Source organism: Haliotis asinina, chromosome 15 (genome assembly GCF_037392515.1).
Source record: "Haliotis asinina isolate JCU_RB_2024 chromosome 15, JCU_Hal_asi_v2, whole genome shotgun sequence".
NCBI classification, from domain to species: domain Eukaryota; kingdom Metazoa; phylum Mollusca; class Gastropoda; order Lepetellida; family Haliotidae; genus Haliotis; species Haliotis asinina.
Genome location: NC_090294.1, coordinates 52074336 through 52362693, shown reverse-complemented (window position 1 = coordinate 52362693; position 288358 = coordinate 52074336). Strand labels below are relative to the sequence as shown.

The 288358-nt window shown below is 41.2% G+C and overlaps 1 protein-coding gene across 2 annotated transcripts; it reads right to left on the bottom strand.

The window, feature by feature from the left end:
- Positions 1-63105: 63105 nt before the first annotated feature.
- On the bottom strand, positions 63106-228506 carry LOC137266334 (neuropeptide Y receptor type 2-like). 2 transcript variants are annotated; one of them, XM_067801820.1, is made up of 6 exons: positions 228422-228506; positions 199186-199262; positions 157859-157895; positions 141256-141329; positions 113974-114028; positions 63106-66048 (listed from the first exon to the last, which is right to left on the bottom strand). In XM_067801820.1, exon 6 carries the CDS (start codon positions 65981-65983, stop codon positions 64745-64747), a length of 1239 nt encoding a protein of 412 aa, XP_067657921.1. In that variant the 5' UTR covers positions 65984-66048; positions 113974-114028; positions 141256-141329; positions 157859-157895; positions 199186-199262; positions 228422-228506; the 3' UTR covers positions 63106-64744. The 2 variants fall into 2 exon arrangements, with proteins under 2 accessions (XP_067657921.1, XP_067657920.1); XM_067801819.1 differs by lacking the exons at positions 113974-114028; positions 141256-141329; positions 157859-157895; positions 199186-199262; positions 228422-228506 and adding an exon at positions 97071-97247.
- Positions 228507-288358: the final 59852 nt, after the last annotated feature.

Below are 288358 nucleotides of genomic sequence, written 5' to 3'. Positions count from 1 at the left end.
ATTATGTATAACATCACATTTTAATAAAAAGATGCATGCGTTGAGCGTGTTAGATGTTTTAAGATTAATGGAAGAGGTAGAGAAGGACACCCCCACTTGGGAACTTGGGAGCAGAGAGACGCCACGGTTCAGTGGTTACAGCTGTAGGGCCTTCCTTGCTCTCTGCTCAATATATTAAGGGTGGTGATGTAGATGAAGGTTACGCAGGAAAAGTAGGTGTTGTGGGTATACTACGTCAACAGGTAGCTGTGCAGTCAACCAGATAGTTTGTTGTTTTAACCTGTCTGACAATTGTTACGCCTGACCAGGGAGACAATAACAAGCTGATGTTAACACATGTGATCTAACGATAGTTTTGCGTTCTTTAGCATGTTTTGGAAGGGATGGCCGTGATGTATCATTTATTCTTTCATTCATTCACATATGTACTTCTTTCTTTTATTATATCTTTCTCATTCATTCACATATGCACTTCTTTCTTTTATCATTTCTTTCATTCATTCAGATATACTTCTTGCTATTCATTCATTCATTCATTCATTGTAAGATTTCGACTGATACAATAAACTGGCTGAAGTACTGTTAAACGCAGCCTAAGTTGCGATGGAGACGAATCAGGTCACTGTGTGCATTGGAGCATGAGGAGGCGCATACTAATTAGTACAAATGGTAAAGGAAACAAGCGAGTGACCTACCCCTGTTGTAGATAATTTCTGGTCTGACAAATAGGAGAATACCCCATAAAACCTCGGACGAGGAAAAACCGGCACGGGCAAACGGGAATTACTAAAAATGGAGACCACACTATTAAAACGAAACATGCTAAACTGGGTAGGTACACTTAAAACTACTAGGTAGGTACATTTGGTGAATGTCAGCGGAATTGGCAAGACATGTTTCAATACAGGTTAAAGATCTCACAGCACCATTTATTATTGTGTCCCAGCATAGTCACTGGAGTTTGGTCACTCTTGATTAGGGCTTTCACAAATAACTTCAACTTCATAGATATAGGTTGAATTTTGGTATATATTTATAGAATACCTAAATTCAAAAGAATCTCAAGGCTTAGTATTCTAAGTGTATTGTATATGTTGCTGGAAGTAAAGCTCTGTGTTCGGGACCCGTGAAGATCTGGAGTAGAAGAGGGCCTCAACAACCCATGCTTGCCATAAAAGGCGACTATGCTTGTCGTAAGAGGTGACTAACGGGATCGGGTGGTCAGGCTCGCTGACTTGGTTGACACATGTCATCACTTCCCAATTGTGCAGGTCGATGCTCATGCTGTTGATCACTGGATTGTCTGATCCAAACTCGATTATCTACAAACTGCCGCCATATTGCTGGGATATTACTGAGTGCAACATAAAACTAAACTCACGAAATTAAACTGAATTGTCATTAGAATTTCATCTATTTTTAAACCATATGTTTGCAAAATAAAGAAAACGAGCAAACGAATATATTTTCGTCCACGAGAGAGATTAGTCGAATTAAGACCGGAATGATTTCATTTTTTTTGTCGTGATACTTATAAACACACTTTCATTCATATATTTACAACCTCCAAGACAATAAAAAAACTATGAAAATTTAAGTGGAAGTCCAGATTCTTGTACTTGTTACAAATTAGCAGAATTAAGACAAAATGAGTTGGATTTTGTGCCATGATACATATAAATATATCCTCATTCATTTACAAAATCCAAAACACGGGAAAAGATGTATTTTGAGTAAAAGTGATTATTCTGGCATATTTTAAAAAATCTTCCTGAATTCGCAAAATTAAGTCAAAATCAGTTGAATTTTGTGTCATGATACTCATAATGGCACTTTCATACATTTACATCCTCCAAAACATTAGGAAAGATGTATTTGGAGTGAAAAGGAAAGATTTTCGCTCATGGGCCCAATGTTTTTCGCCCATGGGCGAGATGTTTTTGAAAATCGGTCTCAATAAGCAGAATTAAGTCAAAATCAGTTGGATTTTGTGCCATGAAACTCATATATATATCCTCATTCATTTACACCTCCAAACCACAGGAAAAGATGTATTTTGAGTGAAGGCAAATATTCTCGTCCATGGGCCAAAATGTCTTTCTCCCATGGGCGAGAGTTTTCAAAATTGCTCTCATTTAGAGGAATTAAGTCAAAGTGAGTTGAAATTTCTGTCATGATACTCATAAATGTACTTTTATTCATTTACATCCTCCAAATATTGGAAAAGATGTGTTTGGGGTAAAAGGAAATATTCTCGCCCATGGGCCAAAATGTTTTTCACCCATGGCTGAGATTTTGTTAAATAGCTCTAAATTAACGGAATTAATTCAAAATGAGTTGAATTTTGTGACATGATACTTATGAACATACTTTCATCCATTCACAACCTCCAAAACATGGGAAAAGGTGTATTTTGAGTAAAAGTAAATATTCTCACCCATGGGCCAAATGGTTTTCGCCCATGGGCGAGTCTTTTTGAAAAATCACTCTTAATTAGCCGAATTAAGTCAAAATAAGCTTAATTTCGTGTCAAGACAATAATAAATACACGTTCATTTATTGAAAAACTGCACAGCCTGGAAAAAAAACAACATGTAGTTTCAATGAAATTAATTATTCTCGTCCATGGGCCAATATGTTTTTCACCCATGGGCGAGATTTTTCAAAATCGCTGTCAGTTAGCAGAGTCAAGTCACAGCAAGCTGAAATTTGTGTCATGATACTTATTAACATTTTTTCATTCATTTACAACCTCCAAAACATTCATTCTGGATGAAATGAAACACTTTCGCCCATGGGCCTGCCCATGGGCCTACCCATTGGCCACTGTTCGCCCATGGGCGTGCCCATGGGCGAACGAGTTTAAATTTTGAGTTTTCGAAAAAATTTTTTTTCATTTTTTCATCCTTAGCACACATACATAACAGCTGCCTGTTTAATTTTGCGAAATCGCTTGTGCGAGAGTGGCCACAGTGCTGAGAGTTTCTGGACTTTTGTGAGTCCAGAATTAAATTGTGACGTGTTACAAGCATATTATAAGCTAGTTTTGGGATTCTTTGTTCATGCATTCCAAGAATCTTTAACCAATATTTTAGACATCTGATTTGAGAATTTATATAGATCGGATATCTACCGCATTCTCCATAAACCATACAAGATGGTGTTGCTTGCGCTACATTTAAAAATCTTTTGCATGCTAAAAGGTGCAGTTTCTCCAGGCATTCATAACGTTGAAATCCCCAAATTTCAGAACCATAGAGCATAATCGGTTGAATTTGTGCATCAAACAATTTAAAATATATTTTCGGGGTTAAAGTTCCAATATTTTGGGAGACTGACATAACGTTAATCAGAGCCTTCTTAGCACGTGATTTCAAATCTGTAACACTCTTTTTAAAGTTCATGGTATGAGAAAACACTAGTCCGAGATAGGTATAGTGGTTAACAACAGATAGAGGTTTGCCATTCAAAAACCATTTTTCTTTAGAGGCCACAGGGCCCCCTCTTCTAAAGATAACTATGTTTGTTTTTTCAAAATTTACAGATAATTTCCATTCATTTGTATAACATTCCAAAATATTCAGTTGGTTTTGTAGACCAACAATAGTATCTGACACTAAAATTACATCATCGGCAAAAAGGAGGATAAAAATTTCGATAATATCTGGAACCATTTGCACACCATGTTTGCCTGAATTAGAAATATCATAATACAGTTCGCTTATAAAGAAGGAGAACAATATAGGACTTAAAATACACTCTTGCCGAACTCCCATGGGGCAGTCAAAAAAATCGGTGACATCATCACCACAACGAACACATGATTTTATATTCAAGTACATAGATTTTAAAATAGTGTAGATTTTCCCCTGTAAACCAGATTTTCGTAAGCAGTACCATAATTTAGAACGATCCACAGAGTCAAAGGCTTTCTTAAAATCAACAAATGCTACATAGAGTTTGTTTTTATTACGCGACAGACATTTTTGTATTATCGCATATAATGTAAAGATATGATCAATGGCTGAATATTGTTTTCTAAAAGCCGCCTGGCATTCAGGAATTAAGTTTCCCATATTTGACCAGTTTGAAATTCTTTTGTTTAAAACAGTTGTAAATATTTTCCCAATAACACTCATTAAAGATATGCCTCTGTAATTATCTGGATTGTCTTTAGTCCCTTTTTTATGTATAGGTATAATGACTGAACGAGACCAACTTTCGGGAAACGAACCACTTTCGAATACAGTATTAAAACACTTATGGATGAAGGGCATTAACACGGCTTGAGAACATTTAACCATTTCGATTATAATGTTATCGGGACCAGCTGCTTTTCCGCTCTTTAAACTACTTATAGCATTCTTAATCTCATCAACTGAAATGTGCGTTTCCAAAATCATTTGATCAACAGTGTCAAATTCATTCGAAGGGAAGTTATCATCATCGAATGTGTACCCATCACTTGGAAAAACGGCATCATTAGAAAAAACCCTCATGAAATGCGTCATCCATTCACTTTTTGAAATATTACTTTTTGGATTTGATCTCTTTCTAAATGAACGAATTTGTTTCCAGAACATAGTAGTATTGTTGATAGAATCATTCAATCTGTTCAGTCTTTTATTACACAGGTTAGATTTGAATTTTCTGCATGAAGCTTTGTACATGTTCCTCATTTTACAAAAATAATATCTGTTGCTCTCCGAGGGTCTACACCGAAGACGTCTAAGTGCTTTACGCGCGTCTCGTCGTGCAGTTTTACACTCGTCATTTAAGGGTGCTTTATGGTTTTGCTTAAAAGGCTTAATCTTTTTCTTCATACAATCTGCTGAAACTAATATGACATGGACAAACTCATCTAGAGCTCCCTTTAGATCGAACTCGAGCTGTAATAAGAGACGGTCATTGTAAAGTGATAATTTACTTTTCAAATTATCTAGAAATGTTTCGCAGAAGGCGTCATTCCAAACAATCTTTTCTTTATAATCATCAATATGGCTATTGTTATCTGAGCTGTTCATATTGGGAAACTGGCAAGTCAGTTCTAATGGTAAATGGTCGGAGTCTACTCTGTCTCCAATATTTAACGAGTTAATACATTGAAAGAAATCTGGTGAACCAATAAAATAGTCATTGACACTTGATCCATGTTGCCCATGAAACGTATATTCGCCTTGCGAGTCTCCGTATACTCTACCGTTCGCTATGAAAAGGTTGAAGGAATAGCATAAGTCTAATAACAAATTACCAAAGTTATTAACAACACTGTCGTGAGAATTTCGATCATCGATAGGATAGATGTCACTATCAGCGCACGCTTGAAATATATGATTCATATTATCATCATCATCAAGACTAAGGCACACATTGTTTTGTTTTCCTGTGCGGGCATTCAGATCTCCACAGATAACAGTGTGACTTTCAGCAAAGTCAGGGAGATTCGCTAGTAGATATTGCTCCAGTTGTTCAATATTACATTTGCGATTCGTATGCTTATAATATGTTGAACCAATAGGAGGGATATAAGTGCACATTAAATTCAAATCTTTATCAAGTGAAAACAATTCCTTTAAGAATTTGATACAGATGAAATTATCGATATCAGATGCTAATTGTCTATACATATTTCTAAGCGAATGGTGAATACAAAATAATACAAACACCACCTGACAGTCTACCGTGATCTGACAACTTGACGGCAGGGCTATAATACACATCATACCCATCCAGCCAACTGAAGGAGATGCTGGTTACAAATGTCTCAGTCAAACATATAATATGAAATTTACCAATGTAATCAATAAAACTAATGTCATCAATCTTTTCAGTAAGCCCATTTATGTTCCAACATAGAAAGTGGGTTCTCTCACTAACAGATTCAATCCGAGTGAAGCAATGATTATAATCACCGGTGTCATTTCTAAGAGGACCCGGTGAAATAAAGTCCGGGCCTTGGCCGCCGTCCTATTCAGATATAGTACTTGCAAGTGGTTGACGGTCGTCACGAACGGTACGTGGCTGGCGTCTACGGTGTGTAATACGCATATGGGGACGGGACTGAGTGTGTGTATGTTCACTCGGTACCACTACAAGTTCGCCGTTCTTATAGTAACCAAACTGGCCAGTTTCCTTCAGATCCTGAAGTTTTTTACGTTGGCGTGTTGTCAGGTCACTCGAGATACCATATCCATTTTCCTTCAATACAGACCTAGATTTAAGTGCTCTAACTTTGTCATCTGACATTAGCATCTTGACAATTATCGGGCGTGACTTAGTTGAATCAGCACGTTTGCGCCCAAGGCGATGGGCTCTGATTACGTCAGTTGGTTGCCACGTTTTGAATGTTAGGAACTTTGTGAACAGTTTTAAGATAGTTTCTTTGCACGCTATTGATTTTTCATCTTCGGTTTCCGGTACACCATGTATGATGACGTTGTCGCGACGGCTAAAGGATTCCAACTTATCTAGTTCATCATCTATCATGGTCAAACGTTCATCAAATCCATTAACCTTTTCGTCCATGGCGTCCAGATCAGAGTACATGATGCCGTACTCATGTTTGGAGGTGGCGATGTCTGATTTGATATCTACCACCGCCTTCTCTAATTGATCACATCTCGATCCGATTGATATCATTTCAGTTTTCAAGGCGGTGATCTGTGATGACAGATCTAATTTGACGTCACGTATTTCAGCTATTAAGCAGTCTCTCACTTCTTCCAAAGTCAGGGGGCCGGGATTAGTTTCAATGTCATTTGCACACATCAGAATATGCTTCACAACACCCACGGGCGGCACGTTACCACCCAGAAAGCAAATCCCACGTGCAATTGGAGTGGTATGCATAGCCGAAACTGGGTCAAAATTGACAGTAGTGACGTCACATGATGTTTTCTTTCGGCACAAATCGCTCAAAATGGACATTTTCAAGTGCATCTATCAAGAGGTATGATGAGGTAAGATGCACAGCGGTGAGAAATGTACAAATTATCAGCCTAAAGTGAAGATCTGTCCCCGACACGGATGGTGAGTACTCACTCTCTTGTTTGTGCAACGTCACTTGTCGTGTTCCTTTCGGGTGAGAGAAACTGCCGATTCTGGCTCGATAGGCATCAATCGAAACCATTTCGTCCTCCAGATGTGTAGACTATACTATATATAACTTCACCGTCCAATGATCGTTCCCTGGGAAGGTCTCTTAATCCATATTTTAAAGAAAAAACCCTCCCTCGATGGAAAACATGTTGCCCTCGGAAAACGGTGCCGTCAATGCTCCGACGTCTGCCATGTCACGGTGCTGTCAAGCTCCGACGTCTGCCATGTCACGGTGCTGTCAAAGCTCCGACGTCTGCCGTGTCACGGTGCTGTCAATGCTCCGACGTCTGCCATGTAACGGTGCCGTCAAGCTGCGACGTCTGCCGTGTCACGGTGCTGTCAAAGCTCCGACGTCTGCCATGTCACGGTGCTGTCAATGCTCCGACGTCTGCCATGTCAAGGTCCCTTCAATGCTCCGACGTCTGCCATGTCACGGTGCTGTCAAGCTCCGACGTCTGCCATGTCACGGTGCTGTCAATGCTCCGACGTCTGCCATGTCACGGTGCCGTCAAGCTGCGACGTCTGCCATGTCACGGTGCTGTCAAAGCTCCGACGTCTGCCATGTCACGGTGCTGTCAAAGCTCCGACGTCTGCCATGTCACGCTAGATTGAATACTCCGACGTTACCACGGCACGGGGGAGTCAATGCAGGCTATCTCAGAGAAATGCCTCTCCCACCGTCTACACGAAACTGCCAAAAGTGTGTAGTCTGAAGATAAATACTTACAGAAGCACTGAAGAGATGAACCCAACTGGGGACTGAATACTAAACTAAATCAATGACGGGATTAGAGTTAAGGTTAACACAAACTATTTCTAATGCAATTCCTATTTCAGCATTTATCGCATTTTGCCCTACCTGGTGTCGGAAGGACCACTGACCTGACTCGGTATGTGCATGTGATACTGGCCACTGGTAAACATTTACATAAAACCTTTTGTCATCATCGCTCTTAGTTCACTGAACAATACATGCATGTGATGTCTTCGGAATGTTTCGTCTGTTCTGAAGGTGTTTCAAATCCCGTTACAGTGCTTTAAAACCGTTGATATGCCAATACAGGCTAACACCAGGACAGCGAAAGTTACACAAATGTTTCCCCTGAGGGGCAAATCGTGATCATATAACTGACACTGACAAAATGATTTGCGCACATCGATAAAACATGCACTGACGTATCCAGGGGATGTTCTTCAAAATCGGAATGTAAGAATGAGAACAATCCAGACATTATACATCTTTACTAATAGACCCGTGAAGGCCCGGGGCAGAACAGTCCTTCAGCAACCCATGCTTGCGATAAAAGGCGCCTTTGCTTGTCGCAGGAGGCGGCTAACGGGATCGGGTGGTCAGCCTCACTGACCTGGTTGACACATGTCATCGGTTCCCAAATGCGCAGACCGATGCTCATACTGTTGTTCACTGAGTTGTCTGGTCGACATATAGCTGGAATATTGCTGAGTGCGGAGTAAAACTAAACTAACTCACTCTACTAATACAGTTATGAAGTAGCAGAAACGATCCATTGACAAAACGTTCAGCGTTGTCAGATACGTACGTCACCTAACTGCTGTACACATCACCAATACATGTCACGACACATGGTAGACCGACATCAGCATTTGTGCTGAAGGAGTTGAAACACCTATTTGACACGTAACTAGTGTTCGGTGTACGCTGTACCTTTAATGGCATATATAGTCAGATATACGTGTGTGTGTGCTTGGTGGCGAACAACTTGAATTGGCATAAAAATGAGATGACAATATTGTTGCAAAATGCATTTCGGGGAAAACCCCAGAGAGATTATTGTGCCTTACGTTTTCCTGCCAGGTCTGATTGCCACACTGTGAAACTGCAGTGTCGAAGGCTTGCGGTTCCTCAAGCTTAAAGGCAACAGTTTAGTCTGCTGATGTAAGGGATTTAATCAAAAGAGGCCAGTTGTGACTTCGAGATTTCTGGGCAGTGTTTCAAGAGACGTGATCGACATACGGGCTTACCTTGATGAGTAGAGAGTAAATTACATCCGGCTGCTATTTTGACGGATGATTACTCAATCATTGACTCATACAATCTGAGTTTTCATCCTGGCGTTCACATGTCTCCACTTGCATTTGCCACAGGCAAACCCTCTCATGGATCAGCCACTCTCCAGGAGACACTTTCATGGATCAGTCACTCTCCAGGAGACACTTTCATGGATCAGCCACTCTCCAGGAGACACTTTCATGGATCAGTCACTCTCCAGGAGACACTTTCATGGATCAGCCACTCTCCAGGAGACACTTTCATGGATCAGTCACTCTCCAGGAGACACTTTCATGGATCAGCCACTCTCCAGGAGACACTTTCATGGATCAGTCACTCCCAAGGGGACACTTTCATGGATCAGCCACTCTCCAGGAGACACTTTCATGGATCAGTCACTCCCAAGGGGACACTTTCATGGATCAGTCACTCTCCAGGAGACACTAACATGGCTTCGGTTTGCTCTTATATCAAGGATAGCGTTTTGGTGACATAACGCGTTGCTGCTTGTTTCCAGAGGAAGGGTATATTGTCAATGAGACAGACTCACGCTCTGATTTTACGGTGGTGTGTGCCAGTTGTCTCCCTTGGTTCACAAGATTGACAAGCCTGTCGATATCGTGATTGAATATTGTTTCTCGGACATCTCGCCCACAGATGAAGCACCGGGCCAGAACCGCTCGGTAACTTCAGATTAGTTGGATGTATCTTTAGATTAATCACTAACCAAACACAAGAAATATCCGACTCCACTCATAAAGGCACACATTTAATATTTTATACCTTGCCTTGTTCTGCAACACAGATCAGATTCTCCTCGGAAAGACACGTTATCACGTGAAACCATCAAGGTAACATGAAATACCACAGTAATGGCTCCCTGAGGAAACGTGAACTTCTCTCTATACACTATATATGTGTTAGTGTAGTATGGTTATATGATAAGTTATTCATGGAGAGTGTGATGCATAACCTGTTACCTTTAGCAGGGTAGACATTCCTGTGCAATCCAAATATAACATTCCCCCCCAAAAAATATATGTATGTATGTATGTATGTATGTATGTACGTCTGTATGTATGTATGTATGTATGTATGTATGTATGTATGTATGTATGTATGTATGTATGTATGTATGTATGTATGTATGTATGTATGTATGTATGTATGTATGTATGTATGTATGTATGTATGTATGTATGTACGTCTGTATGTATGTATGTATGTATGTATGTATGTACGTACGTCTGTATGTATGTATGTATGTATGTATGTATGTATGTATGTATGTATGTATGTATGTATGTATGTATGTATGTATGTATGTATGTATGTATGTATGTATGTATGTATGCGTGTGTGTGCGTGTGCGTGTGCGTGCATGCGTGCGTGTGTACGTATGTATGTATGTATGTATGTATGTATGTATGTATGTATGTATGTATGTATGTATGTATGTGTGTGTGTGTGTGTGTATGTATGTATGTTTGTATGTATGTATGTATTATGTATGTATGTATGCATGTATGTATGTATGTATGTATGTATGTATGTATGTATGTATGTATGTATGTATGTATGTATGTATGTATGTATGTATGTATGTATGTATGTATGTATGTATGTATTATGTATGTATGTATGTATGTATGTAGATATTATTATGTCCCAATAGGCAGGAGGATTTTAAGAATGCGTACACATAGACATTAATGAGCAAATTCAGACTGAGTGCATTTGTAGTTGCACCATCAAGGCTTACCAGTGTGCTAACTAATGATGACTCTATACACTGTGGAAGACTGATAATTTGAGGTAAATAATCGCCAAGTGCTCTTCTTGCCGCCATGGTGGAATTGTGTTACCAGCATCTCCTTAGGTAGAGTGGCAGTTAGGACATTCTTCCTTTAGAATAACAATATACCTTTAAATAAAAGTTCCATATTATCTTTACAAGAAGGTGTTCCTCGTTTTATGTAAAACATTCTAAGATAAGCTATTTATTTAGGTTTAGAGTATCTTTTATAACAATGAAAACAGAGCCCATCCACACATCTTGAATTCGGGTGGACAGAGATACAATATGAGATTGTTTACATCTATGAGAACGCCACCATCATATTGTCCTTGAACGTGACGGTGAGGTCACACCGACTGGAAAGCCGTATAATGGTCAAGTATTCGATAAAAAATCTTCATCAGTTTAGGTCCAAGTTTCGGTCTGGCATATTATCAAATACACTGAAAAGAGTTCTTCAACTATCCACAGATAATTTTACATCATCAAGAGGAGAAAGTTACCTTTGATAAACGCGGACTACGAAGAAAGAAAACGCTACTTCATCTGAAATAACATTCAATTGTTACATTCAGTTTTAGTTGATCTTTGAGAACTAATAAAACCTTCTGTTTGGTTTCTGGTGACTCTTCTTTAACATCGCCCATGTCAACACTATAAACAATGGTACAATGTGTCAAACATATGTATATGCATATGTAAGGAAGTTCAGAAATTACTTACAGAAACATATAGTCACTAATCTGTATGTACATGATGGTCTGCGTAGTTCTTAGGTTTTCCTAACCATCTGACTGTTCTTAAAGTTCTTCACAAACGGCTTAATAACATTTCGAGTCTTAGCAGTTCATCAGTATCATTTGCCCATGTATCAATACATCCCCAAAAGGGTATACCAGAAGTGCCATTTTATCACTTGTGTTTCCTCCACGAGATAAGTGAGGGTAGATACCAGAAGTTATATTTCATGCACGGAAATCCAACCCCAGTTGAGGGTTTCCCGTGATTTTGTATGGTAATGGAAAAAATATCTGAAAAATGGATCATTTTCCTCTCTGGAAAAAAAATCCCGTTTACTTGAAACTTTGATCTGTGAAACATGGGTTTTGAGCATGATCCATGCCTGAGATGACAGTTGATATGTAACGTACCTACACACACTGCTGAATACTAATCACCAGGCAATCAAGTGTTACAGCATTGGACAATAACATGGGCCAATCTTTACTGTTAATTATTTCAATACTCTGTGGAGCCGTTAAGATTGGGAAGAAGACTCGTTCGTGGCATTTTAGGGTAGCGAAATATTGTTTGCATGAAGATTACCAAATATACCTGGACGTTATCTTACCGCACACATATGTGTCGCTTCCGGATTGGCTAAGCGGCCTTCTGTTATTTGTACCCTCTTACAACCTAGTAACATTCTTTATGTATCATCTCGAATAGCACTTAATCGGGTATGAGAAACGGAAATTACCGATGTTTTGCGAATGCAAATCGATGGAAGTGAGATAAATTTAAATCTGTTTTCCTTGTTTGCAAAATCTAGCGATGGCAGCAAAAAAAAAATTGTACTAGTGCTTCAAAAAATTCAGAATTAACAAACATCGAGGGTAGATCAACCCATGTCCCCTTCATGACCGTGGACAAGTTTTATTGTACCTCTCACTGATTCAGACATCACAGTTACTATCTGCATGAAGGCTTCGTGTGAACAAGAAACCTGTTTCATTCAGACCATGAAGGTGACTACCGGCACACAGCCCTTGCCCTGAGCTTCCGCAAAAACCGTGTAACCTCCTGTGTGTGATGGTGACTGTACCGTGTAGCCGCCTGTGAGTGTAACTGGACTAACAAGTCTGCAGTGACATCATTGAATATATGATAATCTGTTCAGCTTCGGTTGAATGGCTTTTTTTTATCCGCCGCACTCAGAAATTGTCCAGCTGTAAGGTCGTTACAAACCTGAGTGTTAACAACATAATCCAGAGACTGACATTATAAACCGAGTGTTAACAAGATAATCCAGCGACTGACGTTATTAGTGTGGGATATGATGCCATGTCTGAACCAACTGACTTGCCTGACCACCTTGTCACCCGGCCTCTTTGGACACATGAGCTGCTAACCAACACGTTCACGTGTTGATTGCATGAGCGACCCGAGAGCAATAATCTGTCATTACCTCTACTAGTAAAAGGATACTTCTCATGGAGTGCACACGGAGTTCCATGTTACCTCAGCACATCCTGCTACTACAGCATCATCTCTGGACCTCTCGAGTGAATCTCTTTAAAGAATCAGAAAGTGCCAGGTACCTCTCCATACCACAATCCGGACTCTTGTTTACCTTTTCACGTCTCCATATTGACGTCAATAAAGCCTAGTAAATCATAACACCTGAGAACGACCCGAACGTTTACCAACTTTTTATCAGATCAAAATGACTACACTTCATGCCTCACGCTGACTCCTTTTCTATATTGCACAACCTTCCACTACTACAAACAAAACTATACATATACACACGTGTCATGTCAGACCGCGCCCTGTCTCTCGCCAGTAGTCTACTATCTGCCGGAGAAAATAGTGACAAAAACGTTTTCTCTTTGTGGTAATGTTGATGGAGAATTTAGTTTATACACAGATACATGCAATGTCATTCAAATCTGTATGAGGCAAACTGTGTATTTTTAAAATGAAAGTTTTTTTTATAATTAGTCAAATACGTCTCCAATATTTTATACAAGAACAAGAAACATTAAAAGTGGTCGTGGAAAACAAATCCCTGGACACACATTTGACCCTTCTCCGATACTGCTGTAATTCCTTCCATCCTGTTGTGGTGGTGTTCCGTGAAAACAACCCTAGCATTATGTTGATGAACCCATTACACTCCCTCCCGCACTCTTCACACACCAATTTCTTATTTTCATTCTTGTGTGAATAGAATGTCAGATTGGCTTTAGCAGACATAAAAAAAATGACTGTTAGGAAACAGTATGTGATCATTGAACGCCACCATAACATAATGAGTCTCAAAGGAAAAGTGATCAGAATGTCCTTTTGAATGTAAATGAGTATCAGTATCAAGTATCATTAAAGGACAATTTGGCCATTTAGAAATAGAACACAAGACAATTCAAACATCAACATAGAAACACTTTAGTAAACCACAAATTGTGCATTCTTATTCCGCTAGCAGAATCAGAAGATCATCCAGGTTACGGGTAGACATATTTCATGACGGTTTCTTGTTTTAGGTGTCCACGTTACTGAATTATATCATTATACACTGTAGTGATGGTGGACTGCCGTGTTAATTATAACAATGAACTCACGGCATATTACGCCCCGTGTGTCTTAGCTGGAATTATCAATACACAAAGCCAGCATTTTGTTGACATCTGCACTTGTTGACGTTTCATTCCATGGATTTGATTGAAATATTTATCCGCGTGTGTACTGCGTGATTTATGCCTCGCTTCTGAAACATCTCTTTCATTTCAAGTCTTTGAATGTCATTTAGAAGTGAAAATACATAAGAATGAAGATTTTTATGGATATCAACTTCTTTATGAGAGAACACAACGTTTCGGAGTTAATGCTTACTCCTTCATCAGGTGATTGAGAAAGGGATACAGAGGTGTATTTATATGTACAGGTAAAACAATAACAAAGTAACAAGTGGAATGAGTTAACGAAAGCTAGTATAAACAAGCACTGATAGGAAGCCGATAGTTAAGATAACAATGATGGAAGCCAATGGTAATGCATTACAGTTGATTGGATATGTTTACATAAGCCTAACGGTAAAGGACCCAGCTGTGAACACCCTAACCCGAGAGGATGCATCTACCAGATCCCTTGCAACTGTGGCGACCTATACATTGGAGAAACGCTGAGACCAATCAACACCAGAATGAAGGAACATCAGACCTCAGTCAGGAAACTCGACCAGAAATCGGCCATCTCTGAACACATTCTCAAGAACCCTGAACACTCAATTCGATGGGAGGACACTAGGATACTATCTACCAACAACAACAACTGGCGCCAAAGGAAACTGCAAGAGGCCATCGAGATCCGGAGACAGAAACCAGCCATCAACCGCGACCAAGGAGTGTACCTACCAAGTGCCTGGGACTTATTGATAAATTAATCTCATCTACCTGTGTACATTCTATCTATGTAATTCATGTATAGCCTATCTACCCGAGTACATACTTGTGTTTGTACATCACCAACCCTCATGTAAACATGCTCACCCCCTATCGTGTGTTATGTACATCATCCTATCATGCGTAATGTATCACCATTGGCTTCCATCCTTATCCCCAATCATGTTATGTAAACATATCCAATCAACTGTAATGCATTACCATTGGCTTCCATCATTGTTATCTTAACTATCGGCTTCCTATCAGTGCTTGTTTATACTAGCTTTCGTTAACTCATTCCACTTGTTACTTTGTTATTGTTTTACCTGTACATATAAATACACCTCTGTATCCCTTTCTCAATCACCTGATGAAGGAGTAAGCATTAACTCCGAAACGTTGTGTTCTCTCATAAAGAAGTTGATATCCTTAAAAATCTTCATTCTTATCTCTTTCATTTGTTCTTAACGACAGTAATTCAGATACCTTTCATTCCTAATTTTGACCAATCCAGTTGACCAATCAGTAATTCACTGTCATAGCAAAACCATTCTCACACTGCGGATGTGACATGCAAATGTTCATTACGTATTTTGCAACACCGGAAAATATACACACTTACGTCCATTTATGCATATTGTCATTAACCACGTTTGGCAGATTTCCTCACGGGATCAATAACCATTTTAGGGCGAGAGTAGGTTTAAAAACTGACAGAAAACGGACTGACTGACGTGTTTCTTGGTCAAATACGACTTCTAAAAGAATGATTTATGGGTTCCGAAAAAAGCAGTAGATATTTTTTCTTCAAACATCTTGAGGGAATTGTAACGCTCAGTTCGTCACAGCTTTGAGCAATTAACATGATTATGCCCACATTTGGATGAAGGACTTGCTTGAACAAGCCTTACAAGTTCCAAGGAAATATGCCCTGAGGGAATGAGGCCATGCGTTTGTTCCTGACACTACTTTCTGTAGATGATTTCACACAGTATCAGTGTGGTTGGCGACATCCATTGCCATCACACGGACTCGGAAATGCAGTCCGTCACATTTCGGAGATCAATTGTAGATGTCGCTCGTCTCACTTCGAACACCGAACTGATATATTTGCTTAAGTCTGCAATTTCATAAAATTAAGAAAAAATACGCTGTTGAAGCATTTCAACACTTTCTTTCTTCCTCGTGCAAAACAACTTCTGTGAAAGCATAACTTGAAATGAACCGAGATTCGTTTTTATGTGAATTCTTTACCAAGATCAACACTGCCTTTTAAAAATAATTTTTAAATAAGGGTTTTCCGGACAAATGCGGGAGTTGACTTTGGGGCCAATGGAGTGAACATTTAAATAGTGCTGCGAGATGCAATTTACTACTTTGGCGAAATTAACGCAATGGGTATTGTTAATTTAACAACATTATTCTTGATTAACATGATGTTGCGTGAATTCAGGTCATGAAAATCTCTTAAAACTCCTGCTTGGCCGGTCGGTGTCATGTGCGGGCCGTCCTCGTTGTCTGACAACATCTACCAGAACCAGCAGGTAGATGAAACTTCAGGTACTATGCCAATCATTTCAGACCTTGTCAAGAGCTGATTTGAAACATATCCACTGTAACCGGCATTTTGTTAGAACTGTCCAAGTACATTAACTACAATTCACAATCACAATATATTTGGTACATACTTTGTCTTTGACGTTTTAAGCATTGCTTTCAGGAGATGGGACATGAGGGAACATATTCGATTAGTCTAATATGAAACAAGGACACTGCTTACATATACAATATTGAGCGAGCTGATGCTTTTAACCGTATTCGTTCACGTTGGGTACAACCAGACATGTTGTACATCTGAGAGTCGTGCTGTGTTTTGCGTCTCCACACAGGACACAAGCATGCATGAAAAGTTGACAGTTGTGTCTAATATACGGTATTGTCAATTCAAAGACCACTCCAAATCACTTACCGCTACTGGCAATGTTTATTCCACGGGTTATCTAGAGAGGATTTGTCAAAATTGATGACGTCACGTGTTCGCATGAGACGCCCTGAAGGAGACGGTAAGCTATCATTGTACATTTCCCCCTGAGTTCATATTGTTGTTTCACCAGCCAGAAACAGTAACCCAGGGAGATGGCTTCACAGTATCATGAACGCAGCGATTACATCTTAAAAAGAGTCATATGTGAAATTTGGGGAGCCAGTCATGTGAGTAAACTGTCTAAATTAATGTTTTAAAGTAACGCGCGAATCTAGATGACCTTTGTTACGTTCTTGTGACGTTGTATGTAGTTTCTATGCAGAAGAGACAGGACAGAGCATGGACCCTGCAACACGTCCAGCTGTTGGGAGGCTTGGGATCCACGGAATCCGGGAGTAGAAATGTCATCAGCCGTCTCCGTGCCTGACACCACATAGATCAAACCACATCCTCCGACTACTATAGGTTGCTGAGGATCCATTCTACTCTGAATGACCGTAAGATCCCTGGTTTGCTGACTCGTTGCACAATGCCAGTGATTATAACCAGTTGACAGTTTTACCTGGGACTCTGTTTTATTGATCAGGTTAAAATTAAATAAGCAACATGGAAAGTTTGACAGACAGACAGAGAGATAGACAGAGTGGTTTATTTCATAAATGTGATCGTGCGAGCAGTATATGTAGTATACAATGGAGAAAATGGAATTTATAGTACAGTTGTGTTGATATGAGCTAAGTTGAGTTGTCAAAATGGCCACATCTGAATTGTGCTAAAACTCTGCAAAGATGTAAAGAAGAGAGTGCAATCAAATAAAGTCTGGAACAGTATAGGATTTACACACAGAATTCGTGTGCAGTGATTCTGACTTTGTCATACCTCGCGTTCATTTCTGGCAGCACATGCCTTTACAGCACTGCTCTATGGGTTCTCTCGTCAGTGTGTTTTGGGATGGTTAATATCCTGCATTGAGAATAAACACCGTATTTAGCGAGCCTTGGCGAGCTAAATACATAGCGTTTATTCCTAACGTTAATTCCTAGTGTTAACACCACCAGAAACTCACAGTACTGTAACCACAGCCGTCTATCTGGACACCATCGCCGATAGATGGGCCATGTTTATTTACAGTGTGAAAGTGGTCCCAAAAATTTGCATGTGATCTCTCTAGTTTACATCGGTTACGGTTAAGAATGTGCTGTGACATAAGGTGTAATAAATCCCCTGTGAACCAACAAAACAGAACAAAGACAAGTCTAAAACATTCAAATATTATTATTAGCTAAGAGAGCAAGTTATGTCAATTTCACAAGACTGATTTCAAATACAATACAAGTGAGACAGTATCTAAGGCAATGAGTCACAAAATATAGCTAACTCCCCAAAGTCTTAGTACGAGAGAGAAACAGTTATGCAGAATGTAACACAGTGAGCGGTCTGACGGCGGCTATGAAGATTCAGGCGTTGACGGATTTGTTGCCGATGATGCATATACTCAAGTGAATTGTGTCCGTCTCCAACACGGCAACTAGCATTTATATATACTTTCAGTCATTTCACGAAAGTTAGAGCACACACGAACATCGTCACCAACGTGGAAAGCTCTAGACAGTAGTGGCCTCGTGTTGTTGTTTTTTCCAAAAGGAGGTAACTCTAAAGTACTGCCTTAGAAGCGTGCCGCTCAAATAATTCTCTCTAGGAAATGTGACCCATAATAACTAACACTGAAACCTTAAATATTGTGACCCAATTACAACTACCGCACTAATTACAACTACCGCACTAATTACAACTACCGCACTAATTACAACTACCGCACTAATTACAACTACCGCACTAATTACAACTACCGCACTAATAATTAATAACAACTTAAATCAGGGAAAATTAACTCTTGTAACAATATCCCTATAGGACCGGAACGGATACCGAAAATATCCGTTGGCTTTATTCTGCCGAGAACACTACTCGTATACCGAAAATACCCGTTGGCTGTATCCCGCCGAGAACACTACTCATTGCATGATAATAACACAGATTTTATAAACAATTCAGTTTCCAATAATTTGCTATATCTATACATAAGCAAAGCCATGTTGAAATTACATTGATCATACTGTCGAAACCCAATTAGCATCACCATTACCGTCTAAACGTGTCAACATATCATACGGGCGACGACGGGCGACGTGAGTAACGTGTGTCCACTTGCCGAAGCAGATGTATTCAGACCGAAACAACTCGTGACATAAAGTTTACACGTAAAAGTATCTCCCACATTCGGCGGAAACTGCGTTGTTCGGTGTACGATAACCAAGGTTTACACGTAAAGGTATCTCCCACATTCGGCGGAAACTGCGTTGTTCGGTGTACGATAACCAAGGTTTAGACCGTTCTTACAAAATTTTGAGTGTACTTTTTCGATTCCGTGGGTGATAACAGTTCCCTAAATGTCGGCTCCATATAACACTATAGGCTGGATTCGAACGGTGTTGTTTCATATCTGTACACGACTGTCTTTCTAGGAAATGCTAATTTCCTCACACAAAACGTCACTAGTTTTTGTGAATATATTTCAGCAGGATAACGTTAATCGTAGATACTTATAATAGGAGACAATTTCTAGTTTCACTCTTCCAGTAACTGTTCCACCTGGAAAACGTATTCAAAATTGGTAGCATTTTTTACCCACATTTCGGTAAGTGCAAAGACGTCATAATCATTTAGAAAATAATAGCTATGAATTTTAGAATATAACGCATGCATAATCCAAGACAAGTGAGAGATTGATAAATTTGGGTATGTGTTTCATTACTTTGTTAATCAATATTAAGATCGTCCCCGACCACACCCCTATCTGTCGATCGAGTCCCGCTTGTCTTTCACGTGCGTGTCGGGGTGGTCTGCGTCTCCTGTCTGTGTACAGTCGGGGGATATCCGAAATGTTATATATCCCTGAAGACATGTTCTAGCTTTTGAAGAATGTTTTCTCTGCACTTACAGGAAGATAATTTCAATATAGGTTGAGGGGAACGTTTTGTATTTAACCCCTTTTAATTCAAACATTTGCCACACGTGATGTTACGTTCATCAGCAAGATTGATTCTGATTTTCCCCTCGCCTTCCTTCCATGTTTCGGTTACGCTGTCCTTCATTCCAAAAATATTAAAAGGACGTTTGTCGTCACGTTTATTGTAATTTGGATCGGAGACCGTCATCACTCTGTGGGATGTGATCAGTGGCACACATTGTGGGAAGCACGTACATATTATGGACATGCATCTATTTATCATTTGTGTTATAACATGTGCACACATGTCTAGTAGACACTTGGGTGTTTTCTTGCACATGAAAGTTTTACCCAAATGTGATTCAACTGGGAGAAATAAGAGATTGGAATAAAAACATAAAAAATAGTGGTGCCGTTGTACCCATGTACAATAAAGTGCGAGCTGAAGTTGATAATTGCGCACGGCACTAGAGAATGATCTGGAACTCGCACATTTGTTAAAATCTCAAATCAAAAACTTGGCAATAACTTAATGAGTAAGTAAGTTTAGTTCAGTTTTATCATTCAAGCCAAAGACACTAGAAACTGACTTCACGCACTGTAAGCATGTTGGGAATCAACTTGGCTTGAGGAGTGGACGCTTTAACCGCTAGGCCACCCTACCTCTGCATTCAGATCCTCTTTGCAATGTATTAATAAAATCACTTAATGTGGTTATCTCTCGGTAATTGTTGACGAACGTTGGTGGATTAGAGGTAATCATTCTGTTTCGTGTCAAATTTGTAGACGACCCGGGTTAGAATTGGTCTTACTTAACCCATGCTCGCCGCAAGAGGCGACTAACAGGATCACTGAAGTCTGTTTAAATAAAACACTACTTTCCTAATGCGTTTCCTCTTACAGGCCACAGTCGCAACCACATCGTTTTATGATAGAGGCCTGCCAACACTCGATAGTAGGTCAGACACTTGTTGACATCGTGAGCATCGATTTACGGAATAAGGACACAATGACATCCACCAACCAAGTTATGTTAAGTAGACCTGAGCGGCTGTTGTACCTAACAGCTTCTTAATACACACAAGAGTTGCTGTAGACCCCCCAGACACAGTCAAAGGAAGTCACAGCCTTGGTCTTAAAGATACTCATAGAAATAGCCATAATTCATGAAAAACATGATACTTTTTTAAGAAATGGTTTTACATTACATTATATTATATTTCGTGGTGCCTGACAAATGCACACTATGCTGCAACATTCTCAATTCTCAGTCGTCACTGCACCTCGGGGTAAAATCATCACCACATTGTTATCACTCAAAGGGTGGTAACATGCAGTCAGATATCACAGTTTACCCAAGTGAAAATAATTAAAGCATTATTCTCATATATCTAACCAAATAGAGAGCACAACCCCTGAAGGCCACCATCAAACTGTATATAAACTGATATACGCACACACGGAACTACGCTCTCGCCACGTGTGCGCCATGTAACTACACGTTGCTGGCGCGCCATTTTACAAACATCTGTCATCACAGTGACTATGTATGTACAATTACCCCACTCACACTTCCCAAGACCGTTACGTATTTGTATCCATGTAGCTGACACAAGCGGAGGGATATGGTTATATAAACCGAGCTTTACTCAGAATTGTATTATTTCAAGTCTAACTAAAATCACCAGTACCAGTTATTTTCTGCAACAATACCAGATCTAACAACTGCAAGTTACCACATGGCACTAATTAGAACTCGTGCAAGTTATAGACTAAGAAACTTATACACACATTCGTATTAAAAGTATTTAAGACTTAGTGGACTTTTAAATATTTGGTACCACGGGGGATATTGCTGTAATGTGCAGTTTTGCACTGATATCATGCGACAGAACTGGTCAGATTGGTGCAAAAGAACTAAGTTAGTTTGATATTAACCACCTGGGAGCTATGGATTACGGCCAGGTGATAAACACGTCTCATCCGTCATCCACAATTACAACATACCCTTAATCCAGCATTAGTCGTAATCATAGACGTAAAAGGAACGTTTCAGGTGAATAAATACCGTTTGAATTTCTTGACAAAGTTTACCAAATGTTACTATGATTGAGGCATGCTTAGAACCTCAAACATAAGAATACTGCCACCTTCCTTCATTTTTTGTAAGAACTTTATGACTGGATATCGTATACTGGAACAGACATATAAAGTTGCTATATCTCAACTGAGTTTTAAGCGTACTGAATGAAGCAGGAGGTTGTGTAGTCAAGCGACGCACAATTGTCACCTTTAACGTGCATCAGCTGATGGCTAGATGGACTCTGGCGACAGCCGGTCACCCTGAACACAGACAGCTTGGTGTCTCCACAGTCTGTACTGTGATCTGTACTGTGATCACCCTGAACACAGACAGCTTGGTGTCTCCACAGTCTGTACTGTGATCTGTACTGTGATCACCCTGAACACAGACAGCTTGGTGTCTCCACAGTCTGTACTGTGATCTGTACTGTGATCACCCTGAACACAGACAGCTTGGTGTCTCCACAGTCTGTACTGTGATCACCCTGAACACAGACAGCTTGGTGTCTCCACAGTCTGTACTGTGATCTGTACTGTGATCACCCTGAACACAGACAGCTTGGTGTCTCCACAGTCTGTACTGTGATCTGTACTGTGATCACCCTGAACACAGACAGCTTGGTGTCTCCACAGTCTGTACTGTGATCTGTACTGTGATCGCCCTGAACACAGACAGCGTGGTGTCTCCACAGTCTGTACTGTGATCAGGATACACATACAACAATTCTGTGACAGGGTACAAATAAAACAATTCTGTGATCAGGGTCCAAGACATCAATTCCGTGACCATAAAGATACTGACACGTCAATCGTGAGTCATCAAGAAAACACCGCTGCAGCCATAACCTGTGGCAAACATGAAGGTCCAGTGCATAACTTGACACCACATTCGTAATGTGAGAGTTTACAGTTCGAAATAACAGAAGCGTCGTATAAGTACCATGTGATCATTGTCGACTGAAGTCTCCAAAACTGTTTCGGGATTCCAGTTGTCTGAATTGACAAGCTAATATTACTTCGAAGTAATACAAATCAAATCTAATTATCGTAATGCCTGATTTAAGCAACATAATGTTTGATAGAAGATATCATTTATATAGAGTGATATGTCCCCATAGTTGATGCTTTAACAGTCAAAACACTTCTGTTTGCGAATGTCATTCTCAGGTGTGAGAGATGAAAGTGTAATAGATGTGCATACACGTTTCATCAACTTGCAGTCTCACTTTAATTCAGAAATGTTCGACACACAACATGGCACTTCGATTCCTGTGTAAAAGTGACCTCACAACACAATATCATTAATAAATGAAACAATATAACAAGATGTTTCTTGTTCGAATTCAGCAATTAATGGCAATAGTCAAAAATATGATGGTGGTTGAAGTCGGCAACTGTCAAACAACGTGATTGCGGTTGTTGTCAGCAATATTTCAAAAGAATCATGGTCGTTTCCCTCAGCTATCATTATGGTGGCGATCACCCTTGTCAATATCTCGGCTACATGTAGTTGGGATATGAGGACATGTATCCTAGAGGACATGTATGGCTTGCTATTTCAACAGAGATCTTTAATCCTTAAAAAATGCAGACTTGCCCACGGACAGAGATTAAGATTGGTTGCCAAAATATATAACGCTTAATCAAATCAACAAGGAGTCCGTAAGTTAAAGATGTTATGAAACATGCATCAAACGCCTTGAATCCAAGCTGTGTCTTAAAAATGTTACACAATGAATGTATCAAAATGGTTTAGTAGAGATCACGTGTTGTTATTATGCTGTCATAGACTATAAGACGTCAGAGTTAAGTGACGTCACTGGTATCTCCGCTTTTATAGCTGGTTAGCTGAACCTTTTGCACTGACTACACTTGATATTAATGGTTTTGATTTAAGAAGGTCTGATTTTAGCCGATAAATAGATTCTATACTTTGTGGCTTGCCCCATCTGTTGTCTCATCGTGCCTTGAGTCTCGTCATGCCATGTGTCTCATGACGCATTGTGTCTCGTAATGGCATGTGTCTCATGACGCATTGTGTCTCGTCATGCCATGTGTCTCATGACGCATTGTGTTTCATAACACTTTGCGTCTCGTCATGCCATATGTCTCGTAACACTTTATGTCTCGTCATGCCTTGAGTCTCGTTATGCCATGTGTCTCATGACACATTGTGTCTCGGCACGCCTTGGTCGTTTAAACAATCATCGAGGAGTGATACTGGTGATATCTACGGCAGAATACGTTTATACATATATACATACATGCATGCATGCATGCATGCATGCATACATACATACATACATACATACATACATACATACATACATACATACATACATACATACATACATACATACATACATACATACATACATACATACATACATACATCGTAGATGATCTGGTATAAATCAGGGAGAGCAGGATGGTGATAGTGGCATTAAATGGAAGAGAGAAACGACTTTCAGACAAAGGTTACGGGCAGTTTTTCTACAGTCAGCTGACGAAGGAGCAAGATCACAAGAATACAAGCAAAAACGTCGGACTCCTCATCATAAGTTGACGTCCATAAAATGTCCCCTTTTTATGTTTTATTGGGGTTGGTTCACTTTTGCTTGGGGAGGATATATGTGCAGACTATTGATGCTGATATGACGACGATATGTGTCTATTATTTCTGTGTCAGGAGTTTATCATTTTTCTGCCAAATAACGGTACTTCCGTCAAATGGATGTCCGTATGACCACCGGAGCATGTACGTCAGCTCAGCTTAGTGTACGTGTTAGGTGGCAGATAAAACAAACCTCCTCACTGTCCATCTCATCAGCCTGTAATCAACAAGATGCATGCCTGTTACAAAATTGCAGGGGAGTAGTTGTTCTCGATGTCGTACACTTTAACGACGACGTGCTCTCTCGGGAATGACAGCCATCAAGTATCTCCCCATCTGTCTAGACTCTGCTGCCATTACACTCACTAATACGGTTTTATATTACTGTAAGTGACATCCCCTTGCCACCTACTAGTGGCGATTTACGGTATTTAACGTAATGACCAGCTTTAACTATATATACACGCATCTTCCGTCAGCCAAGCCTGAGATAGAGATCGTTGACAGATCATTAGATTGAAAATAGATTTGTTTTCTGATTCAACATGCACAAATTGAATTACAGATGTGTGTGCATCTCATACGAGTCAGACCCATGCAGGAAGGAGTTCAGTGTTTTGATTGATTTCAGTACTAACACAATAACGGCAAGGCACAGTTATGCTTCTTTCTAAATGAAAAGACATAGTGTTGATTTTTTGACAACTGTTTTAAATAGCATCTAATGAATTTTTAAATGTATATTTAAAGCCATAAATTGTTATGACAGTATCAACATGTACATGGGACATATTATGGAACATCTGTGTCGGATAGGACAAGTTGTTATGAAATAACAACTTCTTTATTGCGTGTTTGTGACGTTTCTATACAGATTCTTGTACCGTTGTCAAGCAAGAATGACGTTGTTGTCATTCCTGCTTGACAATGGTACAATAATCTATATCGAAACGTCGCAATCACGCAATAAAGAAGTTGTTATACATAACAATTGGTCTTATTTGTACACCTCAACTTCTAAAATGCCACTAAACAAGTTATGTGTCGGACTGTATGACACAGCTACCTAAGACACAAACTAACCTGTTTGCAGATTTCTGCATGTCTATGATGTCTTCATCTTGTCTAAGATGTCAGGTATAGAGGTGTTAAATGTACATATAACATATCCATGAAGGACAGTGTATAACGTAAATATTCGTACAAAATCCCAATTTCGTTAACGCCAAGTGAGTGAAATGTATAGACCACAATATGGCGTATTTAAAAGGACTATCAAGCTTGTGTTATTTTCTATGTACAGTCGTTCAAGTTACGTGACCAGTTCGCATCGTTCATTTATCAAGCCCAATATCGTGGCGCTGTGAAGTCCATTCACGGCGTGCACTTCAGACCATCACGGCTCCTTTCTGAGGCATCATCTGTACTAATGGACGCCGGGCAACTGGAAATCTGTGACATTGAGGACACGATCAAAAGCTATATTACGACTGACTAAATACGTGACACAGGGCCCTCAAGGAGAGTTAGTAGTTTCCACACGATAACACTTGTAGGATGACAACTGTTATTGAATAACGGTAAATCCATATGCTGGAGAAAGCCTGAAGGCCGCAAGGGCACGGATTTCTTGCACTTCACACAGCTGTCATGTCAACAACACATTGAGTCGCTAAGAGGTCAATGAATAGTCAATACGACCAACCCCTCGTGGACAAACATGTTCACAAGACAAAATATTTACCTAGGTTTGTTCTGTTATGAAGTAATTTAGGACAGTCAATGTGGATTAATCATTCCTGGATCGAGAGTCTCACGCCGATAGGCCCCTCAGTCACACCGACAACCCACACCAGATTTAAGAACTTCATACAACTTAATTCCAGATCAACATTGGTGTGTTCGGGTAGCGTGCTCGTTGGTGTGTTCCCTCATGGTACACATCTTGTGGTCGATTGCCCAGATAAGCAAGTTAAGTGGGGGCAACCACTGCGATGTAGGGCATTATACAGACAGAAACAGAAGTCGTTGTCTACCTCCTGCGACATTGCAGAATCAGTACGTAAGAATAATGATACATTTCTGGACATACAACTTCTATGTTCTGTGTTGCTAATGTTTCACCGAAGCAAGTAATACTTGAGAAACACAACGTAGGAAATGTAGATGTAATACACTGGGGATGAGTACATACAGTATACGAGACTGCAGAGCACACACATATATGGACTTATTGTCCGTATGTGGAAAGTCTGTATCGTATCTATGTACTGGGCACTTCTAGCACAAACAAATAGTTGTTGATGTAACTCTCAGCGTACCATGCTTGCTGCTCCTTCGCTGGCACTGGGCAGATATACAAGTCCGTTGTTAACCTGAAAATCTTCTGTAAGTTTAACTAGAGAATTGCCTGCAACATTATATTGAGCTGCAACATAAAATTTGGAAATGCCAACATTCATGAATAGTGAAGTCACTCTGAACCCAGTGACAACCAAGTGATCGATATCATGAGCAGCGAAGAGCGACTGCGGGGGTACGGCGACTGCGTGCTTACTATTCACCTGGGCAGTGACAAGCCACACCAGGCAATACTATACCAGCACTGATATTAGAGTGACGAAGAACTGCGATTATATTTCATAAAGGAACAACGTTGAGCCGGAAACGTTGTTTATAGTATATAGACTGATTACATGCCAAGATTAACAATGAAATCTGAAAAAAATGATTGAAAATAGATTTATTTATATCTTATGCGCGGCAACAAATGTTCATTTAAGAAAAATCAGAGAACCATTAACGATGAAATTACAGTGGTATCAGTGTGTAGAATCAACCGTTCCACTTTTGATTTCATTTGTGCCCCTCGCCTCCAAGTTACAGAATATTCTTAACGCGGTTATAAATCATATATTAACCCAACTGTTAGCCATGATTTTTTCTAAATTTCCTTCAGGACCATTCTCACATGAGAAGAAATTGAGATTTTTCGCGGACATGTTATGAGACTTCATCGACAGATATATGATTTAGCAAACCGTGGGGACCGTTTTACAGCGAGTTAAACACCTGATCGATGAAGTTTAATCATTGCGAGAAAGTAAGATAGATCGGAGAGTTTAGAAAGAAACGTGGCAAGAAACGCTATGAAGAAGAAATGAAGAAACGATAGCGAAATTGCTCCAGAAACATTATTAGTCATCTGCAGCTCTATTTAACGTCGCATAAATCTCCCAAGAGGTTGTACCACATCCGGGTAGTTTACATACAAGAACATGTTTATCGTGCAATAACTGAAGTAACACTATAAATGTCAACTAAAGGCTGGAAAAATAGAATTGATTTCGTCTATACAATTCACTAGTTGAAGATGCAGCGAGTATGTAAGGTTTCTACTGTCAGGAGCTACATGATATATGGTGCTAGAAAGCCTGAAATTAACCGTCATATGGTTGTAATTAAACTATGGACCACAACTGGTATTTCGTGGCCCTCAATACTTCAGGGAGGGCCTTCCCTTCAGGATTAATGTCTTTCCTCTGTTACATAAATCAACGACTGATCACGGTTCTGTAATACCTCTGAAAGTCTATCTGCCTTGCTATCCGTTTGGAGGATAGTCTGCATCTGTCAATTAAGATTTTGATATATTATCTGACTTATATATTTCCCAGCCATCTGCCTAAATGTCCACTCACTATTTCTTTATCCTCTGGTGTAGCAGAGTAGCAGAAGGGTGTATACATGTATTGAGAACAATTACAGAAAATGTTACAATATACATGTAAGCATTCAAACATTTATGCAGGCACGAGTATACGATGATGTAATGTCTTATCCCGATCATGAATCAATGACGGGGTTACAGAACAGGAGAGTAGCCAGAGATTGAACGAAGCTCCCTTGTTCCTTCATGGCTCTTTCGGTGCCTGACGAGGAAATAATAGGTTGATATAATCAGGGATCATTGGTCAAGAAAAGTGTCGCAAATAACTACCATCTCATAAATCTTTGTCCTGCCACTTAGTGGGAGCACGCATATGGGACTGCCTGCTCTAATTTCTGCCGTCTTACTGACCTCTTCTTTGAACCATAATTGGTCAGGGTCCAGGATAACGAGTGGTTCGGAAACCTGTAGCTACTGAATTAGCAAATCACTGTCTTAGCGTGATCAGCTAGTTTGATACCGGTGCAGCAGTTGGTGCATTCTTCCACGTTACTGATGAACTGCGTTAATTTCTTTATTTGATTTTTAGATTTTGAGCATCAATGTTGTGTTTAAATGAGGAAGAAGTGACAATTCTTGACATGTTATAAGTACAACGTGAATGACCGACCGGTAGATCTCCTCTGAGTCTTGCCACAACTCAATACAGAATGTAGAAAGCGGACTATAGACCACCACGGCCTCGCCGGACAAAATGAAGAACATACAGACTTTGATAATATCAAAGACACAAAGTCACAAATCACACATAACAAAGATAATTTCTTTTGAAAGAATCTCTAGTATGCCATATCTATCAACTTAGCTTGTATATGTAGTCACAGTGGATGTCATCTATCGTCACCTGGCCACCCTCTTTCATCCGGTGTCATCACGGACAGTCCAGTGATTTACATTACGAACATCGATCTACACACTTAAATATTGATCAGTTCATTTCACTACAATGTCAAGAAAAAGGACAAAAATATTAATAATATATTAAAATTGTTTTAGTCTTCATTTTTATTTGATGTTCACGTATATTACCTGTCACATCCCACAGAATCTGTTTCATTGGGTTTTTCTGGATTAGTTACTTTGTGAGATTAATGTTTTGAATTTTCAGTATTACTTTATAAATGTGAAGCCGTTACACGTTTATCAGGTGAAGGGATGCTGGGTTGAATTACTGGCTGCTTTTCCTATATCACAGCTTTATACAACAGACACAGGGCAAGAGGGAGGGCAAGGGAAAGCTGCTGGACAATACTGCCCGACTACTCCGCGTCCACGAGTCTGTGAAACAGTTAATCAAACAATACCGTCTTTGTATGTTTAGTCGGTTCAAGAAGACCGACCCTACTGAGTCGTATTAAACAGTCTCCAATTTGTAAAGACATCGAGTTATTATGAGCAGCCTAAGGTACAAGATGCAGTGATTAAATCTTCAAATTAGGAGACAAGGATGTCACTTCTTTGACTCTTTGTGTTCGCAGATCGACGAACTTCTAATGTCTGGTGTGCCGCATTCACCACGGTAATGACCCCTCGCTGATTCGTACTCGACTTAATGACAATATATAATGAACATACGCCGGGGCATTATTTCAAAGCGTTTGACAGCGACGCACTTTTAAATCCAATCATGTGATACAAAATTCAATAGCTTAAGGTACCGTACGGTATCTGATGTAGCTCGTTGTGCGACAGGCATCTAGCAACCCACAAGCTTCATTCGCACAGGTCAGCTCACAGTTAGTTGTAGAAATGTGATACTGACTACACGTTAAAACGATATAAAATTCCAGGATTGGAATTGTAGGCTGTTGGGAAGAAGTGATTTCTCCATGAAAAAAAGCTTTAACGTTATCATAGCTAAAATGAAAAGAATTTTTAATAAACCAAGATTACAAACAAGGGTATCGGTTTAGAAGCATGTACTGCTAACAACAAACGAGGGAGGGCACTGATTATCTTTTTACGAACATGGACACGTCATAGAACAACAAAGATGATGTCACTATTGAGAGTGACGACACTCGACCTTGACCTTTGCCCATACTACCTCCATTGTTTTTAGTGTTCCACAACGTTAGACTTCAAGTCGATATTTTCATTGTTGTATGTGGTAATTTATTGTACAATTGTTCTAGTTGGCACAGGCAGTCACGTGCATAATGACACAGGTACGTGTTACGAATGTGGGCCGGATATATCGTCAATAATGAACCAAGTTCAAACGAGCCGTAGTTGCTTGAACTTCAACAGCCTGTCGTCAAGCATTTTGCGGACATTATCAAGTTACAGTGGCCCGCTCATTTTTGATAACGTGCGGTCGTTTTAATAATTCTATCCATTTTAGCTATAGGGTATGGTTATGATACTGATACTGACTAACGTCTATGTTCTAACTGTACTATGAGTGTTGTAGAAGATCACTTTGCATTAGTTTGTCCATCTTACACGCATCTAAGAGAACAACGTATCGCTCCACGTTATGCCCTATAAAGGTAATAATGTATCAGTTGATAACGTCTAACAATTCCGAGCAAATATAAATCTGTCTATATACATGCAAAGAAATTTACCAGCATAAGCTTTCATGCGTGCAATTTTGAAATGTGCTTAATGTGCTTTTAACCATGTGGCCTCACAGAAATAACTTGTCACTTGCCACTTCTCACTTGTCACTTGATATCGACTTTCAAGCCCCTTTGTCATGGACCTATTTGCACACCATGTAAGCATACATTCGTATACAAATACAAAACAGATGTGGACACAATTTACACGTCGTGCAAATTTCCACCAGGAGTATATTTGAATCTGATTTGACTCAAGTGTAAATATACTTTCACACAGGTGCAAATCTGCAAGGTAAGCAAACTGGCGCATGCGACCACATAACAACTTTACACGTGTGCAAAATAGACGTCTGGAAAGCTGAACTTTCATAAAACGTACTTATAGGTCAGGATTGCAAAATATCTATTTATAATTTTAGCGGGAATTGTTGCCGTCGCTCTCACAGTGCTTCTCCGTGCATCAGACCTTTAAAATGACAGAGAGAGTAAAGAGACGGGGCGCGTCCTGGTCACACGATTAAAAAAACTAGCCTCGTTGGACATCTAGCAAGAGTTATATGTTACAAGAAAGCCTCGGTGAACCTGGAAACAACAATACAAGAATTTACAGGAATATTTCTACAGCCCTCGAAGACTGTGGATTTCAAAAGACATCAGACAAATGTAAGGCTAAAATGCATACTCTCACAAAAAGCTGCAGGATGTGAAGAGGAAAACTGAAGAGGAGTGGTAGAGGCCGTTCGTTCTGCAAGCAGTTAGAGAAACCTAATGAATGTCGACCTGTGTCTTCCCCTGTGAAGATTATTGAAAGCTCCACAATAGATACAAGCTGGGATGACATAGATACTGACGTCTCTAGTGAATGATGCAGAACTATCTCGGGTTACTGTTATACTGAGGCTAATTGATTATTCTCTTCCCTTCTAACCGTGATACCACTGATTCAAGGTTATGGTTCTTGCTCATGGCCAAGATTCAGTCACCAGGCCAGGAAAGTTCTAATTATTTTCAACTCAAGATAATGAGCAGAGTTGACAGAAATGGAACAAGAAAATTAAGAAAAGCAAACCTGAGGTGGCCATGACAACTGTAATGTCTACATTCAAGATTAGCTATGAGAAGATTGGAGATGAGTATGTTAACCTTGAAAAGAGACAGACTGGGCTAAAAATGAAAAAGAAAAAAACCAACAAAACAAAATAAAACAAAACAAAAGGAAACTAGAGATGGAAAAGTCAAAAATCGAAAGTCAAAAGAGAGTATGTAGCGAGAGACAAATCAGCATCGGTTTAACAGGATGCGCATCATAGCACGATGAGTCAAGGTCAAAATCAAGGTCAAGGCCATTCTTTGTGGAAGTTTCTCAGCTCCATTCAAAAGACCTCAAATTTGGGATCTGATGTGTCAAATGACACTAGCTGAGACATATATCACAACACATGGAATGAATTGTGGCTTCCGCTATTGTTCAGTGCTGATTTTTATCTCATAAGTGTGTGTTTGTCCAAACATTCATGCAAATAGTTTCTACGACGACGTGGCCATCTTACATCACAATTTTAGAACAGATGTCGTTCCTTCCTATGATTTTGACAGAAGGAAGCATCTGGGTAAAACAAGCATAATCCTAACATGATGTGGTCAACAATAGACTCACTACCTCTCATCAGTAGACCAGAAAACATCACTTTATTTGGCTCGGGGTTTTTAGGGATCTTCAAAGATAATGATTTATTCATTCTGCAGAAATACCTAAAGTAATTGCGATAATATGTTTAGATTAACATATTTCTGCTATTCCTTCAAAGTTTACTTTTCTTTGTTGATAAAAACTATTCTGCTGAATACAATTTCCTCCCCAGTCAGACTGTCCCTGCTGCTGTGTGGCATCAGAAGTCATTTCATCACAGGGTAGAGTTCATCTGTGAGAATAACAGTTGGCATCTCTCTTCCTGGGAGGTTTACCCTTTCATGGAACTAAGGAAACTATTTTCTAGACTCGCCTTTGTGAAGGATTTCCGACTTTACAAGGATTCTTTCGTCATGAACACGACCTGGCCAACTGAGGTTTGTAACCCGTAATGCATACTGATGATCACACAAGGCTTGCATTACAGCTGAGCAAGCGCATTTTCTGTTCATGTTCTCGCGGTGGGCTTCTTTTGCACACTTGATTGGTATATATATGCCATCTAAGGAACCAGCACAGTTTGGAAAATGTGTACAAGTGTATTTTCTGTAAACTGGATTATTGATTAAGTGATAATTATCATTGGGTCACAACGTTTAGAGTTTTGAGTGATAGTTATTATGGGTCACATTTCGTATCATAAATGTTCAGTGCTAATAGTAATTTAGATAGTGCGCTAGAGATGCCTCCCTTGACTAGTTGTGTTCACTTCCGGTTCACTTCTCGATTCTGCGAGAAAGTTCTAAGTTGGTGACGAAAGTGCCCGAATATTCAAGAATAAGTGACTGTGTATATCACAGTACTGCATGGTTGTTGTGTTGACACACGGATGTACTGGAGTTGTCATCATTCGGCATATCTACACCTGTCTGCCTCTTCGACTGATTGTCAGCATTGACCTACATCCAACCTACGCCGTGTAACATACAGTTTAAATGTTTCTCACTCACAAACCAAAACTTTGGTGAATTGATACTATATTTGTGAGCCATTACTTAGATTTGACTCAGTTGCATTGTACTAGAAACCCCTATTGTGAATCATGCTTTTGTTTGTTCAATACATAGTATTGGATATCTCAGACTATTATTATATTTTGCTGGTTCCGTAGGTTCCGCGACTTCCACAAAATGAAAGTCGGACAACTGGTAGTCTAGAGTGCGTACTTTGTGTACCCCTCTGATGAGTGTAAATTGGCATGGCTCCCACGGCCGAAAGCTATGATTACACGATGCCATTTAGAAAGTGGTCAAATGCAACATATGTCATATTTGGGATTTCACTTTCTTAGTAGGGAGCCGTGCCAATTTACACTCATCAGAGGGGTACACAAAGTACGCAGTCTAGACTACCAGTTGTCCGACTTCATTTTGTGGAAGTCGCGGTGGCTGAGCGGGCTAGGCGGCTGACTTTGTGTTCTGGCGATTAGGTGCCTGACTCTGAGGGTGCGGGTTCGAATCCCGGATGGGACTCAACCGAAAAAAGTACTAGAATTTGTACTTTACTAAGAAAGTGAAATCCCAAATATGACATATGTTGCACTTGACCACTTTCTAAATGGCATCGTGTAATCAGAGCCAATACAAAGTTACTGTAAGCTTTTTCTCAAATCGGGGATCTAACCCATCCATCCTGTGGTTGAAGGTAGACTTTCAACAGTAGTATTTCAAACAGGTGTCCGTGCATTAGGGCATTCTGGATCCATTCTGCATCCGTTCCGTTGCTGTAGATATGATCCCATCAGGTTGTTGGCCTGAAAATCTTCCATGCATTATTCTCATGATACAATCCACCAGTCAGAACCTGACTTAAAGGCCAGAAGCAGTAGACATGACATTGTTGATGAACAGAATTACTATCCTCTCAAGATTGATGCTTTTCTCTTTTTCTTGAAAGAATTACCATTGAATCTATGTGAAGGTGATAACCATATATGATACGTTGTCTTGTAAACAGTACATGAAGTGCACTTCTCTAAGAAAAACAACGTCGCCGGTGGGACAAGAAATTATGGATTTTATCATGATTTATTGTTGTCTTATGTATGTGTGGTGTTAAAAGTAACATATTTAGATTCCTTGGGAGATGAGGTTTCATTTGATATGTCACATGGCATAACTATTGACAAAATATCTGTGTATATAATCATTTTAATGATTTTGGCGGCCATCTTGAAATTGGCAGCCAACATGAAAATGCCACAAAGTATTATTTGCAGAACTTTGTACTTTGCACATGGCAATGATGTTCTGAAGCTTTCCTGAAAAATTTCTACTATTTTTTTCCAGTGTTACCAACTGTCTGTGTCTTATGCTCCTACAAGGAGTCTGTCTCCTAAATCTTCTTCGGTATCCATCTATGGCAAAAGTTGGAAACTGAATGATCCCATGACAACAAGTTGCTCACCAAACAATACAAACATCCCTTTGTCTTCGTAAGAACGCATAGCAAATTTGCACTCGCATACGTATGTAGATATACATTAGATTGCAAGGTTACACGTGTGCAAATTGGGTTCCATAAGAACAGAGCATTCTATGGACCCAAGACGCAATGATTAACGTATAAGATGATGTACTTCATTTCCCACGTACATTCTATCACAAGACGACATACTGACTGGCTGGGTACCGTGATGTTATACCGAGCACTGCAACTGTCAGAAAAAATCATGGATGTGTATTTGCAGTGTCTAAAGTTGTAACTATTAACAACGTATCTTGGTTAAACAAGAGGCAAACATTTTCATAAGAAACCGCATTGCAGGAACAAAATTGTTAATTTCCAACAGTAAGAACATTTCCACAGAGTGAGCTAATGTCCACAACGCCGATGTTGTACGTCCAGGTCATTTTGGAGGAAGAAACAACCAACTTATTGCGACATGGTCCGATCAATAATAACGTATTGTCATGGACATGGTTGAATACATCCTGCAACATCACAGAGTATATCCTGCAACATCACAGTGTACATCCTGCAACATCACAGTGTACATCCTGTAACATCACAGTGTACACCCTGTAACATCACAGTGTAGATCCTGCAACATCACAGTGTACACCCTGTAACATCACAGTGTACATCCTGCAACATCACAGTGTACACCCTGTAACATCACAGTGTACACCCTGTAACATCACAGAGTACATCCTGTAACATCACAGTGTACATCCTGCAACATCACAGTGTACATCCTGTAACATCACAGTGTACACCCTGTAACATCACAGTACAGGTTTCGTGTGGTACATCCTGCAACATCACAGTGTAAAGGTCAGCGTTTGGGACATCCTGCAACATCACAGTGTACAGTACAGAGTTTGGTACACCTTGTAACAACACAGTGTAAGGACATGGTTGGGTACATTCTGCAACATCCGTGGATACAGGTCAGGTTTGGGAAAAACTTGCAACATCTCAGTGTAATTGATGGGGACATCCTGCAACATTCGGGGATACAGCTGGACAGGGTTACAATCTCCTTTCGCAAACGACTGGTATCATTGATGGATCAAATAGTTCGAATGTTGTTTATGACATTTGGGGTCTCTACCTGATATTGGAGTAAAGATAACTATGAATGTTTTGTGTTCCATGTAGGACGTTTGTACGATACTGGAGCAATGTTACTTCATTGGTTTAGAAGTCTGGTATTGGGTAATGCCATTTTCTGACTCTTAGCACGAAACCAATAATCTTTCTCTGTCCACGGCTGACGTTGTAGTCGTTTGATCATAAGATCGGTTCACCGCTAAAAAATAGTACAGTGTTTATCATCTTTTGACCCACGCCTAGTTTGGAGACTACTTCCATGATAGTAATTAACCGACATGCAGATGTTACCGCCGATGAAACCGGAAGTACATTAGTTTGCTTCGCACGTCAAATATGAAGTCCACGAGAGAAAACTGAAGGTGAAATTAATGCAATAACTTCGTCTATGGTATAATGACTATGTCTAAATTGAATCCGGACGCGACTAGTGCAAATAGAAAGCCATCTAAATTAGGTTTTGTTTGCAGCCTTTGAGCAAATCTGTGACAGAGAAATGGAACACAGAAATAACAAGACGTATACAAGGTAACCCTGGCGTCTCGCCACCTGTGCCAACAGGTACCGCCACCTCACAGGTGCCGTCCGTACATCCAAATAACCTTTACAGCGGTTTGTCATCTTAATTAGTAACGCGTGGCTATGTAGGGCTAATTAACGGCATATTCAGTCAAAGCATATTTGGATCTAATTGTCAGTCGAGGACCATATGTCACGCAAACATTGTATAAAATAACCATTAACATGTTGAGCATGTATAAGGTGTATAGAAGCGAAAACTGGTAGATGTGCATTGTGCGTCATCAGATGAGTCGCACTCATACGTTTCAAATCTTTCACGGGGTATTTGTTGTGATATAGACAAGGAAATCTAATTACTGCGTGAATCTGTTATCTTACCCTGCAGTGAAGATCAATAATACATACTTCGTGTTCATCTGTGTGAGTCTGGAATGTACAGCGAACTGCGAGAATTGACCAAGTGCATTATCGTAAGGTGGTAATATCGTATTGACTAAACAATCGAAGATAACGTGAATTCTGGTGTGTGCGAGTTTAGGTTGGCTCAACCATGTTGCAGTGTAACAAGGACAGGCCATCAAAGTTCTGACTGAACAGTTATTATTTTATCCCCGACGCAGAGCAGGTCAGCAACAAGTACCTTTTGTAACGTATTTTGGGCGTATTGCCAAGTTTCTGGGAAGAAGCTGTCTAGTATACCGAGGAGGTGATTAATGCTTGAACAAGACGGAAAGTTTATATCACAGTGTGCCTTTAAATTTCTATGTGTATTTACACAAGGCGAGATTGTGCTTCATTGTTAACTTTATATGTAAAGTGAACTTCATTAGAAATCAATATAGATGTATATATTCACACATATGTATTGTTAAGACCATTTACGACTTTAGTTTTAAGTTCTATCTTAATCCATAAATTATACACGCAAACCGGAAGTGAACGGACGTGAAGTAGGTTCCGTATCGACTGCATAACCTTCTATTTAGCATTTTCATCTTTATATTCCATGTTTATACACCACAAGAGTTGTGGTGGATGTGTAGTTAAATACACGTGACTCCTCATTATTTACCATCTGGGTTGAAGCGCAATGTTCATACACTAGCATGCTAAAATGCATATGCAACAATTCCTGCTTCACACGATATCTGGGAAAATATGGGTCACATGTTCAAGCGCTGCATGGCGCAAAGTACACTTGAATATAACTTTCGTAATTGCAGTACGTGCTGTACAGTTGTCTGAACTGAGGTCAGTTTATAATTGATAGCCACTCCCTTGCCAGTTGTCCGAACTGCATTGATGGTAATGTTAGATCTCTTAGTTCTCGAGCTATCCTCGCCAATTTGCAGAACAACGTCATTGACAGATTTGCAGGGCTCAGAAAGAGTCCCAATAGTAACCATATCGGACATCTCCAACGTTTGAGCAAAGGTTAGCCATTTCAAAATCTGCAGGAAATGACGCAGTGTAGAAATGTGGAATGGCAGCTGTATATAATTATACTCTTCAAAAAAAAAAAAAAAAAAAAAAAAAGAAAAAGAAATTATTCATAAGAAAAAATGAATGTTCGAAAATTACTTGCCACAAACCAATCAATGCTGAATCCCAGCATGTGGGGAAATGGTTTGACACACGTTTGAAAAGAGTAAAGTTGAACAAAAACATAGCGTTACACTCACGTCTGTAGAGAATCGCTAAAACGCACTCTACATGAAATGCCCGTGCATCAGACAATAATTGTCCTGTGTGCATGGTAATGGATGGTAATGTTAGACCTATGACTATAGGCGGCCCAAGATCGCTACTTCCAACTGAGAAATCTTAGTTCAAACACCACACATGCATCATCCACAACAATCCCAATCCCTAGACTGCGCCGAATCTCTGACCAGACAATGCACAGTTGGCTACTGGAAGGCAGACTTTTTGCCAGATTAGTTCAATGTGACGTCGTTCCCTTCATCAACCTCAGCGCTTGATCATTGGAACTTGACACTGCTCGACCTCACATTGCACGTGTTTGACGGGACTCCCTCCAGCAAAACAATGTTCAGGTGTTAATTTGGCCTCCTTGACCACCGACATGTCCCCCGTTGAACATCGTTTGCATACTCTTGATCGACGCTTGCGCCAGCGTAATCAGACACCTCAGACATTACAAAAACTGCATACAACACTTCAGCAAGAGTATCAACACATCCCTAAAGACATCATTCGGCATCTCCTTCCTTCTAAGCATAGGTCACATCAGTCAAACTGTTATCGATTGTTTTGTTTTTCACACCAGATACTGGCATTTTGCTTTCACCATGTGGCTTTAACAGCTCGCAGTGGTTTATCAAATACTTTCTACATAATCATGTTTGGAAATTTGTAAAGTGATAAATGTTCTGTAACTGAGCAAAGATGTTGTATTGGAATCCGTTATATGCATAGTTTGCATTTTTAAAGAGTATTCATAGACAGCGACATGTAAATGCCAGTCACAAAAGTTTAGATACCACTGCAAAACACGCTCAACAAATTTGCTGTGTTAATGCTTCACTCAAGGTCTGTGTCTGTAAAGCGACATTGTATCAGGTACATTCAAGGTACCTCCAATCACAATAACTGGTGCAGCTGACATCGAAAACCTCATTATAGCAACCCCCACCTCCAGAATAATGTAACGCTGACCTGAGCACCTGAAGATACATGCCCTGCCGCCAAAGTACAGGAAAATATGACGCATCTGCATTTGTCTTGTACACGTTACACACATCTGGCCTTATCTTGTACACGTGACGCACATCTATAGTTATCTTGTATACATGATGCAAACACCCAGTTGTCTTGTACACGTGACACACACCTACAGTTGTCTGGTACACGTTACAATCGCTTTGTACATGTGACACACACCTACAGTTGTCGTGCACACGTAACCCACACCTACAGTTGTCTTGTACACGTGGCACACACCTCCAGTTGTCTGGTACACGTTACAATCGCTTTGTACATGTGACACACACCTATAGTTGTCGTGCACACGTAACCCACACCTACAGTTGTCTTGTACACGTGGCACACACCTCCAGTTGTTTTGTACACATGACACGCATATACAGTTGTCTTGTACACTTGACACACACTTACATTTGTCTTGTACACGTGACACCACCTAGAGTTGCCTTGCACATCTGGCACGCACCAAAAGTTGTCTTGTACACGTGGCAACAAGTACATTTGTCTTGTACACCTGACACCACCTAAAATTGTCTTGTACACGTGGCACACGTATACAGTTGTCTTGTACAGGTGATGCACACCTACAGTTGTCTGGTACACGTGACACACACCTATAGTTGCATTGTACAGGTGATGCACACCTACAGTTGTCTGGTACACGTGACACCACTACAGTTGCCTTGTACATCTGACACACACCTACAGTGGTCTTGTACACATGACACCATTACTGTTGCTTTGTACATCTGGCACACACCTACAGTTGTCATGTACACATGACACCACTACAGTTGTCTTGTACATCTGGCACACACCAACAGTTTTCTTGTACACATGACATCAAGTACTTTTGTCTTGTACACCTGACACCACTACATTTACCTTGTACATCTGACACACACCTACATTTGTCTTGTACACGTGACACCACTACAGTTGTCTTGTACATCTGGCACACACCAACAGTTGTCTAGTACACATGACATCAAGTACATTTGTCTTGTACACGTGGCACCACTACAGTTTTCTGGTGCATCTGACACACAAATGCAGTTGTCATGTAAACTTGACGCACACCTACAATTGTCTTGTTCACGTGGTACACATATACAGTTGTCTTGTATAGGTGACGCATGCTTACATTTGTCTTGAACACGTGACACACGCCAACAGTTATTTTGTACACGTGACACACACCTACAGTTGTCTTGTACATCTGGCACACACCAACAGTTGTCTTGTACACCTGGCACACATAAATAGTTGTCTTGTACACGTGACACACACCTAGACGTGCCTTGTACATCTGACACACAACTTCAGCTGCCCTTACCTTCTGAGATGTAACTAGTGTACATACAAATTCTGCCTCTTCCATTTGACATAAATGCTACAGTTGCACACATTTCACACACATTTGAAAACAGCGATGTAGAAACAGCTGAATATCAACAATGAGCAACCTGACAGTTATCAGAGATCGGCAGGTACTCATCACATAATGCTGTAAGTGTCTCCTAACCGTGCGTACGCTGGACAGTTATTTATTAACTGAACATCACGTGTTCAGATCATGTTCGTGAGCAAGTATACTTGATCATGCTTGGACTATCCCTACTTGACAGCTGCATGTGTGACACCAGTCTTGGAGTGGATTCCGAAGACAAATGGTGTTCATTAGCCTGGGATATATTGAAATACCCCTAACTACACAGAATTGATGCCATATCAGCTGCTATATACCTGAACAGCCCCAATTGATTTAAATCAACCCACGATTTACAACAAGCATTTCCTTTGCAAGCACGTATTGCAAGTCGATCCTCCAGAAGTGACTCTTTGCAATCTAATCTGAACTTTTTCCGCGAGGATGTATTCATTCGCCTGGCTCTGAACAAGGCGTAACTTTTACCACAAAGTAGGGCCTGTGGCAAGAATTTGATTAATTAGTTCTTACGAGGAATTTGTCTCTCAAGCGCCTTTCAGATCTCCTTGTCAATACCTCAGACGATACGAGATCGAATTTACAATGGGAAAAAATGGACAGAAAAAACTCGAGATGGTAAAACTTGTTGAGTAAGTTATTCTCGCGGGCTGCGAGTGCCTCAAAAGCCGGCGTGTTTGCCATAGGGTTTTTTCTTATATGCGGAGTGATAATCAACACGAATACAGCTACATTACTGTGCAGAATAGCAATAAAAAGTAGTACGTGTCTGCCAAATAACTTAGGTAAATCGCTATATTCATCCTCTTAACACGTTTCCTGTCCTTTTTCAAAAGTCATTAAGAAAATTTAAAAACCTGCTCATTTCAGCGTGTGACTTCACGCATGCATGTATATGTCTTTAAGTGATTTTGTGGGAAGAGTTTTAGACCGCAATAACTTTAAAACTATTACAATAGCAATTAAACCATTGCTTGGCGTGCGAACGCACGCCTACTCCTTGTCGTGTAGGCGACTCTTCCTGAAAGTTGCACTATTTTACAACGCTCTGAAGGGTCCCAGCCAGTTGGTAATTTGGCTTTATTTCTTTCAGGATTTTCAGATCCACTGATTACTTAAATGACTGTTCTTTTTCAGAGTGCGGTATGGCATTGCCAGACTTCGATTGTACAAGTGCCAGGCACGATACACTCACTTTGTGTGCTGGAGAGGCGGAAGGAAGGGTAGCAAAATGCATGTCCACCTTTGAAGAGACTCTCTGATGGCGTCACTGATTCCGACGATAGATTTATATTATTTTCACCACTTTTACAGTTTTGGGCCGAAAGGTTTTGCTAGGTAATAATTTCACATTACATAAGTTAACGAGTTTCATCTTTTATTACCTTGATACTGAAATGCAAAGCAAATGAAAAGGTTCAGATTAATATTCCTGTGTTACAACGCCCACAGAGAAGCAGAGCTGAAGGTCTGTAGCTACCAGACGTAACATCTGCATGTTTCTTCTAATCTCATCATCTTAATTCGGCTCATGCATCTGTTTCTCTGGTTGGGACATTGTCAAGCAAGTTTTCTCAGGATCAGGGCTGTGCATGGTCAGTCACACACACTTGCCTCGACGCATGCATACACGCACATACACACGAACACACGCACACACGCACGTATAAACACACAGAAAACCTGGTACACTTTGCAGTCACCGTGTACATGACGTCAAACATCCGGGCCAATGGCGACAGAGGTCGATCACCGCCAACATGATGACCGACATGCTTGATCACCATGTACATGGCGTCATTCCACTAATCACACGCAAAAGTCCCACTACTGACTTCCCTTTATGCAGTGCGTTAAAGTTTGAAATTGTAACTTTCTGGCTGCTCGTTAATGCACGTATATCATGTCCTTCTAATATGATTTATTTTGATATACGTCAAGTTGATTAAGTAACTGTTATTTCTGGTTACGACGACTTCTGTGGCACACTCTAATTGTCGTTTATATGGACGATAGATGACCATAAAGTCAGTAATCAGTGCATATGTTTGTACTAAACACCAATCATTTATCACACCGTTGGTAATGAGGCATTTATGAAGACTTAGTTCTGTGTACGATGTTTATTTCAAAGGTCTACATCACATGTCAATTACGTGGGATTGATGCAGAAGATGACTGCACGGGTTTATTTCTTATGCTCAGGAAACAGAGTCAATTACTGAGATAAGTGCTGAATTTGAAAGGAACCTGAAAGTGTCGGCACTCGCAGACTCGGCCAGGAACAGCCACGTAACTACATACCGGCATAGAGGCAGGTACCCATGAAGAAGCCCAGTGTGAGTTGGGGACACTTTCACCCCCTGGTCACCTTGCAAGGTAACACAGTTAACACAATATGTATTACTGAGTCTGTCGTTTACAGTCACTCATAAAGATAAACAAACGCAGAGGGATGTTCCAACATCCAACAATTAACACACATACTGAATCATTAGGCACTGATACGTGATCCAATACATTGCAAACAATATCCATATACATACCCAAGTAGGCACTGGCACAAGATTCCATACACCCCAAACAATATCAAAATACATACCCGACAGGACATTGACACAAGATTCCATACACCCCAAACAATATCAAAATACAATGTACTAGTACATACCCGAGTAGACACTGACACAAGATTTTATACATCTAGATAATGTTACGAAAGTGTATTTTCTGTATATTTTGTTATCAATTAATAATTATTATTGGGTCACAACATTTAGTGTTTTGAATAATAATTATGATGGGTCACATTTCTTATAATAGGTGGTCAGAATTTTTTAAGATTCTGGGAACAGGTTTTCCGGAAATTATCTGCCCTTGACTTTCTATATGTTACTTCCTGGAGACTGCGAGAGCATTCTACAGTGTTGGCGATGGTCGTATGACTGAGTATATTGTTACGTTTAAGAATTTACCGTGACACGCAATGTAAGAAATCCCCTGTGAACCAGCAAAACAGAACAAAGACAAGTTTAATATAAGCAGATATTATTATTTAGCAACGAGAGCAAGGTATACAAAGTCACAATTCAATAGTCACAATATCGATTTCAAATACAATACAAGTGCGGCAAAGTCTAAGGCAATGAGTCACAAAATATATAGTATAGCAAACTTACCAAAACTCTTAGTGCGAGAGAGAAACAGTCGTGCAGAATGAACACAGTGAGCGGTCTGACAGCAGTAGATCAGGCGTAGACGGATAAAGCGTTGGCAATGTAACTCCAGTGAATGAATGTGAATATGTGTCGCTCAAACACGGCAGCTAGCATTTATATGCATTTTAGTCGTTTCCCGAAAATACGAGCACTTACTGCCATCGCCAACACTGTAGAATGCCCTCGAAACAATGTCTCCCGGAAATAAACAAACAGGAAGTCAAGGGCAGATAATTCCCGGAAAACCTGAATCCTAAAAATGCGGATCATCTATCATACGAAATGCGACCCACCATATTCATTATTCAAAACACTAAACATTGTGACCCAGTAATAATTATTACTGAATTAATAACAAAATATACTGAAAATACACACTCGTAACAATATATATAAAGGCTAGTTGCCGTGTTGAGACGGGGACACACAGAGACACATCACTGGAGTAGCATCAGAAATTAACCGCTGTCAAACCGATCGCTGTGTTACATTCTGCACGACTGTTTCTCTCTCGCACTAAGACTTTGGTGAGTTTGCTATATTATATTTTGTGACCCATTGCCTGATATTTTGTCTCGCTTGTATTGTATTTGAAATCAGTATTGTGAAATTGACCAGTGACCTTGTATAACTTGCTCTCTTGCTTAGATCTAATAATTCAATATTTGAATGTTTTAGACTTGTCTTTGTTCTGTTTTGCTGGTTCACAAGGAGTTTCTTACATCGTTTGTCACGGCAAAGTCTTAACCGTAACAATAATATCTTACTAGATACCTGAGTAGGCATTGACATACGATTTAAGACGTCCCCAAAACATCTTTAAGTAAATATATCCCCGAGTAGACATTGACACAAGATTCAAAACACCCCAAACAATTTCAAAAGGCATATGCGAATAATCATTTACATGAAATTCAATATACAACACACGATATTAAATACATACCCGGGTAGTCATCGACACAAGGTTCGGTGCCTCCCAAACGATTTCTAAACACATACCCGGGTAGCCATGCATCAACACAAGATTCAATACACCCAAAGGGTTATCTAAATACATATCCGGGTAACCATGCATTTACACAAGATTCAATATATCCCACATACTGTCTAAATACATGCATGAGTGGGCATTGACACACGATTCAACACACCCAAAACAGTATCTCAATGCAAACACGAGTAGGTACTGACACAAGAATTAATATATCCCCAAACAATCTATATATACATAACCAAGTAAGCACTGACACAAGATTCAATACATCTACAAAATATCTTAATAAATGCCCGGGTGAGCACTGACACACGATTAAATACGTTCCCGAAATATCTTAATACATACCCGAGTAAGTACTGACACAAGATGCAATCACCCCAAACAATGTCTAAATACATGCCCGAGTAGGCATTGACACAGGATTCTACAGATCTAAAAAATATCTAAACACCTACCCGAGTAAGCACTGACACACGATTCAATACGCACCCGCACTATTTAACTACATACCCGTGTAGGCCTGACACAACATTTAATACATCCCAAACAATATTTAAAGTCATACCCGCCTCAGCTGGACACAAGATTCAATACATCCCCCAAAATATCTAAATACATATCCGAGTTAGTATTAACACGAGATCCAACACATCACAAACACTGTCTAAAAACATACCTGAGTATGCACTGACATAAGTTACATTAGACCCCAAACGTTACGTAAATGCATTACCTGAATGCATGATGAGCATGAAGAGTGAATACTTAATTGAACTTTATTGAACGTCCTCTTGTTTATCGCTTTTCCTTCGTCATTACATTGTTATTTTGAAACATTCATCACACCTTATGGCCTGTAAAAATGCAATGAATTATGTATACTTACACGCATAAGAAACCGCAAGTTTTTTTTTGTTTTTTTTTATCCAAACAGGAAAAAAATCGAAACCCTAAACTGATATGGGCCTTTGGCGTATAGTGACGCCTAATGATGTTATCGACAATGCGGGTTGCGTTTTGGAAAGTCCGGGTATAAACACGTCACCAAAACGCACCACACCAGTGAACATAACGGTATCGTGCACACACTGCTCGTAAAATCGAACATGTACGGTATTGTCACCACCACTGGTGGGTATAACACTGCAAAGATGCTGCGTCTATTGCTCTTTGTTCAACAATGCCACGTTTACACCAGGCTATCGGACGTTTGCCCATCATTTTGACGTTACCACGTTCTACCGTCTCCAGCATAGATATAACGCTACATAGACCATATATGACTATGGTCGTCCAAGAGTCACCGCCCCTCGACAAGATCGGCTTACTTCCGGTCAACACAAAATCCGTTCTTGTCAACTCTTTTACGTTTTGAAAACTTAAGAATGTCATCAGTCTTGGTAGCCAATGAAATGTCTTTACTCAACCGTTTGTCTATCTGACCCTGTTTGTATTTCATGTATTTAATATTGAAAATTACGTACATATACTCTTTATACCTGGCTTGCATTGCTTTTGCATTCACCCTCGTAAAATGGAGCAAGATTAAATGAAATGTAAAGATAAACAACAGTAGACGTTGCTATCCAAAAGTAAATAAACATAAACAAATCATATTGACATTAATATTACAAAGTCGACATGTACAACAATCACATAAGTATCCAAGGCACAATATCAGGATCCCAGCTTGTCCCTATGCATTATGTGAATTTACCTGTCAAACTCCCGATTAGAGGAGCCCAGGTGGCCCACACTCATTAAGCGGGTTGGGTAAATGATATTCGCACTGGTCAGTGAGATACCGTTGTCCCTGCATAATACCCGTTATAGTTGCTGCAGGCGGCTAATTGGTGACCAGCCAACCCCCTACTGAGCTGGCCGCTAAATATATTGATGAAAGGACTTTTGGGCCAAGTCATTACTGTCATTAAAATTCCAGGTAATGAATCAAAGCAATTAGGGACCTAATTAAGATCGGTATGAATGATCCATCACTGACCGGGAGCTAAGGGGGAACAGCTAAGAACAAGGGGATGGGGGTAGGGGTTCCTTACTCCGATGGTGGTTACTGGTGCTGGTTTAGCAAACAGTCTAGTGACAATAAGTAAGGTACTCTACATGGTTCCGGTGTGTCGACCAGGGATACTAGCAGCTTTTTAAGAAATACAACCATAGAAAGCATGAAAGTGTATGCCGATTGGTGGACTTGCCTCAGGTATGCTTGTGTGTGTCATCAAATGTGGTGTTACGGTTAAGAATTTACCGTGACAAACGATGTAAGAAATCCCCTTGTGAACCAGCAAAACAGACAAGTCATAAACGTTCAAATTATGTATTATTAAGCAACGATAGCAAAGCATACAAGGTCACAAGTCAATAATCACAATGGTGATTACAAATTCAATACAAATGAGACAAAATCGAAGTCAATGGGTCACTAGATATAAGTCTTAGTGCGAGAGAGAGTCAACTATGCAGAATGTAAACACACCGATCGGTCTGACAGCGGATAATGTAGGTCAGGCGTTGACGATCGTTGACGATGTAACTCCAGTACATATGAATGAGTGTGCGCCCCCCCTCAACACGACAACCAGCCTTTATATATATATATATATATATATATATATATATATATATATATATATATATATATATATATATATATATATATTTATATAGGCGTTGACGATCGTTGACGATGTAACTCCAGTACATATGAATGAGTGTGCGCCCCCCCTCAACACGACAACCAGCCTTTATATATATATATATATATATATATATATATATATATTGAATTAATAACAAAATATACAGAAAATACACCCCCGTAACAGTGGTAGCTATAGCTACCGAGATGCCAGGTTCGTTTATCCAGTCTGATGCATGTCATTGATTTCATATGAGGAAATACAATATGCCGTGTGGTACTTCTCTCGGAGGCGTCATTATGGTAACTCTGACTTCCAGTTACTTCTTCTAAAACAATAGGTACGAAAACCAGGAGGCAGTTTGTAGGTGGACGCCCACAGTGTGCTAGGGAAGTCCGCCGCCAGGCTTCGATCAGGAATATCTGGAGAGGAGTGTCTGTTACACAAGTATATCCCCTTAAGGGATGCGATCTTGTCGTTTAATAATTTGCACCTTCAGGTACGGTGGTGTTATCTCGTGGTTCAAGCATCTGCTTATCCAGGTGCGGTGGTCTTCTTTATCATCTTGTTGAGGCACCAAAATCTCCACTTTGGTGCACCTGCTCATCCAGGTGTGGTATTGTAAATTCGAGGTTCAAAGCATCCTGCTTATGTAGGAGGGTTTCTTTCGTCCAGTTACCCTAGGTGCGATGATATCATCTTGCCTGCTAATAACCTGCACCTCGAGGTGGGGTGGTTACAAGACATGGTTCATAGCCATGAATTTTCCTACATACATACTATATATGGCAATGTTATTTTATAAAATATATGTAACTACATATTTTTCCCATAATAATTGCAACAGTCTCCAAAATCTCTTCGCTATTAACACCTCTTTATCTGCTTATACAAATACTAGAGGGATGGTAAACAGTGACCCCAGTTCATAACATCTGCTTAGAAAAGGTCTCTTTATAGTGCGGTTTCGTTCTTGCTAAATTTTAATTACATATATTTTATTAACATTTGAAACAAAACAAGCTCTTGTAAGACTTGTTACGTGAACAGGCAGCTAACGATTAAAATGCATTGTTTTCTAGTGATATTGTAATCCTATTATTGTGATGGATAATACTGAGTACATTCACCGTTACTGGTTTCCCTGAGGAATATATTTCATTTGACATTATCCACATTATACAGTTAGTAGAAGTGCGGCTCGCTGATGCACGTCTCGACCATGAAGGAAAATAAGTTTATTAGATTCATTCCTGCTTAGTACAACAAGAACAGATGCACACAATGTTTGTATTGTGAAAATATGCTGCATATTTTCTGTTTCCGCTGGGAATAAAATCCAAACCTCTCAGTACACCAATCACAAGCGCTGGTGTTGGCTACGTTTCACCGAAGTGTAGCTTGTAGTTTGTCCTTGTGCTGAATAAGAGGATCGCATTCAACTTTGTTGAATGTATGAGAGTAATGGCATGGAATTGTCGGATGTGAAACGGAAATGCCAAGAGTTCAGCTACATGAGCGCCAACCCTGAACATCGCCCCTGGAGACATCAGCCCATTCATTATTGTGAGGGTGATTTACACGTCGTGCCAACAGTGAAAATGGCAAGTTGTAAATAACACATCAGTAAACTTGGATATTTCATTTCAAATAATGACGGCATGATAATGCATTACCATTTGAATAAAGCTTTAAACCCTCTAACGTTCCTTAAGTTGTCAGAAATATCTCTACAATGGCTTCTGTCATTGTCATTCGTGATCCTGTGCTATCGTCACTGACATTTTTGACTATTTATAACTTATGTCCGTGTTATCTATTAGACACGTGGTCGGGTTATTAGAATAGTACCCTTTGTAAAAAATATTGTGCAAAATTTCGATAACATGTTTACCTACATCTTCTGTTTCCATACATTTGTTGCGACACTGCCGGTCTGAATGTCGTCGTATGCTGCACCTGCAGGAGCCGTGCACACGTTCCTCTGACGTGGACAACGCTGTAAAAGTTAACAAGGATCCAGAATCAAGCAGCTGGTACACTTTGATACGCAGTGACAAGAGTGTGACGGACAATGGGCTATAAAAAACACCGTCACTGTCAACACGTACATCATGTACACCGCACATTCACGTCTATAAACATACACTGTTACTCTGGGTCTTGCTTCGCCCATAGCCTCACGCCATTCGTAACGTTATGATGAGGCATGGGCTATTGTCGTCTAGGCCCTGAGATCGGCTTGAGTAATGAGTTGCTGGTCCATGTAGAGGACGGTAAGAGTACCTCATGCATCTTGGGTCAACACTAATATATCCTGGGTGTGAGTTATCACAGCTCACTGTTTACAGACGACTATCTTGTATGAATATCTTGTAACAACCATTTCCCGGAATCCGCGTCAATCAGCTTAACAACCAATTGAGTTTACGGATATGATTGTTGCTGCTGATTTCTTCGCGTGGATCCATCGAAACCATGTTTACTCCGACAAACTGGGGGTTGAGAAACACATCCAAATATCAGGTGCTTCGTTCCTTTGAAGCGATGACACGTTTGCTACTAATGCCATAATCACTGGGTTAAATAATCGGTCTGGTTCTTGGTCGGTGATGTAATCAGATTATCAGCCGGGGTGAAGTGAGATGTTGCCCTTTGAAGAAACGGTAAAGCTCAACATTCTGTCGTCTGTCGTTGTGTCTGCAGTGATGTTGATAACATTTAGCACGTGCAGCACGTGAGCAAACAAACATGTCAGTTAGTCTCATTCAGTGATCAAATTATGTGTCATGTGTGTGAGAGTGAGTTTGAAGCCAGTATACACATGCCGTGACAATAGATCACAGTAAACAGATAAATAAAGACGAGGTCAACATGTATAGCACAACATAAATGGCACGAGATTAACTTTGCACAACAATAGAAGTCTTAGAGATGATTTAAAAGTTGAGGAGTCGAACGTGTGTGGATGAGCACATGCCCCATTAGGCTATTTGCACAAGGCTGTCTTTACAAAGCGTCACCTTGAAGCCCCAGGAACTTCTTCTTGAAATCAATTATTTAGTACCGACTCGTGATCTCCAGGACTCGTGGATACAGTCCCTGAAAAAGGACTGACATTGTATAGAAGGTAGGGTTGTTTAAAAAATAAATTTTCATGTATCTAGTATTTATTTCAGTTGTAAAGGTGTTTTGCGTTTGCTTTTTTTTTAATTTGGCATTTTAACACATTCTAATTTTTGTCATGGATTTATTTTGGACATTCTTTATGTTTGCATCTGGGGAATATTTCACTAACCACCGATTTAAGCTGCTAATTACCTGTTTGAGGCTCGAAATTTGATTAACGTGTTTGGTTATTTGCCCGGAGATCACACATCTAGAAACTGGTTTTATGATGAGGAACAACTTTGTTATGGATACACTTCTTTCTTCAATTGCTGCAACGTTACGGTCTAGATTCTAACACCGCTGTCAAACAAATGAAAATCAAAGAGAAGCTGTAAGTCCATAAAGGCATTTTTTTTCTTCTATATCTCAAACGAGTTTATTATTGTGCGTTACATAGCGTGCACCAAACCTACCTGTGTCATACTGGACTTGTCCTGGCGGCTCATACCGGACTCATACCTTAATATACCACCAAGTGTTATTCTCGCTGGACACCTGCACGAAGACTTGTTGAATATCAGTGTTCACCGCCTTCACGATATGGTATTGAGTAAAGCTTTACGTAATGACATTTATCAGTCAACATCTATCACACCAGGATCATCTACAATGATTGACCGTGTTGTTGTAACCAAGGTCGGTGAAACATGCGGCGTTGTATTCTTTTGCGTCGATGCCAGTGACCTGAAAGGGTTTAACAAAGTTTTATACAAGCGATGATTTCGCATACAAGGAAGGTCATTAGGAACGCCTACACCAGCTTAGTGTTTCCACATATAGGGAAGAAAGGTTTCCCAACTGAAGGGTTGCATGCCAAAACATGTCATTTTTGCAACTTTACAGAAGAGACAAAAAACTGCAGTTTTATTTTCAATAGAGATAACGAGGCAGTAATGGACTCAAATCATAACATGAAACAAACAATGAAGGGTTATGAATCGTTACACACGTTTTCAGTAATAGTTCAACGTTCAATATATACTGAGTCAAAAAGAAACTTCGCAAAATGTAATTTTCAAAAATAATGAATAATTTTTCTCTGATGATACATCTATGTATCCGAAATGGGATCCCTATCTTTCGGCTCTAGAAAAACGTTAGCAACAACCACTCAAACCAATCCATTTGTCGTGCAAAATGACGTTAGTGCCGAATCAGATTTTGCACGTGCAAGTTTTCTTCTTTTTCACGTGTTTGCATTGGCCTCAAAGATTGAAAAACACTTTTAAATCATAGTTCTAGCGGTACTATAAAATGTCAAATGTGCAACGTGAACGGTCCCGCTTGGCATATTGCAAGTGGGAAGATCAGTAATGGACGTCGCAAGGGCAATGAGATACAACCGTCGTACTGTGTATGACTTGCGAGGTCGTCTACCACAAACTGGCACCGTTTCTGGTCGTCCAAGGTCGGGTCGTCCACCTGTAACATCACGAGCAGAAGACCGTCAAATCGTCCTACGTCACCTACGTGACAGATTTCTGCCGACTACACGAAGCAGGGCTGACTGAGATGTTTAGAGGTCGACTGTCCCCACAGACCACTCGAAATCGGTTGCGGGCTGCCAATCTCCATTCGAATTTTTATTCTTGTGACTTGACATTCTGTATACCCATGTTTTGGAACGGCGGTGTAGCCTAATGGAACGGATTGTGGCACTGTCGGTGTATCGAGTACATCACACAGATCTCAACAATGCAATAATAAGAATTTAACCATCTTACGATCTCTTGTTCTTTTATACTGCCCTGAAGAAAGAATGTGAAGTTTCTTTTTTGACTCAGTATATTTTGCAAAAAAGACAATTGTGACTTCTTCATTACCCGCCAAAACGACCTAAGTCAGCACACGTTTTCCCGCCAAAACAACATAAGTCTCTGAAGTGTACACATTAGCATGAATTAAGCACCACCCATTTTCATACTATAAGATTGTGTTTAACACAACACACTGGTCATTCATGACATGGAAACCAAACACATGGTTATAATTTCGTTACCTGAACCATCTAAAGTGTCAGTCCATCAACTACCAACACTGCGGCTACTTTCGACTGTAATTTATTGACGGCCTTATGGGGGCAGTAAAAACGTTGTCAATAATCCTGTCCAAAACTATGGTCACACAGACAATGTCTGTGGTTCAACGTACACAATGTTCTGAAAAAAAAATTCAATCATAAGCCAACAGTAATGGTGGCATCAGTATTTGGTGTATCCTCCCCTCGCACGGACAACTGCTGCAACCCTCCTCCTGGAAGTCAATCGCCGAATGCGTATCGCTGGAATACTCTGCCATTCCTCATGAAGAGTCAGGGCTAATTCCTGTAGATTTTGAACAGGTGGATCCTTTACTTGAACTTGACGCCACAGATGGTCCCATAAATGCTGAATTGTGTTGAGGTCAAGGCTTCTCGTTTCTGCGATGTTCTGCAAGTATGCGATAACAGCTCTGGAACGATGGGGCCTAGCATTATCGTCCATAAATACTGGCCGACTGGCGATGGGGTGGTTATCAAGATGCGGGACAACAGCAGCTTCGAGTACTTCCTGCTGGTATCTCTGACCATTGAGAGTCCCTGGCATGGTGATAAGATTCAGCTGACAGTCATAGGAAATAAACTCCCACACCATTACAGAGCCATCCCCAAAGGGTGCAGCTGCATGGATCATCCGCTGTCGATAAGCCTCATTACCCCTTCTCCAAACTCGCCAACGGCCACCAGTAACACGAAGAAGAAAACGGCTTTCATCAGACCAATGGATCCTGCGCCATGTCCTCAGATTGTGAATTTGCCGTTGATTACACCACGCCAAACGTTCAGCCTTGTGTCTATCAGTGAGTAAGGGACGTCTGATTGGACGACGTGCAAGGCGGTCAGCGGACCTGAGCCTCCTTCGGATGGTGCCTATTAGTTGGACTTCTGTCGGCAAAGCGTGTGACATTTGCAGACAGATATAGTGTTAGCGATTGCATGCCCTCCCGATTAGGTTTTAGCAACTGTATCGAAAGTACAAATTCATTCTATTGGCAAGTTATTTGGTTTATTTTTAAGGATTCTGGTATTTTTTCCACCCTTGGCCCCTGATGCTTGTTTCATACCATCCGCTTTTACTGATTTGGAAAAAAATCGGAGACACCGAAAACAAATTTTAGTTGAGATACAAGTAATGACCATTCAGTTCAACTGCTACCGGATGCTCATGTCAACATGCGATGCTTAACTCCAAGGTTTGCACATTGAAGATAATGAGTAACCGATCTGATAAAATCACTCTGAACAAATAAACCTATCGGCCCAGATAACATTAATCATCGTCTTTAAAAGCGTATAACCACTCCATCGTATATTTTGTTCAGTTAGGTTTGATAGGTCGATAGAGGCACCATGATGACCGGAATCGTCTGACCACACTCTGTCTGCTGACTCCAAGGCTGTTGACGCTTGATGACGTCACAGTCACGTATCAGGTCCTCACGCGCAAATATCGGTCTTTCTTGATGGGTAGATGGAGAGAGCAATTGCTATGCTGCAGATGGGATCAGTATGGGATGCTGCAAATCCACCATCGCCATACTTGCCACACGTCTACAACAGACTGGCGGTATACTGGCAGGCCAAGGAATGGCGGTGCAGCGATGTATAACTGAGCAAGACCCATCAAATGTATACCACCACCTCTCTCAGAAGACACTAAATATAATGTCAGGAAGCGTCATAATTGTGTTATACCTATTGCACAGACATATATATTCGTACATCAGGCCAATGGAACAGTTTCCCGATACGATACAAAATAGGTATTCTTAATGCCATGAGCATATACTTGGGAGACGTATTTCAGTTGCTATACATGAGTAAACTTGATATGACATGATATAGATGGCAACAGATGACAATACATCACAATACGTGGTGGTACGTGACTACGTTACGACGGTGTAATACAAACACATTTAATGCTATGATTAACAACTGCATGTCTGTACTAATAACATCTGACTTAACATGATCTGTTTTCATTTATCATGTACATTACTCATAAACATTGCACCATTCTTGAACAGCGACCATGTTTCGATATAGAGGCGTTCTTTACCTTGAATATGGTACGCCCGTACAGTGTTCTTGAACATATACTGTTATTGTCCGATGTACGGTAAATTTAACATAACAGATACAGCTGAGCCGTGATATATTTGACAAATACATATCTTTGGAGCAGTCCAAAATATTGGCTGACATACAGTTACATTCATGAAGGACTATGTGACTGATCATTAGAACGCACTGAGACTGACTACGGTTCGTTACGTCACAAGTAAGCAATCTATCAGCGTACTAGCTGTCCAGACCAGTGTGGCGGCATGCTAATGAACAGTGATCGTTGCATTGCTGCACAGATTCTACAGCGTTAGCATTTATTCGTTAAACCCACAGAAGTGCTTTAAACAGACAATGTAAACGAACTCACTAAAAGTATTCTAACAATTAAGCTGTCAACGGGCTCCATATAGAAAGTTATGAAGAATATGTCTGTAAGTTTGGAAATCTGGAAAACCCCGGTTCTTTACGACATGACCTACAATACACATAAACTAAATTTCGTAGCTTCCAAATGACTCCTGTTTACCGGATATTATCTGAATTAATAACTCACGATAGTGAACGATAGTAAGGTTTATCAAATGGAACATATATATTCACTTAGGCCTTATTAATGATGTACGCACTTAGTCAGAATAACCTAACGTTCAAGTATTTCTCCTGAACATATGCTGTCTCAACTTAGTTACCTAAAATTACATTATCTACGAAAGCAACTAGTCACAATATAAAACATATGTTTGCACTGGTTTTGGGTTTCGACGATATGCGATGGTAAAACAACTGAATTGAAGTGAACTAATAACTCTGTCAGGCAGGAATTGTACATGAAACTGAATAGTGAACTGACACCGGAAAGTATGGGTAGAGCCAGTGATTCATGTTATTCAACATTTTCCATTATATTTGAAAGACGAATTCTACTCATACGAATATTACAGTCAGTCACGGCGTGTAACCTGTACATATTCTAAATTACAGAAGTCACGTATATACATTGTTAACGGAAAACTTCTAGGACACATATTGCGATAATTTAGAAATAATAGAAGCCTAACTTGTAAACTATGCCTGTCATACAGCCGAATTGTGTGTTTAAGTTATAACTATATTAGTCTTACAAAGTGTCGGCATACGGAACTACCGTAGCAATGATACAGTAACATGATAAGTTACATTAATCATAACAACGCGGCCAAGGTACAAGATTAAAACATGACTTTGATAACGTGCAGAACTAGGTTCATTGTTCCAGTAAGGCTCATTTTAAGCAAGAATATGAAATTAGCAAAACATTAAGTAACTACTACAAACTCTGGACACTCAGGATGTTAGCGGCATAGGGCCATGACGGTAGCACAGACAACTGTCAGTTACGCAAGTTGCCAATAACAAGTCAGCTATAACGTGATAACTGTACGAAATACGAAATACACAGTCACTCAAATCACCACGAACACTACATAATCACTACAAAACACCACAAAGCACAGTCACTCAACAATCACCACGTACAGTAACTGTTGCATGTGCACAACATAATCACCACATAACACCACAAAAACACAACAAAAACTCCACCAACTCCACAGTACCAACTTATATAAGCTTTGCCAACATCGGTTTAACTGTTGTCATTATTGTTAATCAATGACGCCATCTACAGTTGCTCTGTGTTCCCCGCCATTGATGTTAACTGACACGAATCTGTTCCATCTTCTCCACGACTAACTGTGTAAGTACCTCCATGTGTCCATCGTGTCAACACCTCGCTTCACAAGGGAACATCTGATCATACAAGCTCAAACGAAAATGGCGCCAATGAAAACTATGATTAAACACGTGTACATAGACGTTAGGCCAAAGCATATAAATACAGGCACATAGTAACATTACTATAAACTGGCGTCGATGCTTAGAAACAAGATAACGTCCATATTTACCCACTGCCAGAGACGAAAAGTTTGCAGCATGGGAGATTTTGAACGTTGGCAGAATGTCCCTAGTAATGGAAGTGCCCTAATCAAGTTTCATCTGGGTGTTCTGCACGCATAGTCAACACGGAGAGGTCTAGGTGAAACTGGTATCCTTCTGCTGGTGGCGTGGGAGGCTTGTAACAGTCGACCTATTGGTATGTAATTGCACACATTACTGCAGCCAAGGGGAGGATAATGCGGTTGTTTAGAGGGGAACAACGGCAGGGATGGTCTTAATGGATTAACGATTGCACGCCCAACCACTGTCAGCCATTGTTTAGAGTCCAGTGTAGTCCTCCGCTCAAACGGACTTCAAGGCATATTGTCAGAGTGAAAAGTCTAAAATCAGGATCTTCGCCGTTGGGACACACACTGTCAAGTTCAATGTGAATGGAAAATCTGAAGGAAGTGAATATAGCTGGGTATGGTGCACGCTGTATTATATACGGGTGTCTCTGGGGAAAATACACTCTGAATTATAGGAGTTTAATCGCGTATGGTGTACTCTTGATTATAGGGGTGTCACCGGGTAAGTATCATTCTAGACTTCAGGGGGTTTTGATGGGTACAGTACACTTTAGATTATAGTGGTGTCACTGGGTCTAGTGCACTCTGCATTAAAGTACTTCACTGGGTACAGTTCACGCTAGAGTATACAAGGGTTTAACCCCGTATGGTGCATTTTGCATTATTAGGTGTCATCGGGTACAGTACACTGTACTAACTTTCAGCCAAGAAACTCGATCTTGTACTTTTAGTTAAAGCCAGTGAATTTATCTATATCATTGAATTTTCTGTCTTTTTTGACAGGAATGTGACTGAGCGAGCGAGCGAGTTTAGTTTTACGCCGCACCCAGCAATATTCCAGATATATGGCGGCGGTCTGTAAATAATCGAGTCAGGACCAGACAATCCAGTGATCGACAACATGAGCATCCATCTGCGCAAATGGGAACCGATGACATGTGTCAACCAAGTCAGCGAGCCTGACCACTCGATCCCGTTAGTCGCCTCTTACTACAAGCATAGTCGACTTTTGTGGAAAGCATGGATTGCTGAAGGCCTATTCTACCCCGGGACCTTCACGGGTCGGAATGTGATTGAGAAGATTAAAGAAAAGCAAGCTAAGTATGCGGACCTCGTGTTTGAAATGTTTCATTTGCATACCCAGTACACTGTCATCAGGCTCTCGGTGTTCTTGGTTTGGTACCTTGTTGATCTCTTAGGGCAGATCAGGAGAACGCCCGGGCTCTCCACCAGCAGCACTGCCTTTCTGACACTCTGTGTAACGCAGGAAGCTGCAATGTTGGGTAGTCGACATTTTCTCCGGAAAGTTCTTGGTAGGTTCAACAGGCAGTGTTTCCTGGGAGAAGACCCATTCGCTGTCTGGGCTGCGTGTAGAGGAGACAAGGGTGTTGAACTGCTGGTGAGCCTTACCAGTCTGAGTGTGCCAGTGTGATCCTGACACACCACTGGCAAAGTCAAATAGATGTGCTTTTAGCCCTTTCCTGAAGAAGTTGATCGTTGCAGCCTCTGTCGAACTTGCTGGAAGCTCGTTCCAAAGTGTTGCTGCTGCTTGAATGTGTACAATAAGTTCTTGTATTAGCACCTGAGATGCACCGGCAACCACTGCAAGGATTTCAGAGTCGGTGTTACGCAGTCCCGTTGTCTACTGAGAGTTATGAATCGAACGGAACTTACCATGTTTTGGGACGTGTAGTCGACTCGGTATAGATTGGGGGACTTCGTGGAGAAGGAAATGGACATAATCCGGTCTGGGTGTGACCAATGAGTGACTCTTGCAGCATTCCTCTGTGATGTACTGTCTTATGTCACCAATGTTTCTCATGTGGTGGTTACAAGACCACGAACCTGCGTTTACTTGATTCTCCAGCGTAAGACATTTGTTAAACTGGAAGAGATTTCTCACCAGGTCAGCGGCCTGAATGTTTCTGGATCCAAGCTGGAACTCAATCATTTCTAGGATACTCAGAAACGGGTTGACCATTCGAATTTGCCATGATAGATTGACCTCTTCATTAACAATTATATTTGTTTGACTTTGTCCTATCATAGTTTTTCTAAATTTCTGTACTGCAGGCCATATGGCCGCAGAAAAAAAACTATCATAGTGAATTAGTTATTTTCAGATATTTTTTTTTTCAGAATTACATTTCTCCGTCAGGTTACTTTCAAAGGGACACATGTGCTGACGAGGATCCAGGACTATCACGCTTCCTGGAATAAAGGGTTCTCCAGAAGGACGGGGTGTCCAGACTAGCGAGGGATTGTAATACAATTTTGACGGAGACAGCATCAGCTTACACACCCGAGATGCATGACCATGAACCATGAGACAACGTACGTCCACAAACACGCAGACAACAGATGCCTAGCCGCTCACGCCAACACTCAATGCGATAAGGGGATTAAATACAACGAGTATTCAGAATTATTGATTACCATGGCGATCTGACCTAGCCATGCATGTGGCGTATCAGTTCATCCATTTCGAGCTCAACACGGTCTAGATGCCTTATTGTCACGTCCTTCGTTGACAAATTAGCTTGGAATAACTTCCTCTCCTTCTCTCAGTCATTCTTATCAGTGATTAACTCCCACATGGACTGCAAAGACAAAGGTTCATCACGGGAGACATGAGTAGATCTCATTAATGGTTGGTGTAGGGGGAGTGAGTGGGTTTATTCAGTGCTGAGCAGCAGTCCTGGTAAGTGACGGAGAGTCAGTTTGCTGTCTGTCTGAGACGTCGCGATTAGCCGAGTGCCACTCACTCCTCAACCAACCGGCAATGGTACAGAGCTACCAAAATCTCAACAGGGTGACTGGCAAACGAACAGGGGACCATAGAGTATTTGCCCGCACGCGGGAAGCTTCTCAGCCTATGATCCTATCGCCATTAGTACCTCCGGCTCTTGTACAGGTGTTGTAATTGTATATGGAGTGTTTGTGGCGCACAGCTGCAGAACATTTATGTCCTGGACCCTGGGTATACCGTATAGTGCAGCAGTGTAGAAGGTTTAGCGACAGCTGGCCGTTATCTGCATTCAGCTATATTTCATACCGCAAAAAATCTCCAAACTCATAATGTGCATTATAGTCGTTTGTCGTCGTGTCTACCACATTCAATGTCGGACACCCTGTACGTGGTAAATGTCGGACACCCTGTACGTGGTAAACGTTGGACATCCTGTACGTGGTAATCAATACTAATATACAATACAACTCGAATGTTTGCGGTACGCATTGAGATGTATACTTGAGCGAATATTGTTTATGCCAATTTGATTTATACTAGTCGAATTAAACGTGAAATTGTGCATTGCATTAGCACATAACCACTTGAGAATACAGGACATGTCACGAGCTTGAGAATTGAGATCTGTATGCACCGCAAGCGCAGTTCCCTGGGAGGTCGCAAGTACATTATTGCCGCTCAGTGGATTGCATTTTCAGACTTCACCATAATGTAATGTACACAGTGTTAACAAGGAGTTGATATATTAAAAACCGTGTGTTCGCCACTTCAGCAGTCGTATTTGCCTCACAGCAAATTGATAAACCACTGCATTTACTTCGTTTACACCACACTGGCTAGTGTTGAGTCAACTCGTCACGCCGTGTTGTTGGTCACAATAAGGGAGGCATATAGGGTTGTGAGGGTCAAGGTCAACACGCCACACAGAGCTGTTGGTTACGATAAGGGAGACATATACTGTTGTCAGTGTTGGCAGTTTACAAAGTGCATTAGAAACAGGTATGAAGTAATCCTTCCCATTAGGATTTAAACAACATGCAGTCAGGGACGCGTGTTTACTCTGGGATTGTGCCTGTTCATGTCAGACACTGGCTCGCAATATGAAAACAAGACGTGAAAAGAATGTTTCGTCCCATCAACCCCTCATGGATATCAGTAAATGAGCCCATTAAGTTGGACTTAATGTCGTGGGAGCAAACGAATGCGCAGACTGAACCCTGCGCGATCTGTCGTCAACGTCTGCAACGATACAACTCATTTCCATTGTAAACCACAGGAGGCCACACAGGGAGCAAGGTGGTTGTGTCATCGCACACTTGAAGGTTGTACAATCTGGGATTGGGACAGTGTCTTTCGAATCTAACTCGTATCTATCTGGTCCATGTACCTACAGAAGGCTGGTAGACTCATTAGGATACACAAGATTGGTCAGGGTGCTTGTGTTACGTGCGATCTCCTCACTTGGGGCTGCTGGTCATGAGATTCCATGTCATCCTGGTTGTGGGATATATATTAAGAGTTGAGTTGAAGTTGTACGTCACATCGGCATTGTTTCTGCCATATAGCGACATCTGTATTAGGAAGTGATATGACATTACTCGTACATGTATACTAGCACGGTAAACACTTCCAGGTGAGTTTTGCATCTTCTCGCCTTCGGTCGACCATAACTTGCATGTGTTGGTTAGATCTCCATGGCGTGCAACATTAATCAACACAGTCATATTTACATATTTGGTCAAAAAGTCTTTACGAAGCTCTAAATGAAACGTTCCATGAAAACACAAATGAGAACTTTTTTTGCGGTTATCGGAGTGATTGGAGTAATATTGGAAATGACAGAAACGGTACCCCTCTTTCCGTAATGATAGAAGTGCCAATCTTCAGAGGTGCTGTGAAGCGTGGACGTCCATTTGTTGGTCCGTCTACGGCTGACCCGAGTCTGTCTGCAACGCTGAAGAAGTCGTATAACCGTGATACGGTGGTATCCAAAGAGGTTGGCTACAACATTGTTTGCGGCACCATTACAATGGCTCTTTCTCTTTCTTCAGCTGTTAATCGTGGCATATTTCCCGTACACGTGTATCTAACCATGCATTCTAGGCTCTGTTTATACCCTATACAATTGTTCTACATGTGAAATGGATGTAAATACCTCTTGAGTATTGCTGCGTGCTGTTGGTTGACATTGCTCTGTGTAAGCTGAAAATGGGAAAATGTTACTTTGCAAGCAAAAGTGATTTTATAACAATTTTACACATCCTACAACAGTTGTTTCTTGTTTAATAGTTGAAAGAAAAATAGTGACTTAAAACGTTTTTATCTTTGTCTCAAAGTAAAATTTAATTTCCACCTTATTTTCAACATCTAAATGACTGTTATTGATTTATTTCGGCATGGTTGAAAACAGGACAGTTTACCTCTTCTGGAGACGATGCGTGCATTTGAGATTTCATTTCGTGATTTGCACATGTATTTCCTAGTAAAATATTGTTTGTGTTTGTTTGTGGTGAGGGCAGGGTTGTCATAAACACAACACCGAAATCAAAATATACGTGCATCATGCATGCATCCGGGCATATATTGCCTGACTGAACGGCAATCGTTCACTTGTTTTATGAACACAGCAGCAATGGCAAGGTTAACGAGAGGTGTTCATAGACGATATGACGGCCAAGGCAACCTGTCATCAATGGCTTGTTGTTGTTATCTCTCGTCAACCTAGCCATAGCTGCTGTGTTTTGAAAACAAGTGAACGATCGCCATTCAAGTCAGCAATATATGCCCGAATGCTCTGCGCCATTCCTAGATACTGTTGAATGTGTAATGTGGAGCACATTCTTCGTGCAAAATCCTAGGTACTCATGAAAGTGTAAATTGGGGCACATTCTCTACGCTATGCCTAGATGCTGGTGTATGTGTAATGAGGGGCACGTTAAAATTCTCTGTGCCATTCCTAGATACTAGTGGAGGTAGTAGTAGTAGCAGTAGCAGTAGCAGTAGCAGCAGTAGCAGTAGTAGCAGCAGCAGCAGCAGTACCACGGATGGGGTGGGATTGTTGGTGTAGCAGACATGTACTTGGCGGGGGCGTCATGTGTTACATTATCTCCATGGTTAACAGCAAGGGAACACCACATCGGTCCACCAGGCGGCGTTGTTGGCTGGCAGTAAACAACGAAATTGTGTAATTTAACGTTTTTTACTCAACATCAATTATCATAGTAACACAGTGTGCTCAGGAACAAAGCCATGCAGACATATATCAACGGTGCCTTCACCCACCTAGCCGTGGAGGCCAGTGTACGTTTTTTCAGAATTCAAAGAAACAATTTTAATCAATGAAAACATTCAACCTGTATTAAAATATATTTGTATAATTGTCCATTGTAAAATTAAATGTGATAACCAGATCATTAGATCTAGAGAAAAAAACCGATTCAATTTGCCATGATATTGTTCTCGATTAATGATGTTTAAAAAAAACTAGACAGAGTCACTAAACACTGAAACAATGTATGCCTGTACTTGTGAATAATAACAGGAACAGGTATGCTTAAGTAATATGTATCGAAACTGCGTCACAAAACTATATCATAAATAGACTACACCAGATATTTATAACAGTAACCAGGTTGCCACAGGTTCATGTAATACAGCACTTCATGGTTCAACGACAACATTATGTTACTGTGTAAACGGCAAGCAGGATTTCAACGTGAAACCACAATAGAAAAACCAACGGGAGTTACCTCCCCTTTCGTGTTCTTATTAGGGGTCAGTATAAGAACACGTACAAAGGGAGATATCTCGGCAATCAACTGTGCGGCTCTCATGTCTCAAGACCATGACCTGTGTTGGAGTTCAAGAGCATATTGCTAGAAATGTTGCAGGCGTCTAGGCCTTTGTTACCAGCACTATTCACTATTGATGAAATAACAGTTTTAAACAACGGGAGTTTGTCCTCATTTCCCACCGTATTCTTCAGCTTTGCCGTAAGGTTTTAAAAGTGTTTAAACAATGTGATATGTTGTGTATAAGATATCGACATTTCGACATGCTTGTTTGTTTCCTAGCAACACAGGCTAATTTCTATTGAGGTTTCTCGTTGTCACGTTAGATAGTTTGTATTTCTCAGCACACGTAACATTGGTACACACGATCTATAGACACTAATGCATTATCACCAACAAGATAGTCAACAGCAGGTCACTGTAGATATGCTTTACATATCTCTGGCTTAATTAATTCCCAAGTAGAAGCGATATTCCCACCTCAAAACAATCAACGTGTTTTGCACAATATTGTTAACTCTCGGTCGTCAGACCATGATCAGGCGTTCATGTGATCACAGTTTATTTGAGGAACAGAACGCTGTGCTGGGCTTATGGCCATACATATATGAATTGAGCAGCTGTCAACATTGTTCAAACTCTTGGCCACACGGGCGCAATACAATCGGTTTTGATTCAGCCATCATCAGGCTGTTTGACGCGGAAACGTGCAAGGTGACGTTTTCTGTCCGGCTCACATCCCTGAGTCACCAGTTTCTTAATGATTGACATGTCCTCCCATCACTTAACATGTCAGTGAAAACGATATTAATGATGTCTAAAATGTAGGTCTTTGGTATATATACATCTTGTTTTTCACAATCCAAACGTATTTTTACGCATGACTGCGAGTTCACAAACGTGTCAGTTGAACATCTAAACGTTCAGTGTTAGCCATTAGACGTCCCTTGTGTCCAATCACAGAAGTCAGTTCAGTTCAAACGTAACGTTCAAAATGAGCCATTGCTGCATTCATGAAAGCAGTTCGGAGATCACGTGTCGTCGACTCTATTGACCTCCTCTGCTATGTTCAGATGAACCTTTTCCGAATCTGCGTCATAAACTGCTTTTGTTTCCTTAGCGCAATTGTCATTGCCATTTCTGACTGGAGAACGATTGATAATAACAGATGGCTGAGTCTCAACGTTAGTGTACTGTGTATAGCTGTTCGAAGTACTGTTTTGACGTGAAGCGAAAAACAGGCATGGTACTACGAGTTTGAACTCTTTCTTAAAGTTATCATTCATCCAGGCATAAAGGAAAGGGTTATATATCGTTGAACTCATTGCGATGACATGGGCAATGAAGAATATCAAAGTGAAATAGTACCATACAGCAATGGTCGTCTCATACTCTCGGACAAGATGGACTACATTCAAGGGCATCCAGCAACACACAAATATCGTAACCATGGCAATCAACATTCTGTTGGTGCGCTTTTTTCTTTTAATCTCCAGTTCGTCCCGCTCCCGCGTCCTTGACCCTGAGCCAATCTTGACCTTCGTCCTTTTCTTCAAGGCCAAGGACACCATGGTGTAGCAGAAGGTGATTATACTGCAAGGCACTATGTACTGTAAGACTAGACTGGTTACAGTGAAAAACTGCCGGGCTTGAACTCGCGGCCATTTCTCGGAGCATGCGTAGCTGTCCGTCTTATTGGTCAACTCAACCTCGTGATATATTCCAAGCGGTAACGAAATGGACACGGAAATGATCCATATAGCGATAATCATCAAGAGACACATGTAGATCTTCATACGCGGTTTGAAGGGGTACACAATCACGAAATACCGGTCAACGGCAATTGCGGTGGAGGTCAAGGTCGAGACGTACACGCTGATGCAGAGGATCATAGGGACGATGTGACAGAGTCCCTCTCCAAACACCCAGGAATCCAGGAAATACGATATGGGAGTGAAGGGTACTGCTAGAAGGGCGATCAAAATGTCTGACACGGCCAGGTTTGTGATGAAAATGTTAGTAATGGTTTGCATGGCTTTGTTTCTGAGCACCACGTAGACCACGAGTGAGTTTCCTGTGATGCCAAGAAGGAAGATGATGCAGTACATGATGATGAAGAGGACCATGAGCCACGTGAGACGCATCACCTGCTGATTGTCCTCAGGGTCCATCAGGGGATAGTAAGGGGAGACGCGGGGAGCTTGTTGGGTGGTGCTGTCACCCCCCCAATTACTTGCCACGTATCCGCTGGATGACGTAATAAGAGACATGGTGGCTGTGACGTCACTTCCGCTCAAGATATGAGATCAGTTGGGAACACAGGTCAAGGACATACCTGAAACAATTGAAAAAAAATGAAAATTTAAAAAGTGTAATTATATTTATAACGTTTATGAAAATTAGAATATTCAGAATATTCATTAGAAAATTCAGAGTAACAATTAGCCCTAACACATCTACAATCGCATGATCTTAAGCGGGCACGTTAGATTAAGGGAATTTGAGTAATTAGGGGAAATTGAGAATTGACTGTATACATTCTTTATACCACACTATCCACCAAATGAGAGACAGCATGATGGGGAAACACGAAGCCAGTGACAATAACAACTACTGGCACATTCAACCTGTAGGCAGCGTATGTCGTTATATCGGATTAATCGGTAAAGGATTTCTCCGTAAGGTACACTGTATGATAAAGATGGCTATCACATGTCGATAACGCTGCCGTATGCCATAGGTAATCACTGTGATGGCGATAAACTCACTCACTCACGCACCCATGTCGTACCGCCTATTCACTGACTCAGTCATTCATCTGGTTGAGAAGCGACAAACGACCATTCGACATTTCAGCAAATTACAATGAAAAAAAATCGTGATGCTAACTTAACTTCAAATGAGATTCTTTCCTCGTGAAAACGAAACCAGTTGTAGTGTAACACTGTGTTGCAGCGTAATGTAAAGTGATGCCTTCCCAGAGTACATATATTCCTGCTCCACGTGTTGGGCTACTGGCAGTGTAGGAAGTCGGACATAATGAACACCCACGCGCTTCTTGTATTTCTTAGATGAAACCGCTCCCACAGCAACATAAAGAACATCTAACAACATCTCCTGCCTGGACTTGTGAGAGCTGAGCCTCAGGGGGCTACTATAAACACAGATCAATTCCCCAAATCAGAACTAGTTGTTCTGTTGGTAAAGAATTCTATACAACTACGTAAACGCTTAATTCCGGGTTTATCTGACGCTTTGTGTCTGACTATATAAAATTTTGATAGTAACAAGGACACGAATGAGTGTTCTGCTTGTGGTCACGTACATATATGCAACATGTACTGATCTGTTTATAATCACCACCATATATACAATACACAGCAGTGTTCTGTTTATGACCATGTACATATATATATATATATATATATCACATAGCAGTGTTCTGTTTATGACCACGTACATATATACAATACATAGTAGTGTTCTGTTTATGGCCACCTACATATATACGTTGGGTGTTTGATTACGTACATGTATAAGGAACGTATCAGTGTTCTGTATATGGTCACGGATATATAAAGGGCACGTATAAACGGAGCGTATAAGTGTTCTGTACATGGTCACGGGTATATTAAATATACGTGTAAATGGAACGTATCAGTGTTCTGTATATGGTCAAAGACATATAAAGGACACGTATAAACAGAACGTATCAGTGTTTTGTATAAGGTCAAGGACCTATGAAGGGCACGTATAAACGGAATGTATCAGTGTTCTGGTATCACTATGAGTGCCTCTGATACGAATGAGCAATTCAGCCCCAGCACGCGAGGAGACAGTAGTGGTCGGTGCGTGTCACGTTTAGACAAGACTTTATGTAAGTCTGAGTTAGAAAAGTCGACTCCAGGACATGTGCACTTCTTTGTGTCATTTTTTCCTTCGGCAGATGAAACTAACACAGCGATGCGGAAGAGGAAAATGACATGTTCACTGGTTCAATACAATCTGAATTAATACTGCAGTGACGTTCCTGCTCCTCTATATCGGAGACAGTCGTTCAATGTGACAAGCAGAACGAAATCCAATCAAAGCAGTATCTCATTATTGGAATACGAAGAGTGACTGTCTTGCTGCCTGAAGCAGGGAGGGTGTAATTTGAGCAGCAGGTGCCGCACTTTGGTTATCACTGTCACAATATGATACTCATCCAGGACTTCAAGGACACTGCTTGTGATGCGCCTTGGTGTCTAAACACTCTACTGTTTAAATGTTATGTAAAATGCCCACTATATTTAACCTTACTACCCCGGCCAGACAATTACACACGTGATGTCAGCTAGCAGGGACCTTTTGAAAGTTCAAAACGTCGACGCAATACCTTCAACACACTATCGACAAACGTTCACAGTATGTTGAGCTAGGCGTGCGACAATATGGCAGCGAGACAATGGTTTTCTGTGAAACATTGAACGCTTCACTCAGTCGTTAAATTCTTACTTACATTTTCTAAAGGTTACTTCATTATGCCTAAAGTGTCGAATCTTTTGTGAATGATCTGATCGATCACGTGGTCCGACTCTAGCACGAGGCATATCACTCTACCTGAGGGTGTAGATAGGTCATCATATCGCTCTACCTGAGGGTGTAGATAGGTCATCATATCACTCTACCTGAGGGTGTAGATAGGTCATCATATCACCCTACCTGAGGGTGTAGATAGGTCATCATATCACTCTACCTGAGGGTGTAGATAGGTCATCATATCACTCTACCTGAGGGTGTAGATAGGTAGGTCATCATATCACACTACCTGAGGGTGTAGATAGGTCATCATATCACTTTACCTGAGGGTGTAGATAGGTCATCATATCACTCTACCTGAGGGTGTAGATAGGTCATCATATCGCTCTACCTGAGGGTGTAGATAGGTCATCATATCACACTACCTGAGGGTGTAGATAGGTCATCATATCACACTACCTGAGGGTGTAGATAGGTCATCATATCACTCTACCTGAGGGTGTAGATAGGTCATCATATCACTCTACCTGAGGGTGTAGATAGGTAGGTCATCATATCACACTACCTGAGGGTGTAGATAGGTCATCATATCACTCTACCTGAGGGTGTAGATAGGTCATCATATCACTCTACCTGAGGGTGTAGATAGGTCATCATATCACTCTACCTGAGGGTGTAGATAGGTCATCATATCACTCTACCTGAGGGTGTAGATAGGTCATCATATCGCTCTACCTGAGGGTGTAGATCGGTCATCATATCACTCTACCTGAGGGTGTAGATAGGTCATCATATCACACTACCTGAGGGTGTAGATAGGTCATCATATCACACTACCTGAGGGTGTAGATAGGTCATCATATCGCTCTACCTGAGGGTGTAGATAGGTCATCATATCACTCTACCTGAGGGTGTAGATAGGTCATCATATCACTCTACCTGAGGGTGTAGATAGATCATCATATCACTCTACCTGAGGGTGTAGATAGGTCATCATATCACTCTACCTGAGGGTGTAGATAGGTCATCATATCACTCTACCTGAGGGTGTAGATAGGTCATCATATCACTCTACCTGAGGGTGTAGATAGGTCATCATATCACTCTACCTGAGGGTGTAGATAGGTCATCATATCACTCTACCTGAGGGTGTAGATCGTTGATCATATAGACAAAAGGTGTTTTCGACAGGCTGCCGTCATAAACTCATACAGTTGTATGTTAAATGAGTCAACCTTGTTATTTACCGTAATGAAAAGGAACACATTTGTGCGTTCATCTAATACATGTTGTCTGTAATAAACGTAAATCCCCATCCTTGGGCCCTGGACATCAGTCGCGAAGTTTCACAACAGGCAGCTTCAAGTTACTATACTATACCTTGTTGAACTTTGTTGCATGGTAGCGTCTTGTTTGTGTAATCGTGTTCCCCGGCTAATGCCGCCTCTGTTACAAACTGTACTAAACACGCTGGCCGAACTTCGGTGGCTTGACCATTCAACAGGACTCGCAACTGTTCCTATAGCTACTTAAGACATAGTCACGTGTTTAATCATCGCGTTGTTCAGTCAGCAAGTGAAGAGACGGCGAACGCGTGGTTAGAATGACCGCCTACTGTTCTGGTCCTCTGATGTTGCGTGTCCGTCTTTGAAATGTAGATGAACCCACCTTAAGTGAAAGCATCCCCGACTGGTCAGGTCACCCGTCTACACGGGCAATGATTCTACAGACACACAGTGAGATCGATGGTCGCAAAGGTCAGGTAATTAGGAATGAGGAAAGTCAGGAGAGGATACAAATAGTTGCTTGGTTCAGTGTTGACAAACAGAATGAAGCGTCATAACCAGAACACAGTCGTCCCTTGTCATGTTGTGTCAAGTACGGTGTGAATTATGACAGGACTTAACCCGGGGAGGTAACTCCGTACTGGAACCCTGACAGTTTGACAGCAGCTGGTGTAATATTCCTCATTCTGGGATATCATAACACGATTATCAACAGCTACAAATGCAACATTGCTCTCTCCGTTGGTATATCTATCCTCCATTGTCAGTCAAGACTGCAATTCCAGCTTGCAGAAATTAGGCTAACATGCAGGCACACAATACATTATTATGTTCTCATTACACGTATGTACGTATGAATGAATGCATGCATGCATGTATGCGTGTGTGTGTCTGTAATATATACATTTGATATACTCCGGTTACAAGCGAGTATCATTTTCTATGTCGCCCACTGGGAATGCCGAATTGTAGGAATTTATGTGGTTATTAATTTTTTTGTCTCGAAGAAATGAGTACCGTGCTATGTAAGGAAATTACAGATCTTATGCGAATGCAAATCGATGGAAGGATAACTCCAAATTTGTAATTTCTTGTCGTGGGTATTGGCTTATCGTTCACTGGTCCCTTGTGGCCAACGGGTTGATGTACCCTGTGTGTTTGTTTTAGTTATTTGACCAGTGAACAAGTTACAACATTGACTTCGATCATCTGACACCAGCTATCGTAATACAAGTGCCACCTGCATCACCTTGGCAACAGGGGCACCTTTCGGTTACAGGACTATGCTCACGACTGCTCCGTGTGAACATCTTCATAAGCAGGGAATACCAGGCAATGAGTTAACATCTGTGTCCTTACCTTGATCAGGAACTACTTTACAACAAGCGCCACCTGCCGAGCATCTCACCACGAGATGTCTGCACGTGTGCCTCTCATAGTTGCACGTTAACTTTGGGAGTTGGTCTAACTCCAGACATGATGCTGTGACTTCATTACTCAGGACTCGGACTGACTGATCAACAGCATTAAACCAACATAAACAGATACTTTGTCAGACGTCCAACTACTGGATCAAAATGCCTGGTCGATATGGAAGATTAGAATCGAATAGAGTCACAGCAAACATGTTCAGCAACATGCGAACTACACAAGTGATTATGTTGTGTTGCTTTTGCTACAAAAAGATATGAATATGTGAGAACATCCGTGGCGCTGCAATCCTAGTTTGAATAATGAACAACGTGCTAAATAAACAAACACGTCTGGTTATGAACAGAATAGGAAAATGAATGATAGCAGTTGCACTAGATATTGTACATGATAGCAATAGGCTGACACTTGTGTTATCACATTGTAGAATATCGACATTTAAGAGATGATTTGATAATTTAGCACAGTGCCATGTCATAAGAACTTAATGACTTTATATTTTTACAAGCACTCGTTAAATTATTCCATAAAGGTAATTACGTATATCGTAGTGTTTCTCACACGCATTATTTCTAGTAGTATTACACACCCTACAAATTACACCAGAGTTCATGGTTAAGTTCCATCTAGTGGTTATGCCTTGAATCTTAAAAAAGCATAAATATCTTGTTAGCTCCCTTACATTCATTGTGAATAATCACCACATGTACAAGAGTGTTTATTGGTGAGATGTTAACGCTGCTTTCAGCAATATTCCAGCTGTAAATATAGCGACAGTTTAACTGCTGGAAACTGGACCAGGCAGTCCACGAGCAACCTAAACCCACACTCGGGCACACACCTGAAAGAAATGTGTAGAATGACAGATATGCTGTGAAGATCTAGCTGTACAATATCACCCAGTTCCATTTCAAACTCGTTCCATGACTTCCTGGACAAGACATCGTTGTCCGAGCTGACCCTGTTAATTAGCACATACATGACTCCCAGACTGTGTAAACTCCAATGTAAACACTGCACCAAGCAGAAACGGAAGAGCGAAATTAATTACTGCAGCTTGAACTATTAGTTAAACAGCTGTCGGTAGAAGCACACCTACATCAACTGCCTGCGTTAGACTGCCACGATCAGAGACCCTCCATTCCTCATTGTGTCAGTCAGGTTACACGTAGAAGGTACGGAAGATGAAACACAAACAAAACAAGGCTACTCAAGTCATATCTTTACAACATATGCATAACCGAGTCTCCAGTAAAATGAGGTCGACAAAATATACCCCGCTGACGATTACGGAATTGGCAGCTGCCACGGCATCAATACATCGCCGTCACCCACGCCGCTGACGGTGAGACAGCTTAAAAGCATCTGTGGCCCCTTGGTTTAACACTGGTGGAGGTCTTGGGAGAACAGCGGAGTGGCGAGAGGACGAAGCTGGCAATGAGGGGGGATATATAAACTGATGTGAGGGTTCAGCCCAGGGGGCAAACTGACAGCATGTGGGTCTTAGTACTTAAGAACAATCAATTAAACACGCCATGTCTGGTTTGTCATGTTTAACCCTCTTCCAACGCTGGTGACTAATGTCTTGCATTCTTGTTTCCTTTCACTTAACGAAAATGTAAACAGTTCTCAAATAACATACCAGTGAAGGACCGGGTTAGAATATTGGCCTTCGCTAACCTATGCTTGTCGTAAGAGCCGACTATCGGGATCGTGTAGTCGGTCTCGCTGACTATGTTGACACATGCTGATGAGCGCTGGATTGTCTGGTCCAGACTCGATTATTTACATTCGCTGCCATATAGCTCGGATATTGCTGAGTGCGGCCTAAAACTAAATTCTGTCACTCACTTTCACCTGGTGGTGCTCAACTGCCCCCCCCCCCCCCCCCCGCATTTTTTCACAGATTGCTTTTTCTATTTCAAGCACTGACATAACACACTATGCCTCCCCCACTCCCCCACCCCACCCCCTACACCCACACACAAACACACCCACAACCCACCCATCCCGCATCCATATTAAGAAAGGTTAACTACAGCCCTGATCCTACAAATAACTATTTGTTGATTAGCAGCATTTACCGTTACCGCCAAATGCGAGCGCACGTGATTGTCAGTGTGGAACTATTGCAACCTACATTAGGAATGATATTCATCTTTTGTTGACAGCCGTTTTCACTTTAACCATTGTTGACTAATGAAGTGTATTAAATGTATCGTAATGTAAAATAACACCTGCACGTGATTCAGGGATGTTCGCATGAATAATGTCCCTTGACATTACCATTATCCAAATACATATTCACTGATGAATATATGAGTAGCCCTTAGTGTGACCCTTCCTACTCTCCCACTTACAGTTACCGTAGAGAAGGACATGCTTCCCTTCCAGTACTTTTACGTGCTTAACGAGTTCCGTGCTTCACAGGCTTCCCCTATAATCACTGCTTTGGCAGACTGTTTAATCCCTAGCGTTCATGTTTTCAGTTTATAGTGATCATTGGTATTACACTGGATTCTTGACTGCGTGTTATTGTTGTTTCGGGGAAATCTTACAAAACATTGCAAGCAATTGTTTGGATCTGAGACAGTGAAATCTGTGTGGAAACAATTTGGCACTTATAACATCTGCAACAGTAAAATTAGACTTGGGACCGGCCCCGTAGTGGCTGCACAGCCCGTGTCTCGATCATTGGATTCGAACCGCTGTATCGCCGTCACAGCTTCCACCTAGCAGTCTTTACAACCCTGAGTCTGGACTTGAGTAACGTCCGCAGCACTACGAACTTCTTAAGCCCATTCTTAATACAATGGCTTCGTTCAAAGTATAGATTTCTTAGGGCCACGTCCGAACGTTACGAAAATCTAGACCCAGGAACACAGGCATATCTGCGACAACAGTTCCATGAGGCATACGGGCCTACAGAGCCCAGTCCGAACGGTCAATTCTGAAGCCACAACATGGACGGCGACTTCCCCACTTGAGCAGAGAGCGCTTGCCGCAGTCACGTTTCGTTCTTCAACGAGTCTCTCATGCATTTCGAATGATCTTCCCCTGGAATTCCACCGACATTTAGCTGTCTCAGTGAGAGGAAGGTTCAGAAAATGCATCAGTGTACAAGGTGGACACACTTGCCACTGACTGGCTTGTGACACGACTAACACACACACAAACACACACACACACAGAGAGAGAGAGAGAGAGAGAGAGAGAGAGAGAGAGAGAGAGCGGCCAGATCATCGTGAGAAATGGACGGATTGTGCAGTTAGTCGAAGTGTCGGCCAAGGCCGTCGCCCCACCTACGACTACGTCGACGATGAAGAATCGCCGTCAGACATCTGAAACGTGTGTAAGTGGCAGAGCGTGTGTCCACATCGGGATCAATGGCCACTAAGTCCCGATGTGCGTTCTGTCACCTGTTTACCACTGTGCATACCAATTCGACCATTATTCAAGTAAACAAAATATGGCTGCTGCTTTCTTCACCTTTGTCACTGACTCTTGCCTTCCCTGTCTCTTGTCCACCATCCTAATCTACCAGCAGGACGGACGCTCGTGGACATGTATATGTCACTGTAACCTTTTCCTCCCAGCGTTTGTCAGAACGTAGCGTTACGGTTACCGCAATATAGACTTTGTTACATTATTGCCAAAATAGTCTTTGCTACCATAATCTGAGTAAGGTCTTTGGCTTCCAGTAGACACCAAGTTCCGTGTGTGTAAACTGGATGCACTAGCGCTACGCTAGTCTCTAGAAGCAGCTGCTACTCGCTGTCAGTGACTGGTCCACATAATCTATATACGTCTTCATGGAGTTAAATTTCTACACTTTAAAATCGCCGAACATAAATTCCGGGATCGATCAATATGCAGTAAGTTTACACAGTAAATTGTTTAGGATGACTTTTAACGGGGGAGCGGGCCACACAGATACATACATAGATACACAGATACACAGACACACAGACACACAGACACACACACACAGACACACACACACACACACACACACACACACATACACGTGTAACACCGATCATTTCATTCTAGTTTGCGTGTAGGTTATAACATCGATACCTATGCTACTGAACATGTACAGACACTGAGCCCCAGCCTAGTTGACTCCCATTGCGCCCCTACAGAACAGTGTCGGCAGACATCACTGTACCCTCCCGATTATCTCTCCACCTCTTGAACATTGATTGCTATAATCGCCAGTAGCTTAACATGTCTGTCTTCATCATGACACTAAGCAAAATGCACTCAGGCTACAAAATATACTGCCTCCATATCAGTGTTAACGCCATTAATCAGAGGTCAAGGTCATGAAAGGAAGCATGTTATCTTTCGTCAGCTGCAGCATTCTACTTGACTTCAGAAGGGCACACCGTGATTGTTGACATGGAATGAAGCTGGAAGCACGTGATACTTTCACACATAAATCTAACGGGATGTCTTATCACACACATCCCAATGAATACCACCACTAAGGAAGCTGACTCTCTGAGTGTTTAGTAATTCCGACAAACAAAACTGTTGAGAAAAAAACCCAAATAAACAATGATCATACAAGAAGTGACGTTTATGTTTAGTAAACATTCTTGATAAGCTGTACATGTTGCTTCCTGTCCGTGACGGGGATCGCATAGTAGATATGACATCACTTCTCAAATGTTTTTCTCACTATTTTGAAATTGATGTTCTAACCAACACGAAAGCACATGAGTCACAGTCATCGTATTTCCATTATATAATAATTCATATTTCATATTGGTTTCTCGACCATGGTGAAGTAGTTGTATGTGTGTCAGAATCTGCAGAAAGAAGAACTTGGAGCACGCACCGTCTTTGTATCGTGAACTCACTGTGTAAATTAAAAAAAATACCATTAACCCTATATTTCAATAAAGCACATACATGATCAGATTGTTATTTAGTCACACTGCAGTTAAGCCATCCATGACAATATGAAATAGTACCTTCCGTTTGTACATCATGCTAGCTGTAGGTGATCGATGTCATTTGCAACTGACAAGATGTCCGTGTAATGATACAAAACACACTGCCTTTGTGTGGACGTGCTCACAGTTGATGACCAGCGAGATGGTTCCTGGCAGGTAAATCGTCACCATGGAAACCGTTCGTTAACACCGAGTAATGGTGTTTAACACCTAGTTAGACGTGTAGGTCCTGCCTATGAGATGATGACGTTTGTGTCGTGTGCACGTGGTAAGTACTTATCCTCTTCACTACCCCCGGTTGGGGTAAGGTTTGTAGGTTATCATAATTTCGTTTTAAACTGACATGCTGTCGTGATGACCTGGAATGCGTGTAGTCAGGTCTTCTCGTATTTGACCCGTTTGTCGTCTTATCATCCACCAGACATTAGGCTGTTATCTGCGTAACGCGACATCCCCATTAGTGAAGGTACCGGTGAGGTGCTGCGGCTCCCTCACATCATCATATCGTACATATAAACAACATACGATTAAAATGAAATAGTTCCCGCGATGTACGGATGTATGTTTAGTTATAATGCAGTATGCATTTTGTAACAAAGCAGTTCCCGAGGCAGTCACTCGTATTTGTTGATACAGTCAAACAAAGAGTTCGTTGTTTAATCTTTACCATCCATCTATCTGAACATGTACAGCGTTTTCACCTTCAACTAGAAACACACGTTTTACAAGATCTGTAAAGGTGCTACTGTCCTGTCGCATATCTGGATTGTCTGATCAAGTATCGACTTGGCACCGGCAGCTGTTTCGTAACAGAAAGTACTGCTGCATTGTGTTTCAACGTTGACAGTAAACTAGTTGGTGCTATCGGTGAGGGACCTGCTTGCCACATCTCGAACAACTGCAGCCGACAGTAGGTGTCTGTCAGCCTTCGACTGACTCCAAGATTTCTTCCTCATGACTCTGCTGACTGTGCTCCTTCATTGACGAGTATGTAAGACTGAAAAGGTCTGAAGAGCGAGGTTTGTCGAGTAACGAGGTGCTACTGCCATATTTTAATCGAGATCGTTCACTACACGTTAATTGTTTGATCGGCATTCTAGAAACTGAAGACCTCGATATAAAACATGCAGTTTGGTGGATGACAAAGTATTGTTAATTGTATAGAGAGGCTTTTCGTTTGAGATTCATTATCAAGCTAAAGGTTTAGCTTGCATGCTTCATTTCTGTTCACTTTAAACATGTAGACATAAGATACTTGCTTTTCCCGACAAATAACATTCTCGAGTGGCGCGAGTTACACGCATGAGTGATGACTGTCTCACCAGACAGTACTTACAATGGGTAAGCACATGGGCGCGTCATGACACTCGTGTACTGAAATCATTACGAAACATCTACCATGTTCGCAATCCTCCTCGACGATTATTATATATCATATAAACGCCTAACAACCTCGAGCATAAAGAACTTGGGCACACCGTTCAAGCCTATCGTGATTCTCTTCACCCCCTCGGCCGTATACATCTTCCCAGCACGACATATAGATTAGATCCAACTAACAACCCGTAAGAGTAAGGTGTATAGATCATTTCTCAAGCCCTCTCCTTACTGTTCAGTATCTCAGAGTGTGATTACTAGTTGTTATGTTCAATTGCTACAGTTTCACTGCAACTACTTTTCACGAACGAAGCCTGTTTTGCTCGTTATTTGTTCGTAGAAAAAATTACTTTCGACATTTCCGCTGTTCCAGTGTCTTACACTTGTTAGAACCCGCGGCGACGGGAGGCAACGAGTGCTGAAGTATTTATCCCCAGGCATGTTTTAAAAAAAATCGTTTCCCCTTGATAAATAAAACTATTGGGATAAACGGGTGTCTGGCAGGGCGGAAACCATTAAACTAATGCTCCATGCTGACCAAAGTAGAGGAGGTGGTCACCAATTGCAACTGACCCCAACATGTTCAGGTAGCACTGCAGCGGACGTCTTTGTTTGGTCAGATGCTGTCTTTGTATTCTATATTTCATAAATCATAAGGACGATATGCACACTGTGGTGCCGTTAGCATTTCATTGCTGTAGTGTACGGGTGATGTTTGTGAGGAAGACACATATCTCGACAACAGTGGATGAGCTTTGCCTGATCTTCACCTGCAAAACGCGGAAGCATTGCCACAATCTAAACACTGCAAAGAATCACAGCTGAAAGGTGATCGGCTTGTATGATGTCTCTGGTTTACCCACTGACCAACGCTCGCTAGAAGAGACAGCCAGTTCCTTAGACTGTAATCTGTACACGGGGGCACAGGGTTATATATATCTGTCAGAAGATTCGGGACCACAGTGCATGCTTGACTTGAGGAGAGTTATCCACTAATAGGAGAGCTCTCATTCAGAGGTGGAAATACTAATTAATTTGATCAAACCAGGCAGTATCGAACAGAATATTCATATACTATTCTCGTCTGAATAATTAATATAAAATCATTGAAACAAATAGCAAGGCGGAAATCTTTGGTTTATGACAATAATATAATATTTACTAACGCCGATTCCAGCAGCGATAACATCAGCATCGCACGGGGTAAATATTGGCGATACATTGATCTGCTGAAGAAGGACAATATTATTATTCCTGCACAGTACGATTCAAAACCGTGATTCATAACACACGTTGCTGTAATGTAATTCCGCTGTAACCGGCGGAATGAACCAAAACACAACCAGTGCGGAAACCTGTAAACACCATCTCCCCTCCTGGCTGTCAACAATGCAGGAAACCGGACCAAATACTAACAACACATTATCTATAAAACATACATCCGAGAATCACGTTATATTAGTGTTGTCGTGCTAACCAGGAACAAGGACGTGTAAACATGAAGATGAAATAATATTTAGTTCCTGCCTTCTTTCTTTCTCGAAACTAAACTATTTATACAGGGGGTATTCATAGAAATACTACACACGTATTGAGCGTTTATTTCTTGAATGGGATACTATAACAGCAACAGCAGGAGTAGATCTGCAGTAGTCTCTGAATGACAGATTATCATAGGTTTTGTCAACTGATTGGCAGAAACGACCTGCAGTAGTCTCTGAATGACAGATTATCACAGGTTTTGTCAACTGATTGGCAGAAACGACCTGCAGTAGTCTCTGAATGACATACTATCACAGGTTTTGTCAACTGATTGGCAGAAACGACCTGCAGTAGTCTCTGAATGACAGATTATCATAGGTTTTGTCAACTGATTGGCAGAAACGACCTGCAGTAGTCTCTGAATGACAGATTATCATAGGTTTTGTCAACTGATTGGCAGAAACGACCTGTAGTAGTCTCTGAATGACAGAACGACCTGCAGTAGTCTCTGAATGACAGATTATCATGGGTTTTGTCAACTGATTGGCAGAAACGACCTGCAGTAGTCTCTGAATGACATATTATCACAGGTTTTGTCAACTGATTGGCAGAAACGACCTGCAGTAGTCTCTGAATGACAGATTATCATAGGTTTTGTCAACTGATTGGCAGAAACGACCTGCAGTAGTCTCTGAATGACAGATTATCATGGGTTTTGTCAACGGATTGGCAGAAACGACCTGCAGTAGTCTCTGAATGAGAGATTATCACATGTTTTGTCAACTGATTGGCAGAAACGACCTGTAGCAGTCTCTGAATGACAGATTATCACATGTTTTGTCAACTGATTGGCAGAAACGACCTGCAGCAGTCTCTGAATGACAGATTATCACATGTTTTGTCAACTGATTGGCAGAAACGACCTGCAGTAGTCTCTGAATGACAGATTATCACAGGTTTTGTCAACTGATTGGTAGAAACGACCTGCAGTAGTCTCTGAATGACAGATTATCACAGGTTTTGTCAACTGATTGGCAGAAACGACCTGCAGTAGTCCCGTCGTTTACCACGAAATGTCAAACGCATGAATATCGCGTGAGTCCAGTTTATCCCCGATTCAAAGTGGCATACGCCTAATGAAACGTCCAAGGTCAGTTTGCTTCATCCCAGCCCATTCTTCAGGGAGCACGTTCGGTGAGAGTGGTCAGTGTTTGTTGCCGGGGATCTTCCCACCGTCAAAGGATGTTGCTCTGTACATGGATGGCGCATCTTGGGTTGAATGCTGACCTTGGTATGGTGGCCATGTTCTCCTGTTGCAGGTACTCAGTAAAATGCAGGTACTCAGTAAAATGCAAGCCTTCTTGTCATCATCAAACACGGAACTGTCGGCGTACAAACCCCACCACGTGTGCTGTCAGGGTGTTGTCACAGTAGTACTACCCAGTTGCACGTCAACAAATGAGATGTAGAGGTGTCGTCCTAGTCCCACCCCTCACCATTCCTGGGCCACCCCACATTTTACTGAGCCACCGATACATTACTAGGCCATCACATATTATTTCTGAGACACCCCTCACCATTACTGGGCCACACCACACTTTACAAAGCCACCGATACATTACTAGGCCATCACATATTATTTCTGAGACACCCCACACCATTAGTGGGTCACCCCGAAATGATAGTTTGCCTACTGCTGACGCTCATTTTTTCTACGCCACATTCTGTTGAGCTTGTCAAGGAAGATCAAAGCAAACTTGATTCATCCCACGACATCCCAACAACGATTGGGTTAACGCTGCCTCTCCTGACGATACCGTGCAGCAATGTGTCTAACAGAAATAAAACATACCCTGCACCTCTAGATTACCCCCACAACATTCATCTGAATTCCATTTGGACGCAAACGTAAAAAGAACAGTAAAAATGAATGGACCATTTATATTAATGGAATAATATTCACTTTGCCCAAACCCGATACACACACTATGATTGATGACAAATTGGTCCACAAAGTTCCGACATGACAGACAGATCTCTTGTGTTTTGTGCCCGCACTCTTGAAGGCACCCTTCCAGTGCCAGGGCAAAATTTTATAAGACCGAAACTATAAAATAATCCCTGAAATAACGCTTTCATGATGACGGGACTGACTTGGATGTATGTAGAAACATGAATACCTCAAGGTATAAGCCACGTTGTACCTCGGGCTATTGAAGAGTATGCTACTTACATGTGTCCATCACCTGAATGTACAGGTGGACCATCCACATACAGACTGGCACGCCTTTCACTTAGCCAAGCAATCTAAAACACCCCTGTAAAGATTGCCTGAAGTTGCAGTACAGGTTATCGTCTTTGATCTGTGATCTTCCTGTCACTGATACATCCTCTCAAGAATCGTGGCGTTTGTGGATACTGCAAAATGGCCATCGAAAGAGGTACCAACTATATCAGTTATTTTTTCAGCTAGAGGCAAATAATGTTTTAACTATATATAAGTACTCTTGAAATTCACGTGGGATAGATTACCTTAATACCAATCTGTTGTTTGTCCAAGCAGTTATACCGAGGAATCTATACAAACGTGTTTAAAGTATGCTGTGAGAGCTGGACTAGGCTGAAGACGAAGACGGCAATACTGATGGGAATGTCTGACACGTGCTGGATCATGGACAGAATCTGATAAAGATTCAGCATCATTCCCCTTGATGTAGACCGCTCAGTAGACGTCTCCTCACATCTATAATAATACGTACACGATCCTAGTATAGATGAATGGGCTTGCAGTAAAATATGATTAGGTTGGAATAGGTGGTAAAATGTAAGATAACGATGTTCGCATACATGTGTGTAGATGGATGGTAGTGTCCGAGTCTTGGGCCAGTGACCAAGCACACGCTGCACATTGCGACCTGTCACGTGAGAGGACGACTGTGCTTGAAGTTATAAAATGTTAGAAACGGTTGGTTGTTAATTGTTCCAGTTCATGCTGCAAACCAGGTTATCACGGACCTGATCAGCACAGCTGTGACTGGTCGTCTGTCAGTTCAAAGCGACCCAAATAAAGCATTTTGTGTCAATAACTGCAGCTGCGGACGCCGTACTGTCATAGTAGAAATGTTTGTATATCTTTTCCATGGCGGCGTACGTGTCAGAGTTTCGGCACGTTTCGGCTGTCTAACTGTCTGTAGGTTTCCACTGTGTGATGTAGCACCGTGGTTAGGATGTGTACCTAACACCACATTATCATCAGTGAAGTGTCTGCAGAAACATCAACGACACGCCGACAATGATGAACTGTATATTAGTGTTGAAGAATGTGCACATGCTCTGTTTGCAAGACACGGACATGATATGAAACCATTAAGCGAGACTGGAATTCGTCAAAGCACAAGCTGGGCAGATCAAGCTGGGCAGATCAAACCCTGATATACAAGCCGGCAGTTCGTGACCGACATGCCTGCAACTCAACGCCTGACAACGACGGTACCTGCTGGAATGTGGAGTGTGACCTGTGGCTTACGTCTACTCCAATACATGCATCACTGGAGAGTCGACCACTTGGCTGCTGTACTTGAAATAATGTGTGTGTTTCTATTTATATTTGACACATCATGCCACATATGTCACTATGTCGACCGACACACATTCCTGGCGTTCTGTCTGATATCGAGGAGGGTGAACGTACGTGTACATACGGCGCCGTGACGTCAGGGAATAATCAAATCAAGTTGTGACGGATCTCAGGTCACAGTTCACGCTGTCGTTTCTGCATTAGAAAAGGCTGAGTAGCAAACTTCACAACTAAGGGTTCACGACAATGTATGTCTGTCATTGTACATTTGGACTGGAAAAATAGCTTTATACAACCAGTCTCAATTATCTCGCTATACAGAACCAGTCTCGATTATCTCGCTATACACAACCAGTCTCCATTATCTCGCTACACACAACCAGTCTCAATTATCTCGCTATACACAATCAGCCTCGATTATCTCGCTATACACAACCAGTCTCAATTATCTCGCTGTACACAATCAGCCTCGATTATCTCGCTATACACAACCAGTCTTGATTATCTCGCTATTCACAACCAATCTCAATTATCTCGCTGAACAGAATCAGTCTCGGTTACCTCGCTAGCCAGAACCAGTCTTCATCTCGCTGACCATACTAATTTTTCAGATTTCAGCAACGAGGAGGCCTATTTTCCATATTTAGACAAGTGGGCTAACCCTGACTCCAGTCGAACGTCTCGTGTGGGTGGACCAGATATTACCATGATGCCACATATACAGACGCGGTTATTCCCGGGGGCATTATACCAGCAGATAAGAATTACATGACAAGGAATATTAGTACATTATTCATCGTTAATTAGACCCCTTCATGTTAATCCCTCAAAAGCTGTCAAAGCTGAAATCTGTAAGTTCATTCAATCAACGTTATCACCAGAAAGTCTTTTCTGAGCACATTTGCCACGAGGGCTCATCAAACATTGATACAATCTGATTTTTTCCCTACTGTCTGCCAATGAATGAAACAGGGTGATCGATTTTCAGATTAACTGTAAGTAGGTGTCCCCCAGCTGGAGTTACATACGTGTGGAGTACATACGGCGGGATCACAAGTAAGAAATAGTGGTACTCTTGATAGGGAACTTGGGGTGTGAAACAAGTGCTCGCTGACCCACTGACCACTTGCAACATGTAATGCATTGCACAACGTTTATCTAAATTTTACAGATTGAAATAAATAAAGGAAAATTAAAGTTGGTTCAGATGATCCTGGCTCACCCGGTCTGGTAAGGTTCATCATCAGCTCAAGACCTTGCCCCCCTCCACATGACATGCAGGCAGCGTGCTACTTCTCAGGAGTGGTTGGGACTAAACATAGACCACCAAGATTTAAGAGAATACAGACTACTGATCGCTGTACTCTTCTGTATTACTACGAGTGCCAGAGCAACCGTGCTCCTGGATGCAATGCGGATGTCTCGATATCCCATCAAGCAAAATACACTCGAAAATCACATACTGAAATTCCAATGAGGGTTTAGTTTAATCAGGTGACTAGCATATGATTGTTGTGTCGTTCTAAACTGCGCGGAGAACTATGGATTGGGAGTCAGTTTGAAAGGTGTTTTAGTTATACGACGATCAGATGACGTGCTTGTCATTACTGCAATCAAGCAAACAGTGACTTAATATTTAGCGACTGTACATCGCTGTACTGTGACTGTACATTAACCACATCATACACAAATGTGTCTCTAGTTTAAGTATTGTCGGCTGTTTCTTCAGATCTAGTCGTGATGAGCGGACACTCAGGAGATGCCGCTCTGTTGAAATCACTAACTAGAATATCCAGTCACTTTTTAGAATTCACTGTGCCGGCCACGCCTCGCTACAGACAGCGTCTCTCATGTTATGAGATGTGTATGTGGAATATTAATAATTCAGGTGTAATTGATTCACTCGTTACAAATCAATGCATAATTGACATAGAGGTTATGTACTGGGTTAGACATTTACCTTATCAGATACTAGATGTAGGACAGGATACGCTATCAAACACTGAGCAGCAGTCACGAAACCTACATGTATTGCTGGGTGTAGACACAGATATATACACACAAAAACATAGTTTTTGACGGATTGTGTTTCACAGCCACATGAAGATCAGTGTGAAATGCCCGTTGACAGAGGATGGAGACTAACAGAATCTGGTTATACATTTCATGATCCAGCTGTAAGCACCGAGGCTCATAGTGCCAGTCACTTAACGCAACTGGGGAAATCTCATTTACCAAACAACAGCAACAACAACAAAGCACATGCATTTCAACACAATATGTAAAGCAATTAAGTGTTTTCATATAGTATAACACATCAGCTGTTGTTTGTAATATAAACGTTATCGTCTGTCATTATAATATTGTGAACGAACTATACACCTGCAGCATGTTGCAGTGACGGGATTCAACACGTAAAGCTTAATATACCGCACAGAGAAGAAACGCAATTTTCGAAAAAAACCGAAATCTCATAAAAGTAAACGTTCAGGTTTATGTCTCATATTTAAAAACGTGACGAAAGGCCAGTGTTGCGTTTCTTTTGCTGTTGGTATATTAGCATTTGTTTCTACTCTGATTGGACAGCCAGCTGCTATAGCCATGGCTCATTACACTTTGGATAGTTGTCTTTCTCGGCACATGCTTACACGTAGTCACCTACATATCAAAGCTTTGTTCATTTGTTGTGAGGATATAATTATGAATATATATACATGCTCGAGGCTGATTCGGTGTAGCAGAACCGATAGAAAGCAAAACATCCCATTACCGCAAATAAACGCACAAAGGCGAGACATTCAGATAACGCAATGAATCAGCTGCGTTAAAGGTCACATGCAACCAAAAAATCAAACATAATTAAAACACATTTATCACTTATTCATGACACATAATATACATTGCTGCTTTTAAAAAAACAAATAAACAAAATTATAAGCGTACAATCGCGATTCAAAAGTGTTATATTTTGTACTTGGGCTTACTTCCCCCGAAACGAAGCCCTCGGGAGACCGAACCCAGTCTTAGCACCTGGATGTGCACTCAAGTGAAACGACGGATTCTGATTGGCTGTTTCATTTGCTGATCTGCTTTCATTGTGTGTACAGACAGATGATCTGTTTGATGGGCATTTTAGAAGTATAGCGAGTCACAAGAAAGTAAGATTCTTTATGGATAACAACTTCTTTTTGTGTACTTGATGCGTCGTTTCAGTATGGATTCATATACTGTTGTCAAACAAAATCATACACACTAAAACAAGTCGTTATCCATGAAGAATGTATATAGAGATGTTGGGTTTGGAAAATACATGTTCTCCGAATTTGCGCTCGATCCAATCAAAACAGTAGAGATGGTAAACTACTGCGTGGCTGGAATCTGTCATTCGTCCAAGTACCAGTTTGCACCAGTTTCCGTCAGATCCAGTCATCCGAAAAAAGTGAATGTAGTTTGTTTGCAACCCACAGACATGAAAACATGTCATGTGTATCACACGTGCCTAATTACATAATGTGGCAGACACGGGACTCGGGTGCACGAGTCATAAATCAACTTATTTTCTCTATGTCGTATACTCTGATAGGTGTTAAGTTCAAATTACACGTGGTCAATGATTGAAGCTGTGTACTGCATGTTGTCTTTAGCAGACAGGCAGGCAGACATATAGGTGTGAATAAACCAGACACTGAGCTTTCTCTGTGCTTACCACAATCAACAAGTTTTTTTACGTAACGAGAAGACCATTTACTTGTTTGTGTACACAACCAAGATTAGACTACTGCTCACGACCTCTGACGCTGGGCATGCATACTGTTTCAAGTCCCGCGAACCTATTCACTGCGCATGCGTTATGGACGCAGCGCAGCACAGCTGTTGAAACCAGTTTTCCCCCCAGCGCTGGGGGGAATTTAGTGAAACGTTTGAACTCCGATTTCGCGGGCTTTTTCTTCATCGCGTTTTTTTCAACTTTATAGGTTGAATTGGCATTTTTTATGATTTGTTTCGGTAAGTGCATACCGAAAGGTACCAGAATCTGCAAAGTTGTGTTTTACGTTGCATGTGACCTTTAAGTTAAATTAGGTTGAATTAAGTTTCATCATACCTGTAGACATACTTTCAAACACTGTAAACGCAAAATATAAATTTTCAAGAAGGTTCAACATCCTTGCCTATTGGCCAAGTTTGTCTCCACTGGGCGAAATGTTTAAATAATAGTAGAAAATGCTTGAATACAGACAATTTTGACAACATTTAAATTATGTGTTGATACTGATGAACATAATTTCAGTTAGAACCGAAACAGATGGCTTTAGAGCCAATAATCTCCTACTCACGCCGAAAGGCCGCTGATCAAAGTTTCGAAAAAAAACCCAAGTTTTTCAGATTTTCATATTTTGTATATATCCATGAAAGCAATAAAGCAAGATTTTGTGACTTTATTTATCTTTAACTAGGCACAGCATGGGCTTCCACAATTAAAGTGTTACCCGTTGGCTTAAATATTATAATTACTTGGTCATAAGATCAAACTACTGTAATCACAGGGCTTAAATAATAGCTGTTTTAGGTGAGTCTCTAAGACTTCACGAAATGGTAAGTGATTCAACTCCTTTCTGTAAAACATCTCTCATTTAGGTATCCGCAATTAAAGTTTTATTGTCGTCAGTTGTTAACTAGACAGCCACCCAGCACAAGGTGACCACGGGCTAATACATAATGTCAACAGAGATATCACATTACGGTCGCTCTACTGCATCAACTCGAGATTCATCACCTGCACATCTCCGGAAACTACAATAATGATATTTATTCAGGAGGCAGATGAACAATGTGATCTAGCACTTGACTACAGATAACGACCATATTTATCTAGTAATGTGACATTGGAAATAACAGCTTAAAATTAGCATCTATAGCCTTTGTATATGAGGTGTCATATTTCGCTACAGCCTGCTCATATACTTGAGCCTCCTGCCTATATGTATGTGGTGTCGTGTTTCGCTACAGCCTACTCATATACTTGAGCCTCCTGCCTATATGTATGTGGTGTCGTGTTTCGCTACAGCTTACTCATATACTTGAGCCTCCTGCCTATATGTATGTGGTGTCGTGTTTCGCTACAGCTTACTCATATACTTGAGCCTCCTGCCTATATGTATGTGGTGTCGTGTTTCGCTACAGCTTACTCATATACTTGAGCCTCCTGCCTATATGTATGTGGTGTCGTGTTTCGCTACAGCCTACTCATACACTTGAGCCTCCTGCCTATATGTATGTGGTGTCGTGTTTCGCTACAGCTTACTCATATACTTGAGCCTCCTGCCTATATGTATGTGGTGTCGTGTTTCGCTACAGCCTACTCATACACTTGAGCCTCCTGCCTATATGTATGTGGTGTCGTGTTTCGCTACAGCTTACTCATATACTTGAGCCTCCTGCCTATATGTATGTGGTGTCGTGTTTCGCTACAGCCTACTCATACACTTGAGCCTCCTGCCTATATGTATGTGGTGTCGTATTTCGCTACAGCCTACTCATATACTTGAGCCTCCTGCCTATATGTATGTGGTGTCGTATTTCGCTACAGCCTACTCATACACTTGAGACTCCTGCCTATATGTATGTGGTGTCGTGTTTCGCTACAGCCTACTCATACACTTGAGCCTGCTTCCTGTATGTATGTGGTGCTGTGTTTCACTACAGCTTACTCATACACTTTGAGCCTCTTGCCTGTATGTATGTATACGGCAGCGAAAAATATATATACCTGTTCAGAAACTGTAGTCTTTGATCTGCTGCAACCGCAAGAAAATTTAGGCATTATTCAGTCTGCTTGATAAATAGATGGCCGAGACAGTGTTAGACTAGCGACATAACTAATGCTGTATGGTCCTCTCTATTGATCAGGGGTCAAACCTTTGTTGATATCAGGTGTCGTCTACCAGTCCGTACATGCGATGTGAAGCAGGTGTATGGACATTGTTCCTAAACGTGTAAACAGGTGTAGGGACATTGTTCCTGAACGTGTAAACAGGTGTATGGACATTGTTCCTGAACGTGTAAACAGGTGTAGGGACATTGTTCCTAAACGTGTAAACAGGTGTAAGGACATTGTTACTGAACGTGTAAACAGGTGCAGGGACATTGTTCCTGAACGTGTAAACAGGTGCAGGGACATTGTTCCTGAACGTGTAAACAGGTGTAGGGACATTGTTCCTGAACGTGTAAACAGGTGTATGGACATTGTTCCTAAACGTGTAAACAGGTGTATGGACATTGTTCCTAAACGTGTAAACAGGTGTATGGACATTGTTCCTAAACGTGTAAACAGGTGTATGGGCATTGTTCCTGAACGTGTAAACAGGTGTATGGACATTGTTCCTAAACGTGTGAACAGGTGTATGGACATTGTTCCTAAACGTGTGAACAGGTGTATGGACATTGTTCCTAAACGTGTAAACAGGTGTAGGGACATTGTTCCTAAACGTGTAAACAGGTGTAGGGACATTGTTCCTGAACGTGTAAACAGGTGTAGGGACATTGTTCCTAAACGTGTAAACAGGTGTAGGGACATTGTTCCTAAACGTGTAAACAGGTGTAGGGACATTGTTCCTAAACGTGTAAACAGGTGTAGGGACATTGTTACTGAACGTGTAAACAGGTGCAGGGACATTGTTCCTGAACATGTAAACAGGTGTAGGGACATTGTTACTGAACGTGTAAACAGGTGTAGGGACATTGTTCCTAAACGTGTAAACAGGTGTAGGGACATTGTTCCTGAACGTGTAAACAGGTGTAGGGACATTGTTACTGAACGTGTAAGCAGGTGTAGGGACATTGTTCCTGAACGTGTAAACAGGTGTATGGACATTGTTCCTAAACGTGTAAACAGGTGTAGGGACATTGTTCCTGAACGTGTAGCAGCTACATTAATTAGATGAGGTGGCCTGATATATTTTTTCAAATTGCAGAAAAGGGAATGTCAGCCTGGGAAGGTGATCGATATTTAGCACCATGGGCATTTTACCTGGCAAATGTTTGTGTATATGTTAGGGATATAACAACAATAGAATAATAGAATACTGAATAGATATGTAAGATGTACATCCCTGGTTAAGGCAAAGTGGATGTTTACTCTTTTAATAGTACACCAAGATGACTCGGAGCTGTTGCCGGGGTAACCTCGCCACTGAGAATTCAAACTCTCACATCACTGGATGGCAGCCTGCTCCATGAGCACATGCCACTGTCTTCTCGCCGTCTTCCCACAACGCTCAAACTTTACAATATTGTTTTCGATCTACTGAATAGTCTCAACCAACAACATGTCATTGTATACAGAATTTATGCATGCCTACATTTGGCTTATATTGATTACATTAACATAATGCAATATGTGCTTCTGCCGTGTGAGAAGTTACATAAGACCAAACGTTAACATATTAGTATTAGAAGAAATGCAATTTACATATCTGATGTGTGAGTTGATACTGCAGTGTTCCTCACGTTCTAATTGTGTTTTGTAGTGTTCGCCAAAAAGCGGAACCATTGTTGAATGTACTAATAGCATCTGTTTAGGTAAAAGATCACCTGATTAGCTCCATGAACTGGTCTACTTATTCTCCTTCCATGTGGTCTTCAACAGAAGTAAAAATACTTGCATTACAACACCCTATCTGCACGGAAGCGAGCATGCATTAGCTACCTCGGCCGTTCCTGTCGGGGTAGTGCCCGAACGCCAGAGACATCAGCACTATCAGCTTTTTTTTGAGACTGTACGTCCTTACAATGTGACACAGTGTCGATCGGAGCTATCCTTACAATGTGACTTCAGCATCCACACACACACACACACACACACACACACACACACACACACACACACACACACACACACACACACACACACACACACACACACACACACACACACACACACACACACACACACACACACACACACACACACACTGTCGTGTCGGAGCTAGACTTATATGTAACTACAGCACCCACACATATACTGTCGTGTCGATCGGAGCTATCCTTACAATGTGACTTCAGCATACACACACACACACACACACACACACACACACACTGTCGTGTCGGAGCTAGACTTATATGTAACTACAGCACCCACACATATACTGTCGTGTCGATCGGAGCTATCCTTACAATGTGACTTCAGCACACACACACACACACACACACACACACACACACACACACACACACACACACTGTCGTGTCGGAGCTAGACTTATATGTAACTACAGCACCCACACATAAACTGTCGTGTCGATCGGAGCTATCCTTACAATGTGACTTAAGCATCCACACACACACACACACACACACACACACACACTGTCGTGTCGGAGCTAGACTTATATGTAACTACAGCACCCACACATATACTGTCGTGTCGATCGGAGCTATCCTTACAATGTGACTTCAGCGTCCACACACACACAAACTGTCGTGTCGGGGGTCGTCTGACAATGTGACTTCAGCGTCCACACACATATACTGTCGTGTCGGAGCTAGTCTTACAATGTGTGTACATCGCCCGACAATGTCCACACCATTACCTACAGTTACGAATACGAGGTCACGTCACTTCTTTTATGTTCTTTTTCCAACCACAGAACTGTTCCCCATATCATACAAAGTTCTCCCATGGGAAACATTTCAAACCGAAATATCTCTGGTTTATTCTCGTACACTGATCTTTAATCCTCTTTTCCGAAACTTGTATGTTGATTCGTAATGAGCTCATTCACACACAATATGTAAATAATAGGTCTAATGTTTCATGAAAGCACTAAACGCTGGAAATTATGTTCAAATGTGAAAGCAATAATTTCATTCAGCGTGGTGGTAATGTAAATGTCCAGTGGGGTGAAGGTTCAAATGCTCAGCTTGAACGTGTAGCAAATGTTCTGTGTGATAGTTTTCATCTTGACGTTGGTGTAAATGTTCAGTGTGACGATGGTGAAAATGTTCAGTGTGACGATGGTGTAAATGTTCAGTGTGACGGTGGTGTAAATGTTCAGTGTGACGGTGGTGTAAATGTTCAGTGTGACGGTGGTGTGAATGTTCAGCTTGATGTTTTTGAAGCGAACTGTCCATTAATGACACCTTGGGTGTTGTGTGTGATGCAGATATGTAACATAACAAGCTACTTTGAACATATCCGTTTTCCTTAACGATCACGCCGTATCTGCTGTATAACGGTACACATATATCACTGCAGTGTCTGTTGTGTAACGGTACATGTATATCACTGCAGTGTCTGTTGTGTAACGGTACATGTATATCACTGCAGTGTCTGTTGTGTAACGGTACACGTATATCACTGCAGTGCCTGTTGTGTAACGGCACAGGTATATCACTGCAGTGTCTGCTGTATAACGGTATATGTATATCACTGCAGTGCCTGTTGTGTAACGGTACACGTATATCACTGCAGTGCCTGTTGTGTAACGGCACAGGTATATCACTGCAGTGTCTGCTGTATAACGGTATATGTATATCACTGCAGTGTCTGCTGTGTAACGGTACACGTATATCACCGCAGTGTCTGTTGTATAACAGTACATATATATCACTGCAGTGTCTGTTGTGTAATGGTACTTCTATACTAATGCACCGTTGCTGCGTAACGGTAGTTGTATATTAATGCAGTTTTCAAAACTGATGCACTCAGTTGATTCAAATATATACTGAAAGTACTTTGATGTTGTGTACGCGAAACCTGATGTGTATTTCTGTTACTCGCCGAGAGTGATGATGGGCAACCGTTCCAGGTGTTAGTGTGAATGGTAGGTAACAGACTGCAGCGCATTATGCAAGTATTCATGGACAAACGTATAAACTCAACGAGTGTTCACTTGGGTTCACGCTTGGGTTCAGACACCGAGTCTGATGGTACAGATTGAATGTCGCCTCGCCCCAGAACAGAAACTTCGTAAGTCCAATCTTCATACACTGGATACGACCAAAGTTCGAGAATAAAGGTTCAGGCCTTGTCACAAGACAGCACCAGAAAACGGCACCATAGAACAAACCCAGGCCTTATCACAGAACAACACAAGTCTTGTTATAGAACAACACTATAGAAGAGCACCAAGCCTTGTCATAGAACAGCACCAGGCATTTGTCATAGAAGAGCACTAGGACCTGTCAAAGAACTGCACCAGGCTTTGTCTTGAACAGCACCAGTTCTTGTTATAGAACGGCACTATGGAACAGCACCAGGTCTTGACATAGAACAGGACCAGGCTTTATCATAGAACAACACCACAGAACAGAACCAGTCTTGGTATAGAACACCACCAGATTTTGTCACAGAACAGCACTGGGCCTTATCACAGAACAGCACCAAAGAACAGCAACAAGTCTTGCTAATGGCAAGACAATAGAAGAGCACCAGGTATAGCTACACTGCAGTATCAGGCCATGCATGTGGCCAGCGCCATAGAAGTGCAACATGCATTACCATAGAACAGCAACGGGCCTTGTCATAGAACAGCACCATACCTTACCATAGGACAGCACAAGACCTTGCTACAGGACAGTATCAGGTTTTGCCATAGAACAACACCAGCACGGGATCATGTCATAGAACTGCACCATAGAACAGCATCAGGGCTTATCACAGAACACCACCACAGAACACCACCCTTCCTTGCCATAGAACGACATCCTGCCTCTTCCAATTGAAGGGTGCAGTTTTGAAGCGTCAACATTTCGGGGTCTTTTCGTTTAACTTAACTCAGCAATATTCCAGTTATACGAAGAGGCTCTGTTTTAGAATTTGTCCCGTCATTCCAGTGATTGATACGTATCTACATATCTTAATGGAATCACTGGTACAGACATGTCAAAATGTTTGCATTCTCCAAGACACGATGCATACTTTCTATTTGAGATTGGGCGCGCGTTCTACAACTCGGTATCATTTGAATGCTCATTCATTAAAATCGAAACCCATCCATCAAAGTACGATTATGCAGGTTTGTATCATCTTGTTACAACATGCAGAATGAACGCACTTACAGCGCAGTTACACTAGTAGCTGCATTAATGCATTCAGACATATATATGGTTCCAGCCAAGAGAGGACAGTGTCTGCCCCCACCGCTGTTCAAACTACACCAAACTGCCATCGATAGATACATCATGCACTCAATGGCACCACGAATGTTGCATTTGTATACACGCCAAGACTGACGGAAAGACAAACTATGCAAGACAACTCAACTTGCCCACACATACAATTGGAGAAAAGCAACTGTAACTTGTCTACACATAAAGCTAGAGATATCCAACTGTAACTTGTCTACACATAAAGCTAGAGATATCCAACTGTAACTTGTCTACACATAAAACTAGAGATATCCAAATGTAACTTGTCTACACATAAAGCTAGAGATATCCAACTGTTACCTATCTACACATAGAGATAGAGATATCCAACTGTAACTTGCACACACATGAATCTAGAAATAACCAACTGTAACTTGTCTACACATAGAGCTAGAGATATCTAACTCTAACTTGCACGAACATAAAACTAGATATAACTAATTGTAACTTGAGTACATAAAAAACTAGAGATATCTAACTGTAACGCGTCTTCACATAAAACTAGAGATAACAACTCTTACCTGCCTACACATAAAACTAGAAACAACCAATTGTAACTTGCCTACACATAAAACTAGAGACAACCAACTGTAACTTGTCTTCACATAAAACTACAGCTATCTAACTGAAACTAGCCCACACATAAATCTAGAAATAACAAACTGTAACTTGTTTGCACACAGAGCTAGATATATTCAACTGTGCCTTGACACTCCCACCTTATATAAAACTAGAGATAACAACTGTAACTTGTACACGCATAAATCTAGAGATAACCAATTGTAACCTCTCTACATTAAAACTATAAATAACCAAGTGTAACGTGCACAAATAAAACTAGAGATAACAACTGTAACTTGTACACGCATAAATCTAGAGATAACCAATTGTAACCTCTCTACATTAAAACTATAAATAACCAAGTGTAACGTGCACAAATAAAACTAGAGATAACAACTGTAACTTGTACACGCATAAATCTAGAGATAACCAATTGTAACCTCTCTACATTAAAACTATAAATAACCAAGTGTAACGTGCACAAATAAAACTAGAGATAACAACTGTAACTTGTACACGCATAAATCTAGAGATAACCAATTGTAACCTCTCTACATTAAAACTATAAATAACCAAGTGTAACGTGCACAAATAAAACTAGAGATGACAAATGTAACCTGTCTACACATAAAACTAGACATAACCAATTGTAACTTGTCTACACTTAAAACAAGAGATATTCAACTGTGCCTTGCCCCCACATAAAACTAGAAATAACCAACTGTAACTTGAACACACATAAATCTAGAGATATCTAACTGTAACTTGCCCCCATATAAATCTAGAAATAACCAACTGTAACTTGTCAACACATAGAGCTAGAGATATTCAACTGTGCCTTGCCTACACATAAAACTAGAGATAACAACTGTAACTTGCCCACACATAAAACTAGAGATAACCAACTGTAACTTGTCTACACATAAAACTAGAAACAACCAACTGTAACTTGTCTGCACATAAAACTAGAAACAACCAACTGTAACTTGTCTGCACATAAAACTAGTGATAACCAATTGTTACGCCCGTACGTAAATAGCAGGTAACCAACTGTAACTTGCCCACACATAACATAAAGATAACAAACGCCTCTCAAAGAAACAAATATACTGTCCGTGACACAGGTTTGTCTAGCCGTTCTACACATTTCTCTGAGAGAAACAGGAAACATGGCTATGAAAGCTGTACGAATTGATATCTAAAAATAAGTGCTGACATCAAAACAGCCACCATAGTGCAACGATGGAAAAATCGCACACACTGTAGGAAAATGTGACAATAAAATACGATGCTATTTGATATTTTGACATTTGCACTAAAATCACTCGTAACGTGTGAACTCTGCATACATCACTACACGATGACAGACGTGTGTGTAGACACAGCTAGATGATGGAGCATACAGTCCCTACAGTTGGGAACACCACAGTTGATGCCTTCACTCACACACGAAGGTGCTAAGTTCTTACTTCCCTTAAAATAACGACTTAACACTAGTCACCGGCTGTTCGCCACAAGTGTTTACTGTACTTCTTCAGATTGCCCTCCAGCAAATACTTACACAGTCTCCTCTGGTTGCCGAGTGGCTCCTCAAGCCCAGTGACAGACTTAAGTTCTTTTCATGTCTTGAACACGGACTTCTAATGCTGCATTCTCCGTGACTTGGTTTGAACATTTCTACAGGCAGTTCATATTGCATGGTAAAGAATTTCCCCCCTTCATACAACGGCAATATTAAAGTTTACTGTCAGACAAGCTAGCTAGCTAACTTACTAGCCACGAACAAGACGGCTTGGTGGCGAGTTTGGTTTAGAAATGGGACATGTCGATATCTCTGATTAGGTATCTAGATATTTAAACACCCAGATACACCTGAAATATGTGATTTCTGGAAGTGTCGACAATGTCATTCACTGTTGCTAAAAAGGCAAGCATTGTGAGTCGGCCACTTTCAATTAATGGTATCCAGAAGAAGTGTCTCCCGTTCACAGTCAGGTCTATGTCGACTGATGCACAGCGGCCATGGGCTGGCGCAGGGGGATTTTTTTACCTGGTTCAATAAGATATTTTTATCTTTACTTTCGCTTAGTTTGAAATTTACAAAACCTCAAAGGGTGCATTCTTATATTTTGGAAAACACAGACAGAAGTATCACACTGGTACATGCATATACCATACAAGTTGTACGTTTAAACGTAGCATGGTTATGAAGACTGTAAGTAAGGTTTAGTGTGAACTGGACGCTGAGTCAAATTAGACTATTATATTGAACATCCTAGCCGTCTATAGCCATGTACTGGTAAACGGATAGCATCATGAAGACAACATAAGGGATGGGGTTCAATGAATGGGCGTTCAAGTAAGAAATCCAAACGTGCTCCTAATCTCACATAAGAAGTATGCATCATGTCTTGGAGAATGCAAACATTTTGCCATGTCTGTACCTGTAGTTCCATTAAAATACAACACGCATCCGTTCATGTACCTCTCTGGTAGACGCGTGGCCGGCATGACAGTGACACGTTTCTCACAATGCCCTGTTTCACTAAACCATTACTACAAGCATCAGCAACTACCCTAAATTTATCAGGCATGAACGGTACATAGCAGAACATTACAGAACAATGCAGGGCATTACAGAACTTGTAAATGACCGTTATCTAACTGACAGATTGAGTGACAAGGGACATAGAGTACTACCAGCAATGATCACCGTCGTTATATGAAGAAACACTGTCATGGGTAATTGACAAAGAGCAAGTGTCGCTCTACAGTGTCGCCGGTCAATGCATTTAATCACATTTCGTAATTTTCATTAACCGAACAATCCAATAACATGCCCATCGCCATCCCTGGTCAATGCAGAGGGCAGCCTGCGCCAGCTTCCGATCATGGTTGACGCACTAGCTACTTGGATGAAACGAACTCGCAAACATCTGGACCGGCTGTCCGGACCTCACACTACCATCCCTGGTACGACAACACGGACAACAGTGCGGGGACTTACCTGGGAGGTGATCATGTTGTAACAGGCACCTGTAATCAGAGGAACCAACAGGTACAACCGAGGAGGGTCAAGACACACCTGTTTTCATCGTCTGTTAGCTGGAGATGGTAAGAGCGAGTGCTGCAGAGCTTACATGGCTAAGCGAACAAAATGCTAATGAATTCGTCAGCGCCCTCTGTGGGCTTCTGGTATCGATTTTGTGATCTTATCCCTTCTCCCTCTGTATCCACGACTACGACGGAGGGTCCGTCCTCTCGCTGCCTCTCAGATCCGAGATAATGACGTTTTCTGATAAATATGGACAAATTGAAACTGCAAAGGAACAGATTGGGAGAGAAATATTTCACGAAATGGGCAAGCAGAAAAGACGCATTCATTTGACCAATCGCTGTGTGCGTTAACGTTGTTAAAGGGACTACACGCGTATCGGCAGCATGGGCGGGTTTCTGTCAAACTTCTCCACCCTCGTGTTGCTGAGGCAAGAAACTGCTGATGTAGAAGAAAGAGGAAATGAGCCACGAGAACCAGTGTCGCTTCGCTAACACTGTAGGCTGCCGGTCCAAGGATGAGGTTCCCAGCTGCGATACACTGTCAAGCCGCGTTTCAATAATTATGTTCACTGGGCACTGAATTAACAATCTCCTCTTGTATTATGATAATGCACGGCTAACACTTGGTCTGTGTCCCCACGCAGCCAGGGTTAGTGGAGGGCTAAATACTGTTTCCACTTGTCTTATACATATTGGATGTGTATACGACATCATTAATAAAAGAGACAGATACTAAGTCATATTAATAATGGAGAAGCGGAGAAAGAGAGAGAGAGAGAGAAGGAGAGCGAGGGAGATAGATAGACAGACAGACAGACAGACAGACAGACAGATAGATAGATAGATGATAGATAGATAGATATATAGATAGATAGATAGATAGATAGGTATGGTATTTAATCCGTTAATAATCATTCTGGTATTGTTACAAGAGGGACTATTTTTGTAAGAAGCGCTATGCAATAAATTATAGAAAAAGAGGTGGATGACATTTTGTAAAATTGAAATGTAAAAGCCTCGGACACATTCCATTGACACTCAATGGGTTAACACAGAACTCTATGTGCGTCTGTTCCAACACGATGCCCTTAGTGTTCTCCCACCTTAGATACCCATGCAGACAACCCGTGACTTCCCTGACTCTTGAAGAAGTGAAGTGAAGTGAAGTGAAGTGAAGTGAAGTGAAGTGAAGTGAAGTGAAGTGAAGTGAGGTGAAGTGAAGTGAAGCTCAGTACGTGTATCTAACCTGAGCAATCCATCTTATGTCGGACCAGAGGCTCAAACATTGTGTCTGATAAGAAGCACACACTCAGTTCTAACGCACACTTTATGCCTGTTCCCTTGCTACTCAAATCAGATTGGACGCTAAACATGTGCTATCTCAAACACGACATTCATCCAGGACGACTGAGTGAGTGAGTGAGTTGGGTTTTACCCACTGATGTAACAATATCATTTAACAATATTTCAGCAAAAGCACGGAGGAGAACACCATAAATGGCCTTCACACATTGTACCTATGTGGGTAATCGAACGGACGCTATAACCCATAGAAAAATTCACCGCCCCCATTCAGAACGAAACCACAAACCTAATATGGTGCGTAAGCTCAAAATCCATGAGCTAGGTAAAGTTAAGAATATACGAAGAAATCTGCGCCATCTCATTCTGAACGATTCAGGCGACCTCAACACAACCGTCAAATGCTGAATAATGTCTGGTGATTTGTGGGTTTAAGTATCGATGTTTAATATTTGTGGGTTTAAGTATCGATGTTTAACATTTGTGGGTTTAAGTATCTATGTTTAACACTCCAACATATTAGTAATGATAACTTGTTCATGCTGATTGATGTAAATTATTTATCAAGGGCATGTGTACGCCATGAACACGATGCTGGTTTCCTTACAACGGGTAGACGGTATACAGACGAGGACACCAGTCATGGCCTGTTTTATTGGCAATGCGCCGAGTCAGCAGTCCTTTCTTGTATTACGACGTTGAGGAAAACAGCTTCTTGCCCTCATACACTGGCCCTGGGTGAATGAGGGCGTGTGTATACTTACAGCCAATCTTATAGCAGGACACAATTCAGTGGTGAATGCTACATAAATTGACAACAATGTATTAGAGATGACACCAGGTGTTAGACACTCAGACAACTTGAATATATAATGCAGTATTCCGGCAGCCGGTAGACATAAACTTGTTCTGATGTATATAGCAGGTTTTGGGTAGATTATGTAAGTTAAGGTCACCTATTTCAAGGGTACATTTACTGGACATCTGTCAGCAGTGAGCAATTTAGATTAGCAATAAAAGCAAAATGACCGCCATTAGTTAAAGCGATTGCAATATAATGTTCTTTGAAACGTGAAATATGAAAATTGATTAAAAATGGCAATGCTATTAGTGTGATGCTACTGTTTGTTTACTGTAACATGCAATGTAACATGCGGATACATCAACATACGAGGGGATATCAAAAAGGTTTGAGCCTTGCATATTTATACTTGACAAATAGTAATGGGCAGGGCACCTAACGTATATTAGTGCCCTAGCTACATATTCCCGGTAGGATCACATAGCTGGATGCATTTCTTCAATGGCAGTGCCTTGTAGAAGAGACATACCCCCTAGTGAATGTGAAACATGGACACGGTTGAATATAGAGCAGTAATAAAGTTTCTTGTTCTGGAGGGCAACACGGCCAAGCAGGTTGAAGAGCGACTAACTGCTTTCTTCCCCTTCTCCTACAACCATCAAACGTTGGGTGAATGAGTTTCAGCGAGGAAGAGAGAGCCTAGATGACCCTCAAAAATGAACCACACAAACAAACATTGACACTGTGCATCAACTAGTGATGGGAAATCGTCGTATCACCCTGCATGGTACTCATGGTACGACAATGAATGGAGAGTACTATGCTAACCTTCTGAAGCAGGTAAGCCAGTCCATTAAAGAGCAGCGGCGAGGAAAGATCCGGCCAGGGATTCTTCTTCACCAGAACAATGAGCCAGTCCACACCAGTCCAGCTGCAATGGATAAAGTGCGCGCGAGTGCGGGTACGAAATTTTACCCCACCCTCCCTATTCACCAGAGCTAGCCCCTAGCGACTTCCACCTCTTTCCTCCACTGAAAATACACACCCGGGGACAAAAATTTCAGGATGATTATGAGCTTATCTCTGATGTGGAGGGTTTTTAGGGGACCAAGATGTGGAGTTCTTCAGATCACGAATCAGCAATTGGCAAACCAGATGGGAGAAGTGTGTGAAGTTGGAAAGGGACTATGGGGACTAAAAATAAAGCGGTATGAATTCCAAAATCTTGCTTTTCCAAATAGAGGCTCAAAACGTTTTGATATCCACTCGTACTAAAGACTTGCATAGGGTTTTACTTGACCAGTAACACCTGATAATCTGCAAGATCTTACTGGGCGCTAGGGGAGACCGCAATGACTTCATACTCCATCTCCACTTTTTATCCATCCATTGTCTGTGGCTTCTAACTCTAAGGATTCCCAATTTCAACTGTTTATACACAAACTCTTGCTTCTGACATGGATGTAGTCATTGGCTGTCCATAACATATTCATCTGTGAATCTGGTCACGTGCGCTATCACATCAGATCAATTTGCTTGAATGTTGCCGAAATGTTTCACACTGACGAAAGAGGTCAATCACCTTCTCACTCTGCTTTTACATACAAATGTGGTTTTATGAAAAGGTCAACACACATTTTTGAAGAGTGGATTTTGGACTTTTGGATGCCAGGTCTTCAAGAACATTCATAAAATCATGATGGCCCTTCAGCTGCCATTTACCAATAACATCTCTATGCAGTTGCTTGGCAACAAAGTGGGTACCCCTGATGTTTTACTGGAACCTTCATCACTATTGGCATATTTTGACACCTGCAAAGACAGACTTCAAAATTTCTGACAGGCCAGTTTCAGTCACTAGAGCTCCAACAGCACCAACAAAACCCATCAGCATAGGCATTCCTGCCAGTGGTGGGAATTTCGGTTTCTTGGGTTCTACCGAAACATATCAAGCTTATATTTAATTTCATTTGCCGTCTCAGCTTTCATAAGTCGGGGTATGCTGTGTTCTGATCCGTTGATCCAGCACTAGGCTGGATTAGAAGAACAGCTACCCAATGAGTCGACCGACTACTGAGATGCTATTTCTTCATTACAAATTGGCCACCACAACTTGAACAAGACCGTCTTCAACTTTGGAAATGACTGTTAAATCCAAACATGCCCTGCTGGTACAACAGTGCAATAGTTCATGAAAGGTACAAGTCACTCCAGAATCTTTCATCGTCTTCATCAGTTCCTTGGAGTCTCGAAAAGGTAACACAGTTTATTTGCAGTTGAGTTGGACGTTTTTTTTTGTTGTTTGTTTTTAATTTCTGATGTAACGATGTTAAGAGCAGAGCTGGTAGTGGTTAGTATTGTCTAAGTTTGGAGACGAACTTTAAAGGAGACAAAAGACATTGCTACTAACAAAAGCTGATATTTATCATCATAATCAAGACGTGCTTTGTAGCTGGTTTTGTCAAACTAATGCAGGTCATATATTTTTCTTCAGCTTGGCAACTGATAAATCATCTTCATCTGGGATAATACTAGAGCCTTGGCTACGCCACTTCGAAATGCTAAAATAGGAGCTATTCCTGGATAAGATAGAGCTACAAGGTTATCACCAAAGTATTCTTAAAGTTTTGTCACAAGCAAACAGTGAGAAAGGTAATTTTCTACATACAAAGTGTACACTGCAACTGAATTCCACTGGTCTTCATTTAATGCATTTATGATGACATGCAATGAATTAACCTGACAGAGCAAAAACTAACGTTCCAATTAAGTGCATGTGGCCAGCTCTAAGTGATGACATCATCAGGAAATGCAAAAATGAGTTACACATGTGTTTCTTACATACACAATTCTGTTTAATTATATTTTGCGTCTACGCATAATGCTTAATACTGATTGAGGTCAAGTAAGAACTTTCTCTAAATAGATAACAAGTAAAATTCGCCCAAGACCTGCTATAGACATCAATTGTACCCCAAAAGTGGATTTGGCTGAAGACTACGGGTATTCGGGGCTGTATTGTATCAGCGGTTCTGAAGTCAGCTGATGGCATCGTCTTAAACCAAACTACCAGTCGTACCAAAGGTTCCTGTCCCTCATTTATTCGTCGACGATCCGTTATTTAGTGTAATCAAAACACGACTTAGTGTTCTCTGATACGTCGAGTGGATTAATGTGTATATTATGTGGAGGATGAAAGATGTATGAAGACTAAACACTACTATCTAGTGTTCATGTTGATAGAACAGAGACGGTGATTAGAGAGTAGACGGTTTGTGGCAAGCAAACGTACATTTGTCACCTCAGTGGGCGTTTCCGAATTAAACCCTTGACGGGTTTACGTTTAAGGCAATCGCAGTGTCCCAAACGGTATTTTGATCATAACGTGCAGTGGAATATAGATATTTCATTCTGAGCAATGCAGTGATCCCTCATGTCATCAGTTCCTAGTTTGGAATCTCAGTGTTTCTGCACTCACGGCGAGAATACAGGTTGATAGAGTATTTGTCCACAGCGGTGAGAGAAGGTTGAGCATTACATGCGTGTAACGACCATTTTTCTGTAGTTTTCAAATGTGAATAATGGCAAATTTACATGGAACTGATAGTGTAAATTAGATTGTTCAAATATAACCCTGACGTTTTTTGGTGTTTCTCTGAGATTAGCTCTACCCAGTGAAAATGTGCTTTGTGGGGATTCAACAGGTTGAGACAAGACAGCTACAGATCTGCAGTAGTTGATAGTCTTTCAACAAGAAGAATTTCAATCGATCGAAATGAGATTTTCGTAGCGATTCAAGCCCTGCAAAAGGATGTTTTGATGAGAATGATGTCGTAATCAAATTTTGTCTTTCAATACATGTTATTCGTCCAGCCTGAAGAAACTTGAGCGGAAATAAGTCTAAGGCAAGATTACCCAGGTTCACCATTCTTGTTCTGTGAGACAAACATACAATGGACTTTCTAGCCATGTAATGTCATAGATTTCATTATTTGATTTGGAACTCACCTACTCAAATATGCCGTAGGTCCCGACTGGCTTCATGAAAGGCCGCCTTAACTATATAGCGGCATCTTCTGGCGGCATGGGTACTTTCCTCCACAAACTGTTCCGTGGGGACAACATCACTCCAAAGACCAAACCTAAATGTCCCATTAAGAGTATGTAATTGATTAGGAAGAGAGAATGCTGAAATAGCCCATGTCGTTGGGGTTCGCGACGGGAAGAAACGAGTCACAGGTACTTACGCTCAGTTGGACGCAAACACAGAGAGCTATTTGACGCCAGCCGATGTTGAGACGCCCCACAGTCAGGCATGTGTGATGTTTCCCACTAGCGGCTGGGCCAGAGGTCCTCAGACAAATGACGTTTTCCTCCGTAACATTTCTCGTCAATCACACATGGATATTTCGACTGACACCGTGCAAAACCACACATAATTAGTAAATGCAGAAGACAGTGATGACAGTCAGATCAAAGCTTTCGTGGTGATTTTGACAGGACGATTAATGGTGTGGACTTCGCAGAGGCTTGGCCATATAACACTGATTGCACACATTGACAGGGACCATTGCACCTCGTTAGCTGAAACTTAAACCAACTTTTAACGGCAGTTTTATACTACCCGTGGAAAGATAGACATATGGTCTGTACCACGTAACATTAAAAGTTTCCTCATTTGCAAACTGTGATATGACGTTATTGGAAAACATGATGGTAGATGTCAAATGTATTGACGCCATTACATATTGATCGATCATTGCAGCTTTTCTGTGCTGGGAGTTCCAGCTAAGAACACATATCGCTCTGTATATGCGGGATTGGCATGACAACAGTCATATCCCATACTTCCCAGCCAGTCACATGACCATCAGCTGTGTATACATTATGTTCAATATTCACAAGCTACATACGATTATAAATATAAGTCACGTTCCTGGGCAGTCACTTCACCTGTTATTTTAGAATATATCCCAATACATCACTCTATAATTATAAAGGTTACAGTTGTTGACCCTAAAGCTGTATGGTTCGATAATGGCACAATGTTAAAGATTAGGGCATATGCACTCATTGTAGCTTTCTGTGTTTGTAATAATAGACATGTCCTCCCTTACGACTTCCTTCAAATCGATAATTTAAACTGCGAGGCGAACACTTTCCAAACACAGAATACTCGCCCAAAATGGAATGTAAGCAACTGTACATCGAAAACTGTTGCACAGAGTGGATTTAATCACAAAATGGATTTAACCACAAATTGTGCGTAGGATATTCGTAAAGAACGCTCCAAGGAACATAACTCTATTGAGTTCACTTCAAATACTATTCGCTGTTACAGAGCGCGAGAGTCGCTTTAACGAACCGTTTCATTAATTCATTCGAACTTACGTAATCTAAATACCCAATTTTGTTTGGAATAGATTATATGGCAGCTTCCCTGAGGGCTGATAGTTAGGGTTATTGAGAGAAATGACTTCTTCGATTTTCCAGAGAAAGGTGGTGTGGTATTGTGCCTTTAAATGACAAGCGCACATTCGTGTCAAGTGCTCGGGTAGACCCGTAGTCCGGGATGCAGCTAGACATGGCAGAAGGCTGTATGTTCGGATCTCAGACACTTTCTAGGTTTAACCTCACTATTACAAGAGTTGAATGTGTCCAAATACTGATTCGTTTCAGTCTAATCTCCGACACGAAGTTTAAATATCCAACAAACTGTAGACAATTGCCCGGTGTACGTCGACAAGATGTGGGCCTGGAATGATTACACTAGAATTTTGCTGCTTCCGAGGTGGGTGGTATAATAATCGACTTCGTGATTCCCACAGTCGATGCTGAATTTGGTGAATTCCGAGTCCTTATGAATAGTCCTACCACATTTTAATAGACGTCTGAAAACATTTATGAAAACGTCAACGCTGCAGAGACCTCTGTGGATTATCCAAAGAAACAGAAACAAGATTCAGAGGGCGTAGGTATCGGTTACATATCTACGAAGTGATACTGAACTCTACTCTGCTGTTTTAATTTTACCAACAATGTACATTTTGCTCTCACTGAAACAGGCTAAATATTTTCATTAAGTTCCGTTAAAATTTCATTTATTCAAACGATGTATTTGTTTCAATGTATGTCCAAAATGCACCGGAATTCTGTCCCCTTTTTGTCTATGTAATGTAATCAGCAAACATTCGGTGTTTCCCCCTTATCATAAATCCCACTTCAGGCAAGACCTTTAATTGTCAAAGTTATCAATAGATATCAGTTAACACCTCCCAACGTCTGCGTCTGTACTCATGTACACGTGCAAGGCTCAGTGACCTTGAACAATGTGGTGTAATAGCCCTGTGAAGAAACCCTGATTCGTATGGGAGACAAGCCACGGAGACCGGTCAGGGAGACCAGTCAGGGAAACTACAGTTCTGAGCGGGCGGCTAGTCGGGGTGTCGGCCAAGACCGTCGCCTCTCCAACGACTACGTCGACGATGAAGAATCGCAGTCCGACTTCTGACTGTGTGAGACAGAACGAGTCTATCCACATGTGCGTTCTGTCCCATCTTTACAATCAACCTGTTGTTGAACTATTATTTCACAGCCATAATAAACATGACTGCTGCTGTCTTCAACTCTACCGCTGACATTGTCTTCCTGTCCACCATCCTGAACTACCAACCGAGAGCTACCACAACGAACGCTCTTGGACACTGCTATTACTTGAGTCTGTTTGGGCAGTTATTGACCAGAACTGTCTGTTCATCTATGCAGTGCACCTAGCCACAAGCTGCTCCACAAGCCCCAGGCTGCTACCACGCGTGGGCAGCTAGTGGCCTGTTCATCTAGACAGTGCACCTAGCCACACGTTGCTCCACAAGCCCCAGGCTGCTACCACGCGTGGGCAGCTAGTGGCCTGTTCATCTAGACAGTGCACCTAGCCTCAAGCTGCTCCACAAGCCCCAGGCTGCTACCACGCGTGGGCAGCTAGTGGCCTGTTCATCTAGACAGTGCACCTAGCCACACGTTGCTCCACAAGCCCCAGGCTGCTACCACGCGTGGGCAGCTAGTGGCCTGTTCATCTAGACAGTGCACCTAGCCACAAGCTGCTCCACAAGCCCCAGGCTGCTACCACGCGTGGGCAGCTAGTGGCCTGTTTATCTAGACAGTGCACCTAGCCACACGTTGCTCCACAAGCCCCAGCCTACCGTCAAGCAGGATGCTCGTTTGTTTTGATGTCTTGATTTCCGTCATTGTTGCTGCAGCCAGGTCGATCGACGATTGGCAACACAACATATTTAGTGCACCAACTCTGTATGCTGTCTGTAGGTTCAGGTTAAGCAAACGTAATCCAGCTTTACCTATCAATTAAGGACTTCAAGCTGGTGTTCTGGTTTTGTTCCGATTCGGCCTTTCATTTACCGCCTTTTGTAAATCACTTTGTCTATAAGTAGATCTGGTAGGCTTAAAACATAAGCCCTCGTCTGAAAGCTTTTCCGCATTGGTTTTGAAAGCATGGAATGCCAACTTTAGTCCCGGTGCGCGGGTTTTGTGTGAAATGATGGCATTATGATTTCAAACTTCTGCATTTTCCGAATGAAATAGTTAAATTGACAGCGTATGTATCTGTGCATTCGTAAGAATACAGACTGAGTGTTGAGCTCTTTGAAACAGTTGAATCAGTAACCGCACGATTTAGTTCGAGCGATCAATCTTACAAATACTGAAAATTGGGACAAGCCTATTAAATATCAACACGGCGTGAGGGGTGTTGCCAAACGACAGGTGCAATTAGTTGCATGATGAGCAAAACATTATTTGCCAGTAGGAAGAACAACATCACACATGAATAAAATGTGTCTGTCTGTCTGTCTGTCTGTCTGTCTGTCTGTCTGTCTGTCTGTCTGTCTGTCTGTCTGTCACGACAGAGGTCACTAAGCTTCTAAGATCCATACTGAAATTGCCGCTGCAGTCAGTGATGAATACAACACTGGTCGAGAGCTAAACACTGAAACTACTGATGCAGCAGTCAGTGAAGAATACAACACTGGTCGAGAGCTCCACACTGAAACTACTGCTGCAGTCAGTGAAGAATACAACACTGGTCGAGAGCTCCACACTGAAACTACTGCTGCAGTCAGTGAAGAATACAACACTGGTCGAGAGCTCCACACTGAAACTACTGCTGCTGCAGTCAGTGAAGAATACAACACTGGTTGAGAGCTCCACATTGAAACTACTGCTGCTGCAGTCAGTGAAGAATACAACACTGGTCGAGAGCTCCACACTGAAACTACTGCTGCAGTCAGTGAAGAATACAACACTGGTCGAGAGCTCCACACTGAAACTACTGCTGCAGTCAGTGAAGAATACAACACTGGTTGAGAGCTCCACACTGAAACTACTGCTGCTGCAGTCAGTGAAGAATACAACACTGGTTGAGAGCTCCACACTGAAACTACTGCTGCAGTCAGCGCAGTCGACCCTAGTCCTCATTTCTAAAGATCTGACGGTGAGAAAATGACGTAGATAATTAAAATGTATAACAGAAAACTCATGAAATACAAGAATTAGAGAACTGAGAAGCTTTATGTGGCAGGGTTCATTGCCCCGACCACCTGCTAGTTGACCATACCGCCCTGTAAACATATGCTCACATGTGAGACACCATCCAAGAGGACCTGTGTTACACAATGTTTCCAGGGTACTGGCTGCAGCTGTAACTGTGGCGTCTAACATGGAACTTACTCTATTGAAAGTTCCTGAATAGTAATCATTGAAGGGACAGAGCAAATCGTTATGTGAATTTAAACTGTTAAACTCTGTGCTTAAGTGGTTATTTAATCCTTGTACTAACAGGGGTTCTTTCCACAACATGGCTTTAGGTACCGCGTATCGTTAAGGGTTGCATCATGTCCAAGAATCCCTCTTGCGTGACGTGTGGCCGTAAAGCCTGTTTTGTCCGTTTCCTTCCCTTATAGTGATCTTCCGTCCCTATCCGGCAAAACCCCCCTGTCGTCACCTACCTGATGATACTTCCTGCCAAACGAATCATGGCTGAATATGTTCCCATTACACATTACTGCCTTTGTTATATCTGTAGTTGGTGAATATTCTCCTGCAGGGATTCAGAGACAAGCAAATGTATTGATACTAAAGTGTACATATGATCTCTCTACGGCAGCTGAATGCGAGCTATGGATTCACCGGATGCTTGATTAAAGCTGACCTTCATCAAATGCCCAAAGTAGACGGATCATAAATGATTATGGAATACATGATGGTCAGATTAGAGAGGTTTGCATCTTCCCAACTGACAATTTGACCGGGCTGTCAGGTCGACATGATCAATACCGTGCAGTTTGGGTGGACAAAGGAAAGCATTTCAGCAATGCAGCCTTTTAATCAGCGAACCCATGCACAGATTGGTTCATTATACTGGAGGTCTAGCTACAGAGTGGTGATACGTAGTCACTTCCCCAGATAGAATGCAGCGTCTTTGACTTAATTCTGCTGGGGATTTTAGTGTATCCTTGTGGGATTTTAGTGTATCCGTGTGGGATTTGGAAGGAAAACATCTCCGGTGCAAGATCTGACAACATTTCCGTTGTTCCAAAATGTCCGGCCTGTATAGACCGACGCAGTAACTGATTGAGTTGTTGTTATTTTCGTTGGTTTTCAGTGGAAGTGACTCCTGACACAGAAGTCACACAATGTGGTGCTATGACATAATAAATGATGAGGAGCGGAATCTCTTGTATGGTACCAGGAAGCGCCAAGACTCGATGAACAGGTATAATTCACTCTGCACGATGACAGTAACGTTATACGGCTTCATGCTGCGTGAACTACTTTGGGTAACATCTGCAAAGAGACATACATACATTTTGTGGGGATGCTCAGTTTGTGTGTGTGTTGCGCAGCTGGAATGTGACTGACCAAGACTTGCTTCAGTAGATTCTTTTGTTCTTGAGTATTGTTGAGCATCGTATTGCGTAATGTTTACCCAAAGCTCACTATCAGTTGTCTCATTTTAACTTGCAGGTTCGCATACGACTTGTTCAAGCTTAACTTCGGAAGTATGGCATGAAATAAACCAGTAAATCATTTACTCTGTTACCCAGTAGCCATGGCAACTTTGTGTCTCCCTCTTACAGACACAGTCAGTATTGGAAGAAATACAAACCAGTCTAAACTGGTCTAAAATCTCTAAAGTGATATGCTTGCTATATCATGTTGGGTGAAGGACGTGCTGTGTACATTCTCACGTCACTGTGAAGGCTGCCTGTAAGCACCTCATGTCACTGTGAAGGCTGCCTGGAAGCACTTCATTTCACCGGCTGCACATTCCCCGGGAGTGTTCAAGGACATCCGGTATGTGACGACTTTTGTGTTATTGCAACACTATTAAGTAAGCTTCTTCGACACAGACACAATGACGATGACTATGGCTAATCAAAATACGTGTGTACAACAACGTACGCGTGAACTACTCTGGCAAATGCAATAAAACCTTTCAGAAGAAATAATGTCAACGGGGGTCTTTGGCACCACGTGCACCATTTGTCGTCGACTACAAGCTAGCTGATCGTACGTATCTTCACACGAATAGAAACTAGAAATAAACGAAGTTGGTTTGCCTTTAGGGGACGTTTTGAACCCTTGTGCATAGTTTTGAAAGTGGAAGAGCTGAAGCTCTGTCACTGATCTGTTCAACGTCTATTTCAGGATTAATACCAATGGAAAAGCTGTTTGACTGTCTTCAAACGATACATCAGAACACTGATACAATAGATAACTGATACTTTCACAGAACGGTACCGACAGAGCCGGGGTGTTCATTAACGGTAGAGAAAAGTGCATGAAGAGAAAATACTCCTATTTGTGACACAAAGGAGGAGTTACAGACACACAGAAACAAGAGTATACGTAGTTTCGTCACATAACTCTACATACACATTAAACATACACTAGAATAAAGCATATCTATATTCGCATCAAACCTAACACTGTCGAACAGAACATATGAACACCCGAATCAAACCTATCGCTGTCGAACAGAGCGTATGAACACCCGAATCAAACCTAACACTGTCGAACAGAGCATGTGCACACATGAATCAAACCTAACACTGTCGAACAGAGCGTATGCACACACGAATCAAACCTAATACTGTCGAACAGAGCGTATGCACACACGAATCAAACCTAACACTGTATGGTTTGACTAAAACATCAAAGAAATGTGAAACAGGGTGCATATGCATAATCCTCAGTGAAGATCTACAGAGGATGGGCGCATATACTTTACACAGAGCATCTGTTTTAAAATGTGGTGTAATACAATAGAAGGAATTAGGTTACAATGATAACTTGCACAGATTGACGTAATATATGGCTCAACATTAATGCCTGTATCACGACGCTTCCATCGCGCATGCGTCAATCTTCATTAGCTGCTTCGTCCCATGTACACTACCTATAACCTTCCCGGTCCCGGTGTTCACAATCAATCACGCTCGATCCATCTGTCGCCTGCACCTTTATTTAGTGTCATTACACGATCACACAATTCAGCAAAAACTCTTCATTATCGCCTTCTTGAACTCGCCGAACACACTGCAACTCTTCAATCTTCAGCCATTTCAGTAGGACAGGAGTATGAATAATACAAGTGTATAATGCCTTTCTTTCTCTCTCAAGTGCAGTTGACATGACGGCTGAGGATGCTACAGGCAAATGACGAATTGTGTTGTAAAAAAAGCAAAAATATCTGTGAAAACAATCCTGTGTACAATCGATGCTGCAGCAACGCGCTCGACTGTGGACTACAGCTCTACAACGTGTGCAATTCTCTATGAGCAGGAGAACAGGTATTGATGATGCATGGTGTACATCAGAGGACTTGTTGATAGGAAGTCTGACATATGCCAAAACATCAACTTTCATATGTACATTTAAGTTGAGTATTGGGGAGGGATTGACAACAGCAGAAATAATTATTCATGCAACATATATGGATAACGATACTATTGATATGATTGTAATACCACCTCGATATATCTGTTTTAAATACACGTTCCTATCGTCCAGAGACGAGGTGTTTATAACGTCTGTCCATCCAGCACCTGTTTATGACTTAGTATCGATCTGCGGCAAAACAAGGAGATCGCGAAAAGGTGAGCATATCCCGCCCAACGATGCAAAGACGGTATGGTGCTACTCAAACCAAGGAATTACATAGAAGATCGTTGTTATCACCCAGGCGTCAAATGTGGACATGCCTCCAACATGTCCACTAGTTTCTGAGAGCTATACCAAGGAGTTTGATGCTGCAACACTGATGGGACGGATGTATGTAATGTGTAGTGGGAAAGAGGAAGGGAAGTTGTTGAGCTATTTACTCTGTTCTGTTTTATGGCTGTCGGGTCAGGTGTTGAGCGTCTCCGTCTTGGTTGAATCACGTCTGCTCTGGTTCATGTATGTCTGGTCTGGTTCATGCATGTCTTCCCTGGTTGAGGCACGTCTGCCCTGGCAAATACAAGACTGCTCTGGCTGGTAAAGGGCTGCTCTGTTTGGAGCATTTCTACTGTGGGTGATGCATTTGTGCTGTCGTATATGTGAACTCAGGTTGAAAGAGCCAAGCGTCTCGGGTTTCCAAACTCGAATCATATTAAGATATAATCGGGGAAAACAAAAATTGACGAAAATATATATTTTTTGTGAAAGACACGAATCTTTGATGAAAAATGTACAGTATGAAAATACACATGGAAAGTAGCGAGATGGCATGGGCAGTAGACTGTTGTGTTTGCCATTAACCTCTAGAACACGTCAACACGTCGTTAGGCTCTGACAGCAGCCATGTGTCTGCTTCCAAATACTAACACACATCTGTCACGGCTAGTGTCCGGACAGATAACATCAAAGACTCTCCCCGGTTTGTTTATGACTCTGACCGCCGGTCACTAACGATTTTAAGGAATGTTTTGGTGAATCCATTAGTAATGATGTGGAGATGGCAGCCACTCATCACAGCTTCATTACAGAGGAAGCACATATGGGTAACTTGTTGATGGTGATGGAGACAGCGTCCCAAGGACAGTCAATAGACGTGTAGCCCAGCCACTGTTACTGGCATGTCTGTAAGTGGCAGTCAGAGAATGGTGACGTCTTCCTACGTTCAGTACGTTGAAAGAAGAAAATAGTTCCAATCAATGGAATATTAGTAACAAAACACTCATTTGCCATCGAGGATGTTGGAGTGATTATGTTTCCTGGTAACAGAGAAGAGTCGACCATCACCCATTGTCAGGTATTGTTGCCGAGGGTTAGCTAGGTTTCAAGCTTATTACTGAACACGTCCGTGTGTGCAGTGCACTTATAACTTTCACTGCTGTCGAAATACGATCTGCATTAGAAAGTGTCTCGACTTGTGACTGAGAGAAGGGGGGTGGGGTGGGGATGCACGGCATATGTGCGGACATCTTGCAACTTACACTTATATATCCTGGGTTTGAGGTATTGTGCTTTCGACGAGTTTACATTACAAAGATTTAAATTGAAACGTTTCTGTCAGCAAAAGTATATTCGTCTGTGCTGTTATGAGTCTAGAGAGTATTCTTAGGTGGAGCAAAGCATTTTTGGTATTACGTATTTCTTATATTTCTGACGAATAGAGTCATAATGGTATTGAAAGTAGTTTTTTCAATGTTCCTACTAATGTGTATTTCATATATCAGCTAGATTTCCTTCTTCACTAGACGGTTTGCTGAACTTTACATGGATGAAGAGATGATAGAAATGGACACAAAAGAATTCTGTAAACATTCTGGTAAGAGTATGAAATGGGCAGGCTTCAAAGCTTTTTGAAGAGTGGAGAGCGGCCCGAAACAACACGATAATAATTAGTGGAGCTTTCAAGGAACAGAGATTGAGCGTGATATTAAATTTGAGGACTTGCATGGTGATGAACTTAACTTTTGTCTTTGTAGATATATTTGGGAAGCTGGAGGGTGTGGTGGGAAGGAGGATCCGCCTGAAACTCTACACCAATTGATTTTGCTGATACAGATGCACCTAAACATCATTAGACCAAATGCCATCTTTCTGAACGATCATATGTTCAAAGTAGTTTGAAACAGCTAGCCTGGTCCATGCAGCAAGGTTGAGGGTTAGTCCAGCCGCAGGCTTAATGCAGAGGAAGGTGGACGTAATCAGTTTGGAGTAAGAAGATACGCTGTGGCAAATGGATTTGTCTGCTGCAAACGTCCTCCAGACTTTGCAGGATACTAAGTTGTACTTTTTTATTTGGAATTCATATTACCAGAAGTAGGTCAGTACATCTTTGCTACAGATGTCAGAAGGCTGTATCAAGAAGCAGGCTTTCAACGGATGGATGAGCAGTTTTGGTTTCACCTCACGATATCATTGAATTGTCTGGCCTATGCATATGATCGATTATTGACATACCGCCGTTGCATGACTGGGACAGCGGGACGTTAAGCCGTTTCCTAACGGCATACTAGCATAATGGCACACACGGACACACGCAAGCACGCACACACACACACACACCAAATATTTTAACACCGGAAACTAAGACTTCTTCCCTACACCTAAATGTTGTGTTCCCCGCAGTGATGATCCTTTTTTGACGTCCGTGTTATCAGTCTCGTAATATACATGCAATGCTTGGTCTTTACGGAATTGGGCTAAATCTAAAGGTATTGTTGGTATGGTGATATTTTTAACTTACCACGTGTGTGCTCCGACTCTCTGCTTTCAAGCCCCGGGCCTGTGTGAGCCTGCACCTACATCAGGAAGTATGCATTGTTTATGGCAGTTTACACGACACAAGACACAGTTGACATTATAGTCTGTTTCTCATGGTTGCGTGTGTATTATAGTATTTGTATTGTATTTCACAAGATAGACTTCTTTTTATATATTGTTGTGTTTGCTCGTCATATGTAAGGCTTACGATGTGTACCCCTCCAGGAGGTGAGGGAGAAAGCCGAGTGCAGACTGTACATTATCAAACAAATGGATTGTAGTGACAAAAGTTCTTGTATAATTATGTTTCGCAGAATAAAATAATAATTCAGTAGAGAGAGGTCGGGACCTAATTTTGCTGTATATCTCCTCCTTCCAAAGTCCATTTCTTTATTATTGAGATTTAGAACATGTAGCCGTAGTTTCCTTATTAAAACCAATTGGGTCGCCAGTGTTGTATTCCAAGGTGCTAGAAGTGTCAACAATGTCCTTCTAAAGACATCGCAGATAAGTAACACTACATTTTTCATTGCAAAGCATAAGATACTTAAACATTAAAAATTATTCACCATCTCAAATCATTTTCCCAATGAAACATAGAAACAAAATATTGTATGTAACAACATCTCCAGACATAGTAAATTCATAAAATTTAACATCTCTTGTCAGAAAAAAGATGTGAAATGTTGTTTTCTGAGATCTTGAATTTGATTTATATTTGGATATATGTTTACAATGTATGCTCTTTTACCACCAAAGTGGTTTATCAGAATAAGGAATTTAATACAAGCGATACATTTCAATGGTAAGATCTGGATATTTATCATAGCTTTTTCCTGAATCTCGTTAACACATTGTTGTCCACAGGGGCAAAAGACTCATATAGCTTAAAGTCATTGGATCTATCAAAAAGGATATAGTCAAGTCGTTGGGCGGAGTCTGAGTTTAGTATAGTCGGAATCACAGTCACAGGCAAGACAAGTAACAGCGGCAACGAACCATGCCATCATGTCGTTTGAGATATCTCGTTTGTGTCTTGGTACGACGTCCACTAACAGTGTAGAGAAGTTACTGCATAGTCCCAGAATCAATTTGGCGTTTGCATTATTTACTTTATGTACAGGAAAGTGGGCTTTCAGGGAACAGTCGGCCTTGTTTGGCTCATCACCAGCCCGGGGTCCAGGACGATGCAAGGGATGTCTCCCAACTCTGCAGTCTTCTACGTTACTGAGAGCAACAAAGTCAGACAACTTGGTACTAGGAATGTCAGCGAGGTGTCACTTCGAAAGACAGGTCGGGCTTCCCTGAATCTTTCCAGTCATGTGTGTGTCAAAAGGGACAGAAAGTTCAATGTTATTAATAATCAATTTTATTAAAGAGGACAAGGGCGGGTATGTTGACTTGATGTGTCAAGTAACCCTGAAGCGACATGTAGTGGTCGAGTTCTGCATATTTACCATATTATAATTGAATAGTGTCAGTCATACAAGTATTAGAAGGGACGGAAAATTCAATGCTGTATAAATATATAAACTGCCAAGTTTGTTGGTTTGAATACGTTTATGGTTGTATGAATGCGAGCCTATTTCAGAGAATCAATTTCCATGACGCCCTCGGCATATTCCGGGTCGTACCCCAGAGGGCAGCTGAGCTACCATCACAGGCATGACGATGATCGGGCCACGCCAACATGTCGCTTTAGATACCGTGTTTGGTCATCGGTGGACATCCACTGACATGGTGCTGGGCAGTCTCGTTAACTTCATTGCATCATGTACACTTTATATTTACATTTTGAATCAAATAGTGACGATTTAGAGAAGAAAGCAAAGGAGAAAGCCAAAATTAATGCTGATCAAACGTTCAGGCCATGGAACTTGATCTACACCATGAAGTCACCACTGTTGCTATTCTGCTCAACAGTCTGCACATAAATTCAATTTAGTGTTTGCCCAGATAGCCGTTCTATACACACCAGTCCTCTGCTCATGTGATATGTCACTTCGCGTTGTAGACATTCATTTCGGATATATGTATACGCAGATATTATACAGATATAATACACAACTACTATTGGCATATTTGAAAATCAACAACATGATTTTTTATCGCTAAAATATCGTATGGGTCGTGTAAATGTATTTCTGTTCCCAAACCTCATTGCACTAGCCTATTATTACACACAATTACCAACCTGCAGATTATTTTACACACTGTTGCAATTTTACACATTGTTGCAAAAATGAATGAATACATGTTAATGTAATCAAATTTAGCAACAGGTGTTCTGCTTGAAGTTGCATACGTGAAAACAGTTACTCCCTCCGATATGGCTTAGTTCACGAGGACTTTGCATTAACAGGAACATCGCCTACAGTGTGCCATTGTTAGAACTTAGCATCATCGTCGTCTACACCAAGTCCGAATGGCAGTCCTTAGAGTTGAACATCGTCTACGCAGGAGGTCAGGGCTACAGGCCACAGAGTTCAGCAACATCTCTTACCGGGGTCCGACTCACAGCCCTTAGAGATCTGCATCTACAGTCTATAGAGTTCACAATCGTTTACAGGAGGTCGGACTTGCTGTCCATTAGAGATCACAATCGTTTACAGGAGGTCAGACTTACAGTCTATAGAGATCACGATCGTTTACAGGAGATCAGACGTACAGTCTATAGAGATCACAATCATTTACAGGAGATCAGACTTACAGTCCATAGAGCTCACAATCGTTTACAGGAGGTCAGACTTACAGTCTATGGAGATCACAATCGTTTACAGGAGATCAGACTTACAGTCTGTGGAGATCACAATCGTTTATAGGAGGTCAGACTTACAGTCTATAGAGATCACAATCGTTTACAGGAGATCAGACTTACAGTCAATAGAGATCACGATCGTTTATAGGAGATCAGACTTACGGTCTGTAGATATCACAATCGTTTACAGGAGTCATACTTACAGTCTATGGAGATCACAATCGTTTACAGGAGGTCAGACTTACAGTCTATAGAGATCACAATCGTTTACAGGAGGTCAGACTTACAGTCAATAGAGATCACGATCGTTTATAGGAGATCAGACTTACGGTCTGTAGATATCACAATCGTTTACAGGAGTCATACTTACAGTCTATGGAGATCACAATCGTTTACAGGAGGTCAGACTTACAGTCTATAGAGATCACAATCGTTTACAGGAGATCAGACTTACAGTCCATAGAGCTCACAATCGTTTACAGGAGGTCAGACTTACAGTCTATGGAGATCACAATCGTTTACAGGAGGTCAGACTTGCTGTCCATTAGAGATCACAATCGTTTACAGGAAATCAGACTTACAGTCTATAGAGATCACAATCGTTTACAGGAGATCAGACTTACAGTCTATAGAGATCACAATCGTTTACAGGAGATCAGACTTACAGTCTATAGAGATCACAATCGTTTACAGGAGGTCAGACGTACAGCCTATAGAGATCACAATCGTTTACAGGAGGTCAGACGTACAGTCTATAGAGATCACAATCGTTTACAGGAGATCAGACGTATAGTCTATGGAGATCACAATCGTTTACAGGAGGTCAGAGCTTAGAGTCTATGGAGATCACAATCATTTACAGGAGATCAGACTTACAGTCTATGGAGATTAAGTGTTTAACCAATGAAAACTAGGTGCTCAGTTCTTTGTAGATATTCCTGTAAACACGATGATGCTGGACGTAATCAATGCAGTATTGGAAAAAGGTGTTGCCCAGCTTGTCTCTCAGCAATACGTAAGATCAGATGGTCTTCGGGTATCTACACTCCATTAAAACTGTGGTGCAGTATGTAAGTGGGCTGAAAATGAAATCCAATACAGGCTTGCACACGCCCGCGTGCACACACACACACAGAGGGAGAGAGAGAGAGAGAGAGAGAGAGAGAGAGAGAGAGAGACTGGGAGGGAGATTCCAGTAAACACTGCTTCCGTTTATGTCGTAAAACAATGACTCCACCACTTTTACGTTAAAGTTGCGCATCTCTTGTTTGCTTCTCTAGACAATAGCCACAGAAACCCGATGCAGATTTATATGACTAACCAGGAACATGTGTGTGTTGACACTTAACATGCACTCCATGTTATTCGTGAAGTAAAAGATTCAATGGTCTAAAAACTGCCAATGTCACCGTAAATAGATCAACTGCCCTAAATAGGCACTGCCGCTTTAGTACCCGCAGGGGATTTGTTATTTAGGGTCGTTGGATCCTCGTTGGAGCCTGAATTCAATGATCTCTGGTCCGGCGAGCTACTGATACTCAGCTAATGTCAGAAAATAATTGTAGTATATATAGCGTCAATGCACGCCTTTGCCATTGAAATGAAATAAAGCACATTAACGCTTAGGGTAAGTGTTGCTCAGTATCCGAAACCTTAGGTGTACAATTAATCACAATTAATCGTCCAATAATATGCAACGATCATTACCGAAAACCTGTAACAAACGTGTAATTGAAGGCATTTCGTTTGACTACAGTGAGTGTTTAGAATGGAGGAATGTGTCCTGTAGAGAAGGAATGTGTCCTGGAGAGGAGGAATGTGTCCTGGAGAGGAGGAATGTGGCCAGGGGAGTAGGAACATGGCCAGTAGAGGAGGAATGTGTCCCGGAGAGGAGGAATGTGTCCTGAAGAGGCGGAATGTGGCCTGGGGAGTAGGAATGTGTTCTGGAGAGGAGGAATGTGTCCTGGGGTGAAGGAATGCGTCCTGGAGAGTAGGAAAGAGTCCTGGAGGGGAGGAATGTGTCCTGGGGAGGAGGTATGTCTCCTAGAGAGCGAGGAATATGTCTTGGGAAGGAAGATATTCCTCAGCACGAGGGTCTGTTAACTAACACAAAAACCTTTAGAATACGGCGCAATATTGATTTATGACAATAAATGTACATTGAATATATGGCTGTATGGCAGAACTTTACATTTGCATGTTTAACATATCTGATTATTTTGCTGTGAAATACGTAGCAAATGTAAACATCGAGAAATATTCATATTGATCAATCTTTGTACGACAATTCTTTGTACGACTGGGCGGAGACTCCAGTATATCATTACATTCGTCAAGAGAACTGCATGTTTGAACATTTAAATAATGTTCTTCGTGGCTTTTAAGTTCTCTGTCGAACATATTTGGCAGACTCATGAAGTGTGAGGAGACTATCTGAATTTGTATGCATTACCGATTATATCCGTGACATCTGTCTCGGCCTACATGACCTTTTTACCAGTTCTGTTCTCTCTCTAGCATTCTGCTGCATTTCCTGTCTTGGACAATCACTATCACACACCTGTGAAATGTCTTTACTTCACCAATCATACGATGGCTGAAGAGATTTGTGTTAAATGTCAAATGAAAATCGAAGCTCACATCAACACAAACATTAGTTAACTATAATTATTTCTGTCATTGACTTCCTGTGATCACATTATCACGCGGTGTAATTATGAAAGGGTCTAGCGCAAATAACCTTCGTTTGCATCGTTGAGTGAAAACCGTTTACGCTGACAGTTTCACTGTTTCTTAATGTACACGTAGGCTTAACCCGAATACTAATTTCTAAAACTTTTTAAAACCAAGAATGCTACTCTAACTTGAAACATGTGGAACGATGTTTTTGTTTGCATAGTGTGAATGAGTGGGTGGTTAATGGTATGCCGACTGTATCTGGTCCTGTACAGTGATAATAATGATCAACGTTTATATCTGCAATCCTTACTACAAATTACCCCCACCCCTGCCCCCCGATCATCTTGCGATGTCTTTAAATGGGACGTATATGTGGCCACTCAGACGCTGACACTTCAGGACATATTAAGATCATCGATTTCCCTAGAGTTGATGGACATTGCTCTGTCACAAAAGTTATTCCTGTAAAAGAATCAGATGTTGCATGAATGTCAATATTTCGAAGGGTTAAGACTTATTGTGGAGACTGAACGACAGGGGTAGGCTTCCTAAATCATCATAGTCCCAGCATCTGATGAGCCAGTAAACTGTCTTCAAACACCATCACGATAGGACTACGCCCCAGCGAAGAACACACACACTAAACGTCTCAAACACTTTGACCCCTGTTTGTACAATGTCAATATTACGTGACGGATGGTGAGTGAAGATGGCTAAGACTGGTTAATGTCGATAGCGGGAGACTGACAAGGTTTCCACAAACCTCGCCGAACCACTACTGCTTGTAATGTTTAATGTTCCTCACCAGATTTGACAAGGTTACATGCTGATGCCATCTAACTCGTGTTAGTGAAGCAAAGCCCCATCAAAGACATTCTGTAAAGCCGCTTCTGGCTTTGATGAGAGAACTTCGTCTAGGATGTCAAGTATAGTGTTTGTGGCCAGTCTCATTTCAACATCCATCCCTGGGAGGAACGACAGATTATTACACATTTTTTCGATACAAAGTGGACACGTGAGCCTTTTTGACACTTTGATCAGAGTATGTGCCGATCGCTTCAGAGATACGGACGAAGAACTCGTAAACGGGTGCTTGGAGATCCCTGGTCCGAGTAATGGATGTTGTAATCAGTCTGTCAAACCTGTGGCATTACTTTAGTGATTTTACATTGTCAATAGTGTTTGCTCAAACGCTCGAGAAGGCGCTGGAAAACGGACAGTACCTACCTCCGCAGAAATAATTGCCTAGGTGTTACCCACATTGTGAGCTGAATATCAGATATGAACAGCTTGACTGGGGTTCAATGTTACCATTGGATCAATGTTACCGTAAATCACTCATGGTATCCCAGCGGTACACATTGATTACACATGTGAATGTAACAATTGGCCTGTATAGATCACAGCGGTCGATATTTCGACACAGTGCCCAAATTGGAGTTGACTGCTAAATTAGAGGCAGTCGGTAAATACAATTCCCAATGTCAGCGCGAACCACCACGTGCTATCGTGACAATGATGGATGATTATCAGAGGTCTGCTGAAATATCCGTGTAGAGGTTTATGAGAGAGAGGTTACAAGTTCGAATCTCGTCTTTGCATCCACGCCAATAATTCTGCCTACGCAAACAGATTGATCTTGAGTAGACACGGAACGTGGATAGATGCAGCAGTGACGACTCTATTGGCAAACAAAAAGGAGCAGACAAACGCGCACACGTCTTACAGCTTGGTGTGTGAGTGAGTTTTGTTTGACGGAGCAGCATTTGGTCCAGGGCCACCAGTAGCAAAACGTCGTGTGGGGATAACACACGAAGGTCTGAGGCGTCAGAAACGTGTACCACTGGGCTAAATCCACTGGCACAGGCGGGATGCTGCATACTCACATACCACACAATCACATAATTAGGAACACCACCATTTTTTAAAAAGTTAGGGGTACCATTGATGCAACACTGAACAACTGCAACCCACGCTGCTGGGCCACAATTGACCACATGCTTTATAAACAACCGTGTGCTGCTTACATAAATGAAACAATTTTGCGAATACTGAATACTGGAATGAATTAATACAACAGTACTTACACGTACTTATCTGACATCATATATTGCGTCACACACATCAAGATGCCTAACATCCGGGGTCCATCTCAGCAACAACAGCAGTCAGTGTATGCAGCGGCACTGCTGACACAACCTTTTCCAGGTGCCAAATGTCTGACGCTGAAGCAAAGAGACACGTCACCTTGGCTAACACCTGGGTCCCCTTATGTGATGGGACTTCCTGTGCACGCTCTTGCTATTCCCATCTCTTGCGTAACAACAATATATAAATATGACGTCTCAAGATCACTTTAGTATGTCAGAGGAATGATGACTACCCAAAAGACTCCCGGCTTCAATCTCCTAATGCACAGCACGGGCACGGTAACAACAAGTATCAACATGTACGGGGCTTCTGCAGGACGCGGCCAGGAATGGAGATCAAATTTTGGTAAGGAATATATCGGGAGAGTTGAAAAGACACATTGTGTTTGGTATTTCTTGACCGTCTGGCGTACTGTTTGTTTCAAAATTAAGTATTTGCAGTCGGAGGAATGAAGACAAACAGTGAACATGGCAGTGAGGACAGCTGCGAAGCCTTGAACAGTTTTCTTGCCACTTTGAACAAATCTCCTGCTGAGAGATCGTCTGCTTGCAGAAGCCTGCAGCGTTTCCGGCGGGATATAACCGTCTTGACATGGAGAAGAAGATGCAGTGAAGACCATCACGTACTGCAACTCCTGACGTATATGTTACGTTTCCCGACATGTTTCAGGGTTTCTGTCCCACGGCTGTGATCCAAAACCATGTAAGCCCACATCCTTGTACGACTGGACGCAAGGATAGAACGAGGTGTATATAATTAGCGTAATCAGTGCGTAACGGCATACAGAAACAGTGTGCTGTCTTGTTAGGTCACATAATATGCCAGGCAATATATCTAATTATGTAAAACAATGTATCTAGTAACATCAGGAAATATATATCGAATTATGTCAGGCAATGTATCAAATTAATTCAAACAATGTGTCTAGTAATATCAGGAAATATACTGAGTCAAATAAGAAACTTCACATTCTTTCTTCAGGGCACTATAAGAGAACAAGAGATGGTAAAATGGTGAAATTGTTATTATTTTATTGCTGAGATATGTGTGATGTACTCGATACACTGACAGTGCCACAATCAGTTCCATTAGGCTACACTGCTGTCCCAAAACATGGGTAAACAGAATGTTAAGTCACAATATGGATGTCGAGAATTAAGACTGGCAGCCCGCAACCGATTTCGAATGGTCTGTGAGGACAGTCGACCTCTAAACATCTCAGTCAGCCCTGGTTCGTATAGCCGACAGAAATCTGTCACGTAGGTGACATAGGACGATATGACGGTCTTCTGCTCGTGACGTTACACGTGGACGACTCGACCTTGGGTGATCAGAAGCGGTGCCGGTTTGTTGTAGACGACCTCGCAAGTCAAACACAGTACGACGGCTGACACCCCTTTGCTCTTGCGACGTCAATAACTGATCTTCCCGCTTGCAACATGCCAACGGCACGTTCACGTTGCACATTTGACAATCGTGACATTTAAAGTACCGTTAGAACTGTGGCTTAAAAGTGCTTTTTCTTAATTCTTGAGGCCAATGCAAGCACGTGCAAATGAAGAAAACTTCGATGCAAAGATCACGTGATCGACTGCACATGCAAAACCGGATTTGGCACAAACGTCATTTTGCACGACAAATGGATTGGTTTGAGTGGGTATTGCTAACGTTTTTCTAGAGCCGAAAGATAGGGATCCCATTTCGGATACATAGATGTATCATCAGAGAAAAATTATTCATTATTTTTAAAATGTACATTTTGTGAAGTATCTTTATGACTCAGTTTATATCTAATTATGTCAGACAATATGTCTAGTTATGTCATATATCTTGTTGTGTCAGGCAAAATACCTAATTATGTCAGGCCATAGCCTATACATGTATCTAGTTAAGTCAATTATATTCCTAGAGGCTATGGTTTTGCTTACAATTGTAGCCAAAATGCAACATTTATTTTATGGGATCTAGATGAAGCAAATAAGACAATATAATCAACACATTCTACTTCACTGTCTAAAACCTAGAATTACATTTCAATATATATATTTACAGCTCCGTGTTTTAGCTTGTGTCACAAAGCAGGTGAAGTAAGAAAGAACTGTGAACGGATCAGACAAAATGTGTTTACAGTAAAACTTATCATTGTCTGTAAAACATAGAGCAGAAAACATAAACATAAACATAAACATATAACAAATATTTACTATTTATGTCTCATCTCGTGCACGGACAAATTCGTACATGTCAGTAACATGATTTATTCAATCAACCAATGTTTTATTAAAGTCAGTCAGACAATACTTATTTTAGAATACAGATCTTACCAGTGCTAATACTGGGACCACTAACGTCTAAGGTTGGTGCGAACAAATGCTTCCTCTAATTCCCCTGAACGTCGCCTGCAGCCTGCACCACTCACACTGTCCGCACGGCAATGGTGTCAATGAGTTTGCATCTGTAACGTTTTAGCATGAATTAGATCCTACGTACAAACATACATCTTCTGTTTGCAGATACTTGTACTGCCATGATACTTGTTTGCTGTACTGTCGGTAAAGGTAGCCTCCCTATACTGTCCCTACACAGTATATTCAGTACAAGATTAACCATGCGTGTACGTTAATCTATCAACACTGATTCCATAAACGAACCCTTAAATACATTAGGATCTTGTAAGTGGCAGTTCAAAGTAAGCAGCTCAAATCATCTATTTATCCAGGAAGGGTAATTGTTTAGATGACTATGTTTAGTCATGTTATTTGTTGGAGTTGAAGGTTACTCCGAGCACACCCAGATTCTGTGGAATGGCACTTGATTCAAGAAAACAGAACGAGTCTTATGAAAAAGAAACTTTGAAATTAGTTGAATTTTGTTTTATTACACCTTTGTTTATATGATTGCGTTTTTATAAACTTGAATGAAAAATCATCGGTTGTGATTGCTACAAACATTTACAGACCCATGGTTCAAAATTCAAATAGGAAATAGTTCTTTTTCCTTTGCGCGTGACCATGACAACGGACCGGTCGATACTATTGATATCAGTAGCGCGACTGTCCGCGATGATAGGCATACCATGTGACATTGTGTTGAATAAAGTTGAAACCACAACATGCTGACAATATTCTTTTTTCATGTGCGTCATATCGAATTAATGGACTTAGGCAAATCATAGTTGCTTATATTAAGAATGTATTTCTAAAGATTAAATATTTTTGCAAACAAACGTCTCGAAGTGTTTGTGCTGTACATGTATGTTAGTGCCAAACACAGTTTCACCGTTACTTCACTCGCATCTAATTTTGAGTCAGCAGCAAAACAAATGATCAGAGGCATCAAAATAGACCCGACCCCACTGGCATCTCTCTGCTTCTACATAGTCGTAGAAATTAACAACGAGATCGTCTGCTTCCTTGATCACCGGATTGTCTGGTTTGTTTACTGGCCACTCTTGCACGGTGTGAGTATTGGTGAGTGATCTCGGACTAGAAATACTCCCTGGGTAATTATATGAACCTTGGATGCTACTGGTAGGGCAGAAGATGCTTATCCTTTTTGAGAGCACCAGGTGTCATCTCTGATTTCTATTGGTCCAATTGGTTCAGAAAACCACTTCCGTTTACATCTTTTTGAGAGACGACATACGCAAACGAGACATAATTATTCCGACGAGTAGTTGGCTGACGGTCAGGAGCCACCACAAGTTATGAGGCTGGCGCGCTCCTTGTTATACAAATGTGGTAAGATCTCAGGTGTCTGTCTGGTGAATAAAATCAACATATTTATTCCAGTACAGACCAGGAATATATTGACTGCAGTCCGAACATATTATATCATATTGCATTTGAATCTTAGAGTCATATTTATTGTGTAAAAATAGTATTTTGTATCCTAATGGGCAAGTAAATGTTATGCTTTTAGTAATTAAAAAAACCCAGTAGACTAAGTAAAGAGCAAAAAAATATATTTATAATAATAATAATTCATAAAATAGAAAACAAAAATGAACAAACCCAAAGAAAACACGTCCCCCAAATAAATAAATAAATAAATAAATAAATAAATAAATAAATAAATAAATAAATAAATAAATAAATAAATAAATAAATAAATAAATAAATAAATAAATAAATAAATAAATTAATTTACTGAAGGAAGGCGACATAGTTTGTGGCGTCGACGAAGTAGACTGGAACAGATCTCTATTGTCTCAAGCCAGAATGGCAAGATCAACTCACTAACACTGTTTGCGGTATATTGTACAGTCGTACAAACTTTCCAGCATGGTTTCTGTCAGTTAAGTGTTTTCTTCTAGGCTTAAATACTCCCTGCGATTACTGCATTGGTCTATTTACAAATGTGACTTATACTGATGAGCTGATCCCTTGAATGGGTGAGGTAGATATTCAACACGGTATGTTTGTAATGCCAGTCTTGGTTGTCACATAACATCGTATCCCCTTTACGCAGACCAATGCTCATGATATTAATCATTGGATTGTCTAAGTAAACCTTGTCATTCAGAGACCGCCCACACACTGCTGGAATTATGATGTGTGCAATGTTAAACAACGAACAAACTTAACAGCAATCAAAAGATTCGTTAGATTAAGTTTCATTGTATTACGAAGAATGTGATTATGACTCCATTTTCCGTTGGTATGCATATGAATAGCCAAGCAGTTAGACTGGGCTACACAGAACATTTTTCAATCTCCCTCTTCTTCTTCTTCCTCTCTCGGTGGGAATGACTTGGACAGCATTTTTCACTCTAGATTCCACTGATCCTACATGTTCCTCTCCTGACTCCCACAGCAATACAGATATCACGCCAGATTCAAATCATTCAAAATAGTCTATGAATACATCGATGGTGCCAGACCTTTTCCTGGATGACTGGAGTGTCTAGACATGTCACGACACCTTTGCGTTAGCCACAGGGACGTAATGGTATCAATATCGGGCAATATACTACAACCAGGCATCCACACATTCAGTTACAACCTCACAAATATAGGAACAATTGTGACATCTCCAAGTCGCGTTTCCATGGCAATGGAAGATTGCTCTTTCCGCTGTTCCTCTTCAGTTTTGTCAGCGTCATATCAATAAATGTGTAAGTGGCGTAAATAGTTCATCGCTGTCGCGACAGTTAGTACTAGTTGACCTTTTTACGAATTCCCAACATCATGTAATGGATATATTTCCAAAGGTTTCTAAATCCGGGAAGTTTATATGATGGCGGCTGCACTTGGGGGACGTGATGAGGCGATGAGGCGGGCAGTATCGATGACGTTGTGAACGAGTCCTCATGGATTATGCTTTGAGTTACCAGGACAAGAGGCCATGGAGACAAGAGTTACCCTTGCCTGACAGTGCAGAGTTGCCCCCCTTGGCGTGCTGATAACTTGCCATGGTTCACTGTGATCATGTCTGTAGGCATGTTGACACCTGTAGACGGGGTGCTTGTACGACCATCAATTCAAGCATTCCTTACCCTCCTGATTACATCTCAGACCATCAGTTCAGACTATTCTCAGATCCAGTACACATCTCAGACCATCAGTTCAGACTATTCTCAGATCCAGTACACATCTCAGACCATCAGTTGAGACTATTCTCAGATCCAGTATACATCTCAGACCATCAGTTGACACTATTCTCGGATCCAGTATACATCTCAGACCAACAGTTCAACTTCACACGTCCCCTATACGGGGTAATGTAAGAACTGCCCACTACACAGTAACAAATCCAACTAGACGACCCAGGCCTCGGGCGAATCACTGCGGATACTGCTCACCGCTGTGACCTTACTTCAATAAACCTGACCCCACGTTTATTTAGACTGTAGTGATTTATCGTACACACCTTATTACCAAAGCTTCACTCAAAGTGCATCTAAAACCCCGAACTGCATCCTTGTTTGGGATTACTCCCTGTAAGCGGTCGTCGTTAATATAAAACCAACTTATCAAAATATTTTCACAAAGAGGATTAAATACTGTTTTTACAGCAAGTTAGTTTCAGATGTAATTTGGGGAAAGCGCTTTGATAATCTCGGAGATGGAAAACGTAAAGCTGGTGAAGTTTTTGTGAAGGTTTCTATTGATTTATTGTCGAGGTGTTATTTCGAGGTAAATTCAGGTTTGACGGGACTAAGCTTAAATGTAATAGGATCAACACATTACCAAGTGGTCTGCAAGTATTTATAATGATGCCGCTATTGTAACAAAAGAGGCCGTAGAGGCCTGTTTGTGCCCTACGGTCAAATAACCCTGTTAGCTCATCATTATTAACATGGAGAAAAAGTACACACTATCCGACCATGCTCTATGATTGTAGACCTGCCAAGGGTCGGTCACCTGTGATAATCGGTGAGTTTAGTTTTACGCCGCACTCAGCAATATTCCTTGCATTTGGCGACGGTCTGTAAATAATCGAATCCGGGCCAGAAAATCCAGTGATCAACAACATGATTGATTGGTATTAATCTTATCTTACATGGCAGTGCAGGTTTTTCATTTACGGAACATAAGTCTCAAACACAAGTTTTCTCAATTAACTTCCTCTTTACATATTTTATACTTGGGATAGGTTATCATTTGATTACATCAATGTTCTGTTCCCAAACAATCACACGTGTCTGCGGTGAACCTGTTTCAGGTTCACCCGACTCTCATGACATGTACAGTGGATTGTTCCATTATACGCATGGGTGTTACCCAAATTAACCTCCTAGTTCAGTGTCTGTCAAATGATATGTCTGTCAAATGATATGTCTGTCAAATAGGTGCCTGTCGTTTCGGGCCTTCACGGGTCTGTGATAATAGGACATCTGTTATTAGTATTTGTTATTGTGCTGGTCAGCTAAAGTTAAACTACCAGATCTATGGTGCAATACACCTGTTTATATTGACGGCTATGGTTTATTCCATGTTGGTCAAAACAATCTCGCAATACTCGCAAATAGTCAATCAGTATGCACTTTTTATCGTAAATGCTCAGACAAATTTGGTACAACTAAATTCTGTGGGATAATGCCACAACGGTTCACAAAACAACTTGGAAACTATGATCGTTTGTTAAACACTTTTCATCAAAAGTTGACTGACATTCAGGGATTTCAAAGTTCAACTGGTAAAATTATGAGGATTCGGAATTTTAATATCACTTTATTTCATCTACTTTTTTTTGTTTTTAGTGAAATTCATCGGTATCTTTTCACTGCAGATTATACCACATGCTGCTGTTATATTTTGACTGGTATAGTAGGTAAGTGTATACTTTCATAGATGACTGGTGTAGTAGGTAAGTGTATACTTTTATAGATGACTGGTATAGTAGGTAAGTGTATACTTTTATAGATGACTGGTATAGTAGGTAAGTATATACTTCTATAGATGACTGGTATAGTAGGTAAGTGTATACTTTTATAGATGACTGGTATAGTAGGTAAGTATATACTTTTATAGATGACTGGAATAGTTGGTAAGTGTATACTTTCATAGATGATTGGTATAGTAGGTAAGTTTTATAGATGACTGGTATAGTAGGTAAGTATATATCTGTATATAGATGACTGGTGTGCTTCTGTAGGACATTTTATAGGGAATTCATTATTACTGGATCAAGTGTCGATCAATCAATCAGTTTATGGCAAGAATGCCATAGGGTCATATACAAAATAAGCAAATAATATATACAACATATACAACATATAGCACACACATTATATTGAATCTCTCAAGTGCTGAATTAGGGGAACCTTTGTTATGTCCAATTAATTCTGTCTAGCAGCCTAGAGACTGCTTCTAGACGCTGCTTGTGCGATGACTATTAGCCAAATCATGTGTATAGCTGTCAAGAGGAACTGTCCAACATCGGAGCGTACAGTAGCAGAGTTTCAGTACTCTGCATCTCTAAGCGTCGTTATTGTCTGGTATACACATTATGCTTGTGCATTACAAAACTGGACATTTGTTCAGGATTATAGCAAAGTGGTAGCGGAGACCATTTGTTGAACAACAGTTTGCTGGACTGAACAATCAGTATACAGGACTATAATTCACATGGTGGTCTCAACTTCGAAAATACGTTAGATAACTAAAAGCATATTCTTCCTAGATTCCGGTAACCGTTTATACAAGATATGTGACAGGAATAGCTTCTCTCCATGGCATTACAATTGTTTCCGCAGCCTCGTGTCTGGTCAGGCGGAAATACAGCGGAGAACCCTGGCTCCCACCATGCACGTACACCATGCTCGGTAATTACTAGTTACCAATGATATATGGGCCAGTGGTAACTCAGTCACGATTTATATACACTGTCAGTTCGCCGTTACTCAGTCAGTAATTTGCTATGCGGCTTTCGGCTAAATTCTTGAAAATAAGGACACCTTGAAAAAGAGGGTCTGCGAAACAAACTGAGACAACCAGCTTTCTGAGAGAACATTTCACCACGGGCATACCCAGTTCGTGAATCAGATCAGATATCTCGTCTTGGTCACTTCACTGATTAAACGTGCTTGCCATCGTCATGACAGTAAAGCGTCAATAGTAACAGGACTGCGCCTAATCCATGCTATCTGTGCAAGGACTTACCATTATTGCTGATATTGTCTACTCGGTTTCCTTATATTCTATAGGTAAATTACCATTATTACAGTCTTAAAGACTGCAGCCGTTCTAGTTTGAGTCCAGACATTTCAATATGTCGGATTGTACGCATGGTGAAAATTAACCTTGTTGTGATGATAAATTGTTAACTGACTACCACCTCTTCCTCCCTCCCCTCCAGCCCCCCAACCCCAACCCCAACCCCCCCACCCCCCCCACCCCACTTCTCCAAGTCTCTCCCACCCCATCACCACCCCATCACGATCCGTTTCCCCTCCTAAAATGACGATATAATTTGCACGGGAAGGTCTTACAGACTGGAATACAGTTAAATATAGCACAAACATTCCGCGAGTCATCCATTCCATCCTTTCGGTGACACTGAGAGAGCTCTGCTCTTCCGACTGAAGTATATACAGTGGACTAGTGCGGAAGTAGACAAGGGAAGGAAAGGTAATCACACTAGTTATCGAGGTAACTGTGTCACAGTCGTCTAATTCTGCTCTAATACATTATTTACAAGGCTGTGTTCAAGGGACCTACATAACGACTAACATCGAACCCATGTTCGACAAAACCGATAACCGATGCCTCGATAAGAAAAAACTGAGTGACCACGTTTTTTATCGACACAACATCGACACCTCGAAGTTAAAAAAAACTATCGCGTCCATGGCGATCGGTCTAAACCAATGAAAGTGACAAAGGTCAGTCAATAGGTGCTACCGTCATGACGGTACCTGCCTAACGTCAATGTTGAGCCCAAGCTCTGATATATTCGAACATCCGCTCGCCTAACGCAGAACTGAAGTTAACCCTCCAAACGTCTTTAATCTCATAGAAATAGAGAAACACGGCAATGCAACACTCGCGAGATTTGCGTGACGCCAATACAAAAATAGGATCGGTAAGCGATACTTAGCCGAGAGTTTGGGTTCTTCACTGTGGGTTATCCGTTTACACTGTGCGACAGTAAGTCCCAGACCATGTTTTCCATGGATATGTTCGACACAAGTGAATGTATTCGTAACACCAATGTCGAAATTCAAAGAAATTTAAATGTCAAATGAAATACTAAAATAAAGAGGGATAATAACCGATATATCTTGTTTATGAATGTTTAATTCGTGAGACGTGATCTCCAAACTCTGTTTTTTTCTCATGTTGCATGAATAATGTTTTTGAATTGAGTTAAGTTAGTTTGGATTGTCGTTTAACTCGGCAGGTTGATTTTCATCATTTCAGGATGAAGTCCATAATTTCAAATACATTTTCTGCAATTCTTGAACTAAGGCCATTTCCTTCGTCTACCTATCAGAAACAGTGATGTTTACATTGATCTGAAAACATATTGACTTTATGTCTTTTCATGGAATAATCAGCAAAAAATAAACTGATGTGGCATATTGATAGTATATTGATAGTATATTGATAGTATATTGATAGGGACTGATATAGAAGACAGTGGCAAATTTCTGGAAAGTGGCATTCGGCAAGAGTTTGTCACGGTTTATGTATCTCACATATACACAGGTTTCGGGGGGTGTTTCTAGAGTTCCCTAATCAGATGAGGTGGCTAATAAGCTATGCGTGAAAGGTACTAGACCACTCAACAGTTCTCAAGCTCGAAGTGTGTAGAGATCCACGTGCAAGGGGGTGGGGTGGTGGCTGGGTGGGTGGCGACACTTGTCCTTGACTAAGAAGAGCTGAATGTTGGGTGCAGGATCGCACGGAATTGCGTGACAAGAAAGCCTCTGTGAACAGCCTTTGGGGAAGAACTGTCTAACTATATCCTGAAAGTGTAAAGAAGGGGCAGAAAAATGTTACTCTCTCATGCAGTCTCTTTGAAGAACGTACATGCCTTGAGCAGCTGGAATATTGAAGTTATACATTACATGTTAGCAATGCAGCAATGAAGAGTTGTACATGTACGAACCTTAAAACATTGACAATGTGTATTATAATTATATCCCCTTTCACAGAATGAGGTTAAACTGGGACATTCAATACACTATCGGACATACTAAGCGAAGGGGTTGTGAAAAGGACAGAAACTTCTCCCACTGCAGGTGGTCAGAATCAAACTTGCCTTGTCCCAGTGACCACAACTGTCTGGCATTCATAACACCTGCTTCACTGCAGTAGAGGACAATCTAGTGACGTCACATGGAGGGTATTTACACATATAGAGAGAGACAAAGGGAGAGAGAAAGAGGGGAGAGAGATGTTTGATGCTAGAGACACGAACCAATGTTCTTTGGTTCGTGTCTCTATCTACCATGATGTCACGGGTTTCGCCAGCATCACTCTCATGCTTGAATTGTTCCCAGAGTGTTGAAGAGGACAACGAACCTTGACTTCCCCTCCTTTATAAACAGACACAGCATGTTACATCAACCTTATCGACAATACAAACACTCACTGAGGCAAAGTTACTAAAATCAAGATCATATTGAAAGTATTCACGAAAGCTGACAAAAGAAGACGATGCATCTGCTGCGATGACCACCTGCAATATGCACTGATTAACGGGTTCCCCGGATTATGGGGTGTCATCATAAACTGTTCTCGTAATTTTACAAAGCAGGCATTGTCTAGAGAGAATAATAACTCGCCATGTTAATCTGCCTGACCGATGTATTATTTATCAGCTTCTTTAAAAAAACCGAACTCTAATCAATGCTTTGTTTTCGTAAGAAGATAAGGTTCTGCTTTGATCAAACATATTCTGTAGACGTTCTGTATGGGTTACAGAATGCACACATGTTGCCTGCACACTGCGAGGGTCCACAATCCCATGTGAACGTTCACGCTATATATCACATTTAGCAGGTCCTTGTGTCAAATGGCCGCAACGTGTGAGAGGAAAACAGCATACACAGTGGCGAGTATGGGTGTAAGATAGCTAGTCTAATACAGGTGCAGGGAGACAGGGTAACAAAGCGACGTATCTCACGCTCATGTAGCTGAGCTATGTAAACGTGGATGTAATTAACTACTGCCTCTCTCGAATCATACAGAATCATCATAGAAATAGTATAGGAATATTGAATCATCTGAGAGTAGAAAGGGACCTTACTGTGTACACCTACCGATGATACTGATACCGAAAGATTCTCCTAACAAAGCCATAGGCTCTGGTAACACGGGAGGAACGAGTTCTTCCTCAATCAGACGACGGATCATCATACTTGAAAGTGATACATCGTGCAAAGAAAGCTGACGCGCTTGTCTGGTGTAACATAATAATCTCGTGTAGTTTTAGATTATTTCCGTTTACATTTATATATATCTATATAATGTTCTTCACTGAAAATACAACAAGAATTATTCGTTTTACAGGCAAGTCATGATATCATGTGTTTTTAAAATACCAAATGCGAGGGTAGCTTGAGTAGACTCTCCTACCCGTGTGATGTACCTGTCGTTATCTCATTAGTCGCCTCGTGTACACCAGCAGCTTTCGACTGGTGTAGTTCAGGTATTCAAGACATCACCACAGAACTTCATAAATCGCAATACACCAGAAACGTACATCAGACGATGGACACAACAAATTGCGGTGTGCTACAATTGTGTACAAACTATGACGCATGAATATGTTATTATCATTAAGTTTTCTTTGGTACAGTGAAGACAGAGCAAACTGCCATGTCCTCTATGTGCATACTGCACATGTTTTAGATCCTTTGACTACCTGTGCCCTTCCTCTTCATAGAATGAACAAATTTGTCCTACTAATTATGTGGTCGCTACTCACGAAATGCATGACTGTTGTCCATAATGTATACTGTTACTATCTGTGATTCCCAAATGGAATAGCTCTGTAGACTGCCCCGACAAGAACATTCAGTGCTATAATGCTGGGTAGCCTTTCTTAAGATATGAGCATACCTTCTTTTACGACACGCATTGGTGATGTCGACAACGTCAGTGGTGTCACAAATGTCATGTACTGTTAGAAACACCGAGCGATGAGGATCAGTGTCACTATAAAATTATAATGCACCATGCATCAGGATAAAACTACCCCCCTTCCTAGTCTTGATGCAGCGTCCGGTGACTGCAGGTTATCAACTATATTGCCAAACACAAATAATATTAGAGGCTTTATGCAAACTTTGACGCCTCCCGTTCCTCATACATTTACATGACCAAACACTTTGTTGAATAGTTCCCATTATCGTTGGGACTAAGGAGCAGAAAAGATGGATAGGAGAAAATTACAGAGGCGAGATAGCTGTCACATATATAAATATAGTTGCAGGATTGCGACATTCGAAAGTGATGCTATATTCTGCTTCGTATCATCATATTTCTCTGTCGTTTTTAATAAGACTACGCGTCTTATTATGACAAATCAACATGACTGGGAATTCTGATATATTACAGAACTAACGATTCAATCACGGTTTACCATTCATTTTCCCGTTGAATTAGAATAAAATGCATCCGCTCATATTTGACGTACATTAACAAGGAATTACAAAGACATCTGTATGTCGACCCTACTACATCACTATTCACATGTTAGATCGTAAGTAGTATAGAGTTGGGTTTGGGGCGTCAGAATTAATCAGTGCGTCATGAATGGTCGACTTACATCATATCAGCACAGACTTCGTGCTTCTGGGACGCCACTCAAGATTGGAATACTTCTTAAAATACTTTACAGCTAAGCGCAAACAAATCTTTTCTAATTCAGGGAATTTCCGTTACGAACAATACCTCGAAGAGATCAATCATTGCCACTAACACTTCCCCAAATGCCCGCACTAAGAACCCCATTGTTTCTGGTCACAAATGTGAACTGATCATTATACTGGCGGATTCATCATATGACAACAGATATCTTCCTATGCGGATCTGTAGAGTTCCAGTGGATGCTAACAAACACAATTATGCAATTATATTATAGGTGTAATGCTTCTATGTGTAGTGATTGATTCAAGACACGATCATTTCTCATTAAGCTGGATGTGATGGAATCGTTACGGGATCGCTGTAGCGGTTCCAACGTAAGGGTTAGGGTTAACCGTAACTCTAACCCTAACCCTAACCCTCATTAAGCACGATGTGATGGAATCGTTACGGGATCGCTGTAGCGGTTCCAAGGTAAGCAGAAGTACAATAGCCATGTAGGGCACTGCGCATGTCTTCGAGTATGAAGTAATGGGCTCTTTGTAGTTAGATACATATGTTCCTGGTCTCTTCCTGGACGTTTTGCGTCTCTTGTGGAGTCAAACCACTTAAATCCTGAGGATGGGCAACGCCAAAGGCTGCTGTAATAGGCTATATACGCCAGGAGATATCAATCAGCCGTCAACCGTGACCAATAAACATATATCCATAGCTTGCGCTTGGGATTTAATTATTCTGCCACAATCCATCCAACTAGCTTCCACGTCTATCGCTATCATCAACTGGTGCCAATTACCCCCTTGCCCTCCGTTTGTCCATTACTAATCAGTGCGTATTACCCTCAGTACTAATTTACGACTGGATTTACTCCAGGCTTCCAGATGTGCATTACTATTACTAATCAGCGCCAATTAACAACTAGCTTCTCATGATGTGCGGACACCAATTTCTGCGTTATCTGTATGTAGCGTCTCTGTTGTCACCTGAATTCACTTGATGAGGGAGTAGGAATATACACCCAAGTTTGGTATTCCTTAGAAATAAAACAGGTCGAAGATACCATTACAGGATGAAGAACTTATAAGAGAACTGGAGGATATTAAAAACTGGAAATGAAAGGAATACAAATCAGAAGCTGACTTCTTTGCTATGAAGAAGAGAAAAACCTTCAAAATATTTTGCCAGCTGGGAAATAGAAACTTCTTTAAAAGAATCAATGGACAAGTAAAAAACTAATGGTAATAATGACGTTACTGATAGCAAATCAATACTGAATGAAGTAAAACTATTTTGTAATATTTCTGTGCTTCCCAGGAACAATATGTGGAAGTAGAGTGTTTGACTCCAGCTAAGAGACTATCTTGAAAGAGAAATCAATTTGGATGAAATGAACAATGCTGTTTACAGAATGAAGAATTAAAACTCCAGGGACTTATGTATTTCGTTATTTTTTTTCGAAAAAGAAATTAAACTGTTGATCTATATATTTATAAAAGATGCAGTAGCCAAAAAGAAAAACTGGAAAAAGATAGAACATTACTTAAAACTTGGAGGCCAATTACTTTTGTTAATGCTATTTATAAAATTATCACCTCCACCATTGAACATAGATTAGAAACTACTTTAGATGAACTTATTCACTTTAACCATATGATATAATGTTTGAAACACAGAAATACAACACTCCTGGTTTGATGATTCGGAAGCATTTAAGTCTGTTTCAAAAGATTTCATCAACTTAGTTTTACATATTTTTAATTTGGCCCCGAAACGATAAGAATAAATGCATTAGCATATTAACTTAGCGTGTGTCATCCAAAATGACGATGGTATATCTGATTTGTTTTCCAAATGAAAGGGGGTGCATAGAGGGAGACCCATTATCCCCATATCTTTTCCTATTTCTTGCTGAGATTCATGGTTGTATGTGCGAAGTAATGAAACCATCAAAGGTATTGTTATCTATCATACTGAATATTGAACTATTAGTGATGAGTCTGAAGATCGTGTGTACTCTGCTATTGACACAATTGATACTATATACAAAATGTCACGTTTGAGAATTAATATTGATAAATCAAAAGCAATCTGAATTGGATCGAAACTTAATGCTATTCAAAAAATATGTAATGATCTGAATGTCTGTGATGTTGAATTTACACCAGTTCTTTAAGACCTATGGGTAATCAACACCAGAAAAAGACTGAAGGACATTGACTGTAAGCATCTTGGAGAAAAAAAAATAACACTCATTGGATAAATAACAGTAATAAAAACTCTTGCAATCTCCAAATTAGTTCATATTTTTAATTTCTTGCTCAACCCAATAGTAGAATTATCACTTCCCTTGAAAAGCGTTTTTGTAAATTAGTTTGGAATGACAAGAATGATAAAATAAAGAGGAATGTAATCAAAATCATCTATGAAGGATATATATAAGAATATATAAGAATGACTGATACAAAAACAGTTATGGACACTTTGAAATTTTCTACTTTAAGACTTACTAAAGGACACTCCTAAAAAAAGAAACGCAAAATGAAACTCAAAACTGATAGTTACAATTTTGTACACATATGTAAACTCAAACATTGTTTTAAGGTTGCACATTATTTCTGGAATGATCTAGAAGACCATGCCAGTCCAAACGCAACCCAAAATGATTCTGAACGGTTTTACAATCAGGATTGTCATGATGTGCGTAGATGCCATGCAGCACGAATATCAGACACAGCGATTGTTACTCTCGTGCAAAGCATGGGTACAGAATGTGACTATAAAAAACTAAATGAATCTCACAATTCCATCCATGATCTTTGCAAGTGCTGCACGTGAATATGTGACGTCTCAACGCTGCCGATTGAAATCAGACAATTGGACGATGGGAAGCTGGTGAATGAAAGAGTGAGGTGGCAAGGATCTTCTACGTTCATCCCAGCACAAAAGGGTGATTGTGGGATCGATTTCGTCAAACAAATTCGACAAATGACCGTCCAACATCAGGGAGACATAGAATCACCACACCTGCCGAAAATCGGTACATCAGGGTAACCCATCTACGTGACAGCCATCACACCGTCAGGGCACTGCACAAGAACAGTTTGGAATCCGAAAAGTGTCCGATCAGACAATAAGGAACCGTCTCCGAGCAGTAAGAATACATGCCAAATGTCCAAACGTTGCCCGCTCCTAGACACGACTACACGACATCGACGAGTGAGATGGTGTAACACGGTGCTGCCATGGAACCTTGCAAACTGGAGGGAGAAATCTCACACAACCGCAGATCGGAGCTTGTGGTTGTCCCAGGCAATCTGACGGCCAGATTATCAGTCCGCACGTCCTTCACCTTGTTGACCGTCAAAGGCAGCTCTTCCAACAGGACAACGCCAGGCCCCACACAGCACGTGCCACCAGGGACTACCTGGCCAAGAACAACATCAATATCCTCTCCTGGTCCTCCAGATCCCGGGATCTAAACCCAATCGAACACCTTTGGGATCAGATGGACAGACGGGTACGTCGACGTCGAAATTCACCACAGAATCTTCATCAGTTGTTCCACATGCTGCAGGAGGAATGGTGAAGGATTTCGCAACAAAACATCAAACGACTGATTCGATCTGTACCCAGGAGGTGTCGGGCACTAGTAGCAGCTGGAGGTAGTTATACGAGGTACTGACTTCAACACCACCTAGTGGACTTCAGCAATGACTGTTATGACTGTTATTTTCATGAAATATGGACAAGATAGCTATGCATTGCTCCACAAAATTATTCATGCATCTTTGTTTTCCGCGGATCTACACGTCCTTGAATAACACCAAATTTCCAGTGATATTTGGGTTTTGCGTTTCTTTTCATGAGGAGTGTATTTCGAAAGATGTGATAAGGGTAATCAATGCACTATACCTTTCAATATAATTTGGGGCAAATTCTGAAACTTACATTAAGATTAAAAACCTTTCAGGCAGGATGTGCTAAAAGCATGGCAACTATTTCGCACAAAAAACATCATATTGACCCAAATAGCATCAATGAAATTGTACCATAACGTTTATGGTTTAATCGCAATTTCAAAAATACATTAAACCATATAGAACACTGGGCACAAAAAGGGATAAATAACGGTTGGGATATTTGTCATGAAACTGGATTATTGTCATTGCAATGTTTAAAAGAATTATATGATATCAAAGGTACTTTTTAAGAATATAGATATTTACTACATATATTACTTGACAAAAACTTCTCTTCACAAATGTCATATAATACCAGTCAGGAAATGGAATATTAATCAATGCCAGAAACCTGAAAAAACATCTAAAGGATGCAGGAATTTTATGACAAACCTATATTTATCCCCAACGATATACACTGAAATATTTGTAACACGTGACACTTGTCATTCACTGAAATAGACTCTGTCGGTTTGGTACTCTACGTCAAAACATATTGCTAAATCACATTACCAATGCAGCAAAAAGACACATTTACATACGCAGTATTAAGAATATACATCAAAACATACCTTTATAAAAGCCCTGAACTAAATATTCTTTGTGGAAAATCACATATGCAAATAAATAAATAAATAAATAAATAAATAAATAAATAAATAAATAAATAAATAAATAAATAAATAAATAAATAAATAAATAAATAAATAAATAAATAAATAAATAAATAAATAAATAATCGTCTCCCTATATATACGACACATTTGTACATATGACACAGAAATCCTGAGTGCCAGGTGATGAGTGTTGCCAATGTATTGTAGATTTGTAGATGCCTTGAACCTTTGTTCCACATAGGATGCTCCACCGTATGCGTGATATAACCATCTAGTGCACGTTACATAAACAATAATGGTATACTTAGGCAGTCCTCTTTCTAAAACAAATGCTTTTTCTTACAATATTGCAGGAATCTGAATGTATTTATGCACATACACAAACACATCGAGGCTTTATGTGTAAAAACGAGTCAATATTTCCCTAGCAACTAACACAGACTGGGAATTGAATTGCTCACAGAAGAAACAGGATCCATTATCCTGATCTGTTGTATATAGAGTAGTAATAACAAAATGTTCAATTATATCTATTTGATTTCATACATATTTCATGTCTGCAATCCCTCACGAATGCCCCGATGGTTGGGTGGTTGGGTGGTTGGGTTGTGCTAAATATATGTGTGTCTGGATACAGGAACTGCAAGTAGACACTTTACCCTTATTCCAGTACCGCTTATGAATCCCGATAAGTACATAAATACTGGTATATCACAGAAGTTCAAAAAGAACGAAAAGCGCAATGGATCTATGTATAGACAGTATACCAGTCTATCAATTATTGGATATATAGGTAATGCCTATATATGAGGTTTTATTTCATCACAAATGTAAATGTTCAAGATCATACTGTCATAGTGTTCGGTCTGCTTAGTGACATTTGGTACACGACGTTGGGTTTTTAGGCGGCTGACAGTTTAATTTCTCTATGAATACCAACAAGAATATCGATGTATGCTAGTAATACCATTAGAGCACATAGCCCATGTGAGCAGTTCCACTGTACAGAGACGGCTCCCGACATCAAGCTGCACCACCAAGAGGCGGCTAAAATACTGCTGAATTAGCGAGAAAACCACTCACTCACTCAATCACACTCACTCACTCACTCACTCACTCACTCACTCACTCACTCACTCACTCACTCACTCACTCATGGATATGTTAGGGCTGCGCTGAGCGGCAACATCTGGCTTAAGTAGATCCACAATACTGAGGGGCCGTACGGTGTAAATGAAATATGAAATGCTATTTACATGACCGGCTGGTGAGGGCGCCACGTACACCCCAAGGAATAGTGTAAGAAACCGAGCTTGCTTGTCTCGGGAACTCCATTGATACAACGACCTTATCCAATTTAGACGCAGGGTCTTGACAGTTCAACAACAGTCTGTGCGGGTCGCCATATGCTATAATTGTACTACTTTAGCATGTCGCACACTCTATTTCGAAGACAAATAGACCAAGACCAGAGTGCATTATCAACACATTATTAATCCGTTAGCTATTATGCTGCGGTCTCCCCCTGTTGATCATAATCACTTAGCTCATTACATGCAACTCTCCCAGTGTTTACTTACTCAGAAAACATATGGTATTGTAGACAGTGTTAGCCAAGTCCACTCACCCTTGTCATAGTGAAGGGCTGTACAGACTCTCGCTCTCGGGAAACTAAACAATTCAATAACTGCAAGGGGTTGTAAATGTTTCTTGGAAGTTAAGTAGGATAATTGTTTAGTTATGGTGGGCAAGGAGCTTCTGCCCCTCTCATCTGAGGGACAGGAAGGGAAACTGCATTAAACATTCATGCTGACTGGAAGCAATGTATTGATTGCGTACCTTGGCTATGCTGTTCTATCAGCGTGTATACCGCCTGGTCTCAAACTAAGGGGCTGCTTTCCGTTATGCTTTCTCTGCAATTAAATATAATATCTGTTATCAAATTTCGATCAGCTCCATTGCTCAACTTAAAAAAAATAATTCTTTGTGAAAATTCGCATTTACACATTTAACGATAATGTTTGTGAATAAAATTACCGGTTATAGAATCATAATGCATAAATAATAAATATATATAGTACACACGTGTCCCTTGTCACATGTTTATGTAGATTTCAGTGATCACCAGCCTAAAAAATGATAGTATTATATCTAATGTGGCGGAAACGTCGACCTGAACTCACAGCGTAATTTCTAACAGTTGTAAACACCCATGTGTCGTGAGTTGAACACATCAGGGTATGATCTGTATCGGTCGGTAATCACAATAGTGGGTTGAACACATCAGGATATCGGTGGGTAAAGAATAGTGGGTTGAACACATCAGGATATCGGTCGATAAAGGCAACAGGGGGCTGCACATATCAGGGTACCGGGGAACTCCCGTCTGTAGGCCCTCGCAAAATTTATCTTATGGGCTAAAGTACGGAATTTCTTGCCGTATTTAAGCACATGGACTTAAATTTGGATTTAAGTCTTGGGTGTTTAAAGTGACGTCCAAGTGCAGATACTTTGATGCCCTAAATACTGTCTGTAGAGATAGTCAGTCGGTCTTCTCATAATAGTTCATGTTTCGCATTAATTAGACTGTCAATTTTATCATTCCCGTTCACATTTACTCACTCGGGTAAATATTTTCATAATTTTCAATTTGGAATTTATGGACCAGTTTTCTGATTAAAGAGTTTTAAACAATCCTGATTGTTTTCATTTTTATTAAAATATTGTGAATTTTCGAATTAAGCCATGGGTTACACTGTTCCATCACTAGAACAGTGGTTTTCCGTATTTAAGCCCGGGGCTAAAATAAGGGAAGTCCCAGTATAAGTGGGTTGAACAAATCAAGTTATCGGTGGATAAACACAGTAGGGGACTGAGCACATCAGGGTACCTGTCGGTAAACAATTATGATTCCAACCGTCCGTTTGTTCCGTGTAGGTTACCTAGACAGATAACAATTGCCTGGTGTCTACACTACCCATACAATCTTATCAAAGTGCTTGGACTTATATCCACTGACCCACTCGACTGACTTGTCTACATTCGGTATTTTAAAAAGAACAATTTTCATCTATTCGGTGACGATTTCTTCACTGCAATAGATGCGTCATTGCAAAAAATATTGTTCAATAACGTCATACCTGCTCCGTAATGTCACTTAGAGACGTTAGTCGCTTTTTTAACACACAGTTGTCATTTTGAAAACCACAGTGTGGCGTTATGTTAGGCAACAAACTATAACTATCACGTGAATGGGCGAGACAAGTACTTCCTGTCGGGCAGGGTAGGTGAGGTCAGTCGTACCCTTCTCGACTTCTCTGTATGTCCATCCATTATTCATAGTGTGTTCGCCACTATTGTTCCACATGTAACGTCTTCTCGACTTCTCTGTATGTCCAGCCATTATTCATAGTGTGTTCGCCACTATTGTTCCACATGTAACGTCTTCTCGACTTCTCTGTATGTCCAGCCATTATTCATAGTGTGTTCGCCACTATTGTTCCACATGTAACGTCTTCTCGACTTCTCTGTATGTCCAGCCATTATTCATAGTATATGCATAGTATTGTCTGATACTTAAATAAACTGATTAGCCTTTGGTGTTGATTTTCATACACCAAGATTTAGAACTGACTCGACTACAGCCATCAAGATCTATACTGCCATTATTTCTAACAATAGAATAGATAAACTTTAAGTATAGAGCATAGAGAAACAAAAGGACCCGACAAATCCAGTTCAATTAAACATTCAACAGATTCCGGGTAATTGATTCGTTGAGAGAGAGCTCAAGTTGAGAGGAAATCAGCATTGATTCATTTAGTCTGATGTACAATTAAAGGTGGAGACATTGCCTGCGGTCTCAGCACAACTCCCAGACACACACCACGAGTGCTTGGCGTGAGGACACCAAGTGGTCAACTGATTATTATCTTGCTTGACCACTGGGGACCTGCAAGACCAGACAAAACACTCCCCAGGGCAGGGCCTCACTCCTGATGTTGCCGTAACGGTCATTTAAATAGATTGGTCCAAAGTTACTGAACTTCAGTCACACTTTCACACGCGAGTACGTAGACAGTTCTATAAGATTTCAATACGAGCTTGACGATTGGTTTGGTTAACATCGTTATGTTGTGTAATAGCTGGTCGTCAGGTGTCATGCAAAAAGGAACATGTCTATCTGATGGTCATACACCTGTCCAGGACACACCTCGTCATACAGTATTGGGAATACGAGGGGATGTCATAATATCTGTCAAGCTGAAGAAAATTGGTTTGCTATGTACCAGCCTCACGATCCTGTTTCGATTGTTTGTTTTATACACCCCTGGAAAAAAACAAGACAAAACAAAACAAACAAAAAAACCCTGCAATACATGCATTACAAACTTCAGGAAACAAAATATGCAAGAAACATTTTGTGTGTCTGAGGAAAGTAAGCGTCGCTAAAATCAAATCTATACATTAAAGTGCTTAAAAAAGCTATTTGAAAAACTATACCCGCTTGTTATCGTAACTCCCCATTTCATATATACAGAAAGGCCTCGTTTTGGAGACAGTACCCATCCCCTTCTCGATGACGTAATGTTAAGGACATAACTGATTCGAATGTTTTCACTAATCATACATAATGCCATTGGTTTAAACTAAATACTAAATGGTCACACAATTGTCAGCTCTCAGTTTATTGTAGACAGTGCCAGCTTAAATCTCCGGACACAATGTTTGTGAAAGATCAAAGTCAGGCTATCCTTAAAAAAAACAGACCCTGTCTAAAGACCCTGTCTACATCTAAATCAATCAATCCAAATCTTATGACGGGAATATATTCCATGCCATTCTGAATGATATGATATTATCTGTGGACATACCATTATTCAAGAGGTACCAAATGACATATCGTTTTCATTTTCTGCAATTATTTTACAAATATTATACCCCAATGTGTTGTGATGTCTCATATCTCGTGAACCACATTACCAACATATGTGAAACTTTGTATATGATTCATTCACAATTTATATTAACTTTACAGATATTGGACATCGAGAAAACGATTAGGCTCACTACACGATGACATCCGTCGAGTACCTTAAATCAAGGAGGACAGTGCACAATTAATGGTCATTCAATAATGGTAGAAGAACATATGGCATGAAGAAGTGTGAAGGAGTGCACATCTCGAGCCTGTGTGTGCTCCATGTTTACACACAACAACCCTGCATCAATGTTGAACGACATGTCCACATCACGTGGAGCTACATTATATCGTGTTTCACCTCTTGAACGTCATCGCACGACAACTACTACGGCAATATTTGCAACTGAGTCGCAATCCTAGATGCAGGAATGACAATAGACTTTGTTCCTGAAAGCAGCTTCCTACAACCTAAACCAGTGTAGTCCCAGCTGCAGCAGCAGCCTACAACCTAAACCCATGTAGTCCCAGCTGCAGCAGCAGCCTACAACATCACTGAAGGTGATGGTACTTTCTACATATACACTGGCTACATACTTGTGTATGCCACACAAACATCATCTGTCCGTCACACACATCATCATCTGTCCGTCACACACACACACACACATCATCTGTCCGTCACACACACATCATCTGTCCGTTACACACACATCATCTGTCCGTTACACAAACATCATCTGTCCGTCACACAAACATCATCTGTCCGTCCCACACATCATCATCTGTCCGTCACACACACACACATCATCTGTCCGTTACACACACATCATCTGTCCGTTACACACACATCATCTGTCCGTTACACAAACATCATCTGTCCGTCCCACACATCATCATCTGTCCGTCACACACACACACATCATCTGTCCGTTACACACACATCATCTGTCCGTTACACAAACATCATCTGTCCGTTACACAAACATCATCTGTCCGTCCCACACATCATCATCTGTCCGTCACACACACACACATCATCTGTCCGTCACACAAACATCATCTGTCCGTTACACACGTCATCATCTGTCCGTCCCACACATCATCATCTGTCCGTCACACACACACACATCATCTGTCCGTTACACAAACATCATCTGTCCGTCCCACACGTCATCATCTGTGCGTCACACAAACATCATCTGTCCGTCACACACACACCATCTGTCAGTCACACACACATCATCTGTCAGTCACACACACACATCATCTGTCCGGTACACACACATCATGTCCATCATACAAACACCATCTGTGCTTCACACACACACACCATCTGTCCGTCACACACACACATCATCTGCCCGTTGCACAAATATCATCAGGCCGTCACACACACACACACACCATCTGTCCGTTACACAAATATCATCAGGCCGTCACACACATGCATCATCTCTCCGTCACACACACATCAATTGTCCCTAAACCACACCCCACCCCACACACCCCCCACACACGCACACGCATCCACACACGCACACACACACACACACATCAACTTCTCCGTCATTTGCAGAGAATTCCAACTGACTGTGACTGGCATATAACGTTGATAATAAGTGTCTGTCGCACTGAGAGAATGCTGACGACTTTTCATGCATACATGTCATACAGAGACTGGGTCTGTCTGTTTGTCATGCAGACTGGGTCCTGACTGTCTGTCAAACAAACTGGGCCTTGACAGTCTGTCATACAGACTGTGTCCAGCATCCGACAGCCCATCTGCATTTGACTGCATATTGTGATGATCCAGTTTGACTCTGTATCTGTTGAACAAATGCCTTTTTGACCAAGTGTGGAGAAGGAAAATTTCAATGTCTAGCCTTCCATTCTGATATGTAGATTTAAAATAAATAACATCAACTACTTACAGCGACATTCTGTAGACCAGCATCATGGGAAGCTAAATTATTTTGTCGCGATGGTAACTACAGAACTTGACAAATCTGTCAAAGGCCACGTGTTGCTGTAACAGCCCCAAGACAGACAGTTGTAATGTAAGACAATTTCCCCGATTAGAGACACCGGACGCTGCCACTGACGACAGATTCCACCATTCGCACAGTAATCCAATCCATTAAGCTGCCCTTGCTGTTCATGCTCGGACTGTATAAGGAAGCTCAATGGAATTGCCAAAACTCTCGTGATAAACACCGAAGCCATGAGCCTGGTTAATATTCTGTATCACCACACAGCCTCACTGCCGCCAATAAACTCCGCTTTGGAAGAGCGCTGTCATATAACATAAAACCATTAAAGTTTGGATTGGGTGATGACCGACGACATTGATATCACTTGGTATTAGGGCAGGATGGAGCACGATGATATATCCACAGGATCCTGCTCGGTGATATCATGAGGCGCCATTCCAGGGCGGAGCTGGATCCGTGAACATCTGGCACAGGGTGGTCAGGCTGGGGTCCTGACCAGACAAATGCCTACCGACAACTGCCCCCTGAGTATCTGCGCCCCGTCCATTGTGTCCTCCGGACAACTGCACCCAGGTTAATAGCGCCCGAAAACAAACAAACACACACACACACACACACACACACACACACACACACACACACACACACACACACACACACACACACACACACACACATAAAATTAATAGTTATAAGTTTAAAAGCACTATAATACAAAACAACATATCAATCTTCAGCTTCACTTAAAATACATTTTTCAGAAGGTTCATGGATATCATGTCCCTTTATTTGGTCATCATCGTATCGGTGATATCACCTGGTACCATTACAAGTTGGCGCTTAGGTCATATCACCTGGTACCATTGCAAGTTGGCGCTTAGGTGATATCACCTGGTACCATTACAAGCTGGCGCTTAGGTGATATCACCTGGTACCATTACAAGCTGGCGCTTAGGTGATATCACCTGATTTCATTACACAATGAGCTCGGTGATATCAGTTGGTAACACTACATCGACTGTATGCACTGGCAACTGAAGTGTAGTAATATCAGGTCATCCCATTGCACCACCCGACAGGAATGGCCTTCCTCGAAGGTACTAAAGCATATCAACTAGTATTTCAGTATTCATTGCACTTGGTGGGCTCTCATACACCATATGTCACATGTGGTACTGCAATTACCCGACAGAGTGCAATGCATTATTGATTATAGTTTCATGTGAGCAGTACGAGGTGTAGACCTCAGCATATTATGCCCACGAGAAATGTTTTCCCAACATTTATACCCCGGAGGATGCTGTAACATCTGCCAGAGAGAGGCCAATCAGATTGAATAAGAATCGTGTTGGAAGTGCAGGCTCCTAACAACAGGCACATACGAATGTATAGCATGTGTCTCTGAGAGTGGTAATCATTTCGCTCCGAATTGTTCAGGTTGGAACATTTGGTCCAAATAAGACATCTCATACAATGTACTTATTCATTTGAAAAGAAAATGTTCAGATAATCATCGATTTCATGTTCAAGGGTCCACACACCGTTCATTAAAGTAATTTGGCGATGCATCATTAAGTGGCAAATAACGGTCATATTTGACATACGGAATGAAGAGGCTGTCCAAACAGAGGTTGCCCTGTGGCACTTGAAGGAAAACAGATAAATTGAGAAGCACAGAGATAGACATTACAGTGGAAGCGAGTGGGTGAGGGTTTAAGAAATGTGAGATAAGGAAGAACGTTTCTTTGCTTTTCGAGATAGTAATCGTGAATTACAAGGCAATAATATCATTTGTTGTATCGATACACTGTTGTGACGTCACATCCACAAAGGGACTTTTGAAATGGGCGTGTGTACACTTTGGTGCCTTTGTCCAGCAGCAATATGCCTTATACGTTATTCCTTTGAAAATGGAAAATTTTGATGCTTAATCCCAAATAGCAATGGAAGAAAATGCACATCGGTAGGATGCTTATCGGTTCTATTTTAGGGAGATGCTCGATCAGTCAGAGATGTCACCCCTTATATCTTAAGTACGTGAAGCACCATGAGATATCACCCATCCCTCTCTGATACATGTGAAGCACCATGCGATATCACTCCTCTCTCTGTGATGCACGTGAAGCATCTTGAGATATCACCCTGTATATGTGATGTACGTGAAGCACCCACGACTTGGAGCTATCCAGGACTTATGCCGATCGCTGATTGTAGATGAAGTGATTAAGTTTTGTATCACAATAGGCTGTCGAAGAAAAAGAAGCTCAAATGTTGTCATTTGCCAGTGAAGATTTGATGATAGGCCTCAGCTTCAGGTAAGACTAGCCAGTTACAGGTTGACGATCATGTTACAGGTAAGACGATCCATGCATAGGCCAGATGCAGAGAAACGAACCGTTTGCAAATGTGCTATGCTCGAGCTTCCGGCTTGTTTCCTTCAATAGTTATCAAGTAATTAGAACTCTGAGTAAAAGTCAAAGCCTCCCCATAATGCGGGACCAATAATGATTCACATGACGAGATTTAGCATATTGTAGATACATCTGACCATGCTCTATTCATAATCATTGTATCTGCCAATGACATTGTAGGAGTTTGATCATCTCAATAAAATGCGTCCATACATGATCATCAAAGGTTGATGATCATACCAAGTGTTGTAATCTGTAACAAATAACTTTCGCCCTTATGTGGTGCATACATCTATGTTATGTTGCGTCCAGCCTTAAATCAGGATCAAGTTTACATTCAGGAGTGTAGGAATCAAAATCACATGTTCCCCTTCTCGAATAAACGCTTACTGTTTGTACAGGCAACAAAACCGTGTGTTTTCACAAGCCAGAGTAGAAATATGTGTCCAATCTGGCCCTGTTGTCAGATCTTCGCTGAATGCCCCACATGCCGTGCATATTAATTGGAGTAGAGTCAATAGAGCGCACACACCTTCCATTAACCTGTGACACACACATGGATTGTTTGGACCAATTTGAGCGCATGTTACCAAAGGTGGGACACTAACGTAACTGGACAACGATGATGATGATAATTGCAAGCGAGTCATGAAAAACCAATACCTCAGAGTTTCGTACATGAGCCTCTGGTTCCGGCTAGCAGGTAACCATGTGGTACGGTGTCATGGAAACACACATTGCTCATTATATCTATCTCTAGTCCAGTTCTAACACAGCTATACACTGACTTGCAAATCTCATCTTTGGGTATTATCTAATGCCCAAACAGCCTAAATATTTTGAAACGGGTCCTGAACTGATTTACTAAACAACCTAGAATACCTTCTCACTGCTTGCGTGAATTGCATGCCAACAGTATAAAACACTGAGATTCTCAGCGGTAATACAAGGTTTACACGCTGCTGGCACATGGCTGAACAAGTCCGACCATCGTCATGTCACTCATGACTTTGTCCAATCTTCCACAGATGTTGCCAACAGATGCCGCACACTGACATCAGAACTATGCATAGTGGGTGCATTCAGATGCATTCCGGGTACCCAATTTATTTATTAAACTTCTCAGCGTTTCATTCAGACGTTCTTTAATGTTATTTTAGAGTCTAAGGCAAGAAGATACTACTGAACTCTGGCACCAGGTTCACACAGGAGCCTAATGCGAGGGAAAAGACACTTTGCGCAGATTTACAGTGCATCAAATATTTAAAGAATTCATCTTTTAATTACCAGACCAGTTCCCGTCAGTGCACTGGTTCTAAAGGAAATCATAATTAAGGCCTAAGCTAGCTGTATCCGTCAATTTTCAAAACGAAAATAAAAACCGCTGTAAAATATTAACGACTTCACGGAGAAGACGTTTGTGGCGCATAATGGATTCACCGTGAGAGAAATACAATATATATGACTTGACGTCAGTGTGTTCGAGATTATATGACTATCTGTCTCGTTCTTTCAGTGTCTCTAGACAGCTCGCATCATCTTCACATCAAATTCCGTTGTAAACAAACAACCAATTCACTAACAGAAACAAGTTCGGCTGTGCTATTGGAGACACTCGCTGAAATGTCGAGAAGTCTAACCAAAGTGTCCAGACTCGAATAAAGCAAAGCACAGCAATATGACCGATGTAATTTTTTTCTGCCAACACCAGTTACCATCAGGAACCAAATTCCTGCAGAATTTACGCACTTTGGCAAAAGGTGAACCGCCCTTACCCTTCCACCTGGATGTTTGTCTGCATATAACGGTCTTTGTTTATGCAGGAACTGAAACACCCATAATGGTCACATCTTTGGGGATGACAACGTCTTTATTGCCTAAGGCTACGTTTCGATAATTCACTATTAATCCTGTAGATCACAACTTTGTGGATGACAACGTCTTTATTGCCTAAGGCTACGTTTCGATAATTCACTATTAATCCTGTAGATCACATCTTTGTGGATGACAACGTCTTTATTGCCTAAGGCTACGTTTCGATAATTCACTATTAATCCTGTAGATCACAACTTTGTGGATGACAACGTCTTTATTGCCTAAGGCTACGTTTCGATAATTCACTATTAATCCTGTAGATCACATCTTTGGGGATGACAACGTCTTTATTGCCTAAGGCTACGTTTCGATAATTCACTATTAATCCTGTAGATCACATCTTTGTGGATGACAACGTCTTTATTGCCTAAGGCTACGTTTCGATAATTCACTATTAATCCTGTAGATCACATCTTTGTGGATGACAACGTCTTTATTGCCTAAGGCTACGTTTCGATAATTCACTATTAATCCTGTAGATCACAACTTTGTGGATGACAACGTCTTTATTGCCTAAGGCTACGTTTCGATAATTCACTATTAATCCTGTAGATCACATCTTTGGGGATGACAACGTCTTTATTGCCTAAGGCTACGTTTCGATAATTCACTATTAATCCTGTAGATCACATCTTTGTGGATGACAACGTCTTTATTGCCTAAGGCTACGTTTCGATAATTCACTATTAATCCTGTAGATCACAACTTTGTGGATGACAACGTCTTTATTGCCTAAGGCTACGTTTCGATAATTCACTATTAATCCTGTAGATCACATCTTTGGGGATGACAACGTCTTTATTGCCTAAGGCTACGTTTCGATAATTCACTATTAATCCTGTAGATCACATCTTTGGGGATGACAACGTCTTTATTGCCTAAGGCTACGTTTCGATAATTCACTATTAATCCTGTAGATCACATCTTTGGGGATGACAACGTCTTTATTGCCTAAGGCTACGTTTCGATAATTCACTATTAATCCTGTAGATCACAACTTTGGGGATGACAACGTCTTTATTGCCTAAGGCTACGTTTCGATAATTCACTATTAATCCTGTAGATCACATCTTTGTGGATGACAACGTCTTTATTGCCTAAGGCTACGTTTCGATAATTCACTATTAATCCTGTAGATCACAACTTTGTGGATGACAACGTCTTTATTGCCTAAGGCTACGTTTCGATAATTCACTATTAATCCTGTAGATCACAACTTTGGGGATGACAACGTCTTTATTGCCTAAGGCTACGTTTCGATAATTCACTATTAATCCTGTAGATCACAACTTTGTGGATGACAACGTCTTTATTGCCTAAGGCTACGTTTCGATAATTCACTATTAATCCTGTAGATCACATCTTTGGGGATGACAACGTCTTTATTGCCTAAGGCTACGTTTCGATAATTCACTATTAATCCTGTAGATCACATCTTTGTGGATGACAACGTCTTTATTGCCTAAGGCTACGTTTCGATAATTCACTATTAATCCTGTAGATCACAACTTTGTGGATGACAACGTCTTTATTGCCTAAGGCTACGTTTCGATAATTCACTATTAATCCTGTAGATCACATCTTTGGGGATGACAACGTCTTTATTGCCTAAGGCTACGTTTCGATAATTCACTATTAATCCTGTAGATCACAACTTTGGGGATGACAACGTCTTTATTGCCTAAGGCTACGTTTCGATAATTCACTATTAATCCTGTAGATCACATCTTTGGGGATGACAACGTCTTTATTGCCTAAGGCTACGTTTCGATAATTCACTATTAATCCTGTAGATCACATCTTTGGGGATGACAACGTCTTTATTGCCTAAGGCTACGTTTCGATAATTCACTATTAATCCTGTAGATCACATCTTTGTGGATGACAACGTCTTTATTGCCTAAGGCTACGTTTCGATAATTCACTATTAATCCTGTAGATCACAACTTTGTGGATGACAACGTCTTTATTGCCTAAGGCTACGTTTCGATAATTCACTATTAATCCTGTAGATCACATCTTTGTGGATGACAACGTCTTTATTGCCTAAGGCTACGTTTCGATAATTCACTATTAATCCTGTAGATCACAACTTTGTGGATGACAACGTCTTTATTGCCTAAGGCTACGTTTCGATAATTCACTATTAATCCTGTAGATCACAACTTTGGGGATGACAACGTCTTTATTGCCTAAGGCTACGTTTCGATAATTCACTATTAATCCTGTAGATCACAACTTTGGGGATGACAACGTCTTTATTGCCTAAGGCTACGTTTCGATAATTCACTATTAATCCTGTAGATCACATCTTTGGGGATGACAACGTCTTTATTGCCTAAGGCTACGTTTCGATAATTCACTATTAATCCTGTAGATCACAACTTTGTGGATGACAACGTCTTTATTGCCTAAGGCTACGTTTCGATAATTCACTATTAATCCTGTAGATCACAACTTTGTGGATGACAACGTCTTTATTGCCTAAGGCTACGTTTCAATAATTCACTATTAATCCTGTAGATCACATCTTTGGGGATGATTGCTTTTTAGAAGGTAGGTTGCCTGAAGAATCATCATCAGAATCAAACTACCCTACCTGGGAAAGACCTCCCATCAAATTAGCAGACCACTAAAGCACCAAACAGGCATCGACACTGACGCACCCTCAGGAACATCCTCCAAGCAAATGGCCGCAACCTACTCCACAAAAAAAAGAAAAAAAAGCCCACAAAAGAAGTGATCTACAAAATTAATTGTGAAAATGGCGACGCCTGTTAAGGTGAAACATTCAGTCCCGTTGACATCCACATGAAAGGACATAAGACCTCAGCACCTAAAGCCATCAGCAAATCAGCCCTCTCCGATCACCACCAGAAATTCCCTACCCATCAAATCATGTTTGACAAATCTGAAATCATATCAAGTAAGAATCAGGGCCTCAAGAAAAGAAAACTATAATTGGAAGCCATCGATGTTTCATTTTCGAGTCACCAAGTTCTAGAATGCCGATCGAAGAACCCATAATGCTATCAACGTATCTCTTAGAAAATAACGCTTTTCATGAAATTCATTTATAGATTTATCGGGACTATTTTGTCCCGCTTTATGTAGACAGCTAATTGATGCTGAGGCTTTGTGTCAGGTTATCTTAACGTTACTTATCTTGATGCGTATTGTCGATTGCATGACTGTTTGACATGACGTCTTCAAGACATTATGCTGGGGAGGGACGTACTAGACGAATAATTTGGACTGGACTTTTATATGGGAACTTAACAGATCGATGTAACGTGTTCAAAGATATGGATTACTTTCACAAACTACACTGCAAATAAGATGAGAACATGAATCAGATGTATTCTTGTTGTGTGATACATGGCATACAGTAGGTGAAATGAGAACGACCGTTAACATTTGACATACACAGGTAACAGTTACTACTGGCGGCTATTTAGGTTTACACTACTACTTGTTGTCCAAACCTACGTGAACATCCCGGATCGTGGTGACAAATACTAATAAAATTCTACTCTGATAAAACAATATTGAAATATAACCGAACAAAGATTAGCGTGAGTGAGAGTTTTCACAGCGTTTCGAAGCATTCTAGAACTATCTCGTCGAGAACTGATACCGGTCTTCGACATGCGGTTTAAAGTAACGATTTAACGATTGTGAACACATCCGTGCCCATGGTGAGGTACTCTGACAGGACGTCCTTGGGAGGGGTATGCAGGTGTCAGTCTACACATGAGTGGAACGCAATGCTCTCACCCCACAGGTTGCAGTAACCTAATAACCTCCGCCTGAGACTAATCAGAGAAACACACTCTACTGCAAGCGCTCTAGTCTCGGTATGACATATAGAGGGGGATTCCGAAGTATTCCTTTAATATTTCAATAAAGAAACCACGAAGGTAATATCACTTATGTCAAAGTTCAGGAAAGATATCTAAAAATATTACTTCAAATACAAGTGCTCTTTGCAATCACTCAGATCGTATATAAGACCAGGGGTGCTATGTCTTGGTGGAGTTGCAGGACATGTGAGTCATCTGTAAGCACGTGTTGTGGACAAACTACAGCGTACCTGTTTATAAGAGGTATCAAACTACGTCGTGGCCGGTTTCAGGGCATGTGAGTCATCTGTAAGCACGTGTTGTGGACAAACTACAGCGTACCTGTTTATAAGAGGTATCAGACTACGTCGTGGCCGGTTTCAGGGCATGTGAGTCATCTGTAAGCACGTGTTGTGGACAAACTACAGCGTACCTGTTTATAAGAGGTATCAGACTACGTCGTGGCCGGTTTCAGGGCATGTGAGTCATCTGTAAGCACGTGTTGTGGACAAACTACAGCGTACCTGTTTATAAGAGGTATCAAACTACGTCGTGGCCGGTTTCAGGACATGTGAGTCATCTGTAAGCACGTGTTGTGGACAAACTACAGCGTACCTGTTTATAAGAGGTATCAGACTACGTCGTGGCCGGTTTCAGGGCATGTGAGTCATCTGTAAGCACGTGTTGTGGACAAACTACAGCGTACCTGTTTATAAGAGGTATCAGACTACGTCGTGGCCGGTTTCAGGACATGTGAGTCATCTGTAAGCACGTGTTGTGGACAAACTACAGCGTACCTGTTTATAAGAGGTATCAGACTACGTCGTGGCCGGTTTCAGGACATGTGAGTCATCTGTAAGCACGTGTTGTGGACAAACTACAGCGTACCTGTTTATAAGAGGTATCAGACTACGTCGTGGCCGGTTTCAGGGCATGTGAGTCATCTGTAAGCACGTGTTGTGGACAAACTACAGCGTACCTGTTTATAAGAGGTATCAGACTACGTCGTGGCCGGTTTCAGGGCATGTGAGTCATCTGTAAGCACGTGTTGTGGACAAACTACAGCGTACCTGTTTATAAGAGGTATCAGACTACGTCGTGGCCGGTTTCAGGACATGTGAGTCATCTGTAAGCACGTGTTGTGGACAAACTACAGCGTACCTGTTTATAAGAGGTATCAGACTACGTCGTGGCCGGTTTCAGGGCATGTGAGTCGTCTGTAAGCACGTGTTGTGGACAAACTACAGCGTACCTGTTTATAAGAGGTATCAGACTACGTCGTGGCCGGTTTCAGGACATGTGAGTCATCTGTAAGCACGTGTTGTGGACAAACTACAGCGTACCTGTTTATAAGAGGTATCAGACTACGTCGTGGCCGGTTTCAGGGCATGTGAGTCGTCTGTAAGCACGTGTTGTGGACAAACTACAGCGTACCTGTTTATAAGAGGTATCAGACTACGTCGTGGCCAGTTTCAGGGCATGTGAGTCGTCTGTAAGCACGTGTTGTGGACAAACTACAGCGTACCTGTTTATAAGAGGTATCAGCCTACGTCGTGGCCGGTTTCAGGGCATGTGAGTCATCTGTAGGAAGTGTGATGGACGAACTACAGCGTACCTGTTTATAAGAGGTATCAGACTACGTCGTGGCCGGTTTCAGGGCATGTGAGTCGTCTGTAAGCACGTGTTGTGGACAAACTACAGCGTACCTGTTTATAAGAGGTATCAGACTACGTCGTGGCCGGTTTCAGGGCATGTGAGTCGTCTGTAAGCACGTGTTGTGGACAAACTACAGCGTACCTGTTTATAAGAGGTATCAGCCTACGTCGTGGCCGGTTTCAGGGCATGTGAGTCATCTGTAGGAAGTGTGATGGACGAACTACAGCGTACCTGTTTATAAGAGGTATCAGACTACGTCGTGGCCGGTTTCAGGGCATGTGAGTCGTCTGTAAGCACGTGTTGTGGACAAACTACAGCGTACCTGTTTATAAGAGGTATCAGACTACGTCGTGGCCGGTTTCAGGACATGTGAGTCATCTGTAAGCACGTGTTGTGGACAAACTACAGCGTACCTGTTTATAAGAGGTATCAGACTACGTCGTGGCCGGTTTCAGGACATGTGAGTCGTCTGTAAGCACGTGTTGTGGACAAACTACAGCGTACCTGTTTATAAGAGGTATCAGACTACGTCGTGGCCGGTTTCAGGGCATGTGAGTCATCTGTAAGCACGTGTTGTGGACAAACTACAGCGTACCTGTTTATAAGAGGTATCAGACTACGTCGTGGCCGGTTTCAGGACATGTGAGTCGTCTGTAAGCACGTGTTGTGGACAAACTACAGCGTACCTGTTTATAAGAGGTATCAGACTACGTCGTGGCCGGTTTCAGGGCATGTGAGTCATCTGTAGGAAGTGTGATGGACGAACTACTAAGTTTCGATTATGCTCAAACATATTTGCGATAAAAAAGACCACTTCAAAAGAACCTAAACAGAACCTGATTAAACAGCTAACCGACTAGCGTGTGATCTACTTGCCCTGGGATCTCAACTATGTCAATGAAGGGACGCCGAACACCGCCCGCGAGGCAGTTAGCATACTGTGGAAAACATAGCGTAATTATGTAATCCTAATATGATCATGTCGCCCACACGAGCATGAACGAGCGGGACTGAACTGCTTGGGGAAACCATTGTTGAAAGTGGTCTAAATGAGGCCTGCAGATGAAAGGCTTTGAGGAATATGAGCATCGACTTGTCTCCAGATGGCCGCACTGAGCACAGGTTTCCATGCTGTGTAATCGCTCCATTGACCTTCCTTCACACAGTTATGGCAGCGAAATTTGGAGGAAAGCATACTACATTTTCTTCAATATATATCGCAGTTAATGATACAGCGAATCTAAGACGTTTAGACGTGGACACAAACACTGGAGAACGGCAGGTAACCTCACACTAACGTGTCGACTTATTTCAGACTATTTAATGTACCGTTTTATAGAGGGAATGTTTAATGTAAATTTATGGGTGCTTTCCGTTCTACTATACTTCTGTCACTAGGAACAAGAATACACAGTGGAGATACTGTTATTTCGTCTGCCAGTAGAAAAAATAATTCACAACCTTTACAGGATGTCAAATACTGTATGGGTATTTGAACAGTGTGATACCCTCCGAAGAACTACATCGAGTTGTATATGACTTGTGAATGAGTGAGTTTGGTTTTACGCCGCTTTTAGCAATATTCCAGCGATATCACGGCGGGGACACAAGAAAATGGGCCTCACACATTGTACCCATGTGGGGAATCGAATCCGGGTGTTCGGCGTGACGAGCGAACGCTTTAACCACTAGGCTACCCCACCGCCCCATATGACGTGTGACTACTACAGAGTATTCACTCACCTGGCAATGATGACTTGAAGCGCCTATTTAACGAAGTCTGAAAATAGAACAAAACGCTTGAAAATTTTAACACGAGGAGAATCATGAGTCAATCGTGAGCACGATGTTGAAAAGTTATTCATAAAAAACTCCATAGATGAAGTCACAACGTACGACCAGCATTATTCACGGCTTGTGCAAGTAGACCCATACGCACGTGCAATCAGTAACGCGACATTGAACCACGCCATCTCACATCATGAATGGGCAAAGTTCAAAGTAATATTCTCACAATGACACACGTGTGTGAACAAGAGCGCTTCTCGTCATATTAATACAAATTTTAAAAAAGTCTAGTTTTACTGAGTTTCGACAGTAATTCAAAGTGAGCGGTGTTGTTTCCACGTCATGCTCCATCATGCCCTGTTTGAACGCATGTATTTTCAGAAAACGGTTTTGTAATAAATCTACTTTACCAAATTATGCTGGTAAAATACTGCCAGTTATCTGTTCACTGTTGCCACGCTATCAAATAAGCACTTAGCGGCGTCGGTGAGCAACGTCCATTTTAACAGGTTGTGAATATTCAATGTTCTCACCAGGAACATATAATGGCATTTTGAAATAAAACGACCCAACTGTGAAATGACATCTTTATTTATCAGTAAAACACTAAGAGCTTCGATTGACATGCCTTCATCATTGAACGAACATACTGGGTTGCCTTTATTCCTTCGTAACCCATCAAATATGTGTCATCAAACACACACACACATGTCGACTGGCTGAGAATGGAGGCCTTAGTGGGTGAAAAGGTTATTAATATTTCATGGACAAGCGCTGCCACGTCGGAGCGGATGATCCATGTTTCCAGCAAACCTTATAGGCAAATCGCAACGTTCTGGTGTGTGTTTAAAGGACACCGGGTGTCAGGTATTGTTCTGCGCTAGTTGCTGTCGTGTGGTGTCTGTGTGTTAGTGATACCCAACCACACCAGCAATATCAGCGTGAGTGAGGGAGCTTGCTTTAAATCGAGTCAGTGTTCCAGGCACATAACAGTTTGTCATCTTAATGTAGGACGTCATTTCCGGAGAGCAACACCCTCAGGAGCGCCTTCAGATGATGCTGACATACCCGGACACGTAGTCTGGGTATCTGGCGGGCAATAAAACCAATTACGGCGCTTATGTAGAAGGACCCCTCGTGTGTAAGAACTCTGTGTCTGTTTGGGATTACACTAATGAATCCATAAACACCCCGTGAGCTGTTCCGACTGATGTTTAATTTGTCCGCGTTGTTTAGGCGAAGCCGATACACAATCAGAATCTCCCACAACCTGATGTTTACACTAGTCTGATAACCCCGGTCACAGAGTACACCAATGACCAGCAACAATGTCGTCGGTACGTTCACGACCACCGTCTATACAATATCCACCATAGCACATCTGTTACAATGAATCATTCAGAACATCTCCACTTTGGCGCGTGAGGCAAATTGAAATCTTGGGTTAGTCGGTAACTCCACTAGTTTGCCAGGGACAATAAAACAACGCCTTGCCTTAAAGGTGTCTACAAATAATCCTACGATAATGTTAGGAATCATTTCCCTACATAGCTTGAATCTACACGGACAATGATGATTCCCCAATCCAGGAACTGGCACAACAATTCAGATATGAACTTGACAGTGAAATCAGATGCAAGTATACGGATACGATATGGATGATCAACGTCTTTGTTAACACTGGAAGAGATATACTCTAGTGTGCGTTGTGTGAGTGAGTACATGGGTGAACGTGTTAGACGCTTTTAGCAATACACAAGTATATAATTATCACGGGGTGAACACTATAACTGGGTTTCACATATTGTAGAGAATTGCACACATGTCCTCCTCCCCCGTTTAGGTTAAGTAGTTTGTACTTGCTGTGGAGTAGAGACGTCGACTGCACATGCAGTTCAGGCACGTAAAATTGGCGCTATATGTGATAGGGTAAAGCATGATGCATTAATATTCGTCTACTGTGTGGGATGTTAACATATACACTGACAGAAACCAAGTCCTGGTAATAAATGACAGAGCAAAGCACACTAACAGCTCAGTTTCCCTGCTGAAGACCGGGCGTGACCACCATTTGCGTCTCTACATTAGCAGCACCATGTTGTAAAACCCAAACTCTAGTTCACGTCATCGTCAGCCACTCGTTGTATGACAGTGGTTAGGTTATCTCACACCATGTTTTATCAGGAAGTCGTAAGCCTCGTTATGCACGGCAGTTGAAATCTGAATTCATCTGTAAACGAAAGCTGCACCATTTGAGCTGCTCATGAGAAGTCTGTCAAACCAAGGTGTCCAGCCTCGAACAATACAAAGCACACCAGGGTAATGTTATCAGCCAACATCAGTTAACAACAGGAACCAACTTCTTGCAGGATTTACGCAGTTTGGTAATACGTTCCAGATAATTGTTTGCCTGTATCACGACCGCCAGAGCTGTCCAGTTGAAATACTGCTCGGCTCCAGACGTGCCTTCTGAACCTCAGACGCTGCACACGCTACAGTGGACATCCATGATGCTGTCGCGGATGTCTTATGACCTACCAGTACACAATGCCATTTAGAATGTGGTCAAGTGTAACATATGTAATATTTGGGATTAAACTTTCTTCGTAAAGTAAAAATTAAGCCCGCGAAATTGGAGTTCAAACGTTTCACCAAATTCCCCCCCAGCGCTGGGTGAAAAAACTGGTTTCATGAGCTGTGCTGCGCTGCGTCCATAACGCATGCGCAGTGAATAGGTTCGCGGAGCTTGAAACAGTATGCATGCCCATCGTCTGAGGTCGTGAGCAGTAGTCTAAACTTGGTTGTGTACACAAACAAGTAAATAATCTATTTGTAACGTAAAAATCTTGTTGATTGTGGTAAGCAGTCTCTGTCACGGAGAAAGCTCAGTGTCTGGTTTATTCACACCTATATGTCTGCCTGCCTGTCTGCTAAAGACAACATGCAGTACACAGCTTCAATCATTGACCACGTGCAATTTGAACATAACACCTATCAGACTATACGACATAAAGAAAATACGTTGATTTATGACTCGTGCACCCGAGTCCCGTCTCTGCCACATTATGTAATTAGGCACGTGTGATACACATGACATGTTTTTATGTCTGTGGGTTGCAAACAAACTACATTCATTTTTTACGGATGACTGGATCTGACGGAAACTGGTGCAAACTCTTGTCAGTTTCAAGTCCTGCTTTGTACTTGGACAGATTTCAGCCACGCAGTAGTTTACCATCTCTACTGACATGATTTTTGATTGGATCGAACGCAAATTCAGAGAACATGTATTTTCAAAACCCAACATCTCTATATACATTTTTCATGGATAACGACTTCTTTTAGTGTATGTGATTTTGTTTGACAACAGTATATGAATCCACACTGAAACGACGCATCAAGTACACAAAAAGAAGTTGTTATCCATAGAGAATCTTACTTTCTTGTGCCTTGCTATACTTCTAAAATGCCCATGAAACAGATCATCTTTCTGTACACACAATGAACCTTTAGCATATCAGCAAATGAAACAGTCAGTCGGAAGCAGTCGTTACACTTGAGTGCACATCCACCCACTATGACTGGGTTCGGTCTCCCGAGGGCTTCGTTTCGGGGGAAGTAAGCCCAAGTACAAAATATTGCACTTTGAATCGCGATTGTACGCTCATAATTTTGTTTATTTGTTTTTTAAAAAGCAGCAATGTATATTATATGTCATGAATAAGTGATAAATGTGTTTTAATTATGTTTGAGTTTTTTGTTGCATGTGACCTTTAAAGAAATATCTTTGTAGGTAATTTATACACTGAAGCATGTTCCCCCAACATAGAAATTTGATACCTGTGAAATTCATGTGCAAATCGTGAATTAAACGTGGAAGTGGTTAATTTTATAAACCATGATTTTTGGCCTCTGAGTTTAACATGTACTAAGGTATAGAAGTAAGTGTGCGGACAGGTTACACATGCAGTCTGAAAATGAACACCAAAGATATATCACGACTGTGAGCAGGTGAACTTGATAGGGACAGAGGTATGCTCCAGACAGGGTCGACACACGCCAAAGTTGCAAGAACCTACGGCTGCACCCGTGTAGTCGTCTCTAGACTGCTGCAGTGTTGTAGGCAGATGCGACAGACCAATAACAGGAAGATCGCGAGTGACGACATCAACTGAGACCGGCATTTGAAACTGAACACCCCAGGAACATCGACATCAGAAGGAAGGTAGCGTGACATAGAGAAACACCCTATGAACAGATGGAAGGCGGCAGGTTCTAACACGGTGGAACACTCCAGCAAGACCAACGATAGAAGGAGGGTGGCAGGGTTTGACATGGTGGAACATCATCAGAACACCTACGACACAAGGTAGGTGGCAGGTTGCAGAGTAATGAGAACGTTTGGCAAGTGTTTACCGAAGATCATCAGCTCATCAACATATTGCCCCATTCTCCTGACATCGGATAGTGTGGGATGCTTTTACATTTACACACCAGCACAAAAAATATGAAGTTACCGAAACAAAAACAAAACTTGCTACGTTTCTGGCGTTGCTAATACCCCCTGTAAATAACGCGGTAACTAAAACAACTGTGTTTTCATAAGTGGTATTTGTTTTGGGGCGAGGGACAAGATGAAGTGGGTTTAAGTGTTTTACAGAGATAATGGTAGCATCTGGAAGTTCACTAGTTAACACGACACCTTATTTCCTATGTCAACATGAAGCTATATTCCATCAGAATTCAGGTTTGTTGTTAGTTTAGTAAGGTAGGTTTGGTATCAAACCAGGTATAGTGTGTAATGGAATGCTTTCCTGTTCCACATCGTTCAAACGCAAGGAGCCTTACAGGGACCACTGTAAAGGGTCAAGGTCGAAATGCAGTGAAGGTCACCACATCAAACTGTGAATACAGAATCAACATTTCACGGCGCGTAGCACAACTGCAGTAAAACCTCACGTTTTGAGTGGCTAATAACGTGCCTCAGTGGAAACTTCCGCGTGCTGCTATCACTGAAATTAATATTTCACACAGGGCATGTTTAGGTTATGAGTCAAGGCGAGTGGAGGAATATTTGGTTTGATCCCTATGTACTTTATGGTGACACCGTGTCATATTCCATCACCTACTGCTAATTCCGTTTCCAGAAGTGCCACCTTAACCAGGTGTAACAGCATTAGGGATGTGCCAATCCGCCTAACTGTGTAACATGTCCTGTCTAACATGTTCTTCCACTTTCTTCCACATTAGGCTTTTCTGTCAGCATCACAAGCCGTGGTTAGGGAGAGTGTGACTTAACCTGGCTCCAGTTCCGTTAGTTAGAACAAAGCAACAAGCCTGGTTCCATACCACGCGCTTCATGACGAGGTTCCATCTGTCCCCGGGTGTGTCATGGCGACGTATGTTTACATTACTCAAAGGGAGTTGTTTTCTGTATATGTAGAGTAGTGACGAGAGGTAAACGGGCATTAATGGAAGTTAACGTTAATCTAAGTAAAGTCGGCATGGTAAGCTATATGTTTTCCCAGGTATTCCAAATACAACACCAATCGTATTATGTGACGAAGAAATATGGGGTATGCACACATTTCATAACTTACAAAAAAGATTCATTTAATTATATGTAAGAGTTGTTTAAATGCTAGCCCACAGAAACGAATGAAATTGTATATGGGGAATGGGGCAGAAATGCTCTTTTTATTGACTCAAAGCGTAAACATTAAGATATTGGATCCGCGTTTTAGATATGCATGAACACCAGATCATGCTTAAGGTATAAAAGGTGCAAGTGTCTTATTTTAACTGTGGTTACAATACTTAAGCATCATACAGTCGTAACATCTTAATCTCGCATGGCTTGGGATATGTGTGGATGCTTCAGGCTGTATGAAACATATAATCTTTCATTAATGTTTTTCAAAAATGTTGCTAGTAACATGTTTTTTCCAATCTTGGACTAACATACTCCAGATAATTGCATTTATCGTGATTATGAAAGCGTCTTAGTTCCTGCGAAACATTTAGATTAAATTATTGAAAAGAACTTAGAGATACGAGGGGATGTCAATAAGTTTTGAGCCTTGCATAGAAAAACACAAAATATTGGTATGAACCACATTTATTTTTCAACATAGTCCCTTTGTGAGTCAAGACACTTGTTTCATCTTTTCTGCCAGGCGCTGATGCCATCTCTGTAGAAGGCGCCATTTTGGTCCTCAAACCAAGCCTCAGTAGCAACAATAAGCTCACGCAAGTGTTTTTGAGATTTGGGAACAGATGGTAATCACTTGGTGCCAGAGAGTAGGGGGTATGCGGCAAGATTTCGTACCCGCATTCCTGGACAGCAGCGGCTGCAACGCGAGAGGTGTGTACTGGAGCATTGTCTTCATGTAGAAGAATACCACGTCTGATCTTGCCCCGGCGCTTCTCCTTGATTGACTGTCGCACTTGCCTCAACAAGTTAGCGTCATATTCCCCATTCATTGTTCGTCCTTTTGGTAAATACTCTATGTGGATGACGCCTTTGCCCTCCCAGAAGACTGTCGCCATTACCTTCTGCGCTGATCTGGAGACTTTGAACTTTTTGGTCCTGGGAGAAGTGACATGTTTCCATTCCATGGATTCTTCTTTGCTCCCAGGATCATAGTGGTGGATCCAGGTTTCATCACAGGTTACTAGCCTAAAGTGAAAATCTTCTGGATTCTTGTATCTGGTTAGCATGGAGTTGCTTATGGTGACCCTTGTTTGCTTCATTTCATCTGTAAGCATTCTTGGCACCCATCTTGCGCACACCTTAGACATGACGAGATGTTCATGAAGAATTGTCTCGATGGATCCGTGTGAAATGCCTGTGGTCTCCTCTAACTCGTGGAGTGTGATTTTCCAGCACAGGTCTATGCACTCTGTCAATGTTTTCCTCACTAGTGCTTGTTGTTGGGCGACTTGGACGGGGGTCATCTTCAAGACTCTCTCTACCATGCTTAAATTCATTGACCCATCGTTTGCTGGTAGTAGATGAAGGGGAAGGCTTCCCATAAACTTCTGAAAGTTTTTCTTCAATGTTCTTCGCCGAGTTTCCTTCAAGAACTAAAAACTTAATTACTGCTCTATACTCAATTTTATTCATTTTCACTGCCGTGAGGGGGGTCTCTTTCTGTCAGTGTGAGCAGTTCAATAACTTCTGAGAGTAGGATGCCAAAACTTATATATCACATCAGCTACACCCCAAGGTTCAATGTTGTACAATAGGCTGTGACACCTGGATATGTAAAATGCTCGAGGCTCAAAACTTATTGACATCCCCTCGTATGTGTGTTATAAATAGTTAGAATTTGGTCTATTCACATTAAAAGATAATATAAAGTGGAGATTAGGAATAGATGAATTTCATGTTCATGTTCATGTTGTAATGTCAGTACTGAAGACGGTTGCCATTTACTCACTTGTACATTATGTAGCACTCGACGAATTAATTATTGTCCATATACTTATCATCAAAATACGAACATGTATGTGTGTTATGATATGTAAACTAAGTCAACATTGCAATATATCTATTGCATATAAAACTGTCTTCATTTTGTATTGTAGATGGATGTCCTCCAGCCTTAGCACTGGAAGTACACACTTGACAGGGAGTGCTGAATACTGAGCAGGCTATTTTTAGATCAGTCCCCGTTATCTTGTATGTATGATAAATATACATTTGTTATACTTTGGACTGTGTTGTGGATGAAGATATATCAGCCTGTTTACACACTCCAGATCATTGTATAACTTGACCACGTTTATGGCGAAAATACGCATAGTTCAAATAAATGAGGTTTTATAAAGATGTATCAAGAAATTTATCAAAATGCAAAACTCGTTCTCACGTAATACCACGTTTTTATCGACCCATGAAATGTTATGGCATCACACGGGGGCTAATTTCATGTTCTGCGTATATGACGAATGCCCACAATAGCTGGTGTATGCTCAAAACGTAATTGGATGGACGGTTTGGGTCTAAACTGTGAGATTGTTCTATGTAAAGAGATGCTACATTTCCAGGGTCCATGATTTGATGTCGTCTCAGTCTACGTCCAGACACCGAAATTAGCACCGTCAGTAAATGTGATTCATTGTCCCTGCTATGTAGTTACGACTAGCCTTTACATACAGACTAAAGGAACTCTAGGTTCCAGTAACCACTCCGGGGACGGCAGGGACGTCCAAGTGAACTGCCTTCCTTGATTAAATGTGTACTTACTAGATTAAAGTATCCCCAAAGCTCGATTACATATTTAATCGTATAATGTGATCATAAAATTCTGTAATCAGAGGCGACAAAACCATTTCCACATACATAAGAAATCTTGATACAATGCGTGGTCTGTAATTGTGATCTATAGACAACATGTGTACTATTCCACATGGGCGGAGATTTCACTCAATAACTGATTTGTTGCCTAAAAAATATATGTTAGCACATATCAATCATATCCGCGGCTAACTTGCATTAAACAGTTTCATCACCACACACCATCGTTGACGTTCTTGCGGCAACTATTGTAACCAATAAGATTAAAAACTGATAATTGATCTGATTCCATTAATGATCGATTTGTTCTGTTCACAACATTTAGCCATAACTCCCCTGAGTCTCTGCACCGGTCTGAGTGCACATAGAACCGCTACTTAACGTGGAACGGCGTGTTTTTACCTCATTATATCTGCTCAGCATGTCCTCCACAAACACGTCAGACATGGAGGATGTTCCTGAGAACCCAATCAGTCGCTTAGAATTGTGCAAAAAACATTACATAACAACCCACGGTATACTGATTTAAAACTATTAACAAAATGTAAACGTCGACTCACGGTATGTGAAAAAGGTACCATTAATTACAAAACGCAATGTGAATGTGCGCAGTTGCCTTCGCCGCTATTCTGGCACTTGAAGAGCATCGCCATGTTGCCGGTCCTTCTGCTTTAAAGACATTTAAGGAACGAACAAATATCGGCTAATTGATTGATGCGCTGTTTAGCAAACACGGGCACCATTTGCTCCACAAATCGGATTTCAGCACATAACTATATGAATCTGTTTGATAAAGACCCAAATTTGATCGGTGGCCTCTCAATTAGCGTATGTGCAGCAACACGTAACGTCCCCAAAGGCAACCTTATTGACCAAAAGTTGCTGGTCGGATAAAACATGTCATTACGATATGTTTGAACAGACGTGGCAGAAGCCGTAATTGGTGGTTCGTCTTAATTATTACTGGTCTGTAAACTTTCTTACTTTTCAAACTATTCGATACATGGTCTGACTGGTGCTTGTTCAATAGGCGTCTTGATTGTGGATTTAATACTGTGTGATCTATTGATGCTTTAATTGTGTAAACTCTGATCGTGTGACGGGGATCACCATTAGGATGCTTGTATGTATTGATCATAGGGATGAAGAAAATAATTGTAATCATTTCAAGAGGATCCATGTGACGCATTCTTATATAACAATTGCTTTAATTGTCTGCTCTGGAAACATTAATGTGATGTGCAATACAAAATCGTTGAAAGTACGATGATGATACCTGTAGTGATTGTTGCAACAGTTAAACGTCATGAGATTCAGATATTGAACCCATTATTCAGATTTAAAAGATCGTTTGGAGAAATACATTCAAGTCTGGAAAACAAAAGAAAGATGGTAATTAATTTGTGATAGTATAACTTTACTGATCCATAAATCCTGCCAACGATAATTATAGAACACATTTGTTTCTAAACACATCGTTAAGTCATGCCATCAGTGTTTGACTATATTCCACAATGACTTCTCTTCATCTCTTTTTCTCTGAAGATCAATCCATCTAATGATATACAAAGACATTTTGAATGTAACATATACTGAACAGCAAAAGAAACACAAGTTGCGAAAAAAAATGAAATCTCTTAAGTGCAAGCGTTCATTTTGTATCTTCTATTTAATTAAAAACTTGGCAGGCCAGAGTTGCGTTTCTTATATCTGCTCCTATGGTTGCCATGAAGCTGACGTAACGCAACCTATTGGTGCACATCCCCACGGAATCGTATGACCACAAAACACACATGTTCATGCCATGAAGCTGACGTAACGCAACCTATTGATGCACATCCCCACGGAATCGTATGACCACAAAACACACATGTTCATGCCATGAAGCTGACGTAACGCAACCTATTGATGCACATCCCCACGGAATCGTATGACCACAAAACACACATGTTCATTCCATGAAGGATCTACATTTATATGGGGACAAATGGCATCCACGTTTGATCTCGGGGACAAGGTGAATCGGACATTTACTGAAGAACTTATGGACATTTACTGTAGAACTGATGGACATTTACTGAAGAACTGATGGACATTTACTGAAGAACTGATGGACATTTACTGAAGAACTGATGAAGTGCTGAAACGCCTGCGAGAAATGTCACTTTATTGGATAAAAAGGACATAGTCGTGGATCCGGTGGCATTCATGACGATGTCCGGTGTTCTGCGACCGCCAGTCTGTTAAGAATGGCGGCAGCAACATTTTGCGTCAGCAGTACCACAAATGAGCTGGGCAAATAGTTAAGAAGGAGACATTTTACTATTTCATATTGATGCTCAATCGTCATCGCTGACATTAGAGTGACCCAGTGTGCACTCATGTACACAAAACACTACATTTCATAAACGACAGAGTCTGTGCACACAACAAAACATGACCATCCAGGATGATTAGAAGTTTCAAGGCCTTGCACAGCAAACAGACTCGTTAATCAATATGAGTAAGCGAGACAGATCAATGGCGGTCCTCATATCTGTCAGATTAATGAGCTATCATTGCTTGATCCGGCACTTGCTGTGACATGGCCCTCGGAAGGCTGTCGTGCATGTTACAATGTCGTACGTGTTCGCGGGGACACGTTGCAGGTACACGACGTCTTCCAAGGGAAGGGACGTGGAATTCTGTACTGGACCCTCAAAATCTCATCACTGCAATGATCAAGATAGGATTTTTTTGTCTGCGCCAAGTTACGTCCCTTGGACGCACCAGGACCCGGTGTTGTTGATAATTCCTGACAATGTTTTTCGTCTGTCAGTGCTAGTCAGCATGTACTATATTTGAGACCTTCATTACTTCGGGCTTCCCAGGTAGAAAAAACACACCAGGACTGTTCGTCTGCCCGTTATATTACCCCGGGAGTGTTTCCTTCATTCGTGGATACGTCACAAGCAGTAGCTGAGCAAAGATGAGTCGATGCATCATTGGCCCCATTTGATAATTAGTGGCCAAAACGCACCTCACAAGGCACCGGGGTTTCTCACCTATAAGACCCAAGAGTGACAATGAGCAACCAACCTCCAATTAGCAATATGCCTTGTGCTTACAGGTGTGAATTTCCTCACTACATCTGTTGTGATGTAGCACTGAGACTAATGATAATTTGAGACCAACAGTTCATGGATATCTTCAATGGTACACCATATACACCACTCTGTATGAAGTACAGTTTCCTTATCTCACTGGCAAATATGTTGTTGTGACGTCATTTTATTTTCGAAAGGTGAAACAGCCATTCATCTTGCCATTAACTGACGACCTTCACCAATGAAAAGAACACACGTTTTCATCGTAATAGACAGCAAGGAACAGCATCATATTACCTCGTCAGTGACATGCTTGTGTTCGTGCTGTGACAGTGTTGACATTATCAGAAGTGTAACATCACTAAAGTTAACATTTGTAGCAGATGCGCGACAAACAATATAAACAAATCGTAAGAATTTTGAAAATCTCCGTTCTCAGTATGTGGTAAGAGAGTGTCGGTATACACAAGAATCCGTTGACTTAAACTGGAGAGAGAAAAACGCTTCTTGGACATGTCTTGCTACAATCAGTGCACAATAAACGTGTACATCGCTTTATCAAAGCTCAGATAAATCTTACTGTGACGACTATTGTACAAATGTTATGTACACTACAGCCGATCCGTGACTATGTATTGCAACACCTCAGCACATGTGATTTCCCGGACCGACAAATACACAATTTATTATATTCACACAATAAACAAAATAACAACGCACAATTCTAGCCAAACGTTTCAGAATCAGTAGCTAACTATAAATGCATATCTAATTACACTCATTGTAAGTGTTGTTTATTTAGAATGGTTTGGTTATAGGGATGTGAGAGCTGTTGTGTGTCATTTCTGATCATTCCAATGTAATGTCTGTGATAAAGGCAGATGTTGTGAGATGAATATGTATTCATGTATTCATGTCTGTGTTTAAATGAAACCTTAGAGTGCTAAGTAACAAGACCTACTTTTAGAAACAATGCTCTCATCAATTATGTAAGTTACAGACTTTTGTCGTTTGTTATATGATTGCTGTCAACGCAGTGTAAACGCATCTTTGAAAGGACTTGTACTTCATGTAACATGTCTAACGTGTGTTTTGGCTGTTAGTTATTCGACAGTTGCCGTGCGTAAGGAAAGATGCCCAGATGTACATAAAAACATTTCAGTGATGTTCCAGGGATATTGTTCGAAGCAGACACAGTGAGGTGCAGCTTTGTATGCAATCTAGGTGCAGACTTAGTTCCGGTAAAGGATAAGACAGCATCAGAATCATCATCGCCAGCAGATCGACACTGCTTCTGGGATGTTGTCATTGAATTGCCTGAGGTCGCGTTGTGTGTGTGTGTGTGTGTGTGTGTGTGTGTGTGTGTGTGTGTGTGTGTGTGTGTGTGTGTGTGTGTGTGTGTGTGTGTGTGTGTGTGTGTGTGTGTGTGTGTGTGTGTGTGTGTGTGTGTGTGTGTGTGTGTGTGTGTGTGTGTGTGTGAACACCCCTATCAAACATACTATAAACTGACGGATGAACACTCTCATCAACCACACACAAAACTCACGGTGAACTCCCCTATCGGCCACACAATAGGATGACGGGTGAACACCCCCATGAACCACACAATAAATACAAAGGACAACACCCCTATCAACCACACAAAAAAACTGACGGGTGAACTCCCCTATGAACCATGCAAAAACTTAACAGGTAAACACCCCTATAAACCATGCAATAAATTGGCAGGTGATCACCCCTATGAACCACACAATAAACACACAGGACAACACCCCTATCAACCATACGATAACATGACAGGTGAACATCCCTATCAACCACACAATACACTGACCGGTGAACACCCAATCAACCACACAAAACACTGACCGGTGAACGCCCCAATCAAGCACACAATACACTGAGCGGTGAACGCCCCAATCAAGCACACAAAACACTGACAGGTGAACACCCAATCAACCACACAATACACTGACAGCTGAACGCCCCAATCAACCACACAATACACTGACTGCTGAACACCCCAATCAACCACACAATACACTGACCGCTGAACACCCCAATCAACCACACAATACACTGACCGCTGAACACCCCAATCAACCACACAATACACTGAGCGGTGAAGCCCCAATCAACCACACAATACACTGACAGGTGAACGCCCCAATCAACCACACAATACACTGACCGCTGAACACCCCAATCAACCACATAATACACTGAGCGGTGAAGCCCCAATCAACCACACAATACACTGACAGCTGAACGCCCCAATCAACCACACAATACACTGACAGGTGAACGCCCCAATCAACCACACAATACACTGACAGCTGAACACCCCAATCAACCACACAATACACTGACCGCTGAACACCCCAATCAACCACACAATACACTGAGCGGTGAAGCCCCAATCAACCACACAATACACTGACCGCTGAACACCCCAATCAACCACACAATACACTGACCGCTGAACACCCCAATCAACCACACAATACACTGACCGCTGAACACCCCAATCAACCACACAATACACTGAGCGGTGAAGCCCCAATCAACCACACAATACACTGACAGGTGAACGTCCCAATCAACCACACAGTACACTGACAGGTGAACATCCCTATCAACCACACAGTACACTGACAGGTGAACGCCCCAATCAACCACACAATACACTAACAGGTGAACATCCCTATCAACCACACGGTACACTGACAGGTGAACATCCCTATCAAACACACAATAAAGGCTACAAGAATCTTTCATAACAGGAAATCTCTGCCAAAAGCAGTTTTCATGAAAGTTATCCCGTGTGTGTGCCTGCCGCAGATTGGTTTTCCATACATCACTGATATTCTCCTGGTCATAATGCCGAAGCTTAGATTCTCCACTGGCGTTTATCTGCAATTAATCACCTTGCGACGTGTCGCAAGTCGGCCTCATTGCAACTTGCCGTATCCGGACATGTTTGTGACTAGAATCTGGACGCGTACGTGAGCCGAGGAAGCTGGCCAGGTGCACAACTCACGGACCATCATGATCGATATTTCGTGACAGGCGTGACGTGGTCACTGCATGTGACCGTGTGTCACGTATAATGACCAATGTCCACTTCTATAAGCAAAACATACTGGACCTAATAGTTCAGATAAAACAACTAAGCTTTCCCTGCACAGATAATTATTCAGATAGTGATATCTGGGGTCGGTGGTTCAATATATAATATTTTAAGCCAGTTAAAGTGACTGGGCTGAAATGCCAATGCATCAGTATTGTGAGTGTCATGGAGTAATGATTTATAGACGTTTCAGACGCAACAGTCGCACATTTTGTTACAAATTATATATACGACCCACGGACGAACTACCTGATAGATCAGTGGCTGTACATTGTGTTTCCGATTAAAGAGGATTTGGTGACAAACTGATTTCCAGAACTACAGTTTTAAACAGTGCTAAAGACGAAAGCTCGCCAAGTGACAGTGACAGTGACAGTGACAGTGACAGTGACAGTGACAGTGACAGTGACAGTGACAGTGACAGTGACAGTGACAGTGTCTTAGTCGATTAAAGCAATTCCTCATTGCGGTGGGGGTTATCTATAAATAGTTGACATAGTGCCTGAAACACTAAAGTCACTGAATCGACGGCAGCATAAAGAGAGGGCATGGGTGGTGTTTTTGAATCAACTCGAGGATATTGGGTGGGCGGAGGGGGAGGGGATGGGGGTCGCTGAATCAACACGGCTGAGCTGAAGCTCGGCTACAGGTGCAACCCATTAAGGCAACACTCCCATCAGTTCTTGAGATGTCTGTTCCAGAAGACCTGTACACACATTACATGTGTACATTCCTCGCTCTCGATGGATCACTCGCTCTCAGAGACAAGCGTTTATCAGTTGATGTGAGGCTGCCAGTCTACTACCTTAGTGTTGTCAACGCATCCTGCGTTATGCAACTGTTATAATGGTATTAGAGTTACAGAATAATGCCGATAAAAGCTTTCAGCAATCTCTCTTGAAAGCAGAGTCGAGTGTACGGTAACTGCCATATCAGTTCTAACCCAAGATTGTGTTTTATGTCGTTATCTTATGGTAATGATTCCATCATGGTATTTTCATTAATGAAGATTGTAATAACGCCACACCAACTGGTCAGTGTGGGGTTCTATATGTAGGCACATTATAGCGGTACAGCGTTGTTAGGGCAACAGAGCATTGTTTGGACAGTACAGAATTGTTGATTAGGACAGTACAGCCTTGTAAGCTAGGGCAGTAGAGCATCGTTAGTTACTGCTAGACACATATTAGATGATCCTGCGCACTAAACGCATTTGTGACAAGAGAGGCGGTACAACGAATTGGTCGAGTACGCTTGGCTGTTACAGGTAGCATGACCATAAACATAAACATAAATAGCCATATTTGCTCAGTATATTGTGTTGATTCAATTCGTTGGGACTGTACCTGTTCCCAAATCGAGTGTGCTATAATAATTCATGCGTGAAACGCACGGGGAAAATGAACTTCTCGATATTTATCAGACAACCTGTCTCCCTCTTGTTTCAAGTGGATCGTTCTGTGGGGCGTTCCCAAGTATGCAAATTGGGGTCATTTGTCAGGTCGTGGATCATCTTATATGTGTTTACCAGTAGGACTGTACATCACTATTAGCTAGGGCAGTAGAGCATCGTTAGTTAGGACAGTACAGCATTGTTAGTTTGGACAGTAGAACGTTGTTAGTTAGGACAGCACAGCAGTGGTAATTAAGACAGTTCGGAGGTAGTACAGAGTTAAATCGCGTGGGTTCAAACTCCGGTTCTCCCCAAGTTACTGCTCACCCGCGCTCCAACATGGGTTTCATAGAAGGTTTCATAAGGTAGGCTTCATAAAAGCAATATAAATATAAAATACTGCTAAAACATGCCATAAACTTACAGATTGTGATGGTACCCTACTGACACCAGTCATCCTTGTCGAGACGAAATAATGATCCGCCTTTGTTCCACGAGCGCACAAACACGACACTGTCACTTGTCGTCATTAGGCGTTCGTGTTCGCGTCTGTCCATGTAGCATGTCATGTCTTGGCTCTGACATTTGAGGTATACAAAACTACACCAATACTTGAGCAATAGGATATCTTGTGATTCCGTTGATTAACAAGACGGCAAAATGGTTTGGTTGGGTTGTGTCCTGGATTCGAGCCCCAAAACTCAGAGTGACACATCTACGTGTGACCGTAACATTTCCGATCCTTGTTGTCATTACCGCCAGGGAGAGGCTTGTGTCATGAGTTCATTACCCAAGATCGGTAGTATTCGGGAACGTAAGCACAATTAACAGAAAGGTTCTTTTTTATTCGGAGGTCGCCTTTTTACAGCTTGTAAAACGGGAGGATGAACTGCACGGTGTGAGGTGTGCCAAGATGGCTGGTAACCGCATCTTAATATGGTAGACATACTTACAACAACAAAAGCAAATATGATTTAGATTTACCACAACATAATATTTATAGGAAGCTGCAGTCTATAAACAGTGTTCAACAGTGCCAAAGTTTGTTAGCTTTGCCATTTGTTTTCTATCTGGCAACGTTTTCATCTTCGTCTTATACGTTAGCAGGTAAGAACATTGGCCACACATGCTTAGACTGATCACTGGTGCTTACAATAGCACTTCATTGTGTCCCTCTGGGATCCTGCACTGAAGGGCCTTTAGCAGGTTAAATGAAGTTTTTAGACGTCGCATACACAAACTGTCAGACGCACAATCAGTGCACTGAATCAAAGATTTTCCTAGCTTGTAATAGATGGGAAACAATTTTGCGGCCAAATTAGGTAGGAGAGAGCTGCAGTCCTCTTAGCTGATCACACTGCACCGTCAACTGGATAGGAGAGAGCTGCAGTCCTCTTAGCTGATCACACTGCGCCGTCAACTGGATCATAACTCCAGACAAAGTTGGTCTGCTTGAGAGTATTTGTAACACACACACACACACCCCGCCTCACTACAATGGCGGAGTAAAAACAAACAAACAAAACCAAACAAACAAACAAACAAAAAGTCCAGTGATGCGCAGTCGTTAACCAGTAGTGGGCACATTGGTCAACAACGGTGATATTAGATTTACTTCCTAGCTCTAACGGAAAGTGTCTTCCTTACGGCAACATTAAATTAGAGGATGAGGGGAGGAGAGGGTAGCCCTTTTATCCCCGTTGTAAATGCGCACAAAGGAGCAGGTTTGGGGTATTGCAATAAACAATACCTGTAAAGACCATCCCAACAACGGGCAGTTACAATAATGAAGTCATATATTCTTGTTAATAACGCCGGTAGACCACGCGGCGTGTATGTAATGAGTTCGCAAGCTGAATCCAAAGCTTTATTAATACAGGGAATATATCGTTCCCTGGCCTTTGCCTATAGATTCACTAATAAAATATTATTTTGGTATGAATTGAAGCACAGGGCTCAGAAATAATACCCCGTCGTCGAATCATTAAGCTGCTGTATCGCGTTGAGTGCCCTGAGTCGCCGTTGAAGGAGTGTTTTAATGACGGAGTCTCTCTGCACATGAAATGTCATTTCTATTCCCTTTCTAGCATAAACAGCAATCATTAAAGTGTCTTATACGGAATAAAGGACATCCTGAGTTGGTAAATCTCCAGTGAATGTCGCTGAATGAGCCTGCTAATATTAAACCGTCTCATGATCTGACATTTACGATGTTCTAAGCGTAGCCGCTTTCTGTAACGAGATCACACGAGTATTTGTCCATAAACATTCGCAAACGGAACGGCAGAGAAATTGAATTCATTTAATATTAACATATTAATTCAGGCCTAACGATTCAATGAAAATAAATAGTTTTAGTTTGTGTGCATGAGCGATTGAGATTATTCTGCAGCAGTTTTCTGACCTTCCATGACTCGGGATTCCCTCCGTATACACCAGCTATATACACTGATGTAAGTCCAAGTTCAGCGGGTTTTAACTCACTGAAACAGATGCAAATTAGTTTACATGTCACGCTTTGCATCGATTAACCGATTGCTCGATATCCATGACTGCTGAGGGAAACGGGCCAATGAGCATTATGAAAGAGAAACTTTTCATTTCAAACTGTGAGAAATCGGTTCTTCTTATCCCATGTCAGTGACAATGCGAGTTACTGCGAGCGGTGAGGAGGTGTACTGTACCTTATCCATAGAAACAATGTATTACGTTTTACATAGACTGAGGAATCTTAGTCAGATACCGGATCCAAGTAATGGCGTACTGTGTCACACTATCGCTATTGGGAGTAGTCTAATTTCGTTTCGCATCCTGCACAGTCTCGATATTGGTAGAACCTCAACGATTTATTACAGTTTCACCGTGGGTCTGAATACATGCCGGAGGTGGACCTATAAGAAACACGCTTCTCGTGGTCTCAGTCCTATCCTATTTTTCAATTGAAATCTGAGTTGAGAGTCGGACTCCAGAACTCAATTGGCCTACTTTAGTACTACTGTCACTACAGTTTGCTGTTTGTCGGCAGGTTCATGAATATATTCTGCTGCGATTATAGCGGTGTCCTGCAAAGCATCTGCAGCTGGACGAGCTGTTGAACTAATAGCATCCAGAAAACATATACATTTTACATGTTTATTCGTGTTTTTAATTAAAACAAAAGATGAAGTAAACAATTAACCTAAAAGAATAAAAACCCCAAAACATTATTAGTTTTAATGATGATGAGTCTCGCGGAAAGCAGCTCAAAATCACGTACACATCTACTTCCGGTGCATGCAATTACTGCTTTATACCACTGGTTGTGATAAAACTTCCACGTTGGTCAACGACTGCAGGGAATCGTTCAGAGAATTCACATTTCAAAATACTTTGGCAGCTTAAACAAGGCTGGACATGAAACCCTGAAAACTGGATTCTTGGCAGTATGCTCATTCTAATCTACCTTTGACTAGTTCTTTTCAAAATGCGTCACGACTGTGCTCTTCCACAATTTGTTTATGCTACTTGGAGATACAGGTCTGGCTGGGCGCTCTATGACATGATGTATGGATTTACCCTATTACACGTCGGCTTGCAGAATATATGACTACCCCACGGTCGCAATTTCCGCGTCTATTATTTTATGTCATATAGAGTAACCAACATTACTAACTGCAAGCTGTTCCGCCTTGGTATGAATCAGGCTAGTGTCATAAGAATAATCCATGAGGCGTCCCGTGACAACCTTCCCGGGAACGTCCAGAGTGGACTATTTACGTTGCATGACTGCAAGTGTAGTGAGTAGTGTCTTCGAGCACTTCCTCGAACCACGTCGGAATTGCTGTCGAAATACACGTCCGCATTGCCGCCAACTGATGAGGTAGGGGGGAGGGAGGGGGGAGGGGGGGTTGATGTCACAGGCAAACACTCGTATTCACTGACTGGTCATGGCATCCGCAAAGCGAGGATCAAAGGGTCATACATGCAAGACTGAGAAAGGTGGTACTTATATAGGTCATTCCTCGTTGCTTCCGGTTCGGTTCCTTATATGGGAACAATGTGTTAGTGCCATAGCTGCACCATTCCTCGTTATATTGCTGGAATACTTAAGCTCGAACTCATTCATTCACACCGGACAGAATGTGGTTTGTGGTATAAAAGCAGCAGGTTTAGCTTGAGCAAAGGTAAACGGGGCTTTTACTATCAGAAGTGTCTATAGAACGATCTGGTTCGGTTATATCTATGTAACTGGGAACCTCAGCACTGCCAGTCGGTGAGGCCCGAGCTTCGTGCAAAAGGGCACCTCGTCGTAGGACCTAACATCTTCATAAACAAATCAACCTGACAGTAATTGGACGCAACCAATCCAATATCGCAAAAATTAATCTGCCAGACACAAAACGACCGGACGTGACAAGGTCTTTAACAAAGCTTGTCAAGCTTATTTGATCTCTCGACCTGATATGCGGACAAGCCCGTCATCGCTGTACAGATGAGGAGAACATTATGTTATTGGCATGCTTAGTACGGTGATATTATTAATAAAGTTTCGATTCCACGCACAGATTTTGCTTTCATCAAAGATCTATTGACTGTTGGTTGATGAGCTGGCCAATAACTAGCATCTGTGTGAAAGCCTTTCTTTGAAAATCCTGTTATCGATGTACACGGAATCAATTCCTCCAAACAAAAGAAAATACGAATTGAAGACGACGTCACCGAATGATGTTTATATGCATGTGTTTTTTGTGTTAGTCATTGCACAATACACACAGAACCATCATTCATGGCAACAATTGCAACTGACAATGTCGGCCTAGGTGATATCTGCCCGACCCGCGTTGCTTGTCACAAACACACGCAGTGGGAAGTAACGTTTTCACCTAATGAAGGTATGTTGTTGTCTGTGTTCCTGGCATAAACAAATGCACATGTGTTAAGAGGAAAAAAGGGAACCGCAGATTGGTCCGTGTGTCCATCACTCGCTGATGACATAATACGGTCAAGTTGAAAATAACGTGAGATGTTACAACCTCGTACTTGGTATTTACCAGCACTATATGTTAACTTACGAAAACATGGGATGATTTAAAACGGTTTACTCTTTGAAATATAGTCATGCGTTTTCTTTCTTGTGTCGCAGCAGGCCAACAAAGCACTGTGTTCTCTACAAAGAATGCTTACATCCAGGCCATACGTCGATCCTTAATCCAGCTCCTAATGGCATTACTGTTCACAGCACTACCCCGTGACTGTGAAGTATTCAGGCTGTTTGAATCAGATACAGTGCATTTAGAGTTTTTCTTCTGGTCAAGAGAGCAATATGCTTTTAGTATTAAAAAAGATAGTGCTTCATGACAAAGAAACAATGAAAAGCAAAGAAAGATGTGAAGACTCAATGCGACGAAGCCAGTGGAGATATCTATGTTAATCTAGGCCATGCTTGTTAAATTCCTCTCGACTGCGAGAAGTTGTCTCGTAGTTAGATGTCAACGATTGTAGAATAGCATTATCTCGCTTCAGGGTGGGGTCTCAGTCTTATTCTTCGATCCAGGGAACATAATCTTCCGTCAAATATTTCAAATTTCATAAATGAGATCGTCTGTTTCAGTGCCCAACTCTCCAGCAATCGTAGATAATATAGAAGCATAAGACACAGTCCATTACAAAGATACATGACAGAACGGTCACTTAGATCCTTGGCGTGTCTTTTAGAGTGTGTCCACCATCTGTGTAATCGAATGAATACTTCAAAACTGACTGCGGATGGCATAGAGGCAGCGCTAACAGTAATATGACTGACAGTAACATTGATAATTGAAATATTACTATTATTTAAATTGTCTAAAAACTAAAAAAAATCAGGAAATATCTAAAAGAAGACTGGCAAGTTACTGATTTCGGTAGCTTCAGACATGTTTTACGATTCGGTACAGTTAAATCTTGTCAATATTGTTGGAATTCTGACCACTATTCACATAACTTTGGCCTCTGAGAAACACGTCTCTCAAGATTTGAAAGTGAATGGACCATGATGAATGCTACCATCAAACTATTGTCTGATATTTTCACAATAGAGAAAAAATATTGCTTAGAAAACAACTCTATTAAGCTGTTTCACGCTTAGAAAAGAACGTTTAGAAAAAAAATTGACTTCATACAGATTGAACGAAGATCTGGATGTACACACTTTCTTCAAGACTACATAACCCCAGTCCTTAATACCTTCTCAAAGTCTTCCATGCAGTGACCACAACCTGTTTGGAGCTTCCATGTTCCACGGGTTCAGTGAACAAATAGTGTAACTACGAGGGTGTCGACCACCTTAGGATAGGTCAGCAAGGATTATCAGGCGTCCAGTGAAGCAATTCCCACCTGTCAAATAACCGAGGTAGCAGATCCTGTGTGCGCGCCACTTCATGTTACACTAGTGTTCCTGAAACACTGGAACTGCTTTCCTGGAACGTAATGTTGTGTAGTTGTTAATCGTCAGTGCTGAGGGTTTCTTTCCATGAGCCCTCTGGAATTGTTATATAGAGGCTTGGCGAGGTCAATATATCCCTAGTTTTAAGTGAGTCATCGTAATGACCAGATCCTTGAAAAGATCTTAGGGGATCGAAACAGAGTAAGGTTGATCAACAGAATAGTTTGTTAAATAAACCATCACCGCGTTACCTACTTTCTCTTACTTAAATTACGGCTATCTAGTTCTATTTCCGGCGATTTTCTACAGCCCTATAACTAAGCTCTCTCCTCACTGGCCTGAAAGCGTTCTACAGACAGGTAGTTTCGGCGCTAACGACGTTAAGATAACGGCCTCGGGTGTTTAAGGTATGAAAGATAGCTGTCATCCAGAACTATGTCAGCAAGTTGGAATTTCTCTCCACGTTAAGTTTAATCATGCCAGCAAGGTTTTGTTGAAGTTCGCTAACCAGGGAACCTGTGGCACAGTTGTTTGCTCTAGGGATTAGTTGTGTATTTGAATATGTTACACAGTTCAACACAACGTTTGTGTTCCTGTTTCCAAGGAAGGAAGCATATATTCATGTTAGGCGTACTGTGTATACGTGTATATTTGTTTAGAGTACAAAGTACTCAAACCTCAGTCAGACGCCTCATCCAAGCGCTACCAGATGTTAAGATTCAAGCGTCCAAGTAATACCGCCTGATGTAAAATATTTGTGTTTCATTATGACGTAATGGATGACACCAGTCCTTCTTTCAAACATCACATGTTAATATAGGGATCATGGCTGTTCTATACACAGCCACACAGGAGTCACGTGATCGGTGCCTTTTAATTCGTCCAATAGAATGCCGATGACGTGCTGATATCCATTTTGAATAGGGCCTTTGTGAAACTGTTTGATGTAATGTCTAAGAGGCGTACTACATGTGATGTTATCGGAAAGTGTGAGAGCCTTACCCAGACGTCAGGAACGTAATGTCAACATTCTTCAACGTTGCTATTTACTTTGCTCATATGCAACAAAATCGCTATTACTTTCGACCTTTATTGTATCTTGTAAAGGCCAAGGAACAACACTGTAGCTGGGACCAAATCTTTGGTTACCATCACATTAAGAACCCATGATTAAGTTAAACTACTCCCATGTGAGCGTGTGGTCTGTCTGTTCAGCCGCTATTGATTATGTCTATATAAATGTTATCGTTGTTCCGATTTCCGTAATGTTAGGGGGCCAGGCCTCCGGGAGCCTCCACGACGAGGCTTATCGAACACCGACACAACGCGCTGGGCCATGCAAATCAATTTCTGTATTTGGGGGAATTAAAATATCGCGTTCGTCACAGGATCTTGAAGACAACTGAATCCCTGAATCCGAATCTCGTAATCTGGAGATATGTCAAATAATATTTTCGAAGTATGATCTGTTTGAAGTAGGAGGCCGACCAAGACTGATTGATTTGCTTTCGATCCATTGTTTCGTGTGGCTAAATTACATTAAGCCTTTCTTAGACTGTGTCTTTAAATGATAGATCATTCCGACTGATTGGCACTTTTTTATTCTATTTTTGTTCTCTGAGCATGTGAGTCATGTGTTTTCATTTGAAAGACGTGGTCGCTTGCTCGTGAAAACTTCTTGAAAGACATTGATGGAGTGAAAACATCTACTGAATATTCCTTCCTTGTCAGCCCCATTAGGCACTACACTGTCCATGGTGTAACACATGACGTCACTATGTAGAGCATGTCACGTGATAATCGAGATCGTTTACACGGCATCAGATTATGTGACATCAGTCCTGCCTGAATTAGTGTGACATTGAACCCTTGCTGATAAAACCAATATTTCATACCGTAAATCCCCGGACTTGCATACTCTTTTCTGTAAACAGGATACCAGGGTTTGTCTTTTGGGACGAGAGCGCACTAATTGTGATATAAATGAATGGTCCTCACTCCGCCAGAGTGTTTCATCTGACTACGGCCACTATATATCACTATCATGTACAGAAATCACCAGATTACCACCACAGTCGTGAGATCAGGTTGCAGGGATAAGGTGCCGAAAAGGTTGTTTCAACAACCCCACATTCAGATCAATCCCGTTTAGGGGAGGTTTATGTTCGTTTGCTTTTAATGCCACCTTCAGTAAAATGTCAAACCGTCTGTGGAATTAGCGAGACTGCTCCAGCTCACTTGGAGGCTATTCTTTACATGGCCCGAGGACTTGACAACCAACTATGTTTTCCGTCCGGTTTTGTCGGTCACTTCTCGAATGATGATTTCAAGGAGCAACAGAACAACTCCTAAATGTCACTTCTATTTAGCGCTGGAAATTGGTCTAGAATCTTTTAGCAGTTTGATTGGTAGACATTTGGTCCCTGTCTTGCATGGAATAAGGCTAGGTGTTTCGGATTTAGCAGACCCAGTAATGCGCCTTCAGGAAGGTGGGTGCTTTTTTACCGGAAATGACTAACATGTGAAGTGAAATCTTCCTAAAGGCAAGTGGATTGACGACATAAAATGTAGCATGTCCAACATTGTGTTGATCCACTCTGAGGAACACGAACTAGAGGCTCCGTTGTCAACATCATGGCATGTTCGTCTTTGTCCATGCGACACGTGATATTGTTCCCCGTCTTCGTTCTCAAACAGCTCCCAGAGACCACTGGTCTAATGAAGCTTGGATTCTTTAAACACTTTTGCTGTCATAATGTTCTGATTGTTTATCCACACACCAACTCCTTCGAAATTACCACATAGACATCTGACCTTTGGTACTGTTTTCACAGTTTCTGTGACACCAGAGTTTGAATGTGCGAAGTCCATTCCTGGTGTCCCTTGCCGCAGTGCATCCACACCAACCACTCGCTCACCCCATTGTGTTCTATTCCATATAGCCATATCTGACATGGTGACTCCGAGTACACTGGGCGTTTAAGGTCGACGACGAGTCTGCATTTTCTACACACATTTATGTACGCAAGTACAAGGAACATGTTAGAACCGAAAAAACTGGGGATGACCTATCAGCATGTTGGTCCAGTTGACTTCACGGATATGTGTGGACATGCAAACTGATGACTTAATGGCTGCCTGTAGGCACAGAGACCAAGGAATTCTTACATAGAGGCTGGGAAGTTCATACCTACAAGTAGGCACAGAGACCAAGGAATTCTTACATGTAGCATAGAGGCTGGGAGGTTACAGAAGTTACTGTTGCTATGACTCATCGGATTTGATGGTAACAAGTGGATTGTAGATTTATGTGGGAATGAAGACTCCGGATTGGATAGGACGTGGATTGAATAGGAATGGATTGAACAGGATGTGGTTTTTGGGTACGTCTCAGGATGTTATAGACAGACGGTCCACCGGGATCAAATATAAACAGAGTTTCTCCAAGCAAGCGGTTTACTTTTCTGTATCACCTAAACTAGATCTAATACTTAGCGTGGTATACCGACGCCATGAAGCCTGGTTCATGTGAATAGAAATACACCGGCCATGTTTGCAACTACTCCCACCAGTTTCTGGAAGTCTGTATGACATGTGATTCCTGGTTGCTATGACATGACTCCATCCTCCTTGCTGTCTAATTTCCCAGCAGACAGGAAATTATTAGATAAAGCTGTACTCGACCTGGCTCATGTTCTCATATTAACTCAGCTGTGCATACTCACGCCATGTATTCCACTCGTAATTCCACACGACACATCCATATCGCACTCACGTATCGCACACTGCCAAACTGACGGTGTCCTTACTAGACACCAGCACTCGGTCGATGGAAATCCATCTATTTAATCAAATACCTAAATAAATGTCAATGGCTTGTTGAGAACCGCAACACTACACCACATTTCCACCCAATCAAAATTCTTCATCTTCTGATTAGGTGACACACAGTTACTGCTCAGAACATAGTCTTAGCATGACAGAAACTGTGATGCACGCAATCTCTCTTCAGGTTGGGTAACTGCGAGTCTTCGGTTCCAGGAATCAATAGGATTTGGTCCATCCTTAGCCATCCTCGTGCTCAAGTAGCATGCTCAGGATTTGACAAGGGTGTCAAGGATTACCAGTGTCGGTGGAACTTCGTTGTTTCACCAACTCTGAAGAGTTAGTGGTTTATGACCGCGTTGAACACGGCGTGTCAACTGTTTAGATGTTTAGCATCTAAGAAGGGGAAACGTGGCATTCTGACCAACGAGTATATGTGTTTAGTATGTCAAAAAGAGGCAACTGCCTACAGCGTTTGTCTAAGCCGGGAGCGACATGGCAACCACGTGCTTCAGCTAGACTAACCAGTGATGTATGTCTCGCGGACCTTTTTATAGATATTACGGCGACAATCGAAGTCAACCCATTCTGTGAAACGCAAACAGTCTACTCGTAGTCAATAGACGCTGCCCTCCCTGTTTTCTTTATGAAATTATAGGAATGTGCTATGTGAGTGACTGAGAGTGTTTTGATAAAGGTACATTTTATACGTTCCATTGCTGCAGATTATGCGAGTGTTGACAGAGACGGGAAGCGTTATCTGAGCATCATAGAAACCAGATAGGTAAACTAAATAATTATGAAAAAAACACAGTAACAAGTCTCCAATTTATGGCAAACAATAAAAGAACGTCAAACATAAATGGGTCAGTAGAATTTATAATGATATCGGGTTGTCGAGGAAGTCAACTGATTTCGCTCCAGCAGTGAGGTCAGTGTTAGAGGAGCGGTGGAGCGCAGCATTACACAGATAGTTGCACGCCTCGGGAGAATGCGCCCAAGTTAATTTTGATCTGTGTGAATTCAGAGAAAAACATGAATTGTCCACATGGCAAACATTGCGCATTAATTTATGTTCTGATCGCGGAACGGATGACTCAAATAACATCATTTTAACCACATCGCTTTGTAAATTATCCGAAGCTGTCACCAAATCAAATATAAATTGGTCACATTTGCTGGTATAATTGCACTGCCGAAATCTCAGTAGAACTTATTTCAGCTTTCACTCGGAAAATTAAGATTGATGGCTGTTCTTGTTATTTGATGGAACAATAATTCCACTTGGAGATCAATCACACACGCCAAACCTGACACAAGACATAAGAACTAATTTTCCCACACCTGTGGCACCTGTGCCTGTGGGAGGGGATCAAGGGAGATTGTAGACACCAAATCTCGCGTCTTTCGGGTATCTGTGGCCTTTCTGGCCAATGGTCAGGAGGACTTTTTCAGCTAATGACCCCCATCCTTCATGAGATTTGAGCAGATTGGATTTCCAATCTTGTTTACAAGCAAGTATAAGTTATTCGAGCTGGGACGCGCATACATACTGCTTCATGTGAAAAGGAAAGTGAAACGGATCATGTTTGTTGTAAGAAATAGATTTTTTTTTCTAGAAATCCTGACCGAGATAGTTAAGAGTAGACTCTGTTCAAGGCCTCGTTAAATCTTTCAAATGATTTCCGACTTCATATGCTGAGAATGTTCTACCTTTTGGCTTATCAGAGGCAACTCAAACTGTACAAAATGCAATCCCATATGAGGTCTTGTTAAACTAATGGTGACTCATTAACTCACGCTCTGAGGTAGTCGATATCCTACAATGTACTTAGAATTCACTGGAAATTTATTTGACTGTGGATATTTTTACCACTTGCATTTGCATTCGTACAACTGCATATCTATATAATGCTACCGTTTGTATGATTACCGTGCCCATATCCAGTTAAATGTAAGACACACAGCGTCATTGAATGCAATTTTGCAAAATGTGTATAGTCACTGGTGTGTGAAGACTTTGACACTTTTATACCCAAGTGGTTGCTCCATAAAATACGAAAATCTAATCCTTTCACTTGTAATCCTCTCTTGGATTCAGCCATGTGGAGACAAGTCTCACGAGATTTGCACGCTGGTCTACCACGCACCTAAAACAGGTCATCTTCCGTAATGCTCCGTGCCTTCAGACGCAATGAATCTGTAGTATATACACACTGGACGCGGAAATGAACGTCCATTTTCCAGTCTAGTCACCACATGAGTAGCATTCAATTCATTTAACTTAGACCGACACCTGGTCTGTGAACCGTGATTAATTGTTTGACCTCTTTGCATTGATTAATTATGGATTGAATGCTACAGAAAGTTGATCACAAAATCGCTGTCTCTATTTCGAAACTTGTGTGATAATAACAATATAAACCCCAGCAAGTTAGTTAGACAGTCGCCCCTGGACATAGATATTGGAAATCAATACCGGACTTACTTTCGGGGCATATTTTTGTAAGCATACAGAGGAAAGGTCAAGGTTCCTCTCGCGAGACTAGGTCCTCACTGGCGATTCTCAGACAATTATACATGACCTGTGTGCAGCCTGGCAAGTTGCAACTCTGACCAACTAGCACCAAAATGGATGAATCCCTCCGTAATTGCAAGTTCACGGGTCATTACACATCGGAAGAGAAAATTCATGTCCTGCTTTATATAGATGCGAGTGTCTGTGAGGTCCCGTCTGGCAATGACTATCACACATCTGAGCGCTGTGATGAAAACAACCGATGAGAAAACACACATCTATGCAGCTCAGTTCAGTCGTACGATGCGTATACTAATAAAAATACAATCAGCGATATATTTCGTTTATGTAAATATGGAACAAGTACAATATATGTTACCGTTGACACGATCGTTGATTGTACACACACTGTCATTAAACATAGCCGTTTAAATATCTGAGATGCTATTAGTTTAATGTATCCTTCTACGCTGTAATTGTTTTCTGAAACACGTCCATTTGTTACACAGCGCGGAATCTGTTGACGCAGAGGTATTTCTGGTGAAGTGATGGAAGCATTCAGCTGTTTTTACATATCCTATTCATTGAGGATCCCGCTGTATATATTATGTTTCTCTTGGATGAGAAATCGACGATGAGAATAATTACATGAGAAACTACTTTTGCAGTGGTGCTGAACATCTCTGATACCAAGTCACGCAAACCGCACGACTGATCATCGGCAGTATCCCCGGTCTACTGCTAACTCCTGAAAGCAGGGCCATAGACCGGAGGGTCAATCCGTTCACATTTCACGACATGGTATCCGATGCGGTACAAACGTGACAGTGTGACAGTCCCGCTTTATTGCATACACTATGGTTGTATGATTTGTATTGTCCTATTTGAATTAGCTTCAGTGTATGGACTACGGTTGTATGAATTGTATTGCCCCTTTCTAAGATTGTCCTGACATTGTCATACATGTGTATTATCACTTGCATGCATTTGTGGGTCACTTTAAGAATAATAAAGATACTTATTGCTGCATGAAATGTGCCTTGTCTCGAGTCTAGCACCCAACAGAAACACATGAAAAGACAAGGCTGCTGTTGGCACGACCAAGCACTGGTCATGTGTGTCCTCACATCTCTACAGTAAAACTGTTTCCAAGCTACAAACAAGTGTTTGGATGCTTCTGCCTTCATCTTAGATATTTTGAACAAATGTAGCATGAACATATGTATACAGATATCTGAAATGAGAGTTTTCTGGAACCCCACTCAACGTCAGTCACGTGAAGACACCACCTGCTAGAATATTGCTCAACATGAAAGGAAAGAAAGCTGTTGTAAACTTTTGGACGTCTTTTTGGTCATGCAGTACTGGGATATCCCACTGTCACCACTGAGTCTGCTTGTATTGGTCCAAATTACGAAAACACGACTCTACATCCATGGTATCCTTTGTCCAAGAATCAGATGGACAAATCAGTGGCCTAGAAATCGATTGTTTTACTGTTTTAAAGGACTCCAGGTAAACGGCATACCCAAAGCTTGAGTTACATTGCCTTAGGCAAAGCCCGTGTTTTATTCCGTTATGTCAGCCTCTGTTTACTCGCACCTGGAAACAGGTCATCATGGACGTCTTGACACCTGGTGCCCATGAGGTTGTACCTTTCATATTAAATTCCTTACGCACAAGTACAAACATAGTGGATGGTAGAAGTAGATGGTGGTCAAGACAAATCATGTGAGATGGGAAATCGATATAGTCAGAATAGTGTCAACGAACAGGCATTAAGTGAGAAGATGATGACCTTGGTAACACGATCTACTACTGATTAAGATGTTACAGAAAATACCTTTTCGGGCTTTTCTCTTGCACGGGATCTGAGTTTCCCGATTTGCGTTCCACTCAGTGTAAAGTCTTGCGATTGTGGTGAGATCTCTTCTCGTATTGATGTTGCCTGTAATTAAATGTCAATATCGCAGTGACGCTTGCAAATCGGGAGTTTGACCAACACAATTCTAGACCTGGTATTTACAGAGTTATATCCCCTGGTTAATTAGACGAAGGGGAATGTACTGACATGAACCCATGAAAAGATTGATTTTCTTGTAGCTGGAGCCATGACGCGAGCTTGAGGACTGATAACACCCGATGTCCCTCTAGGGCCACTCCGGGGTTTCTCCCTGTATTAAACAGAGCAAGGACCTGGATAATAAGGCCGACTGGGAGTCCTTGGTGACGCTATTCAGCAGGCTTCGCAATGCCAAGGCAATGTGCAGTTATAAAGTATCTGCAGTAATCACTCCTATGTCCATACAGGTTCTGCTGGTCGAATAACGTTTGAGGATTGATCTGTAGGCTTCATCCACGCGGTTGGACGACAATGATGTAGCAGTGATCCTCAAAAATAAACCTGAAATTCGGGACCACGACCTTTCAGCTGAACCTCTGTGCACCTAAAACACTGTGCACGTCCCCACACCCTATTTGATCTGATACTGAATGTGATCAGCAAGTCAGAGATGACCTCATGTGAGATCAAGCAAAACTACGGTTTACATTTTACATTTTGACATGATTGCCAATAACATAAAATAATAGGTGAATAGTGTGCACGAGAATGCGGAAGTCTGTGTGTCTCTGTTTGGTGCTGAATGAAAAAAAATGATATCTTATTTGCGTAGATATACAGGGACAGTACACAGAATGATTTAAGAAAGAAGAAGTGTTGTAATTTTGGATTAAAAACAATACATTAATGTCGGTAACTGCAGACATTATCGCCTAGATTACAATATGTGCATACGTAACCATAACACATGAAAGATGTATCTCTCGAGACGCGGGAATTTGTGACGTTACTCTTCAGATTAGTTGGCACTGGAACACAGCATGTTCATGGAGTCCTTATTCTCGAAATGTACGTAGCCCTTAGAACAGCCAGGATCACATGTCCATGTGTACACCTATACATGCTACTTTAAACATTAAATGTAATTATGTTTGGGTGCTGTGTAGAGAGAGATCTGCCAATCCCGCCTACAAATATACATAAGGCTCAAAATCAAGTCTGATTAAAAAAATACATGTTAAATGACAGTCATATTGTCTTTCCCAAATAAATGGCAAAGTGATTCCGAACAGCATGTGGTTACTATTTACATATTTACTTCTATGAGGGAAATGTGGTCGAAGATACATTCATTTGTAATATCATGTTATGATGAATAGAATATATTCAGCAGTCCTTTCCTTCCCATGTACTGTTATCATGCGACCAATTTTCCCGGAGCCATTACAGTCAGCTAGCATGCCGGCTACCCGTCCACCAAGATCACCTCACTCGCTGTGATGCAAGAGCTCAGGCCATTATAAACTCCAGTGTCTCAAAGTTATTCCGATTCGCACGCGGTGGGTCCAAACTGCATCATCAGTGGTAGAATATGTGACACTGACTAGAAGTCGTGACTTGTTTCTTCCTGGTCTGGTTCATTTGTCAGCTATACTGTATTAACGCTTTCGGTATAAACAATCAGGCATTTTATATGGGTTTTCCAGACAGGTGCCAGTTTGTACGGCAGCTTGGTGGGCAATCGTTGAAATGACTAGACCAGCAAGGCCTGACCGAGTGTTCATGTGGATCACCTATCTGAACGTCCCCAGCCAATCCCAGCGCCTGAATTGTTTAAATTACGTGGACAACCGAGATCTCTTTCCTCTGTCAGAACAGCCAACACTGCATGACTACTGCAACTATATACAGTGAATATCGAAACCACGGTTGTGGTACGCGTGAAAACATTCGTTACAGTGAGTAGTAGAAACACTCGGCATATTCGGATGCAGCCACGATCACCATGAATATGGAACACCACGTCCCGGCGTCAGGGGTGGCTGGACACGTTGTATGCTACCGGTGTGGTCCAGGATCGATAGCGTCATTATATGCTTCAACCTACATGCATTATACTCCTCCATCAGACTGAGTGTTGTAGACCACGTCAGAGTAATGTTGTAGACGACGTCAGACAGAGAAGTGATGTAGGTCACGCCAGACAGAGAAGTGATGTAGGTCACGCCGGACAGAGTAGTGTTGTAGACCACGCCCAAGAAGTTGGTGAAGTGTCAGAGCAGCCCTGGTCTGGATTTATATCATATTTGTGTTTCCGACGTGCATGACGCGCATCTTAGGCATGGTGCTGTTCCAGGAGGGTTGCTGGCTCGTCTAATCTCTGTGGAAAGACATGATGGAGACAGCATGTTTTCTGGCATACGTCTTCCTTTCATCTAAAACGTTTTTCGAAAACCCCTTTGTTCCAATGGATCTGTGTGTAATCCCTCAGTAGGCGGATCTCTGTCTAGACAAGATCTGTCTCTCTCACAACATCAAATAAAAGTCGCTATGCTCCAAACAAACAAAGGCTTTAATACGGTGTTCGATTTTGGGAGCTGTGTATGAGATAAAAAGACACGTTATTGCGCATGTTGCTGACAAGTTATAGAAAATGCGAAATAAAACAAATCACACCAGTCATGTTGAATAATTATTCAATGAGATTATTCAACTATTGAATTGTGATATATGTCCTCAGTTATATCAAAGAGAAAGAACTATGGAATTGTGCTATGTGTGATGAGTTATATCAAACAGAAAGAACTATTGATTTGTGCTATATGTCATCAGTTATATCAAAGAAAAAACTATTGAATTGTGCTATATGTCATCAGTTATATCAAACAGAAAGAACTTAGTTATATCAAAGAGACAGAAGTATTAAATTGTCCTATATGTCATCAGTTATATCAAAGAGAAAGAACTTACTTATATCAAAGAGAAAGAACTATTGAATTGTGCTATATGTCATCAGTTGTATAAATGAGAAAGGGCTATTGAACTGACTTATATGGCATCAGTTATATCACAGAGAAGCAATGTTGAACTGTCCTTCTTGACATCAGTTATATCACAGAGTAAGAGCTACTGAACTGACCTACTTGATATTAGTAATATCATAGACGAAGAACTATTGAAATTCTATCGGCGATTATGACAGTTAAAATTTAAACTCTTATTCTCAGTTATATTATCTGGGACCATAGGGATGTATAACTGTGACAACTAAAGTCACCGAAATTCGGTACGTGGTAATATTTTCAGCACAATATTCATACTCTGGCGCAAACAGACTTCTCACACTGTATCCACCCATATATGACCACCAATTCGCATTGTATTTTAAATGGAAGTATCTTTATATGTTTACGGTTGAATTGCATGATACGCTCAGGTGTTCTTAAAAGTGTACATAGATCCATCGAACTGTGGAAGCGAATTAATTTGCTTCAAATCTCATTTAAAAATAATTAGAGTAACTAACACTGTGAACTGCTAAGTCAGCTGTTTAGTGATCTTAGTAAATTATTTCACAAACAACAGTAATCAAAAATGGAAAAAAATAGTTGATAGTATTCTGCTCGAGTGCAAAACTACAAAGTAGGTTGATGACAAACAATCGTCATAGTACAAACATTTATTTTGGTGTTCATGAAAAGATATTATTCATCTGTAACCCAAATAACGTCTGTTAGCATATTTCAAAAATGAAATCCTCTTTTGATAACAAACAAACTTTATTTCAGCAAGAAAACATTATTGTCTGTAACAATTATCTTTTAATGAAAACGGCACAAAATCGTCCGCCCTCACAGCTACATCTTCATCTTGATATGCAAATGTATGCTGCCTCCATTTCTGCTTTTTTCTGTCTTTAAAACCATGTTATTTGGGGCAGCAGTTTTAGGCTATGTATGTGAAATGAAACCCACTTGACATTGTTACATACATTTTATCAATGGGATGACAACGTTTTCACCATATTACTTCAACCATTGTGGAACCACTGATGTAATGACGTAATTTACATTAACACAATGTTGTGCTTACGAAAACGCTTGACTGCACACAACTGAATTGAATCAGAAAATTTCGATGGAGTATTTCAGCCACAGCCCCCTTCACCTAAGAATTTCAAATTAAACTCAAACATATTGATACTGTCTGCAATTCTTTCATACTTTTGTTAATTTACATCTCATCAATTACTAGCTTATTTCAACATTCCGTTACATAACCCTGCCATAATCCATTCAACAAATAGAATATTTAGATGCTTAGTTACATTCCCGAACACTAGAAAAAGTTTAAACATCGTGCTTAGAAACCTTACGTGGTTCAGCGGTCATTGGCGTAATTTACATTACAGCAATGTAATTTACTTTAACGCAATGCAGTTTTCGTTACTTATATATAAAAAGCGATAACTCCCTAAAACATTTGTTTGGCAAAGTTTGATTCACATTGTTGCAGCAATACCAGACAACAAAACGCAGTAGTTGGTCATACATAATGTTGTGGCAATATGAATAGATACAGAAATGCTTGGCTAGGTCTCCCAAAATGTACACTGCAGAAGACTAATATTATTTTGTGTTACAATGGTAACGTATGATTACTTGTTTCACACGATCTACTGATGTCGAGCATGTGGTAACAAAACTATATGATTTACATAACGACAAGTAACAGGTTAATGACGAAATGTTATCATGTGGGTCACTGCCATGATATACCACACGACAAACTGTAAACAAACATAAAGTAAATGACTCTACCGACATAATCTAAACGCGAACTTTCTGTTTTGCTTAGCAAATTAACCCGTATGCATTTTGGTTCTTTCATGACACAAATACGTACTACCGACATAGTAACAATGCAGTCAAAGAACCAAATGGTGTTACTGACGCTGCAATATGATAGTGCAATCTTTGTGAAGTTTGATGTTGATTGTAGACGGTATTACTTAGAATATCTGCACAGATACACCACGATTAAGTGTCAAATTTGAAATAACCGACATCCAAAACGTCTGCGACAGTAATGGCCGCAGTTAACTGAGAATGAGTGTGAAGCACTTTCAATAACAACATGAAAAGATTTGATTACAAGCTGAAATGAAGCTGTTACATTTCACCCCCTAGAGTGTGGAGGTATTGACATTGTACTGACATGATATTATTCAGTTTCGGACTCAACATTCAGTTTTGGATGTTATGAAACACAAATCGGATGATAACTTGAGCGACTGTCGATTCTGAGACTCAACAGCTGGTGCAAACACGAATATCTAATGCTTGAAAGTTGATTATACGTTGTGGAATCATCACGCGTGCAGTAGTTTCCCTCGCACAAATATTATTAGTCTGTATTTAAAGTTGTGAAGCTGTCGCTCCCTACCGAGCATAACGCCGCGTGGCATTCCACACAGTGCTGATGTGAATTTCATTGAGGCATCCTTTCACCATGTTGTAAAACAACAAAATCTTTATTTAACACGTTGCATATCTCAATATCAGTCATATTCCTACTATTAGATAATAACCCCGGTTTAAGCAGGTTAGCTCGCGCAAGACAGGTTACTGCGCATGCGTCATAGTTATCCTCATCTCAGTAATAGATAAAAAATGACAAAAGAAAGCCACACTATAGAACATCATGATAAAAACAAAATGAAGAGATTCTTTTGAACGTAAAAAATCTCCCGATTTCCCAAATACCTTGCTTAGCTAACGTAATTCTTTTTCTTGCTCTGGGCTACAATAAATTGGCCTACTTTGTGAGCGCTGAAATAACAAGGTGAAAAATAAAAAATATGAAGTTTCTTAAGCAACGTGGGAACTTTATCCACAGCTAATATTTTCAGTTGAAGGACAGTCTGCCTGACAAAGAGAAAATGCATGGAAAATAATCCACTGATCAAAAGCAAGTACCTCGCTTAAACTGGATGAGAGGGAGGGCATAATGGTCATAATAATTCCAAATGTTTAAGTTCATTCCGGGTTCTACTATAAAATATATGGTCTAAGCACAATAAATGATTTCAATGACAACATGTTGTTGCAAAGTCATAAGTTGTGGACTTCGGGTTATCATAACGTACAGAGACAAAAGCTTGTTGACTCTTGGACAAATCTAAAATTGTTTGAGAACACTGTGAAACGTAACAGAAAAACACCCCACATCTCCGGAACAATATCTTCTCAACAGTGACATGAACATTTTTGAAACTTTTCCACCAAGATATCAATCCCACTTATGAGATTCCTAGTGAGCCTGATTATCATACGGACCTTAATATAAACAAGCCAATTTCATGTGGGGAAATAAGGAAATGTTTGAGAGATCTGAAAGTCAATAAATCTCCAGGGGAAGATGGAATTGCGAGTGAATTTCCCAAAACGACTGAATATTGCGTAATTGGTATTTTCACTAAACGTTTTAACAAAGTCTTCCTGTGTGGAATATTTCCTGCTGAAAGGGAAAAGATCATTTTGTGTCCAATGTTCAAATCTGGTAGTAATTAAAGACGATCCTAGGAACTACAGAGGTATTTCTTTAATAAACATTGCTTGTAAAGTTTTGACAGCAATAAATACAAGACTCCAAATCTGGCATGATGAAAAACAGTTTATTAATGAAGCCCATGCTGGGTTCAGATCCGGCTACTCGACCTTAGATCATATCTTTACGTTTCATTCAATGGCACAAACATATCTCTCGGAGAAACGGACGATTTTACTGCCTGTTATAGACCTTAGTAAAGCGTTTTATTGTATCAACCATCATATCCTAGTGAAGAAGTTGAAAAGCATTGGTCTCCATGGGAATCGCTTGAGTATTTTGAAGTCAATGTACAGAACTTTCAGTGCGTGTGTACTCGAAGTGGTCTGTCTACGTACTTCAGCTGCAACATGGGTACCAGGCAGGGATGTGTGCTGAGCCCCAAACTCTTAATAATCTTCATGATCAAACTCATTTCTGTGATGAAAAGGGCAGGGGGAGAGCTATTTTCATTACAACCGAAATACCAGATATACATTATACTCTGCCGACATTGTGTCTATCATCTGTTGCCGACTCGACTACACAATTACAAAGCAAGGTTACTCCTTTAGAAGAATTCAATTACAAAACTGGGATGAAAATTAATTGGAACAAAACTGAGATAATCGTTTTAAGAGATGGTGGACCTCTTCGAGAAATGGCAGTTTAAAGGCGAACAAATGAACCAGTACAGATATCTAAGACTTGTGTTTTCTCGAAGCTGTCTTGGAGTAAGGCTCAAACTGGCCTTGCCGCAGAAGCACAAAGGCTAAGCTGGCTATATACCAATACCAAAGGAAGTTTGGTGATTTCGCCTACAGTGATATATTTCAGGTGTATGGGAGTATGGTAGTTCCAATATTGTGTTATGGTGCCACGGTGTCAGAAACCATCTATACGTTATTCTGTAAACGTTTTCTTGGTCTGTCAAAGTCAACTCCAACAAATATGGTTCTCGGAGAGTGTGGAAGACCCACCCCCAGAGCATGTTAATATATATGACCAGAGCTATCTTTTACTGATACGGCGTCGTTCAACTACGTCCATTAACATTACCTCACCATTCTTGTCTTATGTTGAGTCATCATCAGGCGCAGGGAGAAAAACTTGGGCTGCAGACATGTAATTAATTCAATATAAACTTGGCATCGGAATAGCCTTGATCCACCAGGAAATAGGAAATACGGGCATCTTCATACATTCATCTTCATATTCGACTAAACGATGCTTTAACTCAAGACTGGCATGCCTCTTTATATTCAAGCTTTAAGTGTTCGGCCTACAGACATTTCAATCTATGCTAAAAGTTGAAGCACATCTGACACTTGACCTTCCCTTTCTACTACAAATAATATTAGCTAAATTCTGGTATTTCAACTTTAAAAATCGAGCTAGGTCGCCATAACAATACTCCGAGGGAAGAAAGATTATGATAGAAAACTAACATTTATGTCACCGCAGACGAGCTCCGTGTGCTGTTAAAGTGCCAGTCATACAGTGAACCAAGGGGAACATATCTAAATCCATTCTATTTACAAACTCCAACGATGAACATGCTAAAAGCTGTGCTGCAAGCAACTGGAAAATCAACTTTGCAGAATTTTCGTTTAAAAGTAGACGCTTTATTAAAACGAAATCACAATTGAACCATTCAGCATATTATTTATTTCATGTGTGTAAATGCATTTTTCGTCAGTGGCCGAATATTGAAATAAAATCTGTCTTTCTGTCTGTTTTATGTATTCCTAGTCAGTTGTTATTGACACACAGGTTACAAAAAGTCCACCACCAGCTCCTCTGACATGGCCAGGCGTATGATGCAGCTTTAAGTACTCAGTGGTTTAAGGGCTTAACTAGCTGTCTGTACCCATGACGCTGTATTGATAAATAGTAGTGTAATGACCGTCAAACCACGGAGCACCACGGCCATTAGACTCTTACAAAGGTTCAGTTGGCGACTGTGTCTTTTAACATCCACTTGGACTTGTTAATTACAGCGACATATACAGGTTAGAATCGAACGGAAGCGCCACTGAAACCGCTGAGGATTTTACACCACCTGTGAACACGTGGAATTGTCCAGATTTATCGCGGCTTTCGGGTTAATTGTACCCAACCCATCTCCTAGATATTGGCGTTCCTCGTGGAGGGCATTTCATGCACTTTACATTGGAGTCGAACTTGTAAAAACTGCACATCTGACCTTCAAATCCCACGTTGAGGGTTCTCAGGAATATCGGTAAAGAAAACACTAAGAATAATCATTAATACAAACGATGCTTTTACGAGGAAATCGATACGTTTCTGAGGCTTTGGCTGCAGTTAATTATTACCTTTGTGCTGCTTGTGTACAATGTCCCCTGGAGGTGACGGAGATGATGTAGTCTAGCCCAGCATGTGCTGATCTCGTGATCTCTTAGCGCACACTGGACCGCGGTATCACACGCGGACAATCTAAAACTAAAACCCTTCAAGACATCGCTTCTGAAGTGCGCGAGTTTTATGAAGTAATCCACATACCTTTCTCATAAACGAGAGAAAAAACTCAGTGTGTCTTTGGCCTAAATATATTTTGTCGTGAGGCATGGTGTGTTATCTAGGTCACAGCTTTCTAACGTACTCTGAAATCTGTGGACATGTTTTAATTTCGTGCATCCTCAATTTTCAATGAGTACATCAAACAAATATCATACACTATTAGCACCACAAAAGAGAGTGAGTGAGTAAGTTGGTTTCAAAACCGATCAGTGTATGATCACACGTGCATCCGGCGCAACTCCGAGTCACGGGGCGTAACTGCATGATGCACGATTGGCACTTGCTCATATGGCCTCAGTTACTGGAGCTGATCAAACTGAGTTGACGGGGAGAGGTACAGCTGTGACAGGTATATGTGGCCTCAGTTACTGGAGCTGATCAAACTGAGTTGACGGGGAGAGGTAGCTGTGACAGATATATGTGGCCTCAGTTACTGGGGCTGATCTAACTGAGTTGACGGGGAGAGGTAGCTGTGACAGGTATATGTGGCCTCAGTTACTGGAGCTGATCAAACTGAGTTGACGGGGAGACGTAGCTGTGACAGGTATATGTGGCCTCAGTTACTGGAGCTGATCAAACTGAGTTGACGGAGAGAGGTAGCTGTGACAGGTATATGTGGCCTCAGTTACTGGGGCTGATCAAACTGAGTTGACGGGGAGAGGTAGCTGTGACAGGTATATGTGGCCTCAGTTACTGGAGCTGATCAAACTGAGTTGACGGGGAGAGGTACAGCTGTGACAGGTATATGTGGCCTTAGTTACTGGAGCTGATCAAACTGAGTTGACGGGGAGAGGTAGCTGTGACAGGTATATGTGGCCTCAGTTACTGGAGCTGATCAAACTGAGTTGACGGGGAGAGGTAGCTGTGACAGGTATATGTGGCCTCAGTTACTGGAGCTGATCAAACTGAGTTGACGGGGAGAGGTAGCTGTGACAGGTATATGTGGCCTCAGTTACTGGAGCTGATCTAACTGAGTTGACGGGGGGAGGTACAGCTGTGACAGGTATATGTGGCCTTAGTTACTGGAGCTGATCAAACTGAGTTGACGGGGAGAGGTACAGCTGTGACAGATATATGCGGCCTTAGTTACTGGAGCTGATCTAACTGAGTTGACTTGGAGCGGTACAGCTGTGACAGGTATATGTGGCCTCAGTTACTGGAGCTGATGAAACTGAGTTGACTTGGAGAGGTACAGCTGTGACAGGTATATGTGGCCTCAGTTACTGGAGCTCATGAAACTGAGTTGACTTGGAGAGGTACAGCTGTGACAGATATATGTGGCCTTAGTTACTGCAGCTGATCTGAGTTGACGGGGAGAGGTTCAGCTGTGACAGATATATGTGCATCTCGTGCACGGTGTTTCACAGACTGGCACAACAGCGGTGATTATACTCTTGAAAACCTGTATGGAAACTTCATTTTTAACTTACGAATGTAAACAAGAAATGGAGTCAATCAATGTTGACATGATAAATATGAATGCTCTGAGAGTGAATCACCTCTTGCGCTTCCTTATAAACTTGTACAGTAAAAGCTTCTACGAGTAGAAACAAACACTACATATATCAATGTACGTCATAATGAGCCATGAAATAGGTGATATAAACAACCAAAATATATTTTTTAAATGAAGAAGAAACATTGATGACTTACATCTAGTGCTTCCAAGTGTCCATCTCCAAGACAACACCGAACGTGAAGAACTTCTCAACCAGTTGAACTACATCAATCTGAAAATGAGGATGGTGTTGGTTTGGATAAAAACAATATCATTTACCGACGAACTCCCAGTGTAATATCAAATATACAGGTAAGGAGGAAACATAACATTTCTGACAAACCGTCAGTAGCTCTTAAATATTCCATCAGAGCATCCACGGCAGCACAAATGTTGTGTATTGGCAGTTAACACCACTAGCAATCATAGAACGTGAAACGTGATAATTGCAGTAAACTTTGCTGCCTGTATCCGTGAGGCATTCAGTGGTTTTTAAGAGGCAACTGAAAGGATCGTGTGGTCAGGCTAACTGACCTGCTTGACACATGTCATCGTATTCCTACTGTGCAAGTCGATGTTCATGCTGGTGATCACTGGACCGTCTGATCCAGAAATGAGTACAACAGACCGCCACCATATGGGTTGAATACTGCAGAGAGCGGCGTAGATAACAAGCAAACAAAACTTACTTGCCAGAAATAATTGGCCACTTTATTGTTTAACATTATCTTTTTTTTAACATAGCATCGTAATAATATGTACTCTTAACAAAGTAGGGGATCTTCATTTTGTGTTGACGAATAAGCATATTTAAGCATGCGGTAAAACGTACGGCAAGAACTGTCCGTGTATACCTGTATTTCTTTCCGTACTTTGCACTTCACTAACTCTACGCACCTCTGTAAGAAAGGTCTGTAAGTATCAACCTCATAGTAGTATACTTGACAGTATTTTTCATGGACAAACTGAACATTGTACACTGATGCTAGAACACACCTCCAAAATAATTTACTATAGGTTGCGAACCCGACGCATAATACATTCCAAGCGATATTTATATCATCTGACTACGTGTGGAACAGCAGAGCTTGTTACAGCCGACTAACTATACGTTCATGATGATATTTATGTTATTTGTCCACGTGTGGATCAAGAGAAGCTTACTGTTATCCTTTTATCCATGTTTCTCGTCTTGGTCATTCATGGTGCGGCGGACAGTGATGACCAGTGTGTTAACGAGTTGGCCTGGTTCTGTTTAGTACTTCTTGCATGGGTAATATGTTGGTAATAATGACAATACTACTGAAACCATAACACGCCACCAGTTCTGTCCAACCGCTGGTCATATTGAACATCCAAACGATAGACCAACTATATTTTATCTACAGACAATTCGTCACACAAAGTAGCAGAACAGAATTTATACTATACGTAAATAAACTACTCAAAAAAAAGAGAGTTTGAATCCATTGCTATTGGGGACAACTCGCACAAAAATCTGTTAAAAAGCAATAAATTGTGAACGGGAAGAAATTCATGCGTTTCCTTTTGCACTCACAATCAATGCATCATTTTCAATAAGGGTCGGGGGGTCGGTGTGTCTGTGTGTGTCTGTGTGTGTGTGTGTGTGGCGGGGGGGGGGGGGGTGATTCAATGCACTTGACAGTCTTTGACAATCTTAAATTTTGTGTTAGAGCAATGCCAAGACTTACTGAGACTCAGCGCAATAATGCGATTTGTCATTTGGAGACTGGGAAGTCTCAGTCTGCAAGGCAACTGAATACTGAGTACCATAGCAAGACTTTGGCAAGCAAAGGTCAACACATGATTGCCCCAGGTCAGGTCGACCCCGTGTGACCACGCCTGCTCAGGACAGGTTTATTCGGCTTCGACATTTGCAGAACAGGTTCACCACATCGTCCTCCACATCGCTAGCGCCAGGACTCAGAATCTGATCAGACTGTCAGGAACCGCTTACGTGAGGCTGGTATTCGTTCCAGAAGACCCTTGCCTGTCCTTACACGTCAACATCGTTAACAACGCAGACAGTGGTGTCACCAACATCTACCATGGCCATTGCAAAGGTGGAAAACTGTTATCCTTCAGTGATGAGTCACGTTACTTGCTGCGACGTCCCGACGGAAGAGCACGTGTATATCGACGTCGTAACGAACGCTACGCTGCAAATTGTGTACAGGAAGTGGAGAGATTTGGCGAAGAAAGTGTCATGGTTTGTGCTGGAATCTCATACAGTGGCAGGACAGATCTCATTCAGGTCCAGGGCAATGTGATAGCTCGACGGTACCGTGATTAAATCATCAAGCCTCGTGTCCTTCGTTTCATGAACCGCCAGAACGTCCTTTTTCAGCACGATGACGCTCGGCCGCATACAGCAAGCATAACCAGGGTTTTCTTGCCCAGAACAACGTTCGGGTTATCGATTGGCCCTCACGATCACCGGATCTTAACCCTATTGAACATTTGTGCTACGAATAAGATCGTCGTGTGCGACAGCGTGACCCTCATCCACAGACGTTACCTGCTCTGTTTGTGGCTTTGAGGTAAAAGTACCAACTCATTCCCAAGCACTTCATTCTGAATCTGGTCCAGTCTATGGGACGCCGATGCCAATCAACCATTGATGCTATTGGTGTCCATACACGATACTGACTGCTCTGCGACCTTAACCTTGGAACATTTGTCATTTGTGACGTACAAGTTCTTGCAACATTGGACCGTTAATGTTCATTCAGGTTTCCTTCAAGACTGCCCTGCATTACTGAACCTTAAGTGTATAAATTGATAACAATTTCCAACTATGCGTTTCTTTTCTTAGTAGTATATACATCACATGTCTTCTGAAGAGGTTGGTAGAAGTCCCTTTATGATTCAACTATTCAAAAATCATTGGGTAATTTGAAATAATTTTCACGACACCTGCAATTTGCGTATCCTGATACACTCTGGTACACTAGCTCTGAACAGCTGATTGTGCCGCCGAAGACCGCATGGTCACAAACATTTCTTGTTGCATCAGTGCTAAGGTGGGATCGAGTTCCATGTTGCCACTTGCAATGTAACTGCATACGTCAGTTAGCAAACGACCAGTAGAAGTATTCTCTATATAGGATGTGATATACTTGTGTAGCTCTAACTCTGGATCTGAGACTGGCAATTACTGCTGCACAATGCCTAACATCAACACAGTTCAGGAACATGTACCTATTAAATGACGAGTTCGGGGAATTAGCTCGCCTGGCAAGAGGTATGGCTATACCAACCCACACACAATTCACTACACATCAAGTTACAGGGCGTTTACAGAATCTACATTGTATACACTTACAAAACAGCAAGCATTCACACCGTAATACAACAGATAAAATTTAAAAGACAGCCACCCCCTGTTTTGTGACTGCCATCCGTACTATATACCTATTCCAGTTATCGCAGATAATCGCGTATCAGATAATACTTACGATACTGGTGTTATTCACCTCTGTGAAGTTCAGACTATGCCATACAGATGGACCAAGGCACCTATGGCCAGTCGTGAGTATGCCACAACGAGATACGTGCACGCACGTGATTTGACCACTGGGAACTACAAACAGCCGTAAAGACAGATACAAGCATTGCACCTTGGCTCTGTTAGCTTCAGAGATACTGGTCACGGATTAAGTCCGATACACGTTATCACTGTGACCCTTGGCAGGTTTATCATTGAGGACCGTGATCGGTTTGTCAGTAAATTTCCAGTTTTCAATAATACATACCCTTATCCTTATAAAATATTGGTAAAACTTTGCTCAATTTTCCTATGTTAATATAACGATTAAGACGAAGAGAAAATATGCTAGAGATGCCTATGAAACTCGTATTCTCGATTTAAAAATAGCAGAGGTAAAGTTGTTCCGTAAATTGAGTAACTTCAAATTGTTTTCGTTAATGTTTATTTAAAGTGACAACATAAACAGACCACACTTTCCTGACTGATTAATGGAATACGCGTAACGTCGGTTGCGCTGGCCGATGTCCCGGTTTTGTATGGTTGGACCCTGTTAGTTCGAGAATATCCAACTCTTTGAGTTATTCTTGCTGACGCAGTTATGAACACAATCTCACCTCAAAATGAGTTGGGCGTTTGTGCATAAAAATCTATGCTTATACTTTGCGTGAATGAACACTGCGGATATACAAGTGTGACTACCGGATGTAATGTTTATACGCCTCATGAACGCCCGTAATATTTAACGTAATCTTTAAACATTTCCTTAAAGGCGTCAAATTGCTTTCGCTTTCTGCATGTACGTTTTTCGTCTTCACCTTTCATGACGCATTTCAATAACGGAAACACTAAACTTTTTACGAAAGTGTTGAAGTTGAGAATGTCAAGTCTATTGACGTGGACATTTTGCAACGTTGAAGCAGTTAAATTGCTCATCGACCTTCCGTTCAGATGAAATATTGCCGGATAATCGAGTTAAATGAATGGAGTATTTCCACACCTGGACCTGCCACAACATATTGACTTATTACACTTCAATCGAAACTTCCTTTGTCCCTGTCTTTCATAATAATTGAATCAGAGAAGAGAGAAACCAATAATATGCTGGGGAATGAAAATTGATCGAAAAGCGTAAAGTTTCGATTAAGCGAAGTATGGCAATAAGTTTGTTAAGAATTGCCGCCCCATAATGCCATTTTAATACCAGGGGCTCTGACTGTCGTTACTCATATTCTTGAACAGTTCGAGCTAGCTGATTATGGAAAGTCAATGATAAAGAACAACCTTTACTGAATATACTAGTACTCAGAAATGTCCTCTTTAATGTAAAAGCCGTACGACCATCTTGTGGCCCAGGAAAGACATCACAGTTTATACAGTGGCTCCTAAATGGTATGCCGATAATATATGTTATGAAAAAAAGTAAAGATGATGTTCAATAAATATGTTTCACAATGTTCAGCAGTATGACAGTGACGGTGCACGGAGATTTGCAAGGGGCATCGCTAAACGCCAGTTGCAAGAGTCGCCAAATCGCCCGCTGTCCATCGCGTCATTTATCATGAAAAACCTAAACTTGATATCGCAGAAATCCCCCTCTCTATGCCAGAAAATCATGGATTCAACGAAGCATATCCTTCACCCAAAATCCAATGTCAGCTTGTTTCATCCATTCTTGTTGGTCGTTCATCGTGGTCAGCAGCAGTTTACAACGACGTACAGAGTGTAAAAGTATTATTAAACACATGGTTTATGAACTGAGCGCTGGTTATGTAAGGTGGGTATGATCTCCTTTTGGGGGTACTCGGCAAAAATACAAGAACGACGTAAGGTGGTGATGTCTTGTTGGAAGTATTCAGTGACAATACCAGCACCGTGTAAGGTAGTAATGTTCTCCTGTCGGAGGTACTTAGCAACAATACCAGCAGCATGTAAGGTAGCTATGGTCTCCTGTTGGAGGTACTTAGCAACAATACCTGCACCATGTAAGGTAGCTATGGTCTCCTGTTGGAGGTACTTCGCAACAATACCAGCACCATGTAAGGTAGTTATGTTCTTGTGTTGGAGGTACTTAGCAACAGTACCTGCACCATGTAAGGTAGTTATGTTCTTGTGTTGGAGGTACTTCTCAACAATACCAGCACCATGTAAGGTAGTTATGTTCTTGTGTTGGAGGTACTTAGCAACAATACCTGCACCACGTAAGGTAGTTATGTTCTCCTGTTGGAGGTACTTAGAAACAATACTTGCACCATGTAAGGTAGTTACTTCTTGTGTTGGAAGTACTTAGCAACAGTACCTGCACCATGTAAGGTAGTTATGTTCTTGTGTTGGAGGTACTTCGCAACAATACCAGCACCATGTAAGGTAGTTATGTTCTTGTGTTGGAGGTACTTAGCAACAATACCTGCACCACGTAAGGTAGTTATGTTCTCCTGTTGGAGGTACTTAGAAACAATACCTGCACCACGTAAGGTAGCATGTTGTCCTGTTGGAGGTACTTAGCAACAATACCAGCACCATGTAAAGTAGCTGTGTTCTCCTGTTGGAGGTATTCAGTAACAATGCGAGCCCTGCACAATGTAAGGTGGCTGTATTGGCGAGTGGTCCTGTGTGTAGTGCTCAGGTCACAAAATCAGTTGAAGTTAAGCACCGTTGAGCTCGGACAGTCCTTGGATGGGTGGCCGTGTTTGGCAGTTTGACTCCTGAGAGTTTCTAGGACGTCGGTCCTGCCCCACAACGAAGCACATGTGAAACATGTGGTCTCACTTTAGTCAAGTGAGTTTGTTCAAGAATTGCCTCTGTCCACCCAGCAGAAAATGGGTACCCGGTGAAATAAAGTCATGTGGCTATAACCTTCTAGCGCCTAACATTCAGCTTGGGTTATCTGGAGTAATAATAAAGATGTTCAGTGTATGCGCTTAGAGCATGTCCCTTAGTGATGTGGATGACGCGCCATATAATTTTACAGATTGAGATAGAAATGCAGCAGAGAGGGTTTGGGTGATCCTGGCACAGTCAGGCTGGTCAAGCTCATCATCAGCTCAGGGCCCTCGCCCCCTCTACACGCAGCCCAGACAGCGAATGGGACTTCTCCCAGGAAACACTGCCTAGTCGAACCCACCAAGAACTTTCCGGAGAATATGGAGGCTCCCCAACACTGCAGCCTTCTGCATTACCCAGATTGTCAGAAGGGCTGTGCTCCCGGTGGAAAACCCGGGCACTCTCCTCATCTGTGCTAACAGATCAGGAGGTACCAAACCAAGGGCACCGAGAACAATGGAGAGCATGACGACAGTGTCCTTGGGATGCAATCGAGACATTTCAAAGGCGAGGTCCGCATATTTATCATGCTTTTCCTGAATCTTGCCAATCACATTGCTGTCAAAAGGGACAGAAAATTCTATGATATAAATAATTTCATTGGCTTTATCAAAAAGAACAAGATCAGGTTTGTTGGCTGGAATTCGTCTCAGGCTGTATATTGGCCTATTCCAGAGAAGTTTGAAAGCATCATTTTCCAGGACGCCCTGGACATGTTCAGGGTCGTACCATGGATGGACCTCAGAGTCAAAGCCACAGGCATGGCGGAGACGATAATAAAAGCAGCGAGCCATGCCATCATGTCTTTTAAGATATGCTGTTTGTGCCAAGGAAGGGCATCCACTGACAAGGTGTTGGACAGTCTCTGTAAATTTATTGCAAAGACGACATTTCATATTGATATTTTCTTTAAGAATCACATTCTGGCGATTGCGAGTGGGAAGTGACTGGTCCTGAGCAGCAAAAAGGAAGCCCTCAGTTTCACATTTGAGACCAGCCGACTTCATCCAGGCGAAGGAGTCGGTTGGATTGCTGTTCTGTTCCACACACTGCATGTAAACACGATGCAATGGCTTCTCCGAAAGCTTCTCCACAAAGGACCGACTCTTGGCAGACTTGGTGAAAGACTTCACCTGGTTTACTCCCATCACTGTACCGTCCAGCAGTACATCGCCATCAACAAAATCAACTTCAAATTTCAAATTGTGTCCAACAACCTTGGCACGCTTAAGGTAGCTGTGGAATTCCTTGCTTTCATCATGAATCTTGACGTGCATCACCAGAGGATCATCTGACAAATAAATATGTGCAAAAGTACACAATAACATTCTGTCATGAAGAGCTTCCACATTAATCAAACCCCGTCCTCCTGAATTGATTGGCATATATAAACGATTAAGAGAGGAACGAGGGTGGTGTGCTCTGTTATCAGACATGATCCTTCTGGTCAGGCGGTCAAGACTCTGGATGTCTTGTTTTGTCCAATCCACTACTCCAAAGGAATAGGAGAGGACTGGCACAGCAAACGTATTGGTGGCTTTGACTTTGTTTCGAGCATTTAGCTCTGAACTCCAGATTTTCTTTAAACGAGATTTATACTCGGCCCGAAGTTTATCTTGAATCAGGGCATTCTGGAGCTTGTCTCGAACTTGCATTCCAAGATAGGTGTAGGCCTGATCTTCCACAAGATGCTCAATAACTCCTCCCCCTTGTAACTTGACCGATCCATCATTAGTTACCTTGCCACGTTTCAAATAAAGAGTATTACATTTGTCGAGTCCAAACGTCATGCCTATATCTTTTTGAGACGGACTCGACAAGGAGAACCTGTTCTTTCAAATTGGTCTCTCCCTTGGCAAGGAGCTCGATGTCATCCATGTAGAGGAGATGAGTAAGAGGTGTTGGGGATCTGTGCTGAGGAGGTCCGGGATGATAGCCCTCCTCCCTATTGAGCAGAAAACTCAAAGGATTCAGAGACAGACAAAAAAGCAAAGGACTAAAGGAGTCCCCCTGGAAAATTCCCCTTCTAATTGGAATAGATTCCGAAGTCTGCACCTGCCCTTGTGAGTACATCTCAAGTTGAGTCGACCAGCAACTCATTAAAGACTTGAGTAAATCAAGTAATCGCTCAGGGAGGTCAATGCACTGAAGAGACTTCAGAATCCATTCGTGAGGGACAGAGTCATATGCCTTTTTGTAGTCTATCCAGCACATGGAGAGGTTGCGGTGGTATGTTTTAGCCTCTTCCAAAATCATTTTCTGTACAAGAAGTTGATCCTTGCACCCCCAACATCCCTTTCTCGCCCCCTTCTGCTCCCTGTAAATTATCTCATTGGAAGAGCAGTAACATGACACGAGGTTTGTCAAACACCCTGTGAATAATTTATATTGAGTATTTAGACATGTGATAGGGCGGAAGTTTTTGGGATCAGTCAAGTCTTATTCTTCTTTTTCTTTTACAGATTAAAAATTGAAATGCAGCAGAGAGGGTTCGGGTGATTCTTATTATTATTATTATTATTATTATTATTATTATTATTCTCCTGTTAGAGCGACTCGGTAACAATACGAACGCTGTGTAAGCTAGTTATGCTGTCCTGTTGGAGATATATATTAACATTATAACTCCATATATAGTATTCTGTTGTCACACTGAAACTCCGTATGCCTTCCTTGCCGGCGTGCAAATGGCATGACATCTGTGGGCACGGTAGTCCGTCACATTAGCACTTCAGTGAACAACGTGTAAAGGTGTTCCGCCTGTCGTGGAACCCCACCCAACACACTACTAGGTCACTCTGAACGCTCGAACTGTCTACTCCACACTCCGTGGCGCCTTTATTGTTCAAAAGTGAACAGCCATGTCAGTGTATGTCAAACTTGGGATAACACGTGGACGTCTGGCAGAGATTCCATTTGTTGAGCCGTTTGTCCACTCACTGTAAGTCTCCAGTTTGAAAGGTACTTTGAGCACAACGGCTCCATAACAGAGCTGCCCTTATAGAAAGGTCCTGTGACCTAGTAAGTGGTAGCCCTTGGGCGAAGAACAACGTCGTCGTCAACGTTGTCGTGACTGCAGCCTGTTAACTTCTGACTTTCAAACAATGAGAGTTCATGACACAATGCTAAATCGTGCTGGAACCTCCAATAAGTGCACGTTGTGGTTCTTAACGTGACAGTCGCAGAGTAAAATTGAGTTTAAAACAATATCAGAAAATCTTCTGTTTTTTATCACTGAAATTCACTAACACGCTCCACTGTATATGTCGGGTTTAACTCTAGAAATATGTTTACATGCACATCGTGAAAACACGAAGTCATGACATGACATGACATGACATGACATGAATGGAATAGTCATTTCCTAATCCATGTTTTATCACACGGCGTGGTTGTCAATTTGAAAAAGCAAATCGCCTTCTTAGTGTATAAAATTGTGTTAGAATCGTAGATGTCCACGTACATCCGAGGCGTAAACCATGGTATGCCAGTCTCATAATCTGATTGCTGCCTCGTGGCATACAAAAGCACTAAACTGGTCTGAGATAAAACTGTTACAAGTTATGTTGCATGTTCATAACATATTTTTTCAACAGGACAAAATAACAAATTAGTGGTAGAAATGTATTTGACTGTGTGTTGAGCAATACCGCGACGGACTACACCAGAAATGGGCTATAGGTATTGACCCCGGAGGGAATTGAACGACAACGTTATCAAATTATTTATATGGTTCACATTATCATTTAAGAGTTTTTTTATGGAACAAAAATGCTTTCACGCAAAGCTACAACAAGCATACTACAACAAGAAAACAGTCACGAGTCATTTGATCCAAATCGTGGGTAGTTCGACTTTCAGAACATCTTGTCTCAGCATGAAGCGATACATGTTCGTGTTGATCAAGGCGGAGGCGTTATGAATGAAGTCTGAAGTCTGTGATACCACAAAATCGTATGTAACCGGCAAGTCGAATACCCCTCGATCAACATCAAATGCTGCCTGTTCGAAAACGTTTTCAGATGGCACATCTCATCATCACTCGTTGGCTCCTCGCGTTGGAAATTGGTTTAGGGTCTCCGTGGCAGTGGAAGAGCATGGCCAGATTATGTGTCAAGAGTCTACCTCGCATAAAAGCGGAAATGTCACAGTGGCCCCAGGTGTTCACGTAAAGGGTGTCCATGCATCCATCGGTCACATATATGTTAGTGAAATAAGCTTAGCTGATTAACTTCGCCCCTCGCAATAGTTCATAAGACAACAAAGTAGAAAGTAGATTCTGGTTTTAGTAGTGGTTGTAGTCGAGTTGCGGTCGGGTTGTGGTCGGGGTTGTAGTAAGGGATGTAGTCGGTTCAGTACGTCTGATTGTTGATTGTCGGGGTTGTAGTCGTGATTCTAGTCGGGGTTATAGTAAGGGATGTAGTCACAACAGCCCGCTGTCAGGTGTAGACTTCCTATGTACAGGTCACAGTGTTAGGACATGCATCTTGACATATTTTATTATAACTTTCAGGGCTGGTGTATCTGTCATTTTTGCGCCGGCCGTGTATGTCAAGGCTTCTCCCTAACTGCACCTTAACCATGTCGTGATATTGGGTCACAGACAGAACCTTCACAAACCAAAGTTGGTCAGCAGCATTGTCGACATGACCTTCTGCGAGGTCCGTGCGTGGATAGTTTGATCACTACCAGTTATTTACAGCACATTTTCTCTGGGATGTTGTTACGGTTAAAACTTGCCATGACAAATGGTGTGAGAAATCCCCTCAGAACCGACAAAATATAACACTGAAAAGTTTGAAATTTTCAGTAATTTGTCTTAAACAACTGCAAGATGCAAAAGATACACAATAGAGGTTTCATAATTATACAATGCAAATGAGTCAAATCAACAGTTGTGGGTCACAATATAATGTCAACTCACCGAAGTCTTGATGTGAGAGTGAGAAACAGCTATGCAGAATGTAGCACAGCGAGCAGTCGGACAGAGGTTATGAAGATCAAGCGTTGACGGAGGCAGTAATGTATGTATACTCCAGTAATCTGTGTGTATTTCCGTGTCCGACAACACGGCAACTAGCCTTTATATATAAAGTCATTCACTCTACAGCCATTGCCATCACCGTCGAAAGTCAGCAGTTAATCAAAACATAAACTCAAGAGGAAGTAACTCCCTTCCGGAAAGGTTGCTGCCAAAACACTAAAAGTGCTGAGCATTTATGATACGAAATGTGACCCATTATAATTGTAATGTATGTTATCGACTAGTACGCGATCTCGCCAATTACCTTACAGTGCTATGTTATCGACTGCAGACGACACACAATAAACGTAAAGACAACGTCTGCCGAGTTGTCTAGTATGTGACATGGTGTCAGAAGTCGGCAATTATAACTTTCAAACTAACAATTTGAAGTTTGACGACCTAGGTAAAAACTGAATTACAGAAAGTGAACTATTTAATGACTTATATCGATGCCAAGGGAAGAGAAGTGTATGAAACATTTACATGGACCGCTGCTGAAGGTGATAATCCTGCAGAAAACGAAACTTTGAATGGTGTTTTTGGAAAATATGACCAATATGTAGCACCTAAGAAGAATCAGATTAGGTCAACAGTGATATTCAACAGGCGTAAACAAGAACAAAATGAAAGGTTCGACAATTTTGTGACTGATTTGAAGCTTCTAGTAAAAGATTGTGGCTATACTGATTCAGATAGAATGCTTCGAGATGCCATTGTTTTTAGAGCTTATCATGATTCAGTTAGAGAGAAGTGTTTGGATAAAGGTGACGGTCTCACTCTTGATGCTGCTATTCAGATAGGTCAGAATTATGAAGCATCACTACAAAGTATGGCAACCATTGGTGATGAAGACAAGATGAAGAAACAACCCAAAGCGGGTAGGAAACATGTAACAAGTCAGCCATATGCTCCTAAACATGACAGACATGGGACACAGAAACCCAAAACACGTGAAAGACATTTTAAATCAGACATTTGTAGCAGATGTGGGTATCAAGTTACTCTCAAGAAATGTCCTGCTAAAAGTTCCAAATGTTCCAAGTGTAAGTTATTTGGTCACAACTAGACTTGATGAGGTAGACAATGTAGCAGGTAGCAGTGAAGCCAGAACATCATGTTCAAAAGTTGAAGAAAATGATGAATATGACTATTTTTTTCAGATGAATACTCACATATAGTGCATGCTGTTGAGTCCAATGATAAGAAATGGTGGATAGATGTCAGTGTTTGTGGTAGAAACCTGGGTGTGCAGATTGACACAGTGGCAGATAAATCACTCATGCCATATCATATTTATGTTGAAATAGGCCTAAAACGTCCACTAGTGAAGACTGACAAATGCTTCAAAAGCTATACACTTGATTCACTTGAAGTTGAAGGTAAGGTTACCTTGCCTGTTGTGTACAAGGACAAAACAGTGAATGTTCCATTTTAAGTCATTCACCTGGATCAGAAACCACTCTTGTCAGGAGATGTCTGTGAAGAGCTAGGTTTGATTCAGAGAACCTATGTTGTCACTCAAGAGATTGACAAATATCCTGAGTTGAAGTCTACCACAGGAACTCTTCCAGGAACCTATCACCTGAAGATTGATCCTACTGTACCCCCTGTAGTACATGGACCCAGGCGGCAACCAAAGGCCTTAGTGGAAAAAAATTATGTCCAAGCTACATGAAATGGAAGTGAATGGACAAATAGCCAGTGTAACAGAACCAACTTATTGGGTGAGCACTATGGTCACAGTGGTCAAGGGTGACAAAGTGAGGATGTGCCTTGACCCTAAGGACTTGAATGTGGCAATACGCAGAGAACACTATCCAATACCCACAGTAGAGGAAGTAGTGTCATCGTTTCCTGAAGCCAGGATATTCTCTGTTCTTGATGCAAAGTCAGGATTTCTCCAGATTTGTCTCGACTATGAGTCCAGTCTCATAACCACATTCAACAGCCCTATCGGACGATTTAGATGCCTCAGATTGCCATTCGGAATCAAATCAGCACCTGAAATATTTCAGCGTATTATGGATACTATGCTGGACGGAACTGTAGGTGCAAGAGCTATCATGGATGGCATTTTGATCGGTGGAAAGACTGAGGCAGATCATGATCGGATCATGAAAGAAATCACCAAGAGGGCAGCTGACTTCAATCTGAAGATGAACTTTGAAAAGTGCCAAGTTAAACAGACCAGAGTGAAATATGCTGGTCATATTGTTACACAAGATGACTTGGAGGCTGATCCAAGTAAAGTGAGAGCTCTAAAAGAGATGCCTGTTCCAGAGTCAAAAGGCGACGTGAGACGTTTCCTTGGAATGACTCAGTACCTGGGAAAGTTCCTGCCTAGTCTCAGCGATGAAGATGCACCACTACGTGAGGTCATCAAGAAAGAAGTTGACTTCTTTTGGGAAAAGCCACAACAGAAATCCTTTGAAAAACTCAAAGAACTGTGTAGTTCAGCTCCAGTGTTAGCTAGATTTGACCACAAGAAACCAGTTGTGATCCAGTGTGATGCCAGTAGCTATGCGGTGGGAACAGTACTCCTTCAAGATGGGCATCCTGTAGCTTTCTCCTCAAGGGCACTCACCGACACAGAAAAACGCTATGCCCAAATTGAAAAGGAGATGCTTACAATCGTTCACAGCTGCAGAAAATTCCATTACTACATCTTTGGCCGCCCAGTATCTATAGAGACTGATCACAAGCCGCTACAGGCGATTTTCAGTAAGCCACTGCTTGCTGCGGCAATGAGACTACAGTCCATGTTGCTGAAGCTGCAGCATTATGATCTGAATGTAATGTACAGACCTGGAAACGATTCCTGTTGGTGACGCTTTGAGCCGCGCAAATCTACCAGACCAGGAAGTTGACATTCAGCCAATATTAGTCAATATGGTTGACTACATTACTGTAGCGCCGACAAGGTACCAACAGTTTCAGAAGTGTACAGCTGATGAGTTGAACGAACTTCACTCAATCATTCAGAAAGGTTGGCCAGACACTAGGTATGAAGTACCTCATAGCCTAAGAGAGTACTGGAACCAGAGAGATGAACTCTCCATATCGGACGGAATTGTATACAAAGGTATGCGCAGCTCCAAACAAAGAGATGTGTAATGTATGTTATCGACTAGTACGCGATCTCGCCAATTACCTTACAGTGCTATGTTATCGACTGCAGACGACACACAATAAACGTAAAGACAACGTCTGCCGAGTTGTCTAGTATGTGACAATAATTATTATTCAAAACATTAAGCGTTATGACCCAATAACAATTATTACTTAATTAGTAATACAACTTACAGAAAATAGAGTCTCGTAACAATGTGTTAGAATATTCCGTCAGGGAAATAGTATCATGTTATACCTCTAACACATGATTAAGCATTAATGTGCTGGTGTGATTCTACCGTGGCAGTTCATTTGCAGTAAAGTCAAAATAATATTTATCGATACTTTGGTTGAGTTTGCGACGTGCATAACATGTGATCAGGAGTGATGCGGTGAATAAAATTAATATACTGTGATGTCACATGTTCCTGTGAGGATACGACAGGATAACACACACAGACTTTCCAGAAGCATCCCCTGCATTGGCAAGAAGTGTTACTTCATTTCATTTTATATTATTACTTTTGACAACAGTTTTGGGGTGTTTGTATCAAAGTAACACTGGGAATGTTTGAGACTGACGTTGCTCGATGTTGTAAGATGAACCTTTAAATGCATCCATTAAAAAACAAAGCCTGCAGTGCAAGTACAGCTATGACGATAATCTGTCTGAATACATGAACATGTTGTTGTAGCATTAAAGTGAGATATGCAAACACAAGAACGAGGAACCCCCCTTATGTAGCCATAAGGTCGAATAACTTGCATCCTGTAACAATGTTGCTGAGTACACTACAAGGACGAAAGGAGACGTTGCTGTAACAAGAGGCTGAATACGTTACATCCTGTAACCATGTCGTTGAGTACACATAAGGACGAAAGGAGACGTTGCTGTAACGAGAGGCTGAATACGATGCATCCTGTAACGATGTTGCTGAGTACACTAAGGACGAAAGGGGCTACTTACGACGTCACGTAACAACGGGTTTGATTATGGCCCGTCGTCAAGCATTTTGCGGGCATTATCAAGTTACAGTGACCCGCTCAATTCTGATAATGTGCGGTCGTTTCAATGATAATTCTATCCAGTTTAGCTATAATGTTGAATCATCAAAATTTACTGGCTGACATATTGACCAAGCAGCAACTTTGATTGACCGACCTGCACCCGAGCAAAACAGCGGGTCTGACCATATACCGTCAGTGGCATGTTATGGGTGTGCGTAGATCACTTTTAACCCAGATCTTGCCATGGCTACAGTAACTAGGTTATGCGTGTTAAAAGTGTCGTGGCGGGTTTTATCATTTACTATTCATATGGCATACTTCAACATAAAGCTAAATGCACATTTATTTCGGTAAATTAATATAGGAAAGTTACAGATTCTTAACAGAATTCTTACACTGAAGTAAGTGTCTGGTACAGAACCAAGACCATCTGGTCGTTGCATTCTGAGAGACTGAGAGTCTGTTATATAAAACGTGGAATGAAATAAAAATACGCTGGATCTTCTGAACAATATCGTGTTGGTTGGCATATATTTCTGTCTCTACGCAAAGCATCAAACACTCCGCATTCCGTAAAATGTTGAATGGCCACAAGAGCTCCAGACATCATCACACAATGATTCACCGGTTTGCTTGCCATTTAGACTTATCATGGGAAGTTTGTTGGAATCGAAGATATCAAGAACTGCGTCGGTTTTTGGTCTTTCAAGTTACCTTTTTGTTCACCTCAAAGGCTGCCGAATGAAGATTAACTCTTGAGTAAAGAACTCACGCCATCACACAATTGCAGGAACGAGTGATCAAGGCGTGGGCTAGCTTTCATCTTGGTATTACTATGTTGTCAAAATAGAGGTTGAGGAACGAAGTAGTAATATAGGAATCGTTGAGGTATTACGCCATCTTGTGGTCGAAATAGCCGCTGCCGGATTCGTCACGATGCGTCATGTTGACGTATATGATTGCTGCACTGCAACGTTCCTTGAGACGCTGATTCACACGTGGCATTTTATTAAAGGCCGTACATCCGTGGTTCTATAAACGTGGAATAAGTAACGTTTGATAAGCTCTTACACGAAGTCCTGGTGAAGTCGTGACTAAACGCTGCGTAATTACATTGAAACAGATTTATCACACCATCATATTGTTAGAAGCGAGTCATTTATTCCGCGTAATATCAATGTAACTAAAATTGTTTTTGTTAACAGTACCTTCTGTTTGAATCCAAACAAATATGAGGGTCCATTCCCCTAGACATTTCCCCCAAAAAGCAGTGACTGAGCTGGAATGAGTCTAATCAAGGAAAGAGTTGATCCATATTTGGGTTGTTGGACTACAGAGTAATATTGTCCATGCGTTTACAGGATACTACTCATTGATCTATACGTTAGTGGGAAAGTAACTGATTACTCAGGCATATCTAGCTTGACGTTACAGAAATGTTTTAATTCTCCTAAATGTTGCAGAATACAAAACGTCTTTCTGAAATCATGCCAGTGATCAGCGCCACCTGGAATTTGTTGGCCTCATGTGTATCGTCAGACAAATGAAGTCATATTGTGTAAACCTAGATGTCTGTCATCAGATTGTATTTTGCATAGATAAAAAACCCCATCAACTGCACTTTTGACTTTTTCAAAATTGACAACAACGGATATTAAAAAGACCAGTCCGGAAGTGATCATTACTTGAGATACCCCACTATTATATATACATGCAGCTGAAAGGAAGTACCAACTCTTTAGTCGACGAAAATAGTTTGGTAAACTGCAATGATTATAAATACATCTCTTTATGTACGAGCTGACCTCTTAAGTTAAAACCACAAACCATAAATAGAGACATGGAAGGCTCGCTGTTCTCCGTCGAAGACGTTTTTAGTAATTACGTCCAACGTCGCCGGAGCGTACAGGAAACCGGCATCATTTTATGTATATCTAATATGTTCTATTGTGACATAGACATTCAACTTATTTAAGGAAACCAGTAAACGTGATGCACGAGACACGATCTCTTTAACGTTGACTTTAATGATAGCGTGATTGAATACATGTGGGTGCACCTGTGTGGTCAACAGAACGGTTCACTACACTGAGGGAAAACGTTCTCATCTCAGACTTCCTATTTCCACACTCTTTAGATTACTGTACATAAAATACACCCTCGGCGTAGTGATCATCACTCAGTTTGTAGACACATGTATAGCCGTTAATAATCACCTGTTATGAATTAAGCACAGGCATGTGCACTGTCTCATTCTAGACAGTCTGTGGAACGCTTCCAATCTCTTGCAGTGTTCTTGGCAGCAGAGTTCAGAACATTGTAGGTATAGCGCAGACCATCAACCTGGATGTACTGTAGGTATAGTGCAGACCATCAACCTGGATGTACTGTAGGTATAGTGCAGACCATCAACCTGGATGCACTGTAGGTATAGTGCAGACCATCAACCTGGATGTACTGTAGGTATAGTGCAGACCATCAACCTGGATGTACTGTAGGTATAGTGCAGACCATCAACTTGGATGCACTGTAGGTATAGTGCAGACCATCAACCTGGATGCACTGTAGGTATAGTGCAGACCATCAACCTGGATGCACTGTAGGTATAGTGCAGACCATCAACCTGGATGTACTGTAGGTATAGTGCAGACCATCCACCTGGATGTACTGTAGGTATAGTGCAGACCATCAACCTGGATGCACTGTAGGTATAGTGCAGACCATCAACCTGGATGTACTGTAGGTATAGTGCAGACCATCAACCTGGATGTACTGTAGGTATAGTGCAGACCATCAACCTGGATGTACTGTAGGTATAGTGCAGACCATCATCCTGGATGTACTGTAGGTATAGTGCAGACCATCAACCTGGATGTACTGTAGGTATAGTGCAGACCATCAACCTGGATGCACTGTAGGTATAGTGTAGACCATCAACCTGGATGCACTGTAGGTATAGTGCAGACCATCAATCTGGATGTACTGTAGGTATAGTGTAGACCATCAACCTGGATGTACTGTAGGTATAGTGCAGACCATCAACCTGGATGTACTGTAGGTATAGTGCAGACCATCAACCTGGATGTACTGTAGGTATAGTGCAGACCATCAACCTGGATGCACTGTAGGTATAGTGCAGACCATCAATCTGGATGTACTGTAGGTATAGTGTAGACCATCAACCTGGATGCACTGTAGGTATAGTGTAGACCATCAACCTGGATGCACTGTAGGTATAGTGCAGACCATCAATCTGGATGTACTGTAGGTATAGTGCAGACCATCAACCTGGATGTACTGTAGGTATAGTGCAGACCATCAACCTGGATGTACTGTAGGTATAGTGCAGACCATCAACCTGGATGTACTGTAGGTATAGTGCAGACCATCAACCTGGATGCACTGTAGGTATAGTGCAGACCATCAATCTGGATGTACTGTAGGTATAGTGCAGACCATCAACCTGGATGTACTGTAGGTATAGTGCAGACCATCAACCTGGATGTACTGTAGGTATAGTGCAGACCATCAACCTGGATGTACTGTAGGTATAGTGCAGACCATCAATCTGGATGTACTGTAGGTATAGTGCAGACCATCAACCTGGATGTACTGTAGGTATAGTGCAGACCATCAACCTGGATTTACTTTAGGTATAGTGCAGAACATGCACGTGAATGTATGTGTGAAATCCCAAATGCTGAAAAGCAATGAAAAGCGTTTATGATATAGTCGTAATTGGACAATGGGCTTGTTGGACTTCCACGTACAGGGCAAGCGGACCGCAAACACTGCGTGTCTGTCAGTGATCCACTGATATCATTGTCGCAAGGTTTCCCCATGACTCCCATTTAACCAATCCCAGGATAGTCACTACTAGGTGTTCCTTTACACTGTCCTTCTTTATTCCCTTTCCATAGATTTGCTTGAGGAGAACATTACAAAAACCATTTTGCATTTTGTACAGATTATCACAAATACTTGAGAGTAATGCATCACATATAAGTGGCTTCTCTGCTTTAAGCAATGTCTTTACTTAAACAGATCGATTGGGAGGCAATTGAAACGAAATCCCATATTTTACCCACACAGAATATACTGAATATACAGAATATACTGAATATACTGAATATACTGAATATACAGAATATACTGAATATACTGAATATACTGAATATACTGAATATACTGAATATCATGTCACCACTCAGGATGCATTGAACATACATATTTTTAAAAAAAATATCGTGTTTCTCCAAACTAGAATTCATCCATTATCATCATGTATTACCCCGTCTCAGAATATGAATCCACTTGTACACCTGATCGACAGAACGTACAAGGTGTTTAGCTAAATATTTGGTAAAGTGAAACGGTTACAGTTTTAACATTTCACCACAGCTTGAGCTAACCTGGTATTGGCGGAGGAATTATCGAGCTGACACGCAATGGGAAGGGACTAGTGCGTGCTAACACACCATAATGCGTCTGTATGGAGCTTATTAAGTCAGGAAGTGTCACTTGGACGAACTAATGTTGCCACTGTACTTAAAATTCCCAGCAATGAATTGGACCGACCGCCTAATGTCACCTCGAGATGTATCATTATTTCATGTTTTTTTGCCAGTGGAGGGTTGGATTCATATATAACACATCCCATTAACGGTTGACTATTGACAACCAGTGACTGTTTATGTCCCCCACTCTCGACAATTCACAGGTCGCCTAAAACCGGGACGTTTGAGTTGAAGGTCAAGATGGTCTGTTGTTGATGGTCAGACATAAAGAAAGTTGATTGTGTCTGTTGATGCTCAACATCAACTGAGTCAAGTTTGAACTCCGATCACTACTTAGATATGAATGCAACTTAAATTTGCAACCAGAATGAGCATTGTGGATAAAGGTAACACCAGCAGGTGCTGTTCAACACATTGTACAACACAATGCCTTGGAGCGGTACGATACACGTCCCTGGACACTGATTCTGAAACGATTTCTCTCACTGCAGGGCTAATCTCCTCTCAGGACATGCCCCTATGCAAAATACCGTTTAATGGAATAAATATACTTCACATGGCAGTAGATGCAAGCCGGACTAGGTCCCTAGATCTCCAGGTATGCTGCCTTCTGTGTGGAGTGGTTGTTTGGTATAAAGTCCACTTGTCCATGACCGACGGGATCAATCAATCAATCAATCAATCAATCAATCAATCAATCAATCAATCAATCAATCAATCGATCGATCGATCGTTCAATCGATCAATCAATCAATCAATCAATCAATCAATCAATCAATCAATCAATTATACATTCTTTCCTGTAACAATACTTTTTTCTTGTGTCACAGCGAAGTAGATGTAGATTCCAGACTCTGTAATAGTGATGTGGCTGTTATTGGATGCTTCTAAAAGTATGGTTTTAGGTAGTTTGTTCATAGAGTCGTATAAACAGGATAGATTTGAAGGAACTGTAGTTCATACTCAACAATATTCATATTATGTAATTGACATATTCTGTTTACTCTTTGTATACCTGAAAGTTTCAATAAATAATTCATGGGAAGTGCAACGAACACGAGAGAGAGCTCTACGAAACTTCTTTACGTCGATTTTTTGCTAAATAGTCTTCAAAATGTATGTCCCATTTCCATTGATACTAGTATAAGCATTTTGTGGATAGAAGTGGTGCTTCCGATCAAGACTCAAAATACATATCTTTCATTCTTTGTTTTAATAATTTGATAGAATTTGTATGTAACTGAGCAGCTCTTAAATGTCAATCACCCAATTTATTTTTAAAAATTTTCGTCATACAATTTCATCATATCACCGTAAATTGGGTCAATCTCTGGATATTACTGGATAGCACGTATAACAGCCGTGTGCCGACCTGGTGCCCGTTGATGGTACGGCGTTTGATACGTTTCCTTGGTGACGACAAATACTTTACTGACAATCAAGAAGCAGCCCGTGTCTCCAAAACAGTTGAATATTTTGGGGGTGAAACGAGTTATACAAATCAGTTTCGTTCTGAACTGATATCTTTTTGATAATCTCGGCACCTTTGTACACAACCCCAAGATAGCAAGTTGGTCAGTCAGTACAACACCCCAGACAGGCACTTGGTTAGTGTGTACAACATCCCACATCACCCAGCTGGTTGGTCAGAGTGTACAACATCCCATCCCGAACAGCTGGTCTGTATGTACAACACCCCATCCCAGTCACTTGGTCAGTGTATACAACAGCTCATCTGAGCTATTTGGTCAGTGTGTACAACATCCCATCCCAGTCGGGTGGTGAGAGTACAGAACATCCCTATCCCAGTCGGGTGGTGAGAGTACAGACCATCCTATCCCAATCGGGTGGTGAGAGTACAGAACATTCCTATCCCAGGCGCGTGGTGAGAGTACAGAACATCCCTATCCCAGTCGGGTGGTGAGAGTACAGAACATCCCATCCCAATCGGGTGGTTAGAGTACAGAACATGCTATCCCAGTCGGGTGGTAAGAGTACACAACATCCCATCCCAATCGGATGGTGAGAGTACAGACCATCCCATCCCAATCGGGTGGTGAGAGTACAGAACATCCCATCCCAATCGGGTGGTGAGAGTACAGAACATCCCATCCCAGTCGGATGGTGAGAGTACAGAACATCCCATCCCAGTCGGTTGGTGAGAGTACAGAACATGCTATCCCAGTCGGGTGGTGAGAGTACAGAACATCCCATCCCAGTCGGATGGTGAGAGTACAGAACATCCCATCCCAGTCGGATGGTGAGAGTACAGAACATGCTATCCCAGTCGGGTGGTGAGAGTACAGACCATCCCATCCCAGTCGGTTGGTGAGAGTACAGAACATGCTATCCCAGTCGGATGGTGAGAGTACAGAACATCCCATCCCAGTCGGATGGTGAGAGTACAGAACATGCTATCCCAGTCGGGTGGTGAGAGTACAGACCATCCCATCCCAGTCGGTTGGTGAGAGTACAGAACATGCTATCCCAGTCGGGTGGTGAGAGTATAGAACATCCCATCCCAATCGGGTGATCAGTCTGTACCTGTCAGTTGGTCTGCGTGTACAACACCCCGCCTGAGTCGGTTGGTCAGTGTGTACAACGCCCCATACTAATAATTTTATTTTCTGTTTGCATCCACGACAGTAATCTGTAAAGTAAGCGCTTTAATTATATAGGTTTCAGTCGTTTACGATGTGCTGTCTGGCATCACGTAATTGACACCTCGTGTGTCAGCTTCGATTGCGTGATGTTTCAACCGCCTCATGAAATTGACTCGAACCATCCCGCGCATAAGAACTCCTGACACAAACCAGAGCTAATTATGCAGTGTCGTCACAGTTTCTCTGATCAACGGAAACCATTAAGAACACCGCAACTCGACTACTTGAACAGAAGCTGTTGTGCTGAGTATCTGTCAGCAGAAGAACCATCCTACCTTAATACTGTTTACGTAATGAATACGAGGCAGATTCCTGGCTATCAATCACATGCCCAATGGATCAATGACTTGATTTGCCTAACGCTGTGGAAGCCATTCCGCTTGAATAAACGTTACAGAAATAGCGTGAGAGACCCCATCCCGGCGTACAGTGTACATTATGGTACAGAACGGCTGTTCCGGAGAAGCTTGTTGCTGTCGTTATCAAGGATGACACATGTATAAGGAGCTATCTACACCATCATCAGGACAATATCTATTAGTTTTTCCAAAGGAGAACTTTTAAGAATATAACCCATTTTCTCACACGAATATAACTAATCGCCAAAGCTTTGTTTATATGTTCTGTCGAAATAGTCAAGTGTAGTTATGGTGGGTTCTTTTTCGTATTGTGCTCATTTATGGGTTCTTTCATGGTAGACACCAGGAAAGATCTATTGACAGGTTCAAAGGTTTTCTGAATATGTGCTGATGTAGGTCAACCTGACCACAAATCCCTAAACCAATTAAGCCGTTAAAAGCCAATTTCGGAGAATCTGGACTTGAAAGTCATAATCATCTCAGTTGGTATATACCAAAAAATCCGCTCAAAGAAATTAATAAAACAAAGTTCTTTCAATATCTATATGAACCTCTGCTCAATCCAAGGTCGACTGTACTGTTTCCCTGAATATTGTATTGGCATATGTTCCCGAATCAAACAGTACCACGACAGATTGACTATGGTGATATGAAAGAGTCGGTCTCATTAATTGCATTTGAGTAGAATATTTGATGGTGTTTAAATTTGTCCTGAACTAAAGCTATCAATGACAGTTATTGACATGGAGTCACATCAGTGGCAGTGACGATTCTCAAAGCCACTCTGTGAATGTATATCGGATCGTGTCAATTTCCTTCCCAACGAAACGTCCACTGAAATGCAGATGATATAGTGTCTTGAGATAGAAAGAGTGACATTCAAAGTGAAACTGTGTAATCGATGGTTGCACAGCCACTGCGTCAATATTCTCTAGACTTTACTGAATGTATGTTGGCTTTATCTGAGAAATAATTAGCCTTTCATCGAGCATATGACCCTTTACTTCTCATTAATTCCTTAAGTAGGAAAAAAGCATTACTGCAAATAATGTTGCCATCTTGTATGACCCATCTGTCACAGAGAGAATGAAGCTCACTTCTATATAGAGTGATGTATGTTTGGCTCACACGTTGGGCAATGAGGGACGAATCGATTTCCTTATCGATTTTGCACATGCCTTTTACAAGTTACTGTTCTGAAACGACGAAAAAATGATATATAGTGTGTTGGCGTAATAAAAGACTTGTACAACCCCTATTTTAAGATTTGATAAATGGATAGGTTGGAGACCCAAGCCACCAGTCACTATTTATCCAATCACGATATTGCGGGTCAGAATTTATATCTACAGTATTATCCACCAACCCATACTTGCCATAAGAAGCAAGTAACTGAATCGGGTGCTCAGTGAACGCCATCGGTTTTATACTGAACGGCAAAGAAACGCAATTTTCGAAAAATTAAATCTCATAAAAGTAAGCGTTCATGTTTAGGCGTTTCAAAACGTGACTAAAATCAAGTTGCGTTTCTTTTGCTGTTCAGTATATATTGCGTAGATAGTTGATGATGTGATTCGAGTGACAACTTGTGTAGGTATGTCTACACGCGCTTAATACATTGCCCAAATACACAAAGCAGCCGCTGTGGGGGACGTCTACAGCTCCTTATGTACCCACCCAAATACACAAAGCAGCCGCTGTGGGGGACGTCTACAGCTCCTTATGTACCCACCCAAATACACAAAGCAGCCGCTGTGTGGGACGTCTACAGCTCCTTATGTACCCACCCAAATACAGTAAATATGCGTTGTAATTGTCTGTATAGCCCATCAATGCATACGCCCAAATACATAATGCAGCCGTTGTAGGGGTGTCTTAAGCCCCTTGATGCATACCCTCAAATACAGGAGACATCCTTTGTTAGGGTGTTTACACCCCCCTAATGCACCAACCCAAATACGGGATGTAGCCATTGTATGTGTGCCTAACCCTCCGCAACGCATCCACCCAAACACAAGATGCAGATGTTGCCTGGTTACAGTTTGGTTACAACTAGTTGGCCTCAAGTCGGTACTTCTGTAATTGTGATGTACTTGAGGGAATGAACCTTTGTTGTAGCCGTTGTCCCACATTTTGAAGAACCCAAGGGACAGTGTACACTAGAAATAATTGCCTGGGAGAGTGCATCCTAGTTCAAAATGTCCCAGGATATCAGCACGTAATGTTCAACAGACGATCAGTTGTGAACACGCATTGTTAGGTCCAGGTGTGACGGTGATGAAAGTGTTTGAGGGTAATGAGTCCTGTGACGCTTGGTCCCTGCGAGTGTCCATTTTTAATTTTAGTTGGAAGACTGCATATACTGTTACAGCTGTGTTGCTGTACTCGTATGCGAACACATAAGCCTCAACCCTTTTTGGGGGAGTGAAACATTCTTCTTTATTTCACGCGTATGTTACTTGACATCGAAAAAAAACTCTTCACACTTTTCTTTACTGGAGTTTTCTCCCTTTTTACAGCATTAAAAAACCCGGAAAAGTAACATACTTAACCGAGCAAAACCCATGTACTGGTAAGTAGCGCACATGACGGGTTGACTTATCCGTCGCAATACTACCTATCAAAAGTTTCGACTCATTTTAAGCACTCACTGTACGTTATGTATATGTATATGGTTATATCGAGTGGGTGAATCAGTTGAATTGGACCAGATAATCCAGTGATCAAAAGCATGAACATCGAACTACGCAATTGGGAACCGATGACATGTGTCAATCGAGCATGACCACCCGATCCCGTTAGTCGCCTCTTGCGACAAGCATGCAGGTGGTTATATCGAAGATGAAATTCTTGACCAGCTTGGGGAAACCAACTGCAATCCTTATACAGATGTATTGCAAGAGGATCAAGACATCAGTTCGACAGTAAACAGCACCAATAAATAGAATAGAATATTTTACAAAATCTAGTTTAGGGCAGTTCACTGAAGTAAGTGGTTACATTTACACTTGTGAATCTAACGTTTTCACGGGTAGTATATAACAATAAACAAACTACATTTGTTTCCGGTGTATTCAAATGATCCAACTTCTTGTCATAGGACGCGGGAGGTGTGCGGTGAGGGTTGATTCAGAAAGGTGGGGTACACTGAGCTTGGTGATGTGGATGGAGTACACTAAGGTGGTTGATTAGGGCTGAGGTGAGTGATGAGGATGGTGACTGAGATGGGTCATGTGGATGGAGTAGACTGAGGTGGGTGATGTAGACTGAGGTGGGTGATATGGATGCAGTAAACTGAGGTGGGTGATGTGGATGGAGTAGACTGAGGTGGGTGATGTGGATGGAGTAGACTGAGGTGGGTGATGTGGATGAAGTAGACTGAGGTGGGTGATGTGGATGGAGTAGACTGAGGTGGGTGATGTGGATGGAGTAGACTGAGGTGGGTGATGTGGATGAAGTAGACTGAGGTGGGTGATGTGGATGGAGTAGACTGAGGTGAGTGATGTGGATGGAGGAGACTGAGGTGGGTGATGTAGACTGAGGTGAGTGATGTAGACTGAGGTGAGTGATGTAGACTGAGGTGGGTGATATGGGTGGAGTAGACTAAGGTGGGTGATGTGGATGGAGTAGACTGAGGTGGGTGATATGGGTGGAGTAGACTGAGATGGGTGATATGGGTGGCGTAGACTGAGGTGGGTGATATGGGTGGAGTAGACTGAGGTGGGTGATGTGGATGAAGTAGACTGAGGTGGGTGATGTGGATGGAGTAAACTGAGGTGAGTGATGTGGATGGAGGAGACTGAGGTGGGTGATGTAGACTGAGGTGAGTGATGTAGACTGAGGTGGGTGATGTAGACTGAGGTGGGTGATATGGGTGGAGTAGACTGAGGTGGGTGATGTGGATGGAGTAGACTGAGGTGGGTGATATGGGTGGAGTAGACTGAGATGGGTGATATGGGTGGAGTAGACTGAGGTGGGTGATATGGGTGGAGTAGACTGAGGTGGGTGATGTAGACTGAGGTGGGTGATGTGGATGGAGTAGACTGAGGTGGATGATATGAGTGGAGTAGACTGAGGTGGGTGATATGGGTGGAGTAGACTGAGGTGGGTGATATAGACTGAGTTGGGTGATATGGATGGAGTAGACTGAGGTGGGTGATATGAGTGGAGTAGACTGAGGTGGGTGATATGGGTGGAGTAGACTGAGGTGGGTGATATAGACTGAGTTGGGTGATATGGATGGAGTAGACTGAGGTGGGTGATATGAGTGGAGTAGACTGAGGTGGGTGATATGGGTGGAGTAGACTGAGGTGGGTGATATAGACTGAGTTGGGTGATATGGATGGAGTAGACTGAGGTGGGTGATATGAGTGGAGTAGACTGAGGTGGATGATGTGGATGGAGAATACTGAGGTGGGTCATGTGGATGGAGTAGACTGAGGTGGGTGATGTAGACTGAGATGGGTGATGTAGACTGAGGTGGGTGATATGGAGGGAGTAGACTGAGGTGGGTGATATGGGTGGATTAGACTGAGGTGGGTGATGTGGATGGAGTAAACTGAGATGGGTGATATGGATGGAGTAGACTGAGGTGGGTGATGTGGATGGAGTAAACTGAGGTGGGTGATATGGATGGAGGAGACTGAGGTGGGTGATGTGGGTAAAGTAGACTGAGGTGGGTGATGTAGACTGAGGTGGGTGATGTAGACTGAGGTGGGTGATATGGATGGAGTAGACTGAGGTGGGTGATGTGGATGGAGTAGACTGAGGTGGGTGATATGGATGGAGTAAACTGAGGTGGGTGATATGGATGGAGTAAACTGAGGTGGGTGATATGGATGGAGTAGACTGAGGTGGGTGATATGGATGGAGTAGACTGAGGTGGGTGATATGGATGGAATAGACTGAGGTGGGTGATGTGGATGGAGTAGACTGAGGTGGATGATATGGATGGAGTAGACTGAGGTGGGTGATGTGGATGGAGTAGACTGAGGTGGATGATATGGATGGAGTAGACTGAGGTGGGTGATGTAGACTGAGATGGGTGATGCAGACTGAGGTGGGTGATATGGATGGAGTAGACTGAGGTGGGTGATATGGGTGGAGTAGACTGAGGTGGGTGATGTGGATGGAGTAGACTGAGGTGGGTGATATGGATGGAGTAAACTGAGGTGGGTGATATGGATGGAGTAAACTGAGGTGGGTGATATGGATGGAGTAGACTGAGGTGGGTGATATGGATGGAGTAGACTGAGGTGGATGATATGGATGGAATAGACTGAGGTGGGTGATGTGGATGGAGTAGACTGAGGTGGATGATATGGATGGAGTAGACTGAGGTGGGTGATGTAGACTGAGATGGGTGATGCAGACTGAGGTGGGTGATATGGATGGAGTAGACTGAGGTGGGTGATATGGATGGAATGTGGATTGTGTGGACTACTGTGTGTGAGATGGATGGGGTATGCAGTTGGAGATACGCAAATACTGAGTTCAATATCGGTCGTTAAACACCGTTGTCCTGCATGCATGTTCTGAAGGTATTAGAAATAATATGTGTTGAAACATCGATATGTGATAGATATGTCATTAATGATTATTGTTGAACAAGTTAACATTGCGTTACATGTATCGATGCAGACATTGTTTTGCCTGTAATGCGTTGCTGCTTGAGATATACAAGCCCCTCAGAACCACAGAGATGTGTGAATATTAAAATATTCTGAATCATACAGAAAATCTATGTCATGAGCCAACGCAGCGAAAAAGCTTCTGGACCAGCTTGATGTAGGCGTCCTCTAGTGTTATAAATACACAGATGAGATGGTGAATGTTTCAAAGAGAGATGTCTAATACCATATGAACTATATGACTCACATCAACAGCATATGTGTATCATTCCGTTGCCTCGAGGGAACAGCGTGGGTTCACTGTGCCTTGTACATCACAGACTAAACCAGCTTTGATTGATTTTTTAACTACCAATAGTAGGATGATTACTCCTATCGCCAGTGCACAATCGTTTATCCTGGCTTCATGTTTTTCAACCTTATCGCTCTCCGTCTTTAAACGCAAGGATCAAAAGGAATAATAGGAAGTTAGCAGAGAACTAATCCAGATACACATCGATGCCTGATTTGGGAGGTGACTTCACTACTGTTCAGACGGACGGAAGGGACTCATTTCTACAACTAACACAAGTAGTAGGTATATTCATAGACAATGTAGAGAGGACAACATTGGATTTCGAGTGTTGAATGAGGTGGGTTTGTAAACATTTTTAGGTAGAGACAGTAAATGTGTTGATACAACAGAAATACTGGTGGTCAACAGAAACAAACAACATGCGTTCTCTGTCTGAAAATAAAATCCTTACCTGTACTCTTTGTCAGACGTTATGTTGGCGTGATGGTAGGAGCGTACGTGTCATACGACGTTCACAGAGTGTACGACGACTACGCGACTGTAAACAATGTACGATACGTCCATTAAATGTCAACAAACTGTCAGCCAATATCAGCAGAGTACTGACAACAACGCCCTCCAGGGAGAGTCAGGCGCAACGTTTGTCGCTATTACACACGTTACATCAAAGTCCCTGTAATCGTCACCGCCTGCATAATGTACACATACACCACATCAAGGTGCAACACACATTGTTAATCATTAGATATCACCCAGTCGTAATGTGTTCGACAGAAATTGATACAAATCACTGGTCAGTGCAACAGTTAAACTCCAGATCGACCAGACACCAATGCCCGATTCAGGATGGGCTTGCAGTACCCAAAGTCACGGATTCGTCCAAAGCTTTGTCACTAAGGAGAATAAACTGGCTCCACGATAGAAGAAGATCTCCAAAGCTAGCTCCCGTCTTCCTGGCGGTCGGCGCCAGTGAGCAGCAACGAGAGTACTACACAGGATCAATACAACTTACCCCAGGCACCATTACCTTTCCATGACAGAGCTTTGCGACCATTTTCTCCTGTCTTCCTCCTTACAGGCTAGCATGCCGTAACGAACTGTCTGTTTTCCGTCGAAACTGGCACGTTTCTTTGAGCCAGGACAAGCTGCGTCATGATAAGGTTTATCTAATCAACTGCAGGCTTCATGGACCCCGTTTGCAATATTTCAGGCATCGTTATGAGTTTGGCTAAGGAAAGTGAAATAAATGAAATCGTTTTTGCCTGTATTGAAATTGTTCTATTCTGAAAGGACTCATGGACTTGAGGTTCTGTCGTCGTTATTCAAGATTATGTCTTCCAGCTTCGAATATCAATGTATTTTTTATGGAATGACGTACACATTTACTAGTGATGAGACCTTTGAGTTTCCTTACAACCATGTCCCCGCACTAGCTGCTTTGCAATCCATGCCAGGGACATGCGTATGCTCCATCCCATGAATGTCAGCAGTGTATATTACATGAGCACGCAATTGGAAACAAACGAAAATTTAACCTTGATTTGCAACACATATCGCAGAGGAGTGAATCTCTGCCAACATTCAACTTGTGGTTACTTGACTTAAACCAAGTCGATGAAGAAGTATTTATTTTAATGCAACGCTTAAGGGGTATTGAATATCATATTTTTGGTTAATGAACTGTGTTCGTGCCTGCTTTCTCCTGCGGAATTATGATGAATATCGATTTCGTTTTCTTCTAAATATCGATTAAGACATAACTCTCTCGTATCGCAGAGGGCCGTATCAATGCATTCATAAATAGAGACACGTTTCCAGCATATTTGTAATATTCATGTTTCAAACATTCCAATAATTTTGATTCCACATAAATATGCATATATGTGTGTTCGTGACAGAAAATAGTGTTTGTAGTTTGTACGTTACACATAAATAGCCTCATTACATCACATCAGCAGCGATTGCCACGTTTCGATGACCACGAGAGGCTGCTGCATATAACCTACATTTGACTGAAACTGCATGGATGACCAGTGACATCTGTCGATATACCACCACACGTTGACACAATGTCTTATTGGTTTCAAATACAGGCACACGTTGACACAATGTCTTATTGGTTTCAAATACAGGCACACGTTGACACAATGTCTTATTGGTTTCAAATACAGGCACACGTTGACACAATGTCTTATTGGTTTCAAATACAGGCACACGTTGACACAATGTCTTATTGGTTTCATATACAGGCACACACTGATATAATGTTACATATTTCGTATAATGGCACTCGTGGACATAATGTGTTATTAGTTTTATATACAGTGAAATATTGCGTTATTTGCTTCATACACGCGCTACAGGAAGTGAAGGTGATACACTGTGATTTTAACCATCGTAGCCTTTCATGCACATCGATCTAGACAGCTGCAATGACGTCGTAAATGAGGCATGTACCTAATGGAGTAGTGTTAGTAATTCTTTAACTGAAGGATAGGTACATTAGAACAGCTCAAACATGCCTTCATCAGATTAAAGCAGATTGGAAAATGGAAATTGGATGGGTGAAGCGGTTGATCTGTGCTTGGTGACAAGAGTAAGGATCAGACAGACTGACTGTGTGTACGTTGTGTCGATCAACATCATGACCAGAAAACAACTGAAGCGTATCGAAATCCAAATGTGTATTCCGCTTTATATATGAGTTATGTCGTTCGAGGCATTAACTTTCTAAACTTTTCTTATTAAGACATCAGTGATCATCAGTATGCTCGATACACATTCTGTACACTTTGTAGGTTAGATTCCAACACCACACATGACTTGTCTTTGCCTGTGATAATGAAAGGTTTCACAAACAGATTCAGATAGCTATACAGAATAATGAAAGGACACGTCGTGAAGATACAACAGATTTGTTTAGTGTGGAATGTGTGTGGTCACTTTAATTAATGCACGAAAGACAAAGTGCACTGATTAATGACTTGGAAAGGTGAACACCGAACTGAATCCCCACCGAGAATGGGACAAGGGGAGCAGACAATCACTGTACGCCATTAGATAAACATGACCTGTTGTCTTCAGTCTTACTTGGTAAAGTGCCATGTACAAGTTATCTACACTGGATGAAATTCAGTTGGATATCGTCTTGAACATCCTCATACCACAATGCACATCAGATGTATGGACAACACCAGTGTGGCAATCTGCAGGAATATTCTTCTTTACCCCATTATGTACTTGACACGTGTCTAGAGTTATCTTCAATGGTCGGATAAACGATCAACAGCGATTAACACTTGCACCACACACCACAGTTCTATGTGTGAGTGAGTGAAGTAAGCCCTGTGTCGATTTTAGCACCATCACAGTGTATCGAGGTGGGGGACACCAGAAATGGGTTTCACATTTCACTCTATTGTTCCCACGTGGAGAATCGAACTGCAGCGTGACAACCAAACGCTTTACCCCCCTAACGCAATTGCTCGTCTACAGCTTCATGAACGAAAATGATTATAATGTCTTGACGACCTGTATTTGATGTAAATGTCTTGACGACCCGTACTTGATGTAAATGTCCTGGCTACCGGTATTTTATGTAAATGTCCTGACGACCCGTATTTAATGTAAATGTCCTGGATGACGACCTGTATTTGATGTAACTGTCTTGACGACCTGTATTTGATGTAAATGTCTTGACGACCTGTATTTGATGTAACTGTCTTGACGACCCGTACTTGATGTAAATGTCTTGACGACCTGTATTTGATGTAACTGTCTTGACGACCCGTACTTGATGTAAATGTCTTGACGACCTGTATTTGATGTAATTACATAATGATGCCCTGTCTCGTGGACTTACTGGAAGCAGTAGTTCGGTAAAAACAGTCAACATTACTTGATGGTGTTAAGTGAGGCCTGTGGTTATCCAACAAGTGACAATGTTTCTGCAGACCAGTTGAACATATGCCCTTCCAGCATATTCGGCTTTACAGGTGGCTGTTGTTTGGCTGTGAGTGTTAACACTAGGTCACGTGTACTGCATGCATTTGTGTAACACATGATTCAAAGTGTTGAAATACAGGTTTAACTAATTAGCAAAAGTTACTTTGACCTTGAGAGAGTTCACTGGGCTATGAACCTTTATAGAAAGTTCAAAACCACAGTTTATATGAACATTCCTGCAACGTACACATGACAATATACACCAAATAGATATGAGGATACTGTGATTTCATACACTTGTCAAAATGGTCCTCAATTTTGCCCTATGTCTCTTTCCCACATTATTAATGAGTAAGCTTGAAGTTTGATATATCTTTGAATAGTGTATGACATGTTGTATCAGGGATGTGTCACTTGACATTTTTCATGATGAATATGGAGTCTCTGTGGTCTGCCATAGAAGTAAGCTTCTGGTTGACTGGCTTTGAATGTGTTACAGGACACCCTGACAAATTTGGCCATAGGCTATTGAATTTATTCTGTAACCCAAAGACATTGTCGGAATTATACCTTACGAAGAGTTTTACCACAATATTGCCTCGAAATGTATACCTCTCAATGCTTGCAGCGTGTTATTACCTACCAGGTAATACGCCATTAAACTGTTTGAAGTATATTGAAATACCTAACGATACTAATGAGTGAAGTGTTACGGTTAAAAAATTGCCTTGACAAAAGGTATAAGAAACCCCCCCAGAACCAGCAAAATACAACAGTGACAAGTCTAAAATATTCAATTATTTTATATTGAACAGAAACAAGGGCAAGGTACAAAGATTCACAAATATAACTGTGACAAGTCTAAAATATTCAATTATTTTACATTGAGCAGAGACAATGGCAAGATACGAAGATTCACAATACAGGTTTCGTGTACAATGCAACTGAGTGAGATTTAATGTAATAGGTCACAATATAATAACAACTCACCACGATCTTGGTTTGAGAGTGAGACACGGTTATACTAAATGTAACACGGCGAGCAGTCAGGCAGCGGTTATGTAGTTCGAGCGTTGACAAAGGCAGGCAGTTTGATGCACTCCAGTTATCTCTCTCTCTCTCTCTCTGTCTCTCTCTCTCTCTGTGTGTGTGTCGTGTCGTCAACACAACCAGCCTTTATATACACAATCACTGATTCCTGAACATTCCAGCACTTTGCGACCACATCGCCACCAACTTAGAACTTTCTTCAAGTCGACAATTAATCAAAACACATACTCAAACAGATACAACTCTCAGACGTTACCTTAAAGGCCTGCCGCTAAAGTACTAATAGCACTGAACATTTATGATACGAAATGTGACCCGTATTAACTATCACTCAAAACTCTAAACAATGTGACCCAATGATAACAATCACTTAATCAATAATACAATTTACAGTGTGATCAGTGTGATCACAAGAAACAATAAAAACATCTGACCGAAGCTGAAACATAACAAACAGCTCGTGTATTTTCGTTTGTTTTGTTCTGTTGGAATGCTGAACTAGACCACACTTCTGTTGCGTCAAGTTAATAAACGTGCCTGTCTGTGATGACGGATAATTGCCCGCAGGGACTAGTCACAGAGACACCAATGAACGTTGTCTGAAAAGAAACGTAAAGGCCACTGGATATTCCTGGGTGTGGTGACAGACAGTCAAAGGGTGAAGGAAATATTGGGCCAACGTCGACGCCGTTTCGTCAGCTTCAACGTCTGCTGTGGACCCAACGTCACCTTCGATGGACCCAGAGAGACTGGAATCGAGTCGTCTTTAGCGATGAATCCAGGTTCACCCTGAGATTCGCGGACGGCAGGCGTAGAGCCTGGAGACGACGTCGTGAACGGTATGCCCAATGTTGTGTACAGGAAGTTGACAGATTCGGGGGCGGAAGTTGCATGGTGTGGGGTGCTTTCTGTGGCAACAACCGTTCCCGACTTCTGGTCATCCGTGGAAACCTCACAGCTGCTGCTTACCGCGACGAGGTGCTCACACCTGAACTCGTTCCTTTCATGGCGGCTCATGGCCCAGGTCTACAGTTCCAGAACCATAATGCATACTGCGACGTTGGCTTAGCATTTCGCAGTTTGCTGCTCAACTGCTCCTTTTACGTAATTCTGCTGAAACAAATATGTATTGATGACATAGTAACAGCTTTTAGATTCCTAGTGGATGTGGACAGGGCTCTGACGTGGCTGGTCAATGACCGATCATATCTGAACTCGGTACAAGGGACTTTTATGGGTTTGTGATATACCTCACAGACAAGTTTCACGAACAACTTGACATTTACAACGCAGCAGGCATTTAATACTGGCACAAGTTTAACGAATATACACTCAGACACAATTCGTTGAGAATGAATCATTAGTGTATTAACCGTTTGTACTTCTCATTTTCAAATGTTCTCTCTCGTAATAATATGCACTGATTCTGTCACGATTCATCTAGACACAACGACAGAAGCCACGTCCGCCTTGTACACCTCGTGTCCACGACTGTATGCATCTGGTCGTTAACCAAGAAATTGAGGTTCGATCGGGCGTACCCAAACATTGTGAACCCAGGTATCTCAAACATTTTGATATCATCAAAACCGGTTTCTTAGCAACTTTAGAGTTACTATTATTAGTCTCGTTGTCTGCAGCAAACGATTCTAATTTAGTTTTCGTCGTAAGTATTCCTGTTTACAAAATGGCTTAAGGTTAATGCGTTCCGTGCAATCTTTTCGCTAAAAACGAATGCTGGATGTGGAGCCAGGCACAACTGGCTAATAGCCTGCCTTTTACCATAAACCATCTATCTAAATATTTGTCCGACGCAGCGAATAACTTCTTTCACTTCCAGTACAAAAATGTAATTGCATGGATGTCACTTACTTGTTTATTGTCACACGCATCCGTCACGCGTGTCACGGGGAGGCGCCATGTGAACATGCTAGTTCAGAAACACTTACTGCACGCACTCAGAGCACCGCTATAGTTTGGGACGATTTCATCTGTTAAGTGAAAATGTGATATGCATCTGACATCTCCTGATGCCTGCCAGTCGATGAAAGCTGGAACATGTCATATTCGGGACCTTTTCATTATATCTGGCCATTCCACCATCAGATATGTCACCAAGTCACAATTATGGAATGTCAACGTTTTAGCCATTTTATCTGTATTCAGTGGTAAGGCACAAAATCAATTGAAAGTTGAAACCCTTTCTTTGATTTGGGCTTTGTTTTCATGTAAAAAGTAATTGAATGGAAAGTAATATTTACGTCACTGTTAAAAATGTTATCATTAGTTATCTTCAAATATGTGATTGTCCATTATGATTCATCTAAGAACGTTGTCTATTCTTTTTCCAAATGTTTAGGAGGCTAAATGAAAAGAAGAAATATACATATCTGTGATTGTTCATGGTGAAATATTTAAGAATGTCAGTTGACGTGGCTATTTTCATGATGCCCTGACTACTCCCGTGTACATGCTGATCGTAATACAAGAGCTTGATATTCTCAGCCCGACTGTTGAAGAAGGCAAGAGTTGATATTGCGTTATGGAAATATAGTTGCTTGTAAGACAACTTGTCTCTAAGGCAACGGTGTCTCCTTTAGGTTCCAATAACAGTTCGTAACTGTTGTGAAGAACGCACAACTTCATGCTGACATCAGTGGCCTGCGCATGACTGCATTTGCAGACCTGTAACCATCAGATGAAAGTCTCAAGAACACCTTTATCTTAAACTGATTCCAGTAACATTTAAAGACTGTACAAGTGATCATGAGTACACGCTTTCATATCACATTGTAACAAGACTAATGGCTCTAGATCTGTGGGCAGTATGATTGTTACAAATCCGGACTAAATCTTCTTTTAACAACCACTCGTACAGTGCGAGAGACTTGCAACCAGCGCCATAATTACCCCAGGCATCATTTCCACTGATAAGAAGAGACCTTTCATGCGAACGGCAAATTCAGAATGATCCAATTCCGCCAAATCGTTTCTTGAACTAATATATACTTAACCAGTCAAATCTTGATCGGTACAACGCCTTCACCCCACGTTCTAGCGATGTTTGCGTGACCCGAACAACAAAAAGCACAGTCAGGATCTCACAGAACAAATAAGGAAGAACCGTCATTTATGTTAGTCTCCTGAGTGCACTGTCGTTAAATCGTCATCTTTGTCCACCTAGTCAATAGATGTGGCCTTTGTTTACTTTTATTACTATTGAAGATGACTCTTATGCCGTACATTGTAGGACAAAAGAGGAAACATTAAGCTTGATGTGTGTTATAAGGGACTTCAGTCAGTTCGGAAGCATCAGTCCTGAAATTGGACGGATGACACGTAGCTGAAGAGATAATATGAATAGGAGCAGTGGTCGATATCTGTTCAACATGATCATAGTTTGTTGAAATTGAGCAGTGGATATCAGCTTGAGAGGTGGATATTAGCTTGAAAAGTCATATGAGCTTGAGAAAGGGACATAAGCTTGAGATGTGGACATCAGTTTGAAAAGTGGACATCAAATTGAGAGGTGGATATCAGCTTGAGAGATATCAACTTGAGAGGTGGACATCAATGACCAGTACTAGTACAGAATATCACACCTCGGTTTTTCTTCTTTTAAGAAAAAATTTACAAACACTAATGCCTGTACGCTGAAACTTAGCGAAGAGCTATGTTATCCATCAGTTTTTTACTGTGATTTATGATTGTGAATTAAATGGCATTATGCCACTGCGACTGTATTTAGAAGCGTATGCCTATGAATCAGTGTCAAAACTCATGACATCGTGTGTCATTATGAAGTGGAGACGATGCCACAAGCACACACCCGGGTTCGATGTTTGATGGCCCCGATCTTGCTTCAATATTGAGGACGCGGCGTAAAATCAAACTCTTTCACTCACTCTTGCGCCTCACATGAAAGCTTGGGTTATCCGAGGCAGTAATAATCAGACTGTGTACTGTCTGCAAAAAAAAGTAAGCCTGGAAAGGACGCGTTGTAATATTCTCATGAAACATTGTGATGGATGAGACATACGTTTTCCCCTAAATAGTCTGTGCGAAACCCCAGCAGGTTCAATGACATGCAGGATAAGTCAATGCTGCTTAAGACGATTCCAATAAGTCTTCATCCTCAGAATTTCTACATATAGCTATTTGAACTTATACATCACTGCACCACAGTGAATCATCGCATAAACAATGTCGTACAATTTCCATTGCAATAACATGTCCCAAACATGTTAAAACGAAATATCACTCGCTTGGTTTGTCCAGTATGGAGGTCAGTTTGGTTTGGCATGTTTAACATGTTGTCATGCAATATTCATACAAGTTGGAAGGGAGGGAATATGCATCTATTGGAATGATGATTAAAGTATTGATCATACTTTGAATAATTCACCGTTTGCCCCTGGAGTTGTATGGGGTTCTCCGACAATTATTTTACAGAATACCAAACATGATTCCATTTAAATGGAAACTGGTTTCTGTAAGCAATAAATTGCTTTGTTGAGTATTGTAGTTGTAATTGAGTGCAGTTTGAAGTTTAGATACATTTCCACGAAAGGATGTATTACATTAGCACGACATGTCTGACCTCCCGATATATATGACCCTTGAAGGTCCGGGTTAGAACACTGATCTTCAGTAACCCATGCTTGTCGTAAGAGGCGACTAACGTGTGAGTGGTGGTCAGGCCCACTGACGTGATTGACACATGTCATCGATCATGCTGTTGATCACTGGATTGTCTGGTCCAGACTCGATTATTTACAGATAGCCATATAGCTTTAATGTTGCTGAGTGCGGCGTAAATCTCGACTCACTCAATCCAGATATATGTGCAGTGAAGTAGGTATGAAACAAATACTGTGAAGGAGGTACGATTGGCCAACTTTCTGTCCATTTCTTTCTTGTTCAGTACTTTATTGTGTAAAATTGTTGCTCTGTAATCTCCCCGTAAGACAAGATGCTATATGATATTTCATCGTGGGACAGTTCCATTGAATATTCAGCAGACATCTAGTTGTTGATGAGCTCAAAACAACAAACTGACAAAGCCTCCAGGGAATAGCATTAACGGATTTTCACTTTTATAAATGCCATGCCCGTCAGAGTGTAACCGTGGTGTGTCAGTAGCAGAGAACACGTGACCGTCAACATTGAACTAACAATGCGATTGTGTGAAAGTATAGTGGACTCTAGATAGACAGTTCCTTGATGGAAGACCTGCTGGCTTTCCTTCCCTTGGAGGTCCGCCTCTTTGTTGTAGTGGAGTCTGCCCTGAAAACAGAAGATCGTCGTTTAATCCCTGGCCTAGATTCAACACAGTCAGACAGGTTTGTCTGTCGCTCTCCAGCACCTAGATTCAACAAGGCCTAGTGGGTGTGTGACTCGCTCGCCAACACCTAGATTCAGCAAGGCCTAGTGGGTGTGTGACTCGCTCGCCAACACCTAGATTCAGCAAGGCCTAGTGGGTGTGTGACTCGCTCGCCAACACCTAGATTCAGCAAGGCCTAGTGGGTGTGTGACTCGCTCGCCAACACCTAGATTCAGCAAGACCAGGTAGGTATGTCTGTGGTTCAGCAACACCTACATTTATCGAAGTCAGGTCGGTTTGCCTGCCGCTAGGCATCATCTAAATTCAGCAAGGCCAGGTGTGTGTGTCTTTGCATCCTTACTACATTAGAGGGGAGAGATGGGGTGGCATTGGTGTTAAAGCGTTTGCTCGCTGAAGACCCGGATTCGGTTCCCCACATTGGTACAATGTGTGGTGGCCACCATATTGCTGGAATAATGCTTAATTCGGCGTAGAACCACACTCACTAACTGTCATATTACGGCGTCGTGCACTTTACAACATTGCATTGGTCTGGAGTAGAACAAGCAACACAATGTTGAGAAGAGAAATCCATCTAAGTCAAGAAATCACTTTAAAGTCATAACGTATACAATAGAGTGACAGCATAAAACTGAATGCACTCATAATGAAAGCGTAAAATATAATGGCAGTTGTAACTACCATTAACTATGTGAGACAAATATTAACCCGCCTACCCTTATGCTGAGGCTGGACGAAGAACAAAATCATCCTGTGTGAACGTAATGATCTGCACTCTTGTTCTTAACCCATTACGTTGTCTTAAAAAAGCATCCTGGATATTCCGCACTATTGTGGATGCTTCTAGGGGTCTAGGAAATCCGAAAAAGAGAACTGGTTCCCTGGGTGTTAAAAACTAGTCACATTCACACAACTGCTTCATTAGACAATGTTCCTGTCATTCCTGTCTACTAATGAATGTCATAACAAAATGTTAGGATCCTGGACATACACATGTCAGCAGTTCCAAAACTAGTTTTACACTTAATTACACTTCCATTTTATGCAACCAAAACAAGCATAGTGTTACTTCACGTGGCTAAACATACCAGAGTACTACTACACCATGCTGTGTTACAGCTGTGCTCCTGTACATTTTAAGAAGTGATCACAGCAAGGTTCAGCTAATGGAATTTATCCAGTATACCACGTGATACCAGTGCTTGCTTATTTACGATTATTAGTGATAGACATAGGCCGATATCTTCCTGACACGAAATGTGATGAACATGAAAGTAGTTCTAGATAACAGTAACATAATCATTACAGTATTGTCCATTCTTTATTTGTCTAGTGCAGTTTCAGAGATGGAACTTTGAAGACAAACTGGCATTGTAGTTGCTTTACTGTCAGAGACTGTAGTATTCCAACTGAATGTCTATCCACTCTGCTCGGTTTTGTACCACATTCAAATTTCAGAAAACCACGTATTTCCCCATTAGATTACATAGTAAGTTAAAGGTAATTTCTTTTTTATAAAATACTATGCAACCTGCCCACAGTTATGACATGTACTGAAGACGTGGTCTGCGGAGATCCATTAGTCGATGTAACCCAGTGGTGTTTTGTGGGCCGTGATTGTGTAAGGGTACTGGGGTTTAGACTTTAGAAATAAGATATAATGCTATTGTAACATCCGGACATTTTCGAAAAAAACATCGTGTAGTCATAATGGTGGTCCGACAGGCGAATTTGTGGCTGTGCTGCAGTCGGTGCTCACTTCAATGTCTTTATCTGCACACTCAGTGCCCACACAATGCATGTAACATTTATATATTAACACCTCAAGTAATTAAGTGTTTGAACTAAACCGGTGTTTGGTCTAAGGCTGCTTGGATAAGTATTTACGTTGTGTCAGCAGCTTAATGGGTATAAGCTTATGTTAAAGCACTGAGGAAAGTTGTGTCCATTGTTCTTGGAAGTGTTTTATTAGCATAACAGATTAGGTACCCAGGGCACTGATTAACTGACATAGGGCAATTATTTTATAAATAACTTAGATAAATACATTGTAAGAGTGATTGATCTATACATACAGACCCTTTGAATTGATAATTAACATACGTAGGCGTGTGCCACCAGAATCACGGAATTGAGCTGGCAAGCATCATCAACTACCCATGGCGAGTCGACGATACATGTATACTTACAGGAAACCATGGATGAAACTAATTGGAGCACCTGTGCATCATTAAACCATTGCCACCTCACAATTACTATCTTGTTACAAACATGTTTGTGGCTGTTTCTTCTAACCTGTTATCTCATCAACAGTGGCATCATTTACACAGATGCAGGTTATTTTGATGCCGCCTGCGTCCTCTTTAATGTGTTCCATTCCTAGCATCATGCCCCTGCGTGACGAGACAATTCAACCTGATGATAGTCTGTGCCTATGTATAACTCCGTAACTAGCCAGTCACTGCGTCATCCATGTAGGCGCAGATGGGAAATGAGCTTCAGGAGCTTGATTTAATGTTATGCCCGTTGACTAAAAATATCACATAGTCGTCCATTTCAGAAGAGCCGGCTGTCCAATCGTGATCTTTTAAAATGAATCCTGTTGAGAACCGCACCTTGTCATCTGGTCAGAGTTCGTTCACTACCATTCATGTAAGTAGTCATGCTCCGCAGGTATGTCTTTGTACCCAATCGCTAGCATGGAGTTGAGGAAATGTAGCAGTCTATACACGCCAGTGTTATGTGTGATATAGTGCAAGGCATGAATCTGGTTGGAACAACTATCTCACTGTCTTATCACCTGTTGCTCCGAATGGTACAAATGTAAATACACCATCAGTGGCTGTTTAGATTTATGTCACATCGGTAAATTCTGCTTCTGACGAAAATAGCACATGAGCATTAAATCAGATTTTGATAATCAAACGGACATTATACTGACTTCTGATATTAATGCGGGGGTTGGTATGAACGATGTCTTCATTATCTACGATTGAAGCAACTCTAATATGTGTAATTTGTCTCATGTTGTTGATAAACTATGTCAGGCACTTAATTCACGTTTATGTTAATAGGCTTTGTTTATCATTCCTACAAGCTTGTAGGTAAAACCCTTGAAGATCCGTGTATGAACTCATCTGCAGAAACGCATGATTTTCGTAAGACACGACTAATGGGATCGGGTGGTCAGGCTCGCTGACTCGTAGTCATATTCATTTTGCGTAGAATGATGATCATGCATGTTGATCACTAGTTGATCGATTAATTACAGATCGTCGCTTTACAGCTGGAATATTGCTGTTGGCGGCGTAAAACTGACCTCACTCACTCTCTTTGTGGGTAACATGAATAGAGAATAGTTATGCACCTTGTGATACGGATGAATGTTTCGGGGGAGTACCTCACGAAAAGTTGGTATGAGTCCAGTAGGGGCGTTTCCTAGGAGCGGTGGTCTAGCCTAGTGGTGAAAGCGTTCACCTGGGTTCAGTTCCCCATGTGTGCACTGTGTAAAGCCCATTTACAGTGTGTGAAGCCCGTTTACCGTGTGCGAAGCCCATTCACTGTGCATGAAGCCAATTTACAGTGTGTGAAGCCTATTTACAGCGTGTAAAGCCCATTTACTTTGTGAAGCCCATCTACTCTGTGTGAAGGCAATTTACTGTGTGTAACCCAAATTTACAGTGGGTAAGCACACTTATAGTCTGTGAAGCCATTTACTGTGTGCGAAGCTCATTTACAGTGTGTGAGCCCATTTACAGTGTGTGAGCCCATTTACTGTTTGTGAAGCTCATTTACTTTGTGAGAAGCCCATTAAAAGTGTGTGAAGCTCATTTACAGTGTGTGAAGTCCATTTACTGTGTGTAAAACCAGTTTACGGTATATGAAGCCCATTTACAGTGTGTGAAGCTCATTTACAGTGTGAAGTCCATTTACTGTGTGTGAAGCTCATTTACAGTGTGTAAGCCCATTTACAGTGTATAAGCACACTTACAGTCTGTGAGGCTCATTTATAGTGTGTGTAAGCCCATTTACTGTGTGTGAAGCCAATTTACAGTGTGTGAAGTCCATTTACAGTGTGCGAAGCCCATTTACTGTGTGTGAAGGCCATTTACTTTGTGTGAAGGCCATTTACTGTGTGTAATGTCCGCCGTTATATTGCTGTAATGTTGCTAAAGGCGGCGTAAACTAGATTCACTCAGTCAGTGTTTGATACAATGACAGGATTACCTGCACCTTACAGGACAGTATTCGTGCTTGTTACTTTTGCCAGATTTCCAAAGTCCTAATCATTGTGAAACAAGCCATATTTCAACCCATTTACAGCCGGTAGTGAGATGTGGGTAGAGTGATGACAGAAAGCTAATCTTTGTATAAAAACCTCTGTTGTCTAATATAAGCGACATTGTCGAATCATGCTTCCTCCGGGGCACTGACGGTGATGTAACTCGTGCTGTCGATTTGTTACTTGATGTTCGGTAATGCTGGATCCTTTTTTCAAGTGTTTACGTCAAAAGTTACGTCAGTGTTTGGGAAACAGTCAAGAAGCAATCCGATATGGTTTGAAAATGATTGTACGTTAGACAAGCATAAGAAATATCACCTTTTGCAGTGGGTGAAAAAGTTTCGATCGAAAGGCAATATTGGCATTAATGTTGAGCGAAAAAGTCTTAGAGTCAATTATGTTATGATAAACAGGGTTTGTATAACAAAGGTTGCGATGAATTCTGTAAAGGAAGCAATGCATGATGAGGTTCTGAAATAAACTGAGATGATGGCTGTATCCTGGAAGTCGAAGGTCTACTATCACTGTCTATACGTGACAGGATAGCGTTCTAGTCCGTCCCGAGGTAATTAAGGAAGATTTTTAATTATATTATTCAGAACCATCGTATTTTGGAGTGTAAGGCTAGTGCAAATGCTGACATTTTTTTGTAATCCTACTGAAGTTATAAAAAAAATTATTTTCATTGAGAAATCAGGATAGGTTTTGTTTTGTTAACACTTGCAAATGATCAGTGGTCAATGCTTCATAATACCTATATTTAGAGAGGGGTCAGACCCAATATATGTAGTGACATAGCTATCTTAAGTGCTATTTTTAAGATAGACATTGTAGTGTTATGAACAAGAATGAAAAGTGGTTAAAGTAGAATATTATTATAAAAAAGATTATCGAGGAGTAATCGTTCAATGGTCACTAGTATTTGGATCGGGTCTACCGGCATTATGTCAGAAATACCCAAGGCTCCACAGCAGCATGTACTTTTATGTGGCATTTAAAGATGTTCGGAATGCTTCGGAATTCGGCATGAAAGTTTCGGGGCGTTAACGGTGAAAATAAATCATATAAAAGACTGTTGTAATGCTGAACAGAGTATTTAGGTACACCCAGTGCATCACGTAGAGTGCGCCAAGGGGTGGCTGGGGTGACTGGGGTGAGTGGGGTGGCTGGGGTGGGGTGGGCTGAGGTGGGGTGGGGTGGAACAGGTTTAACCAAGCAGGTTGAAAGGTGCATTTCTTATATGGTATCGTCAATGCCATAGATCAGCAAAACACGATATTATTTATTTATTGTTTCTATCTATCTGTCTATCTATCCATCCATCCATCATCCATCCATCCATCATCCCATCCATCCATCCTTCCATCCATCCATCCACGTGTCCATCTTTCTGTCTGTCTACTTATTTAACCTACCTGGCTATATGTACAGATTCGTATATGTTATAATTATATATCCAATTTCAAGTAGGACTGTGTTTTTTTCGTCAAATGATGTTTGACTTTGTTTCTGTGAAAAACATTTTGTAGATCTCCATGAGCCATCATGAGACTGTCGTTATTGCACACACGGAGACCATAATATAATCTAGAGATTTACCAGAAAAATGTTATCTTTAAGAAATATTTTCTTTAAAGGTTTTTACAAGCAGCCAATAAAGTGTGATAAAGCCCTTTTTTCTGGTCAATTCCTCGATTATTTATAACTGTGTTATCGCCAGCAAATTCCAAAATCGGTGGCATGTCCATAGAGATCAACAAAACTGCTTACATGATAAAACCTGTGGTACTTTTTATGCACATGCAATGATGCTGAAACGATTACTGGAAACATGGCCTGTAGTATCTTTATCGATCATGTTCCGGATTTCACTGATGGAAAACAGATGAGACATGCATTCATCAATATATTCCTTTAACGCTTCCTTCGTTCACCTATCATTGATATCTGATAAATACATGCTGAGATTATTACGACCCTGTGAAGAGACATAAATATCTCTGCAAATAACATCTGCTATAATTTCTGTGCGGAAATCACTGGAAGTGTTTTTCACATAAAGTATGTGCAGATTCGAACTCAGACCTTCTTCTTCTTGGGAATAGCCAACATCGGTGGGCATGGCCTGCATGATGTTTATCTTGCGTGATGTTTATGCATATGGTTGTGTTATCCGTTTATGTGGAATAAACTAGTCACATTAATCCCTAAGCAGTAATGCAAATGAACTACACTTTGTTACTGCATCTTTCACAGAATTTGTGAATGTTGTTACGGCAATACGACAGGGGAAAAATATTGAGCATCAGCCCATTTTTCTCTCACTCATGAGGCCTTATTTATACTAGGTAATGTTAGCTGCGTTGGATACTAAGATGTTGAACAGACGTACACGCACTTTCTAGTTTGCGATTTAATTATAACACACTTCAGTGTTGCTTGCGAAGCCGTCATAGTTTATTCACTTCTGTCTGTTTTAGGTATGACGTAGTGTCATGTATTTCATTGGTGATTTGGCCCCATGATGTATTTGCTGGGTCTTTTATAGTGTCTGTGGATGTTGTATGTATATCACGTGACACACAAACATGTTCTTTTTCGTCGTCGTCGTCTTCGCCATGTTATAAAGCATAACACAGTGTGAACATCGTACCTCCATTAGCTCACACAACAGAAGATTGGTGTTTACTCTCTGAAAACATAAACTTGGCTAAGAAACACGCAGATGCATTTAAATCGACAAGGACGCCCATTGAAACGGTAGATTCAGCACTGTGGAAAATCTAGATTTGCTTCATTACATGCTATACCATTACAGGGGTCCGGAAAGGACATGCTATACCGTTACAGGGGCCCGGAAAGGACATGCTATACCGTTACAGGGGTCCGGAAAGGACATGCTATACCGTTACAGGGGTCCGGAAAGGACATTAATGTTATGTAGGATTATGAAAGGTCTCAGTCAGCAGATAGCAGCACAACATTCTCACTCACGATTATCAAATACACACCCCACGTGAAAGTCAGGATGGTGTTCTTGAGCGACCAATAATGTAAACTGTTACCCCTGGCGACACGTTTCTTTTCTCCTTTCTTGATTATCTGTAAATCGTATTTATCGGAAATATTTTCTGAAGCAATTCTTTCAAAAGCACGTCTCGTACAAAGGGTGATTAGAGAGACAGTTGTCAGCGGAATTTATCCTGGAGTAGGTTCCGGGAACTTCATTTAGTGGGAGATGTTCTGTTTTGTCTTTAACACCCCAATATATGCCATCCGATGATTAAAACGCTGGTACTATCACCATATCGCCGATCTGTCTATCTGATCATCCATTCCCTGTGCTGCATGAACCGCTGCAACACAAAGTACGTGCTCGCGTGTTCCATCGAAGTTGGCGAGGTCACTGACTTGTATCACTTGAGGCGTGGTTGGCAGGTCAAGCTGACCCAGTGCCATGTAACTGGGATTCAGCACCACCTTGGGCGCCAGTGGGGTGGCCAGACACTTTCCGAGTGCCTTGCTCACTAGAACCACGTACCCTCTGATTCGAAATCGGACGCCTTGTCCACATCACCAAGGACGTTAACCCCCGTCAACACGCTGACAACGTCATGATATCATATGAAGGATGACTTCACACCCCGCTACATATGGCTTTTCCTTAAATGCATTAAACCAAACTCAGTCGAGTTAACTCGTCTCCTGACAAAACTTTACACGTGAAATCATGTAACTAAAACATAGCTACCTCTTTATATCTGTGTCGGGCAGTATGTCCACATTGTTGACACGCGACACAACTTTGTGGCGTGAATATGGAGTTATGTTGTTGTGTTCATGGTTGCCTCAGAGACCTGGAACTTTCCTGACCTGGAACTGACTTGCCAGCAGACATTTGTCGCGACGTCAGTCATGGACTTCCTCCTTCATCACCTTGGCATTAATGTTTAACGATTAGTTCCATAAAATAACATAGCTGTTATAGCTTGTGTATCGGAGAAAGGTATGCATTAACAGCCAAGTTGTGTTTACTCTCCATAACGTTACATACACACGCACACAAAAAGGCAACGCCCACTAAAAGTCCTGAGTTTGACAGACAGACGATGGATAATGTAATGAGTCATGTCCTGTCATTGTCCACAGTCATATGACCAGCCACGCTAGTCAGTATCATCGACTAATTCCTTTAAAGGAATGACACAATACATTTTTGCTTTCATGGATCAGTAAACACACATAACACTGAAATATAACCTAAATGTATCCAGGAAGGCTGAAGGAAGATGTATTTGTAACACATCAATCAAACGTGTAGTCATCAATCCTGTGTCGTCTCGCTGTCTTCCATAGAAGAGTAGTTACTTGAGAAGACGTGTTTGTCGTTGCTCCCACTGAAAACACATCAAATAACACAACAATTACACGCAGCGCCGAGGCCGTGTATTGTTCAACATGACAGCTGAGGTCAAGCAGAATATAGCAAATAATGACTTTCCCAAGTCCTGGGCCCTTATTCTAGAAACGTTCGTAGCCCTAAGAATTTTTAAATTTGGTCGATGCCAGTGTGTTAAGATGGCTTAAGAACTTCGAAGGCTACGAACGTTTCGAGAATAGCTGGCCAGTTCGTTATCCGAGAACTAAATTTGTCAGGGCAAGGCCTCGAGTACAACTGGATGTGACTGATGCCTGAAACCGGATATAGAAACAACAAACCACAACTCCATGTTCATAACAGGTTTCTGGTGAAAGGAGATTCCACCGTTCGATTCCGACCATGTCAAGAGCATATGAATCACTATCACACAGTGACGACAGCAGGTGTTAGCGAAACATTTAGGGAATCCTTCTTCACAGGAAGTATCCGGAGATTAGCCACTTGACGCAGGTTACACCAAGTCCTGGAACCGATGCAATAATGCGAAATAAACTATCCCCAAAACGTCACTGAGAATACAGATACAACAAATATCAGTGCTTGTCTCAGGGATGTGATAACACTGGTGGCCCCCGTATTGGAAAAGCAGGACTGTGTGGATAACGAAGGTGTTTCCATATGCAGAATACACACTTTATCTGTCAGGCGACCCAACCTGCCCAGCGTGGCATTTCCAATACATGTCTATGTCACTATCCAAGAGAGCAATAACGCGTCCAGACTGCCCTTTTGTGTAACACCGAATTACTATAATCAACTAGACACGTAATAGTCCCAAGCCTTTCTAAAAGCAGTATTGTAGCATATCACGTAAATTTGGGTCAGGTTTAAACAATTTATCTTTTGTACATTTTAGTAGAAATGTCTCAAGGAGCTATATAATTTCGGGGATCAGATTTATCACTCCTCCTAACTGATATGAGTGTGACCACCCAAGGTCATCGAGGACATGTCGCAAGCTATACTGTGATTTAAAGGTATACATAAAACGGAAGAATGTGCTAACTTTGAGGGTATCTATTATATCTCTGAAGGTATATTAGTCTTATAAAAACAGAAATGCGCAAATCTTACCGCTAAACGTACCGCTAAGTTTATGTGGTTTCAAGAAGTATTTGGGTAAAGGTTTATGTTCACATTATGGGACACGCTTAGAACTTACAGGTACATGTATAAGGCTATTATTGTTCACTTAGTGTGTGAACAGTTTGAGGCCAAGACGAATACGGTCGCTGAAAGGAGCAATCCATACATTCGATTGTGACTGTATCACTGGGACATGCTTTGCTTCACTTGCCCAGCGTTAGTATGACGTATAGATGTATGTAACAGGGCCCTGCTCCAGAGGGAAGTCTGGACACAATCAGCCATACACTGTGAGACATGGATCTGAATGTCATACAGAGGAGAAGAGTTTGCATTTTAGATGTCTTTCAGATATAGCTTGTACACTCTTTACTTAGCTATAGACTGTGCATGTATACATTTTAAATTGCATATATCTACATATAGGTCACTAAGGAATATTGTAACACACTCTTCACATATGATCTTGATATGTTCGTGTTCAGGGTCATAAGTCGTCGCATTGAAAGAATGAGGGTACCATACCCATTTGCTATTAACACATTAACACGGATTGTTGATTTATCAGATTCTTCACAACAAGACAAAACATGGAACACGGCATTATATAATATGAAGTGTGGACCATGAACAAATGCAGACATATTGTTTTTGCCAGTAGCTGGTGTTCCACATGAACATAGGGATACAGCCTATACCCAGGAGACACACTCGTATATGTTATGGTAATACTGAAACAAACATTAAGAGGGAGGGTGCACCTACGTCATACTTTCTCTTCCAAACTTGATGTGACGCATGAGTGTTTTTATTACCTGTGAGTCTTGAGAGTCAGCGATAGTTAAAGGTCACATGCAACGTAAAACACAACTTTGCAGATTCTGGTACCTTTCGGTATGCACTTGCCGAAACAAATCATAAAAAATGCCAATTCAACCTATAAAGTTGAAAAAAAAACGCAATGAAAAAAAGCCCGCGAAATCGGAGTTCAAACGTTTCAGTAAATTCCCCCCAGCGCTGGGGGAAAAACTGGTTTCAACAGCTGTGCTGCGCTGCGTCCATAACGCATGCGCAGTGAATAGGTTCGCGGAGCTTGAAACAGTATGTATGCCCAGAGTCTGAGGTCGTGAGCAGTAGTCTAATCTTGGTTGTGTACACAAACCAGTAAATAACCTACTCTTTACGTAAAACAACTTGTTGATTGTGGTAATTATTATAAGCAGTCTCTGTCACAGAGAAAGCTCAGTGTCTGGTTTATTCACACCTATATGTCTCTCTGCCTGTCTGCTAAAGACAACATGCAATACACAGCTTCAATCATTGACCACGTGCAATTTGAACTTAACACCTATCAGACTATACGACATAAAGAAAATAAGCTGATTTATGACTTGTGCACCCGAGTCCCGTGTCTGCCACATTATGTAATTAGGCACGTGTGATACACAAGACATGCTTTTATGTCTGTGGGTTGCAAACAAACTACATTCATTTTTTTCGGATGACTGGATTTGACTGGTGCAAACTCTTGTCAGTTTCAAGTCCTGCTTTGTACTTGGACGAATGACAGATTCCAGCCACGCAGTAGTTTACCATCTCTACTGACATGATTTTTGACTGGATCGCGCACAAATTCAGATAACATGTATTTTCCAAACCCAGCATCTCTATATACATTCTTCATGGATAACGACTTCTTTTAGTGTATATGATTTTGTTTGACAACAGTATATGAATCCATACTGAAACGACGCATCAAGTACACAAAAACAAGTTGTTATCTATAAAGAATCTTAATTTCTTGTGACTGGCTATACTTGTAAAATGCTCATCAAACAGATCATCTTTCTGTACACACAATGAACCCTCAGCATATCAGCAAATGAAACAGCCAATCGGAAGCCGTCGTTACACTTGAGTGCATATCCACACGCTATGACTGGGTTCGGTCTCCCGAGGGCTTCGTTTCGGGGGAAGTAAGCCCAAGTACAAAATATTGCACTTTTGAATCGCGATTGTACGCTTATAATTTTGTTTATTTGGTTTTTTTAAAGCAGCAATGTATATCATATGTCATGAATAAGTGATAAATGTGTTTTAATTATGTTTGATTTTTTGGTTGCATGTGACCTTTAACATCTTGTGTCCATGCTTTCTGGCCTAACTATCTGGTAGCCACAAGTCTACTTAAATGCACACCACAACAAGTACCCCTTACGTGCTCCCCTTACGTGAAACGTTCAACTGTCCTGGTGTTGTGACACTGTCTGGGTGTTGTGATGAAACAATTAAATACGCCAGAAGAGACAGATTGTTGAGGATGCACGATAGCCCAAACACACCTGTAGTTGTTTAGCGGAGACACGTAAAATACAAGAGAGGTAATTGTGAATCTTGGCATAAAATGGGTCACACCAGATGGACCTGAGCTTGGAGGTTGACGGTTATCTCATCACCATGACTTCTCAACAATGCTCAGTACATCAGTCTAACCGCAATCGTCAAATCTGAAATATATTGCGATATTGTGTAAAATAATTAACCCAATGTTTAATAACATTTAGGATTTGAAGATGAAACATTTAAGATGGAACAAGTTCGTGGGGGATTCCCATGTCCAGTCATGTTTATCTGTTTCTGTGTGAGTAGAATCGGAATGTCTGCTCAGATAGTCAAAATTGATGATATCACATCGTTCACAAATGGTGTATCTGTTTCTGTGTGAGTAGAATCGGAATGTCTGCTCAGATAGTCAAAACTGATGATATCACATCGTTCACAAATGGTGTATCTGTTTCTGTGTGAGTAGAATCGGAATGTCTGCTCAGATAGTCAAAATTGATGATATCACATCGTTCACAAATGGTGTATCTGTTTCTGTGTGAGTAGAATCGGAATGTCTGCTCAGATAGTCAAAATTGATGATATCACATCGTTCACAAATGGTGTATCTGTTTCTGTGTGAGTAGAATCGGAATGTCTGCTCAGATAGTCAAAACTGATGATATCACATCGTTCACAAATGGTGTATCTGTTTCTGTGTGAGTAGAATCGGAATGTCTGCTCACATAGTCAAAACTGATGATATCACATCGTTCACAAATGGTGTATCTGTTTCTGTGTGAGTAGAATCGGAATGTCTGCTCAGATAGTCAAAACTGATGATATCACATCGTTCACAAATGGTGTATCTGTTTCTGTGTGAGTAGAATCGGAATGTCTGCTCAGATAGTCAAAACTGATGATATCACATCGTTCACAAATGGTGTATCTGTTTCTGTGTGAGTAGAATCGGAATGTCTGCTCAGATAGTCAAAACTGATGATATCACATCGTTCACAAATGGTGTATCTGTTTCTGTGTGAGTAGAATCGGAATGTCTGCTCAGATAGTCAAAACTGATGATATCACATCGTTCACAAATGGTGTATCTGTTTCTGTGTGAGTAGAATCGGAATGTCTGCTCAGATAGTCAAAATTGATGATATCACATCGTTCACAAATGGTGTATCTGTTTCTGTGTGAGTAGAATCGGAATGTCTGCTCAGATAGTCAAAATTGATGATATCACATCGTTCACAAATGGTGTATCTGTTTCTGTGTGAGTAGAATCGGAATGTCTGCTCAGATAGTCAAAATTGATGATATCACATCGTTCACAAATGGTGTATCTGTTTCTGTGTGAGTAGAATCGGAATGTCTGCTCAGATAGTCAAAATTGATGATATCACATCGTTCACAAATGGTGTATCTGTTTCTGTGTGAGTAGAATCGGAATGTCTGCTCAGATAGTCAAAATTGATGATATCACATCGTTCACAAATGGTGTATCTGTTTCTGTGTGAGTAGAATCGGAATGTCTGCTCAGATAGTCAAAATTGATGATATCACATCGTTCACAAATGGTGTATCTGTTTCTGTGTGAGTAGAATCGGAATGTCTGCTCAGATAGCCAAAATTGATGATATCACATCGTTCACAAATGGTCACATAGCCAAGTCCTTTCTATTAGTTTACTCACCTAAAGTAAAAATGAAGATATACCAGTGAGGCCGTTTTACTTACTTTACATATTTAAATGTATACACCCGCATTCAGAGCAACAACAATAGCCACAAGACTTGTGACAAAAGAGATGACATCAATTTTCCTATAGAACCGTATAACTCAGCGTCTTGCAATATTCCAGCAATTATGAAATGTCCAGGAAGTCCACAAAAATGAACATTTGTTCAAGATGTAATCAAAACAAGGGAACGGTAACTAGGTCAACGAGCCCTTCATCCGAAAGCATTTATTTCTGAATTCAGCCACCACCACGGGGCCAATAAACAGCGCAACTTTAAACTGGTAGACGTCACTGAATGGAGATGTTATCTTAAAGGACATCAGTTAACGGCCATCGCTAAGCATCAGTCATTACTATAAGCTCCTGCACGAGCTCCCTAGTGACAAGATATATCAGACAATATTCTTACCTAACTTCACGAAGTGCACATAAAAATATTCAACCGTAAGTTCCTGCGTTAGAACATGTCCCCTGTGTCCAATTGTTCTGTTGTCAGAGGAGACAGGACTAAATCTGGCTCTGGGGCTCTGTGACTTGCAATCTTGCAGCAGTGTCTAAGCTGTTGTTCCTGTTTCCAATGTGTTACCCAGTCTATGGAGGAATGAACGGTGACGTGAGGCTGGTGGTTGTGTAAAGCAATACTGAAAACGAGGATGTGAGTTACGGCCGCCTTGAATGGTATTCCTGTTAAATCGCGACGTGTCTGCTTCATGTGGGTGGAGAACTTGAGTCATTCAATGAATTTTTGAAAGCATGCTCTAGGTGGGAAGAAGTAGTGACAACCACAAACAGTATCAGTTTAAAAACAATAACTGGTCCCCAAAGTTTAGTGAACACAGGATTTCAAATAATTTCCCCTACTGTCCAAGGTTTGGCTTCACAAAATTAATTGGTTTCAGCGGTAGACACCGTAACGGTTAGGACATACAAAACTCTTAGATATAATGTCGCACACACGTGTTTTTTTAGATACAATTCCGAAAAAAAACTGATTGTTTTATGTCAGTATTTAACAGTCATGTTTACTCACTTCCATTGCTTGCGATTTATGAAGTAGAATCAGAATATTGTACATCGGCTACTGAAGTTGTGACGCAAGTTTAGTAAAATTGGGTGGTTAGGTGGGTGGGGTGTTCAAACAAATATAAAAATGCTTTTTTCCCCAATTGTGATTCTGTAACGTGTAGATGAAATTGATATAAATTAGTTTCCATAAAAGTCATTGATTGTACTTAAGTTTAATCAAATTAACAATAAACAAACATTTAGCATAAATATGCGCGGATTTTTTTAATGACTCACACGCACACGCACACGCACACGCACACGCGCACACGACAGCAATATGTGAAGGTGTGTGTGCTTCTGACGTAACATATATAATTTATTCTTTTAAAAAAAGAAATGTTTTATTAAAAAATACAACGTTGTGTGGTTTATGCAAAGGATCCGAGTTAAAAACTGCACGACTTCAATGTTTCTGTTTAATAAGGCTGATTGGGTTTTACCAATGATTGTTTGCAAGGAATACATTCATAGGCCATGTGTAGAGCGGAACAGTACACACCACTCTGGCAGGTATCCAGACTGCACAAACATGGGCAAAGTGAAACCATTCTCATCTCACGTTAATATCCTTTTGATCTATGGATTGTCTGGTCAAGACACGGTTATTTGCAGTCTAAATATTGCTGAATGTGGAGTAAAACGACAAATATAACATACATATGGACCAGGGCTTCTTTTCACAAAATGCTGAAGTTATCGTAAGTCACGAAGGAAACTTTAGTGCAATTTTAAAGAATGGAACTTAAGAGTAAACAAAGTAAAGATTGCTGCTTGTGAAACCTGACCATGTTGCCAGATGAATAGCATTGTGGCTGTCCTTATCGCTGTTACCACTTCTGTTGTATTACATGGTGTCATTCCAGTCGTTCTACCATCACCATTTTACTACTCCATCGCATTGTCTGCTGCTATCATCATTCCTCCCAACAATTTGTACTGATTTGTGAACCTAGCTCATACTTAAACATGTTATAATACAATGTACATTGCATAGCTCCCCTCTCTTGGTTTCCCTCTGAAACTGTATGAACGTAGATACCTTGGTTGCAAGACTGTTTCAGTAGGGCAAACAACATTAAACAGCGCGCATCTGCATGTATGTTTACATATAACACGACTGCACCATGCACATAACTGGAAAGCTGTTCAGTGCGGTGTTAAACAGCAGCCAGCTACACTTGACAGGAATGCCAGTATGCCATGATATTGAATTGGATACCCCGAGTGGTTGGCATATTTGGGTGCAAAACACTATCACGAATGGGCTAACATACTTATGTATGCACATTTGGACAAATGGAGTTTTAGTCATCACACCTGTGATGGTCCTGGGGAGAATAGGCCTTCAGCAACCCATGCTTGCTATAAAGGGCGACTATACTTGTCGTATGAGGTGACTAACGGGATCGGGTGATCGGGCACACTGACTTGGGTGACGGTTCTCATTTGCGCAGACCGATGCTCATGCTGTTGATCACTGGATTGTCTGGTCCAGACTCGATTTTTCACAGCCCGCCGCCATATAGCTGGAATATTGCTGAGTGCGGTGTAAAATTCAACTCACTCACTCACTTTACAAGTCATCACAGCTGCACCTCGGTTGAGGATGAGCGGCTGCGAAAGTTAGAGTTCAGTATAAAATCACGACACACTATAAACTGATTTGAAAATGACATGCTCGTCATTAGACAGAAAATCGATAAGTTTGAGGAATATGGACAGAATTTATGCCGCTGTTGTCTAGCAACACCTTCTGACTTTGTCCTCGTCTCTTCCACAGTGCCAGTGTTGTTTTCTTCGGGAACTTTCCGAACCACTGAAGTGCTCGCTGTTCAAGGGACTGTTCCAGTGCCTGCTTGTTTCTTCGTGAGTCAAACGATCAATGAATATTTTCAGAGGGATGTTTATTTCCAACAAATATATATGATTATTTGTGTGTAAAGCACACCCACGTTTCATGATTTCCAAGTATTATATGAAAAAGAACTCTGTTGATTACTTTAAGGATCTCTATCGCTATCGGTGCCATCGATCACAACGGGAAAGGAACATTTCAAAAATGAATGAGATGTCTAATGATATCTTTTTTTTATGTATCCATTGAAACGTGTTGGAAAGAATCAAATCTGAAGGTACAACCTTCTCGCTAGTTAAGATAGATCAGTCTTCAGGTTTTTACTCTCTTATTTTGTTGTTGTTGAGAAGAGGAGTGTCCCTGTACTGCACGTTCTGGAGCTGTGGAAATGTCAATACATTAAAAACCCATTGTGGAAATATTGATTGCATGCGTCAACCTGGCTGGACGAATCTGTGATGAGACACATGGGCATTTTGTGTGCTCCTCACTACGGTCTTATAAACTTATATCGCAGTTCTGACAGACAAGAAGCCCGATGCACAGGTCTGTAACGGGTGGCCTTCATGAGCAGGTGTGTAACCGGTGGTCTTGACAAGCAGGTGTGTAACCGGTGGCCTTGACAAGCAGGTATGTAACCGGTGGCCTCGATGAACTGGTGTGTAACCAGTGGCCTTGACAAGCAGGTGTGTAACCGGTGGCCTTGACAAGCAGGTGTGTAACCGGTGGTCTTGACGAGCAGGTGTGTAACCGGTGGCATTGATGAACTGGTGTGTAACCATTGGCCTTGACGAGCAGGTGTGTAACCAGTGGTTTTGATGAACTGGTGTTTTACATGATAGTTCCAAATACAGAGATTCACTTGAAGAGATTCCAGGTTCCGTGACCACCGATGGTTGTAGAACCAGAAGCGTGACAGGCTCTAAGCCAGACGTGTTGGCAAACGTTCAGAGAGTTCGCTTGTTTAATATGTCGTTGGTCCAGTTTAGCTGACTCCCAATTGGGCTGAACATCTACCAATTGTTTTTATAACAATTTACCATCTACCGAATACCTATCACATAATGTGAAATTGTTGTCATCACAGAAGAAGTAGACCTGTACACCTGATGAGAAGACTTTACCTGATGCCATGTTTGTTCATGTATTCCGTCCAGTTCATTACATTAAGTCAGTCGTGTAATACAGTGTAATACCTGACATAAATAGGTGACACCCAGAATAAGTGAGTACAATGACACTAGGTGTTCCTCAGACCACAAGGCATTGTGTGCGGGTACCACTGTGAATGAAACTGATTGTCGTTATGGTGAAGATGGGAGAGCCATCCTCAAGTATTTCGAGAAAGATAACATTTCATTGTATGCACGTCCATGGATGGATATCGTACTGAAAGAAGTGAATTTTGTAGGTAACAGCCATCCTATCACTGTATATTTTGTTTAGTACCACCTTCCACCAATGCCTGCACATTCTTACAAGTAACAAGTATGGGACACCTTTACCTATAATCAGTAGAGCCTGACGGACCACTGATTGATTACTGACTGAACGTTGATCGACCTCTCATTGACCACTGATTTGTCACTTATTGGTCACTGACTAACCAGTGACTGACCACTGATTGACCACTTACGGACCACTGATTGACCACTTATGGACCACTGTTTGACCACTGACTGACCGCTAATTTGCCACTGACGGACCACTGATTGGCCTGGGGTTGATTGACAACAGGGCAGATTCATCTAACACAGTGTGTCATAGGAACCTCGGCAAAAATATGGCTGCTTACTGATCGTGACCCGCCGCAAACTTGTGTGAACGTACATGTACGAGAGTTTCTTCACAAGATCGCCTATGAGTGTGAAGTTCTTTCCTTCAGATAGGGAGAACAGACGCCGTAAACACATGAACTTGGGTTCGTAAACCCTGTGTCCCTTATGTTCATAATCTGTAACTTGCCTTTGTCCATTTCAGCAAAGTGCTGGCGTCAAAGACCAGTCCGACCTTCCTCGGCTGCAGTCATCAAAATGAATGACTGGACGTGAGACACTGCCACGAGCGGCGTTAAACTAAATACACTCACCCACCCTCTGATTGAGACCCAGTCGCTACAGTGATCGATATCGTGGGTAAATGAAGGAAATATAGAATCTGGCATTCACAGTGACACCTCCATCGATACGCTATGAAAAGTGGTGAACAAGAAAACGACCCATAGGGTAGTCTTTCAATTCAGTGAGAGGTAATATGTTAACGTTAAACTTCAAGTAAAACATTGCCTTGTGGTCCCATAAAAATACTCTATGCGCAAGCACGTATTTTCGACTAGGTGTAGATAGAGTAGAAAGCGAGTATTTACACGGTATATTCCTTGTTTTAAAACAGTCGCATGTTAAAGAAAAGATTCATCCACAAGTGACGAGTGCTCTCTGGTGGGGGCAAGGATCTGTTTTATTTAATCAGCCTTGCATAACTGATACAAAACCTGATAAACCTGATGTTTTCCGACGTCAGGAGATATAGTTGATATACCTGTCTCAAGCAGACGCGCGTGACAGACATTTCTCGCCCTCAACAGGAGTCATTGCAATATTGCGAGAACAAAACCTGTTAACATTAAACTTTACTCGAATATTAAATTCAGTACAAATCTCTTACTGACATTGTCAGATTACAACTATGGTGACTCGGTAAATCTGACAAGATGACAAGACGCAGAACCACGACATATAGACTAACAGGGAACGAAACATTATTATAACAGGGAAAAAAACGAGTGCCAACTTGACGGTATTTTATTGACGACAGTATTTCGAAAAAAATGAAAAAACATTATTTTTTATTTCAGCTATAAATATGAAGGTGATGTCTAAGGTTCTAGGGTATCAATGACCCCTGGTGCTATTCCAGAATGATGGATGCCCTCTGCCAGTCCTGCTACCGCGGTCCATTGATTTGTCTGAAAGTCCTAGGTGAGGCAATTCACCGAAATAGTCGCTTCAGTACAGGTACGGTATACGTGAAAATCAAGTTCCCCAACTGCACGAGGAAAAGTTTGAGAAAGTTCTGCAGGTAAAGGAACATGAACGTGTTAAGTGGGATATGACACAAGTAACAGCCAACCATACCGAAGGACAGGAGGTGTAAGATGGGAAGAGGCATTGTTGAATACTTGGAACACTAGCTCGTAATAGCACCACGATTTGTCAAACATTTCTTCAGATTTGTGAAGCTTGTACCACTCCTCCTGAAGCACCTGCCCATAGTGGGCACGTGCCAACCCCATTTCGCCCTCATGTCCGTGGCGTTTTCCAATGGCAAAGAGTCAGGCACGACTGTTGTGCTTCTGGATTGTGGCGTTGACGATTCGAACGCGATGCTGTCATCCTGAAAGAAGCCGTAGAGCGACATGTAATGCCAGTGGAACAGCAAAACACGTTGTCTCTTGTTGCTATAGCACCGTTCTGCTTTCTGGCACAATGACGAGATGAGTACGTTCAGTCTCAGCCCTGTCAACTATGACCTTACAGTACAATCGGACGACGACAAGCGCTGTCACGGTATCACAGGATGATCTTGGTTTAAAGTACATTTCGACCATCAAGAAAGTGCTTCTGGACTCATACACGAAACTACCCGAATGTCAACTTTATGTACCCTACTGTCATGCGTCAGCAACATGCTGATGTGTAAAGGGTGATACAACATGTACTTGTCGAACGTTATGAACACTTTTCTACAACGTGGTATTAACATCAATATTTCATGCTTCCTTATCTTTATTCAGAATACTCATATTTCACTCATTCCCAACGGAAACCTGTTATCGCGGGGCGAAGCCACACACTCTGTATGTGACTTCGTTTGAATATTAACAAAACCTGAAATCAGTCACATTTTGCATATAAGTAATCAGTCAAGACGCGCCATCAAACATTTATTACATCACACAATAGACGGATCCCACTTTTTTCACTCAAAGACCGATACCGTGCCAGCTATGCAACGCCTGTGGCTGCCACAGCCACTGTATTTAAAACGCATCTGTCGTGCGAATGATACTCTGTCTAATATTTAACCATTACCAAACATTGACTCAGGCTTTGAACGTATGGACAATGAAAGAGTTGGAGCTTTTTTGAGGACATTTGCGCTTTTTGTTACAGCTAATAAGAATTGATGTCTATTCGGTATTCAGACTGGCGAGAAGACGTATAACCTTAGCTTCGGTAATTAGAGTGGTATTACTTTATAAAACACTGAACGAAAAGCGAATACTGTTTGAGGTTTGATTGAACAGAAGCACATAAATCACTCATTAGACATATAATGAGTTATGATTACTGGTCTTGCTCATTGCTGAACAAACGTATTCCTGTAACTGTTTTAGTTGCTCATAAACGTGCACTGTTCGTGCCATTTACATTAGAAGCATGTCCCACTAGTCATGTTACTGGTCAATTTCAATAAAAAGCTGCTGAAACCATATTTCATACTCAGACAACTGTACTCAGCTCAGCAATAAAGCAAGCTGAAAGAATCATACCAAATGTCACCACTTGCAAGTAGCTATATCATTCCTCATGTTTTAACCTCTTACATTCATGTTATTTAGAGGATGGTTGTCTCAATACTGCACGTAATGGAGCTTCTGAAATGTCAGGGCCTTAAAAACCTGGTGTAGAAATATTGATTGCGTCAGTCGCCAGGACGATTCCGTGAACGACACAGCCAGTCAAACCCAACACAGACACACTAACAGTGTGACATCACAGTTCAGACACTCAAGCAGCCTCCGCTGCGTCTGTCTCCGCCTCTCGAAGTCCTTTAGATTCCGGTGCAGACAACTACAGATCTAACCCTGGAACCTTATTCGGAACCCTAAGAATTCTTAACCTTCATCGTAGCCAATGTGTTAGGAATGACCTTACGAGGTTCGTAGGAATACGAACATTTCGAGAATAGCTAGCCATGTCTGAAGGAAGTAGTCCTCACTGATGTAGTTAGTGAAGCTTGTACACAATTACATAATGACTTTGTCCGTTGATATTTTATGTATAGGTTGATGGGCTTGACAGGTAGTAGAAGTAAGACTGTCAATCACAGACAAAGTAGGTGGGCTTGACAGGCAGTGGAGATAGGACTGTCAAACACAGACAAGGTAGGTGTGCTTGTTAGGCAGTAGAGGTAGGGCTCTGTCAAACATTGACAAGGCAGGTGTGCTTGTCAGGCAGTAGAAATGTAACTGAATCAAACAAAGAAACTGTATGTGGGTTTGACAGACACCGGAGTTGTGACTCCTTCAAACACATACGAGGATATTTTAATGCTGCCAAAAACACAAACACAAACACACACACAAACACACACACACACACACACACACACACACAAACACACACAAACACACACATAGGGAAATCACCTGGGGGAAATGATCAGAACAGTGTAGCTGTGTACCTTTGCATTTAGAAAAAAATCAGCCATATGGAACTTTACACAATTAACACTTGGCCCCTGCTACTTTTGTAATACCCCAGGAGCCGTGTTTGTTGAAAAAATGTCCTCAAAATAATGCTCATCTATTTGAACTGCTGTTACAAACTGCTTGGAGCTGATGAGGATTTTTGGATTTGAGACTAAATTGTGACATGGAAGGGTATTCTGAAAAAAACGTCATTATGGTATTTACGATATGGTGCTGAACCCAAAAAAATCCCAAAACAATCTGATCACCGTTTTGTAACGTAGAAACCATTTAATTGTTCATCAAATAACTAATTATGCAACGGTATGTATTTTGTATATACATGGCACTCGGCCACTGCTGCTTAGGGCGAGGCGAATCTGGGATGGGAAGAGGAAAAGACAATGTTGTTTCATATAGTGTTGTTTCATTATTGATGACAACTGAAACATATATGTGTGCAGCTTGCATAACTACGAGTCACTCAAGAATGAACGTTCGGTAGTGGTGGCGAAGCTGGCCAATTCACGCCTAGTGATTTCCCGCCTTGACTACTGCAACAACCTTCACATCACACAAAAAGGCTCCAGAAAATTCGGAATATCGCAGCCAGAAGTATTTCTTTATCTTCTAAATGTGACTATATATGTCTTGTGCTGAAATCTCTACACCTGGTTCTTGTTCAATAACCAAAAGAAAAATATCAAAGTCCTGTGCATCGTGTTTAAGTGTCTAAACAATCCTTCTCCTTCATGTCTATCATCCCTGTTAACCCAGTATGATCCATCCAGGGCATTTCGTTCTCAAGATCATCATGAACTGTGAGTTCCCCCGGTCACCCCTCCTCCTTCGGAAAAAAAAAACAAACTTTCAACATTTTGCTCCACTCCCATGGAACTCTTTGCCACTCCGCATATAACTTTCTGGAAACAACTGAGTCATTCAAGAAAATTCTTAAGACTCTTTTTCACTAAATCCTTCCAGGGACTCTTCATTTCATTCCACATAGCTCCTCATTGTCATGAGCATGGGTAGACAATGGAGCTCAATAAATATATCATTATTATTGTTCGCGTCCCGTGTACCACCAATGACTAAAAGACTGGACGTGACTAAAAGGCTCAGTTAGAAGGATACTCACAGTGGAGATCGTAAGAACTTCGTTTAAACACACTGATATATTAACATATGAAATATTTCCAGTGTTAGACAACTATAAATTCTTTGAATCACCGACTGCTTGTATCCACCATCCGGTGACTGGTTGTTATATTTATATGTAAGTATACGAGTTAGACCCACTTTACTTTTCATGTGTGTAAACCAAATTGATTCTGATATGTTCGGCAATATGTGGCCCTGATGCAGTCGGAACAGTAAACTTTGCACGATGAACGGACAGGTTTTACCGCTAATATCCAGAAACTGATAGCATTTTTAAAATTACTTTTTATCTCGTCCATTCAAATAGTTTATTTTTGTGCCAGCTTGAAACTTCTGGACGGCTTCACTATCTGGCACACTCTCTGGCAGATACTTCACTGCCTGCTTTGTTTTTCACGTGGCAATGATCAAATATCGAGTTCTGTTCCACAGATTCAGATGAATGTATTATTCCTAACAAAAGTAGCATGATTGTTTGTGAGTGAAATCTTTCTGCTTTTCATGGTTCCTTGTTTAATTACATAAACATACTTCCATTATGCCAACAGCTATCGGTAACATCGACCACAGTGGAAGAGAACGTGTTAAAATGAATGGGGTGTCTACTGATATCTTTTGTTCATTTTTCCATTGAAACGTGCTGGACAGAATCAAATTTGATGCTACCTACTTCCAGTAAGTGACGATATCTCGCTCTTTCTTTCTTTATCACAGTTTTTTAGTTGTTTCTCTATTCTTTTCTGTTCTTTCCTTCTTTTTGTATGTCCTGAGGGCATGGAAATGTCAGGACCTAAAAACCCGATTTTCACAACATTGATTATTGCAAGCGTCAGCCCATCTGGGCGATTCTGTAACGACTCGTAGATCTGCTAAACAGAGTGACATCACGGTTTGGATATTTAAGTGACCTCTGTTTTTTCTGACTTTACCTCTCCTTGTCCTTAAGACTCTTAGGAGGAACCTGCAGACTATAACTCCACGAAGCAGTCAACGCTGATGTGCAAGGTATAACGATGAGGAAAGTGGTGCATTGAGGGAATTACATACTGGTTTTCCTGAATGGTATGTAAACTCAGTTTGTACATGGAGACAGACGTAATAGATAGGCTATGCGTCAGACCGGCTAGAAAGATCCACATGGGTGCTTGAAGCGTGTGAGACCAAATAACAACGAGGATGGTGGTGTACACATGCGTGTAGGACACATGCGTGTAAGACAGAGTAGCAAAATCTATAGATGTGATAGGCGGACTAGATAGACGTGTGTAACAGGTGGACTTGAGTGACAGCAGTGTGAGAGGTGTACTGGATAGACAGTTGTGTAACATTTGGACTTGACTGACATCTGTGTGATAGGCGGATTAGATAAACGTGTGTAACAGGTGGACGTGACAGACAGCTGAGTGACGTGGTAGTGTGATAGGTGGACTTGAACAGGAAAAAAGCAAGTCATTATTAATCTGTACATGCAATAAAAACCCATATCTTCAAGTCACGAAATAAGGTGTAGTTATTCTATGTCTTGTCATACGCAGTTAAAATAAGGTATTTGTTTTGTATATCTCTTGATTGGAACCAAATGTGACACTTTTTCAAAAGAATCTACTTCGAGTACGCTTTGCCGACTCAAGTGATGAGCATCTCCTGATGCAGGTCAGGAATCTGCCTAGTGTGATTAACAGTACACATTTGACACACAGGCCTTCTCAGTGAATATTGACACACGGAGAAACTTTGTCTTTTTCGATTTTCTAACTATTTTGTGTTCGGAATATCTTCTAAAGCAGACGAGCGGGTTAATTACTTTTAACAGGAACCATTGCAGTGTTCTGGGAAAGCAGGTTGTAATAGCATCGACGTTTGCTAGAATATAAAGAAAAATGTAGTAATTGCAGTGTTTCGAAATATCTATTCATGAATCTTAAACAACTTTTGAGAACATTTTCTCATCACTGACCAACATTGTGGGCTCATGAAGTTGCCACATGACTAACAAGCTGCAGTTCACGGAAGGTATGGCTTCAGGCGTATAAGGGATACCCGGAAATAATCTTTGAATTTCCCAAACGTTATGAGTCCACTGTAAGGGTCATTGATCAAGTGAAAAGAAACAATGCGAAATTGTGTATCCAGAACGCAATACTCAGTTATGGAATGTCGTGAGCTGAAACAACCATACATACCCCTATACCCAAAGTATACTACCCCGAAAAGGAACTAATAGGCGATTTGTATTTTTAAAACTCTGTCCATTATCTATTGTGTTCAAACAGTTGTCAAAATATGTAACAGAAGCGTGGATAACATGATTTTATGTCACAGGTACTGGCGCCGATAAACATAACATCGACTCGCTGTTGGGTGTGAATCCATTTATTGAATCATATCTAGGGAAGACGAATACCCTGTAAACATTGTATGGAGATATATAAGTATAACAATATATACATATATATATATATATATATATATATATATATATATATATATATATATATATATATATATATATATATATATATATATATATATATATATATATAAGGGTTTCGTTTATATCAATAATTCGGAAAAAGGAAGACAACGGAATACATATAAATCATGATCACATTAAGCGACCTGCACATCACTGAAGAGAAATGAATACAAAGGTGACAAATAACTTTCCTTTTAGTTATCTCACAAATATACCTTGAGCTTGAAATAAAAACCTGTACATATTCGTTACACGTTCTTGAGGAAATGTATATTTCACACGTTTACAATATATTCGAGATTTCCTCACCCGTCTATAAGACGAAGTTTCCCTGAGACACCTGCTCGATGTGAGTAACACGAGAACACGTGACAAGGTCATACACCTACAAAGTAGAAAAGGAGCAAAATATGAAATACAATGAAATACAATTGCGTGTGCATCACTAGTACACGCAAGTGAATATCAGTCTCAACACGCACCACTATAGCACGCGCAACATACACGCTCGACGCCCATCCAATACATATCAGATGAAAATGCACTCACTCACAAATCCTAATAAAGAAATAAACAGGCTAGCCTAGATTAGTACAACATACTTACATATTTTAATAGACGTTTTTCATCTATAACTTTATTTTATATGCACTACTGAGTTATTACACCATAAAATGTTAGAAACCACTTTACAAATGAATATAACTAACCTGGTGACTTCTCCGATCCGACCTCACATGTCAGAACCCAATGCCAACCACAAGACACGAGGTATGATCACGTTTAATAAGATTATTCCATCAGCCAATCAAAAACATCCGTGTTATAACAAAGATTCCCATAAACATGGAATGCACCTGAAATTCATATTCATCAACCTGACCTACCCAGAACAAACACAAATACAGTTGGCCACAAAACTGAATAAGACTAAAATGTTTTTGTATGATTTTTAAATTGACATTTTAAATAAAACAAAATATACATACAACGTGAAACGTCATTGCTACATTTAGACAACTACACAAGTGAAAACAACCATGTTACCTGAAAATGTTGATTTTGATGAGACTTCTTACAAGGGGGGTTGTAGTTGTGCAGAAAGAACATGCACTGTCTGGCAATGAAAATCCAGATTACTCTCGGAAATTCACTTTGAAGGAATTTAAAGGTCCATTCACCACGCCATGCCTTGACTCTGCAACACGAAACATCGCCACTCAAAAAAGTATGGGGGTTACCATTCTTCAGTTGCCAGGCCTCTGAATGTTAGTCTGTGCAAAATATCACGGCTTGCAGCTCGTTGCAATCAAACAGGTATAACAAATGACTGTCTCCGCACAGGCAGACCTCAAGAAACCACTGCAGCCCAAGATCGGTACATCCGGGTACTACAGTTGGGTGACCGCACTGCCTCGTTTCAGAGCACAGCAGCCAGGGTGCCTGGACTTAAGAGGATATCTGGTCAAGCTGTACGGAACAGTTGAAAGAAGTTGGTCTGAGAGCCAGGGGGCCATACGTCTAGCCCGCGCTACGTCGTCATCATCGTGCTCAACGTCTCCGTTATCTAAATGTATCCATTTGGTTGTATAGACATTATTTTCTTGTAAACCGATCTAAAAATCATGCACTAAAGTCTAAAGTTTAAAAATGCAACATTTTCGCAACAGATTCCTGGCCTATGAGTTTCTGTTTTTGTATTCGATAGTATAGTTTGAGTATGTCACTCTTCATTTCTCAGACTCATACAGTATTATTGTTGACTAGAGGGGTGTCTCAATATTGCACGTACTGGAACTGTGGAAATGCCGGGGCCTTAAAACTCCAGTGTGGAAATATTGATTGCCAGTGACAACCTGTCTACAGGACTCCATGACGAGCAACACCAGCGGTTTGTATCATCCAGTGTAGTCTTACTAAGTGACTTCACAGCTGGGATACAGGAGCAGTGCCCGTTATTTCTGTCTACATGTCCTTAAGATTCCGGTCCAGACATCTACAGAGCACATCTCCCGGGTGGGGTACATGCTGATGTAAGACTGTAGAACGATAGGACTCGGGAGATGATGTGCTTATGAAGGGGAAAGTAGTGCGAGCAGACAATAGCGTCCTTCATTTGTTGCTTGTTATGTGTAAGTCGGACTTCATAGACGCTTGTGTGCAAGGCGGACATGTAATTTCTTTTTCAGATGTATGCTGACAAATGTATATGAATACTGATGACAGCTTGACAGACAGATGTGTAATAGGAAGACATAACGGGCAGATGTGTGATAGGGAGACATAACGGGCAGATGTGTGATAGGGAGATGTGGAATGTTTGTATTTAAACGTATTGGCCTGAGATATGTACTAGACGGACTTCAAAGACATGTAGGCACTTCAACTACAGGTGTTTGTCAAGTAAGCTATGCACTTTTCATACGTCACAGATGGTTCAGAGAGATGGCTGGACACGTTTCAGCTTGCCCGACAATAGAGATGGTACTTTCCCCAGCACAAACCTCACGAATTGTTTAAGTTTGAAACAGAAGTTTACAGATGGAAAATAGGTTTGACAATTACATAGCAGGAGAGAATATTGTATTCACTGGCTCTGTTAGGAATGAACAAGCCACACTATAAATAATGGACATTATTCAAACGCCTGTATCCACACACACATGGGTGTTTAAGGCTCCTTGGCGCTAGAAGGTTGACTACCATATGACGTATGCTATCGGGGTTGGGGTAGGGGAGGGGGACATTCCCCACCGAGTAGAGCAGACCTGGTACTCACGTTATTCTGGGTTTATGATGCGACATACGTCCTACTTGATATAAAATACCCATCTCCTTGTACTTCTGGTGGTGTTTCTTACATTATTACAAGTAAGAAGCGGGAAGAAGGGGTTCTTGAATGTGCCATGACCTGGAATCTCCTCCGATAAAGTAATTTGGAGTGCCCAGGTGGACAAGCGCGAGTGAGTAACTAAGATCATTAGTACTTATAAACATTTATAAACACGGCAGGCCAGGAAATTGGGGATTTTTGGAAAGGTTCATCAGGTGAAATAACTGAGCAGCTTGCAAATCTATTCACAGCTCCTGGGTCTCAGTGAATTTCCAACGTAGGATGGATCAAAAGCATGCAAGTGAGATATCTACATTGTAAATCAACTAAGGTGACGCATGGGACAAAGGATGTAATAGGAATGAGGGCAAATCTGAAATGGGAGAATATGGTACAAGTTACTATTGAACGTATGGACACAACAGGCAACATTTGAAGGGTAAAACACTAGTGTGACCCACGTCCGGAAAAAGGAATTGAAACTGTAGGACTGGAAAGAGAGAACTTATAGTAAAAAATAGTGATCCTTCTTGAAGGTCAGTGTTGTGTTTGTTTCCAATACGATAATAATAGTAATAATAATAAGCCAAGGTTGTTGGACACAATTTGAAATTGGAAGTTGATTGTGTTAATGGCGATGTACTGCTGGACGGTACAGCGAGGGGAGTAAACCAGGTGAAGTCCTTCACCAAATCTGCCCAGAGTCGGTCCTTTGTGGAGAAGCTGTCTGAGAAGCCATTGCATCGAGTATACATGCAGTGTGTGGAACAGAACAGCAATCCAACCGACTCCTTCGCCTGGATGAAGTCGGCTGGTCTCAAATGTGAAACTGAGGGCTTCCTTTTTGCTGCTCAGGACCAGTCACTTCCCACTCGCAATCGCCAGAATGTGATTCTTAAAGAAAATATCAATAGGAAATGTCGTCTTTGCAATCAATTCACAGAGACTGTCCAACACCTTGTCAGTGGATGACCTTCCTTGGCACAAACAGCATATCTTAAAAGACATGATGGCATGTCTCGCTGCTTTTATTATCGTCTCTGCCATGCCTGTGGCTTTGACTCCAAGTTCCATCCATGGTACGACCCTGAACATGTCCAGGGCGTCCTGGAAAATGACAGCTACAAACTTCTCTGGAATAGGCCAATATACAGCCTGAGACGAATTCCAGCCAACAAACCTGATCTTGTCCTTTTTGATAAAGCCAATGAAGTTATTTATATCATAGAATTTTCTGTCCCTTTTGACAGCAACGTGATTGGCAAGATTCAGGAACAGCATGATAAATACGCGGACCTCGCCTTTGAAATGTCTCACTTGCATCCCAAGTACACTGTCGTCAGGCTCCCCATTGTTCTCGGTGCCCTTGGTTTGGTACCTCCTGATCTCTTGGCGCAGATCAGGAGAGTGCCCGGGTTCTCCACCGGGAGCACAGCCCTTCTGACAATCTGGGTAATGCAGAAGGCTGCAGTGTTGGGGAGCCTCCATATTCTCCGGAAAGTTCTTGGTGGGTTCGACTAGGCAGTGTTTCCTGGGAGAAGTCCCATTCGCTGTCTGGGCTGCGTGTAGAGGGGGCGAGGGCCCTGAGCTGATGATGAGCTTGACCAGCCTGACTGTGCAAGGATCACCCGAACCCTCTCTGCTGCATATCAATCTTAATCTGTAAATAATAATAAGAAGAAGATAATTTAGATATAATCTGCAATAAGCAAGTAAAATACAATTTATAACTAGAATGAAGGTACAAACAACGTGAAAACAAGAGACGAAGGAGACGGTTGAAGTAATGCTTTGAAAATGACATATAACCTACATGTGAGTATGATTAAGGATCTAATTATCAGTGATCAGTATTTGATCGCGAATAGCAATATGTGCGTACTGACGTGGTAACGAAAATACCTTTGATCAAAAGTTGAATGCAGCAAAATGGTTACGAATGAGAATTCACAGGGCTAATGATAACCCCATCGTTGACGAAGAATCAGACGAGACTGACGAACATTCAGATGCACAATCTGACCGAGTTAACCGGTAGTTGTCCATAAGTCAGAGGTTCCTAAAGGTGAAACAAAGGTTAGGAAGCTGTTAGGGGTAGTGACGAGGCTATTATAGGGCTTTAAGAATAGCACGGGCTGCTAGGATGTATATGTATGTAGTGTATATATGTTATGTTGATGTTGATGGACAGTTGGCATGTTGGTGTAGAACGTGTGCCGAGTAAATACAAAGGAGCTAGTACAACAACATGGCAATCAAATTGGGGCACGTGAATATGCGTGTTCCACAACATAGGATGGGTCTTATTAACTGGCTAGGCCAGTGGTACGATGATGTTTGAACATGTAATACTGCAGAACTGTAATGCTGTTACGACTACCTTTTGTAAATGGTTGATTACCCTGGTCATTGACCTCGGCCCTTACTATGCTTTCCTTGATAAGTGCCACAATGATATTGAAGGAACAGCGTTAGTCGTGTAAGTTTTCATTAGCAAACATTACAAGGATCATTCGTCAGGAGTAATAGGAATGTTTGGAACCCCAAAAGATCACTGTTACCTTTAGTAGGGAAGGCCCTAAGTTTTCTGTTTAGGAGAGTATCAGAAGAGGACTTATCAGGCATGAAAAAATCACATATACTCTGGGGGTGCAAATACATACATCACTCATTGGCATCGTTATAAATTAAACCCCGTCATTAAAACTACTCATTTCGATCTTTAATCACCTTAGATCGACCTTTTGACAGCAGTGCACAATTCTCAGCTGCGAACGAAATTTCAACCAATCAGAGCGGAGCGTCTCCGTGACGTAATATGAGGTATAGATGTGAGGGCCGATGTAGAATTCATCTACATTTCAGGGGGTAAATTACATCGTTTACAGGTTTGTACAAAATCGACACAGCTGTATGTTCTCACAATCCACTAGCATATGGTTTTGTATCCTGCTTTCCGAGTTACAGCGTTTGCAGAGACGATTCTGTTAAAATCACTTGATGTCGCTTGGCCTTATATGTTTTGAGCCAGACGCTTGCTCATCACGATTACGGTTAATTTCTTCAACCTAAACAGTTCTACAGTAAGAAGGGTGGGTGCCCATCAGATGCAGTTATTTGAAATGTTACGAGAGTGTATTTTCTGTAAATTGTGATATTAATTAAGTAACAATTATCATTTCGGTGACAGTGTTTAAAGTTTTGAGTGTTATTATGGGTCACATTTCGTATCATAAATGTTCAGTGGTATTAGTAATTTATCGGCAGGCCTTTAAGGTAGTTCTCTAGAGCTACCTCCCTTTGAAAATGTTTTAAGGTAAACACGAGGCTGGCTGAGAGAGAGAGAGAGAGAGAGAGAGAGAGAGAGAGAGAGAGAGAGAGAGAGATGATGGCGATGGTCGTAAGTTCTGGAACATTCACGAGTCGGTGCGTGTGTAGATATAAAGTCACCTACAGTTTAATGAGTATATGAACCCTGCCTCCGTCAACGCTTGACCTACATAATCGCTGCCTGACCGCTCGTTGTGTTACATTCAGTAAAACTGTTCCTCACTCTCACACCAAGACTTCGGTGAGTTAACATTATATTTGTCGCCCATTACTTTAGATTTGACTAATTTGTATTGTACATGAAACCTCTATAGTGAATCTTTTCTGAATACAAGTATATTCCTCAGTGTTATATTTTGCTGGTTCTGAGGGGCTTTGTTACCCTTTTTGTTAATGCAATTTTTGACCGTAACAGAAAACATCCCCGGTAGTTCTTGGCTGATTGTAATAAAGTATCAAAGCATGCAGTGTGGGCTTTTCCAGGTTTCCTCATGCCTGGTAGGCATAATAACTGGTCGAAATTGATCGATATTTAACCGTGACATGTAAAATGACGTCTATTACGTATGATAATAAAAATTGACATTTCATTTATCTGAAACCGTAAACTTAATAACCCTGCTTTGCAATTTCTAGACGAATCTGAAAATTTACTTTGGTAAATAGATACATACAGTTTTAGCACTCGTCAAATGCTTATACATGTATTGTATGTATTTCTTAAGCAACAATAAATCTGTTCGTGTCCTCAAAACAGTGTCGGCCCACAAGTTTTGACATGCAATACATCACTTAAAACTCCCTTGTTTTAACCCGCGTTAGGCGCTGGATATGTTATTTGTCATCATTCACTTGATGAATTCATACCAGGTATAATTAGTGGCGTGAGCCACTTAGATTACCCGACAGAAGGTCTCCATTTGGCATTTCCTGTGTCTGGATCGATCAACTGATTAACCGATAACAAGCTGATTGAGTAATTACTTACTATGCGGATATAAAGACGGATTTGTCAAAAGGTAGTGTTTATATGTGTACATTTACTAATGTATACTGAATACACGCTGTCGTGTCTGTGTCTGAGTAAAAACAACACCCATCTTTCAAAGGATTAACCACCAATACATTAATTGATAGCTCATTATTGGCTAACTAAATTACCCTTTTTCAAAGAATGACGGACATTATGCAATTGCTTGCCATGTGAGCTATCTTGGGTGACCAATGAGACTATATACCGGTGTGAAATACCTGAAACACATCACTTTTTTCGTACATTAGACTGTTAATAGACTTCGTATATTAGACTGTTAATAGCCACATCACTTGGAGAATGTACAGATGAATGGCATATCACTTGTTTTTCTGGATCTTGATGGATACATTCCTCGAACAAGGTAATAACATGACATTGCTCTTATAACTTTAATTTCTTTTAATTTTAATATTTGCATTTTATTACGTTGTCGTAGCATCCAACAGAATCATTGTTTTCGTCGTGAAGTCTAATGATACAGACAACATACACTAGGGCGTGTGTGCCAATTATGATTCACATTGGCAAACTATAAATGTCTAGGCATTACATTTTGTTACACAATAGGTATCTGCAGGCGCTGAGTTTTAACATGCATTCAAATATGATTATAAGCTAAATAGGATCATAGGACCAAACATAAGGACGCACATTGACTAGTGTCTGTACATATTGTGAGTGGACGTTAATAAATAAAACCAAGTGAATGTAGCAAGAAATTTATCGTGCGGTATTGTCACTTCGGCTCAAACCTCGATTCCGTTGAAGACATAGTTAAGTTGTGCCATGCAAAATCAAATACATATTGATATGAACTGCTAGTAGAAAGTATTTGTGATTATCTCACTTGATGAAAACAAACCATAATATCAGTTTAACCCGGGATTTCACGATTTTCAAAAATTTCTTACTATAATTCATCCATTCATTAATTGTAAAATTCCGACTGATACAGTAAACTTGCTGAAGTTCTGTTAAACACAGCTGAAGTTGCGCTCTGGACGAGCCAAGTCAATGTGTGCGTTGGGACATAACGAGACACACGTTAATTATTACAAATGGTTAAGAAAGCCAGCGAGTGACCTATCCCTGACCTAGATTATCCTTGATGCAACTAACTGGAAATCGTTCCTCACATGACGTCACTGAAGTACTCTGGCGACAGTGTTTCTTAATCTGTCTGTGGTTTCCTTGGCGGGCGGGAGTCAAGCAGAATACATTTTGGCAGCTTTTAATCGCTGGGTATGATTTAACCACAGTTTTTTTAAGAATGAGTTTGGTGTTCCGCTTGAGACAAACCACAAGTCTCTCACATGTAATGGTTAAAAGAGTACAGAAAATACGAGTTCTTTAAAGAGAATGTGCAGACACTAGAAGGCAATCAAGCCAATTTAGCACATGTAGTACAAAAAGACTTAGCATTCTTAATGTATCTCCACTAGAAATTAATGATAACATACATGCAATCAATGATATTATTTGCAGTTTAATTACGAGTAATGGAAAAAGTATGGCAAATGCGACCTATCGTCATATCTGCAATAAGAATTAATGGTTTAGGAAATTGGGGACACCATACAACTTACGTCCTCGTACCTTGAACATATCCATCTACAATTAAACATGCTATCACTGGGTCATATGCCACCTAATACAATCAACCCCATTGCTCTTCTGACAGTACTGAATGAAGTACACTGACCCCCAAAAGTTAAGTTACTGAGAGACCCGATCAAGAATTATGGAAATTGTATCAGTACCTGAAATGTCACACTGTCCTTTATGATAATAAGATCTTGGTAATAATTCCTTTACCACTGTTCGACCTCAATGACCACTTGGAATAAATTAAAAGGAGTAGAGAAGATTCCAATGAACCATTTGATCCAAAAGTTACTACTTTCTAGAAGTAATATTGGTAAACACTGTAACAATGGTAGTCGCAGTGGGGTATAACACATTCTTACGAGTGTGTATTTTCTGTATATTTTGTAATTAATCAAGTAATAATTATTATTGTGGAGCACCTTTCACGACAATTTCTCGTGAGGACGTTCCCAGCCGTAGGTTACAGGTCAGTGAGACAGGCAACCCGTTTGTGAGAACCCGTCGGACGCCCACCTGCGACCTTCGGATTGTAAGCTTGACAGCTAACCGACAGAGCTACGTCCACATTGTTGCATAATGTGCAAATTTAGCTAGTCATGCCTGTGACGTCACGGAAATGAACGGAAAGAGTCGAATTGGTTGCGGACAATTACGAAGGTTACGGGTAGACTTGGTGCCTCGTGCTTTCAATCTACTGACGGTTGCCGAATTGTCCCGATATCATTTGGCACGATCTACAAGATACCATGATGTGTTGAATGAGCCGATATGGTTCCAACTGAAAACGGTTGTTGACGTTAGGCGTCAGACGTTGATTTCACGGTGCATGCATGGATTGCGTGCTTGTATAAAAATCATTGTGTGGTTCCGTGACAGGAAAGTGTTGTAGTGTTGGTGAGTTAGACTTCGAATCATTATTGAAATTTGTTTCATTTATTGAAAATATATAGATCTAGAGGTGAAAGTTGCTGGAGGCAGATTTCCATGAGCGCAAAATTTCGACATTAAACCATTTCATCGTTTATTTAACTTTTGATGTTTTTGGTCTCCCGTTTTTCTTTGTGAACAAAGTATTAAAATGTAACAGGAAAACAACTGGTACTCATGCATTTATCTACTACATTGGATTAGGTCCCTTACCCTAACCCTAAACCCTAACCCTAACCCTAACCCTAACCCTAACCCTAACCCTAAACCTAAACCTAAACCTAAACCTAACCCTAACCCCTGAAATAATTCTAAAAATAGAATACGCTCACCGATCCGGCACGAAATTGGCTGACGTATCCAGTGTAATGAATTCTTACCGCTTCGAGAAATAAATATTTCCTTGTAATGGTGCAATTTACTGAATGACAAAGATATATATGCATATTAGTTTACAGTTATAATTCATTTGATCCAAATAGTTACGTTTGAAACTGAAATATAGAATATATTTAGATTATTTTACATTGACCAAAACTGCGAAAATTAAAACATGGCACAATGTGACCAATGTAAGTCATTCTTACTACATTTAAAAATATAAAATATATAAATACACAAAATATAATACCTCAGCACCTCTTAATACCAAGAAATATGAGCATATTAGTCAAAAAAGAAAAAAATTATTTAAAACGGGTGCTTGCGAAAAATTGCGCATCCGCCGGGAACTACTACTGGAAACTCTCAACATCGTTGGGTTTCTGTAATGCCATGGCTGGTAGAGATGAAACATCAGTGAGCGGAGCTTATACGCACTCTGTGAGCTTGACGACCTTGTTGCTATGCCAGTGTCTTAGGGCATTGTTTCAAGAACGCACTTTTGAACAAAAAGACCTGCAATTACGTAACATAGTATTATGACGTGTCTTTAAAGTTTGTGGTGCTGTATTCTAAAGGTAGGCCATTATTGTGTCACAACGTTCAGCGTTTTTTATGATAATTATGATGGGTCACATTTCGTATAATAGATGGTCAGCATTTTAAAGAGTTTGGCAGCAGGTTTTCCGTAAATTATCTGTCCTTGGCTTTTTATTTGTTTACTTCCCTGAGACTGTTCTGGAAGCGGTCCACGTGAGTGGAGATGTTCGTGTGCGGTCGAACTTTCGGGAAATGACTGAATATATATAAAGGCTAGTTCCCGTGTTGAGACACGGACACACACACAGTTACTGCAGTATAAACATTATCTGCATCCGTCAGTACCTAAAACTGGTGTCAGACCGCTCGCCGTGTTACATTCTGCATAACTGTTTCTCTCTCGCACTAAGACTTTGAAGAGTTTGCTATATTATATTTTGTGACCCATTGCCTTAGATTTTGTCTCACTTGTATTTGAAATCGGTATTGTGAAATTGACTTGTGAGTTTGTATAACTTGCTCTCGTTGCTAAATAATACAAAATTTGGATGTTTTAGACTTGTCTTTGTTCTGTTTCGCTGGTTCACAGGGGGTTTCTTACATCGTTTGACACGGCAAATTCTTAACAACATTCATCAAACTCTGGCAAGCCCAAACAGAATAGACACACTCAGGCTGCTTCCGTGTTAGAGATGGTGCCGATAGAATCGGGAGGTGGAAGTAACACTAACAGAGAGCGGGTAGACACTGCACCATTTCTACCAGGCGGAGCAATTGATGAAAGGGGTGCGGAAACAGTGCCGGTGATCCGACAACTAAACTCAGGACTTGACATGGCCAGATATTATATAAAACGACCCGCAAGGAGAGTGCCGGAACTACAGAGGAAGATAATCAAGACTGTGAACTTAACCGTGGATAGTATGGTTGGCACACATGTATGACTGAATAGTGTACAATATTTGACAATCAGCACACCATGTGTCCTGAGTCTTTTAGGGGCCATATATGACCGACACCCTAAACTATGGACTCTTGTACATACACAATAATCAAGACTGTGTACTTACCCATTCATAGAGCGTTTGGCATAATCCCACATGTAGGACTTGATAGTGGACACAGTTCAGCACACAATGTGTCCGGTGTCTTTATGGGACCATGTGCAGCCCGACACTAGACTATGGACTCTTGTACATACACTTTACCATGCCGTCCTATAATCAAGTACACAGGGCAAGGAAAGACGGTAACTAGACAATCCCTGTAAACGGACATAAGGTATTTGCATGTCAAGAGAAAATGGTAATTTTGCATTTTCATGTATTTGACTTACTTGGTCCAAAAGTTAACTGTACATACCGTGCACAGTTGTCATCTGGTTCCTGCTATTTGCAAATAGAGAGCTTGTTTATTGGAATAGATAAAATGTAACCACACATAAATATATCCCTATAAAGATATCCCTATAAAGATATCCCTATAAAGATATCCCTATAAATGTTCCAATTTGTTTGCAGGAGGAAGTTTTCAGGCAAATGACTATTCATATATTTCAAGAATCATATCACCGGAGACAAAATGATACTTTCATTACAGACCTGAATACGTAACGAATCTAATCATCCCAATGTACGATTGATTGTTCTGTTTACCAAATGGTTGGTTCTGAAATTGTGATATAATGTGTACATGCATGCGTGGCATTCAGCCATTGACATCTGCAGAGAGGTGAATCGAGTTGAACAGAAGAGGGAAAGACACAATCTTTCATATTTCCTCGAATGCATATTATTATGACATTAGAAGACGATATTTAGACATAAAATGTCACAACTCTAAGCCTATGAGTAGTGATGCCGCTTTACGTGTAAACTTTTCTTAAGTATCTTAGGACAGCATGTTTCAGTGTATACTGGAAAGAATCAATTGCATCTTGAAGATAAGGACGGCTGTAGCTGAAACACCCCTTCCGTGTCTATTCAAGGTCACTCACCACTCCTCACGATCCTACAGAGGCCTTTCAAGGGAGAGAGAAAGGACATTTGCGGAAGTGAGTTTGATGAACTTCTGAGTGATCAGCCTCATCTCACCATTCATACATTAGATATCAAAGAAAAGATCCCTACCCACAGTCTAAGGGAATGTGATACGGTTTGACACAGAACATGGCAATGCCAAGACGTCATGGTGAGGTGTTCCGTGATTGTTTGAATGTACTTTGGTATGATTTGAGATGACAAAAGGTACAAGAAATCCCCTCGGAACCAGCAAAATAGAACACAGGCAACACAGACTTTCCAGTGTCCATTGTACTGCATCCGGGATATCATTTCACGTCAGTCTAGCAGGCTCAAATGGAATATTGCTCAAATAAAGAAACTTTCAGTGCGTTAGTAGAGCTCGAGCTTCCAAACGGTTGTATTCCAGACGTGGATGATATTTGTAAACTTGATGAATCAGTAACAAACAATTGATGTCTGATGCTCGCCACCAATTCGCCAGACTTCACCCTTTCCAAATACATTTTGAGTTTTTTTCAGTTTCTTTGGTAGTTCAAACTTTGTAGGATGTTTTGTCATGAACACACGAGGATAGCACACCTGTAGCTGAAAATGGTATGGAGTTCTGGAAGGTGGCGCAATTAACCACTTTGCAATCTTGTTTTGTATGGCAATGCCTGAAAATATAAGCGAGAGTTTCGAATTTGGCTTCGTCCGGATCCGAAGTTACATCCATCCATCCATCCATCCATCCATACATACATACATACATACATACATACATACATACATACATACATACATACATACATACATACATACATACATACATACATACATACATACATACATACATACATACATACATGTCTTCGGACTGGATAATGGATGGTGGATGAATGGACAGGGCGACGGTCAGACAGACAGACAGAATGATCTGATCAAATAGTTAACATACCTGGTTCCAGTCCATGGTGGTAACTGGCTTTCTACCCCATATAAACCATTGCCAGCCTTCGAAGAACCATAACACGTGAAATCATCTTATTTCAATAAACGCACACAGATGGGTATTGACGACGTCTTAATTCTGTGAACGCTGTGTAAGTGAGGAATACGTTCTCACATGCACTTCGTGTGTTCTTTTTATTTTTCTAGTTAGGAAATAATAGCAGACAAACTTCAGAACAACAGACAAAGGGTCGCCCTACATTTATAACGTTGACGTTTTTATGTTTTGTTTGTCATGTAAAGAAGAGGAACAGAGTACTTAATATTCATTAAGGTGATATTTCTCCACGATACACCGTGAGAGATCCGAATGAAGGAAACATTCTCGATACCACCATTCACAATTGGTTAAGATATATCAGTCTTTTTGTTTTTTAACTTTTGCGTTCTTGTTGTTGAGGAGATAGTGGTCTCAATGCCGCACACACTGGAGCTGTGGAAATGTCAGAGCCTTAGGTACCTGGTGTGGAAATAATATTCAAATATTGATTATTGCAACTTTCAACCCCTCTGGATGATTCCGTGAACGACACAGCCAGCTCTATCGAACACGGCCCCACTAACAATGCGACATCACAGCTCAGATTAAGAAGCGGAGGAGGAGGGGGTGGAGGGGGTGGAGGGGGAGGAGGGGAAGGAGGGGGTGGAGGGGGAGGAGGGGGTGGAGGGGAAGGAGGGGGAGGAGGGGGTGGAGCACGTGGATGTGGTATTATGATTATGGTGATTGCGACGTCACAGCTCAGATAAAGAAGCGGAGGAGGAGGGGGAGGAGGGGGTGGAGGGGGTGGAGGGGGAGGAGGGGGTGGAGGGGGTGGAGCACGTGGATGTGGTATTATGATTATGGTGATTGCGACGTCATTCGTCAATCTGACCTTGATGCTGGCATCACTGATGTCGTAAGTAATCATGGGTAATCATGGGTAATAATGGTTTTGATAATGACCCTGTGTATGTGAGTGACACGTTTTAGAATATATCGTCCTCATACAAATCTGTTGCATTTTATATATAATCTATAGACTATGACTCCAATTAAGCAAAGTGTTTGAACTGTAATATAATTTGACTTTATGTGATGCATATGCAGGTGTAATGGTTTTATCAACACGGGAAAAATGGACAAAGTTGTACCAATATTCTATAACGGTATGTGTTATTGAAAACTGGAATTTACAGACCAACTGACCACATTCCTCAAAGTTAAACCTGTCAAGGGTCACAATGATAACGACTTTTCGTAACTGTGTACTATGTAGATTGTATAAACGCCCCCTGGCGTGATGTGTAGAGTATTTAACAATGACACTAGGTTGTATACTTTTGAATGTGTGTAATGATTAATGTAGTATGTATAACGAATCTGCGTATGACGTTTGTATTCTTTGGAAGCTGATTCATAACTATAATTGTAACATCTTATCATTGAGTGATCATGTAAAATCATCCTGTGACTGCTGTGTATTAAACTCCTTGTTTGTTTACCTCAGGTGTTGTGTGTGGGTTGGTATAGCCATACCTCTTGCCAAGCGAGCCAATTCCCCGCGATTTAATAGTTTCATATATGGGGCTCCAGTGTGATCAATCACTAATCCGTGGTGAAGATGCAGGACAACGTAGTTAGCTACGTGATCGGTACGTATTAGCAGTATATGACAAATTTACATGAAAACTAGTGGTGGTTATTACTAAATTCTGAGCATTACGCATACAGTAAGTAACAATTACAAAATAGTCGGTACTAAGTATAAATCGTTACTAACCAGCACTAGATAACAAGCAAAACCTTATTTAGTTTGTATAAGCTTCCTTCTAAATGTTTGAGTTATAATCCACTTACTGACCAGTCATGCTTCCAAAGATAAATGCCTGTCGAGTCATTACAGCATCTATAATACCCGACAATGAAGCCCGTCCCGTGGCTTCTCAGTAAGAGGGAGGCCCTTGCGTCTGAGAAACTTCGGACAAAGAATCCCGTCACTAAACGCTACCTCATCCCAGGCTAATCGAACTATCTCCACAGAATAAAGGGCTCTCCACAAGGATGTAACGACGGATATGGGCATAGCGGAACAAATGAGCAAAGTCTCTCGATGATACTTGCCGTAATAGGTCAGCGGATGACTCTGTCCAAATACGGGTCACTACTATGGACCAGTCAATCCAGAAGTTAATCTCCCTTTCCCAAATCTGGTAATAACCGAGAAACAGAAGTCTATAAAAGCTCACGATATGGCACTTATTTCATTGCATTTATCGTCATACATACAATGCCTATCCGACATGTTTGTGAGTAAACCTTTTTACACCTACAACCAAAATGTATCCACACCTTGTAAAGAGAATGCATGTGGAAACACCTTCACACCTTTAAAAAAACTGATGCCGCTAAGGGATTGTTTCGAAAGTTTTACTGATAGCATGACCTTGATCCCCCGGAAACGCTGCCGCTGTACATTACCTCCTGAGATCTAAGGACATTATACATCTGTCTTGGAGATAGAGCCTACAGTCAGGTACCTTAGAGACAATGGTGTATCTTCACATTTTGACACATCTGTTATTTCAGGATATTATCTTTATCTTGTTGGCACCAGCATACCAACAGATATCACAGAACTCTTTCTTTTGGGTTGTCTTATGGTTAATTTGGAACTTTATATTATTATCTTGGGTTGTACGAGCTTTTAATGTCTGAGGCCATCAGCTGTATTGGTGCAAGGTCAGTGATTACACACATGAAGCAGAATCTGTTTCTAAATTATATACAGACGTGGCTCTACACAAACATATCACAGAAGCATGGAATAATACCTCACCAATTTGGCTGTCCTTCAGCAAAAGGGATGGGTAATATTCATATCGTGAACTTCAGAAATAATTCATTAATCTTTTTGAAAAATAAAACAACCAGTCAAAGCTTAATAAAAAGAGGATCACTTTATCTTCACGGTAATAACATGTTCCTTTATGCAGAACAGTACTCTAAATAACCAATCTCAAATATCTGCCAAAACGGAGTTCACAATCGAAATAGTGAATCAAATCTCATGAAGTGAATTCTGAAAACACATTGCCCAAACCATGAGGAAAGGCCTGTACCCCGAATACAGGCACAATTTCCGTAACACATATCACCCTCATAGCATGGGGAGGTGTGAAAATGTCATATGAAAATATATCAGTCAAGGAGGACTGTTATGTTCAGCAAAGCAATGTGAATGTCTTCCAACACTTTAAGGCTGTCCTAGATTCAAACGCATCTCCCCGTGAAAGATATATACAGTAGGTTCACTCCGCTAATGTCATTAATTAACTTTATTAAGTTGCTTTATTTACATTGTTATATTTCAATAACCATACCCCAGGCAATTTACTAAACATTACTTTTGAAATGTGTACATAGATTTGTTTGGTTTATGTATGGTCTAATCTACACAGGCTTACTTCTTATCAAGACTGACATCCCATTTTCGTGTTCTACAACTGCGTAAACCGTCCAACATAGCTTGGCCATATAATCTCCATTAGACAGTTGTTACATTAGCCATAGATGCTAAGGGGAATTCATTTCCACTCTAGCAGATATATTTGACATGCAAGCTATAGGAAGGGATATGATTGGTTTTATTAACTGATTATTTTGATTTACGTCCATATTTCCGCTCGGATGATGATTGGGAGGTAACGGTAAATCATCATCAATTCACAGTTATCCCCCTTTGCCCTGTATTGCAGTACATGTTTCTCGAAAATAGCCCCAGTTTATTGACGACATATTCCACCTTGTGGCAGTGGACACATAAACATCCCAGTCATGTCGCCAATGTCTATAAATTCAGTCACCTTTCGCTAACAAGACTATTGGTTATAACACCACCAAATTGGCGCCAAGTGAATTGTTATTACAGGCGTCCGCCAAAGCACTGCAATTGAAACAATTTGTGGACAAATATAGCAATAATCAGTGCAACAACAATTTGCAAATATCATAGGCCACGTAAGAACTTGCTGCTTCTTCGGATGAAATATTTACATACTTCTTGTGTGTCTTCAGCCAAGAATTGGAGATAATAATAATAATGTAGTTTTGTATTCTGCTAGATTACATACACTTGTGTTTGCTCAATGTGGCGTATAGTTCAAAAGTCATCGTGTTCACGGAATAGGAATGTCTTCAGTTGGCATCTGAAAGAAATAAGGTACACGGGGTGAAGTTTCGGTTTACATATGAATACACAGTTAAAATTTAACGTTGGTATTAAATGCAGTCTGTATCTGACCAAACTAATATACTATCCACTCTTTTCGTGTAAAGAATTTCAATAATTTCAAACGACATCCCATACCACACACACGCTCACTGTGTTGAATGTACACCTATATTTCTTTCCTTTGGTACGTTTGGATGCCTTTGAGAAGCCGGTTTGAAATTAAATGTATTGAACATAACAACACATATTTCAACTGCACTCAACTGTACTCAACTGTACTATTCATTTTACGCTATGCAATTAGCACTATGTACTTCGTGCAGCAAACATAACACAGCCTGTTTAAACAGCTGTGCATTAAAGTCACAGCATCTGAAATGTACTATTGGTATGTCCATGAAACACAACTTTGTCATTAGCGAGCTGCTTTGAAACCATTTTGTTGAAAATTTAACCATGCTGTAAATTACGTAGGATCTTGGTGAATTTGATTGAGTCGTCTGAGCATCAAAATATCATGGTGAATTTGATGCAGTCGTCTGAGCATCAAAATATCATGGTGAATTTGATGCAGTCGTCTGAGCATCAAACTATCATGATGAATTTGATTCAGTCGTCTTAGCATCAAACTATCATGGTGAATCAGATTCAGTTGTCTTAGCATAAAACGTAATTGCTAGGAAAGCTTGTCTGAAGTAAACATGAGTGTTTTATTCAGTGTTAATTGAGTTAATATGTCCTATTTTCTCTCCGATCTAACCGCGGCAATCAATACGTGAATGCATTAATATATTTATATATTAATATTAATACATTTATTTAATATAATTAATAGATAAATCGAAAATCTAAGAGCATGGAAGGAGTTACTACATAAGGTGCAGTCCACAGAAGAAGGGCAATCGCCAACATCCTACCACAAACAAACGGCAGTCAGAGACCCTTGCTGGCACACCAAACCTACGACACACGGACATTTCAGGCCGTAACACAGTCGTATAACCAGCGGACAATATGACCTTTCTTACTGTGACAGCGATAATATAAGCTCCACAACAGCGGACAGTTCGACAGTCATTCCATATGTGCACTGCTACTCTGAAAATCGATGACCTGTGTGTCATGCACTCATGTTTAATTTAGAGAAAACAACATTGACATTGACCTTTTCTTATTTTGGAAAGGTCTGGAGCAGTACACCTGAACAAAATGATTCACATTGGCATACGTTGTTTTTGAAAAAAAGATCAAAAGGGAATTGTTTGCCATAAATGGGGATCAGGAAATGGGTGAACTTACACAAAGTGTTCAGACACATTTGTACTCCTATAAACAGGTAAAGTTCAAAACATGTTTCAGGTATGTATATGCTATGAGGACGTCATCACAAACTCACCAGGCTGGGTGTGTAGACATTACCACAAAAATCATAGAATGCAGCATGAATAACAATTCTGGTAAAACGGAGTCCCAGTCCCACCGAACAGCAACAGCAGACTGACAGTGGAGTGTGCCCTTTGTTTAGATTTATGAGAACGGAAACCTAAAACTAAATGCTTGGTTATTCAGACAGTTTCGATTCATTATTTCAAAATGAAATAAATTCACGAGATCGACAATAATTGTATGTGGAGAATTATTGCATGTAGCATAACGGTGAAATGATCGCTGAAAGTTTAAAGTACATCTGGTGAGACACACACGGGAACGTACAGTGAAGATGGCGTCAGTAAGCGTTGCCTGTCAGTTTGTAGTTTTCATAAAAACGATGAGGTCCTGGAGGGACCGTGACATTTGCTTGAAGTGAGAGACTTGTGGTCTCCTCAGGAGAATACAGGGCGACGCAGATATTACCGTCAGATATTACCGACACAGATATTACCGCCAATGCTCCCGAAAAGGACATGTCTACTACATATTGAATCTGCTTTGAAGGCACTGCAACTGCAACATGAGGTTTCCTGCACAATTGAATATAGACAGTATCGACCTGCTACCACTCAGGAAGTGTCCCAGACCGAATTACGGAGGTACCTTTGCCTGTATTGTTTCACCAGAAGGGCGACAGAGGAGTAGGCATCAAACAATTTTGTCTTCATATTACTAGGTTGAACTGAACGTCCTTGGCCATGTGTCTACACTTTCAGAATTAGTTCTTTTAGGGACAAGTGTATGATAGTCTAGGAGAGCTGTTACAATCTACCCTGGCACCCCACAATACCCGAACATATTATTTGTTCCCTCAGATTATTGACGTGTCAATGCTGAGAAGGACACACGTGTTTGATCAAAAACATTTTCAACATGACATTACCTATCCTCAAACACGTGACGAAACACATGGCACACGTTAGGTCCAAACTAAAACGATATTGCCTGTGTCAAATACATCGACATCGAATAACTACTCCTTGTGTGTTATAATTATGGCCACCAACGTAGATGTAGATACACGTGTTTACTAATGAATAGAACGCATTTGTAATACCAACAACAATAGCAAACACTAGAACAGGTGTCAAATTTAAAGTGTATTGTGTGCGTGACTTTTACTTGAACAACTTGCGTTGGATACACATGTTATTACATTATTTTTGCTTCCTATTGAATGTGAAGTTTTGTGTCCGGTTTTGAACGCAAAGAGAAAGATCAATGTAAGCAATTTGAATTATATTTCTACATGGAACACCGCGAGCAGCCCGAGTAGTTTGAGTTTGGGGGATTTAGGTGGGATGCTTTTGTTTGTTTGTTTGTTTGTTTTGGGTTATTTTTGTTTTGTTATATTCAGCAAATGAAATATTGAAATTGAAATATATGTGTGTTTATGTAAAGGATTAACAGGAACACACTGAGATAAAAACAATAAAGATGCGATGTATATTATTCACATGGATGGACTGACGTCAATTCGAACCTGCCACTATTCTATTATTTTCAATGTACCACGCTTACAGGCGATGTATTATTTTCACATTTATATGTACACCGCTGGGAATTCCGAACTCTTCTGGTGCTTCATGGTAGTACTTCTTTGACTCGAATAACATTGAATCACGCATGAAGCACAGAAATTACCGATGTTTTGCGAATGAAAATCTATTGAAGGGAGATAACACTAAATCTGTTTACAGTGTGTCGTCTGGAAAATGGCGATTCGCCCCGCATTCCACATAAGTGCTTCAAACAGTTCAAAATTGAAATTCAGGTGTTCGATAAGATAAATACGTTGTTCATTGGTCCCTCGGGGGAAATGGGCTCATGTACCCTCGAAGTTTGTTTATGTTCCTCGAGCCCGCAGGGCCCATGGCCCCCTCGTAATCAGGGTACAACTTTTCAACCCGTCTGGATGATTTCGTGAGTAGCCAGTCCTACCCAACGCTATTATCCTAACAATGTGATATCACAGTTCAGATACAGAGGCAACCAACATTATTTCTGTCTCTACCTCTCGAAGTCCTTTAGATTCTGGGGCAGACAACTACAAACTATATCTCCAGGAAGTCCAGTCCACGCTGATCTAACACGATGAAGGACCACGACGTTAACTGACTCATGTAGAGAGAAGAGGCCCGTGTAGACAATTATGTTTTGGATACTTATGTTGGTGGGTAAGATCAGGCTGAGATTTGGAGACGGACCTGATGGACACAAGCATATTTGGTGGACACAGCGCCGGTAGACAAATGTCTTCTGGGTTGTCTAGTTAGACATATGGATGTATAGGGTTGTAACAGGGTTGTAGGTGGACAGATCTGTGTCACTTCATAAACAGATATGTCCTCAGGCGATGTCTCTACACATTGTCGTAAACGTAACTTCCTGATGATGATGATGATGATGATGACATGGATGGTGGTATTATGATTAGGATGGTTGAAATGTCAATATCATTCTGATAATGATATTAATGAAGTTGCAGGCGATAAATATTTTTGATAGCGACACTGTGCATATGAATGACCCGTTTCAAAATATCGTTATTATGATACATCTTATTTATGACCTATATATATACTACCGACAGAAAATAAGGGAACCAAGAAATTGAATGTAGATGACTTTGACTGTGACAGGGTCCGTTATCGTGGCGTATCTCCCAAACGCAACATCCAATGACAATGGCATTTCGCATAATGCATGCCCAGCACGTGCTACACGTGCATACAAAAGTTAACTCCTATAAATGTACTGGAGAAGTCGCAATCACTAATGCAATAGAGATTGACACTTACTGACAGAAATGCCTCGGAGGCAGTATCTCGGTGAAGCAACAAAATGGAGAATTGTGGGGATGATAGAGGGGGGACATCATAATGTGAAGTTGCCCGGCAGATGGGTAAATCAAAAAGTGTAATTTCACGCCTGTGGGATAAGTACCATCAAACGGGTGGGGTTGCAGCGAGACCTGGGCGTGGTAGACCAAAGTCAATGACACCACGACAGGATCGTCTCATTACGTTAACTGCTCTACGCGATAGGTTTAAATCGGCCCCTGCCATCAATAGAGAATTCCGCACACTCACTGGAAGACGCATTTCAAGCTCAACCGTTAAAACCCGACTCTATCAAGCTCGTCTGAAAGCAAGACGGCCTTTTAAGGGTATCACCCTTTCAGCTCACCATAAGCGCCAAAGATTGGCATGGGCTAGGCAGCATCAGGGACGGGCTATGCGCCACTGGCGTTACACCATGTTCTCTGATGAGTCAAGGTTTTGCCTACGATTCACAGATGGCAGAAAACGTTGTTGGCATCGGAGCGGGGAGCGATATGCCAGAGCAGCAAATCTTGACCATGATCGATATGGAGGTGATAGTGTCATGGTGTGGGGTGGGATTACACATGACAGACGATCAGATTTGGTCATCATTAACGGAGCCATGACTGGTCAGCGATACGTTGACCAAATATTGCGTCCTGTTGTGGCTCCATTGGCTAGAGTTATCGGCCGAAATTTTGTATTCCAAGATGATAATGCCAGACCACCCGAATTGTCTCCGCTTATCTCCGACAAGAAGGTATCCTAACATTGGACTGGCCCTCTAAGTCCCCAGACCTGTCCCCAATCGAACATCTCTGGGACGTTCTTGGTCGAAGGGTGTACGCCAGGGACCCAGGACCCGCCAACCTGGCCCAGCTTGGTGCAGCTCTCCAAGAGGAATGGCGGGCAATACCACAGGCAACCATCCGGAAATTGATTAACAGCATGCCATCACGGTGCCGTGAATGTGTTGCCCAGCATGGTGGACACACCAGATATTGAATTTGAGGCCTAAAATTGATTTAGTGGATATTTAAAGCAGTTTCAAATTCGCTATTATTTCATTAGTTCCCTTATTTCTTGTCGGTAGTATACTATGGTTCTAATCAAGCAAATTGTTTGAGCAGCTGTAATATGATGTGACGTTATGTGATACATATGTTAGTATAATGGTTTCATATAAGTGGCACCAGTCTGTGGTGAAGATGCAGGAAACAAACAAAGAGTATTAATTAGCTGCACGGTCTTTGTGTATTAGACTACATGACAATTGTACAAAACTGATACTAATTAATACTGAATACTGCGTAGTGCTACATACTTCTATATACTAAGTAACAGGTACTAACCAGCACCAGATAACAGACACCACTTTCAAATTTGTATAAGCTGTCTTTTGATTGTTTTTGATTGAGTTATTATCCACTTAATGATCAGTCATGCTTCCAAAGATAAATGCCTGTCGAGTCATTACAGCATCTATAATACCCGACAATGAAGCCCGTCCCGTGGCTTCTTAGTAAGAGGGAGGCCCTTGCGTCTGAGAAACTTCGGACAAAGAATCCCGTCACTAAACGCTACCTCATCCCAGGCTAATCGAACTATCTCCACAGAATAAAGGGCTCTCCACAAGGATGTAACGACGGATATGGGCATAGCGGAACAAATGAGCAAAGTCTCTCGATGATACTTGCCGTAATAGGTCAGCGGATGACTCTGTCCAAATACGGGTCACTACTATGGACCAGTCAATCCAGAAGTTAATCTCCCTTTCCCAAATCTGGTAATAACCGAGAAACAGAAGTCTATAAAAGCTCACGATATGGCACTTATTTCATTGCATTTATCGTCATACATATAATGCCTATCCGACATATTTGTGAGTAAACCTTTTTACACCTACAACCAAAATGTATCCACACCTTGTAAAGAGAATGCATGTGGAAACACCTTCACACCTTCAAAAAAACTGATGCCGCTGAGGGATTGTTTCGAA

Coding starts and splice junctions, on each gene's coding strand:
- LOC137266334 (XM_067801820.1), bottom strand. CDS start 65,983: ATGTCTCTTATTACGTCATCCAGCGGATACGTGGCAAGTAATTGGGGG.